This window comes from Clytia hemisphaerica, unplaced genomic scaffold (assembly GCF_902728285.1).
Source record: "Clytia hemisphaerica strain Z4C2 unplaced genomic scaffold, Clytia hemisphaerica genome assembly, whole genome shotgun sequence".
NCBI classification, from domain to species: Eukaryota; Metazoa; Cnidaria; class Hydrozoa; order Leptothecata; family Clytiidae; genus Clytia; species Clytia hemisphaerica.
In genome coordinates, this window is record NW_027104389.1 from 1196609 (window position 1) to 1483123 (window position 286515).

General features: G+C 35.2%; 24 protein-coding genes, 1 long non-coding RNA gene and 2 other non-coding genes across 42 annotated transcripts in view; 16 read left to right on the plus strand and 11 right to left on the minus strand.

Moving 5' to 3' along the window:
• The window catches only part of LOC136819645 (paxillin-like), a 17187-nt gene extending 985 nt beyond the window's left edge, over nt 1–16202 (minus strand). Inside the window, exons 1-11 of one of the 2 annotated variants that reach the window (XM_067075885.1) lie at nt 16089–16202; nt 11200–11283; nt 9821–9853; nt 9484–9519; nt 9035–9145; nt 8388–8615; nt 5445–5581; nt 3875–4048; nt 2467–2697; nt 823–943; nt 1–463 (exon numbers count right to left, since the gene is read on the minus strand). The exon at nt 1–463 is cut by the window's left edge and continues 985 nt beyond it. In XM_067075885.1, the coding sequence (XP_066931986.1) occupies nt 318–463; nt 823–943; nt 2467–2697; nt 3875–4048; nt 5445–5581; nt 8388–8615; nt 9035–9145; nt 9484–9519; nt 9821–9853; nt 11200–11283; nt 16089–16101 (1314 nt within the window). In that variant the 5' untranslated portion in view covers nt 16102–16202 and the 3' untranslated portion in view covers nt 1–317. Of the gene's footprint in view, nt 464–822; nt 944–2466; nt 2698–3874; nt 4049–5444; nt 5582–8387; nt 8616–9034; nt 9146–9483; nt 9520–9820; nt 9854–11199; nt 11284–15423; nt 15535–16088 lie in introns of those variants that run through there. The other variant, XM_067075884.1, reaches the window with a different exon arrangement.
• A 2810-nt stretch (nt 16203–19012) lies between these two features.
• LOC136819643 (ribosomal protein S6 kinase beta-like) lies at nt 19013–39400 on the minus strand. Of its 2 annotated transcripts, none has more exons than XM_067075882.1 (17): nt 39167–39400; nt 33446–33480; nt 32989–33115; nt 32636–32776; nt 32435–32510; nt 30984–31041; nt 30686–30748; nt 30444–30572; nt 30012–30102; nt 29635–29676; nt 28747–28812; nt 28211–28273; nt 27873–27950; nt 27278–27385; nt 27038–27129; nt 26641–26667; nt 19013–19391 (listed from the first exon to the last, which is right to left on the minus strand). In XM_067075882.1, the coding sequence occupies exons 1-17, from the start codon at nt 39245–39247 to the stop codon at nt 19379–19381; spliced, it is 1290 nt and encodes a 429-aa protein (XP_066931983.1). In that variant the 5' UTR covers nt 39248–39400; the 3' UTR covers nt 19013–19378. The 2 variants fall into 2 exon arrangements, with proteins under 2 accessions (XP_066931983.1, XP_066931982.1); XM_067075881.1 differs by lacking the exon at nt 19013–19391 and adding an exon at nt 24970–25973 and having other exon boundaries at nt 39167–39341.
• A 2983-nt stretch (nt 39401–42383) lies between these two features.
• LOC136819533 (thioredoxin domain-containing protein 17-like) lies at nt 42384–52885 on the minus strand. The gene is made up of 4 exons (XM_067075767.1): nt 52597–52885; nt 45090–45171; nt 43362–43443; nt 42384–42717 (listed from the first exon to the last, which is right to left on the minus strand). The coding sequence occupies exons 1-4, from the start codon at nt 52745–52747 to the stop codon at nt 42649–42651; spliced, it is 384 nt and encodes a 127-aa protein (XP_066931868.1). The 5' UTR covers nt 52748–52885; the 3' UTR covers nt 42384–42648.
• Nucleotides 52886–54932: 2047 nt separating this feature from the next.
• LOC136819648 (peroxisomal acyl-coenzyme A oxidase 3-like) lies at nt 54933–72172 on the plus strand. Of its 5 annotated transcripts, none has more exons than XM_067075891.1 (16): nt 54933–55246; nt 61817–61894; nt 62103–62192; nt 62373–62602; nt 62837–63043; nt 63271–63346; nt 63726–63854; nt 64150–64270; nt 64909–65031; nt 65568–65675; nt 66063–66148; nt 66715–66783; nt 67092–67230; nt 70393–70460; nt 70947–71033; nt 71245–72172. In XM_067075891.1, the coding sequence occupies exons 1-16, from the start codon at nt 54962–54964 to the stop codon at nt 71371–71373; spliced, it is 2025 nt and encodes a 674-aa protein (XP_066931992.1). In that variant the 5' UTR covers nt 54933–54961; the 3' UTR covers nt 71374–72172. The 5 variants fall into 5 exon arrangements, with proteins under 5 accessions (XP_066931992.1, XP_066931991.1, XP_066931988.1 ...); XM_067075890.1 differs by lacking the exon at nt 54933–55246 and adding an exon at nt 58363–58657 and having other exon boundaries at nt 71245–71474; XM_067075887.1 differs by lacking the exon at nt 54933–55246 and adding an exon at nt 59427–59740 and having other exon boundaries at nt 71245–71474.
• A 3961-nt stretch (nt 72173–76133) lies between these two features.
• Nucleotides 76134–83117, plus strand: LOC136819639 (D-amino-acid oxidase-like). The gene is made up of 11 exons (XM_067075879.1): nt 76134–76306; nt 78273–78498; nt 78837–78957; nt 79270–79349; nt 79815–79880; nt 80108–80162; nt 80317–80418; nt 80990–81060; nt 81579–81693; nt 81984–82088; nt 82847–83117. Exons 2-11 carry the CDS (start codon nt 78311–78313, stop codon nt 82961–82963), a joined length of 1020 nt encoding a protein of 339 aa, XP_066931980.1. The 5' UTR covers nt 76134–76306; nt 78273–78310; the 3' UTR covers nt 82964–83117.
• Nucleotides 83118–83129: 12 nt separating this feature from the next.
• Nucleotides 83130–85143, minus strand: LOC136819640 (uncharacterized). Its single transcript, XM_067075880.1, has 3 exons — nt 84554–85143; nt 84281–84352; nt 83130–84100 (listed from the first exon to the last, which is right to left on the minus strand). Exons 1-3 carry the CDS (start codon nt 84615–84617, stop codon nt 83913–83915), a joined length of 324 nt encoding a protein of 107 aa, XP_066931981.1. The 5' UTR covers nt 84618–85143; the 3' UTR covers nt 83130–83912.
• A 363-nt stretch (nt 85144–85506) lies between these two features.
• LOC136819641 (uncharacterized) lies at nt 85507–92730 on the minus strand. Its single transcript, XR_010848463.1, has 3 exons — nt 92703–92730; nt 91992–92078; nt 85507–85926 (listed from the first exon to the last, which is right to left on the minus strand). It is a non-coding gene; the product is annotated as an uncharacterized lncRNA (long non-coding RNA).
• On the minus strand, nt 87318–88449 carry LOC136819593 (octopamine receptor beta-2R-like). Its single transcript, XM_067075825.1, has one exon. It carries the CDS (start codon nt 88425–88427, stop codon nt 87372–87374), a length of 1056 nt encoding a protein of 351 aa, XP_066931926.1. The 5' UTR covers nt 88428–88449; the 3' UTR covers nt 87318–87371.
• Nucleotides 92731–94764: 2034 nt separating the features above from the next.
• On the plus strand, nt 94765–98251 carry LOC136819536 (uncharacterized). The gene is made up of 3 exons (XM_067075771.1): nt 94765–94857; nt 95072–95229; nt 98040–98251. Coding segments are annotated over exons 1-3 (336 nt in total). The 5' UTR covers nt 94765–94856; the 3' UTR covers nt 98217–98251.
• Nucleotides 94904–94990, plus strand: LOC136819667 (small nucleolar RNA snR60/Z15/Z230/Z193/J17). The gene has a single exon (XR_010848468.1). It is a non-coding gene; the product is annotated as a small nucleolar RNA snR60/Z15/Z230/Z193/J17 (small nucleolar RNA).
• Nucleotides 97398–97484, plus strand: LOC136819666 (small nucleolar RNA snR60/Z15/Z230/Z193/J17). The gene has a single exon (XR_010848467.1). It is a non-coding gene; the product is annotated as a small nucleolar RNA snR60/Z15/Z230/Z193/J17 (small nucleolar RNA).
• Nucleotides 98252–109706: 11455 nt separating the features above from the next.
• On the plus strand, nt 109707–111924 carry LOC136819601 (uncharacterized). The gene is made up of 3 exons (XM_067075832.1): nt 109707–110051; nt 110566–110701; nt 110891–111924. The coding sequence occupies exons 1-3, from the start codon at nt 109840–109842 to the stop codon at nt 111575–111577; spliced, it is 1035 nt and encodes a 344-aa protein (XP_066931933.1). The 5' UTR covers nt 109707–109839; the 3' UTR covers nt 111578–111924.
• A 132-nt stretch (nt 111925–112056) lies between these two features.
• Nucleotides 112057–116123, plus strand: LOC136819599 (uncharacterized). The gene is made up of 5 exons (XM_067075830.1): nt 112057–112407; nt 113336–113640; nt 114282–115099; nt 115701–115835; nt 116014–116123. Exons 2-5 carry the CDS (start codon nt 113354–113356, stop codon nt 116064–116066), a joined length of 1293 nt encoding a protein of 430 aa, XP_066931931.1. The 5' UTR covers nt 112057–112407; nt 113336–113353; the 3' UTR covers nt 116067–116123.
• A 170-nt stretch (nt 116124–116293) lies between these two features.
• On the minus strand, nt 116294–119406 carry LOC136819600 (uncharacterized). Its single transcript, XM_067075831.1, has 6 exons — nt 119303–119406; nt 118805–119077; nt 118231–118518; nt 117590–117721; nt 116935–117093; nt 116294–116740 (listed from the first exon to the last, which is right to left on the minus strand). Exons 1-6 carry the CDS (start codon nt 119340–119342, stop codon nt 116451–116453), a joined length of 1182 nt encoding a protein of 393 aa, XP_066931932.1. The 5' UTR covers nt 119343–119406; the 3' UTR covers nt 116294–116450.
• A 2422-nt stretch (nt 119407–121828) lies between these two features.
• LOC136819602 (5-hydroxytryptamine receptor 2A-like) lies at nt 121829–123038 on the plus strand. The gene has a single exon (XM_067075834.1). It carries the CDS (start codon nt 121840–121842, stop codon nt 122974–122976), a length of 1137 nt encoding a protein of 378 aa, XP_066931935.1. The 5' UTR covers nt 121829–121839; the 3' UTR covers nt 122977–123038.
• Nucleotides 123039–124387: 1349 nt separating this feature from the next.
• On the plus strand, nt 124388–143387 carry LOC136819603 (uncharacterized). 8 transcript variants are annotated; one of them, XM_067075842.1, is made up of 3 exons: nt 124388–124580; nt 140480–141328; nt 142515–143387. In XM_067075842.1, exons 1-3 carry the CDS (start codon nt 124419–124421, stop codon nt 142596–142598), a joined length of 1095 nt encoding a protein of 364 aa, XP_066931943.1. In that variant the 5' UTR covers nt 124388–124418; the 3' UTR covers nt 142599–143387. The 8 variants fall into 8 exon arrangements, with proteins under 8 accessions (XP_066931943.1, XP_066931936.1, XP_066931938.1 ...); XM_067075835.1 differs by having other exon boundaries at nt 124401–124580; nt 140480–141791; XM_067075837.1 differs by lacking the exon at nt 124388–124580 and adding an exon at nt 126052–126434 and having other exon boundaries at nt 140480–141791.
• Nucleotides 143388–143411: 24 nt separating this feature from the next.
• On the minus strand, nt 143412–145932 carry LOC136819604 (uncharacterized). Its single transcript, XM_067075844.1, has 3 exons — nt 145825–145932; nt 145209–145283; nt 143412–143815 (listed from the first exon to the last, which is right to left on the minus strand). The coding sequence occupies exons 1-3, from the start codon at nt 145886–145888 to the stop codon at nt 143412–143414; spliced, it is 543 nt and encodes a 180-aa protein (XP_066931945.1). The 5' UTR covers nt 145889–145932.
• A 6502-nt stretch (nt 145933–152434) lies between these two features.
• On the plus strand, nt 152435–162458 carry LOC136819633 (uncharacterized). 2 transcript variants are annotated; one of them, XM_067075872.1, is made up of 14 exons: nt 152435–152587; nt 153051–153122; nt 153926–154117; nt 154610–154724; nt 155116–155303; nt 155954–156172; nt 156911–157078; nt 157372–157551; nt 157906–158061; nt 158475–158645; nt 159111–159202; nt 159713–159899; nt 160110–160275; nt 161716–162458. In XM_067075872.1, the coding sequence occupies exons 1-14, from the start codon at nt 152488–152490 to the stop codon at nt 161939–161941; spliced, it is 2232 nt and encodes a 743-aa protein (XP_066931973.1). In that variant the 5' UTR covers nt 152435–152487; the 3' UTR covers nt 161942–162458. The 2 variants fall into 2 exon arrangements, with proteins under 2 accessions (XP_066931973.1, XP_066931974.1); XM_067075873.1 differs by having other exon boundaries at nt 153054–153122; nt 161716–162009.
• Nucleotides 162459–169949: 7491 nt separating this feature from the next.
• Nucleotides 169950–173965, plus strand: LOC136819634 (galaxin-like). The gene is made up of 6 exons (XM_067075874.1): nt 169950–170122; nt 170514–170824; nt 171409–171548; nt 171825–172047; nt 172341–172643; nt 173510–173965. The coding sequence occupies exons 1-6, from the start codon at nt 170062–170064 to the stop codon at nt 173729–173731; spliced, it is 1260 nt and encodes a 419-aa protein (XP_066931975.1). The 5' UTR covers nt 169950–170061; the 3' UTR covers nt 173732–173965.
• Nucleotides 173966–178119: 4154 nt separating this feature from the next.
• LOC136819635 (uncharacterized protein ZK643.6-like) lies at nt 178120–186510 on the plus strand. Its single transcript, XM_067075875.1, has 5 exons — nt 178120–179128; nt 184755–184802; nt 185002–185112; nt 185398–185598; nt 185861–186510. The coding sequence occupies exons 1-5, from the start codon at nt 179029–179031 to the stop codon at nt 185986–185988; spliced, it is 588 nt and encodes a 195-aa protein (XP_066931976.1). The 5' UTR covers nt 178120–179028; the 3' UTR covers nt 185989–186510.
• A 5551-nt stretch (nt 186511–192061) lies between these two features.
• On the minus strand, nt 192062–202830 carry LOC136819540 (gamma-aminobutyric acid type B receptor subunit 2-like). The gene is made up of 16 exons (XM_067075775.1): nt 202588–202830; nt 201951–202088; nt 201357–201476; nt 200870–200983; nt 200467–200532; nt 199660–199860; nt 198520–198712; nt 197947–198041; nt 197635–197698; nt 196717–196939; nt 196298–196430; nt 195900–196010; nt 194481–194603; nt 193695–193875; nt 192857–193014; nt 192062–192347 (listed from the first exon to the last, which is right to left on the minus strand). The coding sequence occupies exons 1-16, from the start codon at nt 202798–202800 to the stop codon at nt 192087–192089; spliced, it is 2394 nt and encodes a 797-aa protein (XP_066931876.1). The 5' UTR covers nt 202801–202830; the 3' UTR covers nt 192062–192086.
• Nucleotides 202831–221302: 18472 nt separating this feature from the next.
• LOC136819521 (adhesion G-protein coupled receptor G6-like) lies at nt 221303–233134 on the plus strand. Its single transcript, XM_067075756.1, has 15 exons — nt 221303–221386; nt 221880–222848; nt 223283–223413; nt 223722–223896; nt 224310–224419; nt 224571–224635; nt 225153–225319; nt 225706–225941; nt 227575–227816; nt 228336–228649; nt 229101–229259; nt 229722–229932; nt 230665–230930; nt 231405–231471; nt 231752–233134. The coding sequence occupies exons 1-15, from the start codon at nt 221323–221325 to the stop codon at nt 232290–232292; spliced, it is 3717 nt and encodes a 1238-aa protein (XP_066931857.1). The 5' UTR covers nt 221303–221322; the 3' UTR covers nt 232293–233134.
• Nucleotides 233135–236649: 3515 nt separating this feature from the next.
• LOC136819566 (cytochrome P450 4V2-like) overlaps nt 236650–286515 on the plus strand; it is a 92741-nt gene continuing 42875 nt past the window's right edge. The window contains exon 1 of one of the 2 annotated variants that reach the window (XM_067075802.1): nt 236650–236690. The gene's annotated coding sequence lies outside the window, so the exon portion shown is untranslated. The remainder of the gene's footprint in view (nt 236691–286515) is intronic. The other variant, XM_067075801.1, reaches the window with a different exon arrangement.
• LOC136819568 (actin-related protein 2/3 complex subunit 3-like) lies at nt 237481–248173 on the minus strand. The gene is made up of 6 exons (XM_067075804.1): nt 248083–248173; nt 242522–242615; nt 242019–242130; nt 241427–241572; nt 238911–239005; nt 237481–237701 (listed from the first exon to the last, which is right to left on the minus strand). Exons 1-6 carry the CDS (start codon nt 248086–248088, stop codon nt 237639–237641), a joined length of 516 nt encoding a protein of 171 aa, XP_066931905.1. The 5' UTR covers nt 248089–248173; the 3' UTR covers nt 237481–237638.
• Nucleotides 248341–264286, plus strand: LOC136819565 (ankyrin repeat domain-containing protein 13B-like). The gene is made up of 16 exons (XM_067075800.1): nt 248341–248481; nt 250644–250778; nt 257234–257369; nt 257670–257794; nt 258019–258064; nt 258386–258439; nt 258806–258895; nt 259306–259375; nt 259610–259723; nt 260041–260189; nt 260417–260487; nt 260748–260963; nt 261458–261536; nt 262281–262553; nt 262778–262922; nt 263442–264286. Exons 5-16 carry the CDS (start codon nt 258040–258042, stop codon nt 263692–263694), a joined length of 1539 nt encoding a protein of 512 aa, XP_066931901.1. The 5' UTR covers nt 248341–248481; nt 250644–250778; nt 257234–257369; nt 257670–257794; nt 258019–258039; the 3' UTR covers nt 263695–264286.
• On the plus strand, nt 268890–270314 carry LOC136819567 (alpha-2 adrenergic receptor-like). Its single transcript, XM_067075803.1, has one exon. The coding sequence runs from the start codon at nt 268944–268946 to the stop codon at nt 270180–270182; it is 1239 nt and encodes a 412-aa protein (XP_066931904.1). The 5' UTR covers nt 268890–268943; the 3' UTR covers nt 270183–270314.
• LOC136819529 (sodium- and chloride-dependent GABA transporter 1-like) lies at nt 272486–280432 on the minus strand. Its single transcript, XM_067075763.1, has 12 exons — nt 280163–280432; nt 279680–279814; nt 279129–279299; nt 278274–278418; nt 277431–277563; nt 277058–277192; nt 276356–276584; nt 275904–276016; nt 275272–275403; nt 274034–274268; nt 273490–273626; nt 272486–273130 (listed from the first exon to the last, which is right to left on the minus strand). The coding sequence occupies exons 1-12, from the start codon at nt 280365–280367 to the stop codon at nt 273005–273007; spliced, it is 1896 nt and encodes a 631-aa protein (XP_066931864.1). The 5' UTR covers nt 280368–280432; the 3' UTR covers nt 272486–273004.

Sequence of the window (286515 nt, forward strand, 5' to 3'; positions counted from 1 at the left end):
TTAAGAAGTCAATATAGAATTAATAAGGTTGGTGAAATTCGCTATCACAACATCCTAATTTCGATAGGAGCTTGATGAGCAGCTGAAACAATTTTCAAAGATTTCTCATTCTTTTATTAATGTTATGTTCTTGTTTTTCCATTTTCAATCACAATTTCTCGAGTTCCGTTATATTCCAGGAATGTCTCTCTAAAGCATCACTCGATGTTTCAGAATATAGGCTAACACGGTTCGAGCAATGAGCTTTAGTTTCCTTTTTGTTCAAAACTGAAGCTGAACCAAGTTTGTCTGCTATACCTGAATAACACAATGTATATTTAACCGAACAGTTTCACGAAGCAACCATGACAATAGGGTTTGTCGTTCTGCTCTTTAAATGTACCCTTATTGAGCTGTTTCAAACAGAAAGCGCAGATGAAATGCTCGGGATGAAATTTTCGGTGCATCGCAGTTATACATCGCCCTGTAAATGAAAAAAATCAGTAAAATCTCAATATCAGACTTGATAGGGTAAAACAAGTATAGGATCATCAGGAAGTACTTGTCACCCTTACAAATTTATACGAAAAAGTTCCTGCGTAGAAAATACAAACCAAAATCTTATTTAAAACCTTTCAATTATTGAAATTTCAGTACACTTATTAAAACCCTCGCTAAAGATAAAATGATGACAGTTGAAAAGTTGACCAATAGACCTTATCAGAGGTTTTGATTTTTCTAAAAAAGCGACGCATTGTGGGATTGTTTCGGGAGTATTACAATAGAAATTTCTTAGGAATTCCTCCAAGAAAAATAAAAAACTCCGATAAGGTCAATACAAACCTGTAATCGGCTTTTGGCAACTGTAACACAATGACCCCCGTCTTGAATGGTAATGCATTTCACAGTATGGCATGCCTTCATGCTCGAAGAAACTTCCGTTCTGGAAAGGTTGGTGACATTCCTGTAGGGGAGAAAAATATGAGATTGATTTATCAATTCACGATTTGTGGCGTAGATAGTCTCATGCCACCTGGCTTTAAAGAAAATATCCAAAAATATCATGCTAAGTCTATTCCAAAAAGATTTTGAATTTGCATTTTGTATTTTGAATTTTGAATTTACTTTTCTTTAACGTTGCTCTTGAGATGGAGAAATTAGAAAGATATCTTTTTTAGTGTATAGGTCTTGTTAGACGATAACATTCGGTAACATTTTTGTGTAACATTTTCTAAAAATAGCAAATGTTGTACAAAATGTTACTGTGTAACATCGATTAACATTTAGAAACATTCAAATGTTAACGAATGTTACGCGCAGATAGCAAATCAAAAAAAAATGATTTGCTCTCGATGGCTAACATTTTGAATCAAAGGATGCCGCCATTTAAAGGGAATTTAAAAGGATACTTCAAGTGCGCACGTGTTTTTTCGCCAATTTTTCTCTCTTTTTCTCTCTTTTTCTCTCTTTTTTAATTAAAAAAATCAAATGTTACACACAAAATGTTTGCGTGTAACATATGTTAACATTTCTTGAGCACATTTTTGAAATCTTCTATTTTTAGAAATGTTAGCAAATGTTACACAAAAATGTTACCGTCTAACAAGACCTTATGGAAGTAAGATTTTGAGAATTTTTAAAACTTTGAAAAGAAGATTTTTTTGGATCAAACTCTACATCTTATATCGAGTCATAGCAAAATGTTTCAAAAGGAAAATTTAAAATACAAGAAATATACAATTCCCCAGATAAACAACATTACAGGACTCGTTTCCAAATAGAATAATCACTTCAAATGACATGTTTTACCAAAAGACCGTTAAAGGTCTTGTTAGACGATAACATACGGTAACATTTTTGTGTAACATTTTCTAAAAATAGCAAATGTTGTACAAAATGTTACTGTGTAACATCGATTAACATTCAGAAACATTCAAATGTTAACGAATGTTACGCGCAGATAGCAAATCAAAAAAAAATGATTTGCTCTCGATGGTTAACATTTTGAATCAAAGGATGCCGCCATTTAAAGGGAATTTAAAAGGATACTTCAAGTGCGCACGTGTTTTTTCGCCGATTTTTCTCTCTTTTTCTCTCTTTTTCTCTCTTTTTTAATAAAAAAAATCAAATGTTACACACAAAATGTTTGCGTGTAACATATGTTAACATTTCTTGAGCACATTTTTGAAATCTTCTATTTTTAGAAATGTTAGCAAATGTTACACAAAAATGTTACCGTCTAACAAGACCTTAACACTTTTTTGCATAAGCGCAATCTCATGTAAACACTAATTATGCATTATGATGTTGAAATATCCTGACAGTAATACAAGATTCACTATTTCTTTGCATTTCAAGAAGAGCGTATGAGAAAAAGTTAACTATTTAGCAAAGTAGAATGGTCGGAGGAAAATAACTAATAATATAAGGAAATTTGATCACGACTTGAAGGTTGGACTTCTCATAGTTGGAGAACATCAAACTTACCATGCAAGCAAAACAGTGTGGATGCCAGTGGCCGTTCAACGCTGAAATATAATTCTCAATGATCGCCTTATTACAACCCGAACATTTCGGTGCAAACAAACGAAAATAATCCTCCCGACAATACGCCTTGCCATCTTTCTCGTGAAAACCGGAATCCCCGAATGGGCGTCCGCATTCTTGACAGACAAAATGCTCCGGATGCCACGTCCGATCCATTGATGTCACACAAGACTGAAAAAAAGAAGAAAAGATTCGTGATAGTTTGTTTTCATAGACAAAAACGTGGGCTTAAAAAGCATCCTATCTTAACTTATTGTAGGTTGGTAGAGAACTTATTTGTAAACATAAATCGTGGTTTTCTTCAATATTTAATATTTCATTTTGAACAGGGGGGTCGGTACAAAAATTTCAGACATCATAACCTTTAGTGACGTGGTGGTATTACAAAAAAAGTCTTAAAGCATTTTAGTGTACTAAAATCCCAAATTAGGTGGAGTCTTCAAGAAATTTAAGAAAAATTTTAGTATATGAGTATTAAAAATCACCAAATTTTAGGGAATTTAACTATTGACTGAGCATTTTAGGCAAAATGGAAAAAATAAAAACTTTCTATATAAGATTTAAACACCCCTGTGTCACAAATTGAGCAAAAATTTCGTCCCCGGTGGGAAAATACCCTTGAATTTCAGCCCCACTGGGAAATTGACTTTGATTTCGTCCCCACTCGAAATTCCATGTTTAAAAATTGCACTCCAAAACCATCACCAGTGGGTTTTTAACCTTGGAACAATAGAATTTCTATTCCCATTAGCATTTCAATAGGAATTTTTATCTCCACTGTGGAAAAAGGTTCCACCGGGGCTGTGAAACAGGTATTTAATGTTCTGCTTTAATATACTATGGAATAAAAAATGCTTTCAAAGTTGAATGCTTTGTTTTTGTAAAGAACCATGGATAACTGGATAGAAAAGAAATAGCAAGGTGTAAATTAGAGGTGAAAAATAACCAATCAATCTTTGCAATAACTAAAGTAGAGCAGAGAAAAAGTGTCTGGACTGTTTCTGAGTCTTTATCTAGAATAGACAGCGATAGATCAGGTTCATAACCAGAGTTGGCATTTTGTTGGAAGTCCAAAGACCCATTCTCTGAACCGAATTCCAAAATAAGCATAATTTAGGTGCTCACTATGCTTAAATGTCAAAAAAAGATTTAGTACATGTGTACTAAAATTCCTTTTTCAAAAATTAGGTGAGGGTATGTCAAAGATCGTCAAAAAACCTTTTAATACTATGTGTTTAGGATTTTAGTACCGACCCCCCACTGTTTTGAAGACACTGCCGAAGGACCCTAAAAGACAGAAACGGCTTTTAAAAGAAGCTTTCTCGAATTGGAAAATCAAAAGTCTTACATCTAAGATGGGACCATTACAAGCGAAACATTTGGGTGCGAAGATTTCATGGTAATCATTTTCACAATATGGTTTCCCATCACGTTCGAAAAACGTTTTTGTTCCCAATTCCATATCACAAATACAACAAGAGAAATGTTCTGGATGCCAAGTCTTCCCCAGAGCTGTGCAAACCTGCAAATGGAAGATGTAAAGTAAAAAAGATGCGACCGCAGTCGAGGGCGACCCGGAGGCTCATTTTTCGTATAACTGTCTATCCAACTATCCAAAGGAAGGGGAGGGCGCCACTCCTTTCCCTGGATTTCCCCACTTACCCTTGATCCGTCTCTTAATTGCTCAGCGTTAAGCGTTACAGTCACTTTCGGTCGTGGTTGTGGACGGCGAAATATGAAATTTGTCGTTCTTTTTGTCGCTTTTTATAATTATTTGTCGTTCTTTTTAGATGGTCTGGAAACGTTAAGATGAACAGTCTCTAACTTCCTTATTCACTTAGCTGCCAAGTTTGAATTTGCTAAGTATTTGATTTCTGTATAAATACTGTATATTTTCCTTTTGACACATTGAATGTCGTATTCAGCAACATTTTATCATATATTTTTGTTTAGGTTATTGGAAAAGTGTGAAAGTTCATTTAACGTTTACTGTTACTTAACTTGATTTCTTATTCTGAGCCTGAGCAGTTCCTTGACAATTCCTTATTATTTTTGTTTTACCATTTTCAGCCTCATGTTTTCTTTATCAAGTGTTCTTTATATAAAAAAACGTGTAAATAAAAACAATTTACAATGTACTCCCAGTCAATGAATGAATGAGTGAGGAAATGAATGAATGAATGAGTGAGGAAATGAATGAATGAATGAATGAATGAATGAATGAATGGATGAATGAATGAATGAATGAGTAAGGGAATGAATGAATGAATGAGTGAGTAAGGGAATGAATGAATGAATGAGTGAGTAAGGGAATGAATGAATGAATGAGTGAGTAAGGGAATGAATGAATGAATGAGTGAGTAAGGGAATGAATGAATGGATGAATGAATGGATGAATGAATGAACGAATAAATGAATGACTGAACGAATAAATGAATGAACGAACGAACGAACGAATAAATGAATGAACGAACGAACGAACGAATAAATGAAGGAATGAAGGAACGAACGAACGAACGAATAAATGAAGGAACGAACGAACGAACGAATAAATGAAGGAACGAACGAACGAACGAATAAATGAAGGAACGAACGAACGAACGAATAAATGAAGGAACGAACGAACGAACGAATAAATGAAGGAACGAACGAACGAACGAACGAACGAACGAACGAACGAACGAACGAACGAACGAACGAACGAACGAACGAACGAACGAACGAACGAACGAACGAACGAACGAACGAACGAAGTGTCAAGTGTTTACCATAGTAAAAAGGATAGTAAGAAAGATAAGAACTCTCCATTACTCAAGTCCAAAATTATTGTCTCTCAACAACTCGATCGAACGATTTAGGGTTCAAGTTATTAAGACTCGACTGCAATGACAAAAAGAAAAAAGAAAAATATTTCTTACTTGACCAATAATTGGTTTGTTGCATCCAGCGCATGTTCCCTTAGTAACTGTTGCTACGCCTTGTTTCGACATTGTTGTTTGTAAGGAACCAAGCATGGAGTCCAAATTAGGCTGCTGATTTTGTTGTGGTGTCGAGGCTAAAATAGATTCCAATAATTCTTCATCACCCAAACACGCATAAACCGGTTCACTACATTCGGGAGATAATTTAGAATTCAATATGGCGTCAGGAATACTCTCATAAACTGGTTCTTCGAGAGATAAGTTATTATTAGTGTCATTGTTTTTCTTTTTCAATTCTCCATACAATATTCTCTCGTAAATGGGATCTGCCTCCATGTTTCTCCAATAAAACCTTTCAATCAAATCAAAATTCTCCACTCTCTTTTCAATCAATAAACTTCTAAAATGAATTCACATAAGCGTCAATCTAATTTGCCAGTGCCAGATAAAAGCTCCAAAAAACAAAAAAAACGAATCAAATTTTTCCAAAACTTTCTATATTGCAACAACTAGACTATTTGATTACAAAAACGGAAAACTATCCATAGAGTAAAGCTTTGTGGATTTTAGCTCACTGTTGATTTTTTGCTTTAAGACTCTGCTTACACGTTACTGTGTAAAGCTAGATTATCGAAAGATAATACAACTGCTTTACGGGCTGTTTTACACTACTCTCTAAAATAACTTTCTTTTGCTTCAGAGGATAATCTTAAAACAACAAATATTTCATTTTCTAATGATCGGCTATAATCGTCGGAATGATAAATGGGGTTTTAGTTATCCCGTTATTCCGTTTATAGTATTATCGGATATAAATTATCATTCGAAACAAAACTGGGTTTTGGGAGGTGTTTATGCAGTAAAGATACCGGCAAATCTTTTCATAAACCCTCATGAAAGTTCAGAATATTTAAATCAAAAAGATATGATTCCCTTGGCCAAACAGCTAGGATGCCCAAATGTAAATAAGGCCTTAACAAAATTCATCAATTGGTCAATAAGATGTGATTTTATGCGAGCAGGGATTGATTCAGGATGAAACATGTTTTTGAGAAATGTTAGGATTAGATGTCCAAACATAGTAAAGGAGATTGAGTAAACAAAATTTTTCGTGTGACGGCTGGCGTTGGAAAGCTTCTCCCCCATCATCCTTTTCGTCGGGTTTTGAGAGAAAATATTTTTAACGTGATGATTGATAGACACCCTCCTTCTTAATCACGAAATATCTATGAAGGAAGTAAATCCCAATACTCGAATCATGTTTTCAGGACTTTTTTACCTTAAGGGGATAAATTTTTCCGAAGATCATCGTGACGATTATGCAAAATGTCAAAGCACTAACTTAAAGTTTTAAAACTATCAGACTTGCTTTCAAAAGATAAATACTGAATAGAACTTGATCTGTACTAACCTTCACAAAAATACTCCCAAAAATATGTAAGCTTTAACGCACTGAATTCAAGAACGAAAATGTTTGAATCCCAGTGAACACACATGGGAAACTTGGATGAGAAAAAAACGAAGAAAAATCTGCGCCATAATAAATGGCCATTATAAGCTTGTTGAAAAACAATCAATGGCTAACAAAACAAGATATAGAATACCGAATAAAAACATTAAAAACCCAAGTAAAATTTGCGTTGAAAAAATAAAGCAAAAGAAACTTTACCTAAGCGCAAAACTTGATAACCACCGTCAAACTAACAAAAAAGTTTACAGAAATTTCTGAACTCGAAATTTTCAAAATATAAAATCTCTCAGAATGTCTCATCATTCTTTGTTATTTTAAACAACTAGAAATCGTGATGAACGTTTAAAGAAACATTCTTCGCTAGCCTACACGGTGGGTGATTTCCTAAATAACTGACTAGACTGAAACAGTCGCCGAAATTTCTTAAATTTTCGCTAAAACCCTTCAAAAGAGAGGCAACAAGAAGCTATTGAGAATTTAGACTAGACTGTTTACAGAGTTGCAACCGGCTATATATGATGGGACAAAATGTCGTTCAAGTTTCAAAAATACTTTTACAAAATTTCTTTTTTCAAGACTTTTTGCCTGGGACTAAAATCCTTGTTAGAAAACTCATCTAACCCGAAAAATTGCAACACTGACTGGTTTAAAATCAAAATACAACAACAAGATTCAATATGATTAAATTATCCCACGAATAGTCTGGAATAGTCTAAATCTTTGCAAAAATGCTGTTAATTTTTTGACACTAACACTGACAATTTCAAGTCAACTTCATTATCACAAAATTCTGGAATATGTTTTAGTGAGCAATCGATTGTTTTTTAGAAAGCGATGATAAAATTTCGTAATCATTTTTGCACTTGTTCTTTTGAAATTTATGGGTGAATCTGAATGTCTTTGTCCCTGGATTAAAAATCAGATTGTAACATTGATTAAAATTGATAGAAATTTTCAAATGAAAAGTTTCTTTGTTTAATGTTTTACGACATTTTGATTGAGTTTCAATAGCAGTTTGTATTTGTGATATATTTTAGATGCATATAACGTCAAGCGTTGTCAAACTCTATATTTAGAATAGAATTTAGTTTTCACCAAAAACAAGGGTGATTTTCTCTCATCTTTTTAAAGGCAAATCTTATCTGGGCTAGATAACTTCAAGATGACGAATAAATCTTTTATCTTGAAAATTCGCATGACATGACATAATTCGCAGCCTTTTCCGTCTGGTTCACAGGCAAGAGAGTTTGGCGTTTATCGATTTTTTTTTATTTGGTTAGACAAGAATATCGAGAATATCAGTTAAGTAATGTCTGCTGTAAACTATCGCCCTTGAATTAAAAGCGAAAATTCTTCTTCTTCCACTAAAAACATAAATATATTTAACCTTAATTTAACCAAAGTCAAATCATCAGAACCGATTTAGAACCATAACTTTATACTAAAGAATCCAAAGAATAAGCACTTACATTTCGATTTTTGAGAGGGTCTTTTTTCCACCTTTGCGTAATCATCGTTTGAGGAAACGTGGTACGTGTGCGTTGTTGACGTAATGGCCGGTTTCTCCGGCGGTGCGTCCGTCTCGTCCGCTTCCGGAACGCTAGGTGTCCGGTTATTGACCGGTTGTTCCCCTGTGTTGACTTTGAAGTCGGACAATGAGGCCATCAGATCGTCCAACTCTTTAGTAGCCGTGGATGCTAGTTGAAAAGAAAAGAGTTCCTTAGTTATCTTTGTTGGTTTAAAAAACATTTAAACAAGGTGATTTAAGTCCAGGTGATCTTAAGAATTAGGTCCAACCCTATTTTCATCAATCAAGAAGGAGTTCGCTGCCAAAACGTTAGTTTGACAAAGGTAACTAAACGCCTGCCCGACTATTTCCCAAAAATGAGACATTTAAGTTGAATTTTGCAAGAAAACAAAAGAATTTTAACGTAAGAGCCGTACAAGAGCCCATTTCAAATATTGCCTATTATTATTTTTCGACTTTTGAAAATAATAAGATTTAGAGGTTTTACTCAGGTCCAAAGAAAACTCAGCAGGTCAAAATCCCAAACCATTTTGAAGCAAAGAATTTGAAGTTTTTAGCATTTAAGAATATAAATGAATTGTTTCATACCAGTTCGTGTAGCGTTTGCATGTTGTGGTTCCGGCATAGGTGGCCCATTGGTTTGTGCTGAACTCTTAGAGTTCGAGACTTGTGTATCTAACTCATTCAAGAGAGCTTCAACTGAAAAAAAAAAGAAAATCAAAATTCAATCATTCATTCGTTGAAGGCAACAAAGAAATCTGACAAGCATGCTGTATTTTCTCCCTAAGAATACTAGTCTTATTTGGTAAGATTATACGTTATACAAAAAAGTAGTAAAAGACTGACGCGGACAAGCCACTGTCCTCTAAAAAACAGCATCTAAAATTTTAAGAATTTACGAGCAACCGAGGGTTGGGTTAGACCCTTATATGGACTAGATGGTTACTCCCCAAGCAAGAATTTTTTTTTTAAAGAAAATCTCTGACACACTGTACTTCAACCGTTTTCAAGATGACATTTAAAAAAAGTTTTTTTACCTGCAGTGACACTCACTTGCACTGTGCTGCCTGGCTCTGAAATATCAAAATAAGAAATTACTAAGAAGGGGGTTGGTACTCTGGGAGAAAATTCATAAAATGGGGGGTCAATATTAAGTGATTTTGGGGTGATTTTCCCTAAAACTTCTAGGAAAATGGCACTTTTTCAGGAAAATTTCGTAAAATGGGGGGAAATTATAAAATGATACAGATATTGGGGTAATTTTTTCTGGAAAATTGCAAAGTGTGTAAAATTGGTGACAGTACAATAATAATTCTAAATCCGAATAAATATAGCTTTTCGATAATGATTATCAATGAGTTTTGAATAAATCACCTTGTTTCCCAACCGTGCCATTGGTCAAATTGCCTGAAATTGAAAGCAAGAAAAGACTGTAAGTAAAAAGCAAAATATTTGGCCTTCAGATGATACGTAAAAGATTCGTGGAAATGCAAATTCAGAGCAAATAAAATCCAAAATATAATTGTATATAAATAAAAAAATAAAAAAAAAACATTGAAAAAACAATTATTATACATAAGGTTAGCACGAGTAGAAATGCGAGAAAATAAATCAATTATTGCAAACTATTATTGATAGTTATTTTTATTATAAATTATTGACATCACCTTCTAGCTATGGATTAGCGTTATTATAATCCAATTGGAATTAAAAAAACACTTTCTGTATAAAAAAGTTTCTTCATTTTGGAAAAAATCGAGATTAATCCTTGTAAATGTTTTTATAATAGTTTTAGGTTCAGTTTAAAAGTAGATTAAAATATTTATGTTGTAGAGGGTGTTTATCTTCTCCTCGTAGAGTAAATAGATCGTTACTATAATAAAGAGTTGACACAATATCTAAGTTTCAAACTTAAAATATAATTAAAATACTTATAAATGTTTTGTGGTTATTTTCTGTATTTGGATAGGTGTGAAAAATTAAGGCACATCCATGTCACCTTAGGCCCTTTGAATTTAAGACCCTCCGAAATTTAGGTTCCCCGATGGACAAAGGTTTGTAGGTACCTCAAGTGCATTAATTTTTGTATGGTCTTATTTCACAAATTGAAGAATACAAAATTTTGGTGTGGACTAAAATTTGCTAAACACCTACAGTAGGCTGCCTGCATACTCTAGCGAATATATTAATCATCTTTTTCAACCAATTTCTTTTTTACTTTCGTAGGGTTTTTGACAAAAAAGAGTAGGTAAAACCTGAATTGAAAGGTACCCCCTGATATTTTGAAAAAATTCAGCCCTGAGCAATATTAAAGAAATTCTTGAAAGTGTTGCTATGATGTCTGTTGACTTTTTAGTAATAATTATTAACAATCAGCCATCTGTTATATCATCAGAAATTCAACTTTGATTAGAACTTTTTGTTAGAAAGAATCAGTTTAGTTATTGTGGATTAGAGTGCAATTCAAATCGTGATACCTTCTGTGATTGAGTTTATTGGTGCTTGTGTATTAGGTGTATGTGCAATGTTTTGAGCAAAGCTTTTCCGATGGTAATTATCAGAAGCTTTATCCAAATCCTGTAATAATCCTTCTAACTCTGTTAAATTATTGAAAGACTTTTGAGATGAATACTCAGATTGCTCACTATTATTTACAGGTTTCAATTGTGCAATTTCTTTGGGTGGTTTTGGCATAGTTTTAGGTGGTGGTGCTTTTGTTGTGGGACTTTTAGCAAAAGCTTCGATTTTTATACCTGATGGTGGTGGTGGGAAGTCATCTGCTGGTTTGCTTTTACCAGTACTCCGAGATGAGTTTTGAAGATCAGCGAGAAGTGCATCTAAAACAGAAATTCAGAGAAAACATGAATAGCTGTTTGAATAACTGAGTGTCAGCTGTATTCATACAACTGACTAAAAAAATATAATGGGAGTCTAACCCACTAGCAGCAGTTCCCTTGGCAAGTGTTACTTTTGAAACAACTGTGAATTCCCTCACCACGGAAAAAAATTTAATCTGTCAATCATTTTCTCAAGTGAAGTATGCAAAGCAATTATAGCTTTATGATAGTGCTGCGGATCATCAGTGGATAGTATTCAATCATTATATTATCCCTGTATTTTCATTTCTGGAGCTTTTGCAAAAAATTGAAAATTACAAAAGATTATTTCCTGCTTTATTCATTTGAAATTTGAAATTTGAAAGATCTATGTGGCATTTTTTTTTGCAAACTCGTAGTTTCTCTGCCCTCCCCTTTCTGCTGGGGGGGGGGGAGATTTTTTCAAAACATTTTCCAAAAGGAGCTGGGGCAAAACGAAAAATGGAAATCCAGGGGGATTTCAAAACCGTGCAACAAAATTGATCTGGGGGGGGGGAACTTTTCAACTTTTTAACAGAATTTCTTCTGTCACCTTTTTAGTTTTTATGTGAAAGGTGCATAAAAATTGATTGCCCATAGGCCCAGACCAAGGTTGTAAAAAAAGAGGGGGGGGGGAATTCAACATTTCTGGGGAGGAAAAAGGATTTTTTTCATTTTCAGGGGGAGATTTGACAACCGAGCAGTCTAAAACTTCTGGGGGGGGACTGACCCAGGAAGAAAACTATGAAACTTCAAAAAACTGATTTGTAGGACTTTAGCTTAAGTGCTTGTATTCAGCATTGGGTACAAAGTCCAACAAATATGTGTTTCCTGTAGATTTTGTATGAAGAGTTAGAGCTAAACTGTTTGTTAGCTGCAAAGAAATTATATAATGACTCCAAAAACATGAAATAATCTTACAGTAACACAGAATAACCTAATAGTTGTTTAGGAGAATGCGACAATATATTGTATATATTGAATAACTAATCAATTTGTTTTAATGATAACATCATCTAATTGATTTAGTTTCTACAAGATAGCTGCTGTCTAGTAACAAAATATCCCATTCTTACTACTTGGAATTAGTAATTTATACTGTACTTATTAGTTATACAACCCTGGATACTACCGTACAATGGTACAGTGATGTCCAATTGGGGCTGGATTTTGGGTTATTAGGTCTGAAAACATTGTACATTTGTACCGTAACTTGCTCTAATGTCAACATCCCTGTTCTAATTCTGACACCCTTCTTTAGAGATGGGAGCAATATGAAGGTTGGAATCTCTGATAAAGAAAAGATTTTTTTCTCTCTGATTGCTAAGCAAAGAAAATAAGTTTCAATCAGTGATTTCGACCTACCTATCATTCCTATCTCTAAAGAAGGGTGTTGAAATTATAAGAGGGATGTTGACATTAGACCAACTTACGGTACAATCAGAGGTCAGAGAGTAATGGAGAACCAAGGTTGTTATGTATCTTATAAACTTTACATGCAATACTTCGCTTGTAATAATAGATAATGGGTTTCCATTTGACACTGGCTAGGACAACATTATCACAAACAGCCTTTTTGACTTGATTTATGAACCGTGCAGCCTTTATGTGGACATTCTCGACATACGACATAAGATTCTCAGAACAATTTCCCCAAATGAGTATACCGTAGATAACAGAGGGTAATATGCCTTGAAAATATATTGTTGATAAGGTAGGGTATGGCATGTTTCTCATTTGATAAAGTTTCTTCAGTTTAATACTAAAAGATTTGGTAATTTTTCAAACATGCTCCTCCCATTCCAACTTGTCATCAATAGTAACTCCCAGACATTTGGTGGAGCTAACAATCTCAACACTTGCTCCACACAGAGTAATATTTTTGTATGGACCAATGAAACGATTTCTTGACATGACCAAGATTTTGCATTTATCAGGGTGAATCGTTAAGGAGTTTCGTTTGGCATAACTCTCTAATTGACAAGCACTGTTTTGGAGGCTGTCAAGAACATCATCAGCAGTTGGTCCAGTAGTATAGGTTGTTGAATCATCTGCAAGCTGGTCTAAATCACTTTCAATACAATCACTCATATCGTTTACGTTGATGGAAAAACTTGGTGCATGGTAGTCCAATTGGATATCCTTGCGGAACACCATATTCGACTCTTTCAAGGTTGGATTCGATTCCATTTAGTGATGTGAATTGCTTTCTGTTACTAAGGTAGCTCGTTAGGTATGAGAGAAAATGTCCAGATATTCCAGAAGCACTCATTTTCTTTAATAGGATTGGGTGTGACACGCTATCGAACGCCTTGCGAAAGTCCTGGAAAGTCGATAAACAGGACTGCGACTACCTCATTTTTGTCGATAGATTTCCTCCACTTTTCTGTCATATAAAGAAGTATATCTTCTGTGGAGCGTTGGGGACGAAGGCTGTCTGCAGGTTTTGTTTTTGCAGGTGTGAGTTTAGCTGTGAGCAGACCAGGTGTTCAACAACTTTGCTAGGGATTGACAATAACGATATTGGTCTATAGTTTGAGCAGTCTGATTTGACACCTTTTTTGTATACTGGTGTTACTTTAGATGTTTTCCACTTTGCTGGGAAAGTACCTGTGTTTAAGCTTTGCTTGATGACGTAATGCAAACTATTGATTGATCCATCAGTATGAAGACAAAGATCTTTGGCTGATATTTGGTCTGGTCCACAGGATTTACCAATTTTCACAGCAGATTTAAACGATTTGGTTAAAAGTTCTTTTGAATAGTCAATTTTGTCAATTGTTGGGGTTATGCGATAAACATACGAATTGGTGGTCCCATCTGAATCGATCTCTGGGGGAGTAGATAACTTTTTCCCAACAGTTGCAAAGAAATTGTTCATAATGTTTGCTTTTTCATTTTTGTCTGTAATAGTCTTTTTATTACTCTTGAGTGGTCCAATATGAGAGTCCTTTGACTTTCCTTTAAACTTTTTGACTAGTGACCAGAACAATTTCGAAGAGTCGCTTTGGATTAATTCGTTTTCCCAGTATTTTGCTCTTTCTGATCGAGTTAAACTGGTACATCTATTCCTTGCTTTCCTGTACTTCTTCCACTCTTTTGAATGTTTTGGGGTAGTTCTAGCAATGTTCAAGAGATTAAACCTTTGGTTTAGCTGTTTCCTCACTTCATCATTCATCCATGGCTGATTTTCTGTTCTTACTTTAACCTTCCTTGAATAAGAGAACGTTCGCTGCCAAACTGCCTATCGCCCGATGGGATTAACAAATAACTATTGTGTAACTTGCCGCGTGATTGACGTCAAACGCTCCATCGTTTTGCCACTTATTTGGTCTTCTTCGTTCCAGACATTCTCGTGTGTTCTACTACGGATTTTTTTCATATTTCGAGTTAGTTAAAAGCCTACTCGGTGCGAAAGAGAAATCGTGTATTTTTTAATACGCCGTTCATTACTCAAATGAAATGACTTTGGAGGTTTGGTGAAATGGTGGCCGAATTGCCGTCCTATGTTTTGTCAGATATTAGTCACAAGTTAAGAGCAGTTGACAGTATGTATTTTTTTCTATTCTCTGATTTATCTGCAAAGGCATGTTGAAAAAGAAGAAAAAACAGCAACAAATGTTTCAAGATCTAAGCTATCAATGACAAACTGCTCCTATGCTAACCCAGTGCTGAGGCTACTTCAAGTTACATTCTGTCTGCTAGCTTTAATACATCTTAGTACTTCTCTATATTGAATCTAGTCTCAAGCACGATCTATCACAGCACACAGGGCTGCATGCTTGGTTTTCCAATTATACTATTCATTCTTTTCTCGTTATCTCAAGCATTAATTAAAATTCTAAAATATTTTATTGCTCTTAACATTTCATTTATTTATTTATTCATTTTTCATTTTTTTAACAAACAAATGTACGGATAATGGGTCCTAGGACCTTTTAGTATGAAATATATAGATAGATAGATAGATAGAAACAAACATATTGAAACTAATCAAACACAACTTTTTCAAATCAAATCAAAACATTATTAAACATAATTTTAAGGAAAGTGGTAGCTAGCTAGCTATAATGAATTTTGTGGTATCAAGAGTTCAATCAAATCATATTGACAATTAGTTACCTAAAAACTGCAAATCTTCTGTCATTTTCCCTTTCTTCTCCATAATTGTTTGTAAAAACAAAAACTTATTTCTTATATTTTTGTCATTTTATTTTTCCACTTGCTTGTTTTTCTCAATAAAACAACTTTAAACTTTCCAAAAAACAGTTTCTCTAATGAAAGTTTTGAACAGAAAAATAAAAACTCTATCTAGATGCTATTTGTTTTCAGTTAGCAGTCTTTCCAAAACTGTTTGAAAAATTATCACAAAATTGTTTCCATAAATTTTGTTGCTTGGACGCTCCTTTTTCTTTAGCGCAGCTTTCTCTACCATTTTAGCAAAATTCGAAATGCATGAAAAGTTGACGTAATGATTCCCGGTAAAAATGGGTGCGCCCCTCCCTCTTTTTGGAAAAAGGGGTAAAAGAATGTACCCCTATACAAATTCTTAATTTCAATTAACCACTATGTAGAAAATTTAAATCACGAGTTTCTGAAAATCTATCTATGATGCATAATACATACTGTAAAAAAAAGGCAGTAGTTTTCGTTCAAAAAATTTATCAATAAAAGATTAATTATCTCCCCATTCGAATCGCAGAATGGCTTCACAGTTCACAAACGTTATTTTCCCATGCCTCCTATTTGAACAAAAATGAACAGAAACTGTTATATCAAAAGCTTACCTAAATCATCCATAATATTGTGCTTGTGTTGTGTGGCCTTTTCGTATTACCTCACAACAGTTATGTTATATGCCCCTTGTAAAAAAGTTACGTATTATTTTTGATCTTACTCCTATAAAATAAAAGAATCATTATACAAGAAATTCAAAACCAGCATAGCTTTTAAAAGTTAGTAAAGGAAAAGCCATTACAAATTAAGTTCACGATATCTCTCTCATGTACACACATAGAAACGGGTTTTCTTGATTCAACGCAAATTATTCAAATAGAATTTCACCAATGTTTATAAATTATATATCAAAATTTCTCTAAGATATTCCATCGTCAGAAAAAGAAAACTCTCTCTCTTTCTCTATCCATTATGATTTATATAAACCTAGTAAAAGCCAATAAAAGATACAGCACAGTTATAAAAACTCCAAAAATGATAAGCCACCACGAGTGAATAGTGAATCACGAAATTATATGATCGTCGTTTCTCAAAACAAAACAAAACATGTATCATCACACTCGCCTCTCTCTCTCCAAATCGCGTCTCAAACAAAATTTCCTGTTCCTTCAAAATGATACACAAAAAGCTTATAAAAAATGTCTTTCAATAATTTCTCTCGTGTGATGACAAAGTTTTGTCATGATATACATATTTCAGATCATTTAACTTGAGATTAGCCTTTAGAATATCGTTAGCGCAACTCTCTACACAAAAGGCTTTGTTTATATGTAAAGCTATTTCACAACAAAACTTCATACACCGCACCTCCCCTCGTTCTATTGTCTGTTATTACGTCTTGATGATGCTTCAATACATATTCTTCCTTGTATGTCAAGAGCCTTATCAGATTCCTCTTTAACCGTTACCTAATTAGACTCTATCTATATCATAACATTTCGAAATTCACATACAAACAAACTTTTGATAATGCAATGCAAGTAAAGTCAATTCTACACACCAAGTCTAAAAAATATATACAAAATCACTATAAGAGAATTCCAGAAATATTTTTTCACTCACTGATTTAATCATAACCCAGTTGGCACAGAGTACAAAAATGACCATGAATCATCCAGAGCTCAGTAAAAGAGAAATAAGTTCACAGTATTCAGTTACAAATCGGATGAAAAATGATGAAAATTATGACGTAATGTATGACGGACGAAGGTATTTTTGAAGGTAATCTAATTTCAATCCATTCATTATTTGGCACAGAAAATATACTGTTTCTTCTACGAGAAACCTCTTTTCAAAATAAAATAGAGCAGATATGCATGTTGTGATGTGACAGCAATTAAGCAAAATTTACGACGAACCATAAAAAGAAAGTTATACTCATTACCATTACATAAAGTCGTAAAGTAATCAATTAACAAATATATAGAACACAATCAGGTTGCATCCTGCAAAATAAACAAAAGTCAAGAGATCTTCCGAGACAGTTTCTCAACTTAAACCTTGTACCCCCCCCTGTATGACAGGTAACTCTCTCTCGAAGCTGATGCTAATTCTTCTATGTTATTACTATTGAACAAAAACATTTCACATACAAGATGCGGACTCGATGCGAAATAAGACTAATATCAGGACTTTCGCATTTCCAGAAGAATGCTTTAAAGAAAGTCATCATATTATCTGAGATATTTAAACTGAATGATAGACCTATAGTTTCTGTAAAAGAAACTCTTTCTCTAGAAGGTGAGCAGTAGCCAAGTCCGGTAAAGGGTCATGGCAAAACCCAGCTGACACACGACCTTGTTTTAACGTCCATCTAACGTGATGTGAGTGTTGTAAACATTAGATAAAACGTTGAAACAACGTTGTGTGCCAGCTGGGAAGGACCATACGGCTGTTTGGTACAGTCTGATGTACTAAATAAAGCCAAAAGTATAAAAGTAAATTACAGAGGGATGGCTTTCTTTTTTCTTATAAAACCATACAAAAAAACGAAAAAATTTAAAGCAAAAAATCTAAAACCTAAGTAAATAATGCTAAAATTGATATCTCTACTTAATCTTTGTTTCATCCAAGCAAAACGCTTGTAATCTATCATACACAGGTAAATTGAAAGACACTACGGTGAAGTGCACTTCCAAAGGGGTTGATGCATGTTTAAGTTGAAAAATACACTCCTCAATGCAAATAGTTCAGTAGTTTGGAATCATAACTGGATAAACAATTTTTTTTAAATAAAACAGTTTGAAGGTCGAAAGAGTCAACACAAATCTACATGATAAAGTGTCTGTTGCTTTGTTGATACAGTTTATTGTAATTTCTATTGCCTTAATGTCCGATGAAAAAAAAAAAATTCTTCCTGCCCGCTTTTTAAACACTACTTTTTCGTGCCTTTGAAGAGGGGTCACCGAGATTCCGGTATTGACCGATATTCTGGTTTAGAAAGGCTTAAATTCTAGCACTCGGTGGAACATTTTGTCCGGTATTTGGCCGGAACGCAGGCATGAAAAGTTACCAATATTCCGGTACTTTGCAGCCTCGCAAACCCTCCGCTGCTTCGTAATTTTGTTTTACGATCTCGTGGCGACTCAAGGATGACATGGTCCTAAAAATTACATTGATGAAAAATAAACTCTTGTAAATTGATTATTCTACCAAAAATTAGCGAAATAAATGGTAATAAAATTGTGATAACTAGGGGATGATATTAAAATCAAAATGTGAGTATTATAAGTGTAAAATCTATTAAAATATTTAAGGGTAAGATAATAAATGGATCCAAAAGAATTTTAGTCAAAACAACGGAAAACAGTATCTATTGTAGCATCAATTCTAAAAGTGACAAAACTATATTCCAAAATAAAGATTTTTTAGTACTAATTCCCATCAGAGAGAAATTTGAATCTGAGCGATTTACCATTCAGCTTGCAATCAAATATAGTTTGGTTTTATTTGCAAGAAACAATATTCCTTTTTTACTTCAAAATACATTCTTTAAATAAATATTTCAGCTATAATAATTCAAAAAATAATAATTGTCTTTTCTCGCAAGTTTACATTTTGTATAAAATCTCAAGTAGCATTAATCCGAAATCCCGATTCGGATTTGTATCGGAATTTTGAAAACCGACTTTCTCAAAATCGGAATCTTAACAATATCCACCATTATTCCTCATCAACAGTACAAATTCAACTCCAAATAATCATTTTATCATCTTAACAAATCCCATTTTTCTAAATTTTCCACATAGCCTAGTGACTAGTTACTTTCGTACATCCTTTTTCCTCATTTTGATCATTTTTTCCACACGTCCAAATTGTTTTTGTTCCACCATTGTTTCTCTCAAAATTCAAAACTAGAAAAAATACGAGTTAACGATGAAATCAACATTTTGCAAGAATTTTGAACTTATACTGTGTACTAAGTACTGAAACACTTTGATAAACTCGTTGGAAAGATATTACTGAATTTCTAAATTTTAGGTATTTGTATGTAATTGACAATGTAACATAAAGCATAAAGTGGTTTTGAAACAATTTGTTTGAACATTTTGTCAGCTCGTTGGAAAGATATTGGAGAGAATTTTTAAGATGACTGTTTTGTAGGGATTTGTGATATCCTCATGAACCAGAGTTTAACGTTTTGGTAGGTCGTTGGAAAGATATTAGTTACTGAGCATTATTGACATTACTGTCTAAATATAGTCATAGACTGTTTGACCTGATGAAAAGTTTTGAATACACTGACACCCTAACCCCGCCTTCCCTAATAGCTCAATATATTACTCTGCGTAGGTGGCTAATTCTTGACAAGTAGTGGGTGTTTTAAGGTTTATGAAGGTTTTAAGGTTTAATCAAAATTCTTAAAAGCTTAGAAATTAACCACCGTTATGCTAAAGCTACTTAGAGAGATTTCATCATAATTATATCAAACGATGAAGGTTGACTGACGTGAATTAAACAAACAAATAAACAAGAATGCGAACATGCTAAATTTGTGCAGTACACACAATCGATATCATTTCAAGTTTTGAGATTTCTCCTTTTATGGAGGTATGGCGTTCAAAATGTCACAATACAATGGAAAAGATAAACACTGCAATGACATCGACATTTTTATTGAAGGCAGATCATGACAAAAACTTTTTACAATTGTTGACGTCAGACTTAGAGAAATTATCATGACAGCAATTTTCTTAATGTTGAAGGACATTTTATAAGGACAATCGTGAAAAGATGCGTGAAATGGCTGCTACATTTCTTCACAATTATATGTGATCTCAAAAATGACTGAAGAATGCCCAATGTTGAATAAAAGATAGCCACAAGAAAACATAATACAATCAAAGTAATCTTTGTAGAGCCTTCAGTTGATTTGTAAAGTTCTTATAAAATAAAGTAAATCATCAGTGAGTTGTCATAGCGACAACTTCATATAATTATAACTTGACATTCGATGCTCCGTCTAAACGCAGCTCTTCTCTCTTCTGAAGTCAAGTACTCACAAACCATTTGATACGTTAGGTTTTTATAAGAAACCTCAAAGCATCTTCCATCAAACAAAAAATAAGGAATGCGAAATGTTCGAAAAACTATATGCATAGGGTTCGTTTCGGTTTCTGTCGAAATGAAATTGTTTTTGAAATTGCACACACGTTTGATTTCCTATCAATTTCAATGATTTTACTAACGAAGTTTAGATCGAAATATTGTAGCTAAAGTGTTTCTGGTACATACTCAAGTTGTAAAAGAAGACCCAAAGGAGGCGGAAAAAATCTTGAAAAAGAAACAAAAAGGAATAGACGATATCGGCTTAACGAAATTCTCCCCGAATGATTACCCATGATGCATTGCGCAAAAAAATTCAGTAAGTCAATATTGTCCGTGAATTTTTTTGCGCAATGCATCATGGGTAATCATTCGGGGAGAATTTGGAAAGCCGATATCGTCTATTGCTTCCACAGCTTTTTGATCAAAACTGGACAAAATTCTCATTAAAAACGAACCTCCTTTCACAACCACAAGTTTTACTTTCGTATTCTCTTTTACTACAACAAGGTTATGTTCTTACCGAAGAAATAGAATGGAGAATATTTGAAGGAGTGGGAGATTCTAGAAACATAAATGGGATTGAAATGCCTGAAGTCAGCATGAAGTGAAAAACAAATTATCGAAGTAAATTGACCTCCATTATTGCATGATCATTGATGGCCATTACTTTCGTAAAAGAATATGCAATTTTGACTTGGAATCACCTGACAGCTTCATGGATCTATGAATGCTCCCATCATGGTAGCGAAAAAAAACTTTTGAGCACGCCCCTGTATTAAGGAGATGATGGACAACCTTTTGAGCACGCCCCTGTATCAAAAAACAATGGATAAAGTTTTGAGTTTTGAGCTCATAACCTTTTGAACACATCCTTGTATCAAGAAACTTTAGATAGCATTTTGTGCACTTCTGTATCAAAGCAACCTTGAATATGTTTTGTGCACACTGTATCAAAGAAACTTTGGATAGCATTTTGTGCACACCCCTGTATCAAAGAAACTTTGGATAGCATTTTGTGCACACCCCTGTATCAAAGAAACTTTGCATAGCATTTTGTGCACACCCCTGTATCAAAGAAACTTCACATAGCATTTTGTGCACACCCCAGTATCAAAGAAACTTTGGATAGCATTTTGTGCACACCCCTGTATCAAAGAAACTTTCATAGCATTTTGTGCACACCCCTGTATCAAAGAAACTTCGCATAGCATTTTGTGCACACCCCTGTATCAAAGAAACTTTGGATAGCATTTTGTGCACACCCCTGTATCAAAGAAACTTTGCATAGCATTTTGTGCACACCCCTGTATCAAAGAAACTTTGCATAGCATTTTGTGCACACCCCTGTATCAAAGAAACTTTGCATAGCATTTTGTGCACACCACTGTATCAAAGAAACTTTGGATAGCATTTTGTGCACACCCCTGTATCAAAGAAACTTTGGATAGCCTTTTGAGCACATCTCTGCATCCAAGAAAGAAGATAACTTTTTGGGTGTACTCCATTGTACTTGTTCTTGATCTATAAACCAGACGATAGCCTTTTGGACACATCACTGTATCAAATACTTTCGAGAGCAGAAACTTTCGCTAGATTGCAAAATCGCGAAACTTAGCGAATTTTACTTTCACAAATTTTACTTTTGGAACGAATTAAGTGGATATAACTTCAAGAGCAGCCGCCTGTAGATTTTTTTTAAATATCTGTTTTTTTTAATATCTGTTCTTTTTTCCCAGGAGAGTAAATTTTGTGGATAAATCTAGGAGAGACTTTCCTCAAAACACCTAGCAGCACATTTTAGGGAAAAATAATTTACATACACATACAATTTTCCAGCGGACAATCTGTTCAAAAAAATCCAGGAGCTAAATTGTGAAAAACACAACCAGATGCCAGATTTTTTTTGCAGGGAGCTTCATAATTTTCTTAACGAAAGGTGTCATTTTCTATGAACATTTTAACTTTCTTAGAGAATAGCTGTTATATTTTTCCAGGAGCATAATATTTCTAGAGAACAGATATACATTTTCCAGGAGTCCCATTTTTTCCCAGAACAGAAATACAATCCAGGAGAGCCAAGGATACAGAACAGATAGTTTTTTTTCAGGAGAAAGGAACCTCAAGAACAGATATTTCATACTTCCTAGCCGATGGCTGCTCTTGCGAATTTTAGAATGTTATTTAATTTTTCAGGCAAAAAAAGCGATAAAATGCACAAAAACTGAAATTTGAGTATAAAATAGCAAAAAAAGTGTACTTGTCGCGGAAAAAACTTTCTCGAATTTCTCGTGTAATTTCTTACTTGGCAGAAACTTCGAAAAAAGGGCAAAATTCTCCCCATAAAGTAAACAATGGGTAAAACGTTTTGTGGATATTTCCATATCAGTGAAAGAGGGGTGCCATATATACATACATTATGAAATTTATTTTTGCATTTCTGCATTGTGGATTTAATTCGTTATCGTCAGTGAAGTGTGAGCTAAAAAGCTCAAGAACAAGAAGATGACCTTTAAGTTTTTAAAAGTTTTTCTATAAAAATGTATGTCTAAGGTAAAACGTTCAAAATACAATAAACAATACGTTGCTCTAAATCAATAATAATAATTCTTTAAAAATAAACACACAAAACTACTAAAAGTCATTCCCAGAGATTCATTATTCGAAACACTCATTGATTGTTGTTTTTTTGTATAGAAGGGAATTCAATGGGTTATTCCAGAAAAAAATTGTATCACTATGTTGAGGAGTTCTTTTTCAAAATAGGTGACCCCCTGGATTTTTTCCCAAATTTTCAGGACCGCCTTGGATTTTTTCCTCTCATTTTTAGGACCAACCTAGATTTTTGTTTTACTAACCCCTGGATTTTCAACCTCATTTTACTGACCACCTTGGATTTTTTATTTTCTAGACCAGCCTGGACGTCACACCTCCTCAACATCAGACTATTTCTCTATTAAATATTGCAGATTTCTCCCCGTTTTTACTCTGAGATTTCGGCCAAGGGGACCTAAATGGAATAGGGATTGTCTCTGGATAATGCAAACAACACAAAACTAATATCTTTGATCACCTTTACAAAATCCCATTCAGCTTTGTGTCCAGGTTTCACAAATTAATAAACACATTGGGCTTTTCCAGAAAAAAATTGAATATGGGGAGGGGGAGGGGGTGGAGGATATAACATTTTTTGGAAATTTACCTCCGGACATATTGTGACTTTTGACCCCCCAGACAGCAGGTCTAACCCCCCCCACCAAACAAGCATCAGCTTCAAACAGAGCAAAATTACCCCAAAACAGAGCTAGTTGCAGATGTTTAACTACCCCCCCCCGGACACTATATCCTCCACCCCTCATGTACGAACATTTTTTGGAAGAGCCCATTCATAGAAAAAGTTCTCACAAGTATCACACGAAAATTCAACTTTTGGAATATATATATATGTCCACTGAGAAGCTCCCCTTTTTGAGTGGGCGTGTTTTGTAGCTTTTGAGCGTTGACCTAAGTATAATAAAAAATCTAGACAAATCCGGGTGATAAATAAAAAATATAATTGAGAATATATAATATTAACGTAGTGAAAAAAGGAACTAAGACACTATCAAATGAATAAACGTTATACACTAAATATAATTTAAACTGTTTCCTTTTAAATACTCTAGTACTGACACGCAAAAAAATCTTTGAAATATCAATAAATTAATAATATTCGTTAAAAACGGTAACATTTTCAAAGAGCGTACAAAAATTTTAACACATTTACTTTATTAAAATTGCCTACAATCTGTCTGAACTGAAAAAAAATTAAGAAATTTGAAAGGCCGCTATATATTTAGATTGTGATCGGCCCTTATCAAGAATAGAAACTTTAGGAAGACTCGATTAGGGAAAAACCCAATCTACAGTTTCCCAAAATAATTTCTCTCGAAGCAATCAATCAATTGTTTTGGGCTATCACCATCAGAGTCGTAGTGAAGCCTTTCTCCAGTGATCATTGAAGTCAAAAAATGAACCCCTCTTCATCAACTTGCCCAAATGAATACAAAGAGCAGCCTACTGTATGAACAGCGTTGCAAAAATGTTGAGTATGCATAGCTCAAACACTAAAAAGCTTGAGTATAACACAAAACTTTTCATTTGAAATGCGATACAATAATGTAAGAAAGTTTAGAGTTAAGTATGAAATGTAAATAAATAATCTTTGAAGTGTCTTTCTGATTAAAAACTACTCCCAGTTGTATACCTGGAATCTAAATCACTATACTTTCCATATGAAGAATATCATTAATTTTCTCAGGACGGGAGTGAATCAAAATAATGCAGTGAAAAAAAAAGTAAAAAAATAGTATCTATAATGTTTGGAGCCTTTCAAAAGGAGGTCGGTTCATTTTATTTCATAAAAAAACGTACAACTACCAAGAACTAGAAAACTAGATTTCTGACAACAAGATTTACACCTAAAGCCAACCACTTACAGTAACGGTATACGAAAGCGAGGTTCTTGATTCTGACTGGTCGTTTGATGTGTTGACGTCGCAACGGGTGGTTGCCTAGGCGACATACTGTTATCACATTGTAAAAATTCGAACGGTTCAAAGTCATCCATTCGGTCCACATTTGAAGCACCGTTAGTTGACTCGTAATTTGAGGTCGGGACAGGACCAGCAAGCCCGTACATGCTATTCTCAAAAGTTAAGTCCATACTCATGTTGTGAGGGTTGTAATTGTCTTTATACCTGCCATGATGCAATGAATTGTGGCTGCTCGATTGCACGTGCGTGTCGTGATTATTAGAATGCGCGTGCGTCGGATGGTGAGAGCCGTTGCTATTGGGATGATGATGGTGGTGAGGTAGACTGGAAGCCGATGACTTGTTCGAAGAATTACTTCGATAAAAGTTCTGTGAATGATGTGTAAGAGCGGAATGAGACAAATATTCTGCACACGTATCGTAACTACCCGTTTCGAAATTCATTCGTGAAGGTGCCGGTTCGCCTGTGTCAACCGTTTTCAACAAGCCCAGTGAAGGAGGGTAATTACTGTTGTGAAAGGAGGACGGGAACGCTCCATCGTTGCTTCGAAAACTATCCGAATAATCGTAGTAGCCCGCGGGCGTGTTGGAGTGATAACCGTTAGCCTGACTCCCGGTGTAAGGTACGCTACCCACTTCGTAATAGCTACTCCCGACACCAGTGGAAGGCTCTTCTTTTATAGCAGCGATTCTTGGCGACGCCTCTTGTGAACGAACGGGTATAGCGGTACTACTGCTACCATTTTGATTAGTGCAGACTGGTTGTTTAGGCGGTGATTTATTACGTAGACCAGAATCAGATTCTTTTTGGTTGAAACCAAATTGTGTTTCGCCTGACGGTTGAACCTTGGTTGGGCTACAAAAAAGGAGGGGAAGAAAATATGTGCTTTATATATATTCGTTATTGTTATTCTTTTATGCTACCTTCGTTGGGCCTGTTTTACATTACATTACGGTATTTAAATTATCATTATGTATTACATTTGCGATTATTGTTTAAAAGTTTTAAAAGCCCAACCAAGGTATTTTGTGTATTTGCAGATGTGGTTTAAGTTTTATCTATATTGTTATTTAGATTTTGGTTAATTTACGTGTAGTGTAAACCATCCTTTCATAATGGGTTATAAATTCAAAAGTGAGCATGGACCTTAATAAGTAGCCTAAATGAAGTACTCGAATAACAGGTCGAATCAAAAGATACACGGAGGTTTAAGTACAAGTGGTATTCTCAGCTCACTCACCATTCATTAGGACACAAATCTTTAAGTAAAATAGAGGCTTATTTGGTGCAAAGTGTATATAGTAAGGTCCAATAGTTTTGAGCTCCTTTTTTTCTGGTTTGTCCATTATCAATTGGGTGTGTGATCACAACCAATTTTAATTAATATACTATTGTGAAGATAAGAACTTTTTAACTAGGTTTGTAAAAAGTCATTCATTACCTAGATGATACTGGACTAACACCACACTATGTTGTATAAAACATAGGAATAATTAAAAAAGTTACTAAATCTCCAGCTTACCTCATAGCTTGTGTTTTTCTCGGTGACCTGAAAAAAAGAAAACTCTGGATTAGAACTGATGCAATAGAATAATCTTATGAAAAAAGTCTGAACCGAGCTTTTACAGAGAATATGTATATTGAAAAAGATTTTCTGTAAAAGTGGCTCCCATCCGACATCACAAACGTCCATTTCTATAACTGAATGTGGAAAGGTAACACACAGGTTTTTAAGTTTTTAAAATTATTATAATACAGTAGAGTTTCTTTAAATCAAACCTCCATAACTCGAATATCTCCTTAGCACGTTTTTCTCGTTCCCTTAGTTAACAATTACTTATAAGCCATACTCCATAACTCGAACAAATTTATGTTCCCCGTTCGTGCTCGAGTTATGAAGACTGTATAAAAATACTTACTTTAGTGAGCGTGACAGGTGAAGTTCTGAGAAGGATTGCCGACCTCCTTTTCCCCAATTCTCGAAAATTGATGGAGCCACGTAAGTGAAACCCTGTGAAGAAGTAAATGAAAGGTTCACAATGTTTTGTTCATAAAGGTTCTCTATTTGATTAAAAATAGGATACGTGCTGAAAAGAAATGAAAAAAAGACATTATTTTTGGTGCGGAGATTGTCCTGTCGCGTGATATGGGAAACCTACCTGGAAGATTTTATCAACACTGTCACTGAGCATTTTATCACAAGGTGAATCTACTGGTGTTTCTTTGGTGAAGCGTTGATCGAATTGGCTGACATCTTCTTCGCATGACTGTATGTGAGAAGGATAGGATAAACAAGACTCAAAAATGCATTTCGAACTACTATCACTTAAGATGTATTCCGACTACGACTGCGACTGTAGTATGATAGAGAATTTTAAAAGACGTCCAGAATAAGAGGTCAACAATCTTTTCTCTAATTCTTTGACGCATACTGGTTTGTAACACATATTAGCGAGTTTGCAGTATTTTTTAATAACCCGCACTTCTGACCCGCAAATCGAGGACGGTAAAAGTGCTGATTTACCGTTGTCCTCAGCTAGCCAGGAGCTAGTCAAATTTACCGTCTTCGTCGTAGAACACCACACATACATAAACTCATTATTAGCTCTTATTGTAACTATAGCAGATTCCAAGACAGAAATGCTTAGCAAAGCTCAGTACCACAAATGAAAGATTCTACAAATGAAATTAAGATATATATAACTATAATTTTTCGCAATTTGACTTGCAATGTAATAACAAACAAAAACTTACAACGGCTGGTTTAAAGGGTGGCTCCACATTCCTGTCATACAAATCTTTCCAATCAATGTGTCGGAAGAATGCATGTTTCTATGACAACAAAAATGATTGTAAAATAAAAATTTTACACCAAGATCTTTCGATTTAGGCTAACATTAATATTTTCTCGCTATTTTTAGCTGGTTTCACAAATTTAATCTAAACGCAATTTTTAAAAAGCCAATTGGCATAATAATAAAATATATACAGAAATTTCACAACTTTTTGGGACCGCGAAATTAAATTTGGCAAAAAAATTATTCCGATTAAACCAGTATCTACGAGTGCGGAACGTGATGAAGGGCATGTACCTTTAAAGGATCTGCATCGTCAGTTCCACCGCCCAGCCTGCTATCTGGATGTCGCTTCAATAACTAAAGGGTAAATTTTTTCCAATCATTTTGTACATAATGACTAGTGTGAAAACACGAAACTCAGAGTAATGTACTTTACTTAGTTTTTTTTTGATGGAAGATAACTTTTAAAAATATTGATACATGGCTCTGTTTTTTTGAACTGATCGGGTACTCTATGACATTGATTTGCCACATTTGTTTTAACTAAAGGGTATAAAAAACGAAACAATGAGATACATACAGAAAGAAACAAAAAAACCGTCCCCAAGGAAATATTCTCTTATAATTTTTTACCCATAGTCATAATTTTTTTTTTTTTTTTACCGAGAAATTTATCTTAATTAAGTCAGGGTTTCACAAATCATTAAAAGAGATTCAGAGAGCATTGAAGCTCGTCACAATCTCACAAGTAGCATATGAAGATTCAACTTTGGGAACATAAAAGCCAAAAACTAGTTGCAATAGATTTATAAATGTTATTGAATTACTACCTTTCTTAGGAGGTCTCTTGATTCTGCTGTCAGATAAGGTGGAAGAACCAGCTTGGCTTTCAAAATCTGGAACAAAAAACAATATCATTAAGATTGAAAAGGAGCCTCTTTAACAAAAGCTTATTATAAGCGGGAAAGTTTTTACTTAATTTTATTCCCATGAGTGACATGTCAAAGGAAAGCATGTAATGTTATCATCAAACCAGGGGGGGGGGTCGATAGTAAAATCTCAGACATATTATATGAGTAGTAAAAGGATTTTTACGAATTTTTACATACCACCACCCAGACTCTTGGAAGAGGTATTTTACTACCCTGGTAGTAAAAGTTTTTAGGACAATTTGTCATGGAGACCACCTTTTTTTTGGTTGCTTTTCGGACTGATTTTACAAAAAAAGCTAAAAAATGATTATTTCTGTGACACATTTTTCACTTAGTGCAAAAATCAATGTTTTGCCCCTAGAATTAAAGTCTGTTTTATATTGACAAAAACTTTCCAACAGTAAATATTTTCAAAAATATAAAGATTTCAAGATTTTTTCAGAAAAGTCACCCAAAAAATTAAAAGAATTACAAAAATAGCTAAAATTTGCTAATTTTACCAGTTTTAACTACCCAGGTAGTAAAATCTTTTCAATATTTAACACATAGATACCACCCATTTTAGTATTTAAAAACCCTGGGGAGTAAATTTTTTTTTCGATTTTTCATCACACCACCACCGTAGTAAATGTCATTATGTCTGAGATTTTACTACCGACCCCCCCCCTGATCAAACTTAGACTCAACATTATCCAATCAAAAAAGCTCAAACTGAAGGATATGAAAGATCATAGAGGAATTCGCAATCAGGTAGTGTAAGAATGTTTTTCACGAGTTTAACAGTACCTTTTCCTGGGTCTTTTTTCGATTTTCTGAACAAAATGGAGGCTGAAAAAAAATATATTTCAGTTACATGTATGTATATGGAAACTGTAAGAGCTGATATTACAAGAACTAATTTTGGTAGTGACGAATATTCAGTTGTCAATTACAGCGACGTAGTGTAATATTATTATCGTAAATAAGCAAAACCCGTTTGTAATATTTTGTAATTTGTTCTGCAGAGTATATCACTTTGATATCCTAGTATTGGCAAAGAATATGGTGATTACAAGTTAATGTGACAATAATGGTTTAATAAAAAAAACCTAGGCAAAAAAAATAGAAAAATATGGCAAAAAACTTCAAACAGTCATTCAAAGTATTCAAAGATGTACACTTACTGCTCCTGTTAACATATCAAACATGAGGGTTCCCAAGCTCCACCAATCCACAGCTTTGCCATGTCCACTACGTGTCAAGACTTCAGGTGCCCTATTTTGATAAAAAAGAACCAAAAATTTTTAATTTTTTTTTAAAACCAGACGACTTTTGTTTTTTAAAAGTCCTGTTACCGGACCTAGACTTAAAATCGCTAAAATTGCAGAAAATTGCGCTAAAAAATCCCCTTTTTGGGGAAAACACTAACTCTAAAATTTAATTTTTCATACTATAGCATCTTTTTTAATAATTTTGCTTACATGTCATTCTTATTCATAAACTTTCCATCCATTTCATAAGCAATTATTCTAATTAAAACCAAAGAGATCACTTTAGCCGAGAAGTGTCAAAGAAAAGTCAATCAATCTAAAAATTTAAGTTAATCCGGTTCTTACATATACTCAATGGTTCCACAAAAGGTGTGCGTTCTGTCTGCATGGAAAATGGATTCTTTACACAGACCAAAATCAGTAAGTTTGATGTGACCTTTGAGGTCCAATAAAATATTCTCTGGTTTTAAATCCCTGAAAAGAGAGTTGAGAAAAAGTCAAATAAAAGAAGACAGGTAATCACATATTTGTTTGATCTCAAATTTGTAATAATTTGATAAAGAAAAATATAGTGTTCTTGGAATTACCTATAAATAATGCCTTCACTATGTAAATGCTCCAATGCCAAAGTAATTTCTGCTAAGTAAAAACTGAAAAGGAAAAGAAGGAATACTTTTTAAATTTAATATACATACATATGAATTATCTAGAAAAAAAAAACACAACCCCATTAAAGATTTGATGTACAAAAGTAGGGGAATACAAAAACCTTTTTGATAACTAAAGCTTGATTTCATAGTTCTGACCAGTTAAAGTAAAAAACCTAATTGAAGAGCCGGTGCACATGTCATATTTTCTCATTGGAATAGTATCACTAAGATATACCTGGCTGTATCTTCTAAGAAAACACCTTCCCTCTCTAAATGCATGAACAATTCACCACCTAGATAAGAAGAAGTAATTTTGTCCATCTATACATATCTACAGATCTATACATAGTTCAGTCAACTCTCTCTAATTCAAACCTCTATTTTTCGAATATTTCTGTAATTTGAAACTAAGCTAATAGTGTGGTGTGTTACAAAAATATAGGCTGTTTGTAGGAGAAAAATAAGATCTACCTTATTGGAACTAATTTTCGCGGGAACTAATTTTCGCGGTCGAAAAAAATTATCCGAAAAATTACATTTCGCGGGTTCTAATTTTCGCGGTTTTTTCCATTCTGGAATTTTCGCGGGTTTTAATTTTCGCGGTTTTGCCCTTTTTTGGACAAATTTCTTTCATTTTCGCAGGGATTTTTCAAATTTTTCGATAAAATTGGCAAAAATTTATTTCGCGGGAATTAATTTTCGCGGTTTTCAACTCTCAAAATTTTTCGCGGGATCAAATTTTCGCGATTTTGATGAAAAACCGCGAAAAACGCTAAAATTAAAACCCGCGAAAATTAGTTCCAATAAGGTAGTTAAAACTTTCTCCTAACCTTCTCTATAGGATGCTTGTGCTTATACCTCAGGAAAAAATCCCCTAAAATCCCACTGATGACCCCGCAAGTTCCACTTTTCGCCACATTTTGGTCTAAAATTGACCATAAATCTGCATAAATAGCATCTTGTGTGAATTATCTTGAGTTAGGTAATGAAATCGGCTATACCCGTTTAAAAGTCTTCTATATAGTTTTTCAAGAGCTTTCAAATGGTATACTTGATAATGTCTGCTTAGGGTTTTGCCTTGGGAAAAAAGAAATGTCCCAAAAAAGGGATGTTCCATCAGTGGGATTTTAGGGGATCCTGAGGCATAACCATCCTATAAAGAAAGTCTGGAGAAAGTTTCAGCTAGATCTTATTTTTTCCCCGTAAATTATGCTAAACAACCTCACTATAATGGTCCCCTCCACTGGAAAGTGGTGTAATATACATTCTGTAATCCAAATCTTTTTATAATTCAAAGAAAATTTATAATACCTATAAAGCTCGAATTAGAGAGAGTGTACTGTATATTTATAGAATTGGCAGGGGTGTTAAGTGATAACATAATATTTTCATTTTAATATTTATTTTTTTGGAAATACACAAAGTTGATTCAAGTTTTAACTGGAGCTGGAAATCTAGCTGAAATCACAGAATCTAATTTAGAATTGTCAGTTTTAACGATTTTTTCTTTCACTTCTCAAATACTGAGAAAGACTGTTTTATTTGACTTGTGACAGCAATGTCAACACTTTGACAGCTATGTGTGGAATTTCTGAAAAATGTCAGGAATGTTTATCTTTCTCAAAGTAAAAAAATTACGAAGATAAGATAGATACAAGACTAAACAAATGTACCAGAACGTCTTACCTGGCAAATACTCCAATATCAAATATAGTTTCTTTCCAGTTTGAAATGCGTATAATAGATCAACAATGAAAGGGAACTGAGGAAGGAAAAAAAAAGACCTTTAAAAAACATGTTTTTATAACCTTACAGTAGTTACTAGAGATTTCAGATGATTTGGGTAATTAAAGCTTCATTGACCAGTACAAGATAAAAACTAATTACCTTAATTGCTTCTAATATATTCCGTTCAGCTTTGGTGTGTGCAGTGTCTTTTTGATTGCGAACAATTGTTGCTTTTTTCAAGACTTTCATTGCAAATATTTTGTCAGCATCCCGACCTGTCCTTTTGCGTACTAGGAATACCTGAAAAATAAAATAAAATAAAAGCAATAGAACCCTTGTTTTTATAAGTCATCAATGCTTAATTAAAAATTTTAGTTTTAAATACATGTTAAATCTTCTTGACTAAAAGCAAACCATAAACAAATAGAAAATAGTCAGGGGCATAATTTCTAATTCTGCATCCCCTACTGAGTAAGGAAATTGACTCTACAACAATCATCAATTATAATTACCTTGCCATATCCACCTTTCCCAAGTACCTTCAAAAGGTCAAAATCTGACGGTCCCAATTTTTCTTTGGGGTTGACTGTTTCTTGACAGAGTGGAACTTTCTCTACATCATCACCAAGTGCTTCAATCCTAAGGCAAAAAAAAATTAAATTGAAATTGACTATCCCAACTTTTGTGATATTTGAGTCAAAATTGTATTGATATTAATTATAGCACTTAAAATTCCGCAAAAAGGCATCATTTTCTTGGGGCTTTGCCCCATAGACCACACCAGGACTGTCCTGGACCAGTTGATTGGGCTGTTTACAAGGCCCTAGACCTCCTGTCTGCTTTTTTCAAGCCTAAGGCACATTCTGAAACTCAATCTTTTGATTAAAAATGGTAGCAGCTCCAACTCCTGGAAATTTGCCTGAATGAATGAAGGATATGAATTCAAAAAAAGGAACTGTTTGAACTCACATGTGATCATGATCCATCTCCTCCATTTCTTGAATCTGAAGAAAAAAAATCAAACCTTTTTTATACCAAAAGTGAAACATACTTCATCTGGCTGTAAAGAGAACTTTTTCCCTCACAAAAATACAGGTGTCAAAAAATGTTTTGTCCATGTTCATAAACAATATTCAAAGGCAGAAAACTTTCCCTGTAAACTGATATTTTTCCAGATCATATCAATCGAATGGAACAGACTTTCAAAACAAATTTAACCAAATGGAATGCAATGATTAATTGCAAATACCATCCCCAAACGCAATTGAATGCAATTTTCATATTCAATTGAGATTCGATTGGGTTGGGTTTTTTGGTTGTGCTTCATTTGGAAAATAACGAAGATGAAAAATTACCATCAATGGGCTATTCAAAAAAAAATTGTACAGGGGTATTCACAAAATTTTCTCACCAACCCCCCTCCTGGAAATTTTGGATAACAAATTATCCCCTGGAAATTATCCCCTGAAATTTTGTGAAAAGGGCCTGGAAAATGACTATTGTGTATTGATGTCAGTTTAGAGGAGAGAACCACCTGGAAACCTGTAATACCTTGAGATTGGGTAACTTGCATCAGTGGAGACATAGCCCTCAAATGAAAGACCTGGCTGGTCATTAAAATACAAAATTAAATCAAAACAAAAATGGTAGAGTAGAACTGCGAGCAGTGCTGCGTAGTTGTATTTTAATGACCAGCCAAGTCTTTCATTTGAGGGCTATGCATGTTAGCCTCCACTGATGCAAGTTACCCAATCTCACGGTAACTAATAACCCCCTGAAAATCTGAGAAATGAACCAAAACCCCTAGGAAAATCAAGGCTTGGACTGCCTGGCGTTTGCGCGGCGAATAGAATATCTTGCAAATCAATATATATGCATAAAATTGACGAAATTTTTTCTGTATTATTCTTAGGTGACATCACCATCGATCCTTACAATTGACAGTACAGGACAGTATGAACTGGTATGAACAATGGAGAACCAAATTTGACAATGCATACCTTATTGGTATATATTTTCGCATGTTACAAATTTTCGCGGGTACTTAATTTCGCGAGTTTTTTGCTCAATTTTCGCAAAATTTAATACTGTTTAAATTTTTCAAAATTGGACACGATCAATAATATGAGACAATCAATAATATGAGACAACATTGTGGACATCATAAAATTGTCCAAAAATTTGTTTTGTTAATAAGTTTCTGAATTTTAATTGTCATGGGTCGAAAATTTAACAGAAGTTAGATATTAATACGTTCTTTAAATATTTAAAAAATTAAAAACTTCATTTTTGACAAAGATATGATAAAAAATTAACATTGTTAACATCTTATCAATTCAATGAAAGTCTAAAAAGTCTGAAATCCCCCAAAATGAAAAATAATTTATTGCTATGTTTAATTTAGCCATATATTAAATATTTACAAAATTTATCAGAGCGTTAACAAAATATTGATAAATTTGTAACACTGGTACACTCAGGAAATTACGAAAATGGTTTGCTGCTGTTGGAATCTAGTAAATTAGATTTAATGAGAAAGTGAATTTATCAGATAGAAATAACGATTGTTGCATGCATTTTGGACACAAAAGTGATAAATTTTTAACAATTTTGGCAAAAATTGAACTTATCTTAGCAAGGAAAAAATATAAGATATCAAGTTTTAAGTCAATTTGGGGCAATTTTTGGGTTTCAAATCAGGGTTCCAAAACTTTAAATTAGTGAAACTAAATTGCAGAAATGAATTTTATAAGATATGCGGATGCAACGTTTCAGGATAATAGAATATGAAAATTTGTAATTTGTAAGTACTCTAGATTTGGAGAAAACGTTGTTATAGTGTTTCACGTTAGTTCTGTTTAGTATTTTGTTAATATTTTATCAGTATTTTTGTTAATATTGGTGTTTGATTTATTCTAGTTTCTAGGGTGTTTTTAATTAGGTTGCAGATCAGCTTCTTGAGCATTTTGAAAGTTTTAATTAAGTATCCTTAAGTGGCAAAGACTAATAAAACTATAATAACAGAAAGTATATTGTTAAAATATTATCTTCTCTTCTATTGTCTGTTAACATTTTATCATTTGAATTCTATCTTTTTCTGATTTCGCTCCATTGATACTCAAGATTTTGTTAATATGCAAACAATTGGTCATTTTTTAACGATTTATGTCAATTTTGATAATATTTTAACACACTACTTAAACTTAATTAGTGTAATATTTACAAGTACATACTAGTTTTGGTTAAGTTTTTATCTATTTTTGTTCAAGTTATTCGAAATTGTAGTTCTGCGTATAGTTTAAAGAGATATGTATCAAAACAAAGAGTTAAAAATAAACGACCCAAATTTTGGCAGTTTCCAACAAATTTATGATAAAAATTACCAAGTTTTGAACTTCAATCTGATAAAAAATTATCATTTCATTGTTTTTGAGCCTGAAACCTGTCAAATTTGATAAAAAATTATCACATTTTTGGTATGTCCAAAGGATTTTCAATTTCAAGGTCAAATTAAAGTTTTAGACTATTTTTTATCATTTCCAAAAAATAGACCTTGTTAATTTTTTATCATTTTTTTGTCATCACTTTAGGTGTTAATAAGTTATCTTGATTTGATCATTGTGACACAGGATCTCAACAGTGTTAAAGATTTATCAATTTTTGAAGATACCATATCCACTGATATTTGTAGTACCCACTTAGTCGAATTGCTTGGGGGTCAACAAACAGGGAGTGACACAAATAATTGACAAGGTAAAGTTCAGTTCTTACAACTATTTCTTCTTCTTCATGAAAGACGTCTGCACTCTCTGCCAAGCTTGCAACTAAGAGGCTTTTGCCTTGCTCAACATAAACCTATCAAGGTAGGTATAAACCTATCAAGGTAGGTCACTACAATATTTGTCAATATTCACATGTTCAAATAATTGATAAAAGTTTAACACATGGTATCAATGTCCACAAGTAGGCCAAAATTGGTCTCATATTATTGATTGTGTCCAATTACAAAATCGCGAAATCAAACACACGTGAAAAATTTTTTCTTAGTACTTTGTTAGTTTTTTACATCAAAAACGTAGTGTTTCAAGCAAAATCAGTCTTTTTCTTGCTTTATATTCCCACTTTCTGAAAATACCTAGTTTAGTGAATCGCGAAATTTAATATACACGAAAATTTTGTGTGACGCAAAAATTGCGCGATAAACAAAGCACTTGAAAATCAAAACTAGGAAAAGCAAAACTTTCTTTTGGCCAAAAAAACATCAAAGATTGGCTGAGTTTAGCCCATAAAGTCTTGGATTTTCCTCTTCATAAACCTGACCCGAACTGGCCACTTTTCTGATCAGAAAAAGACCAGCAGGGTAGTTAAAAAATAAGCTTTGGATGGAAAGTTTTAGGCAGTTTCGCAAGCCTGCAGAAGATTTTTTAGTACAGTGGTGGTTATCCCAGGAAAAAGCAGAAAAGTCCTAGAAAAGCCAAGAAAATCTCAATAGCGCAGGAAGAGGAATGGGCCATTCCAGTTTATATGTTACCCCCAAACGTACGACCAGGGCTGGAAATAAGCGTCGGTCATCGGTCAATGTCCGACTGATAAAGCTATTTGACCGACTGAAAATCTTTTGTGTCGGTCGTGATGTCCGAATGAAAAAAGGAATAAACCATTAACTTGAGAGTTGAAAATAAATCTCTTACACCCTTGTCTCTTACTTAGCCTATTCTTTTAATACGCGCTTCCTTTGTAGCTTTCAGGGTGTTTCTAAGTTAACTTTTATCGACTTGCTTTCTTCGTTACTTTCTTTGTTTCTAAGATCACTTTTATCAACCCGCTTTCTTTGTAACTCTTTTAAGGGTGTTTCTGAATTACTTTTGCCAACTTGCTTTCTTCGTAAACTTCTTTGTTTCTAAGATCACTTTCATCAATTTGCTTTCTTCGTAACTTTCAAGGGTGTTTCAAAGTTAAACTTTTATCGACTCGCTTTCTTCATAACTTTCAAGAGTTTTTTTAAGACCATTTTCATCAACTTGCTTACTTCATAACTTTCAAGAGTGTTTCTAAGTTAACTTTTATCAACTTGCTTTCTTCTTAACTTCCAAGGGTGTTTCTAAGATCACTTTTATCGAATCAATTTCTCTGTTATATACAGTAACAAACTGTTCAAAGGTAACTTTTATTTTTCCTACTTTCTCCGTAACTATATAAAAATCCAGACCCGATCAATCGAACAATCGAACTAATTGAACTCCATCGAACGATTAAAGTTCGATTAAAAAAATTAATCGAACCTAATCGAACACTCACAATTTTTGAAGCAATAGCAGTTCGATTAGTTCGGTCAGTAAAAAGTTCGATTAGTTCGATAATATTAAATCCTCATATATCTTCCCTCGCTTGCAAAAACTTTGTCCTGGCACGTGATTGCCATTTCGACAGCTCCCGGACTTAACAGCTCGACGTTTATTGTACCCAGATATTTGTCTAATCCGGAATAAAGTCCGTAGCCCCCTCTGTTGCGATTTCGCGCGCGGCCGAGTGGTGGAATACTACGCCCCAACAAACCCCGCCTCTGGCGCTATAAGGATACAGGAAAAGTGTGTAATCCGTTATCGGAAGTAATTTCCTGATTTACATTCCGAATTTGGCTTTGAAAAGAAGCTAATATACGGTGGCGGAGCAGCACAAACTTGTCGAACAAAATTGGTTTATCGAACTGATCGAACCGAAACCCATTGATCGAACTTAATCGAACACTCACAATCTTTTAAAAAATCTTAGAGTTCGATTAATTTTTTTAATTGAACTTTAATGGTCCGATGGAGTTCGAGTAATTCGATTGTTCGATTGGTTCGACAAGTTCGATTGATCGGGTCTGGAAAAATATACACTGAATGACCGACAGGATTTTGAGTTTGACCGACAGGATTTCATTTCTGTCGGACATGATGTCCGATTGACTAAAAATATTTATTTGCAGCCCTGTACGACATGAAAATCCAGGACCCTGCCGACGCACCGGACTTAACGAACACCGGACACGCGAAAGGCCGGTGTAAAATGAGAATTTTTTTTACCACCGGACAATTTCTACACCGAACTTAAGGAAGTCGGATGTCCGATGTCGGAGAAGGATATTTTTCCCACCGGACAATCAAAACACCGGAAATGGCCAGTCCGGTGGGTCCGGTGTTTCTTAATTTTTTGTTTCATAAATGTCCGGCGTCCAAAATTCCCTGTATGCAACACCGGACTGACACCAGACTTATTGCGTCCGGTGTAGCGAAAGGATACTTTTTGCCACCGGACAAATACACCGGACAGTCCGGTGCGTCGGCAGGGTCCTGAAAATCCCCATGCCATTGCCCGTAGCCCGTAGCAAATTGCTTTCAAGAAAGTCTGGAATTTCTGTAACAAATTTACAAAATACCTATAAAAACTGTGCAATTCTGTTACTGTAAAACCTAAAAAATTCGTGGAATTCCAATACTTTAATGCAAAGTTATTAAGATAGAATTTCGATATTACTTTCGTCACTCTAAAGTTTGCCTGGAATTCTGTGCCAAAATTTATTTTAAAAATTGATGTTGTCCATTAGGGGATAATGTTTTTTTTTCTGGAATGGCCCAATCTATGCAAAATGAAGGTATTTGTTTTAATGCTCTTAAATAAAATAAACAGCAAACAAACTCAACTCACGTCATCTGAAATTTCATAATCATCTTCATCGCTTCCATCTTTGTGGAAATCTCCTTCAATTTGAAAAATACCAGTGGCCATTACTATAAATTCCTTGAAATTTACATTTGTATTGTGAACTATTGGCAGTTAAAATTTAAAACTTATAATTTTTACAAATTACAAATTAGGTCATTTCTTTTTTTTTTTTACTTGTGCTTTGCTCTGGATCGATCGTGGTGTGAAAATTTCCTTGCTTCGAGCCAAACGCCGGTGACCTTGGTCAAATGAATAAACTTTGTATTCCAGCTGTTTCAGCGTGAAATACAAATTGGAGTTTGACCACGACCCCCTTTCAGATTCGGTAATCTTCAGTTTAATTGGCGGGAATGACCAACAACGGAAACAACCCGGAAACAACCGGAGCCACCGGGGAGAAAAAGGTCCAACAAAAGTCCGACGAGACACCACACTCAGTAGTAGCGCAGCTAAATTTTTTTTTTTTTTTAAACTTGGAAAAATACTTTGTCTTTATCACAAAAACGTATACGTAGTAAAATCGAATATTTACATAGCTTACAGAAAAATATACAATAAATTAAAAAGCTAAGGCTATAGCCGGAGCCTGTCCCGGTATGGATATTGATGATAAAACATGGTAATAATAATAAGATTAGATAAAAAAAATAAAATTAGATATTTGCAATTGTTTCACTGACAATGGGGTTACCCTTGTCTAGTGAATCTAATAGTTCTTTCTGCGACCTACACGATCGACTTCCTCTAATACACATAGCAACAGCGCTTATTAGGGAGAAAGAAATCTTTCTTCGCAACCACGTAACCATTAGAGAGTAGGTGATGTTCTTTTTCTCACCGAGAGTCTCTGCTAAACGAGAGTAAAATTTTGTTGTTTCTCGCCCCATTCCACCAGTAGCGGAGAAAACAAGGGGAGTAAACGAACCGTGTTCAATTTGAAGAATGCGTTCACCATAAGATTTCTTTTTCTCCTTTTCGTTTATTTCAAAACACTTTTTGAGGCTCTGGTTGGCGTATCGCTTGGCAAGTGGGTTAAACACCCTTATATCAAAAAAGGCCAACTGTCCTGCTTGCCAGAAACCCCGTGCTTTAATGTCTAAACGTGCATTGTCTGAGACAATAGCTGAGCGTTCGTTAAACTCCTCTCCAGTGAGAGGTGTAAGAGCTGGCTCAACACAAACATCCTTGCATGTGCTACTCAGAAGGTTCGCCGTCAAATTTCGTAAATTATTATGACGAAGTGAAACAAATCCTCCTTTCTTGCACGTCAGTGAATGTTCAATCGTAAACGTTTCACCACACTCGCATTTGGCTGGTAGACGTTTTAAATTCCACCCGTATCGAAGGCGAATCAAGTCCCAAAATACGTTCTTTGTGATATTGTACCCCTCTTCAAGAAGAGGTAGCGTCGTCAACCAGATAGAAGCACCTTTTTCGGAGCTTATTTCAACGGCCTTTCGCTGGTGGATCGGAAGTTGTTCGATGATGGTTTTCCGTCTTGCTTCTTGTCTCTTGGATTTTTCGGAACGGATTTCTCTTTTGATGCCGTGGCTTTCGTTGTATTCGTGAAGAAAATGCTTTCGTTGAAGGATAGCATTTGAGAGACTTCGAGTGACTTTGATCGAGTTTTCAAATTCTTGGTCGGACAGCTCGGTGTAAATAGGGATAGCAAGACCTCCCATTTTCGTTGGGAGTGAAATCAGCTGCCGCTCGATGGGAGAACAATGAATACCATCTGTTATGGCAGGTATGAACTCGTTGTCCAAAACAAAATCGAACTCCGCTAGCTCATCTACGATGTTGGGAATCGTACGCATCATGTATGTTAGCTTGTGTTTGAAACCTGCCGTAAAGCAAGTGTATGCTGCCTGCGGTTCGATCTGGGCAATTTTTTGACAAGACTTTTAATTGGTCAATTAGTTCCTTGACTTTCTCCCGGACGAAGGACTTTTTATAGCCCTCCGAGCCAATCGTTGCTCCGAGATGTCTTTTTCCTTCAACGGTTACATTTACTTTGCTATCTTTAAAGGTACTTCTAGCAGCTGTTTCAAATCGTTGCTTGGTGATGAGCCATGACTTTGTTGCCTCAGGATAATAGCCAAAATCGGGACCAAGTGAACATAATTGCTTCCACCAAAACAAAAGCTCGTCGATTTTTCCAGCTGCAGTCAGGTCGTCTGCAAAACCGGCTGATACAGTATCGTGGTTTTTTGTTATGCTCGCATTGACTAGCATGAAGATCAGGGGTATTATCGCGACAGCATATATCGCCATGGCGACTGGGTCTCCTTGCGTTGTACCCTCCTTCGAAGATATCTCTACTCCACCGATTACGAATAGCCGTAGGTTCTCGGCATAACAGTTACGAGCTAATTTTTTTTTCCGTACATGGACGGAAGTATCATCGACGGTCGGGAGTATCTCATCTTGACGGTCGGGAGTATCATCGACGGTCGGAAGTATCTCATCTTGACGGTCAGGAGTATCATCAACGGACGGAAGTATCTTAAACTTATCTGAAACCTTGAAATATTGACCCGACCGGGGTTCGAACCCACCAAATGAAAGAGTTTCTGATCAGAAACACAGCGTGCTATCCGTTGAGCCACACTCGCACAGCAGAACACAAAATTAGGAAATACTTATAAGATGACAAAAAAGACGGGCGGGGGGGTAATGTTATTATAATATGGGTAAAATTGCCCCTTTTTTAACCTGACTGAAATTCGAGCCGTTACTAGCAACCCTGCGGGGCCCAAGGCGCCGAGTATGCAACCGGCACAGTGACAAGCCGTTACTACCAAAATCTTGATCACGCAATCACGCAAGAAAGAACCCAAACCAATCACGCCATCAAGTTTGATCAGAAAGAAATATGAAGAAAGAAAGAAATTACTTATAATTGGATTAATTTTGGCGTGGATGAAATTTGGCGGATATTAAATCCCTTCCAAATTTAACAAAATATTTTTAGAATAGAATTTCTATAGAATATGGATTTTTAGAAAAAATACCACGTAATATTTAGATTACCAGAGCCTAACATCTTCCCGTCGATTTTAGAAAACTGATCTAGCCAAATAAATCCATGCCAAAATTAACCCACTTAAGGTATACGGATAAGATATATGTTTTCTTGCAGTAGGCGCAGGATTCACAAAATGACCATCAACAACTGTCAACATAATTGACTTTATTTAAATCAGAATCTCCCTCCATATTATCTTTAAATTTAAAATTTCTAATAATAATTCAAATAAAAAAATCCCACGTTGTTGCAAAAATTAAAAAAACAATATTTTCTAGTAAATAAAATGTCACAAAAAATGATCGTTTACATTACCACCAATACCGATCAACATTCGAAGGAAACATTTCAAGACAATTGCAGCATTTCATGCAAAAAGGTTTGAAACCAAAAGTTTATATTTTCAAAAATAAGTTACTTTCCAGCAGCCATTCTTCTAATCTTCTTCCAGCATCATAGAAACTAGGTTGGCATCCGAACATTGTCCTTCACTTAATCGTTCAGGCTTCAAAAGAATATAAATTCAACAATTAGTCGTCTCTCTCTAATTCGATCTTTAATGAACTAAAAATTTCTTAACGAAAGATTCGAATTACAGAGAGTAATTTGAACCACTTTGTCAGCTGAGGGAACCAATATTTTAGTTCGAATTACAGAAAGATTCAAATAATAGAGGTTCGAATTAGAGAGAGTTGACGGTAGTACGATCATAAACAGTACAACAACTACCATCAGTGTGTCATCGATTTTCAAACAAGAGATATTCTTTGCCAGTTCCAGGCGAGAGTTTCTGAATTAATTATACGCTTTTGACAGTGTATACTTTTGATAATAGATCATTCCATTCTATATCCATACAGGGGGACAGACATTTCCAGGGGGGTTAATTCTAGATGAATTTCCATAGGGTCTAAGGATTCTTCATTTTTTCAATGAAGAAGAAGTCTCAGATTTCCAAGGGGTGGAAGACTGATTTCAGTTCGTTCACCCTCACTTTAAGAACGAATGAAGATAAGGATTTTTTTTTGCTCTTTTTTCAGAGGCTATCTACACATTTTTAAGAATTTTTCTTGGTTGAAAAGGTTCGTCCACTCCCCCTGTATGGATATTAAATGGATTCAATAACCCAATAGCCAGATCATCACTTACCGTTCCCCATTTAATGAGTGTTGGAATGGACTTCAAGAGTGTCTTTGGATGCTTTCGAAATTCATTGTCAGGATTCTTCCATCTTGAAAAGAGAGGTGAATTAATTATTGTTGAAATTGTGAAATTAATCTCTCTAGTTTTCACTTAGAGTATTATGTTTTGTTATAAACAACAAGTGTCTGCCCGCTTGATCAGGCTCGTGTTAAAGCTTTTGAACCATCCAGGCTGAGCCTATGGTTATATAATGTCCTTATGAAGTAAGGATTTTTCTATGTGGTATATGCTCATATAGTGAATTTAGCTTAGGGTAGAACTTTCGAATTATGGAAGTAGTGGAATGTGACTAGTCGTGGAATGTTTTATTTTTTACTTGACCACTTCCATACCTTTTTGAAGCAGTGGGATGCACTGTGTGTTAGAACAGAAAAAAATTAACATAATTAAATATCCCAGGCTAGTGTGTATACCTATGTTAGGATTAGGAAATCTGCGAAGCTGAGCCTTCGTATGCTTATAAGCGTTACGCTTATGAAAAACATGTAGAGGATATGTCATTAGTTTCTCTTGTTTTTGATCATTTTTTCAGCTCAACAAGTGTTCTCCAATTTAAATTGGTATTAAAGTTTATCTCAATATAGTCTGCAGCTGAGACAAAATCTATATCTATATCTTTTAATAGGATAGCAGTTTTGTGCCCATTAAAAAGATAATCCAGAGTGGAATATCATCAAAAAAGAAAAATGAAAAAAAAAAGATAAAAAAGGACGGAGAAGAAAATCAACTTCTCATTGAATAGTGCTATATGATCTCCATTTTCACATCACAAGCTCTTCAATCTTAGAACGTCATAGATGCGTCAATCGTCAAACGTCAATCAGTGGTTAACTTTGGGATATATCTTTAGATTGTACAAAATTTTTTGAAAGATATTTTCACATTAATGATGTTTTAAATCAATGAATCACTCGTCCGAAAATGATTATGATAGCGCAGTTATTGAAGAAGTTGATTTTTCCTTTATTATTTTCAATCTTTATTATCCAATATCTTTTGAATTTTTTTTCTTTTTTGATAATATTCCACTCCTGTTTATCTTTTCAACAAACACAAAACCACTATTCAATACTAATTCGATCCAAATTCACAGCCTTTTTTATCTCTGCTGCAAATTATTTTGAGACAGACTTTAGGATTTCTAACTTTAGGATTTTTATCATGGTTGACCTAATGTCAGTTACATAGTCCTAAGAAGAGCCTCAGATATATCATTTATCAATCTACTGTACATTATATTTACATTTACACTGAATATAGTTTTCAGGCCTAAAGTGAAATAGCTGAAATTAATCTCAAATAACTTCCTCAATATATCAATTCAATACAAATATTCAAAGTTACTGAGAGAGTTTTAAGACTAATAGTAGGCAGACCCTGTGTTGCAGCGGAGAAATAGCACATGTGATGTTCTATAAATTTTGTAATTACTGCAGTACTCCATTTGATCAATACAGTATGTTTGAAAAAAGCCAAACAGAATTTTTATAAAGAAAAATCCTCTTTTAGCCAATTTTTAAGACCTAATTATTGGATTTTGTTTTACAAAAAAAAAATTTATTTGCAATTGAAATTGTTATGACACTAGGATTAGATGATTGAGTTACGGATTTCATTTTGTGGAATTCTGTTACTTTCTTTCTGGACACGTTAATTTTACATAAAAGAACTTACATTGGCCTGTCTCCTGCGATGGCTACAATGAAGACATCTGTATCTTTGGAGGACTTCAAACAGTTTTCGATCACTGGTTCCGCTGTAATAAACAAAATTAAGAATATTTAAAAAAGATCAATTGTAAAGTGGGTTAGAGCTAGTTTTTAAGAATATGGGAGTATGGGGTTTAGTAGTTTGGAAGTTAGATCTTTTTATTTTCCAATAAGTTTTCAAGTATAATGATCTGAGTTATACCAAAATTTTGGTCTGAAAATCCATAATGGCTAAAAATTTCACTCAGACTGATTTTAACTTCCATGGCACCTAAAATGATTTTTGATATGGAACCAAAATGAGATATTAGCTTATGAAAAACACTACAAATTAGACTTTAGAGTCACCAAATCTTTTTTGAGTCTGCTAAATGACGTGCCCACGTGCCCTCATTTTTTTTACGTGCCTTACGTGCCTTCGTGCCTTACGTGCCTTGACGTGCTCGCGTGCTCGCGTGCTTACGTATCTACGTGCCCTTCAAAATTTTACGTGCCCTCCAAAATTTTACGTGCCCTCCGAAATTTTACATGCCCGACGTGCCTACGTGCTTACTTGCTTGCGTGCCCAAAGTTTTGACGTGCCCTCGAATTTTGACGTGCCCTCGAATTTTGATGTGCCCTCGAATTTTGACTTGCCCTCAAATTTTGACGTGCCCTCAAATTTTGACGTGCCCTCAAGGTTTGACGTGCCCTCAAATTTTGACGTGCCCTCAAGTTTTGACGTGCCCTCAAATTTTGACGTTCCCCTCAAATTTTGATGTGCCCTCGAATTTTGTCGTGCCCTCAAATTTTGACTTGCCCTCAAATTTTGACGTGCCCTCGAATTTTGACGTGCCCCACCTTGATGATTCATTATCAGAAGACATTTCGTCCCTCTCCTATGAATTCTTCTGTGAAGTTAAACTGTTCCTCGTTTTGCACACAAAAATCGCAAAAAGTTGACACAAAAGAGTAAAAATCAAAAATCACCGTATTTACTCATCATCATATTGAGTACACCACACGCTTCACAGCTTTTAATAAGGTTGTCCTTGAATATATTCGCGAAAGCTATTGTTTTCAAGTGTCGCTTATTTACACATAAGAATATCGTTGATTTACTATTTTCTTTTTAATTAAAAGTGCAGACACAGACAATTTGTATAAGAAAATGTGGTGTTTAAAGAAACACAAACTTTTCTTTTGGTCAGCGGATTTAAGATTTTCAGCGTCACTGACTTTATGATGTTTTACTTAAAATGTTCTCCTTAAAGTGGAGACAACATACGATCTTGCCAAAATGGAAACACCATTTTTTACTGTTTTTTAATACAAATTTCCAAAAAAAATTGGCATCGAATTAAAAAAGTTTTTATATAGGGAAACAAAAAACTATGAGACTGTCTTTGTGCAAAATTTCAAGTTGTATTTCAATGTGATGCTTAAGATTTGAAGGGATTTCTAATGCCATACCTCTATTAAAATCTTAAAAAATTCCTTCCTATTTCAAAAAGTTCTTATAATTAACACTATATCCCCTAACTTGAAATAAAAAGAGAGCCAGTTGATAAAAAGTAAATAGCACGCATCTCACATATTTTCTCTTTTTTCAACCAATCAGAAAAGTTCTTTATTTAGTTTCGGTTGATTCGAAGTATTGCTTAACCATCTCCCTCAGTGTTTCTTGCTAATTATTTATAAGCAGACAAAACATCTTCTCCATATTTTTTTCTTCCAACTTTAAAACCCCAACCAAGTGTAGTGTATAATTTATCATAGTGACAATACTGTTGTTAATTTTGATAATACGTCAAAATTTGAGGGGACGCCGAAATTTTAGAGCACGTCAAAATTCGAGGGCACGTCAAAATTCGAGGGCACGTCAAAATTCAAGGGCACATCAAAATTTGAGGGCACATCAAAATTTGAGGGCACGTCGAAATTTGAGGGCACGTAGAAATTTGAGGGCACGTCAAAATTCGAGGGCACGTCAAAATTCAAGGGCACGTCAAAATTCAAGGGAACATTAAAATTTGAGGGCACATCAAAATTTGAGGGCACGTCGAAATTTGAGGGCACATCAAAATTTGAGGGCACATCAAAATTTGAGGGCACGTCAAAATTTGAGGGCACGTCAAAACTTGAGGGCACGTCAAATCTTTAGGCACGCAAGCACGCAGACACGTCGGGTACGTAAAATTTCAGAGGGCACGTAGGCACGTAAGCACGTCAAGGCACGCGAGCACGTAGGCACGTTGGGCACGTAAGGCACGCGAGCACGAAGGCACGTAGGGCACAAAGGCACGTCAAAAAAATGAGGGCACGTGGGTACGTCATTTAGCAGACTCATCTTTTTTTGATCTGAAGATCATTATTCGTCTCGTTCCAGAAAAATTTCCAAGAAAAGTCAAATGTACTTTTGATAATTTGAAAATTTCACCAAGAATGATTCTAACTCCCCTTAACCCCTTGATTTTGCTCCACAATGGAGTAAGTGGTGGAGGTGGTGGTTTGACAAAGATTTTCCTAAAACCTTAGTTATTCATTAAAGTGTCATGGAGCAACTGTCTTAATAAAAGCAATCCAGTCCCTCTTGTCAGCTATAATCAGCCCTTCTAGGTCAGGGTTTTGAATTCAAGCATGCAAGAAATGATATACGGCTAGTTCGAAACACGGGTCACGGGTCACAGGTCCGGGTCACGGGGCACGGGTTACGGGGCACGGGTCACGGGGTGACGGGGCAGCTCAGATCAAAGTAATTCAATCAGAAAATGTTTTAAAAACACTAAAAGTTATCAAAAAAATCAATTTTAAGGTATTTCATCCACGTATGACAATTTAAAAAGCTAAAACCTAACCACGTGCTTTCCACGTGCTTTCGAAGTTTGCGTCGTGTATAATGCAGACCAGAAAACACCGCAACATATTACATACATATAATAAGCTTATATTATCAATAATACACTTTAGTGTTATATGCATGTTATATGTTATACGTAAGTAATATACATATTACAATTCCCATCCCTGAAAAGCGAGCTATCTCACGAAAATGATAGTACGGCTATTGTTAAATCATATCTCATTCTAATATCCCCTCCATCACCTTGAGTATGAAAATAATTTTAATGGATAATAACGTAGAAATGATGGTACTTTATAAATGTGTCAATATTTTCCACCTACCATTATGAATTTTTAATAAAAATGACGTAATTATACTCATATCTCTAAAACCACTATCTTGCAGCATTTAAAGGGGAATTAACGTTTCAAAATTGTCAACAAATAAATTACAGATTCAAATAGAGCTCATTGAGACAATTTCAAATATATATGGTTTATAGGGCTTTACTCTTCTACATCCGGAATAAGAGTTGTTTGAAAATTCCCTTGCGTTGCTATGGATACGGAAAATGTGACGTAGCATACGCCCTGTGTTTCTCTTTTTTATAAGGGATGAGTGGTGAATGATGATTAAAAATGCAGTTTTTGAGTTTCTTTTTACCGTTAGAAAGTTCACTACACCTTTGGAATACTAACTAGACTCTCCTAGTATTATTTCTTCAACGTTTTGCTATAACTACTCTAAAAAAGATTATTTTCTTATTTTTTTTATCTCTTTTACAACCAAATAGAGTGTAACAGTAAGAATAGTTGGAGCGCATGTGACGTCACAAAATCAACAGAGGGGGAGTTTTTCTCCATTGTAGAGTCAAAATTGTGAGAAATTAAAGATTGAATAACTCAATGAATAAAAGACATTATGAAGTGGTTCTTTTTTTGTTCGATCACATTTTTCTTCCTCTTTAATGTTTCGAAAAAAAATCTCAGGGTTAATTCCAAACGTTAATTCCCCTTTAATCGTTTTAAAACATGTCAATCTATATCCAGTCACATGATTAGCATCCTATTGAGTATGAAAAGATATTTTGCTGTAAATTGGTTCAGAGGCCTTATATTTCATGATTTTGACAATATTTTTGTCATTCAATATTATTTTGTCAAAATTTGTGGATGACATGTTATTTAAAAATATTCATGATAATACTATTCGTATATAATTGTTTCAGACATACTATACTAGTAGTATTAGTACTATTATATGTGTTATGTAGTGCGTGTTATGAATTATACGTCATGATATCGTTATATTTTTTCCGGTCTGTAAATTGTATGCCCCGTGCCCCGTGACCCGTACCCCGTGCCCCGTAACCCGTGACCCGTAACCCGTGACCCGTGTTTCGAACTAGCCGAATGATATAACGGGTGCGCAACAAAAAAGTTTCTCTCTTTAAAACTAATTTTCTCAAAATCTAAAAATTTTAAAAGAACCATTCTTATTTCATTGGAAAGAAGAAAGATAAACTTAAAATTTGATGTGTCATTTTAAATTCGATTCATTAGATCAAAAGATAGGTTGATTTTTATTGTTTTTGAGCACTTTCAGAAAATAACTTTTTTATTCAATAGGGCATAATTTCTGAAATAGGAATTGTTCTTTTTTACGCCCTGTTTGGTAATTAAAGAAAGCATGTATACTTCTAAGCTTTTATGGTAGATCCCATTTGTAAATGATTTCAAATTGAAATTTTGAAACTTTAATAAAAATATCTTATTGCCGACCCAAAAAAATATCAGCGTTTTGATTGGTCGAGAGCATCGAGATATTTGCGATATTTCATATTTCTTTAGTCTGGAAATATGACCGCGTTGACTTTTGGGGGACTGGGTAAGCGGCGGGAGAAAAATCAAAACAAAACAGCCGAAAAGAACTGACTTTCGGAGAAACTGGCTTGGGAATCAAAGGGAAAAACGCAACAAAAATATGTTCAGATTAACTTTTACTTTGGAGTTCTTCCATAAAAGACACTAAAATCAAATCTGATAAACTAAGAAATTGTAAAACTACTTGACACGACCCAAATATTTTCAGCTTTTGGTATAAAATTTGTCCGTATGTAACCAAACAGTTTTTTATCAATGCATACAAAAAACTTGAGATTCTTGAATGCTTGCCAGTAAGATTTCTCATAACATAGCAAGGGAAGTGGTGATTTTTGAAAAAGTTCTCTCCTAATTCTCCTTCTTGACGAGGTACGTCCTTGAATTGTAAACTCAACAATCATTTATACATCTTCCTTCTAAAATTCGAAACAATTAAAGCTTGACGATAATCAAGAAAGTATCCAAATTGTTTTGCTCTTGAAAAAAATTTTATTCTTTAACCATCCATTATTACAAGCATACATTTCCATCATGGAACTCCTTTCCTCTGTTATTCTTTTCCATGCATCGAAACAAAAACATAGAAAAAGAATGAATGTTATCAATCTGATTAATCCAACGATGAAGGGTTCCTTCTCTATCGAAACAATACTGTACACCATCTGCATTTTGAATTATCAATCTAGAAACTTTCAAATACATCTCTGAAAAATCTGTAACTCTTCAAAACAAAACTTCTCGATCGTAAAATGATCGAAAATGCTCCTCTGTTTTGTTTTTGTGTGAATATTGTCGGCGGGAACATATCGAATGTTTTATTGTTCGAATCTAACGTTCGAATTAGATTTTCGAATAAAAACATTCGAAACTACACAGAAGAAAGAATCAAGGCGGAAGTAAGTTTTAAAACAAAAACAAAAAGAAATTTATATCAGGACAATTTTTTTGAGTCGACAATAAATTAGTTATCACATGACTTCTCGTGCAATACTCGATATTTTACTCGTTCCGAGATTTTACCGATATTTTTCCTCGCCTAAAGGCTCAGAAAAATATTACGGAAAAATCTCGGAACTCGTAAAATATTTCTCGTATTGCACTCGAAGTCATGCGATAACTAGTACGTATTTTTTCAATATTTTACCCCTCGTTTTTGCAAATGAAACCCTCAAAAAAGCATTCAGAGACCTTCTATTTTTTAAATACTGAACAATTCCCGAGACAGCGCTTTGATTTTTAAGGCCTTGTTTATACGCTAAAGTATAAAGCATTTTTTTGCTTGAGAGTCAAGTAAACGATATAGCGCTCTCGCAGCATTAATCTTTGATATGCATTTTGGCGGGACGCTAGTGTGACTACCTGAAAGAGTGATTAAAGAGATGAAAATAAAAAATACTACCTGGAACAACTTACCGTGAGTGGTCCTAAATCCGACCCCCCAAATAACTGCTATGAAAAAAAATTCTATGTTTATAAACATTCCCTCTCCAAGTTGAACAATAAACTATTGCAAGAACTCTCGCGAAACAAAACATCTAACAAGATGACTATAATGTCAAGAGTCAATTATTGTGATTGAAAAAGTGTGAGTTGTAAAAATGATTACCTCTACGGTATTATTCTGAATCCGTTGCTCGTGTTTAAAATGTTAACAATTTTGTAATAAAAAATTATGTTTTGTATAAGAAGCAATTATTGTTATATGGTTCAATTGGCAGTTACATCAATATGCCTTCTTACCTGTCTTTAAAAATATAAATAAAAGTAATCACGAAAAAGGACGCGAAAAAAAAAGACATAAGTGTGAGAACAGAGTAATCAAACTCGTTAGAAAAAGTACCACTAGAAGTTATAAAAAAATCAACCTGAATAAATGCAATCGGAATTCCAGAGAACTTCATAATTCCCCAAACAACATTATATTACTATGTCAAACTCCCATTACATAAATTTTACAATTACGTCAGAGTAGACTTCGCTCGCCACCGAAGAGGTTTATTTGGAAAGGGTAATTACATTTTATTGTTCGCTTCTTTTTTAAAGATTGGCCAGGTTGGAAAAGTATGAATTTCTTTGTACATATTTTACCTACCCTAAATATTTAGGAGGCTGAGTTTTAAACGAATTGTCAAGTTGAAACGAACGATAAATGTATCAAGGTCTGTTTTATTTACCCCCTGGTGACTTAACAAAAGAGACTTAACTCGATGTTACAATCCAATTATTGAAAGTTTGTCTCGGCCTTTTTATAATGAGCGAGACATACGTTCTCTGATTACGTAATTTTCATATTGACATTTTCGAGGCATTTTGATGTAACTGATTGGTTCAGTGTATCAAATCTCTCAGTTTAGTTGACACTTTGGTATCTTCATTGCGTCACAGCGAAAGTTTCGTTTTTATTTTAGTTTGTATCTTTGAAAGACCCCATCGGATTTAGGCAGGGCTGTCGGATTTAGGACTACTCACGGTATAGACCTTTTTTCAAAGAGGACGTCCTGTTGAATAATTATGTAGTCCAGCCATAAAAACAACGATAGAGCCATGCATAATTACTGTATCATGCATATTGTAATAATTATGCATGGTTTTATCATTCTTTTTCTGCTGGACTACATAATTATTCAACAGGGTGGCCTCTTTGAAAAAAGGTCTATATAACAGGAGTTTCTTTGTAAATTCCTACCTACTGTGGCTACTGTACTATTTTGAATGAACTAAGCTTCCTGACTATTCCATTCAAAAGTTAAATCTAAAATATATACCTTTCACACAATCAGGACACCAACTTTTTCCAGTTGTAGGATCTTCTGAACCAGTGCAAAGCACAAAAATATTGCTGGCATCTTTGCATTCTTTCTCAATTAAAGAAAGGAGTTCAGTGACGGACTCACAACCAAGTTGTTTGCAAGGCATATTGTTATAGTGATGATGGGCAAGTTGCTTTTTAGTGGTTCTTCCTTTGGACGTTTTTTCCTGAAAAATCCCCAGACGCCTATTCTTCGAAAATTTCACAGAATAAAACACTTTCGATATCAGACGCGCAATGTTCTGTCGCTCTTCTCCGTGGTGTATATTTTTTTGTTAACGAATGGTCAAGAGTTGGAAAAAAAAGCGTAACGGAGAAGAAAAATCATATATCTTGGAAAAAAGACTGGGATCTAACAAAACACCTTCTGCTGGATCCATATTTTGGCTCAAGACTTTACAGATCCCATACGACCGACCAATGTCGAATATTATATAATTCTAGTGACGTGACTATTGACCTGTGAAGTGACCGGGTAGAGACAAAACGCAGAAGTGTTACGAGAGAGAGAGTATGTACATATTATATCGTGTATAAAGTTTGTTTGTTTTTAATCTGTTTTTAAACTGATTTTATTTGTTTTTAGACCTGATGATGACAAAAAATGTCGAAATATATTGTTAAAATTGTTGGTTACATTCCTTATTAATGTATGAAAAGCCACAATGTTTTTGAGCAAAGAATGTATTAACCAACAAACATATAGTTTCATGACATTGACGCAGTTGACTCTGTAACTTTCTAGGCGCTAGGTACAGTTGACAGTAACTCAAACTTCTTAGAAATTGTTCTGGAAAATGTGCGTTCTGCCGGGCCGCTCCACCATCAGTTAGTCACACTCTAGCGTCCCGCCAAAATGCGTATCAAAAATTAATGCTGCGAAAGCGCTATATCGTTTACCTGACTCTCAAGCAAAAAATGGGCCGATTCATGGAAAAATAACCCGGCGCTTAAATGAAATTAACATTCCCAAATACTGAGAAATTGCCTAAAATTTGAGCCATAGATGAAATAATTTGAGCCAAGCCAACCTTGAGAAATAATTTGAAGATAACTTCCCAAGAAAAAGATCTACGGAGGAGACGGAACCCACCTAGATCCGTGCACTGCTGGATAGGCTATTTCCCGGAAGTTTTGCCGGACACCTCAAACACAGACCCATTTACATGTGCGGAATTGTTTTCACTTTAGCGTATAAACTAGGCCTTAAAAATCGAAGCGCTGTCTTGGGAATTAAATGACAAATTTTTGTTGGTTGATTTTTGCTGCTGGACGTTTTATTTTGTTTCAAACTTTCAAGTTTTAATTAATTGTCTTGCGAACTTGATTCAGGTAACTCTCATCCTTGTTGTTGCAAATAGACCTTTTTTCAAAGAGGCCACCCTGTTGAATAATTATGTAGTCCAGCAGAAAAATAATGATAAAACCATGCATAATTATTACAATATGCATGATACAGTAATTATGCATGGCTCTATCATTGTATTTATGGCTGGACTACATAATTATTCAATAGGACGTCCTCCTTGAAAAAAGGTCTATACATCTTGTAGATGACTGATGTTTTTTTTTCTGAAAGCTAGATTTCCTAGTGTGACTAACTGAGCATTGTGTAAAAAATTGTCTGGGAGATAAACAATCATGTCTTTGCATGCCAAGGGGTTTAGGGAAAGTGGGGTTTTATTTCAGCTTCTAACTTTTGATATACATGCTTTTTTTTATAAGAAAGGTGTTTTTCCATTTCATGGACATTCTTAACTTTTTTGGGAAGAATCATCCTAAAACTATTCTTATGGTATTCTTAGTTAGGATTCAAATTCAACCTAAATTTATAACATGCGATATCTAAGGCATTACATGAAATTTTTGTGAAAGTCTACTTGTTGAGCCTTTCTAGAAGATATAAGGCAATTTACAGGTAAAAAGGCTCTAAATAAAATTGGCATTAGGATCTTCTGCCAAACTACATGATATTCTAAGCATACAGATTCTTAATTTTAATTTCCATTCTAATAAGGTAAATTGAAGTGTTTTTTGTGACTGTAGGCAATGTTGGTGGTAAAAAAAACCATTTGCATTTTACATTATTTTGAAAATTGAATTATCCTTGCTTCCACTGAAGTCATTCTAGCTGTCTCTTTAACTTTAGAGAACTGTTAAGCAGATGAAAATCTCAGGTATTGTAATGTGTTTAAGAACTTTGGACTTTTTTACTTGTTACCTTAAAATATATAGATAAAATTATAAAAGAAAAACTCATCAATTGCCTTTTAAAATTATCTCTGATCTTTTAGGCAAAACCAAAAAGCATTGTTTAGAAAATGGACAAAATGGATGGTCTAAAAGTACATCTATTTGGAAAAAAATACTTTTTATCTGAGAAAGCACTATTTGACACATTGTCAAAGGATCCACTTTTTAACAATGATTTGAATATGAATGATTATATGGCTTTAAAAATTGAAGATAAAAGACTTATTCATATTAAGCGAGCACGTAGACTTTATGAGTATCAATTTATTGAGAACGGGCTTGCTAGTGCCCTATCAAGCACCCTTTGTATGATTGGATGGCCTGGTGGAATGGTCTTCTCATTAAATAAATCAGTAGGTTGATCTGTAATTTTGTTCCTCCCCTTTTAGGTTTAAACATCTACTGTGAGATAGGGTATCTTGCATAGCCATCAAATACCTGACCAATCAAAGCAGCAAAATTTAAAAATAAATGTAGCAGTGCAAGAACAACGCAGCTCTGCTCGCAGCTCTACTCTACCATTTTAGAATCCATATTTACTGTGCGAGTATTTTTGGCGAGACAGAATTGCGGGTAGATAAAACAGTGTGGTTGGATATAAAATAATCATCCGTGATCATATATTTTTTGATAGCAAGAATTCAGATGTTTCTCAATGGCTGCTTGACATAGTAATCTCAAACTTTATAATGATAATAAACATAATTATACATGACAATACTTTTATGATTAAGATGTATACAACACGTTTTACAACCCGTAAATTTTGTATTGTAAATCAGGTTTGTTTTGATTTTATGTATTTTAATGACATTTGAGGGCTATGCACAATAGCCTCCACTGATACAAGTTACCCGATCTCATGGTAACTTATTTTTTCAATTCATATGGTTTTTTAACTCCATTTGCTTTATATTATTAAATGTGCACTTATTCCTTATTCCATCAGTCAATTTACAGTTAAAAAGCAGTACAGTCCAGTATCAATGTTAGAGCTATTAGGAACTTTGGACTTCTTTCCTTGTTACCTTTTTAAAGTAAAAAGGAATAAATGTACGAAAAATGGGTCCCTGGGTCCTAGATAGAAAAGGAAAACTCATCAATTGCCTTTCAAAGCTATCTCTGATCTTTTAGGCAAAACCAAAAAGGATTGTTTAGAAAATGGACAAAATGGATGGTTTAAAAGTACATCTATTTGGGAAAAAATACTTTTTATCTGAGAAAGCACTATTTGACACATTGTCAAAGGATCCACTTTTTAACAATGATTTGAATATAAACAATTATATGGCTTTAAAAATTGAAGATAAAAGACTAATGCATATTAAGCGAGCACGTAGACTTCACGAGTATGAATTTATTGAGAATGGGCTTGCCAGTTCCATGACAAACACCCTTAGCATGATTGGGTGGCCTGGTGGAATGGTCTTCTCAGCGAATAAATCAGTAGGTTAATCTGTACTTTTGTTCCTCATCTTTTTGGTTTGAACATCTAACTTAATATTTGATTTCTTTGGTTTTAAATGCTACTCACTTTATATCGAGTGTGAACTTACTCTTATTTTGCCAATACTAATGAATTTATACACCCTTTAAAAGATAATTCATAGTTTACATCCCCTTTTTTAACGAGGAATGCATGCCAAATTTTTTAGGGGCCTTTGTATGATGTACTAAGATTTGCCTAAAAAACTATGGGATGGGAATGTAGGGGGGGAGACAAATGAGAAAGGGGAATCGCAAATTTTGTTTAACTTAATCATATACAAATGGTTACAGTATGTTACCAAGTAAGAGTATGTACCATCAAAACACAAAAGTGTATCATGTTATTAAAAACGCTAGTAATATATATTGTTACCTTATTACACAAATATTACTACTAGGCAAGTATTTTAACAGCCTTGAAATTTGCACAATCTGAAATTTACACAAATTTTTCTGCTTTATCAAGGAAACAGCTGCTTGTTTTAATTAAAGGGGTTTTTATTAACACAAAATTTTTCAATCCGTGTTAATAAAATGACTGTAGTATTTGTGGTATTAAATTTTGCGGGCTACAAAATTTTGCGAGTACTTAAAAAATTTTGCGATTTTTAAGGTCAAATTTTGCGAAATTTAATATATTGGGTGCACCAGAAAAAAGTATACAAGTTTGTCAAGATATTGTAGGCTTTAGTATGAGAATTTTTATTTGATTTTTTTTTCATTGCGTAGGGGAAAACCTAACTTAAATTTTGGTATATAAAACTTCAAAATCAGTTCAGTCAATCAGAAGTTATGATAAAAAAACTGAAAATCTTGACTTACCCAAAAATTCGAAATTCATTAAAAACAGTGAACAAAATTTGAATGTACAATTACCACACACTATTATATTAGGTATTTCGATAAAATGGCATTTTCTAAGCATTTTTTTTGGTAAAATATTGGTCTTTAAGCTTTCCTCGACTCATTGGATATTAAAATAATTCACTTAAGCCTCAAAATTAAAATCAGGGCGTCGAAGTATAGATTTGGTGGCATTTTGAAAGTTTCACTTGAAAATTGGATGTTTTTTTTTAGTTTTTAGCTATTTACAGTAGCAAGAATTTTCGAATTTTTATGAAAATTTTTTACTTTCTCAGCAAAGTTTGAGCTTCAGCGACCTTAAATCAACCATTTTACAGTTACCAATTGACAATTTTATTCATTTATGGCTATTTAACTGTTTAAAGTGATAATAAACAGAGAGAAAATTTTGATCCTTGTTTCTAATGAATTTTGAATTTTTGGGTATATATAAGTCAGTTTTTTTAGCATAACTTTTGATTGACTGAACCTATTTTAAAGTTTTATATACCAAATTTAAGTTTGATTTTCCCCTATACAATGAAAAAAGAATCAAATAAAAATTCTCATCCTAAAGCCTACAATATCTTGACAAACTTGTATACTTTTTTCTGGCGCACCCGGTATACCATTTAAATTTTTCAAAAATACCAAATCACGAAATTAAATACACGCAAAATATTTTGCATTAAGCCCGAGAATCTAAAATACTTATTTTTTACTATTCTTGGTATGTTAACACCCAATACGTTGTGTTGCAAGCAAAATCTGTTATTTTCTTGCTTTATTTCCCACTATTTGAAAATGCTCAATTAAGTGAATCGCAAAATTTGATACACGCAAAAATTTCCTTGAAAAAAATTCACAAATCGCAAAATTTTGTAACCTGCACAATTTAATAGCAATAAGGTATATTGTGAAATTGTTGACTCTTGACTGTATATATTTTATACTTTTTGATCACTTTGTTAGCGCATAGAGTGAGGTTAGATTTTCTGCAAAAAAATTGGGGGGGGGATGGTTATATATGTGGGGATAAAATAAACCAAGAGGGGTCCATACCCTCTGCAAACTATACAATTAGTGCACACTAAGCCAGACTTATAACGTAGAGTTATTCCAATACACTCCTCTTTTTAGAATAAAATATTAAAATGAATAAAGAGAAACTTGCTAAGTTTATAACTTCTGAAAAATTCTACCGAGAAACAGAATCAGTTTACAAAACTTTGGAAAATGATGAACTTTTCAATGATGGTTTGAATTACAATGATTATGCTTCAATGTCTATTGATAAAGCAAGGGAATATTCTATTCAAAGACTGAAGCGACTTTATGAATATGGGTTTACAGGATTACCATATTTTCCATTACATTTTGCACTTACTGCTGTTGAGGCGGATAATGACACAAGGAGAGGAATTCAGTATGGAGTATGTAGCTTTGTTCATGTTACTTCTTCCATATTGAAGTTCTTCCAGTTAGATTGGCCATATAGTCAAGCAGTGCATTTGACTGCAGTAAAATTTTAGGATGAGTTTGAAAATACCTGGACCTGGCTGAGCTGAGCTGGGTCTTACAAAGTGCCCTGGAAATTGGCAGCAAGGAGAATGCTGTGGTAACAGATGTGGCAAATTAGATTATGTCTTATTTGTAAATTTCGCAATAAATTTCTAACAAATTTCAAAATTTCAAAAGGACAAAAGAGTTTTCATAAGAAAGAATCTTGTTTTTAAAAATGAGGCCTCACACCAGCTTGTACTTCAGAAAAAATTGAATATATGTCTCTTGAAGTTCAGTTTATTTAAATGTGTCAGTAAAATGTTGTTTTGTCTCGGTAAATTTGATAAATGGACTTTGCTGTAAACAAACTGAATTGCCAGAGTTTACTAAATAATGATAATGATAATATGACTATACATTACATAACAACTCGCTATTTAGGTCAGGATTCAGAGAAATCTTTGGAAAGATTTCATTTAATATTTTGGTGAAAAGCTAATTTGAGGGTTAAAACTTATTGATTCACACTGTCTACCAAGTAGGACTAAACCTTTATCCTACATGATTTTGTTACTAATGCTGACTTGGAATCCTCTAGTTAAGTTAATCTTTTAAGTAGTGAACAAGTAGGATTTTTTTCTGTTATGTAAAATGCATCCTGAATTCATATATATACCTTGTAGATTATATCAACTTTTTATCCTAGAATATAATGCAAAGTTGTAAAAATGAATTCAAAAAAATTATTGACATACATTACCGATGAAAATTTTGTGCAAAATTTAGACATCGCTTACAAAACATTGGAAGCGGATGAACTTTTTAACAGCAAAAAAAATCACAATGAGATTGCCAATACACCAATTCACCAGCTCAGAGTACAATCTATCCGAAGGACAAAACGACTTTATGAATATGGGTGGAAAAAGAAAAACATACCTTACTTTCCCTTACATTTTGCTTTGGCTGGCATTGTAGAAGATACGGAAATGAGAAGAGGCATTAATGTTGGAGTAGGTTCCTTCATGTTAAGTGTCTTGCAGTGTTAAAAATCCCCTCTTGTCAGCAAAGTATATAAAAAGGCTTTATGTGCTAATTTGCAGTCCATTTTTTGTGTCATGTGAAAAACCATGCTTTGACTAAAAGCAGATATTCAATAGGTAAAAGTAGGTTATTGAGATTTATTAACCCAAGGTGATGTAATACAAAAACCTATTGAATATTATGTTTTATTATAAACCTAGAGGCAAAAACAAAACTTAATTTTGTAAATCTACTATTTAAATAGTCGAAAGATTCACATAAAACACTCCCTTATCGAACGTTCAAATGTTCTTCTTTTTAAATGATTTTCTTAATTACTTTAAGTCATAAATTTTTTTCAGGAAATCAACAATATATTTATTTTAATAAATTTCTTTGATTAACAAGAGCCACAAAAAATCAAATTTTGAAAGCAAAATTTGAACAAAAAATCTACCGTGGTATAATAGCCATATTAATAGGTATATCAGGAATTATTCAATGGCTTTTTTTACCTAAAGGTACCTTAATTCCCTTAATTTTCACGCGCCTTTTATTTTCGCGCCTCTAATTTTCGCGCCTCTAATTTTCGTGCCTTTAATTTTCGCGCAGCTAATAAAATAAATTGTTTGCGCATCCTTTAATTTTTGCGCATCTTGCAATTTCTGGGATATTTTCTGAGTGTTTTTGACGATTTTAAGTGAGTTTTACTCACTTTCAGTGTGTATTCAAGCTAGATTTTACATCCCAGAGGCATATTTACCATGAATCGAGATCCCATTTTATTAAAAGAGTCTTAAGATGAGATTTCTACACGTTCAGAACGATTACTAGTTCGCGAACCCTTTAATTTTCACGCACCCAAGCCAAATGCGCCAAAATGGGCCTATTTCGCGCGCCTTTTGTAAAAGGGGCGCGAAAATTAATGGAATTAAGGTATATAATAATAATGGTTATAGGCAATTAATCCAATTGGAATTTCAATCAAGGGCTTACTATACTTTTAACTTTTAAATGTAGATTATACACATATAAAAGAAATGATATCAAATATAAAAAACACAAGAGAGCTATCAATTTATGTGGCAACAAAGAAATATGTTGAAGGGATCGAAAATATCCATAACACATTGCAAAAAGATGATCTATTTAATAATGGAATGAATTATAATGATTATGCCTCTTTAACTTTGGATGAGTTGAGAGATTTATGCACTAAAAGGAATAGGCGTACAATATCTTATGGCTTTCCACGTGAGGCAAATATAGGAACAGCCCATCAAGCCATTCATCATGGGGATTTGAAAAGAGGCATAAATTCTGGTGTATGTCTTCAAAAGTTTTATGTCTTCTGATTTTAATGATAATGACAATAAAATAGTCTTTTGCTGATGTTAACTAACTTTTTTATTTTCCCTATAGAACATACTAAACAAAAAGTATAAGTCAAATAAAAATAAAAAGAATTTATTAAAATGGATAAACTCAAACTAAGAAGATTTGTTAGTGGCGAATATGGCATTTGTTGTGATAAACTTTTTGATACCCTTGTAAAAGATCCTAGATTTAATACCGGTTTAACCTACAATGATTACGAAAACATGCCCTTGCATGAGTATCGGTTGATACAGAATAAAAGAGCAAGGGCATTGGCGGAATATCAGTTTATTGAGATTGAGAATGTTATTGATAATCCGGTCAGCCCGGCTGCTTACTGTGATGCAGCCTCCTTCATTGAATGGAGTGCTGCTATGAAATATTTTCTTAATAGATCAGTACGTCAAATTTTTGATAAAAATTGATTAAATTTTGCACCAAATACATAAACAACTACTGTAACTTGAGCATTCAAATTTTATATGCATCAAATATTTCTAATTTTCAAACATTTAAATAAATAAAATTATAATTTTAAAGATGTTTTGCACTCTTTTGCACTCTTTATTATTTAGTAATCATATTAAATATTGTGCCTTTACAGCAGCTCTATATCGACCCCCCCTAAAGTAAATTAAAGTTTTTTTACAAAGCTCTTTATCAAAAATTATCATCTCTACTTTCTCCAGCTTTTTTCAATGACCATCTACACGTCAACTACCAACCCTGAACCTTTGGAAATTGCTGGTAAAGCTGACCGGATGGAGGTACCAATTTAACAAACATTGATTTATTCAACTTTAGTTTTCTTTCCATTGATTGGCAATATTTTAATGCAACAAATTTTCATGTCAGCCAATTAATAAAATATGTATCAGTTATGAGAATATGAGAATTACATTGGGCTAGCTAAAAAGTGGAGAAAAAAATTATTCTACTAAGTTTATTATTTTCATCTGTCCTTCTTTTTTTGAGATACTGGGAGCATTTGCGTTGACAGAATTGGCTCATGGAAGTAACACAAAAGGGATGAAAACAACCGCACATTATGATCCAAAAACACAGGTATAAATTTGTTTTTGTCTATTTCAGCTCTTGTTTATCATAGTTGATCGGTTGAGGCTCGATGTAGCATTACGTACTCTTCCTTCTTGTTAGGCAATAATTGAACCATCTTCAGAACTTTTATCAACACTCTTTTAAAGGAAGATATTTTGATTGACGTGTTGTCATTTTTTTCTTTAGGAATTTATTCTCCATACACCTGACATTGAAGCTACAAAATGTTGGTCTGGCAATCTTGGCCAGTCTGCTACACACGCACTGGTTTACGCACAACTTTACACACCAGATGGTGTGTGCCACGGTTTGCACTCCTTTTTAGTTCAAGTGAGGAACAAAGAAAGGTTACCGATGCCTGGAATCACTGTTGGTGATATGGGCCATAAATTAGGTCTCAATGGTATGGATAATGGGTAAGCTAATACTGGGATAGTTTTGAACAATTTTCCCTTTTGACTTTTTTTGGGGTGATTTTCATGGCATTCAAACTGATTTTAACACATGCAATGGTAGTAGTAAAAAGTAGATTTAAACTTTTATAAAAAATACCATTATCTTACTTAGTGCATCGTGTGACTGTTTCAATTTGTTGTGAATTTCTATGTAAAGATGCGAGACTAAACTTAAACTTTTTTCTCTCTCTATAGGTATTTGAAACTGAACAAGGTCCGTATCCCACGAACCAATTTGATGAATAAACAGGGTGATGTAACTCCTGAAGGAAAATATGTGTCTCCTTTCAAAACAAAGAACGCAAGGTTTGGTGCAGTTCTGGGAACACTTTCTGGTGGACGTGTGGGTATCACTGGCCTGGCTACCTGTAATCTCATCATGGCAGTCACTATTGCTTTAAGGTGAACAATCTATTTCGCTCGTTAAATTGCGAGAAGTGGTTACATAGGCAAAAGTTCTTAAAATTAATATTAATTCGAAACTTTTTATTTACATAATTTGTTTTTTATCTGCTATATTAATTCATTAGCTACAAAAAATCTTGTGACTAGGATTCAAAAGCCTCTAAAAGATATATCCAATTATGCAGGGACAGTGGTTCATCTATCTGTTGTTGTTTATGTTTTAGATATTCAGTATGTCGCAAACAGTTTGGTCCTGTGGAAGGTGGACCTGAAATTCCGGTCATCGAGTATCAAATGCAGGTTAGAGTATAGTTCTATGCATTTGTATTCTGCGTATGTAATACTCACATATATACAATTTATTTATAGCGTGGTCGCTTGGCATTATTTCTAGGGAAAAAATACAATCATGCTAAAATTTTACAGACTTTTTCTATAGTATCATCTAATCATAGAAAAGAATTGCCCTCTATACCCATTGGTGAGCATTCTTTTTAAGGCCATTTTTAAGTGATGACGTCATTATTCACAATTCAATTAATTTTGCTCTCAAAAATAAACCCAATAATTCATTCTGACAAATATTTCATAATTCCAAATCCATACAACGCCAATTAAGGCACAGTGCTTTATTTCCATGTTAAGAAAAATTGGAAATATTTTTTCATCACCTTATTAGCAATGGCGTTTGATTCCGTACCTGGCAGGAGCATATGTGTGGCATTCATTTGCAGTGTGGTTCAACACACGATTCTTTGAGATCACTGTTAGAAGATATACTGGTGTCCAATTACCACCAGATGAGGCTGTAAGTTGAATGGATTTACAATGAAGTTAGTTTGAAGGTCAATCATCAATTATTTAAGCAATGATTGAATATTTCAGTTTTTTTTAATAATCACAAACTTTAACGTTCATATTAGAGAACGATTAGACCAAGCTACAAAAGGATTGTCAAAAATGAATAGTTCTGTACATGAATCTTTTTTTAAATAAATTGTTAAAACCAGAGTCGTTCTGTTTCTTTTAACTTTAAGTTTTTAACTTCCTCTCTCCGATTTTAAACACCCCTCTGAAACTATTCTTTTTCTTTTTACTTGTAGGCAGCGGAAGGTCGAGAAGTTCATGGACTTTCATGCGCAAGTAAACCTGTGGCTTCCTGGCTAGCTCGTGATGGAATTCAAGAAGCCAGAGAAGCTTGTGGAGGGCATGGCTACTTAGCTGGTGAGTTATTTATTATTAACATAGTGTCCTTCAGGGTCTCTTCCCCCTATGCCTAGAATGAAAATTTTCCATTCCCCTCCCCCCCCCTCATTTTTCCCCACCCTGCCTCCAAAAATTTTTCTGCCCCCCCCCCTCAAGCATAAAATTAAAAAGCTGTAATTTGATGAACTTAACGCTTATTGTTTTCCCTAAGGTAGTTCTAATTCAAGAATAAATATGGAAAGGATGGTTGTTTTTAAACCATAATATTAATAAAACTAAGCATTATGCATCTCATAAAACCAGACGTTTTTCAATTTTGAATTGATTTTGGTGAGTTCCCCCCCATGCCTAGAATGAAAATTTTCCATTCCCCCCTCCCTCGTTTCCCCCCCCCCCTGGCTTCAAAAAAAATTCTTTCCCCCCTATACGTCCTTTTGACCTCAAAACCCATCCCCCCTGAATCCAGGGGGGGAGGACACTATGTAAGTTCTAGTCTGTTTCACGTTGAAGGTGGTGTAAAATATAAAAACATTTTTGAATAAAAACAAATTACAAAAAAATATTCCTACGATACATTACCATGAATAAGGACCAACTAATTAAACTCGTCCCAAACCTTCTTTACAATTATCCATCTAAACCTCCTTTCGTTATAGTCAATCGTATTGGAGATCTGCGTAATACCAACGATCCTAATTGCACTTATGAAGGTGATAACAATTGTATCCTCATGCAGACATCCAATTACCTTTTATCCATCTACAAAGACATTTGTAAAGGTTGGTTTTCTTTTTACGCTAGCATGTTAGTACGAGTCATTTGCAGAAAAGACGTAAGAATGTTATACCTTTGCGGTAGAAAATTCGTCGGCAAAAATATTTGTCGGCTATAAAAAATCTTTCGATAGAAAATTTCGTCATTAAGAGATTTTCTACCGATAAGATATATATTTTGCTTCCATACTCAGAGATTAAAATATAAAAGAAATACACTAATAAAGATAGGTCTTCTAAAAAGAAGAGGTATGGAGTAGTTGAGTCTATAGTTGTAGATGAAAAGCCATCAACTTTCTACAGTTTACGCACTCTAATTCGACGCTCTACTATCCGATACGCTCCATTATTCGATAATAATATATTGAAAGTCACCATCAACAAGAAACTCTCATAAACTACACTCTAAAACTTGATGGGAGCGTTCCCTTGAAAATCCGATTCAGTTTGAAAATCGAATAGGAGCGCGCCATCTTTATTTCATTTTCATCTCCTTTAATCAACCATCGTTTCAATGTCAATTGTTTATTTCTCATTACCAGGGAAGAAAATCAACTCACCGTTGGGAAGTTTGAACTTCTTGAGTAATTTGGAAACGATCGCTCAATCGAAAGGGAACATTCAATCTCCAAAGAATATCTCCAAGCAAGGTATAAATATGAGAGAGTCTTTTGCCACATTGATAACATTTTCCCCTTCTCATTGAAACTTAAACACATGGTACACTACGCACATATACTATACTACAAAATACTAGTAGACTATATAAATGTTTAGTACTATTTTGTAGTATACTGATACATCTATCTGAAGAACAGATCTCTAAGTCTTAGAACACGTTCGCACGTTACGGCTCCGTCTCGCTCCGAAGCTATTTTATTGGTTAAATTCATGTTTTACGTCACTACGATCCAATAGAATCGCTTAATTTTGTTTCGGATCAAAACGGAACCTTTACCTGTGAATATGGTCATATAAACTTAACACCACGTAATAAGAATTCTTTGGTGATATTTTTCTCTTCACCTTGCATGCAGATGTGGAGGGAGCATTGCAATGGCTTGTTGTGTACTTCTTGAAGAACAGCAATAAACGATTGATCGAAAGAAATGGTGTCGACCCTGTAAGCATACTTAAATTTTTGATCGACATATCATATCTGTTTTCTCTTTTTTTCGCGTCATTCCCTAATTTTCCAATCATCTTTTGTTATTAAGACCTTTAGATAATTCGCCAAAATTAACTTCTTTTTTTAACCCTTATTTTTGCCAAAACAATGGCCGAAATTTGTGAAGATTTAAAACTGTGATGCTGTAATCACCAAAGCTAAAATGAGTTCGATTAAAGTACTTAGAGCATTAAACCTTCTTTAAAATACATACGGTTTGAATCATTGACTTCAAAGCCCCAAATGGGCTAGACCTGAAAGTCATGGATGGGAAATGAAGCCACTTATTTCACATGCAAAACGCGTGGTTTACACCCAAATTCCAAATTGAAAGTAAAACCTATCGCTAGATTTCAAAAAATATGCTGCTGGAAAACAAAGAAAAGGTTACATTCAATCCATCATTCTAAATGCGGTGCAAATCTTAAGGCTTCACTTTTTCTTACTTAAAGTTTGATTTCTGGCCCTTGAAAACTGAATGGTTTGAATAATCAATCTTCTTGTTATGATTATATTTTCAGGATGAGTTTACAGCAAGGAACAACTCACAAGTTTTTTTCTGCCGTTCGCTCGCCATTGCCTTCATACAGGTACGATTGACCGGTTTTTCTGAAATCCCAAATTATTTTTGAGAAGCCTTCACTTTGCGAACCATCCTTAGTCAATATTCACAATATTCGTGTTTATTCATTGACTTTATGTTCTGTTGCTACTTCCAACAACTTTCTTGTTGATAAGCTCTTTTTGATTGTCGCAGGGAAGCTCAACACTCGGGTAGCTCAAATTCAATTGACATAACTTCTTCCTGACAATATGAGGATATGAAGGAGGGAGAGGCTGTGGGATCTTTAACGAAACTTAGAACTTTAAGTGGTATGGATTTCATTTTTGATTTCAGAACTTCGCCATGGAAAGGTTTGGTAACGATAAAGCATTTTCACCGGACTGTCCAGCGGAGTTTGCGGAAGCGCTGCAGAACATGTACATGTTGTATGGATTATGGATCATCGAAAAGAATTTGGGTACTTTTTACCAAGGTATTAAAATTTTTGATGTTGAGTTTTCTTGGAGCGTTGCGATTTTTCTAACCTAAGGCTTTTTTGATTTATGTGCACACAAAATATCTAATATATGTGTAGTGATAATGAACATTCATGTTTAATGCTACTTTAATACAATAATGACCGGTTAGTGAGGGCTGTACTGAGAAATATCCTATTTTTCCTGGATAAAGCGCTAAAAATCGATCGAAGCTGAAGGAAACGGTTAACAAATACAATAATGACCGGTTTCTTTCGGGCTGTACTGAAAATATTGCCCTCGGTCAACGCAACAACCTCGCAAGCTCGGTCGTTACTTGACCTCGGGCGATATTTCTCAGTACAGCCCTCACTAACCGGTCATTATTGTATTAATAGATAGACATCGGGTCACTTTTATTTGTGCACAAATTCCTCTAGACTATAAAGCTTTACGAAAAAAAATAATAATACTGAAAGTAACAACCACCGAATAACTTTTATGGACATTGTGCATGAAAGGGTTGGATCTAGAAAATTATTGAAATAGTTCGTTCATGTTAAATTTCTCAATTAGCAAATATTTATTTATTCAATTTCAGGTCTCGGTCCCTTATATTATCATCAAAATATAACTTTATTGGACCTACCCCGGTGGGGTGGAGGTCCTATAAATTAACCCATGTTCGTTAGTTAGTTAGTTAGTTAGTTAGTTAGTTAGTTAGTTAGTTAGTTAGTTAGTTAGTTAGTTTTACCAGCTTTTCTCGAGATTGGCTCATTAGTTTTTTCTGATTTTTGGCACAAAGGTGCATGGCCATAAACCCTCGAATGTGACGGAGCCCGATTTTCGAGAAAAAAAAAATTTGGGCAAATTTGGGTCAAAAAACGGCTTAAAAACGGGTTTTTTGGACTTTGTGAAAAATTGGATCATTAATTTTTTCTGATTTTTAGCATGAAAGTAGGGTACAATCATAGTTAAAAGATGGCTCAAGCAGATTTTTGCAAAAAAAATTTTTTGGCTCAAAAATCGCATTTTTATCTATAAGAACCACTTTTAATAAGAATACATCAATGTTCTTAGCAATATTATTAATAATAATAATAATAATGCTATACAAGTTCGCAGACCACCGTGCGAGCACATGGGCCTCTATGAACCGCTCTTTGTTCGGTTTACAATTTTCTTAAAATAGTGTTTTTTCCTAGGGCTCCCCCTGACTTTGAATTTAAAGTTTGCATCCTTTATTGACGTGTTCATTTCTTTGGCTTTCATACACCACTCTTTGATTGTCTTCCTTTCACTTTTCGTAAGATCTTCTGTCACACGGAAGGGCAATCTTTCTCCTTTAGTGATTGCTCTTAACACTGTATTTTTGTCTTCTTCGTTTGCAAATCGGACTCTTATTGGTCGATAGCATTTTTCATCTTCCTTTTCCTTCGAAAATTTTCCGATCGTTGAGTTTCTTCAATCTTTATATTCCTTAAGCTTAGTTTCTTAGGTAAGACTTTTTCATTTAGATATTCTTCGTCGTAGATTTTGGTTGACTCCTCTGAATCTTCAGTGGATTCGTCAACACCATGAAGAATTAGATTGCACGCCGTGGATTGAATCTGTCGTTCCTCCTGTTTTTCCCTTCGAAGTACGTTTTCTATGTTTTTCTCGATTTGCCTCGACGCGACTGCTGCGTAGCTTTGTGATCTATTTTCTCCTTTCTTCTCAACGATGTCTTCCATCTTCTTTTCGATCGTTGCCATTCTGGTCTCAAAGCTATCCTTTATTTCGCTGATCATTGTATTAACGTCTTTGGACTTCAGTTGAGTGATTTCTACGTCCTGGGCTTTCATTATATTTTCGCAAGCTTTTATCTCCTTTCGGAATCCTGAAACTGTTGATGTTTCACATGAATTGACCCGTTCCAATAGATCAGGGGTGATCACGACACAGTTTTGACAGACAAAAGCTCTCGATTTGTATGTTAGACATAACTGGATTTGATAGACGGGGAGCTTTGAACAAATGTAGTGTACGATTCGATTGCACTTTTTACATTCAAGTGTGCCTTTGGATCTTCCTTCTTCACTTGTAACACATTCAGATGGGCTGCAAAGGTCGTAAATTGATGCTGAATTCGGTTGTTTTCGTAGATTTTCCTGAATTTTCTCCGCCATCTTTACATCTTTTAACAACACATCCGTTCAGTTTTTATTTGACGTCAGAATGAATTATTATTATTATTATTATTATTATTACTTTTTTTGGACCTACCCCGGTGGGGTGGAGGTCCTATAAATTAACCCCTGTTCGTTCGTTAGTTAGTGTGTTAGTTACCAGCTTTTCTCGAGATTGGCTCATTAGTTTTTTCTGATTTTTGGCACAAAGGTGCATGACCATAAACCCTCGAATGTGACGGAGCCCGATTTTCAAAAAAAAAAAGTTTTTGGGCAAATTTGGGCCAAAAAACGGCTTAAAAACGGGTTTTTTGGACTTTGTGAAAAATTGGATCATTAATTTTTTCTGATTTTTAGCATGAAAGTAGGGTACAATCATAGTTAAAGGATGGCTCAAGCAGATTTTTGCGAAAAAGATTTTTTGGCTCAAAAATCGCATTTTTATCTATAAGAACCACTTTTAATAAGAATACATCAATGTTCTTAGCCATATTATTATTATTTTTATTAGTTTTTTTTACAATGAAAATGTCACGGTGGAGGGTAATGATTTGAGTTTTCTGTAAACACTTATTATTTTTTTGGCTGAAAAACGAATCTTTATCTATAAGAATCACTATTTATGAGCATAGATCAATGTTATTAGCCAAATTGTTTTTTTATTATTATTTTTTCTAACAGAAGAAAATGTCACGGTAGAGTTCGACGGTTTGAGTTTTCTGGAAACCTTATTTATTAAGCTGTGCATTTTTCTGATAGTGGTTTTTATAAAGAAAAGCGCTTAATAGCTTTTTTATTTCTTTTTCAAAAATCTTTTTCAATAGTGTTGATAGTTTCTCTCAATAGATATGCTTTCATTTTCTTTATTTTTTTGTATTTTGACCAGTTATGTCTTATGTGTTTCATTGTTTCAATGTTCACTGATTAGTTTGATAACCAGGTAGGTCCATAAAAGTATCGCTTGTTTAGGGAAAAATTCTTGATCACTGATGCTCTCTTTTTCACTCACAGGTGGTTACTTCAGTGGAGACAAAGCTGGACACGCAATCAAAGAAGCCATACTAGATTACTGTCTTCGGGTATGTTATTAGATAAATTTTAAACGGCCAAACTTCCGCCCTGTGGGCAGAAAGTTAGCAGTCTAAAGTCCTTACATTTTCTTCTTTTGACGTCAATGTATTGTATTGTCAACTTAACATTTTGCCCGCGTTTTGTCTTTAAGTTATAATTGGCAGGGTGAAAAGTGGATCGTCTAAACTAGAGCTTAGACCCCACACTGAGCTCCCAACGGTTATTCACCAATCCAAATTGTGCTTCCCCTGAGCTCGTTGTGATGAGCTTTACCTTTGGTTGGTGACCAGAATGCTCCACCGATTAAGCTGCTACCTGATTAAGACTAGAAATGGTTGAAAGTACTTAAAGAAATTGGAAGAAGCTTAAAAATTACATCTTTCTCGCTCCCACGATACAAAGTGCTTTGATTAATTTTGCACTGATTTTACGAAAAATGCAAGTTTTTTTTGTCTCTATCATAATATGAAGAATTTTTCCGTGTCTCTTTGTAGCTGAAGAAAGATGTCTTGCCATTGGTGGATGCTTTGGCGCCACCTGATTGGGTCTTGAATTCTCCCATCGGACACAGCAATTTAAAGGTAACAAATCTCTTCAGCAGTAGTCTTCAGAAATTTTACAGTCTCAAAAGTTTTTATTTCTTTTCCTTGTGCTTACGTATAACGGGCCTACAAATCCTTTATTCAGAGTTTTCCATTATTAAGCTGCGCAAATAAAATTTTAATTCATTCTGAAAAGGTTGGCGAACACTGTAACATCAAAAGCTTCTTACCTTACCTTTCTCTTTTTAAGCCTTTGGAAAATCTTCATGACGCCATGGTTACGCCCCAATCACAAGAGAGAGCGCCCTGGTGGCGTGAATTATCAGATCCAGTCGATGCAGGGTCAAAATCTGATCTTATTGTTCAAAGCAAGCTATAAATCGTAAAGTTTACGTTTGGGATAGTTTTACGAACCTACTTTTTTTTAAATCTTCTGAAACACATATCAGGAATACACGGATTATATCGGTACAGTCAAAACATGTGATTACTCGAAAAAGTTCACGTGATTTTATTCCCATGTTGCTTGCTTTACAACTTTTAATTACAACAGTTAATTACTTTATCAGTGTCAATAAATTCGAACCAATCAGAAATAAATGTCATGTAACAAGCACATAAAATTTTCGAGTAAAAGCGTGAATTGTCTTCGGACTTAAACTTTGCAACCTGTGTATCCTGGTTTTATTCATTTTCCGATTAGTTTCATATTACGAATCTGGCAAAAATGATGGACATATAAGTCTCGAGCATTTTGATTAGTTTGATTTGTAGATTAAATATCGGTTTTATCTATCGAAGAAAGTCGTTTTCCAAAAAGTACCTCAAGGCTTCGCCAGGCTTTATATAAAGGGGGGTAAAATAATTTTTAAAAATGGTAGATTTTATTATAATTTTTTTGATTTATTTTTTATACTTTCAGTTAATTTTAATTCATCGTACATTATCATTTCAAGACATTTTGTCTGTATGTTAGTGCATAGGGCTTTTCGAGACGTTTTCCTTACATATTAAAATTTCTCATTTTGCACACTGTACTTTCAGTTTAGTTGGCAATGGAGTAATTTTCCTAATCCAATTTATAAAAGTAGAAAATTTTTGTAACAAAATTATAAAAGAATTGTAAATAATATGAAGCTTTTGAAAATCAAATAATTTCGCAATAACTTGAAACAGAATCAGGTTGTATCAGACAATTGGTGGGCTGGGTTAGGGAATGTCTCTTTTTGATCAAAACATGCAAGGGACTTGTTAGTTTTTGTTTTTTCTAAGTGTTGTTTCTACGCATTTAAAGTAAACGTCAAAACAAAATTGCAATCCAACGAAATTAAAAACACTTATCAAAAAGTAGTAATATTTCAATTAATTTATTTGATAGTCAAGCTTGCTGAAACTTGAATGACATCTTGTTATCAATGATTTTTTATTTAAGACATACAACATCTGTTTTTAGAAGTAGGCCCAGACAGCCCTTTTTGACGTGACTTTTTTTGAAACTAATACTTCAAAAATATTTTAACAGCAAAAGTGCATTTTGTTGCGGCCTTTTCTAAAAAATTCCAAATGTTTGGATTTTGTTTACTTTACTATAATATTTGCACCCAATTTATCATCAGTAAAGTATTTGGTAAGTATGTAAGTCTCTATAACTCGAAAATTAAGCCCAATAATTGTTCGAGTTATGGAGAGGCGAAATAACCAAAGACTTTCTTAAAGAACAAGATGAGGCTTCAATTTCTTATACATTTCTTAGCCTATCTTATTACGATACATAAGTGTCGACAAAATTTATCATTGATGATTCTTTTTACTAAGTCATAGATGAAATACATTCGAAATGGTTGTTCAAATCGCATTTCTCGGCGCCGGTATTATTTCCACGTCCACCGCCTTTCGGCTTTTGAAACAACGCCCTGATTTTGAAACAACGCCCTGATTTTGAAGTGACGATCATTGCAAAGAGCTTCTCCCCGAACACAACGAGCGATGGGGCTTCAGGATTTCTCTGGCACTTCTGATAACATTGTTTTGTAAGAATTTTATGCAACTAACCTTTGATACCATTTTCTCGATATTGGGCTATATTCCAGAAAAGATTTGTACCCCCTATGTTGAGGAGGTCTTTTTTGGGAAAGGTGCCCCGTTGAATTTTTTTCTCATTTTTTAGACCATCCTGGATTTCCTAACCTCATTTCACTAACTGCCCTGGATTTGCCAACTTGTTTTGCATTTTTGGATTTTTTCCTGACCAACCTGGGCTTCACACTTCCTCAACATAGGGAGTACAAATCTTAATAGGTCATTACTTTAAAAGTTTGAAACTGAAATGTAACATAAATTTTTTCTTTGAACTCAAATCTTCAAACTCCTTTAAAGGTTTTGTTTTTAAATAAACTTACTCATCAATTTTGATTCACAAGCTCTTTCACATTGGATTGACAGGGATGTCGAACAAGATTGGCAAGAAAGAGGAAAAGAGAAATAATATAACAATAGGTAGACACTGTCCTGATATGAAATATGTATCTGATATGAAACGGGAACACTTGTGTAAAAATAAAACCTTTAAGAAAACTATTACAGGAAAGTTTTATGATTAATTTTTCTTTCACGTAAACATTTTTTACAGGAAAAACTCCAAAGTCACATACGATTACGTCATGGATAAGATCAGGAACCGATAACCGACTTGTTATGGGTTCAGGGTCAACACTCGTCATGAAAAAGAGGTACATTATAAAGTTTTAATCAAGTACAGTGAAGAGGCGAATCCTTTCAAATTCGACTTTTAAAAAACGTAAATTTTTTACCCATTTTTTACCCTTACAGTTTTGTCTGTAAACGTCAGTCTTTCAGTCATAAAAACTTTTGCCGGGCCTAATTCGCGGGCCCCCTCTCAAAAAAGTCTTAAAAACCTTCCTACTTTCGAACTAACTACATGCGGTTGCGTCGCATAAAAGATGTCACGGATCCTAAATCCTAAGGATTGGCCCCCTACTATAATCAATTGAGATAAAGCACCAACTATGCCCCCCTTTCACATTTCTCCTGTCTTTTTTCAGGACATCTTCTGTTCAGATATCCCGCAGAATTTTCACCTTTTGGACGAAGAAGAGTTGAAAAGGTTCCCGTAGGAAATCAAGTATGTAGGTCCCCCTTTTTCTTTTGCATCTCTTTTCATACTTTCTTGTGTTCCATATCGTCTTATAAACGAGTTTATGAATTTGCATTTTGAGGACGGTGGAGTAACTGAAGCTATCCAAAAAGTAACGGCGTCCGATTTTCGAAAAAAAAAATTTGGGCCAAAAAAGTTATTTATTGACCGGATTTTCTTATTTAAAAGATTTTCGGCAAATTTGGGCCAAAAAGTGCCTTAAAAAGTGATGTTGTTTTTTGGACTTTGTATGAAATTCCTTCTTTAGTTTTTCCTGATTTTTTACACAGTGATGCGAAATTGTAATCCTTAAAATGTAAGACTTTTTTAGAAGAAAAAAATTTGGGCAAAATTTTGGATTTTTGGAAGTTGCTTCATTAGATTTTATCTTTAAAGAGCTAGAGTTATCTTTGCATGAAAAAAGGATTGTTTTTGTTTGTGTCCAAAACTTAGAATTCTTCCATACCGTTTAAAACATCGGAAATCCAGTTTCATCAGTTTTTCAAGCTTACGTATCTCTATGCTATACTGTTATCTTTTCTTTTTCGTTCGAAAATTTTCATCTTCATTCAGCATGTCTATCTCAGGTAGGTCCATTCAGCATGTTGCTTGTTACAAAAGGTTTAATAGTTTGTGTTAACTAGATCTAAATAAGTGGGAAACTCCCTTTAGGCTCGTGATCGGTGGTATGGGATAAAAAACTTATCAACAAGTTTCTCCATATTCATATATATTTTGAAGTTATGTTTGAATTGTACATGTTTAATTAGTAGGGATACAGTAATCAAACGTATTGAAGAAAATGTAGAGATACATATTCTTAACATTTCTTCTGTCAAATAATAATAATTAAGGGCCACAATGTGGTCGACTCCTCCCAGAAATTAGATTAGCACGCCAGTCGGGCTGGAACAGTATCAAGTGGGAAAAGAGATACGATGGCCCCTAAGGCTCACCACGCACTTCCAGTTCTTATAAAATTTGTGAACTAGACCTGTCTAGGGTCATGGCCCAGAAGACTCAAAAGACACTGCGCACTTCCGAGTTTTTTTGTGACGACACTGCGCACTTGTAAAAATATTTTAGAGACGCAAAAGTCCCCCTCGAAGATAGCCGTTCTGGTCAGCAAAATAGATACCGAGTTGTAATAAATGAGTTGATGATAATAGCAAAGAGGCTCGGAAATCCCGACTTATATTTCTCGAGATAAAAAACCGAGTTACGAAAAAAAAGAGTTATGACGTCATTTTTCAGAGATTTTGACGTCATTTCGTACCTTCTACTTGACTGAGAAATTTTAACCTGTAACTCTTGATATGAACAACTCGGAAATTTTAACTCATTTTGCGTAACTCAACATTCATTTTAAAGACCGAAAAAAATTTCATCGCGCGGGCCGCTCGCTTGGAAATTCCCCGCCCTGACAAAAAGTCAGAAGTGCGCAGTGTCACTTGAGCCTTCTGGGTCATTGACCCTAGGCAGTTCTAGTTCACAAATTTTATAAGAACTGGAAGTGCGTGGTGAGCCTTAGGGCCATCGTAAAGAGAGCGTATGAGTTAGGTATGCGTAGGATAAAAATTTTGTCGGTGGCAAGGGCTGAAATCAGCAGCCTCTCACCAACTTTTGCTCGTTCTCCTACGCAGCTCCTATTCTAGCAAACGCCCGCCGCCTTTATGTTCCCGCCCTCGGACATTTATAATTAACAGACTAGGTAGTTTACTAGTCTACCTAGAAATCTAAACTCTCTTTTTCTTCTCAAGTTACCTGCAACTTACCAGTCCTCTAGAGAATAAGAATCATGCTGATCCTGTCGCATTGTGTGATTGGAGAAAGATTTTCTTTGTAAGGGATCTTTTGACCAGAACATGCCAGGGACCTGTTAGTTTTTTATCATAATAAGTGTCATTTTTGTGACAACAAAAGGTCACATCACATGCCAAGGAATTTAAGATGCTTATTTATGACCGTCACCGATAAATAAAAAACATATTGTTAAAGTATTTGAATCCTTAGTCGCTTGGAATCATACCTCCAGAGCTGTTTGAAACTAGTCTTGTGCTTCAAATATATTTTTCATTTTTCTAAAAATTTGCTTCTTATTTGGGGTTGAGCTTGTTGCATCTTCTTGTGTGATTGGCAAATCATTCTCCATTGTTATGTAAGTTTAAGTTTGACACCGTAGTCGAGGATGCGACCTGAAGGCTCCCTTTTTCTCAGTAGTCTATCTGAGGGTAGGAGAGGGCACTTTTTCTTTCCCTGAATTTCACCCCTTATCCTTGACCTGTTCTCTTTAGTTGCTGAGCATCAAGTAGAGAGGCATCAAGTAGTATTATGTCTATCTTTGGTGTGACCCGACTAGTGTCCACCTACATTACTCCCTTCTTACTGGGACCCCTTCCCACTGGAAAAATTGGCTAAAATATAGTCCCTTATGGAAAATTGTCCTCTTATTTTTGTCCTCACTGAAAGTAATCAAATAAACCAATCCTCACTGTAAAATACTTTGCAATTTTTCCCATCTCACTGAATTTTCTGACTTGAAAACAAAAGAATTCCAATCCCCAGCCATAGAAAGTATGGGAATATCAATCCCCATTGAGTTTCAGTCCGTTATTTTTACCCCCACTGGCTGAAAAAATCTTACTGGATCAGTGAGAAGGGGGTGTCGCATCCTTCCACATCGTAGCAGGATGCTTTATTTTTATGTCTACCTATTTAATAGTAAAACATACTATTTTCTAGAATCGTGGTTTTTTCTCAATAGATCTTTTAACATAACACAACGGAAGAATGCTTCTTTCGAAAGATTGAAATTAATTTTAGAGATAACTAAAATTTTATTATAGTATGCGAAACGTAATAATGTACGAAGTAAATAATATGTACTCTGCATCACCTGACCCCGAGAATGTAGTAAACCCCTATATATGTAGGTTTCTCTTTTATTAGCATTGTAGACCTAGCGATGGTTCAGCTTCATAAAAAGTTGTTTCAGAGCGAACTGTTACATATTACTTATTATTTCTAGACATTAAATTTTAACTTAAAGTAATTTTTTTTAACGGAAATCTGACTCGAAGTTGATTGGATACTACCCGAATTGAGGCATTTTTTTAACAAATCTTCTCTAAATCGAAATCTATTGGAATTAAGTTATGATGATAGGGTATTTTCTTACTCCTAATGAACTAAGACAATTGGGAAAATAGTCTATTTCAAATTTCATTGTCCTATCTTAGATATTTTGACGAAAATGTTTGACCTCCATTTTTGTGGAGTCTTCAAAACCCGACATAAAAAGTCTGTCAAATTATAAAACTTGTTTGTTAGACTTTCATAACATGGAATTAATACCTGCTATTATTGATATGTTGACATGTTGAGCTTTTACAAAGAATTAACGAAAGATTAATTTTACATTATACCCCTGTGTCACAGATCCGCCGGGACCCCAGCCCCACCAGAAAATTTGCCTAAGTTTGAAACAATAGATTTCGATCCCCTTGGGACTTTATGATTGAAATTTTTGTCCGCTCTGTGGGAAAAATTTCCATCGGGCTGTGAGGTAGAGTTGTTGTAACATTATTTACATATTTAAACCCAAAATTTTCATACAAAAATTGTACTAAGACTTTCGAGAGCTCAAAATTTCGTTGAAACGTTCAATGTTTTTTGATATGCAAATCTACATCTTTCAGGTCTGTTTCAAATTTCACCTACATTCTCGGGGTCAGAGATACTGTACTTTAAAAAGGCATTCTTCTTTGTATAAACAATTGCCCTATATTTGCTATGGTGAGCATTTTAAAATATATTGCTGACACTCGCTTATAATAATGTCCAGCAATATATTGTGCAGTGTATGTAGCCCTTAACAATTTTAATTTTGTCTCTTGATCATTTGAAGTACCATTTGTTTTAAAGTGAAGACAGATAACATTTTTTGCTGACGGTCGCGCAAAAAATCTCACATCTTGTGTTTCAATATTTCTTATATTTCAATAAATTATTTCCAAACTAAAATGAATAATTGAGTGCAATTTTTATCAATAAATAAAGAGACATCCATCCTAGATGTAAACAGCGTAAATATTCCTTCTTACTAAATTTTCCATTTCTTTTAGTTATAGATATTTTTCTGGTGGAATTCGGATAATCCGAAATGGTTGTTCAAATTGCATTTCTCGGCGCCGGTATTATTTCCACATCTACCGCCTTTCGGCTGTTGAAACAACGCCCTGATTTTGAAGTGACGATCATTGCAAAGAGCTTCTCCCCAAACACAACGAGCGATGGAGCTGCTGGATTTTGGGGACCTTATTTCTCTGGCACTCCTGAAAAGATTGTTTTGTAAGACTCAGTACTAAAAATAAAAAAACCTCAAAAATTGCTCTCATCATGTCACTCTTTTTCTTCGACAATGCGCATTTCATGTAGATCTTTTTGTTATATAGGTTTCTGCTTGTCCTCCATCGAGTTTCTTAGATATATAGGAAGTATATCTATAGAGGTCTATGAATCAAACGATATGCTATACGGTAAGACAATTTAGAGAAAATCCTATCTTATGTCAGTTCTATTTTATCAGAGCAAAAGTTCAGTATTTTACCTTTCTTTTCAAGTTCTTTGAATCAAACCATGAAAAAAATATTTTAAAGTTTTTCATTTCATATTTATATCTTTTACAGGAAAAACTCGAAAGCCACATACGATTACGTCATGGATTTGATCAGGGAACAATCACATTCAGCGGCTATCGGTTTATCGACTTGTCATGGCTTCAGGCTCAACACTCGTCAAGAGAGGGAGGTAACAATCAAAACAATCTGAAGCTTTGGTGACGTCATATTCCTTGACTCCTGGGGTTAAGATTGTCTTACGATTATGAAATTTAAAGATATTATTCTTATGATGTAAGAAGGAGACTGGTATCTTATGCTAACAGAATATTAGAAAAGAATCTCGCAAACTTATCATTCTCGAAATTCTCAAAATTTGTGCTCGCATGGCCGGGAGGGGAGGGGAAAGGTGTTTTTCTTTTGTTTAAAAATGCTGTATAGTATTATGTCCGTTAATCTCTACACCTAGACGTCTGTTACCGTTTTATACTTTCTTTTTCAGGACATCTTCTGGTCAGATATCCCACAGAATTTTCACATTTTGAACAAAGAAGAGCTGAAAAGGTTCCCGCCAGAAATCAAGTATAAATACCTTTCACATCTCTCTTTCCGAAATCAACCATTCATTTGTCTACAGTTGACTTTCACCTATTCGAACTCGAATGGGGAATCTTATTTGTTCGAATTACGGAGAGGTTCGAATAACTGAGAGGTTCGAATTAACAAGAGTCCACTTCGATTGCATTGTGGAAGATCATACAACTGAATATTCTAAATATTCTAATTTTTAAAAATGCCAGCAACTCTCTCCAATCCGAACCTGTATTAATCAAGTCTTTCTGCGATTTGAATCTAGACATTGTTCTCTCAAATGAAATGTCGTAAAAATACTCTCCGTAATCTGAATTATTCTATATGATTCGAAGGATTGGCCTAGTAAAGATCGAATAAGAGAGAGAATCAACTATGGTTCCACGAAAGGGCTAGGCAGGCTGCTGTTTATTATCTTCTGAGAACTATTGATCTGACAATCCAAATCATTTTTAGATCGGGAGTTGGCTACACGTCTGTCTTCATCGAAGCGAAGAAATTGATTCCTTATTACATGAAAGAGTAAGTCCCGATATGTTTGACAGTATAAATGTTTTGTTGATCCAAACGAGAAAAAATCCCTTAAGAAATTGTTAGATTCTAGTAGTGGAATCCTGAGAAAGCTTCAACTTGACTCTTTTCTGTTAGTTTTGCAAAGTTTTTCAATATAATGCAAGATTTACATAATTGAGTATTTTGAGTTAAATATATGCTAGTAATGAGGAATATTTTTCTTTTCGAATTTTCAGGATTGAGAAGATGGGTGGAAAGTTCACTCAAAAGGATGTCAAATCGATCAAAGATGTAGCTTTTTTTCAGAAAACTCTTCACAAAATTTTCTTCTTCTTTTGTAGACACCTTTCTCTTGCAGTTAAGGGTTGGTAAATTTCCGCAGCACTTGACCTTTTTTCTTCACAGTTCTCATGCCAATCTAAGCTCTTTTTCTCTCTATTTGCAGATTGGTACGAACTATGACGTCATCGTCAATTGCACAGGCCTTGGGTCACGTGACTTAGTGGGTGACAAAAAAGTGTATCCACTAAGAGGACAGATTATGAAGGTGATTGTTTTTTTTTCGTTCTCCGTCTCTCTCGAATATTTTGCTTTGAAAGTAATACAGGTAGAGAAAACATCATCTACCTCCTACCTCTACCAGCACGGACTTGCATCCGTGAGGCACTCAAGATGAGAAAAATTGCATTCTAAGGGATTTTGAAAATCTTACTAATTTTGCCTGAAAATGGCCAAAATATTTCAAGAAAATGCACCGTAAGGGTCGTTTTTTCGCTCAAATTTGCTCAAATTTTGCCTGTATGAGTCTGACGTATGGTCGTTTTTGAAAAGAGTGCCCCCGGGCATTGCATTTGATAAGTCTTTTGTGCAGCCCGTGTCGTTTAGTCGTTTAGTCGTTTGTTAACGTGTCAACCGGTGCGGCTTATCTTCCCAACATATATCTGATGTTGGATGTAAAGATATTCCATTTGAAATTTAATATATGAGAAAAATCACAGGTTTCTTTTCTTCTCTCCTTCAGTTATTCACTCATTAGGTTGTTCATTCATTCATTCATTCATTCATTCATTCATTCATTCATTCATTCATTCATTTTACCTTATCTTTCCATGTATCAGGTTAAAGCGCCGTGGTGTCGTGAATTTGTAATGTGGCAGGAGAAAGAACATCAAGCCTACATACTACCAAAGTGAGCACTGTGTTTAGCTCTCAAATAAGACGATGCTATCGTCCGTTTAGAGGGTCAGTAAACGCGGGAAAATATATATGCACGGAGTCAGGGCGTCATGGCGGTTTACGGGGAAAAAAGTGGCGGTAGAGCTTGGAACAAATACTGTAAACACCTCCGCCACTGTTTACTCCTCCGGAAATAAACTCGTTTTCAAAATTATCTTGCTTCCTGAATTATTCCCTTTTTCAGCGATAATGTGTAGACGATAGGATCGTCTACTCTCAAATATAATACCACGTTTTCCTTACAAACCCCTTTTATAAAGTAAACATCTTTACAATTTGGCTGCCATCTACTATTGCATCGACTAAAGATCCAATTCGGCTACTCAGTTGATTCAAAACTATTTTTGCTTTCCATGACTTAACAAGCTACAAGATAGAGGAATTCTCCGATGGGTGTGAGACTTTGTTTTCTAAGAGGGTTTTAAATAAAAGGTACCCCGTGATCTCTGAATGACTTTTTTGTTCTTCCAGTCAAGATTTTGTGGTGTTGGGAGGAACAGCTCATGCGAGCGAAAATCCTGACGTTCTTCTGGAACACAAACAATGGATCAAAAGCACCACTACTAAACTCATGCCTAGTCTTGCGGTAAGAAATTGTGTTAAATCAATATCCCTACTAGTAGTATGCAGAAATACGTTTCAACTCTGAATAAAGCTAGTGTTCCCATTATCAAAAGTTTCTCACTGGTTAATGCAAAACCTTAACATATTCGAGGGTTTCATTGAGTGATTTTATTCGAAATTACTAAACAGTAAGTTAGTCAGTTAGAACAGACCAGATTCTTTGTTTGCCGATATAATTCCGTTACCAGGATGTCTTTCATGTTCTGATAAAAATCTACGTGTACGTTCACCATAATTTCCATTTCCCTCTAGGACGCTGAGCATGTAGGAGACTGGGTTGGATTCCGCCCAGCACGTGAAGGAGGCGAAAGATCGGAGATTGAGGATTACGATATTGGTGATCACAAAACAGTGAAGGTGAGACATCTGTGTGTGCTATTGGATTTTACAGAAATTGTTACATATTCTAGGGGTGCTCCTCGAAAAATCTACAGAATCTGAGGATCAGTAATTGATGGCGGAAATCCACGGGTTTGCCTTCCAGAAATGATCTCATTAACGTTGGACGGGGTAATTATTTTTCTGAAAAAGTCCTCTCTACCAGCCACAATGTTCTCTGGTCCCCGGGGGGGGGGGCACTCAAGGTAAATGACCTACCAGACGTTCGGCCCTTAAGGGTAGGTTTTTCATAGTTCAGCTAGTGCACTGTAAGGGTAGGAAATTACAAAGCTGCACTGAACTGCACTGTAAGGGTAGGAAATTGTGATAAAAGGCCAATTTTCTGGTAAAATTGGGACAAAATTGGTCAATTTTGGAGGAAAAATTCCACATTTTCTTGGAAAATTGCAAAAATTTTCGCCCTTGCGGGCGAGAAATTTTGAAAAAGTGCACTGTAAGGGTATGATTTTTCATGGAAATTCACTGCACTGTAAGGGTCCGATTTTAGAAGCCAAATTTTGGGCCGAACGTATGGTCGTTTTCAGAGCGAGTGCCCCCCCCGGGCTCTGGTCATATGTGATCTAAATTTGCAGATAATGTTATAAGGTTAAAACAGCGAGTCTTTTCATATTCGCTACGCAGCAATTAATTGATCAATTCTAAACAAAAACTATCAAGTTAAAGATTGTTCAAGGACGTTAAAAATTATATCAATTCTGAATATTTTCTTTGAACAGGTTGTTCATAGTTATGGTCACGGTGGATCTGGTTTGACCGTCTTTTGGGGATGTGCTGAAGACACAATCAACCTCATATACCATTGTCTGCCAACAGTGAAAATGTCAAAATTGTAATTTCTAAATCTCGTCATACTAACAGATGACTGAAACTGCTTCCTTCTTTGACATATGAACTATACGTTTTTTATAAGAACATCCAAAGTTTTTGATGCCTTCGGATTTTCTTAACTTTTTCAGATTTAAGTCTAAAAATGTTCCATGTTTTTACATAGTTTGTTCTTATAAAAAACGTGTACTTAAGTTAATGCATTATTTTTATTTTATTGTAATGAAGAATCTGTAAATATTTTGATAAGTTTTGATTGTATATACTTGATAAAACCACATTGAATCATGTAGGTTTTTGTCCCTTAATGTTGACCAAGTAGCATATATCATCGTGTCCTTCAAGTCAATAAGCATTAACACGCTATATAGGTTTTCATGTTTCCTTAAGTTTCGTGACTTCCACCATTATGGAAACAGGTTTTCAAATCTGTAGTGGCGATCACTTCCGCTGATCGAACTTTTGCTTCCATAATGGCGGATATTACGTAACTTGACAAATTAGAAACACATCTAAACATGGGTCCGGCAAATGCTTTCCTGATTTTGCTGACTTGAAGTTGTTACTGTTTGTTCCTTTGCTTTTTCTTCATCAGAATGAAAATTCTCCTTGTTTACATTCTCCTTTTCACCAGTATTGCAGAAGCTGAAACTTATTGTTTTGTTTAAAACATATGGTATCCCTTTTTCTTAAAAGACATCAATTGCTTCCATCTCCTCACGCAAACTCGTCACGTTTTCAAATTTGAATTTGGGTATATTTATTTTTAGGAGGTATGTAATCTTCAATCTCTGTTCTCCTATATAATTGCTTTAGCATCAATTGTCATACTGGTTCAGTGGTATTGTCTGGTTTAAAGTGGTGGATAATGATTTTCTTTTCTAATGGTACGTAAACATCATCGCAGTATAACTAATGATGCGTGCTTCACTGTGCCACTTAATTTCCTTTCACTTTCTATGGAGCGAGATTTGAAGCTTGTCTTCTTAAAAGTACATTTGCTGTCTTTGGTGGAGCTTTGGTTGTGGTAACTGCAATCCGCCTGGCAGACCTCCATGTAGTGGTTCTGACCAATGGCTTCTTTTTGTTTTTCTGATGTTTGGGTTGATGAGGGTCTCGGTATGTGCTTTGGAGCTCAATACTCTCTAAAAGAATAGGGTATAAATGACGAATGAATGAAATTTTGTTTTTGGCCTTTAGTATTCTTGAAATCTTCAGGTATGACTTATCACAGTCAATGAACCATCATAATTGATAACTACCAGACTAAAAGTACCGAAAATGCGATATTGTAATCATGCATTTTAAATCCTGAAGAGCCTTACCTTTCAGGCTGATATCTTCTTCTGTTGTGGCTGTGAAAAGCGGATTATATTTCAAACCCAGTTGTCCTTTGTCTAAGGAAGTGAAAAATGAAAATATGGTAAATTATATTCTAGGTTCTACTGAAAGATTTCGTCTCAATGCTGTGATTTTTTTCTATTTAGTTTTACTTGACTCTGGTCTGACTACGAGTTTGTTTTGGCAGTTTAGGTTTAATGGACGTTATAAACTTAGCGATGAGAATATAACTCAAAAGGCTATAGGTTCTATTATACTTTCAATTTGCACAATAACCAGAATTTCACGAGGTTCGATGATGGTGGAGCCATATTCTTTCATATGTTGTTCAATGTGTAACAGTTTACCAGTACTTGTTGCAAAATCTATCCTCCCTAAAAATAAAAATTAACTCATTTTCAATGTGTTACAGTTTACCAGCACTTGTTGCAAAATATATCCTCCCTAAAAATAAAAATTAACTTGTTTTCAATGTGCAACAGTTTACCAGTACTTGTTGCAAAATCTATCCTCCCTCAAAATAAAAATTAACTTGTTTTCAATGTGCAACAGTTTACCAGTACTCGTTGCAAAATCTATCCTCCCTCAAAATAAAAATTAACTTGTTTTCAATGTGTTACAGTTTACCAGTACTTGTTGCAAAATCTATCCTCCCTAAAAATAAAAATTAACTCATTTTCAATGTGCAACAGTTTACCAGTACTTGTTGTAAAATCTATCCTCCCTCAAAATAAAAATTAACTTGTTTTCAATGTGTTACAGTTTACCAGTACTTGTTGCAAAATCTATCCTCCCTAAAAATAAAAATTAACTTGTTTTCAATGTGCAACAGTTTACCAGTACTTGTTGCAAAAATCTATCCTCCTCCTCAAAATAAAAATTAACTTGTTTTCAATGTGCAACAGTTTACCAGTACTTGTTGCAAAATCTATCCTCCCTAAAAATAAAAATTAACTCATTTTCAATGTGCAACAGTTTACCAGTACTTGTTGCAAAATCTATCCTCCCTCAAAATAAAAATTAACTTGTTTTCAATGTGTTACAGTTTACCAGTACTTGTTGCAAAATCTATCCTCCCTCAAAATAAAAATTAACTCATTTTCAATGTGTTACAGTTTACAGTACTTGTTGCAAATCTATCCCCCCAAATAAAAATTAACTCATTTTCAATGTGTTAAGTTTACCAGTACTTGTTGCAAAATATCCTCCCTCAAAATAAAAATTAACTCATTTTCAATGTGTTACAGTTTACCAGTACTTGTTGCAAAATATATCCTCCCTCAAAATAAAAATTAACTCATTTTCAATGTGTTACAGTTTACCAGTACTTGTTGCAAAATCTATCCTCCCTCCAAAATAAAAATTAACTCATTTTCAATGTGTTACAGTTTACCAGTACTTGTTGCAAAATCTATCCTCCCTCAAAATAAAAATTAACTCATTTTCAATGTGCAACAGTTTACCAGTACTTGTTGCAAAATCTATCCTCCCTCAAAATAAAAATTAACTTGTTTTCAATGTGTTACAGTTTACCAGTACTTGTTGCAAAATCTATCCTCCCTCAAAATAAAAATTAACTCATTTTCAATGTGTTACAGTTTACCAGTACTCGTTGCAAAATCTATCCTCCCTCAAAATAAAAGTTAACTTGTTTACGATGTGTTACCGTTAACGTGCTCAAAGGTTTATACACCCCTGTGTCACAGACCCACTAGGACCCCAGCCCCACTGGAAAATTTGACAAAAATTTCAGCCCCACTGGGAAAATGACTTTTTCATCCCCATTCGAAAATGAATGTTTAAAAAATTACACTCAAAACCCATCTCCACTGGATTTTTTAACCTAGGAACGATATAATTTCTATCCCCATCGGAATTTCAATAGGAAGAAAGTTCCAGTGGGGCTGTGAGACAGGGGTGTGTTTATGGAAAAGTTTATCCTTCCTGAAGTACAAAGGAAAGCAAAGTCAATTGGACATCCATTCATTTTACGGTCGAGATGAATCATGGGTAATAACTGCTTGGGTCACAATAACGACCTCCCGTTAGTTTAGACGCAAAAACTTCCACATTTTAGGACCAATAAGAAAGCTGTTACAAGAGCTCATTGGTCCTGATTATCGATAATCTCTTTCGAACAGTAAAGCATAAACAATGTGTAACAGTTTACCGATGCTTAGGGAGAGAAGTTTACTCTAGAGAAAGAAAGGAAACAGTTTGAGTAGCGTTCTCTCTCACTGGCCTGATCTTTGATATCATATTATTTCATTAACATATCTTTAAATATCTTAGTATATCTTTTTTATCAGAATACTATTCTCTTTTGTGTTTTTTCAAGATACCTGGTAGTTCAACAAAAACGCAACGTAAAATTAACCTGATTTAAACTTTGAAAATTAAGAGTGCTCACCTATCATCTTACACGCTTTTTTCATAAGAATACACTTTATAAGAATGTCTATGATGAAAATGGCCAAAAAACTAAGAATATGCTAAGAATATCACCATCATTGAATTTTGCTACTAAAGCTAAGAAAGTCATTTTAAGAGCATTTTCATTATAAATTATCAATTATCCCCAAGTAAGGCTCACTCCTTTTACAAAAGTGCCATTTTATGCTTGAGACGTATGAACTAAATGTTAAATCTAGTATAAATTAGGATCCTAACCTTAAGAATGTGCTATAAGAATATTTTAGGATGATTTTCCCAAAAAAGTTAAGAATATCCATGATGAAATGCATTTACACCATTCTTATAAAAAAAAAGCGTGTATTCTTTAAAATATTTCTGAGGGAAATTGCGAAGATTGGAGTTCGTTATCTTAGGATATTTATTTCTAGTGAGATTAGATTAGTAGAATTAAAAACATCATAAATTATTATGGGTAAGTAGCTTTCCTTAGCTGTAAAAATGCGAAAACTGATGGGTTTTTCATGATATAACTTTTTCTAAAGTAGTACCATTAGCTTTCAAGTACTTTTTCGTACAATTTATCCAACTTTGAATTTATCGCCTGAATGAATTGTGTATTTGATTCTTAAGAATACATTTTCTTCACAGAATACATTTTCCTCACGTGGTTGTATTGTTGGGTCCAGTCTCTTTCACAGAGAAAGTATTCATACTGAACGACCTCAAATTCATAACACGCCCACATCCAAATAATCTCAAAACACTTCTTCTCACAGATCCCAATCGAATACAGTATAAAATAGGGTTCAAAACACATGTCATCATAGCAATATATTCAGCCCAGGTGTCAAAATAAGTGTTAAATTCAGGTGTAATAGGTACTACCATGGTGTATACGGACATTACGATATACGGGAGATAACATAGCCCGAATGAAATCAAAACAGAAGTCGTCAGCCGTAAAGTTTTCTTTGTTATCTTATTGCACGAAAGTGTTGTATTGCTTTTCGAACGTTCCCGGATATGACGGCTTTCCTTACAAATGAAATAATGTAGAAATAAAATCAAAATATAGCATAAGAAACCAAATCCACTGGCCGATGTTCGAAATGTCGACCACCATGTAGGAATGACAAAAAGAGCTGTGATTGTGGATAACGCCCAAAACACATTGATGGACACTAAGATCGGTAATGTGAATTTCTGGTTAAACTTCCTACTGTAGATGAACGGTTTAAGGATCGCCAAATAGAGTTGAATATTGATGAATACAATAGAAGTTATAGACATCATTGTGAGGGAAGATGCTGTACTCAGTAATACGTTTCCAACGATACAGCAAAAATGTCCTTCGGATAGCAAAATGTTGTAATGGATATATACAGGCAGTACTATCATTGATATCATGAAATCAACAGTTGTCAAGGTCAATAGAAATTTATTGAGCGATAAATCTCTCATACGGCGATGCGTAGCCATTCCCATAGAAACAACAAGATTCAAACAGATTCCCGTTACACATACTGGGATGATTGTCAAAGAACGAATCTTGAACGCCAGTTGGGTGCCAGGGTCGAAAACATACGGCGTGAATTGGTCCGCGTCACAGGTCAAAATTTGTGAAACATTTTGTGTGGTGGCGCAATTTGCCATTTTCCTGTTTAAGCAAGCTTTCTTTGTTTTTATTTTCTGATAGTAGAAAGTCTTTGATATCATTTGAAGTACAGTTGACCCTCTCTAATTTGAATCTCTATTAATTCGGATTAAAAAATTGGTCCCCTCTATCCGTCCCCTTAGCACTCCTGTGTAATGAATTACTCTCTGTAATACGAACCTTTCTCAAATTCGAAGAAAGTTTTTGATCGAGTTAGAGAAAGTCAACTGTAAAATTTACCGGAATCATACGTAAAGAACTGTACTTAAGAGTGAAAGACAGACACAGATTTATAATGAGTTTATTGAAGTTTTAAGCTTGTTGTTGCCACCGCAGGGAGCCTAAAGCTCCCGATGGCATTCATAGCTTCACGCATAAAGAAGTTGGGCAAACATCTCATAATTTTGCGTTTGCGTTTGTGCGTTTTTCAGTATTTTAGTTCCACTTAACGGTAGCATTCTTATCTTACGGTCTCTCTATTGTTTTATCATCATCAAAAAGACTTTTCCGGAGTTATTTTGATCTGATTACTTATTTTGAAATCTCAGTTTGTCTTTTTCTTATCCCTGGAGAGTTAATGAATCTAAGGAAATTTCCTTTTCTGGGAAATTCCTTTTTTATACCACAAATAGTTATTAAGCGCTCTTCATAGGTTTAAAATATTACTCTACTGAAAGTATCGAACAGTTATGTTGCTAAACGTGTACATTAGTAAAATAACATATGAAGTGCATTATCTTCAGGTTAGTTCAGGAGTTTTTCAGGCTTAAATGTCAATATTAATATAAAGGAGAATGGAAACCTGTACTTTGCAGTAATTTCTGAAATCTGAGGCTCAGATTCTTCTTAATTTGTTCTTAGGTTTTAGCCAAATTTCAGCCTCGTATTCTTATGAAATTGTTCTTATAAAAAACGTGTAAGACAAGGCACGAATGTCACTCTAAGTAGACTGTAAATCACTCCCTTGACACATTTGTTAGCAATTGAAAGAATTTTGTCTCAGATGAGAGGTCACTTTTAACCAAAATTACTGTAGGGCTAAGATCATTCCTTTTGAACGCAAATTCAACTCTATGTGTTCGTTTTGCTGCGGTGGCACCTTAATGAAAGTTATGGCTAGTTATGAAAATAATGCACTGGGCGAAATAAGAGATTTCTAAATTTCCATAACAAATGTATATGGAAGTATCATATTTTAATTTTTTCATATTTTCAAGATACTTCCAGGATTGGAAATCTCTTATTTCGCCCAGTGATATATCTATTACAGTACCATACGAGCTACCTTGAATTTTTTTACAATACGTCTAAGTGATAAAACCCCATACAAACAACTTGAATAAGGTGAGAGCTACTACCCTTCTAGACATATTTTTTGAAATCAAAATATTCATTAAAATAATTTCCACGCAAAAAAAATTTCTTTTCATCTTCACAGTTTGAGTCTAGATTACCCAAATGAAATTAGTTTTGCTTCAACTTATCGCTAGAAAAAAGTTACCATCCTGTAGAAAGGAATTTTCTTAAATGATATTTATAAAGAAAACATAATACCAGCTGAATAAATAGCCTCAAATTATTTCGCTTAGGTGCGAAAGCTTACCGAAAAAAATAGTCTTTTAATTATGGCATGTTTTTGGCATTTTTCGGGTGCTAACGAGAAAACGTCTTGTTTGAAAGAGGTGATAATGGAAGTCAACCGAGATAAAAACTCATTTATTCAACTTTTCAAATTCTACAATTACAAAATGTGCAGAATTTGTTGCTATACAGTGAGCTCTTGTTTATTCAAAAATCTATTACAGTGTTGTCTTCAATCTTTCTGGAATTCCAATTCATTCTCGTCGAAGAGAAAACTTAGTAAAATGCTCTCTGTAATTCGAAGAAAAAATATTTTCCCCCCGTTCGAGTTTGAATTAGCGAAATTCAACTATATTTGTAAAGATAATATAAATTGTATTTTATCGTTCCATCCAAATATAAATATTTTTCAATGACCTTATTCCTTCACTTTGAACTTTGTCTAGAAATCCAACGAAAATAATTTACTTGATGAGAAGGGAAAATGACAATGATTATATTTTTGGTAAAGAAAGTTCTCTAACAGTTTGGTGATAATGTTTGAGTTTCAATTTTTTAAGACTGTTTCGAAAGAGTAAATAATTCATTGTACAGTAGCTATGAATAACATTTTAGGTCGTTCAAGAACTCATCAAGAAAATACCCTCGTCTCCTTCAGTTTTCAAATAGAAAGCTTAGCGAAGGGGGTGACCAAATCAACTTTGTGTGTTCTGTAAGAGAATTCACGTACATCACCGAGTTGATCAATAATTCACAATTTCAAAAAAATTATTTCCTTATCAGATAAACACAACCTGCTGTTCCAAGAGCTTAAACAATCTAAAAATGTTCTTTTTCCCATGTTCTCTGGACCTAAATGATGAATACATAGCTCATCAATTTCCAATAAACGAAATTTATCGCTGTGTCAAAATCAAAACGTTTTGTCCCCTTTTTTTACCAAAACATCGACCTCTTTCTTCATCTTATCAGCGAGTTTATGTATTGTAAGATATCAAGCGCGACATTAAGTGAATAAGTTGACGAAAAACAAAGTCGATAGTCGATGTACAGCTCTATATCACCTTAATTAAACAGACGGTGCTTTTACCGTCGTCGAGCAAAGTGGAGGGCGATATTGGCGGCATGTCAACTTTGATTTAGCTTATACCGTCTCCTTCGATTTCTCCAGTACAAAAACTCGCTATTTCTGTAATGATGTTACTCAGGTAAAATCCCAATATAGTGTTTTTATCACAACATTTGTACGTTGAAAAAGAATATTATTCGAAAGTAAGTAGGATAGATAAAATATCGTAAAGTATCATGAAAATTAGGACCTCAGGTAGAAGTTAGTCTATTTTCTTGTTCCTATATTATTTTCTTTTGACGAAACTGTTTAACACAAGGTTTTTTCTTTTCCGTTTGAAAGTTCGTATATTTCTGTTAGCCCTGGCTATTTAAAATATTATTAAAGAAGTTCAATCTTCTATAACTACTCCATCTAATATATAAGTAGTGCCCAGCTTCCTTATCTTTTAAACAATAATAAAAGCCTGCAAGTCCTAGAATACTGGGCTATCAAAGAACATTTATCCATTATTCATCATACCCTATCTCATGACCCACAGTAGGGATTTCTATGAAAACCCTAATGGGGATAGAAATTATATTCTTCTCAGGTTAAAATTCCATTTGGGATGATGTCTTTGGAGTGCAATCTTTTACATTGAACTTTTGAAAACTGGGGTGAAAATTGAAGGGTATATGTCCAACCGTGGAAGAAATTTTGGCCAAATTTTTCAGTGGGCGGGAGTCTGTGACACAATGCTGTATTATAACTGTACATGACTATATTGTTAGGCCAGACGGATTGGATAGCGCCTCCTTGAAACAAATATCCATTCAGGCACTCAATAAAAACTAAATTAACAATAAGTATATTTTGATTGCTGGTCGAGAAGTGACGCGCGAAATCAAATATAGACGTCACACGTCAAAAATACGCGAAATTATTAAAGGCGTCCCTTTATTTTGTGATAGTCCAGATTACAATTAAGAGTTACCGGTTTGGTTGATTTGACATCGAGTTTTGATGTTTTGTAGAAGAACGAACATCTTGCTATCTGAATTGAAGATCTGTAATTGGTTGTCTATAAAGTGAAACAAAACAATCGTCAACATACAACCCTCCTCTTCCAAGTTTGTCTATACACAGACCCAGTATTTGCGGCTAATTTCAAAATGCATAGCCGTAGACTGTACTATACGAAGCGATAAACTCTGGTACAGAGTACTTCCAAAGGGCCTGCAAGGCAAACACTATCGGGAAAAAAGAGAAAATCTCATTTTCGATTGCGGCTAGTGTAGCTAATTTCACGACTCAATGACCGTGAAATATTATGGATAAATAAATATCTTTTGTGATACTAAACGAAATGGTACATCTACAATCTTGGACAAAATATGGGACAAAGGAGATTTCCCTGCGGAATCTGAAACACCACAAATGATTTTAAAGCGCGTTAAAGTACGGTTGGAAAGAAGGGTTTTAACTCTGAGTTTTAAAATGAGACTTAGGAGCTTATAGGATCTCAGTATTCAAAAAGTCAATATTGTTTCAATAAGGCTTGGAAGAGCCTAAAGAGGCAACGAACTCCTCCAAAATCGAAATGTTCAATGAAATAAAGTGGAAGTACTAAAATCGTAGCTCTCGCTCGAACTTCGAAAAATCATAAAAATAAACTTCAAAATACACAAAAATCTCAAGATTGCACCTTTAAATTTTACGAAGAAAAACATTCCTCCAGCAACATTTGCTTTCTTTTTTTCAACCGTTTTTGAAGAAATACAATAATTTACTCATTCTATTAAACTTCTTTATGATATGAGATGTTTGAAGGTTCAATGGAGTGATTAAAATATTTTCAAAACAAAAAGCAAATGAAGACTCAGCAAGAAATCGAAAAATTATCTCCACACGAACTTATCTTTCAACTTATTCCTTCAATTCTTCCTATAGCTAAAGGACAAAGCAGGATAGTAACCTGAAATATAACTAACCTTTAAAAATTCGAACTTAGTCTCTTAGCTCGAGTAGTTCGTTTTTTAATGATTCTAAGAGTGCTCCCGTTCGATTGTAAACTAACGTCCGTCAGTAAAATAACTAAATTGTTGCAACTGGGTCTGGGTACAAGATTGACTGGACCGTCACGTCCGAGTCAAGTCACCCTACCTACCTAGGTTGGGCGCCAGCCCAGACCCCATGAATTCTTCTTTTCCAGCCTTCTCTATCCATCATTGCCGTTCAAATATCGTTTTCATTCTCACACCTAGTGTCTCTTAACAATGTGTCAATGAATGTCGTCTTGCGCTTTCCTCTTTTTGATCTACCTCGTGTTGGGTTCCAAAGCACAAATTTTGAGGCTTCTTCTTTTCTTCATTATGGCGAATACAATGACCTGCGAGACGCATTCGTCTTTCTCTTATTTTTGATGAGAGCTGAATAATGTGCCGTATAAAATGACATTTGAAACATGATCTCGCCAAAAAATGTTTAATGCTGAGCGAAGTAGTCTCGTGTAAGTTCCATCGATCATTTTCTCTAAGGATTTTGTTAGAGTTCACGCCTCACAACCGTAAGAAGTACACTCTCTACTGTAGCAGTGAATATTCTAATTTCAAGACTACGCGACAAATTTGATTTCCATATCTTGGATAGTTTATTACAGGCCGTCCAGGCTTGGGCTTTTCGGCATTTTATGTCCTTTTCAGCGTAATCGATATACGAACCCAAGTATTTGAAGTCATTAACAACTTTAATTTTCTCACCCGATTGAGAAAAAATATCTATGTTTGGCTGATTGAAAATGAGCACTTCAGTTTTTTTGGCATTTAAGTGGAGACCGACTTTAGATGCAGCAGTTTCTACATCGTTTAGAAGTTTCTGAGCTTCATCAATGAAGTTGGAGGTAAAAGCAATGTCATCTGCAAAAGTGAAGATCCGTAACTTTAACTTCAGGTATTCGTCGACTCTTTCTTTCCTCGACCGTGAAGCCATTGCTGTTTTTCGACATTACTTGTCTCATTACATAATCAAGTATAATAATGAATAGATAGGGCGCTAGTGTGTCACCTTGTAATACACCTGCCACAATGGGATGCTATCAGTATCAAATGCTTTGCGGAAGTCAAGAAATAAAATAACCGCGGGGAGATGTCTTGCCTTGACGCCTTCAATCAGCCTTCTTAGGGCGAGGATTTGTGAGTCACGTCAGAAATAGGCAGGTTATTGGTACCACCTGGTAATCGAAAGCTAAATGGCTTTTACAGCTTATACCCGACGCATTGACGATTTAGAAGAGTAAACGACCATCATCCAATTTTTCGAGCTGGCTTGCTTCTTTGGGTCGCAGAATCGTTTATCATTATCGGAACCATTTCTTTCATCCACGATATCTACGGACGGCGACGGACGGTTTTGTGCCAGACCCCAGCGCACACCCCTCCTCCCCGATTTTCAAAATCGGGCGGCATTAACTGGCTTCTTGATTTTATAGTTTATTCGAAATAAAATTTCTTATTGTCTAAAAAAAAAACGTTACCTGGCTTCTCCATTCCGGTATATCGACCCGCACCGACTTCATTTTAGGGTCCAGTGAAAGGGCCAGTTGAGCTTTCAAACTATAGCTTCTAGAATTTAGAATCTGCACTTCTTCGTTTTAGAATCTATCCCTCCTAAGAATGATAGATAACACAGAAATTATCCTCTGCGGAGAAGAACTTTTGGAAGACTGGGCACCATATGTTGCTTACGATTATTAGCCAGCCGCATGAGCAAGTTCTTTTACAAGTGAAACTTTGGTAGACAGAATCTACTTACAAACTTTTATCAGGCGTGCACACAGTTTCGTGTCTTCAGACTTAAAAATAGTAAGAAATTATGAATATTTCATGGTGTTTTACTTCATGGATACATTTGGTTGATATGATGATTGAAATTAAAGCATAGTTCAGCAGAAATCATCATGTTGAAGCATATTTTCGCCCCTATCTGATCAATCAATCTGTTTGTATATACTTTTGTACTGGGTCTTGATTTCTTTAGGTAAGTCGAATTTAACTCTCTTGCTTCTTTTCTCTCTAGTGCGTTACGTGGCCGCTTACTTGCTTGCCGTTCTCGGTGGAAATGAAACCCCATCAGCTAATGATTTGAAGAAGATCCTTGAATCATCTGGAGTTGGATTTGATGCTGAAAATGCTGACAATGTTGTCTCCAAATTAGCTGGAAAGACTATTGCTGAAGTAAGTATGACTATCAGCCGAAATATATTATTCTGAGTGAAGATTCCAGCTTCTACTTACTTGATAAAGTCTAAACTTTTGCTCAGGCTGAGTATGACATGATACACAAATTACATTATTATTAACAGGCTAGAGTGTCTCATTCAGGGGTCACTCACATATTGATTCGTCAAATTGATGCAAAGCGGTGGGGATTAGGGTCTGTGATGCTAAGAAATTTCACCTGAAATATCGACTTTTGAGACCATTAACTTTATTCTATGACAAATCTTACTTTCAATATTTTTTTCCTCCATTTATACACCTAAGTATTCCTTCGCTTCGCTATTTTATAGAACAATTTTAATCAAAACAATCAGCCTGATGTTTGTCTCCTGTTCCTTTTGTTTAGACGGTCCACACAGCCCTTGAATTTTGCTTACTGTCTGTCTTTTTTTGTGATTAAGAAGATAATTAATTCGGGCAACTTTCTGAAAAAGGTTGAGAAATTTTCCCCACAATTTTAAAATTAAAGAGAATATTATAGAGTTTCATTGTTTTTTAACAATTTTCAATCTTTGATGTTTAGAGGTGGAGGTGGGGTTGGGGTTTATTCAAATTAGCATCTATTTGATGTTAGTCGTGGGAAGAATCGATATGTGAGTGACCCCTTTAGTTTGTGGTATTATCTCGATCATAAAAACAAAGAAAACACATTTTTATTTATGTCCTGCGAAATTCCATAAATGTGAAATATTTCAAATGTATCCATAATTCTCCACCAAAAATTTCATTATCAATTTCAAAAAAACATTAACTGGAACAAAAGATTTCAGTTTCAAAATATAACATAATAATTGCCAACCCTTTTCTAGATGCTTGCAGGAATGTTTCAGGCCACGATCACAAATAACTTGTGTTAACTGACTCTTACGAATCCAAAAGTCGTAAAATTGTCAGATTTTTATCCAACTTAAAATTTTTTTGTTTCACCCGCAATTTTGTTTCAAGTATTGATTACACATTAGGATTGTTTTAGGGAGGAATTCAGTTTTAAAATATAACAGTGATGATATCCAACCTCTTTCCTATAGCATGAACGTTGCATTTGAAAAAACGCCTTTTTATGGAATTCAAGGACCTTGGTCAGACTGCGACACAAATGAGAAACCTATTTACAGAATTGATTTCTGTCTGATTTAGCTTTAAATCTATTTTTTCTGGCAATTTTTACACCAACTGACCTACACAAAAACAACCTGAACACAAGTTAACTGTGATCATAGTCGGTATAAGAAACACCGGTCTGGAAGCCTTTTTTTATCCAGTTTCTTAATTGAACTTGCATTGAGAAATTAGTTTGTTTTGCTAAATTTTTGGATCATGGGATTTTAAAATCTTAAACCAATCCCAATAGGAATATTTGGTAACGTGATCAGAAACTGAGCAAATCGGTTTTTATCTTATGATATCAACAAAGGGAAAAGCTAAAAAAAGTTAAAACAATAAGCTTCCAGACAAGTGTTTTTCATATGGACTATGCTGTGATCATGTCCTATACTTCATGAAAATGTTAAGGCTTTGTCTATAATCTAAGTCATCATTTACTACATATCTATCTATCTATATACAGTATTTGAGTAGTGACAAAATATACATGTTTGTTCTCCCTACATATAAAAGCATTTATCAAAAATATATATAAATGAAGATGAGTTAATAATAAAATAGTTTGTTTATTTATTCAAAAATAATTTATAATATAAAATTCTAAAAAAGCTCTTAAACTTAGGATATAAGTGGTAAAAGTCGAGACTATCAAAACTGAGAACAGCTATCTAATCAGGTTGATATTACGTGATTGAACTGGATTGAATTTAGCACTTTTGGGAATCTTTGCCACATTGGAAAAACTTGTGGAATAGTTTGATATTGCTAACTTGCAACATTAATCCAGACTTTTCAGGGTAAAATTTAATGTAAATATACCACCATAACAAAAAAGGCCACTTTGAACAAATTTCTGCCTGATTCATGAAATAAAAATCATGGCATATTTTGAATGATAGGCTGATGAACAAAAATTTATCCAGAAAATCTGGTGAATTTTTGGCTCATGACATTATATCTTGTTAAAATATATCCCAATTTAAGTAGAGAATCTTGTTCTATCTATGAGAATTCTATGAAATTCTGAAGTGATGATTGAAATTAAAGCATAGTTCAGCAGAAATTATTATGTTGAAATATATTTTCGCCCCTATCTGATCAGAATTTTATACAGAGTGCAAAGTTAATTAACCCTTTGCGTGCCGTTACCTTGTTTTTGTACCCCAATCCATTTGCCGAGGGGTAATTTTTTTTAGTAACCTGATTTGCCGATGTCGTATATATACGACATGCAAATTTTAACTTGTGTTGCCGCATGTCGTATATATACGACAAGGATATTTTATTCCTATTTGCCAATGTTTGACATTTGTATTTGACATTTGTTTTATATATATTTTATGATAGACTAAAATAAACCTGAAATAAATCTTTTGAGCACTTAATATATACTTTCACTATTACTATGGATTTTTTTATGTCGGATATATACGACATTGGCAAATAAGAAAACCATTTTCCTAAAAGCTGATTTCTCGGCAATAGAGCTCACTCTTTTTTGAAGGCCTCGGCAATTAGGTAAAAAAAAATTTGATGTCGGATATATGCGACATTGGCAAGTAGAGTGAAAATTTGCATGTTGGATATATACGACATCGGCACGGAAAGGGTTAAAGATAAATTCGACATGCCCTTATTCAAACTTTTCTTCTATTTTTCAGCTCATCGAAGAAGGAAGCAAAAAGATGGCAAGTATGCCAGCTGGTGGAGCTGCCCCCGCTGCTGGTGGAGCCGGAGGTGCTGCCGCTGGTGGTGAAGCTGAGGCTGAAAAGAAAGAAGAGAAGAAGGAAGAATCCGAGGAATCTGACGACGATATGGGATTCGGTCTCTTTGATTAAGATCTTGAAAAGATACATTTTGATAAACAGAAAAATTATCGTTTCACTCATTTTCCCTGTTTAATGAGGCAAAATTTTTCAAAAATATTCATTCAATCAAAAGATATCAAACAAAGTCTATTGCTGGTTGACTCTATAAAGTAGTAAAAAACGACAAAAGAAACAGCCTTTTGTCGATCAACCAGCAATAAACTTGGTTTGATATCTTTTGAATGAATATTTTTGAAAAGTTTTTTCACAGTAATGATGATCTAAGATTGAAGAGTCACTCCTGTGAAAATCGTAATTATACCACATTTCTACAAGAAGTTGATTTTTTTCTTCTTCATTTTTCATTTTCATTTTACTTTTTTTGTTAATATTCCACTCATGAATATCTTTTTAACGAGCATAAAATCGCAACTTGATTCGAATTCTATCAAAAGTTACGGCCATTTATTTCTCCAGCTGTTAATTCCCACGTCTCAGATGTAATTAAAGTATAAGGCCCTAGGAATAAAAACACAAAAAGGCAGACTAAGGAGGCAAGGTGAGAAGTTTTTGAAAGTGGTCGAAATACACTGATCTAGGTACCAAAGGATATGAGCAACAGAGGAAATGTATAGAGACATAAGTGTGCAGTAATGGAAACAGTATATTTCGAAACGTAAACAAGAATGCCGAAAATGTATAATAGAACTTGGGATGACATTGGGGATGCATCAAGATATATATATATAACTGAGAGCCTAACCCGTTTTGACGACGGGTGTCCTGTGTAACCCGTATTTATATATGACGGGGGTCTTACTTAGCCTGTTTTGATGACAGGTGTCGCCTAGCCCCGTTTTGATGACGGAGGTTGATAAGCCCCGTTTTGATGACGGAGACTTATACGCCCCGTATAAGACGGAGGCTAAAAAATAAACAGGGAGGTTGCCCTGGCGAACCTTAACACCGTTGGGACTACAGTGTGCGAACCTAATCCAGATCTAACTGGATCCTTGACCTTAGGGGATTAATCTAAGTAACTGACTACTGACATGCAACGGTTACGGAGTAACCCTACACTAGAACTAAACGTATCATGATGCATCCCAAATGACCTAATCTCTGGTTAACAGCCTTGCCCAGGAGAAACCACGAGACCAGGATCCGTCGCAGCAGCAATCACCACGCTTGGATGAGAACGCAGTTGGTAACTAAAAAAAAGAAGAGGAAGAAGCAGAAAGCAGAACCAAAATACAGGGGTTAAGGAGAGGGTGGGAGGGAAAGATAGAAGTTGTGATCAATTGAGACTGAGCTGAACTGCGCTGAAAGGGGCTTGACGGTAGGATATATATAGGCGAAGGAAAGAATAACCGGCAGCCGAAATATACTATTTCATAGCCGCCTCGGTGCGGTGGCGGGATGTACTTCATTCGACTTGGAATTAACCTGAGCTAAGGTTTAGCTCCAATAAATTATTTTGAGACGGACTTTAATGATCATCTGGTACCAGATGTGGAAATGTGGAAAGGTACACCATCTACCACCAAATATTTTAATGTTTTTCTTCGCCAAAAATAAGGTCTTCAATTTCGAAATACCCTTTTCTCAAAAGTCTTCATCGAATTTTTTTCATTGACGTTGCGAGCTTTTATTCTCATCAATTTTAATTCACAAGCTTTTTCACATTGGATTGACACGGATGTGGAGCAAGATTGGTCAGAAAGAGGAAAAGAAACTTGCTGATATCAGCATAATATAACGATTTAGCAAAAAGAAAACTTCACATGAATCCAAAGGGATTGAAAAGATTGGCATTAAATTTTAAATCTTTTCTTGGGAAGATGTGATTGGATAGTACACCAAATGAATTTGTCATTCTCAAAGATACTGATTGTTCGCCCATTACAAATCTCCGAAATCAAAAATTGAAATACCCTTTAAATCTCACAATAGGATATATAAATATAAATTCAGTACGCCATAAGTTGAAAGGCCTTGATACTTTTTTGGAAAATAATATAGATGTTTTAGCTATCTCTGAAACTAAGCTTGATGACGCTTTTACAACCAGCCGTCTTATTCTTCCAGGTTACAAAACAAAACACCCCTGCGCTTAGGACTATTCTGATTCTAGTGGAGGTCTGCTGGTTTATGCAAGATCTGATATTTTGATGCATCAGCTTACATCTTTTGTTTTCCCTAAAGGTATCGAGGTCATTCCTTTTGAAATCAATCTTAGGAAAACTAAGTGGTGCGTTTTTATGATTTATAGAAATCCTACAATTCACAAATCTAAAGAAAAAATCCAAAATTTTTTATCAGTTCTTTCTGCAGGCTTAGATTTTTATAGTAGATCTTATAATAATTTTATGGTGGTAGGTGATTTTAACTTGGAACCTGATAACGAATTACTAAAAAATTTCATGAATGCTAATGATCTCTACAATCTGATCAAACAAAAAACCTGTTTTGAGTCAGATAATGGCACCTGCATTGACTTAATTTTAACAAACAGGAAGCATTCCTTTCAATTTACAGGTGCCTTAGAAACGGGCTCAAGTGACTATCACCTTCTTATCCATACTATGATGAAATCTACTTATGTAAAATTACCCCCTGTACGAAGGAAGTTTAGGGATTATAAAAATTTCAATTCTGTTATATTTTTTAAACGAACTAAATTGTCAACTTAAAGATAGAAATATTTGTAGATTATAGCTTATTTTGAGAAAATTTTTGTAAATTTATTAAATGAGCATGCACCATCAAAGACAAGGTTAATCCGCGCTAATAATAAGCAGCATGTAACCAAAGAACTCAGGAAAGCCATTATGCTCCGATCAAAACTAAAAAACAGCAAATAATACCAAAAATCCTGAAGATGTTGCTCGTTATAAGCGTCAGAGAAATTTTGTCGTCAATATGAATAGGAAAGCCAAGAAATCTCTCTTCAGTAAAAGTGACCCAAAACAATCTCCTAAAGGCTTCTGGGACACATTCAAGCCTTTCTTTTCAAATAAGGTCAATTTGTTGATGAGAGAATTCAGCTCATTGAGGATGATAGCATTTTTATCTCGAAATATAGATATTGCTGAAACCTTCAATGAGCACTATCACACTGTAACTGAACGCTTAGACGTTCCTCGTTGGAATTCTGTTAATGGTGAAATCTCGGACAACGTCAATTCAGCCATAGATAAATTCTCTTGTCATCCAAGCATTATAAAAATTCGCGAAAATAGGCAAGTTACTGACGCGTTTGAGCTTTCACTAGTAACAAATTCAGAAAACACTCAAGGTTATAAATAGCCTGAACGATTCTAAGTCAGTCAGTGGTGATATTCCTACTAAGATCATAAAGTTAGCCAAATTTGTTTTGTGCTCCTACACTGACATCGTGTTTCAACCACAGTCTTGAATCACAACATTTTCCTGATAGCTTGAAGCAGGCTGATATTATCCCAGTCCATAAAAAGAAAAGCAAGCACGACAAGGATAACTACAGACCCGTCAGTTTGCTCCCTTCCCCGGCAAAAATCTTTGAAAAAACTAATATCGAAACAATTAAACATTTTTCTCGAATCCTTCTTCTCTACTAAACTCTGTGGTTTTTCGCAAACAGTATAGCACACAGAGTGCTTTACTTAACATGTTGCGAAAATGGCAGATGTCGCTTTCTAATTCTGAGAAAATTGGAGCAATTCTGATGGATTTGTCTAAAGCCCTTTGGACTGCTTGCCTCATGATCTTCTAATCGCTAACTTCATGCGTATGGACTTGGAAATAAAAGCCTCGCTCTTATCCATAGCTATCTTTCAAATAGGAAACACAGGGTCAGAGTGGGTTCATCTTACAGTAGTTGGCTACCTTTGCTATTTGGAGTGCCTCAAGGATCTGTTTTAGGTCCAATCCTTTTCAGTGTTTTTATCAATGATTTATTTTATTTTGTAAATGAAGATGACCTCTGTAACTTCGCCGATGATGATACTCTTCATAAATGTGCTTCTTCCTTGCAAGAAGTCATTGAAGCCTTAAAATTAGACTTGCAAGTTATTCTTGCTTGGTTTGAACATAACTCTCTTGTAGCCAACTCGGTGTATCTAAGGGCTGATTCTTTGAGTTTTTCTCTCTTTCTGGCTAAAATTTCGATTTGGGTGTATCTATGACAACGAGAACCAAATCAATGGGTCTTGGCTTTTTCGTATAGGTTTTCGAAATAAAGAGGTTATTATACAATATAAATCAATAAATCAATAAGACATAAATAAGAGTTTTCATTATGAACAGTTTTGGGCGCACTTTAATCTTGAACACCCCTTGAACAATACTGTTTTTAAAAGCCATTTATCAAAGGAAATTTATTATCTATCTACTAAAGGTTCATTATATCTATTGAACATTTGCTACTCTTTTAATTTAATTAAATAGGTCTTTTATATCCTATAGGTTCCATTTAACTCTATAGTTCTATTATCTATTGAAAATATTGTTTGCTCGTTACGTCAAAAAGAGATCTGGAAGGTTGGTCTGTAAAATCTTATCAGCAACAAAATGCTACCAAATTACCTTTAAATCGTTTTTGCATGGATAATATCAAAGTCTCTCGGAAAATTTCGCTTTCAACAAAAAGTAGTGTAAAGTAAAATAAGAATTTTAACAATTCGCAAAGGTTTTATCGGCTCCAAACAATGGAATTGTTATTCTATAAAGGCTTACGTCAGTAGAAAAATGAAATTTTATTTAGTCCGATTTAGTGAACTTTCAGCGCCAAAACTTCTCATCTATTAAGACTTTTCTATGCGAATTATTGAAAACACATTACAAAACATGGGTTTAAGATAATGTCAAATTTTCAATGCCCAATTAGAAAAATTACTCATGCAATTCAAGAATTCACTTAAAAATTGGAGAATTCTTGCATTTTTCCACAAATTAGTAATTATGTTTTAATAATTACCTCGATCATATATACATAAAAAAACGCGAAATTTAATGGAGACTTCAAATATGTACTTTGTTTTGCCAAGATCGAATATTAGAATAATTTTATTTACGATTTAAAAATCTATATAAAAAGTCTTTTTCAAACATGTGTGTTCGCCCTTAAATACACCGAGCAATCCGGAGAAGTTCCAGATGTTATTTCCAGGTACTAAAAATGCAAATATATCTATTGACATAGGAAATTTTTCACTAATATCTTCTGAGAATGCTCTTCTTCTTGGTGTAACTATCGACAGTGCTTTATCATTTTATACTCATATTCAGGATCTATGTAAGAAAGCCTCTCAAAAAACTAAATCTATCCTGAGAATGAGATCATATTTGAACCAAGATCAGGCAGACTTATTATTTAATAGTTTTATATTATCTACCTTTAAGTATTGCCCTCTCATTTGGATGTTTTGCAGTAAGATGGCACATAATCTTTTGACTGAAGCTCACTACAGAGCTCTTAGAGCTAAAGAAAATCTTCTAAATCTTGATTATGACGAGCTTTTGGTTAAAGCAAATCGTGCGTCTATCCATACTCAAAACCTCCAACTCATGTTAGTGGAAGTTTATAAGAGCGTCAATAATATCGGAAATAAACTAGGCTGGGACCAGTTTGAAATTATCCAGCGTGAAACAGGGAGTGATGATGAGGATAACGATTCCCCACGTCCTCCAAAACTTAGAAGAGGCGCTCAAATTAAACTTCCACTACCAAAAAATGCAGCGTTTGCTTGAACTCCTTTAACTATCGGGCAGGACAGGCTTGGAATAGATTGCCCAATGAGACCAAAACATCTGAATCATTAGAATGCTTTAAAACAAAAATTTTGAAAGTAAAAATATATTGTTCTTGCAAACTGTGCTCAATCTTTTAATGTTTTTAGAATTTTTATCCTATATTATTTACTATTAAGTAAATATTAGATTGTCATGTTGGTTTGAATTAGTCTTTTGTACTATTTTGTTTTGTACCAACCTCGGGTAACTTAATGCATGTCCCAAAAATGCATTAATTTTTCCGCCCCAGTTCCAGTCCCTAAACCATAACAAATTATACATTTTTGGAAGCGTATTTGGATGTAGAATACCGTATTCGGTGTAACTTAAATTCTATCTCAGAAGAATTTGAGTTTTTTTAAGAAAACGTGATTATGACGTCATTATTTATGACGTCATTATTTTAAAAAGTTGAATATCTCAAGAACCAATACTCAAAGCTTTATGGAATTTTGACCAATGATAGAACTCATCAAGAGGAGGAGAATTCTTTTTAAAAAATTTGAAAATTTGCTGATGTCAGCATTTTATCGCAAAAATTCGAATTCTTACAATTTCTGCTGACGTCATTAGTTTTCGGAAATACTTTCAAAACTTTTTGAAACATCTCAATGTACTTTATCACTGGTCCAAATTTCATAAAGTTTTGATTTATATTTCTCGAGATATTTCAACTTTTTGTATTTATGACGTCATCAATCATGACGTCATAATTAGGTTTTCTTAAGATATCTCTAATTATACTGTGAAAGAATTTAAGTTACACCGAATACGGTATTCTACATCCAAATACGCTTCCAAAAATGTATAGTTTGTTATGGTTTAGGGACTGGAACTGGGGCGGAAAAATTAATGCAATTCTGGGACATGCATTAAGTTACCCGAGACGTTAAATAAAGAATAAATAAATAAATAAATAAAATAGGCAGACACTGTTTTGATGTGAAATATGTGTCTGATATGAAACGGGAGCACTTATGTAAAAAGAAAACCTTTAACATAAAACATGGTGGCCTTGAAACCCTTGGAATTTCAATTTTTCAGGCCATTTTTAGCCATTTGTTCTGAGAAAATCTTTTCGTACGCGCCGAATAATATGAAAAATTCACTATGGTCAAGAGCCCTTAAAATATAACCTCATAACGTTAGTTAAAGAATTGAAAATTGATTAATGACTTGACAGTCAGTGGAAAGATTTCTTTTAAAGGGAAAATGATTTCACAGATTGTTAAGTCTCACTAAAATCGTTAACAACTATATGTCGGGTGTCCCAGAAAATAGTCCCCTCTTTGAAGTGAATTTTTTCGAGTTCTATGAACTGTCAAGGAATCAATTCTTTACTGTTTGCATTGAAAAAGTAGAAAAAGGGCGAAAAATGAAGGTATGCAATTTATTGCAAGACAAATAGAAAGAATTTTCTATTCATCGAGAATGTATTTCCATTTTTTCCAAAGCACTTATTTACAAGATCAAGACAACCATTCCTGAAAAAGCGTTTCGAATCATTCTAGCTTCAAGATTAGCTGCGCGGACCTGCCTGAATGATAGAAAAGTGCCCAGTAGTAAAAGTTCAAATTAATTCGCTAGTGGACAGAATCAAGTAAAGCAGGGCCAAATTTGGAGGTTAATGGATCACTCGTTGACCAAAAATGATCAAAACAAAAAACGATCAAAATCTTGAAAAGTGGATTTTTGTCAAATTTTTGCAATTTTTTGTTAACTTTACTTACTTTACTTTAGGCATCCACTTGGGGTGACATGATGTGTTCCCTCCATCTATCTCTGTCGTGCATCAGCCGTATAAGTTCCCTCTCTTCCAACCCAGTGTCTTCATGTATCAGTGATTTAATCGTTTTGGTTGGTCGACCTCTTCGTCTAGGCTTTTCAGGTTCCCAGAACAAAAGTTTTGTTGCAGGTTCGTTACCACGTATGATATGGCCAGCTAGGCGGAGACGGCGGATTTGAATATGACTTTGCTGATTGGAGGTCGCCCTCCGTAGAGGACTCTATTGGTGGTATGTGATTGGGGATTGATGTTTTTCACCCTTCTCAGCATCCTTGTGTAGGTCCCGTCAATTTTTCTCTCGAGAGATTTATTGAGGGACCAGGCTTCACATGCATATAAAAGGATCGACATGATTGTCGCATCAAAGATTTTTAGTTTCGTTTTAGCAGAGATTTTCGACTTCCAGCATGTATCAAGCCTGTTGAGAGCAGACCAAGCTTGTGCCATTCTCGTATTGACTTCAGTAGATGTTTCGGAGTACGAGCCGAGGTATTTGAAGTCTTGGACCTTTTCAAGTTCTGATCCATCAATGGTTTTGAAGCTTTGGTTGTTTGTTGAGTTGATATGCAAGTATTTGTTTTTTTGTATATTCAAAAACAAGCCAATAGATTGTGTTGCTAATTCAACTTTGTGGAGAACACGCTCTGCCTCTTTGATGCTTTCGTCAATTAGGGCAATATCGTCTACGAAGTCTAAGTCGGCAAGATGAATTGAAGGGTGACGGCGGCTTCTTCGTCTAAACAAAGTCAATCCATCAGAACTCTTTATGGCCTTTCTTAGTGCGTAGTCCAGAACGATGATAAATAAGAAAGGTGCAAGTGGATCGCCTTGTAATACCCCTGTTTCGATTTTCAAGAGCTCAGTTTCACCTTCCTGAGTAAGAACTGTCGCAGAGTTGTTTTCGTACATTATTCTGATGGCATCTCTTCAATTATTCGTCTGAGGGCAAGGATCTGGGATGATGTCGATCGAGAGCTACGAAACCCATTTTGGTTTGGTCGAAGTACTTTATCAATTTCAGGACGCAGTCTATTTAGAATCAAGCGATTATAGATTTTAGCCGAGACTTGACTGAGACTGATTCCGCGATAGTTATCGGTTTTAGTTAAATCACCCTTCTTCGGAACAGGTACGATAGCAGACAATCCCCACTCAGGAGGTCGAGCGCCATCTAGAGTTACATTGCAGAAGGTAAGAAGAATTTCTTTACATTTAGGGAGCTTCCACAGTTCGAGTGGAAGACTATCGAGACCGGGTGCCTTGTTGTTTTTCATTTGTTTGATGGCTGATTCAATTTCCGTCATAGTAAAGTCTCCGGTAGAGATGTTTTTCGTTGAGTTCAAAAATTTGTTGAGGATCAAAAAGTTCGTTTTCATCGGTGGTAACGTTGTTAAGAAGTTTCTGGAAGTGGTCTTTCCAAGTTTTTAGTCTATCGTCTCCTGAAATGAAACAAGTAGAGGGCTTTTTCTTTCCCGAGAGTTCCTTAACAAGTTTCCATCCAGGCGTTTTTTGAGCTGTTTGTCGATTTGGACTTGTCAAATTCGTCTAGGATGATGTTGATCCTTGTTTCCTCTTCTTGGTAATGTGTTGCCTTGAGGTGTTGTTGTTTTTGACGATACGTCCTCCAGTGGTGCGTTTAACACTTCCGTGCGAGCTTTGGCGACACTTTCAGGTTCTATGGATACATTTCTTTCTTTGTTAGGTGGGACTGTTTTTGCCGTGTTGATACATTGTACAGTAAAGGATTTATACGATTTGTCCGTACAGTTTTCCCCAGTTTACTGATAGATTCTCGTTTATCGAGTTTGCTGTAGTTGGATCAGCTAACTCTTTTCCAGTTTAGTGCCTTTTGACGGTTAGTCTTTGGGGCACGGAGGCTTAGCTTGCACTTGGTCACGACGATGCGGTGGTCAGAACCGATGGGATCAGAAGAAGAGTGTGCTTGAGAATCATGGATAGTGTTTCTCCATTTCTTTCGGCAGAGTATGTAGTCAATTTGGCTAAGGTCTCCGGTGGGAGATTTCCAAGTCCAAAGGGAGCTTGTTCGTTTTTTGAAAGATGTGTTTGTGGAGAATAAGTTGAATTCTGCAATGAACTCTTGGAGATAATCACCATTCTGGTTGCAGATGCTATGGTATGAAAAGTTGCCGGTTATACAGGCGTTGAAATCTCCACATATTGCGAGGAATGAATGACTTGGTATTGTAAGAACTAGGTTGCGCATTTCAGTGTAGAATCTTTCGATATCTTTTTCATCGTAACCGCTATGTGGAGAGTAGCAAGATATTATGCTGGATTTTGGGTTACCTCTGAAATCAGCGATGATAATACGATTTGAAATCTTTCGAACTGACGACAGAATTGGTAGAAGATCTGTTCAGATGATGATTCCTACTCCGCCAATAGTTGCATTGTTTGCTGCTTTCCAGGCGGAAGCAGTGAATAGTGTGTAACGATTCAATGGTTGAGCAATTATCTCAGGGTCGTTTGCATTATGGAGAAAGCGATGTTCTTGGATAGAGCATATTGGAATGTTGAATTTCTCAAGGTGGACGACTATCTCTTTTCGTGAGTTAAGAGAGTTCAGAGAGTGCGACAATTGAGTTGTGCGATGTGAATGTGATGCCTTTGGTTAAAGAGTCCTTTCTTTCTCCTATCATCGGGAGGTACCCTCCTTGTGGGGTTTGGGGTATCGCCGTCATTGGAATCGATTGTCGATACAATAGGTTGGAAAGGACGAAAATCAGGGGCTTCAACCCTGGAGCGATTTAAAGAACTGTTCATGTTGTCTAATGGCTGAAATAGCAGCGTTGAGTAGCCAGTTCTGTTGCTGCCTTGCGGTTCCCAGCTAACTTGGGCGATGTGACTGAATGAACACGTTGTCTCAAAACCAAAATATTAGTCTGTCAATATATGCTAAGGAGACTTCAACTACCCGCAAGAATAGAGGTTTGTTTGTTTCACTACATTCGTCTGGCTTCTCCCCTCCCCAAGACCTGTTCGGCTTGGTTGAACCTACCCCCTACCAGGAGATGAACTCCCGCCGACATAGCTCTCCGGATCGTAGAGGCACACAAGCTCCCTCACCAGCGACAAGGTTTAGTGAAAAGAAGGAGCAGGAGTTAACTTTTTGGCTTAAAATCTCGCTGGAAAGACTCACTTTTTATTTTATTTTGCTTGAACATGAAGCCCAATCCAATTCATACGAGCTAGACCAAAAATGACGATTTCAAATTCAAACTGGGCACTACAGAAGGGCTTTGCCCTGTCCAACATAGCCCATGACCAATATACTCGACATTGGCACTTTATAAAGGGTGAACAGTTCTTTGACAAAATTTACTTCAAAGAGGGGGAGTTTTTTCTAGGACACCCTGTATGAGCTGATATATGTTGAAGCTTAACAGGAGCATGTGTGCTCTCCATCTTCGATTCTTTGTATGAATAAGATTTGCGGAATGAAATTGTGTCCGCCTCAACAGGTTAAATTTCAGAGAAAGCTAAACTGTGGTGCTATCACGGTATATATAGACATCCCTCTCACATCCTCGGTGAAACTTTTTCCCACAGTGGGGATAAAATTTTCTATTGCTCCTAAGTCGAAAAATCCGGTGGGGATGGTTTTAGAATGCAATTTTCATTGAATTTTAAATGGGGATAAAATCAAAGTCAATTTCCCAGTTATGGATGGATAAAACTGTAGGGTATTCTTCCCACCGGGGACGAGATTTTGGCCGAATTTCCCAGCGGGTCTGTGAGATAGGGGTGTATATTTTTTTAATAAATTGATGCCTTAGAATCAGATATAGACGTGCTGCTGTTTTGTTATCGAAAATTTCCACAGGTTGTCCTTTCATTCAACTGTCCTAATATTAAATAAAAACTCAATCAGAGATGTCGATTCTTTCTCATTCATAGCCATAAGAGAAATCAACAGAATGAGTTTTTTAATTTTCAAGAAAAGTAATATAGTGATACTCGAGGTGGTACTTCAAAGTTAGATTTTGCGGCAATCATAAAATCGTCAAAAACGAAATTGTAAGAGCGAATTTTCTGTGATTGGCTGTTATGATTGTATTGTAACACACTTCAGAAATGAGTTTCCGAGTAGTTTCAAAGAAGGAACGACTATGGACCATTCTACTTTCTCACTCCATTTGTTTTTCTTTGATTGTATGGCGAATGTTGATCAACCTCAACGAAGCTGGATATGAACTGAAAGATCCTAAATATATGATCGGCGTCTTTTTGTCGGCGATCGGTGGGATCATTTTGGTGGCTTCATCTCCAATCATTTATAAAGAAGGGTAAGTCTCCCATGATTGTTGTTTCCAATCCCTTTATAAGTCTAATATTTCACAAAACTGGCAAAATTGACTTTTTAAAACTTATTGACACAGGTTTTTCTTTTGAAAGGTATATTCTCAATACCAACAATGGTCTCATAAAACGATTTTGGCAAGATAGGAAAGTAAGGCCTACATTTTTGGGTTGATGCACTTTGTCGACTAAAGGGGCAGGGATAAACTATACTGGGTAAAATAAGAAAGGGAATAGAAAATCTCAAACAAGGTCAATAAAAAGTGGATAATTTTGGAGGCGTGATAAATTTAAGTAGGTAGATAAGTCTAGGGTGGAGTAAAACAGGAAAAGAAGGTTCGTTCCAAACTCAACTGGTGCTTTTTCTCGTATAACGCAATGATGGCTGTAAGCTCTACACAATATATTTTCCACGTTTACTATACTTTCAACACGGACGATAGCATCGTCTAGACAGTGAAGTAATTCTATTAAGGCTCTGTTTCTCCTTTTCACTCTTAGAAGAAAACTGACCAGCGTGAATCTATCCAACTTGGCGTTTATTTGTGCAACTGTCGGTCAATATGGAATTACAATACATTGTGCTCATGTCAATGCTTCTAAAAAGACGTCTGACATCAATTGCAAGAGCTGTATGGTAAGTCCTTTGCAGAAATATTGATTGATTTTTACTGTATTTAGGGTAATTTCAAAATCACCAGTATTTAAGAATTGGTTGTAGAATATAAATATGTCGTGGAGGGATATACAATCTTTTTCCAATTTGAAATTTCCGTCCGAACGCACCTAAGAAAGTGGAGTTCTCATTTCCCTATCTTACTTTCAGACCATAGAGGACCACGACCGATTTACATTTTATGTTTTGTTGATGACCTTCCCAATGCTCATATTCACTGCAACTATTTATCCATATCCTAAACATAACAAAGATGCGAGACACTATGGAGATAACAGAGAAAATCAAAACAGGAGGAAGACGAACCGAAATAATGAGATGATGCACCAGCAAAACAACCATGGACACTATCATTGCACTTATCATGCTACGTTTGACACCCTGGATTACGCTGACCTCGTGTTTGGGACAGTTGGATGTTTTCTGAACTACAGCTCAGGCTGGTTGGCAGCCTATTATGCCATTCTCGGAATTTCGCCATTTTTAACGGCTTTCAGTTACGGATTGGAGCAAAGGATGATAGGAAATCTGTCGGGGATGCATAAAGATCTTATACTGACAATTCTTAGACTTTTGATCAATGACGTTGGGTTTTTTGTTCTGAGAATGACAGTGATGGTCAAAGAAGGATTTGCTCATCCAATAATCATTTTCACCATCAAAGAGGTGGTCAGCTTTTTATTTAGGACAGGGATGATCTATAAAGCGCACTCAATCACTGAGAAGAATGCTACAGACAAAAGACAAACAACGACAATTTCTGTGAATAATAAACCTGCTCCAAATTTGAAAGCAAAAAAAATTGCTTTCCGTCAAGATGAGTTCGTAATGTGGTAGAATATTTTGGCTTGCAGAACAAACATACGGACAGATCTACTATAGACTCGTATGGGGATACCTTTTTTACCCAGGGGGGGGGGTACTTAGGCAAATGGAGGGTACTGTATGTCCGCCCTTAAGGGTACCTTTTTTGGACTTCCAAAGTCCCGCTAAGGGTCGGAAAAATCAGAAAATCTAATTTCAGTCCCACTAAGGGTCGGAAAAATTGGAAAATTTCAACTTTTTACCCCCTGAAAGATCGAAATTTGGTCAAAATTGGTCAAATTTTTCCCGCTAAGGGTCGTAAAATTCCCAAAATTTTCCTTTGTTTTCTCCTTTTTAGTCCCGGTAAGGGTCCAAAGTTCAAAAGTCAGGCGGCACGCCCCCCGTCAGCTCGCAACCATAGTACCCCTCGGGCTTTTTTACGGGTTAAAAACATCTCTAATGGATGTGAAGGAGTAAGGAATCATTTTTTTAGTTTTTCACTTTTGTAAAATTTAAGTCATCGTGAATAAAATACAAAAGTACGCAAAAAAGTTTAAAAAACAAGTTGTTTTGAAGAAAAACATTCATTTTTAGTCTCGTCGTGTCATCATCATGAAAAGGTCAATCGCTTCAACAGACATCATCCATCAACACTTACCCTTCTCTTTCTTTTTTACAAAGTCGACATTTTACAGCTGCCATTATTCTCATGAAACACGCATTTATACATACATACAAAATACTGTAGTAATGACATGATTGAAAGTAGATCAAATCTTTTGACTAAAAGTTTGCACGTAAAATACTTGAGAATACCAAATCAAGAAAGGATTTGAGATCAATGGAACAATTTTTATGTACAGGTAAGTACGGCTTGATTTTTGTTACCATGTATTGTCTTTTCTTCGTCGTTCTTTGTAAGTAAAATTTGGTAAACAGCTCCAATTTTACCCAATCATGTATTATAAGCAATCAGCAATCATAGTGCAGTGATAGAGCATCTGGCTACGGTATGCAAGAGGTGGTGGGTTCAATCCTCGGCCGGGTTTCACTTCGTAGTTAGTACAAAAAAGGTATTTGATGATTCAACTTTATGAAATTATGAAATTAAGAAATTAAGAGTAAATGAAGGGTAAGTGAAGCAATCCACAGAGAAAGTGACGTCCTGTCCTAATTTTGAGCAGGTAGCTATCAGAAAAGGAGCCTTCGGACTGCAGTCGTAGACTTAATTACTTCCTATTATGCCAAAGAAGCTAGATATCTGACTTTAAGCGTCCCCCAGGCTTCACTGATATAATGATCGAAACAACTGTGATATCATCAGTTTAGCTTAGCACCTCTTCTCGACTTCTCAAAACACAGCAGAGTTGATTCATTATCCTAGTGCATATAAGGAGGATTCTGCATTGGGCTCTTCCAGAAAAAAATCGTTCATGGGGGTGGAGAATATATTAATTTTTTCAATGATCTACCACTGGACATTTTGATTTTTCACCCCCTGGACACGTGTTTTACCCCTGGACAAGCATCAAATCGACCCCCTGGACACCCAAAATTTACCCCTGGACATTGCCAATTCACCCCATGGACATCGTCATTTTCAGAGTTTTTTTAATATCCCTATACAATATATCTTCCACCCTCTATGAAGTTCCAACCTCTAGTTTTTTTTCTGGAAGAGCCTATTCTTATAGTTTCATCGGGGTCAACACACAAAACCCTCTCAATATTTTTCTAACCTACTAGTTATCATATGGACTGTAAGGTTTACAATACTCTTTTTTCAAACAGATCAAAGCTGAAAAAAGAATGAAGCATTATATCAGAAGATTCTTAATTTTGTTCCAGTGCATATGTCTGTTCAGAACAACAAACACTTTCTCATGCGAATCCGCACAATGCAGAGAAGCCTTAAACAAAGCTACGAAAGCCTCCGGAGCTAGTATGTGGCGGACGGACCCTATCGGAAGCTTGAGGTTGTATTCTAATCTTTTTGATCTGTCCAAACTAAAGAACGATCAAATTCGGATCAAGAAATTACCGAAGTGCAAGAAACATATCAAAACGAAATATTTTACAACCTTCAAAAAATATATGTAAGTTTTTCTAATTCACACTTAGCTCAGACGACTTAGTTAAAAATCTCCTGGGTAAATGCGTAAATAGTGAGTTTGGGATCTTCCTAAAAAGGACAAATTTCAAGTCTAAATTGGAGTTACCAGTATGCAAATTGATGTTACTTTTTTTGACGGAAAAAATTGGTCTTTACGTGAGATCTTATTGATTGGAAGATTTGAGAAATTGCATATAGACTTAACATGGTTTCAAAAAGATTATAATACTTTATTTTTTTGTAATGATTGACACTATTTAGGCCACCAACAGTTTTTCAAGGGTGCTTTAAACTTCACTCTTTTGACGTTTTATATCACAAAATGGGCGTTTTATTCCTGCTGTGACTAACTGAAACCGTTTAATCTGCGAAACAACAGTTAGCTAAACTTTTGCCTGCTTATATTATGATTCGACAAGCAGAATTTAAAGCTTACATTTTACTAACCCAAAACATTTTAGCAATATAGAAGGATAATATATGATGCAAAGTTCCTCGCTCCCATCCGTCCAAAAACTCAAATGAAAACCAAGATAAATAAATGATTTTTCTGCTAATGACATTTTCATTCCACCTCTTACGCAATTTTCAGTCTATCTATTTCATCTATTTTTCTCTTCATAGTAATTTCGTAGAATCTCGATCGAAGATCCGTGGTGTCAAGAAATCCATCATTTCGGACAATGGTTTCTATCACAACGTCACTTTCTCACCTCCTTATAAACTGTCTGCAAAATATCTTAACACCATGCAATACTTCTTGGACGGGGGTTCAATTGCAACTTCATTTGGTGAATGTTTAGTTTACGATATTCAACTAAACACAACAGGCAAACAACTTCCAAAATTTTCAGCCAAATTCATCGAAATGATTAAAGATCTTTATAAAGCGGCTTACATGAATCAAAAGCATCAAAAAAGAATTTTCGAGAAATTCCGCTATTATTTTGGTGATTATTATTTCGGACGCGTCCAAATAGGGATGCAATTTTCGTACACCAAATCTCTCCCTGGAAACTCCAGAACACGAATCAAAAGACGGGAAATCAAGAGCTGCAATCACCGGAAGCTTGCCAAGAGTATCAAAACTAGAGTCACCAAGAAATACCAGAAAGTCAAATGTACATGGAAAGGGAAGAGTAGCAATGGGGAAAGTACCTACCGCGTCAACGGAGGCTCTTTTAAAGAAATGAAGAAAATGCGGAATGACGAGATAACCGGAAATCCTGTCCGGTATACCTTAATTCCGATTACGGAACTCTTGACTGATAAGTTGTTCAAAAGAAATAATATTAAGGTTGATGATGAAATCATTCGTAGCGCCGCCATCAACCAGTGGCTGACACCGGTTTATCATGATAAACTTAAAGATTATACGGTGAAGAATGAATGTCCTGTCGGTTACAAACTGTATGGGAACTGGGAACGACATAATTGCCAAGGTAACCAATAATAACTTAGCAACATTTTTCTTCTTTTGTCCCTTTTTGTACTATACTATACTTATAACTTTCCAACCCATACATTCCATGCTTTATTTACGTTACTGATGAACATCTGAGATTTTCACCTTTGATGCCTACTGATAGCGTCAGATAATATCTTAGGCGTTCATCAGTGACGTAAATAAAGCCTGGGATACATACATGGGGAGGAAGTTACAAGTATAGTATGGTATGCCAATAACATACAGGGAACGAGGTTGGTAACTTCCTTGATTAGCGGAGAACGGGGATCTCAGCAGCAACCAATCCATATTTTCATTTTTCAACTGTTGGTAAAAAGTTCGTTGTCAAGAAGACGAGATTTTTTCAAACCCGTACCCCGGATTCAATTTGACCACTTTTTGTTTGAACTGTGACGGACGTGATGCTATCAGAATTATAAACAAGCAAACTTAGGAACTGGGTACTTATTGTGAAAAATTTTCATCCTCTCCTCATAGAGTGCTCGATAATTAATAGGGCAATAATGAAGATTGGCGTGGAGGCTCTCATTATGAATCTTACTTTTATCTAAATATAATAACTTTTAATTTCTTAGACTGGGGCGAGTGGAAATGCAATGCGAAATGTGGGAAAGGATTTTGGAAGAGTCGACAGCGATCTTGTTATGGATGTCTTGGAAGGACCTGGGAACGAAAGAAGGAAGAATGTTATGCAGGACCGCCTTGTGAAGGTAAATGTTGCTCAAAGTAGCACTTGATCTTTGGCTAACTTTCCGCCCACGGGTTCTTTCCATACACCCAGCTCAAAGAACTTAAAAGGTAGTGTCAAAATTTTTTATCAAAAGAAAGCTAAGGGTTTGGATACTTTTTATCTGAAATGATATTTTCGAACTTTTTCATTTTCTACAGGGAACGAAATGCGAGGATCATTGCAGACATATTTCATGATGGATGGCTTATGATTGGAATTAGGAGATTGAGCTTCCAAAAATATTGATTCTGCTGATGAAAAATGATGACATTTTTCCTTTAATTTATTGACGTTATGTAAAAGGTAGAATTTTTTAAGAAGTTTCCAATGGTTAATTTTGATGATGTTTCGTGGTCTCGTCACCCAGAGATACAACCAAAATCAGAACTGAAAAACTTGTAATTAAAAGAACAGTAAAGTTGGCTCGCTGATCAACAATTTTTAAATGGTAAATGTATATTTGAAATTCTTACGAAGCATACCAAATAGTTAAATACATACAAAGCTAGAAAAATAGAAAAATAAAGAAAAAACGTTTTTCACGTTTCCCATATATACAGGCCTTAAAAAAATACTGGTCAGAAAGCTTAGTAAGCTATTCTTGGTACATGCATCGAACCATGTGAGCTCCTTTATGGTAATCTCCCAGTTCTGCACCACCCCAATCACAACTTTGAGTCCCATGGGGAAACACGAAACAAACCGAGCGAGCTTCATCGCCCCATATTGAATAAGGTGGATGCCAGTGTGCTACATGGCACTTCTTATTATCATTACACCATTGTCGGCAGTATTCAGGGCTTTGACCATAGATGTATTTTAAAGCGTTTCCACAATGACGCAAAAAATCGTAGCTCATGGTACATCTCTCGATTGGCCCATTTTCTGAAAAAAAAAGGAATGCAATTTTCATTCTTTACCACGGAAAGTCATGTGACATCTTTTTCTACCAATAAGATTGGTGGCGAACAGACTTTATAAACAAACGTTACAAAAATGTTCTTATGATGTTCCTTATTTTCTATAACTGTAAGGTAATTTTTGTTGTTGTTTTAAAAACAGGTAAAACATCTCCTTACTTTTATTTGAACATCTAATCATCTTGGCTCCTGGGTGTGCTGAGTTCTTGGCTTCGTCGCCCCATGGACAAGGGTGTAAATTTATATCGTCTCTCTTGAACAAAAAACATACTGTCCGCGCCTCATCACTCCAAATCTGATGAGGAGGGTGCCAGTGACCTAAAAACAAAAGTTATGCGAGAATTCTTCATATATACACCCCTGTCTCAGAGCGCCGGTGAAAAAAAGAAAAAAGAAGAAGAAAAACCCAATGGGATAAAAATTCTATTGTTCCCAAGTCAAAAAATCCGTGGGGATGGTTTTGGAGTGAAATTTTTTACATTAAATTTTGAATGGGGATGAAATCAAAGTCGATTCCCCAGTGGGGATGAGATTGTAATGTATTTTTCCAGTGGGGCTGGGGTCCAAGTGGGTCTATGATGGATGGAGAGGGAGTGAGATTTTAATTTCTTTAGTCCTGAATCAGTCTGATTGAGCCCATTGCAGATTGTGGAAGGAGACAAGAAAAGCTAAATGATATGCTAGCAATCAAAGATTTCAAGGTGCAAATCTCAATGATTCTTTTCTCCCAGCTGGTACACAACGTCGTTTCAAAGTTTTTCTAATATTCACAACGTCCATATAACGTTATATGGACGTTAAAACAACGTCGTACCTGTGATACAGTTGGCAGACTCGTCACATTTTTGAAGACATTGTTCAGCTGTCAAGGCGTACAACAAACTGTGATATTCTCCACATTGTCGGTGAAGATCTTCGCTGAAATGACATCGTATCTCCGTGTCAACTACAAACCATAAGAAGAGATATAGACCATTTTCAGTTGTTTTGGATATATTGTGTCCAATAATTGTATAGCGTCAAAATCGTCAAAATCGACCACAATCCCCACCGTAATATTTGGCACAAAATGGGAATTCCCTCAAATTTGAAAACTGCAAGTAATTTTTAACTACTTTAAAGTACGGTTGGAAAGTTTTAACTCTGAGTTTTAACATGAGACTTAAGTCTCAAAAATATACTCAAAAATGTTCTAATAAGGCTGAGAATATAGCCTGGAAACCACTTTAACGCCTTCCAAATCGAAAAATCCAATGAAACAAAGTGGAAGTACTGAAGTTGCAACTCTCACCCGATCTTTAAATTCTGAAAAACGTTAAAATACCTAAAAGTGCTAATATATTTCGACGCCGATTGCAGTTTATGGACTTTTCTTAGCTAAAAAGAAGTACTGTGTTTCCAGAAAAATCGGAAAAGATAATGTACATATAGAAATTCATAAAAAAATTTTCTTACTTTTTTCTTTGCATCGGATCATTTGAGCACCAGGGTGGTATGAAATCAATTCTGCTCCACCCCAATCGCACCGTTCAGCATTTTCAGAAAATAAGAAGCAAACAGATCGAGCCTCGTCATCCCAGATTTGATAGGGCGGGTGCCAGTGTGCAATTTGGCAATCGGCACGGTCGTTACACTCCTGGCGACAATGTTCATACGACTGGCCGTAACTGTATCGTAAAGCTGCTCCGCAATGTCGTGTGAATCGTTCATCCAGAAAACATCGCTCAATATCATCAATGTCATCTAATAAAAAAAAAAATTTAATCAAACTGGTAGCTTGATAAGGTCTTTACAATAAAGATTCTTACATATATAAATGTCATGTATATAGATTCTGCGATCAAAATGGACGGGGACTTGAAGTATTCTTTGGTTCATCGATAAAATACTTTTTCTCTCGCCCTGTCCTATCCAAGATTTTATTTACATCAATGTTGGTCGTCATAAAGGACCGTCAGAAATTCTTGGGAAAACCGGCTTGACACTGATAGCGGTTGGAAACGGAGTATAAAGGACACATCTTACAAACCTTTCTTAGAACACCGGATCAGTTTGGCTTCCGTATTTTCATCACCATCATCAGAAAACTTCAAAGTGTGATCACTCTTTTTGAATAAACGACAAAGTGAATGATCTCTCTCTTCCCAGGGATCATCTTTTGGGAACCAATTTCCCACAATGCAATCGGCGTCCTCTTCGCATTTTTGCATACACTCGTCAGATGTAATATGTTCGTAATCATTGTGAGTGGACCCTTCGTATTGTTGGAAGTCCAAACTGTACTGACAACGGTCACATTGCGCTGAAGGTGAAAGAAATGGAAAAGTTTCACGAAACCACTTATTTATTATGAAGATATCATTCTCATATTGTGAACAGTAACTTCACTCTCTACAATTCAATTTATTGCAGAATATTCGAAATTCCCTTGAAAAATAACCCGTGAAATCATGATATGATGCCTTTTTCCTGGAAGTGAACATCAAATATTTCTTTGTTGTAAAAACGTGAGAATAATCAAGCTTACCAAGTCCTATCAAAGAAATCAGTATCCAACAATAATACATTTTTGGTAATCTTACCCTTTCCTTCTCTATGAGTTTTTCAATTTGGGTTTGGAGGTTTTGTGGACATTTTTATGGGGAATTCTCCATCGGGAATATTTTTCCCAATGCGGTGGAGTAAGTTAATTGGATAATCAATAGTGAAATAATTATTACCATTTAATAGGAGAATATCATAATGACTTCTAATTATTCTGTGCGTTTTACTAATATGTTTACTTCAGTTTTATGATGTTTTTCTGCTTTACTTCAAATTTCCAAAATGGTGGGGGAGCTGTGACGTACAATGTTACCATTTGGAAACGAACTGTTTACATAGAAACAAGGAAACACAATTCTAATTGAATCCAAATCAGTCCAGAGCTCTTACCCAACTAGTGCAGGATGTCTCTGATGTTCAGCCCATCTACTTTAAACAATCCTTAATTGCTGCATTTTCAGGGCTTTTTGAGGAATAGAGAGTAATCTTCAGCCTTACTCAAGAATACAATGAAACTTTAAGATTTGCGCCGCTTTTGGAATGATACATTGAATCTAGCACTTTCTTTCTTTTCACTCGGTACATTTCGAAACCCAGTAATACACCTATTCGACCGTGATCGTCGGTCAAAAAGGTGAATAGCTTTTATTTCCAAGCGTTTTTGTGAAAGTATCGTGGCTCACGTGTTCTAGATGAGAAATAAGTGACTTTATTTCCCAATCAAGAGTTTTATCCTTTCGAGCCATTTTAGGGCTTTAAACTCCACGTTCCCTCCTGGATAGAAAAATGAAATGATGTTGGTCAAAATATACATCCTAATTTGTGAAACTTTATTTCATTATTTATAGAAAGACAGAAAGTAAAGTAAACAACCAAAATGGATGCCGGGTATATGCGATCCATTAGGGTCCTTTTTCACACTCTCGAAAGTCCCTCAAAAACGTCATAAAATGGACAAAATTTTTCGAAATTCATCCTCTCTAAGGGTAGCACTGGGGTCACTTATAGCTTTTTGATAGACTGGATGGCGCTGGTAGGTGGCCCGGTGTAATTTGACAGACTCTATTTTTTGTCTTTCCTTGAGGTGGTAGCAAATCCAGATTACTAGATCCAGTCCTTTTTTGGCGAAAAACAAACAAAAAACTATGAGCAGGGGATCGATCGCTTTTAAAGTTTGGAGGTATTTTTGCGTCTTTATCGTTTTGTAAACTTTGATGGGACTTTCGAATGCATTTTATTGTTTGTTTTTTTTTTCATATAATTTTTGAAAGAGAAGTGAAAAAAATTCAAGATATCAATACCCTCTAGTCTACTTCACTGGACTCAGCACCATCAAAAATTAACAAAAAGCAAAGTTCAGCTAGAAGTAGACTCTAGTCTATGCTCTAAGGGGTGACTTTCGGACATATCCGTCATCTCGCAAACCTACTCCCCCGACAACCTTATTTCAGAAGCCCCCTCAATACAATCACGTGAATAAGAACAATTAAAATTATGGTTTCAGCAAAAACTTTTCATAATCAGATCATAAATACAGCATAAAAATCCATATAAAATCGATTAGTGCTTAACAGCGTGTAGTGTTGTAAGCGATGAGTGGTTTATCAAATCTTGTGTCAACGTTTCTAATTGGCTGAACTTATTAATGGCATTTATTGGAAATAGCAGAATGAAAATAGCTGTCTCAAATTTGAGCATTTTCAAAATTGAGTCAATCAATTCTGCTGATCGAATCTATTTTATGAAGCAACGACTTCTGCAAAGACAAGTAGGGCAAAAAATCATCCAGCAGATCCACAACGTATCAATGTCCATCTAACCATTATGGTTAGGGTCTAGAAAACATGAAATTGATTGAGTGCTTCTCCGCCAAGCTAAAAAAAGACACAAATTGCTACTAAACCGAATGTACACAAGTTTATTAATTGCACTACTTGGATGATGTTGCAATGAATTGACTCATTAGTTGATTCTAATATCCGATAATGGATGTCAAGTTGTCCCACAATTTCCATATGCATTAACCTTTGATATGAAACGACCTTTTAAACCTACACTGTGGTATCAGCTTTCAGTCCGCTACTTCATTAGTGTGAAGCTGGTAACAGTCTATGTGGAGGTTCCTAAAGAACAATAAATACGCACTTAGGTGAGTTGAGAATACACACTAAAGCTGGCTGACATTGGAACAATTGATACGCGATGAAGATTAGAATTGTTTTTGAATGGTAAGGGAAGTTAAAAACGAGGAAATATCTGCTTTTTGACTAAAATTATGGAATAAGAGATCGAAATTAAATTTTGGGTCGATTCTTTGTTTTAGAGAGAAGTGACAGACTAACTATTGATTGGTTGACATTGAGGAATTTCGTGGATCTAAATTTAATGATACATTGATGAAACATTGAAAATATCTAGTGAGCTCATTTTGGATGTGCTAGTCTACGAAGATCGAACGAACAACCCAATTAGGTGATTTAACATTCTAGTGGTGAAACTGATAAACGTTTTATAATCAAGATGCCACGATTTCTAGAGATAATTGAAGAAAAATGTGGACCGACTCACAACCAGACTTCTCTTTCTGCTGCTGTCAGCATTACGTCATTTACAATGATGATTTTTACAATCCCTTTCAACGTCATCTTGATCTACGTCCTCATCAAGGACCGCAAAACCAAGTACAAAAACATGTTCTATAAACTACTCTTAAGTATTGCTTTCGCTGATTTGTTGACAGGGCTGGTTGCAGACCCTCTTGCTGTAAATATGACGACAAAAGAATATTTTATGCAGCCTGTAACAGACATTGAAGTTATTTCAGTCCACATTTCGATGTTTTACACTGATGCAGTCGCGTTATTAACTCTCACTATCTTAAGCATCGAGAGAATAATAGCTATAGTGTTCCCTATAAAACATTACAAAGGCGTTTCTAGAAGCACAGAGAATGTTTTGATCTCATGTGCGTGGTCTGGCGCTATCATTTTAGTTCTACCATACTTCAAATTGAATTTCATTAAACAATCGTTAGTTTTCTCCGCCGTTAACGTCTCCGTTGCCGTTCTTTCGTTATTCATGACGTCGATAATGTATTACCGTAAACTTGGTCGGCCTTCAAGTTGCTATCGAAAATCGACAACGTTGCAGGTTTCAAAGTCTTCACATTCCCATAACATGAAATCGAAGAGCAGAACAAACCTGTCTAATCTGCATAAATCACAAAAAAGCAAGACTGTAAAACCGGCAGCTGCCGATTTTTCTAGCATCGGCCGAGAAACAATCAACCGGAACCGTATACATAACTTAACCACTTCAACAAAAAGTACGGTTGCCGAAAAAAGACAAAAACTACAACAAGCAAATGAGCAGTATAAGGCAACTCGTACTTTTATCGCAATGATCTGTGTTTTCCTGGCTACCTATCTGCCAACTGTGGCTAGTATGCTGTACATGAACTTCTGTAAAGATTGCAACTGTGACATGATTCATATAATGCGCGATGTCTCCAGCATCTTTATCCTTTCCAGCTCCTTGTTCAGACCTTTGAATTTCATTTTAACCTTAACTCATATCAGATCTTCTGTTTACCAGATATTCAAGAAGAAACACGAACAGTTTACCATCTCAGGGAGACTGGACACGAATGATAAATGATTATTGAGAATAATTTGCTTGCTAACTGAGTACATGCATACCCATGTCCTTAATGTATCGGGCAAACCGCTAAGGGTCATCATGGAGGGTAGTTTCAGGGACAATAAGGCAAAAATTGTTGAAAGTAATCTAGAAAATGTTATTACATTATGTTAAGACAACTTGCCTGATTTGAAGAATAGGCTATCGGTATAATGTAGTTAATGAGAAGTTAGATATTTTGTAACCTAAATGTCGCGTTTTTGTAATGAATTTTTTATAACAAGATCTAGAAAACTTGTGAAATTATAGAAACATAACATTCTTTTAATATAAAATTCTTGATACAGGAACTCTATGATATGAAATGTTTGATAAAATATCTCTGTTCAAAAACCCTTTTTTCTGAAAGATGTGAAAGTTTGAACTGAATGGAGTAGGATGAATATGATCGGATACTTGATTGGAGTTTCACTGTTTGTTTTCCAATGTTATAGAAATATATTTCATCTGGAGAAAAGATACAGATCATTTGTTGTTTTATTTTGAACTGATGAAGATGCTCCCAGAGGGTGCCTTTGTCCATTTTGATTAGACTTTTTCGTGGGGTGGTGGTGGATCAAAACCGATCAAAATCATTCCGACCAAATTCGTTCTTTCAGCGCCAGATTTTCGGAAGCCCCCCTCTTTTTCTTTAAAATTGAACCTAATTATATAAGTTTGTGTAATTTAACACTTATTTTATTTTATTTATTCATTTTTTTTTTTGGGGGGGGGGGTAATTTGCCTTCTATAAATGATACAACAATCACCCTTACTGTAGTTCGATTATGTTTAAAGTCTTTGGTGGTCTTCTGTGGTATTTGATTAATTTTTCATGATGGGACCATGAAGCGAATTTTCTACTACTGTTATTAACCAATTCGTAGGATGAGAAACTGCCGATTGAAATAATTTTTCATAAAGGCTTGATACAGTTATGTGAGATAAAATTGAAAGAGGCTAAAACTTCCCTGTTTCGTCTGTTTGGTGAGAATCTCTCAACTAATTAGGCTAAAATGAAGCAGCAAAATGCAAATGAGGGCCTTTTCTTTTTAATGGGAATTTTTGATTCTATTAAAGTTTTGGCACTATTCCCTGTGAAAACTAAACTTCAGTGCAAATTACAATAGGGATGAAATATCTGTGTATTTCTCTCACCAGGGACGTTTTTTGACAATAATTCAGGTCTGTGATACAGGGATGTGTAAAATTTATTCTTAAATGAGATTTGCCTATTCCTATCGTTTTCATCATTTTTGGGAGTTATTATGGAATATGTTCGAGGAGTATGATGATCGTTTGCTTGTATTGATTAATGATGAGACTTTTGAATCTAGATGAGTTTCGCCCTCCCTTTACAGCAGAAACTAATTTCCTTCAAAAAAAGAATATTTCAGCGATACTCAAAACAAATTATTTGGATGACGGTTAACATGCAAAATGGTAGCAATAGTAGTCATGACAACATTATTGACAAGAAACAAAGAACTGTTCGATTTAATGTAACCAATGAAAGAAAAACGATTGACCAATCAGATGTTGATGGACACAGACGTCATCCAAGAAGATTCTTTCAAGATCAGGTAACATTTTATTTGATAACGTTTAAATATTATCAATTCATCAATACCCAGCTGACACACGACGTTGTTTCAACGTTCATCTAACGTTATATGGACGTTGTGAATATTAGAAAAAACGTTGAAACGGCGTTGTGTGCCAGCTGGATAAGAGTATCACTCATCTATGACTTTCTCTGAAATACAAGGTGTGTGATCTCATGAGCATAGTTTTGTTGTACAGTTTTTTAAAGTTGATAGTTGGTCAACTTATTCGAAATTTCAAGTCCGTCGTTTTAGTTGGTGTTTTTCAAATACCCTTAGAAAACGATCAACTGTCGGATTTTTGCAGACTTAATCTGTGAAGTCTCCATATCATAGACATGCAAGAGAAAGTATCAACAATACTACTGAAATCCTGAAACGCTAATTAACTGACAAAATGCTGTTTTAACGTTTACCTGATGTTCACAACGTCCATATAACGTTAGATGAACGTCGAAACAACGTTACGTACCATCTGGCTACTGATTTCTTCCTTTAGTAGAAAGAGTATTAATCCGAAGATTAAAATCGTCTCACATACACACTCTAAATTTCATTTGTTGCGAGCAACATCTTTTCAATCGTAAAGGCTACTTCCCACATTACAACAGAGATGTCATTTACGCGGAGAAGTGCGCTGTCTCTATAATATAACTCACGCACAAAAACAATAATGGCGTCACTTTATTAACAAACTGACCAATCGGAATGCTCTAAGCTTCCACGTGTGTTTCCTGTAAAATATTCAACTTGTTTTTAAGAAGATTGTAAATTACATTATTTCTTATTACCTCAAATGGATAATATTGTAAGATTGGATAATGAGGTTGTTTCCGGGGGGGAGGGTACTAGGTTTGCGAGGTGACGGGTATGTCTGAGACGAAAATCGAAAATCGACCCTTTGAGAGACAAAATTTTGGTGATTTTGGGACCCTTTGAGAGACTTTTTCCTAAATTTTAGTCCATTTTTTCCAAATTTTGGTTTGATTGTCACCAAATTTTGGTCAAAATTTTTGGAATTCGTGACCCTTTGAGAGAGAAATTTTTGATTTTCGTGATTTTGGGACCCTTTCAGAGACTAACTTTTGAATTTGTACCCCTTTGAGAGACTTTTGAGGAATGAGAAAAGGTACCCTTATGGCTCGCACATACCCGGCACCCATTTTGCCTAAGTACCGGGGATTGTTTTAAGATTCCTCTAAAAGTTTCGCACGGAACGGAGTCAGGAAACACTACTTCACAAAACATTAGAATTCTTAGCCAACCACTCTTCTATTTTTCTACTTATCTTACTTTCCTACTAAAAATATTGCTAATCGAAAATTTTGAACAAGGATGACATATTTACCATGGCAAAAATAATATGTTCCTTCAAATTTTCAATAATAGCACCGTCTGATTGATTACATTTAACAAAGACGTTGATGCCTCATTAAGACAAAAAGACTTCAGACATTTTCTCTCATTTTTCACTGCTTTAATTAATGCATCACTTATTGGTCAGAAGCTGTCATTGTGTCAATTGCTATTCTTGAAAATTTTGTTTTTCGACGTGTACTAAAGACCTTGGAGATGTTTGTTTACATTCTTAATGGGTGACATTAAGGGTACTTTTTTATTAGTGTGAAGATATTAAGTACATCGCTATAGGTCATACCGGAAAAGTGGAAAAACATTTCGGACAATTTTCAAAAGTTCTTGCCATTTGTTTTGTTGATGGTCAGAAGAGATTAATTTTTCTACTTTCCACTACACCGTAAATTTCTCCTGTTAATTTGTTTAAGTGTTTAACTGAGGATGATGGTGGAAAAACAAGATGCTGTTCACAAATGGGTAAAAAACTTTCATTATTTTATTGAAGATTCTTTGATATAATCAACTTTTGTATTACGCCTTATTATAAAAGAAAACCAATTTTTTTGAAATCACTTCAGAAATTTAGAAAAAAAGATCCCCTTTCCCCAACTGCAATGTCCAATCCAGTGTGTACGGCCATCCCACCGTTCATTGAACATTAGCGAGTTTATGTATTTGCGCTTTTGAGGACGTTAAAGTGAGTGAAGCGATTTGGAATAAACCACAGTACTGCCCTGCAAAATCGAGGATGGTGAAGTTGCTGATTTACCGTCGTTTTTACCGTTCATTTTACGTCCTCAGTTGGTCAGGATCTAGAAAAATTAGAACCTTACCGTATCCGTCGTAGAAAAACACACATACATAAACTCGGTATTACAAATGGGGGAACGGGAAAAATAGCTGGGAATTCGTTTTTTTCTTATGATTTTTTTCCATGATTGTGAAAGCCTGTAAATTTTTAGTTCCTGCTTTTGAAGGAAAAAATATCATTAAGAGTAATTTCACGCAAGAAAGACTAATTTGTTTTGAACTCGAACTCAGTCCCTTTAGTCCGCTCTTGAAAACCAATACAATTGTACTAACGTCCATCGGTAATAAAAAAAAGTGATGCAAGTGGGTTCGGGTAAGTACGCGATTGAATTTAAATGGTAATCGAACTTACCGAAAATGTCTTTTTCCGTCATCGGTAGCGTCAAGCAGTTTTTTAAGCACGCACAGAGGAAGTACTGAACGCTTTTGCAACGAATTTTCAATTCGATTGTTGACGTCAGCTAAAAGCCGCGGTGACTTTGATAAAGTGTTTCTTATCTAATTACTTAAAGTCAACTGCTCCAATTACGAAAACATATTGGAAAATTCTTGAATGCCAAGTTTGACGCAGTAGATCAATTCATTTCGTTTGCTTTTGACGTTCAAAATATTTGATACATTTATAAATACTGACTTGAATGACTCTTACAGTGCTTATGTTGAATCATGGTTTAGTTGTAACAGTTAGTTAGAAGAATCTGGATCGAAATGCTTTTTACATCTGCCAGAAGGCTTTATAATTAATTGATCGTAGACTTTGGCAGACCATGAGTGTTTTCTGACCAACACGCTAAAGCTCTTAAAGAGATAGATGAAAACAAACAATCTGACGAATTAGCTATCCAACTCATATTTCGTAAAGACCGCATATTGAAATTGGACAAAAAAGTCGTTGCGAGATTTTGTTAAAATAGGGCCCTTAAATGGTTAATTTTAAGCTACTTACTACCGTAAGAAAGTTGTGGCCGTCTGTTACAATAGGTCACATGTTCCACAAATGTACTGAGCAATAGTGTAGATGAAATCTTAAAATGGAATCCTTAACCTCAAAGTTTAGTGTAGTAGGTCGTCAAGTTTTGTTGGTTGGGATTGCCAGCTAAACTTCTAATGACATAACATGTATTTTTAAGGGCTCTGACCATAGTCAAAAATCAGTATTTCAGTTTATTGTCGATATTTTGGCTGAAGGTTCTTTTTAGAAACTAGCAAAAAACTGCGTTTACAGAATTGTGAAATATTAATTCCTTCGTCAGATATTTAGTATCAAACTTTATGTATCTAAAACCTCATCTTTTAAAATCAAAACTCTCTATAAAGTATGCATCAAGCTAATTACGGCAGAATAATTACAAGCCAAGCCAAGTCAAGACGCAAAATGTTCTTGTAAATAGCTCATCGCTTACACCAACGGATTAGAATAGGTGGATTAACTTCTCTCGTTGCTCCCAAGAGAGATCCATTGTCTTCTCATTGTTACAAGAAAAATCTGTAAATGACTCTGCGCACTCCTCGTTTAGTTTTCTCATTGTTTTTATAAGAACAATTTTCCAATTTATACAGTTTCGAAAACGAATTTGTCCTATGATTCGATCAATTTTGATGATTTTGCAAATATTTTAAATCCTGCACTTAAGTTTTAGCATCAACAAACGCTAGACCAGTTTTAATGTAAATTTTTAATCTTTTGTCAATGGCAATCTTCAGATAAGTGAAAATTAACGTATGGTCTATAACTAAGAAACTATCGATGGGTCACGAATGGGTTGCATACTGGTGAAAGAAGACTGTATTTAGAATTAGGAAAATAAATTTCAAATTATTTGGCTAATTTCTGCATTGGATAGAAAGGGCTAAAAAAGTGCATTTTCTTATTTAAAATGTACCACGTGATACGTAATGACCAATGAAAATGTTGAAAGTAATGATTTTTTACAACTTTTTTACAACTTATCAAGTTTTAATTGCTAGCAAACTCGTAAAAAAGTTTGATAACCTAACGAGGAGTGTTTTCTATGAGTTCTTAATCCACCTATTCTAATCCGTTGCTTACACATTGTATTTCGAAGTTAAACAGTGTTCACCATTAATAAAAGTAAATTCCTATAATAGCAATGAATCATTTATTACTTTCATGATCATAAAATTAATTAATTTATGCAATGATGTCATTAAGAATAATTATAGTTTAAATCTAGAATTGTTAAAACCTTTTGCACAATTGAAGAATCATGTCATTTATTTTTGAATAGCTAAGTTTCAATGGGTAATTAACCTTTTTGTTTCAAAATTTCTTTACACTGTCCGCAAAGAATTAAACTATTTTAAATTTTGCGGAAAATTTTTCTAAAAAGATCTGTCAAAAGTTATGACTGTTTTTTTAAGCAAAATCCAGGTGAAAAATTGATGAAAAACCACAATTTTGAAGATTTCGAGACAAAGAAGCGTTTACAAAAATTTTCCGCAAAAATTTTTATTGTTCTGTAAAAGATACACCATCTACTGCGAAAAATCTTTCAAAATGTTTTTTCTTCGCCGAAACTAAGCTCTTCAAAGTTGAAATTCGCTTCCTCGCAAAAGTCTTCATTTTCTTCTTCATCAAATTTTTTCAATGCAATTTTTGAATTTTCAGATTCAGGAATAGTTTGTCTAACAGAAAATGTATAACATGCCATAGTTTTGTTGGTTACATCAGTCAGAAAACACATTTTAAACACGGCAATTATGAAAAATTCACTATGGTCAGAGCCCTTAAACTATGTTATACAATGTGGAAATCTAAACTTGATTCTGTTTCACCCAGAAGGAAGAGAAGTTAGATAATAAAGGAGTCTCCACGTTTCTTAGTTTCTCCTTTTCGCGGAGCTCTATAAGACATTATTACAACTTGTTATGAAGAATATTACTTTCCTTGGAGACGGTAGGAAGAAGGCGGTCTAATGGTTGACCCTCGATATTGCGTTTTTTATGACCTTTAATTTTCGATTTCAATCACTGATCAGAAATCAATTTATAATCATCGTTGGATTTTGTGTTGCCGAAAACGCTCGTTGTAGAAGGGATATATACTGAGTTTATGTACGTGTGTTTTTCTGTGACGGAAACAGTAACGTTCATATTTGTCTAACTCCTGGACTAACCGAGGACGACGGTAAATCAGCACTTTTACTCCTCGATCTTGCGGGTCAAAACTGCGGGTTATTCAAAATCACTTCAGTCACTTTACTGTCCTCAAAAGTCCAATTTCATTTTAAACGCCCTTTGTTCCTTGGTATTGTGGTGTTTGAAGAAAGATGTGATGGTACTTCAAACATTCCCCCGTAGGCGTAGCGAGATTCCCTGCAAAATTTATGGATGAGAGTGGTTTTTACGACACTGTAATTATTGTCTTTGTTTTATCAAAAGATAGTCAATATGACATAAACGTCTACACTCCCTCATAAATTTTGCAGGGTATCTCGCTACGGCTATGCATGTGGTGACAAAATATGGAGTTTAGTAATTTGTGTGTGTCGATATTTCGGTGTTCTTGGTCCCCGTACGCTCCTTCCATTGTATTTCGACATTGAGCCTCAAAAATACCAAAATATAAGAACAATTTAAGAGTCTTGAATTGCCTTTCTTAAAGCCTTTTAGGAATCAGAGAAATAAAAATCCTCAATTTTGAAATATTAGAATAATATAAGGCTCAAAATGCTTAAAAAATTTACTTTGCTACTAAAGTCTGTTCACGATAAGTGTGCGCTCTTTTTTCTTTTACCTATAACTTTTGAAGGAATTCTTCAATCTTTATAAATTTGGTATCGTTGAAGAGATAGTTGTTGGCGAAACAATTTGAAATAAAAAAGTCTTTCAAAAAATTCTAAAAATGTAGATGAAAATAAAGAAGAAAAAAAAGAAGATCTTGTAGAAAAGTGCTATAACTTTCATTTTCACTGGAGAGATTCTTTGATCCTAGGAGGTCATCACTGTGAAGAAATTTCACTAAAATATTTATTCAATATAAAGTTAAGATACAAAGTTAATAAGTGATTCACCCCAAAAAACAGCAAAAAACAGCAGAAAGCAGCGTTTTTAGACGTCAATGGAGCTTATAACTTGTTTGATATCTTTTGATTGAATGATTATTTTTGAGAAATCTTTGCACAGGGATGAACGTTGGATGATCAAGGATTCAATTCAGTGAAAAAAAAAGTTATAGCACTTTTTTACAAGATCTTCATTTTTTTCTTCTTCATTTTCATCTACATTTATAGAACTCTTTTAAATATTATTTTATTTCAAATTGTTCCACTCACTAATATCTTTCCAATGATACCAAATTTATAAAGATTGAAGAATTCCTTCAGAAGTTATAGGTAAAAGAAAAAAGAGTGCAGACTTATCGTGAATAGACTTTAGTGGCTGTAACTTTCGATGCAATTGATGCAATGATTCATAGATAGAAATTAGAACTAGTTGGAATCGGAAGGCTTCAAGGTACTGAAAGCTGATTTTCTTCTTATTCATCTTCAATTTAAAATATTAAAAAAACAAAAATACTGTTTTGTGTAGGCCTTGGACAGCCTTACCTCAAGTTAGAAAAAAAACACTTCAGCTTTCTTCATCTTCAAGAGGTAAGGTTGAGCCGTAACTCTTCTATAAAAGGAACAAAAATTGATCAGTAGTAATTAAAAAGCAATAAAAAATAAGACAAGACAAGACAAGACATACACCTTCCCAAAAATGGGAATAGGCCCTAACCTAAGTCAGAGATCACTGCACAATATACTACATAAACTATAAAAATAAATAATGAAAATAAATAACTAAAGAATAAATGACTGCTATTAAAATAAAAATCTACGAAATATTGTTAATCAACTTCCACCATCTCAGTCTATCAGAGGCAATCACATACCAATTACATTTATCAATACCAGCTTTTTTCAAACATTTAGAAATAGATCTACCATATGTAAACTTTGGACAACCTCTGGGCCTTTTAGATCGAACCCAACAAGATATCATTTTTCTCGGTAACCTTTCCCACGACATACGCATTACATGCCCAGCCCATTGTAATTGCTTTTTTACAACATACAAATCAATCGATTTCAAAGATAACTTTTCGAACATAGATAACAACGTAAGCCTTTCCTGCCAAGCCCGAAAGCGATTGGTGTGGCACATAACACGAACACATTGATTATGAAATCTCGATAATAACTTAAATAACTTTTCTGTAACACACCAACATTCAGCACCATACAAGAGTATGGGTAAAACAAAAGAAGAATAAAACTTTTCCCTTTGTGACATAATCGACACTACAGGAGCTGAAAATCGATTTTCTCAGTGCGCCGAACGCATTTCCCGCTTTACGAATACGTGTTTCAATCTCAAGGTCATCCGTACCATTTGTTGTAATGATACTTCCTAAATATGCGAACTGGCTAACGATTGGGATGTATCGGTTGTTGGTTAAAATGATGTCAGAGAAATCAGCTTTATCGTAATCTTCTCGCGATTCGTAAAGAGAAGGTGCCTTGGCACAGAAGAGCAATTCAGTTTTTGAACTTTGACGAGGCTCTGTTACTCCGGTGTGGATTTCTGTACCAAAGCGAGAAAAGTGGTGAACTAGTGATTGCGTCTCAACAACAGCATCATGACGATTATCGAATACGACTGCAGTATCATCTGCATATTCTGAATCAAGCAACGAAATTGGTTCTCCACGTGCTTTGAACGATCTACCTGTCATTTGAGCATCATTTTTTGTCATGAATACACAAGGAGTGGCAGAACATTTTATTCTCCAACTACTGATGGTTGCTGTGATGAAGAACGTGAAGAGCATGGGGCCTAGGACATCCCCTTGTTTAACACCGATACTATTGTTGATGGGATCAGTGATGAAGTTGTTGTCGATTTTAACAGCAAATGTCTTGTGTAAAGCAGTTAGGAGGTTCACAAGTTTAGGTGGCACACCGTACTTCAGTAAAATGCCCCATAACAATTTTCTGGGCACTCTGTCAAACGCTTTGACTAAGTCAAGAAAATAACACCCACGACTCCAGTCCATGCTCACTCCTTTTCTTAATTGCGGATTTGATTGTGAAGACAGCGTCAATGCAGCCACGTTTTGGTCGGAAGCCGCATTGTTGCTCATGATCTAGCTGCTCTTCTATCGGAAGCAATCGGGCGTGTAAAATGTTAGCAATGATTTTGTATGTAATTTCTAACAACATTATCCCGCGATAGTTTTTGGGTAGTGATAAGTCACCTTTCTTTGGGAGTACAATCAGTCGACCGATGTTCCATTCATCAGGAACAATTTCTGTATTCCAAAAATTTATAATGATCTGTCGTAAGATGATACGAGTATCCGGATGATTTAACAACGCTTTTAGGGGTTGGGCCATGATTCCTGTTTCACCTGGTGCATTATTTTTGAGCTTGAGCGTAGCTTTTTGGATTTCTTCATCTGTCGGAGGGTGGTCATATTCTTTGTGGACAGGGTGTTGGGAAATTTCGTCCAGCACTGTGGGATCGTACGTGCCTTCTTGATCAAAAAGATTCTTGAAGTGGTTATAGAAAACGGTGTCGTTTTCCTCGGGTGTTTGACATGTAGAGCCATCTGGTTTTTTCATTTGTTTTTGTACAGATGGACGAATTTTTGCTAGAGAACCTCTAAGTATTTTAATAGATTCCCAAGCTTTCTTGGTACCAAAGTCATTAATGTTATTGCAATGGAACTCTATCCACTTGTTTTTTTTTAGCAATTTTGACTTCACGTTTCAGCTTCTTTCGTGCATGTTTCAATTTCTCACTGCTACTTCTCGTCCTCCTTCGTAGCACTCTTTGCATTGCTTCATTACGATTGTTTATCAACGGGATCAAAGTTTCTTTATTTGCTTCAAACCAGCCTGGCTGTGCTCTGGGTTTGGTTGGTAAAATCGAATGACAAGCCGAGGATACAGATTTGATAATCTCTGTATGGGTTACTGTATTTGGAGTGTTCAGCTTCACATGTTCGCAAAAGTTGTAACATACAGTTCTGTCATTTAAAACATTGTAATCAAGATTTATTAAGCGATTTCGAGGGGTAGTTTTCTTTTTCAAACGTTTCATAATACGAAGTCTGATCATGATTGCACCATGATCACTGTCAATGACTTGTTTACACGTACCTGCGTCAACAATACGATGAAACATTTCAGCGTTTACTAGGAAATGATCAATTTGGTGTTTGTTTTTACTCCTTGGGTGTGTCCAGGTTGCATAGAGTCTCTTTGTAAAACATGTTGTACTCACTTAGATGAGTGAGAAAACGTAAACCAGCATTGTTTCTGTGACTCAAGCCGTACTTTCCGAGTGGACCATTATCATTATCTGAAGCACAACCGACGCTTGCATTGCAGTCCGACCCAATGATCAGAATATCGCCGTTGCGTCTCTTATTGATACAATTTGAGAATTTTTCAAGATAGTCATCCCCACTTTGGTCTGGTGGCATTACCGACAGGGGCGTACGCTGATACAAGAAAGAAATAAACAAACGTCTCTTTTGTGTTTGTCTTTAACACAAAGTCTTATAGCAATAATTCGAGCACCATAATCGATATGCTTTTCGTATCCTGCTGCTTTCCATGCGGATATTCCTTCGTGGTTTAATACAATGCCGACTCCTTGCGAGCCACGATTACACGCATCGTTTGTTTTTTCAAGTCCGTTTGTTATTAGTTTGAACTTGTCACAGTCAAGAGTCTCATGTCCGAATCTCCATGTTTCCTGAAGACACATACCCCAAACATTTTTACGTAATGATAGCGAGTTGAACAACTCTTCGAGTCTCAAGGCAGATTTGATTCCACGTACATTCTGCGAAATGAAGCAGATGTTCTTCATAAGCTTTTTAGCAACCATGCTTGTGAGGCTATGGGGTGCTACGAGTGTTGATTGCCAGATCCCACCGTATCCGGTAATCCAATTGGATTCGCGAGGAGTACAGCCTCTTGGATTGACCACTCAGCTTGAATGTCGATTGTCTTCACTTCATTCGTTGTTGCGTGTATAGGTGTGGTGGCTCACCCCCATTTAATTGAGGAGGATTTTCTTTCCACCACCACACCCTTTTGTTGTTTTTTGATCTTAGACTCAAATTTAGAGTAATTGGTGTTTCTTTTTAATTGTCAAAAATAAATCAAAAATAAACAATGGAAAAAACGTTAATTAGTGTCAATTAAGAAACAAATTCTTTTTATCCTCTATTTCATCTTGTATGTTGTTACGAGAGTTGCAATTTAGTGAAAGATTTTCGTGGTCAGATTTGTGTTGAAAGATTTCGTTGCAAGGCTTGGTAGCTGAAAAGTTACTTGAAAGATTTTTCGGGAAAGCGAATCGGTAATGTCAGGAGTAAAAATACAAAATGGCAGCGTACCTGTCAAAGGCAGAAAAATTGATTCCAAATTAAAATTGAAAGTAGGTTCAAAATTTTTATGTTATAAGAATTATTCCTTATATAGGACTTTTACAGGACATTAGTTGTTGAGAAGATTTTACCACCTGTTTCCATCCCGGGGTGGGGGGGGGGGTCACTTAGGCAAAATTGGGTACAGGGACGTGCCGCTGGTCAGTGTCCCTTATTTAGGCTCTGAAGATCGTCTGACAGGGTCGACTTTTGGTAAATTTTGACAATTTTGCGTCTACTTTTAGTCATTTTGGGAACGTTTTAGGGTGAAAATGACAGGGTTCCAAGTTTATCAGATATTCATATCTGACAGGGTCCATTTTTCAAACTCCAGCGACACGTTCCCATCAGCCGTCAGTGCCCAGGCCAGAGGGTTTTCATACCTCTATGTACCGAAATGCCACTATGTGGCTCGGTGACGAAAATGGCCCTTCACGATTGGATTAAATTATAAGAAGAACATACAAACATACAATGGATAGGGGGAGTGCTTTAAAATCTTTTAGAAGGGAATTCTAGTCCACAATCTAAAAAACTCGTTTTACATAAAATTCTCAGTATGTTCCTTTATTAGTAAGAGAGCTCAGCTTAATCTCTCAATGTAGATGTAATTTTGTGGGAAGTTATTTCTTAAAAGGGAATTTTCTATATAGCCATAAACAATTGTTTCCATCTAGGCTAAGGGGTCAATATGTTATATTGATGAAGAAAAATCAGAGCCTTCTCATAAAGATATAGTATCAAAGACGATAGTTAATCGCGTGGGAACACTAAAGACGTGACATCGAATGGTTCAAATATATCGGAAAGGATATTGAGTATTTACGAAATCAAAAAGAGATCTAAGAAGGAGTGGTCTGGGTCGTAATGATCTCCTATTTCTGGGTTTGAAGCACTCTTCCACAGTGTCGTTTGCTTTCATTTCGGCATTTGTTTTCCTGAAAACGGGATTTGCGTCAACAAGTTTCATAATTGCTACATTTTTTGTACCAGGAAGAAAATTTCGTTTTATGAAGAAACATTTTGAAAAAATTAATGATTTCTTTCTTTTTGCATCCGAGGGGTTTTAAAATTGAGAAATCCGTTACTTTGAAATTCAAAGGAGAGAAACATAATATTTCATAAGGAAAATTCAGTATATTTTTCTAATTAGGATAAAATTGCAGAACGATATTTTTCTCTGCAGATGAACCTTTGACTAACCTTTCCAGAAAGAAGTGATGCTTGAACCCGGTCTGCAGCACATGCACGTGAATATTGCAAGGTGATTATCCGACGGAGAGATGGAAGTTTAGTTCTCAGTAAAAGTAGAATTGATCAAAACTGAAACATCAGCTTTTTTTCAGCTATTTTTCTGTCTTCACTGAATTTTCTGATTTGAAAACAATGGAATTCAAATCCCAGCAAGCCTATGCAATATCTATCTCCGTCAAACAGCCCTGTCTCACAGCCCCGGTGAAACTTTTTTCCTCATGGGGATAAAAACTCCTATTGAAATCCCAATGGGGATAGAAATTCTATTGGGTTCTAAGGTTAAAAAAATTCAGTGGGGATGTGTTTTGAGTGCAATTTTTAAACATTGAATTTCGAATGGGGATGAAATCAAAGTCAATTTCTCAGTGGGGCTGAAATTTCAGGGTATTTTCCCACCAAAGATTTTCCTGTGGGGCTGGCGTCTTAGTGGGTCTGTGACACAGGGGTGACATCGAGCTTTAGTCCGTAATTTTTACCTCCACTGGTTGAAACTACTACTGGGTCTTTGAGGAGGGGGTGTCTGTGTAGGTTGGCTAAATCTGTTAACCCTATTCAAACTAGGCTTTTAGGGGCGGTTCAGAACTAGGGGGGGGGGGGCTTTTCCTGTACCACCCCTTAACTTTTGATCTAGTGGGTCTTTTTGGATGAAATCTAGCACCCAAGATCCTTGTTACGTAAGGTAACTTTTGACGAAAAATTTTTTTGATGACGTCACTCATCATGCCCAATGTGAGCAAAAACCGAAATTTTCCATTGTTCTTATAAATAGCTATTGTATTCTAACAAAGGCTTTAGAAAAAAGTTGCCTGAGTTTAAAATGCTTATTTTATCCTAAATATTCAATAAATTACGGTTTAAACGATATATTTGACATTAAAAATAAATTTGTATTGGAAAAGTGTCAATTTTTGTGACACCTTACTGTCAGAAATGTCATCATGCTCAAGGTGTGAAAATATTTAGGTGTCAAATTTTTTTTTATTTTGAAGCAAAATAAAAGTTACGAATTTACAGAAAATTTCACGGCAAAAGCTCTATTATTTCAGGAGCTATTACCAATAGTTTGACTTCCGAACAGAAAGAGCCCGGCCCCCCCCCCCCCCCTAGTCCGAATAGGGTTAAGATTAAAAGGAAATGTCAAGAAATAGTAAAGGAGCTTGTCTCTAATCTGTTCCGAATAAATGCCAGAAGTTAAACCGTGACATTTGAATTCAAAAAGAACTATACAGATAAAATGGAGAAGAAATCCTTGAAAAGGAATTAGAATTCGATTTCTTGTACGTCAAATTCAGATTAAAAGAGACGTAAATGTTTTCATTATTTTTCGTAGAGCATGCGGGCTTTCTATTGTTGACTTGAGTGCTGAGATCTCAACTTGCTAACACTGGAGTTTTTTTTATTGTTTTTAATTCTGGTGTTATGAGGTTGGGAAGCATCCTTCCATCGTTGATTGGGCTCTTCCAGGAAAAATACCTAGGAGATTGAAAATAGATTTTTCGCACCGTATTGATGGAAAATTTTGAAAAACTGTGGATTAAATTTGCATTGTCCAGGGGTAAATTAAATGTCCAAACACTGAAAAAATAAAATATTAAGCGGGATTAACTTGGTTCAATAGAGCCAGGTCTGTAATCAGCTTTCCTGAAATTTAACTCCTTTTGTTTTAGTGCTTTTACGATTTTGAAGGCAAAGTTATTTTAAAAGTTTTCTCGAGTTAGGGAGACATTCGAGTTATAAAGGTCCAAGTTAAAGAGTCTCTACTGCAGTTGAATTTGATGAAAAATCACGTGATGTATGTAAAGAAATGTGGAGACATATTTGAAAAGTCTTTTTTCGATGCCATGTTTCGGAAATCAAAATAATACCTGGCTAATTAAGCACTAATTAAAAATTTATTGTTCAGCCTACAATTTCAAAAAGTTCGAAGGAAATTGGTATAGCTCACTATGATAAAAAAGAATTCCAAAATTTTATTTTTTGTTTTTCTTTTAATTTGTTTGTTGTTGTTTTCGATGGTCATTAAATGCTTCGAGCAATAAATAAACAGTTCAGTAGTAAAGTTTTGTACTTTGTTGAGAGAAGATCTTGAAGGATTTTAAATCAACTTTTTCTTCTGACCTAAATTTCACTTGAATACCACAAAGATTGTATATCAATGTTACTACAAACGGTCGAGGTAAACATTATCAATTGCTTTTGAAAATTTGATTTTGACTTAAATTTCTAGGACCATACTTGACTAACTCTCCAGTACGTTTTCAATGACTTTTTAAACCTTTTGATTTTGACAACTGTAGTCTTTTTAGGCCACATCCACTCATCAATGCAAGAATCTCTTAAGTATTTTCGTAATTCTCGGCAAACTTTGAAAGTCTTTGTGAGGTTTTCAGGATAAACAAGTCCGAAACATACCATTTAACCATTTAAAATTGCTTTATAAGAGGAACTGTGAATCACACAGTTAGTCTTGACCACAATAAAGACTATGAAGTTTCCTTTTATCGCCAAATGGAACAAATATAAAAGATAGTTATAGCATTCTCCTTGTATCAAACTAAATTTTGACTCTGGTCAAAGGGGTTGTATTTTTTGATTGAGCAAAGTAGATAGCGTTGAGGACATTTTTCAAAAAAAAATATTTTGGAAGTTCTAATTCTATCGGATTTGAAGTGTAAGTATACTCTTGTCTCCCAAATAGACGGGGGTGGGGGGTCCGAATAAGCAGGGGGTAGGAAAATTTTCCAAATTCTAATAAGCGGGGGGGGGGGGTAATTTGAAGACAGAACTTTTTTTAACGGATATCAATTTCAACAACAAAAAAGAAACTTTAGCAAATGAACACGTAAAATAAGAACCAATACTAACAAAGAAGGAAAATTTTAATACGTTTAAGGTCTATCTACACTTTAATAAAATATTGAACTATTCGAATTTAATTGGCGGGGGGGGACGTCTATTCGGGAGACAAGAGTAGGTAAGGTAATGCTATTAGCCACATTTTATCATGTGATTCAATTTTGATGATTTAACTTTTGACAACAATAGTTTTGTCATCAGCAGTTCATAGGGTTACTGTGAAAGAAGATTGTAGATTTCTTTTTTGAAATTGCGGGGATTGTTGGCTATGTAGACGACATATCTCACCGCACATTGTTAATTTTATCCTGTAACATCGACAAAGATTTTTCATAATTTATCACTGTCAGAATTGTGTAAATTATTCAAAATAAATGTTACGAATAAATTCTCTAATCACCGAAAACATCAGATGTTGACAACTTTCAAACTAGTCAACAATCATTCCTCTAAATACGGAAACATGCAATCACGTCATACAGAGAAAAAAGCTTTCATAATTAAGGAGGTTATTTAGTGGCTTTTTCAGGAAGAAATACCGAAACTAAGCAGATAGTCATTAAAAATATACTCATTATGCAAAATGTTTTACTGTATTTAGAGCATGGTGCCATATTGGCTTTTGATTATTTTGTTTTAGAGAGGGGAGTGACGGTTGGATACGAACGGTGTTCTGCGTAATGTGATATGATGATAGATCTATGTTGTCGAACGATTTGAGGGTTTTATTAAGTCGAGGAATGAACATATAATCAGAATATTAAATTGATGAAGTGATTGAATTTATTTTGCCATGAGAAATTTTAATGATTGTGGTTAGAGTCAGATGACACACAACGTTGTTTGAAGGTCCATCTAATGTCTACAACACCCATCTTACATCTTTGACGTCGATTGGACGTTAAATGAACGTGGAAACAACGCTGTGTGTCAGTTGGGGAGTTTGTATAAGGCATCTTTGTTGAGTTAACATCAGTATTAGGCATTAAAATTTGAATAAGGTATTTTCTGTTGGAAAAAGTTTTGCTAAAAGTAAACTACTAACCTTTGAAAACTTCAAACTATTTTGACAAAAACTCGTCAAAATAAAAACTTTTGAAACTATGCAAAGTTTTTGAGGCACCTATTAAATTATCTCATCTTTGTTTCCCAGGTACAACAAACTTCACTCGAAGAAAAGAACACAAACGTCGCCATGTTGGATCGAAATGAACGGGACCGAAAACCTCGATCGAACGGTCGTTACTTCAATAAGCAACGTGCACAACAATACTCTCCAACCTCCACCGACACTGGATTGTCCGGATCACCACCGTATGTAAACGGAATTAACGGAAGCCGGACTAATCTTACAAATGGCTACAAACCATCCTACTCGCCGACATCTACTGATGCTGAATCAGTCTCACCCTTACCTTCAAATGGGTGGGATTTTTCAGAGCTCGAAATGCGCTACACATCAATGATAAATAGCCTAAAAGACGAACTTTCTTTTCTTGAAGAATCAAACACCAATCTACTTACGGAGCTACGAGAAAGTCAAAACTCGAATTACGTATTAACGGAAGAAATTCGACGTCAGCAACGTAACAACTTAAGTACGTTAGATGAGTTACAAGCGTGCCAAACAGCAAATTCAGTTCTGAGACAGGAGTTGCAATGTCTTGAGCAATCCAGCGTTAAAATGTCCAGAGATTCTGAAAAATACAAGAAGGCGAACTCGATGCTTAAAGATGAGATCAAAGACCTCAAAGCTCATAACTATAAACGTAAAAACAGTATGGTTACACTTAAAGAGAAAGCTATTGATCTACAAAATGACATTCTAGAAAAAGAGAAGGATTTCAAAGATTTGTCATCCCTCAAACAAACTGTCAACATAATAGTCGAAGCGGTCGAAAACGATTCTAACATTGATAACGGCTATTTCCCAACCGATTCAGACATTTCTAGTAACGATGGCAACGATGATAAACAATTGGGTGCTTTTACTCCAAAACCGGTAAAAAAATCGGATACTTTCTCAAGTTCTTTGCCTTCACCTTTAGCAAGGAAACTCTTTTCACATCAAAACGGGGGTAGATCTCCATTACTGAGACGAAAACAGAAAGACAAATACAACACTGACTTGACTGAACGATCTCGCTCGAGATCCTTGAACGTGACTTCTGGGGAAAGCCGGGACGAAAGTCCCTCTCCTCCCCATTACAACGGTCCCTCATCCGGCCCTTTACCGGCGGCTGGGGACCGACGACGAGGGTCTCTTGATAGTTTTCATCAGAATAAGGACTTGAAAGAGACCTCTCTTCGTAACAATACTTTGACACGACAGTTAGGGAAATCCCTTGAACGACTTCACGATCATAAAATCAAACGATCGGAGTCGGGAAATCGACCCCGTAGTATGACGTTTGACGATCGACATAACGATAAAATGACGGATGACTTTTCTTACGTCGTAAAAGGTAATTTTTAATGACTACGACATGACGGAACTGACGAATCGTTTTTATAGAGAATCTACGTTTATTTGTTTCAACAAGCTTATAGTGACTGCCGCATGCTTTTCAGACGTGTAGGGCTGCAATTCCCTTTATCAACTTTCGTATAAAGAAATCGATTTAAGCCCCCTGTTAGGCATTCTCGTACCCAAAGTCTCTTGCATCACTTTTTGATTTTACTGATGAACGTGATACAATCACATGCGCCTATCAGAGTCATCGAAAAAATGAATTAAGGGACTGGGTTCGAGTTTGCCTATTTTGTTCTTGATCGATCAAACTGAAAGAAGATATTTATAAAAAATAAAGGCATAACGTTTTCTAAATTCTCTTCTAAATGCAAATTTTTCATGATCTTATATTTGAATGTTCTTCAATTTTCAATGCTTTTGTGTTCTTATAAGTAAATGTTCCTTCTTTGACTTTTAACGTTATATATAACTAACTACAGTTGACTTTTCTCTAATTCGATCTCAAAGCACAAAATATTATCTTCGAATTAGAGAACGATTCGAATTACAGAGAGTAATTTATTTCATTCTCAAGCCGGGGGACCAATATTTTAGTTTTAGTTTCGAAAAAACTTAAATAATAGGAGTTCGAACTAGAGAGAATTGACTGAAGAAAAATGGTCGACCTTTTCGATGTTTTATTTAACAATATGTTCTGCATTTGATGTTCTTTTAGGTGAAAGTATTGGAACGATCAACTCTGCTTCTCCCGAGCAAGGAACCTTTGAGCTCTAACATTTCATCTTCCGCGTACGTCTGAAGAAACGATTTAAGTGGATGCGTAACTCGGATACTACTTTGAATTAATACACCCAAGAAGTTTATCTTCGATCTCTAACATCTCTTCCATTGAGAATGTACAACCATAACAAGCCAAGATGTTGTTTGGACGTTATATTAGCGTTCTTTTAACGAATAATGCTCAGGCGAGAAATAATCTCACATTTCTAATGTTCTAACACTAATTTGTAGAGGATTCAAAGGGACTGACATATGAACGTTATATGAACACGTTACATCCTAGCTCCCGAAATAACGGATTTAATACACAACGTCCCGCAATGTCAATCTAACGTCGTACAGACCTTTTTCGATAGATATTGTTTATGTAGGATCACTAGAAAGGCACTCATTAACTCGAAATTTAACACTTGTAGAAAAAAGTACCCTATGCGTAGCATCAATGAAGTCTTTAGTTAGAAGACATTTGTATCTGTACGAAAATATATTTCTAAAGCGTTCACCATAGTTGAAAATGTATCTGGAAATTATCACAACTACTGCTGTAAAAATACTACTACGAACCGTAAAAATGATCAAGAAGTGAAGTCTGATTGACTTTTCAATGGCAAGGACAGACCAATAAAATTTTAACAGACCATATTTTACTACAGTTTTGCGTGATTATTCAAAATATCTTTTAAAAACCTTCTATAAGAATACCTACGTATTTTTACTTGACAATACAATAAGAACATATTTGACCTAAGAATTTTGTAAAATATTGTTATTTTCTACAAAACTTTGAAATATACTAGAAAAAGAGGGATATTTTTGTGCTTTCATTCTTTAGCTATACGCTGAGGACTGTTTTCTTTCCAACTAGTCTTGTTACCGTTGGACAACGTGTCTTCTGCGAAATGCATTTTCCGTCTTGCAAAATTCCCGGACATTGCTGACAACGAGCGACCGTTCCACATTTCATCCCACCGAATTTTCCATCTAAGCATCCGTAACCAGAAGTACATTTCTGAAAATAAACGGGACATCTAGTTGTTGGTTTCCCATAGTTTCGACATGTTGACACCTTGCATCGGCCTTCAGAGATGACTTCTAGATTACATTTTCGACATTCTTTGAAGAATCGGCAGAAAAAGGACGTTCTGCCAGTTCTCTTGCATTTTCGGTGTACTTTCGGTTGGCAGACCTCGACCGGTGGGCAACTGAATGAACGTTTTGATGTTTCTTGTGAAATGACTAAAGAGTAAAATGACGAAAATTAAGGCGAGACCAATTTAATTTGTTGTTCTACGGGCGCGACCGACCCAGCATTTGCTGCAAACGAAAAAACAATAATATTGAATTTCCTATGCTACAAATTTCTAATACTAATTTTTTAAAAAATTTGGACTTCAAAAAAGTTGAAAATAATTTAGAATCATGAATTCTATGCACGAAAGATTTTATTAAAAACTCCATCAAAAAAATGAATGATGAATTTTCAACCAAGATTATTTGAAAATATCACTTAAAGCCCAATTACCTTCCTTGATTAATGAAAATCTTATTTTCATTTTACCGACCGACCGACTCATAATTTGCTAACGATCTACCCGTAGAACAACAAACTAAATTGGTCTCGCCTAAGAGTAAATAATATAGTTCGGTCATTTACAGCAGAGAGTAATAGGTCGTGTTCACACTACAGACCTTCCTTAATAAAAATGTAGTTAGGAGAATCTTTTGTTGACTACAATACAGAACGTGCATTTAACAAAGAGTCGAACGCGTAGTATTGTAATTTTTAATCGATCTTCCTTAATTAAGAGTAGTAAGCTCTATTGTCTTAAGGGTAGGGTAGAGGCTTCCCTTATAACAAAAGATTTTATTAAGGAAGCATAAACAAAGAATGCGTGCAGTGAACAAAAAGTTTTACGATTTCATAAACGAATGAACTGAGGAAAAAATTAGAAATAGTGCAAACGGTGTTGTTGATGTGTAAGATGAATGCAGTTAATGAGTAAAACCATTAGAACAAATATGTTCGCGGATTTCAAGTGATGTATGGATACCAATATCAACCAATCACAGGTGAAATCGAAACTCTCAATAAAAAATCAACCAATGAGAAGCCTTAAGCAAAATCAATTACCGTGTTATAATAGATCTCGTGAACCTACAAAGAACTGTAATAAACCAGTGTATTCATCCATCATAAATCTCTTTGTTTAACTTTGATAGATTTAATTAGGTAAACTTTCCAGTGTGAACGCGCCCATAGACCTTTTCATAAATTACGTCTTGAACATCACTTGCCTCCTCGTTTTGATATTATTGCCATGGTGACTAACTCCCAGAAGGTTTCATTAAAACTACTTTATATTTATAAAAATATCATTTAATGTAGTAAGGGGCTTAAGGGACATGATCACCATGGTAATCGTTTGAATACGAGGCAAGTGATGTTCCTGACGTATTTTATGAAAAGGCCTATTAGTCAAACTTAGAAACACCCTAAATCACGCCAAAGACGCAATATGAAGAATTCTCCATCTTTGTGATAGTTTTTTTTGTCAGAATTTGAGAGGAATCTAAGATTTTTCCAAACAATTCAACCGAGGGATTAATAACTATCATCCAAATTACTTACATTTTTGCATGTCATTTAAAGTTTGATCATTATAATTTTCTTCGATTGAATTATCTTCAATCTCGTCTCTGTTGCCTAAGAAGAAAAAAATTCGAACTTCAAACTTGCTGACAAGGTTTCATTTTCAGAAAAAAAGTTCAAAGGCGTAAACATGGGATACAAATTGGCAAAGTAGGTATTTAACTGATCATACCAAAAGATGTGAATAATCCTAAGGTCAGCTCCAAACTGAAAGAGATTACTGTAGAATTTTCTTCTTTTTGGGTAAAACTATCAGTTTTAGGGTGCAAAAAAGCACAGGGGCACCAAAATTAGCGATTGATTTGTTGGTGGCTGTTGCCTCCTCGTTGTTATTGCTATTGTTTCCGTCACTCTGCCGGGTAGAATACATCGCATTTAATTTGATATAGTTCCTATCCAGTTCGGCGCCAGGGGAGGGATGTCCGTTACGGTCAGGTACGTGTCCCGACCACCCCTTGGGTGCTTGCTCCTTGATAAACTCGGCCCCAGTTCTTCTGCAGAATTATGATTGAGGCCCAGTCTTCTCAAACTAATTGAGATGGAAGGTATTTAAGACCGGGAAAAAATGACAATGTATTTCTTTTAAACAACTCACCTTCTGTTGCTACACATACAACAACTAACAATGTTAATGGAAACAAAATTGTCAAAATATTCATCTTGGATCTACTGGTAAGGTTTCTTCTTCTATCTTTCAAATGCTTCTCCTTGACAAGTGATGGTAAGTCTCGAACAAGAACCTACAACTGAAGCTATTTATACCTATTCCCATAAGGTTCATCCAAAAAATCAAAAGGAAAGCATGAAGATGGAGAGATTAAAGTCACCGCGCTTTTTCAAAATTACAGATCATTTTTTAAGTCTATGATTCTCTATCTGATTAATAACAGATCCGTATACCATGGGTGGACATTGAAAGAGACTCACATATGGGAAAATGTGGAAGATATGTTTTCAAATGTTATGCAGGAAAGCTTCGATAGCTTATACGCTAGCATTGGTCTTCTAGCTCTCCTCCATTGATTCTCTAAGTCTTCAAAACACTGCAGCAGGAAATAAATAATCAAACTATAAACTTGGCAGACATGTTGTATCTTTATAATGAATCCATTAGACTCTATTTAAAACTATTTAAATCCAGGATAACAAGATGGGAAAAATTATTAACAGCGAAACGTAAATAATCATAAAAAATCTGCACGTTCAACCCTTCTTTTACGTAAACCTCCGAAACGTCAGAATCTCATCATTTACCAAATATTGTATTGATTAAAATCGTGGCTCAAGATTGAATGAAAGTCTTCAATGCACAAGTGACAAAGATCACTGAAACGTGATTTAATCTAAGATTAGCAGAGACCAAACTGTTGTAGGGGTGGGTCTCATCAAGCTTTTGCAAACTAAATCTGGGGACTATATCTCTACACATTTTGTTATAAGCCCATTCAATTTTTGAGATTTAAGCCTAAAAATGTCCTTAGCTTGTTCCTTGTTCTTAATATTTTGCCTTTTCAAAGCCTTATGTTTTGATATTGTTCTTAAAAAACAGAGACTAAAACTGATTAATTCTGTGCTAAAGGAATATTTTGCTTAATCCATCTCAACGAATCAAACAATCTTCTCCTTTATCACAGAACCAGTAGGAATATTTTCCTGAAAAATTGCCCAATAAAGAAAAATACCCATTTTAAATCCCACATATATGTCCACAAGGTTTTTGCCCAATTTTTTTTATACTCTAAAATCCGTATTTTTTGCTAAAATTAGTCAATATATTTAGGTTGGAGCGATTAAATTGTAAATTTGATCGGAGAAAAGTTACGAATGTGAAATTTTGCGAAAATTGTTGAAATCGTCAAAGGTGGCGAATTTTTTTCCCTTCGAAATTTATAAAACCCTGAAGATTTTTTCCTTGATTTGGTATATAAGCATTTAATAAAAGGTGGCTTTCTATTGGCATTTCACTTCTACATTTTATTTTCACTGGCTTTGAAAACTTCTTGCCGAATAACAGATACAGTAGGAATGTAGCGCAAGATGAATTCTCTGAGAATTTTAGGTGAATAGAATAAACGTTATCTTAGCATGAATCATATAAAGGTTTCAAAATTTATCTAAAAATGAAAATTTCCAAATACTGGGATTTTTGTTTGATTTAGAAATGATTTCAATTATTTTGTATAAATCGGAAGAGTAAACAAAGCAGGGGGACAAAACGCGTGAAGAAATTTATCTCGTCACTATCCCCCTCCCTTCTCTTGTTTTTATGTTTTCCCCAAATTGAGATATACTACAAACCAAAAAATTCCATCTGTCAGCATAGGATTTAGGAAAACATGAAATTTATTTTAGAGAAACGGAGAAACAAACGAGAAAACATGTTTCCAAGACAGTGAGGTCATAGATATTTTACAAATATTGATAAAAAATGAAAAATAAAAAATGAAAAATGAGCCACTTGAAGAATTTTTAATCTGCCTGATAGGTTTTAATTATATTAATCATCAAATTTCTAATGATATGATTACAAATTCTTAACAATGAATGTTGGGAAGACGTACAAATGACAAAGCCTTAAATATTCAGGTTTGGTAATGGTTCATAAAACGACCCTCAAAAGACCCCTTACCAAAACAACTAATCCATTCGGACATCCAAAAAACATCACCTTCTTTAAAATTCGTAACCCTCTGACAAATTTATTTGTTTGGTGTAAACTTCTTATCAAGTTTCGATGATCTCTTTTACCCAACATTGTAATTTACTACTTGTTGAGTGATGGTCTACCGGTGGTGTCTGGAAGCTTCGGTAAAAAAGGATTATTGACTCACGGCAATCTGAACACAACATGGGAAACACCCCTGTCTCACAGCCCCGGTGGAAATTATTATCAGTGGGGATAAAAATTCCTATTGAAATTGCTAATGGGGATAGAAATTTTATTGTTCAAAGGTTAAAAAACCCAGTGGGGATATGGTTTTGGAGTGCAATTTTTAAACATGGAAGTTTGAGTTGGTAAAGGTAAGTGGTTAAAATTCCAGGGTATTCTCCTACCGAGATTTTTGCCAGATTTTCTAGTGGGGCTGAGGTCCCAACGGGTCTGTGACACAGGGGTGTGAAACATATCTACACTAAATGTCACCTTTTCGACTATTAGTAAATTTTGGAAATGTATTTGAAAAAAGATTTAAATTCACAGCTTTTTTATCTAATGAAGCCCTTGTTTATTCGTTAGAAATAGAGATCAAATTATTCCTTTGTATTTGTACGACTACAGACTTGCATTACACGAAAATTCCCGATCTTACAAAGCACGGAAGCTCGGTTATTGCCGTTATTGCTTGATCTTGGAGAAAAGAGCTTTTTTCGAGTAAAAATCTCACTATCCAGTCTTCATATCAAATAAAACACTCCTCCAGCTATCACAGATTTTCATCCCATTTGCGTAACTGACATGAAAGGTTTAAAACGCCGCGTTAATAGAAACTGTAAACGGTAAAACAAGTTTGCAAACTCTCACTAACAAGTGAAATTACTTTCTCAAATACTGCAAAACAGAATGCGGGGTAAGCTTAAACGTTTTGTGCAAATAATCAGAATTGATATAGAAAGGGTGTCATTAAATAGCCTTGTTAGCATACTTGGTCGATAAATCGCACTATTTAATGGGCTGTAGGTAGTATAGTGGGTAGGTATGACTCGTAGTAAAGGCTATATGCCATATCTTATGATGATCTGAAACCAATATTACGTGACCGAGGTGATATCAGCAAATATAAATAGTGCCTTTACATTGTTGTATTACAAACGGTGTGATCAGATTAGGAAGTGCAGAGTCGACTGACAACATATTTCTACGGTACATTGGAGTCTCTATAACTCGAACGCGTACGGGGAACACACAAATTTGTTCGAATTATGGGAATTTATTATTATGGAGATTGGTTTATTAGGCATCCTTAACTGAAGGGACCACAATTATTCGAGTTAAGGAGACATTCGAGATTCGAGTTAAAGAGTATCCAGTACGGATCCAGTATAGTAGGATTTTCATTTTGAGTGCGTAAGTTTTGATAATAAAATTTTGATTCGTGATTATAAGTGGACAGAGGATTTTATGAAAGGAGTATATTTGGTTAGTTCGCCTCCCCTTTATTAGTTTAGGTGAACAATTATTTCATTTTGAGTTGTTACATTTTTATTAATGTGCCTGGAAAAGAAAAAAATGGTCAAGGCTAGTTGGTAGGTTTAAAAGGAATTTATACTGGAACATGTTAGAATATTTTATGCAAAACGTTTTAGATCACCGGCGTGACGAAGCTAATTTTGTCAAAATAGCGCTGAGATTTTAATCTTATTTTTTATCGACTGGGCTTTTAGTTGGCAATTTGTCTGTGCGTCTGTCTGTCATTTTGACGGAATTTTAATCTTGTGGTGGGAGCGGTAGATGTGAAAGTTCGGAATTTAGTCAACAAGAACCTATTTTAGATGCCGAAGCTTGATTATTTTCATATTAGTACTATTTCTTTATTTTTGGCCTTTTTGGAATATTTTTTTTGTTATTTAACATGGTCTTACTAAGATTTACTTCTTTTTTGAAAAGGATAAACATTTTCCAATCTTTTCGAAATGACAAGTACCTTAAAGGGCTTAAGACAAATATATGGAACAATTTTTCTATATTTTTTAAAACCACCTGCCATTTGAGTGAACACCCTATTTTATAAGGTAGAATTGTCTCAGATCTTCAGTTTCTTACGTTACGGGTTGCTGTACTTGTAGTTGAATGAAAGTAATGTCAATTAAAAACTAGTGTCTACCTGGTTGGGATCGTAGCGCAGTGGTAGAGTATCCGGCTACGGTTCGCAAGGTTGTGGGTTCAAGCCCCAGCCTGGTCATACCAAAGATTCTCAAAATGGCACTTGATGTCTCTCTGCTTGATGCTTAGCAATTAGGAGAAAGATCAATAGTAAGTGGAAAAATTCAGGGAGAAAGAGTGGCACCCTCACCTTCGGGTAGATAGCTATTGAAAGAGGAGCCTTCGGGTCGCCTCCGACTGCGGTCGCAGTTTTACTTACTTACTACCTGGTTGAGAATGCAAGTAAATAAGTTGAATTTGATTTTCATTTGGTCACACGATCAATATCGATGGGCAATCTACAGCCGGTAAGCTGGAACGACTTCCAAAAATTTTATCGACCATTCTGTGACGCAGAGCGTGATCATGTGATCAAACAATATCAATCTCAAAATTTAACAGATGAGATGGAGTTTTTATAGATACATTTGAAATAATAAAGATGACAGCATTGTTTTATTACTGGTTAACGACTAACCAAATCAAATAATAAGAGCTTGTAAAAACTCCATCTCGTCCCAAATTTAAAACAAGCCAACTTCCTGACCAGGCAGATATTCAATTGACATTGTTTAGAATATTATGTCAAAGCTGGTTTTGTTTTGGAAAGTTAAGTGATGGGAATCTTTTTGCCACGATGATAAAAATACTTTACCGGTTCTGGCGGGGGGGGGGGGGTACTTAGGTAAAATGGGTGCTGGGTATGTGCGAGGCAAAATAGTCCCTTTTTCACACCCTCAATTTAAAAAGAAAATGAGTATCTGTAAGGATCCAAAAAACACGAAATTCAAAATTTCCTCTCTCAGAAGTTCTTGATTTTCCAAAATTTAGATAAAAATCGAGTGAAAATCGATAAAAACTTTGAGAAAGATCTCTCTAAGGGTCCCAAAAATGCCAACTTTTCCTCTCTCTAAGGGTCGATTTTCGATTTTTGGCTCGGACATACCTGTCACCTCGTAATCCCAGTACCCTCTGGGCTTACAGTTGTAACTCGAAATATTGATATAATTTATTGTGACTATCACAGTGAATGAATATTACACTGTGACGACAGATAGCCATTCTATTCAATCATAAAATCCGTAGAGAATCATAACGATTGTAATCACTGTTACAAACTTAGGAGTCCTTTGAAGGAAACTCATTTCGCTGTCATATTTACGAGTTGAAAAAAGATTAGAAATATTGTAATGGTATAGTCTGCTTGAGCTTAACATGAAGATATGTGCTGTCCATCTTCGATTCTTAGAAAAGTGTGCGATAAAATTTTCACTGTGCGTCTCCACAGGTTAAATTTTTGAATTAAATCTGCATGGAATTTTAGGGGGCTAGAGTATCTTAAGTCGAAGTCAGAAAATAATTGAACCTACTCATCAGATTTAAACGTTTTTTTTCTGGAAAAAGCCGAATCGTTAGGAAAGTCCATGTTCCTGCTATTAAAGCTAACCAATGAAAAGCTAAATACCTGAAAAATGTAAACATGAAGTTAGAATTTCACGACATGGTCTGATTTTTTATTTTTTCCTTCTAAACAGAGGATATGACACCAACTTTTCGATTGCAAACAATTTTTCATACTGAAGCACTAATAAAAAAATCCCTTTGCATCATGAAATTAACAGTTCCTTATTTTATGGTCTCTTCTACCCTTATCTAAGCTTGATCTGCTAATAAAAACAACCTGCTACACGAAATTTAAGGCCTTACCGGGTAGGGTTGTTCTTGGATTCTGAAAGGTTTTGGAAAAGTGGAGCTTTTTTCATCTGGTCAGTAAGAGTAAATTTTACTACATTATAGCGTAATTCATCTATATTACTTGTAATTACGTGTGACCGAGCACAAATATCGACTAGTCAATATTGTGAGTGTCATTGATATAACATATCGGGCTAAGATCAATTATCTCCAACCTATCACAAACGCGAAATCTGGTACATGATCCTTTACCAGTTTTCATGAATAACTTTGTTCTCTTATGAATTAAACTGGGATCACACACTTCTCACAGCAACCGATCAGTGTAAGACCAGGAATGAGCCAGAAAGCCTGGCGACAAAAAAAACTATTTTCTGAATCCGATCTTTATAGACAGTATCTGTGCTTGTATTTCGCGTACAGTAATCACTTTGGGGAATTCTCTATATAGAATGGCAAAAGACAAAGAATTTTCTATAGATGAAAAGATGAACATTTTTTCTTAACTAAAAGCTTATGATTGTGTTACTTCAGTATAGCAGAAAAGAGTCAGAGTCAACATTTTGGCTGATTGAGAAGTTAAAGATGAATCTTGGAAAGCTTGTCTTTCGATATCATATCTAAGTGCGCGCTTGACAAAGAAATTTTTGAAACCTTTCCTCTTGCACTCAGGATAGCGAATAAAAATAGAAAATCAAGGAGACAATGGCATCATTTGAGAAAGCAGACTTGGTTTTATTTTTGTTATCCTTGGTCATCTCGTCAGTTCATTTGTACGCAATCGATGAAGTCATCAGTGAAGATGGTAAGTAGTAGCCAATCTCTCTAAAGATAAAAATGCAATGGTTTGTCTTATATAATTTCAAGAAAAATCTGTAAATTTCCCTACTAAAAAGCCTCAAACCAATGACCTTAAAGAATCGAATGAAACGGGGCTGTCTAGTCAATGAAATCAGAAGATGAGAACTTAGCCTACGGTAAAAGAAATGGCGTTACTTTGCATGGAAACTACCTAAATGATCTGAGATTCGATATATTATGATTGACGCTCTCTAATTTGATGTTCTCTACTATTTGATATGCTCCAGTTTTCAATAATATCAAAAGCAAATTTCTACTATTTGATACGCTTCTTTATTCGGTAAAAAACCAATTTCCTTTGAAAATCCAATTAGAGAGGCTAGAGATCGTCAACTGTATAAGACAACCCAAAATGTAAGCCAATCAAAAACCAGCTTAATAATTTTTCTTCGTGCATTACGTCATAGCAGGAGAAGAAGAGCTGGTCAAACAGTCACGTGACGATTCCGTGTTCGATCAAATAGCCAATCACAATAGAGGTGAGCGGATATATGTGATATAATTTTAATTTGTAAATATACCACTTGAAATTCTTACTAACTCGTGATATTCATGGCGTAATATTTTATACGGAAATACTTAAAAGACCACTTGTTTTCAAATAATGAAACTAACTATGGCAAAAACCCGGGCAATTATGGGTTCTTACTTTCATATAAAACATTATATCACGAATACCATGAAATTAGAATAAACCCCTTGCTACTAAGATGTATCATAGTAACAAGTAAATTTGTCTAATTTCATCTCAGCTGACCGCCCACGATGTTATTTTTTAACGTTTGTCTGACGCTGAACCCCTTAGTTAACTTTTGTGAAAAAAAAGGAATCCTTATAAGTCTCCTGTGAGAGGGCCCTTCACACATTATCATGGCCATGTAAAATTTAATCTATAACAAAAATTCATAATCGGCATCCACGATTTTTTCGTAACCAACAAAGGGTAATGATATTAATTTATCGAGGGAGATACTGTCTGGTAAGGGTCTCGTACTTTGGTAAATGATCATTAAATTCATGATATGCACCATTGCAATGTCTTCCATTCGACCCAATAGTTCATTGGTTGAAAGTGACGTATTGACTGATTTTACGTCACTTTCAACCAATGATCTATTGGGTGGAATGGAAGACATTGCAATGGTGCATATCATGAATAGAAAGGGTTGTGAGAATGGGTTCAAAATTTCCGTCATCAATTTTGTTCACTTTCCAATGAATATATAACATGAATATTTTCATACTATAGAATTCAGTGACTGTTTAATCTTCACAATTTCAGCGGTATCAAAGGGTGACGAGAAGACTTGGTTATTTGAAGCAGACATTGCTCTTGTGGACAAGCCAGAAGATGAAGATGATAACCAGAATGCAATCGATTCCAAGATGGTCCGCAAAAGAGGGTTGAGAAGGTCTCAAGAGTATTTATGGATAGATCGAGTTGTGCCTTATGAATACACAAATGAAATTAGTGGTGAGTGTTTCTTTTTTCGATTTCATTTCTGAATTGCAAGATAAATAGACGATGTTATCGTCCGTCAAGATTAGTGCGCGGGAAAAATACGGTGTAGAGGTTAAAGCCGTTTATGGCTATAGAGGAAAAATGCCACGGATGTGATGAATTATAGTAAGACATTGAGTCCCCTCCGAATTTTTACCCGCCCGCGTGGGCAAAATTCCGGTCCAATTTTTTATTTCCCGTGTGGCTACTTTTCCTTTCTTTTGCACGAGTTCGTCTTAGACTATAGGATCGTCTACAAGATAAATATTACTTTGTTACCTTTATGATTTATATTTCTGAGTTTGTTCTTGAAACGGACTTTTAAATACTGAAGTATATATTGATGGAGCTCCCTATTCCTTTTCATAACAAGATCAACCTTATCAAAAAAGCTCCAATAAAGACCGTCGAATTCGAGTTTTCTGAACTTGTTAATCTTTCTAACAATTATAATTTTTCACTTAGTTTCAGGGCAGTCAGCCATCGATAAAGCAATGCAAGAAATATCTACCAAATCTTGCATCAGTTTTGTCAAACGAACAACGGAAAACAACTGGGTCAAATTTGTCAATAGAGGAGCGTAAGTTTGTCTTAGAGTTGAATAGACAATCTACTTCCTCCCTACCTAATATAATGAGGTTTTTGGCCTCAGGTTGATGACACAGATTTCAATAACCATACTATATTTTCGAACTGCATTCATATTTTTGAAAACAGGTACCGTTGATAATAGGCAATTTCACAGTCGAAATGGATCATGGGTAATCAGGACTGATTGCTCCTCCATAACGGCTTTCTGTTGACTAGACACAATAATCTTCAAAATCGTTCAAAACTTTAGACCAATAGTAAGTCGTCATTAGCACGCAGTGGTCCTGATTACCCGTTACGCTTTGCGACTGTGAAATGGCTTATACCTAAAATAATAATTTCATTGATTCACAACAGGCGCGGTTTTTTTCCACTTTCAGGTGTTTCTCGAGTGTCGGTCGAAGTTTTTGGAGAAGCGGTTCACAGGAGATCAGTCTTGCGCCGTCCTGTTTAACCAGTCATGGAACCATTATGCATGAGATACTTCACTCTTTAGGATTCTGGCATGAACAATCGAGACCTGACCGAAATCAATTCGTGGAAATCATGTGGGAAAATATCGCTGAAGGTGAGTTTGGGTTTTTCCAGAAATAGTCCGTGCCCCCTTGTTGAGCATATCGGATATCCAGGGGGTTAACAATTTTTGTTCCAAAGTGGATATCCAGGGGGTTAAATATCTACAAGGGAGTGGATATCCAGTGGGTAAAGTGTCTTTTCAAGTAAAAAATACGATATCCAGGAGTACAGTAAGCATCTTTATAAGTTTATTATAACAGGATGTTAATCACTTTAGTGAAGGTCATTTCAATTCAACCAGGGATACTTTAGGCAAATTTATTACTCTCTGGGCGTGTGACATCTTATCAATACTTTTCAGCAACATTTTGAAACCTGGCTGTTGTAAGGAAAATAGGTATTTTTAGGGCAATGGTAGATGCTTTAAGGTTCAGTTGTTTGTTTAAATAATCTGTATACCTCTAAGAGGAGTACTTAAGCTTTTAAGCGGTTTCACATAATTCCTTTCCAGGAATTATATGAGTTGTCCACGAGTAGAGATGGTTTTTCGAATTACAAAAAGGATGTCCAATTTCTGAAGGGCTCCAAAATTTACGAGGGAGAGTTTTTTTAACCATTGAGTCTCCCTAAATTTTGAGCCCCCTCAGATTCACCCGGTGTCTGTCAATCACTTCAGTGTTTTACCTTTCTATCCACTTTCAGGTGAAGAGCACAATTTTGCAAAGTACACACGTGGAGAATCAGACGATTTGAATTCTCAGTACGATTTATCCAGTATCATGCATTACGGTCGATTCTCCTTCTCCAAGAATGGACAACCAACAGTGTTGGCAATCAGTGATCCAAACAAAAGGTTGGGACAGCGAGAAAAATTATCAGAAGAAGATGTGATACAATTGAACGCACTTTATAGATGTAAAGGTATGGATGGTCGAGTCAAATTGTTCTGAATCATACTTTTAGTTTAGTCTCGTCACCGTATGCTAAGCTCTATTTGCGTTATGCTACTGTAAGCAAGGAAAAGCTGATTATATGTGGAAACGCAGCTAAATTTTAGTTGAATACACATTTTTTATAAGAACATCCAAAATTTTGAAGTTTTCAGATGTTCTTAGCTTTTTGAGTTTTAAGCCTTAAAATATTCTTAAAATGTTTTTATTTTCTCCATTTTGTGACCATTTTGACACATTCCCCTAAAAAACCGGGTGTTTCGAGTCCGCAAAGTCTTAAAATGTTCTTAACTTATTCTTAGCATTCATTTAGCCATTGAAACCTTATGTTCTTATATAGTTTGTTCTTATTTAAAAAAACGTGTTGCTGTGTAAACTGGATACTTATATAGCCGTTTTTTGAGAGTGTTTTCAGCGCACGAGTTGTTACGTGTTGCTAATATCCGTTTCTGAACATTCTCTAGATAGGTTTAATGACCATCAACACCAATATTTAGATAAAGTACTAAAATCCATTCATTTTAAGTGTGTACTCTTTTTGGCTAACATATGAATGGGAAAACCATGTCAGCGTATTTGGACTAATTCCGTTGAGAGTGGTTTTCACATGGTGGCAAAAAGCATATGCATTCTTAAAGCGAATTGACTTTAGGTAGGCTTTCTTCTCAGTATGATTAAGGGTAATTAAGATTAATTTGTTTCTTTTTAGACGTTGGTAAGACATACAGTACTTGGTCTGAATGGTCTCCTTGCAGTGATAAATGCGTGAAAACGAGGCAGAGATTTTGTCCGAATTATAACAAAGCAAGCTGTCCGGATGCAAGCCGGTTTGGTGTTCACACTGAGCATGGAGTTTGTACACAGGCTGAGTGCAACAGTGAGAAATATTTCTTGAGATAACGTTTATTCTTAGAATATCTCCCTCTTCATAAAGGTCATATGGCCGCATTCATTTTGGAGCCTAGAAAGAGCTAGAGGGGAATCTCCAATCTTTCTCAAGCAGGAAACAGTGAAGCCTTAAGTTTTCTCCCCATTTAGAAATTTTGTGTAAAAACAACACATGTCACATGTTTTGGATTGGAAATAAGTGGCTTCATTTCCCATCCAGGATTTTTGTTCAGATGGTGATTTTACGAATATCTTGAGTTTCTAAAAACTTTCATTTTTCAGAAAAAAGGGACGGTCATTGGGGCCGGTGGTCATCTTGGGGTGAATGCAGTCACAAATGTGGCCAAGGAACGCAACAAAGAACACGAAAATGTGATGATCCAGCACCCAAGAATGGAGGAAAACATTGTCCTGGTGAACCCACACAGTCTACTGGATGTTTCCTGAAACCTTGTGGATTAGGTATGTCTAAGTAATTTGTATTTTAATAGAAGTGTCCACGAATACACTCATAAATATATAACTTTTGAAATGAAATTAGTTTGATGTTTTGAATATCAATTTATCCATCCCACATAATTTGAGTTTTATAAAATACCCCACATGGCTAAATAATAGAAATACTTTGACTTATTGAATCTGGTTTAAAAAAAGATACAGCTCCAATATATTCCTGATCATTGGTCATGTTAGATCGTAAGTTAAATATATGAAAAAGTCATTAAAATGACTCTTTGTAAAAGTCATTCAGACTCAGCCAATTTCATTCTTCTTTCGCTTTCCAAAATTGTTATTTTCTGTTACAAAACTTTCCAGGAGCAAATGATTGTTTATTCGATGGTCAAGGAATGTGTTTTTGGACGGACGCATCAAGCAGTACAAACTACATGTGGAAAAGACACAAAGGGAAAACACCGAGCGGCCGAACTGGACCCGATTGCGATCACTCTACTGAACAATCAACACGTGACGGTAAGTCAACCAAACAGACACACGGTGAATCTATAACGTCCATGTAACGTAGAAGCAACATTGTGTGTGTTTGCCAGATAACTTTATTCTCGAAAGTGAAAATTAATCTTGAGAGATCTACAATTCTTGCCAATACCTATGACACAGTGATTTGAAATTGCCAATTAATATCATATTTTTTAGAGTAAACTTAAGAACTTCTCTGGGAATCAATCACCATAGTAAAAACGAGGTTAACGTTGCTCGTGGTGTAATTTATGAAAAGGTCTATCAATTGAAAAGAGTGGTCGGTCGGTGACAAGAGCAGCTATGGCCACTTAAAGAGCACTCATTCAAGAAATGGTGGCCGAGGTGCTAATGATTAGTAGGTGAATTACGACCTTTGTATTACTTTACTTTCGTAATCATTTCAGGACACTACATGTACACAGAGTCGTCCTCACCGGCCAGAACTGGAAATAAAGCATCTCTGATCAGTAACAAGATATTCTCTGCAACACTTGGTCGTTGCGTCACCTTCTTCTATAGTATGCATGGACTCGGTTGTGGAGCAATGAGACTCTTTGTTGTTGATGTTGGCTCAGGTAAGGATTAGTTCCAATTTCTAAATCAAGAATTGTATTATAACAGTTCCAAGTTTCACGATGAAAGCCGTTACTGAAAAAGCAAAGCAAAATTTTGAAGATTTTAATACACACCGAGAAGCATAGTAGCATGATAGTATTTTCAGTAGTTTTTGTTTTTATCGCTCGCGTACTTAAATGGAAAAGGTTAAGTCAAAATAACGGAGAGTACTAAAAAAATGTTTTCAGAAATTTCAAAGTGTTTCTCATCAAGGCAGCCTAAGTATCATATTAAGACTCCAAGCCCTAATCATCATTAGCAAATACTTGTCTTACTCACAAGTTAAGGGAACTAATTTCGCTAAGGGGACTTGATTCTTTATTTTTGCAAATTCTGATAAAACTCTCTAAAACTAGTTCTCATAAAGCATGTAAAAGAAGTGACCGGTTACTTGAACTACAAGATATCATCATTGCTTTTTGTAGGAGTTGAGCACAAAGTATGGGAGAAGACTGGACCCCAAGGTTCAGCGTGGAAGGAAGCAGAAGTCGATGTCCCTTACAATACAGATTATAAGGTAAACCGTGGAACCTAACCTCTACCAATGAAATTTGCACATGTAGCTAAGGGGAATTTCGTTGGAAAGGTTATTACTTCAACCAGGCCTAAATCGTCGATGTAGCAATTTTTGCATTGCTAATTACGCCAGCTGACAATATGTGTCATGTTGCTTTATAAATCTCATCCATATGCATCTCTGCCATATGTAAAATTCTATGAGCACAGTTGATGTTCTCAAATTCGTTTTCAAGGGGAATATAACTTTATCGAATACACAGCATCGTTTATAAGAGTTTCTTGTTGACGGTGACTTTCAATATTATCGAATAAGGGAGTGATTCGAATAATAAAGTGTCGTTTATAAGAGTTTCTTGTTGACGGCGACTTTCAATATTATTCTCGAATAAAAGACTGTATCAAATAGTAGAACGTCGAATTAGAAAGCGCCAACTCTACTCCCTATAGAATCAAAATCAAATTTTTGAAAAAAGACCTGGTCGTAATTACTTGAATTTTCTCGGTCTAGATTCGATTTGAATCAGAACGTGGACCATCTTTCCAAGGAGATCTTGGATTAGACGACATCTTCATAGCAGAAGCAAAATGCTCAGAGAAACACAATCTCGGGCCGAACGAAAAGCCGACGACCACCCCAGTCACCACGACAACAACCACAACGACCACAACAACAAGAGCTCCAACGACAACCATGGGTAGGCGCTCTTTAAAGGATGTTAAAATCAATGTTCAATGTCGATGATTTAGCTTTCTATACATAAACAGAGTTTGATATTATTAATCCAGTCCGTTAGCTGGACTACGGTAGATAGAGTAATAGAAAAAAAAATAAAAACTAGAGAAATCCTTTGAAGGCATTTCATGTCGATGAAAAACATAAACTCTTAATAAATTTGATTTTACAGACCCTCTGTTTGCTCGTTGTGGAATTCAAATCAAACCAGTTGGGTGTTTCGCTGATTTTTCATCCGATCCAGCGATGCCTTACATCATCGAAAGTTTCCGCCCTGGAAGTCCTTACAACTATGGAAATACAATTGATTGGAACAATTACGAAAAGACCTTGAATGAGTATGTTACCTCAAGCTAGCCCGTAGTAGCCCTGGGTCTTTTTAAGGGCTCTACCATAGTCAGAAAATTGATTTTAGTATCTGAACATAAAAGTTATGTTTTAGATTCTTTAACACTTTTAACAAAGAATTGCCTTTATCATAGAGGTATAAAGAAAGACAGGAGATGAATTTGTCGGTAATTGGTCGTTAAAGTCTTTTGATTTCTTTTATGTAATAAATCAAAAGAAATTCTAGGCTCGCCCGACGAAATACGACTTTTTAGTAGAACTCAAGTCTGTTCTGAACATTCTTACTATCAGCATTGAAGATTTCTAGCCTTCTAATATACGAGAATAAGATAAAATTTAGCTCCACGAAATAAGTTTGCGTTCAATTTTGGCATCCATTAAATTTTGTTTTGAAAATATATTTTCTCTAGCCAGAAAATTAAATGTTCTTTATAAGCACACACAATTTCAGACCCAATTTGTAGACAAAAAGTTGCTGGAGAATTTTGGAGGAAAGTATTAAGCAATAGAGATCACCTTAAAGAAAACATTGATCGAAAAATCTTGTCATTTGATGAAGGATTGCAAAGTTTACAGGCCCTTTTTTAATCCAAATATTTTCTTACGCCGATGTCAGAAACAATGAATCTCGTCTCATCTTATTTCCAACACTTAAGTTAGCCAATAAGATTTCACCTATCAACAAAAGAGCTCATTAAAAATGCACGATATATGAGATTATGAGCATGCATACCTCGTAATTTTTTTAATCGTAGGGCGAGCATGGTTACAATAGCATACTTCTCCTGTTTCTTTATACCTCCATGCCTTTATAAAATGCTTTTTAATCAAACCCCTTAGTGTAATTAAGAACTTAATTGCAAAAATGACGTTATGAACTTTAAAAAGACGTTAATAATATGTTGCATCACCTTCTTTTATAAAAAGTGCTAGAAAAGACATTTTAAACACGGCAATTATAAAAAATTCACTATGGTCATAGCTCTTAAGACTTTTTGATAGTCTTGATTGCGCGATTGAATACTCTAGTCTAGCTAGTCCCTGATCAATTCACCAAAGAAAAGAAATCTTCTTCTTGGACGATAAAACAGCCTTTGTACAGTTTGAAATATAATAGGTTACTTAGTAAAATATCGATGGTTGGCCATGCCCTATAAAAGAATACTTTCCTTAAAACGCTCTCAGCTCTTGAAATGAGTGGGAGTAATCATTATTCCACGCTAATTCATGCAATGTTAATGATACACCATTGCTTCGTCGTGTAGTAAGCATCGGGTCAATAGTGTCTGGTTAGTGCTTTGACTTAACATAGAATAACATAGAATAGGTAACGTACTATTCCGGGGAAAAGACTCAAGCCGTCCACATCGGTGGGATCATGCTTCCTTTCTATTGAATTAAGCTCTAAACAAAGTGTTCACTTTTTTTAGCCTACTATGTTCTTGCTTGAACCGCGCAAAAGACAGAGGAATGAAATATATCGGACATCAATTTTACGGTGAATGTTGGGGCTCTATGCAACCTACTTACAACCGGTACGGTCACAGTGATCGGTGCATCAACACTGAATATAAAAAGGAATGTTACGGCACCGGAAGTCGTTCAGATATTTGCATGGGACAAGACCATACCAATTATGTTTATGAAATTTTGTAAATAAAGAAATGAAATTTTGATTTTAATATAAGGTTGAGAAATTTCGAGCTTTAAAGCCAAAACATGTATTTAGCATGTTCTTATTTTCACCATTTTGTGGGTATTTTTGTCCATTTTCCTAAGAAATTCGGCGTTTTAAAGTCCTCGAAAGTTTTCGATCATCGAATCTTTTTGTTCTTATATAGTTTATGCTTATAAAAACATGTACATTTACTTTTACATCTAAGCTGGATGTTCGACAACCGTAACATGTTTTAGCTGCCCTTTAGAGAGTTAGAGTGTTAGAACCTGGGTGTCTAGAACTTATTTTTTTCTTAGGCTATCTCGATTTCTACGACCTTCTATTCCTTTACCATCAAAGTGAAACCTATATATTACTCTTATAATATTTTAGATAATATGTTTATTTTAACGTCATGGCTAACGCACAGAAAGATATGTATTTTTCTATACCATCAGCGCTATCAAACGTAAAACTTTGACCTGTTTAATAAGATAGTACAGTAGCAGACAATGACATGGTGTTTATTGAAATCTCAATATTTGGTTCTTCATCAAATATATTTGATAGAAGATTTTTTTAAGTGTTAACTTGTCGATATATGATCTAATTGCCAGCTTTCAAAAAAAGGGGAAGGTGATAAAGGTTTTTGCTAAGTTTTTCCCGACTAAGATTTTATCATATCACTATTTTTCACAGGGAGCAGCAGGATACTAACACATAGCCGGGTGGTGGTGTCTAATATTGAATCTCAAAAAAGTTAGCACCTAGTACTACATTTGGGGTGGGCTGGGTATATCACTCATTTAAAATTGGTACCTGGTACTGTATTTGGTATTTGGTGGGTATGGGTAAGATGTATAAAATTGACCAATTCTGGAAAATCAGAAACTGTAAAAAATTCCCGTAAAAATCAAATTTTATTTAATGAAAATAAAATTTTTGATTTTCTCATTTTTCTAATGAAAAATTAAATTGTCGCAGAGCTCTCCCATATTTTGGTCAAGAAAAATTGACTGCTAGGTATTACAAGGCATTCTTCCAGGGTGATGTAATGATATTTCTCTTGCTAGGGAAATAGGGGTTCCCTCAAAAAAAGTTAGTACTAGGTACTAAAAATGGGGGTGTTGGTACCTGAGACAAATTTTCCTGAAAATCAGCGTTAGTACACTGCGGCAGCGGCAGTAACCCCTGTTTTTCATCGAAAAATAAAATTTGATGACTGTACGCCCACTCCTTAGGAAATCACTTAAGGAAGAGACGACGTGATGAAGGTAAACACGCGTATTATAATATCAAAAACGATTTTCAAGTTTCTTCTCTTTGAAATCTTTTTATAAGAAAAATACATTCTAGATATTCAGAAAGCTTTAATAAAGTTCTAAGAAAGATGTTTACAGCATCTTAAAGAAACATATTCAATGGTGAAAATATCTTACCAGCATTACAAGAAAATAATTTATCCAAAAAAAAGATAATAGGGGGTAGTATGGGACCTAAGGTTAAGGTTATCTTTTTGTTCGTATAATATCTAGATATGAATTTTAAATAATCGGTTTTAAGGAGATTTTAACTGTTGATGAATTGAGCAAATATGTGCCTAAGAAATTTGAAAAAATAAGATGGTGTTGAGACATCATGAAACAGTATAGTCTGTTGTATTTAAAGCAATTTTATCGTGTCAAGACAACGTGAATCAAAAAATGGAAGACCACAGAAAGGTTAGAGTGCCGAGGAGTTGAAGTGTACGAAAGTGATGAATTTTCAGAGTATTTCTTTGGAAAGTTATTTGTTAATTTGAAACTAAATACAGATTTTGTGAGAATTTCGGTAGACATTCGAATTTAGAACTTATTCATTGGACTCTAAAATCAAAGCCAGGCCGCAATGAAAGCGATAACAAACACCATCTTAACTTGTATTGTTATGTATACTATCACGTCGAATATCACACATGCGCAAGACTATTGTGTAGAATACACACAGAAAAGATGCTCGGTGCACAAAGATGTGGACCCATTCACGCAGTGTGCGCAGAAAGCTTTCAGTGAGTGCCAAAGAGCGCAATCTTTATTGTTCAACCGCTGGGTAGGACATTGTAAAGAAACGAAAATTGTTCAAGTGGAACGAAGAGAAAGGATTTGCCACATGACTTGCATCTGGATTAGATACCGAGTTCCTGAACTCAAATGCATCAAGTGATATATACTGAGAAAATTGTGGAATATTATTTATTCTAATTGAGAATTATGTCAGAAATTTCACACTTTTTTTTGCTTTCGCAATTTTCCCTGAGTGTAGATTTACTGATCCTACCATAAGGATTAGTAACTGTCTATCTATCGTTCCTGTCTCACCTGTTCCACATTCAAAAGCACAACCTGTCTCACTGACTCAAAGTCATACTCTGTCTCACTGACTCAAAAGCACACCCTGTCTCACTGACTCAAAAGCACACCCTGTCTCAACGCCTCAAAAGCGCACCCTATCTCACTGGCTCAAAGTCATACCCCACATCTTTGATCCAAAACCACACCCCATATCAATGGTCCGAAATCACACCCTGTCTCGACCTGAAAACAAAATTCACGAGAGCCAATAAATTTATCGCCTGTTCTTATTTCTTTGCGTACTTTCTGCTTCACGTAGGTTAAAAATTAAATTCTAAAGCTCACAATTTCACGACAAACCTGCATACTTTTCTTTTGTGCACCCGGTATGCTTTCTTGAGGGGGGGGTTCATGGTTGGCGGAGGAGCGGAATGGGCCCTTTCTTCGGACGGAGTGGCGGAATTCGGCGAAAATTTAGACGGAATTGCGGAAATTTAGTTCTCTGATGGTAACGGAAAATTAGACAATTTTAGTGTGGAAAAACGGAATTTAGCAAAAAAATTTGCGAAATTTCGGAATTGGCAAAAAATATTCAAAATTTGCAGAATTTTTTACACAAATCTTATAAATTTGAAAGGAATTTTCGGTGACGGAATTTCGTTTCATTTTTAGACGGTTTGATGGAAATTGGAGAAAAAATTGTCGGAATTACTGAATTGGGTACCTCCTGAACCCCCCCCCTTCTTGTTGGTCTGAATTGTTATCGACAAAGGGATTGTAAAATCTACCACAATCACAATCAAGAGTATCTTGTAAAACTATTCTTATGCCAGGAGTAATTCACTCTTCTCGAGATGCATAAATTTATTGTTGTCCTCGTTTTCAAATAGATTTCATTGCTATGAAATTATACATTTAAACCAATTTAAATTCCCAAAAGGCAAACATTAAATCTAAAACAAAAGTACTTGAAATTCAAAATATCTCATGAGGTGTAAACAACACAATTGTCATTGTGAATATGTAATTTTATAGCAATAAAATCTGTTTGAAAACTAGGACAACAATAAATTTATGCATCTCGAGAAGAGTGTATTCAGCCATCGGCGGCAGACTTTCGAGGGTGACTTACAAAGACTTTGAATTACTACGAAAATTTGAAATTTAAAAGGGGGGCTCTTGTTGATAATGTTTTTAAAAGAAGAAGATTAGAAAAAAAATGTTTTCACGGCGTTCATTTTAAGGCTGAAAATTGACAATTTAGAGATCAATACAGAAAATTTTTGGCCAAATATTAAGAACAAGTTAAGAACATTTTAAGGCTTTGCAGAGTCTAAAACACCCGAAAACGGACAAAAATACTCGCAAAGTAGTGAAAAGAAGAAAATGTTAAGAACTTTTTACGATTTAAACTCTAAAAGTTAAGAACATCAAAAAGCTTAAAAAAAATTGGATGTTCTTATACAAGAGTAAACGTGTAATGACAATGTTTCTCATTTAAATATCAGCTGGTACATACAGCGGATTATAAAAAGTATTAACAAACTTCTCTTGCAATAATTTATTATTGCTATGCTGTTCCGTTGTGATAATATAACATCAGAAACTATCGAGTTTATGATATTACTGCGGATTTACTGCTATGTTTCGAAAATTTTTTGTAAAACACCAATTGAAAATCGCTGAAGATACAGGGTGTCCGGAAAAAAGTATCAAGTTCGAACATGATTCTGAGTAGAAGGTTGTTGCATGTGTTTAACAAAATGAAAGAAAATATAATATACCAACAAAATAATTTTTTCCAACAGTCATTATGAAAAAAAAATTAACTTGACGTTAAAATTTATAGTTATTGAGAATTGTTTTTTGTAAAAGTTACTCATAAAATATGTCTTATGACAATTAAGAACTTTCTTTCTATAGAAGTGGGGATATCCAGACGTGGTACGACTCGATACTTTTTTCCGGACAACCTGTATATGTAGATAAATTTATTTCAACATTCAAGAGAATATGGCAATAACGAAACCTCAAGGGAATTCTACGTTTTCAATTATCTTTTAACCACTTGTCTCTAAGGAACAGCTTTTAACGCATACTCTCACAGCGTTTTTTACAGCTTATCACTAGATCTATTGTTATACTTATCTATTTGTAAAAAGTTTCTCAGATGTTTTTGCAAAGTATACGATTGGTGTTGAAATAAATAGGTATGAGTTAGAAAATAATGTGAACTCTATTTTCTAGAGCCACCAATTGAAAATTATTGAAGATATAACGATCAGACACGTTTTAACTTCTTCATCGTTAATACTGTTGAATATTTCCAATCGCACCAATCGTGTCTTGTAGAACAAGTGAAGTTTCAGGTGAAAGCGATCAGAATTAAAAAATAAGCTTCACCATGGACTCAAGGTCAACGAGCATTCAAATGCTGGTAACATATCTTGTCATCCTAGCTGTTTGTTTACAGAGGGTTCAAAGCACTTGTGGTGGTTATACCCAAGAACAATGCGCAGACTCTTCCACTATGCATCAATTCAAGAGATGTGTTCACAAAGTTTTCCATGCGTGTCTAAAGAGACATCCGTTGAAACGTGACCCTCACGGAATGAACGTTGAACGTGACCCTAACGGAATGAACGTGGAACGTGACCCTAACGGAATGAACGCGGAACGTGACCCTCACGGAATGAACGTGGAACGTGACCCTCACGGAATGAACGTGGAACGTGACCCTCACGGAATGAACATGGAACGTGACCCTAACAGAACACCTGTTCTTTGCCATACAATTGTTTACGTGTGGAAGAAGGAACGTTTTTGTCATGTGAAATGCTTTTGGTTAAAATACAAAGTGCCGCACATCCATTGTGAGAAGAAGTAAACTAGTTGTATTTTAATTTTGTATTTATTTAATTCAAGCAATCTTTATTTCAAATTCTAAACTTTTTAAGCAAGTCAAACGAATATATGGGATACCGTGAGATGGGGTAACTTGCATCAGTGGAGGCTAACATGCATAGCCCTCAAATGAATGACCTGTCTGGTCATTAAAATACAAAGTTAAATCAAAACAAAAATGGTAGAGTAGAGCTGTGAGCGGAGCTGCGTAGTTGCATTTTAATGACCAGACAGTTCATTCATTTGAGGGCTATGCATGTTTGCCTCATCCCACGGTACCTTTTAATATCTTGTTGAAACCATTTCATCGTAAATACTATTTCCCCTGAGAGCAGTTTACCATGGCAGTAAAAAAAGTTCTCTAAAGTGCGAAAGTCACAAAACCCTTATTGTTTTCTTTTTGTATGATTGTCCAGAGGTAAAATTTTTTTTCTTCATTAGCACAAGGTTTTTTCCTTGAAAAGTTTCCGAAATTTGGCACATAGTCTCTCGTTCTATGGGTCTTAGAACCATCAGAAAAAAACCCACATTCGATTCGAAAAGTTTCTGACCCTCTTGGGCCATTTAATGTTGATTATAGGCAGATTGTAGGTATGATGACATCAATTTTCAGTACAAATCCCCACAAACAAAGTTTTTCAAAAGTTTTCAAATTACACGTTTTTTTCTTCATAAGAACAAACTATAAGAACATAAGGCTTCGCTGGCCAAAATCTTAAGAACAAGCTAAGAACATTTTAAGGCTTTCTGGGCTCTAAAACACTATTTTTCATAGGAAAATGGACAAAAATACTCAAAAAATACTGAAAATAAGAACATTTTAAGAACATTTTTAGGCTTGAAACCCAAAAAGCTTGAAAGTTTGAAAAATCTTAGATGTTCTTGTAAAAAAACGCGTAATATCGACTGTTTTTCCGATCATCAACTACAATTATGAAAAGTAGATAACTAAAATAATATGGTCCAAAATTACCCAAAATCTCCCTGTGACGTCACTAGGATTAAAAGGATGGTCCTTACTTATACGTATTAGATGAAAAATAGTATGGTTACTAGGGTGCTAGGGTGTCCAGCCATCTTTAAGAGTAGAATGAAGGATTGTGTTGCCGAAACTCGTTTTTTAAAGAAATTCAAAAAATAAAACGTGATCTAGACAAATTTTTTATAAAACGTATTTGAAAGCTTCAAGTCAAAGTTGTCAACAGCGATTTCATCCCAAGATATCGATACAGGCAAAGCTCCAAACTCAAGACATCAGCACTCTGTAGTGGAAGCCATATTGAAATGAGAAATTTCAAAACTTTCTGGCAACCCTTAATCCGTAAAGTTAAAATTAGAGGACTGGATCAGAAATTGAAAGAACTTTCATGGTTAGCAAATGTCCTGTGCCTTATGGTCAGTCATACCATAGAGGTATAAAGAAAGACAGGAGATGAATTTGTCGGTAATTGGTCGTTAAAGTCTTTTGATTTCTTTTATGTAATAAATCAAAAGAAATTCTAGGCTCGCCCGATGAAATACGACTTTTTAGTAGAACTCAAGTTTGCTTTGAACATTCTTACTATAAGCATCGAAGATTTCTAGCTTCTAATATACGAGAATAAAATAAAATTTAGCTCCACGAAATAAGTTTGCGTTCAATTTTGTCATCCATTAAATTTTGTTTTGAAAAGAAATTTTCTCCAGCCAGAAAATAAAAAGTTCTTTTTAAGCACACACAATTTCAGACCCAATTTGTAGACAAAAAGTCGCTGGAGAATTTTGGAGGAAAGTATTAAGCAATAGAGTTTATCTTGAAGAAAATGTTGATCGAAAAATCTTGTTATTTGATGAAGGATTGCAAAGTTTACAGGCCCTTTTTTAATCCAAATATTTTCTTACACCAATGTCAGAAACAATGAATCTCGCCTCATCTTATTTCCAACACTTAAGTTAGCCAATAAGATTTCACCTATCAACAAAAGAGCTCATTGAAAATGCACGATATATGAGATTATGAGCATGCATACCTCGTAATTTTTTTAATCGTAGGGCGAGCATGGTTACAATAGCATACTTCTCCTGTTTCTTTATACCTCCATGGTCATACTAAGATTATTTTGTTTGACTACAGGTCTTCTTCTAGCTTTTACAGCCCCAGTGAGAATATTTACCACTAGGGATGAAAACTTTCTATCAAAATCTCAAAGGGGATAGAATTTCCATCATTTGTTTCTAAGTCGAAAAACCCAGTATTTTAGAGTGGATGTTTTCCTTTTGAATTTCAAATGGGGATTAAATCAAAGTCGATTTCCAAGTGGGTGTGAAATTGTAGGATAATTCTAGCTCGGAAGTACTGAAAAAATGAGGAATTAATCTCAAAACTCTCAAGAGAAATGATTTTACAAATTTTCTACTTAGGGAATTTTTTTCAATTGAAAAAGTACCCGTTTTTTGGAACCTTAGCAGTTCTATTCTTCATGGACAAACATGCAAAAAAGTATTTTTTCTAATTGCATTCAGAGCGGAACTATATGTTGTCACTTAAGAGGAATGCAAACTCAACAAATGCAAATATAATAATTTCTCGCACTTCTGTTATGACAGTATTTTGACAGCATAAGAAAGCTCTAGCCTAAACAAGGGGTCAAAAAAGGTCACTTACAATGTTATTTGAAAGGATAAGTACCTACTCAAAACAGTAACAGTGTCATTTTTCAAATAAAGATATATATACACATGCACTTCAATTTTTGTGACGTATTTCTAAACTCAGTGTAAAGTGTGATACGTATTTTCCGGCAATAGAATTTTCTCAACTAAACAAGGATCTACTGCTAAAAGAGATCAGTCGAAAAAGGGATTGGTGTGGTAAAGTGTGATTTCTCTACTGGCAGTTAGCAAATATGATTTCACTTTGCTTTATTGTTGTGCTTTGTTCTCAGCTTGCCGTCGTCTCAACATCAGGTACGTGGTCCAGCCTAAAAGTAGGGTAATGTTTGTTGTCTCATAATGTATTTAAAATAGAGAATTACACTTTATTCTAATGTTGTATTTCTTATGCCGTCAATTATTAACTTTGAACAAAACGTTGTGTTGTTTCAAAGATAAGAAATGATAGAAAAGCGTCCAGAATCGTTCAAAGACGAAAAAGTTTTCGGTAGAACCAGCCATTATCCACAGCCCACAGATAATCCTTAATCTATTAGTTAGTTTTTCGTATGTTACTAATGACGTCGCTTAATATCGACTATGACTTATAGAAATTTCTTAAATTCAAACACTAAAGAAAAGTTTCCAAAATTCATAAATTTGTATTGGATTGAAAACAAATTAAGCAAAATGCATTCTTCTTTAGGGGATTTTGATTTTGGTTCAATTGACACGTCAGACAAGAAAAAGGTCGATGCGAGTCTTCAAAGTTTCTTCGAGATGCTCAAGAAAGACAACGAGCATAAACAACAACTATGTATGAAAAAATATAGTCCGAAACGTTTCAGATGTTGTGAGGGGCGAGCGCATTTCATCCCTTCCAGAAGAATTAAATATCTGTGCTGTAGAGGTAAAGCGTATGTACCGACCTCACATTTGTGTTGTGGAATGGAAGTCCAACGGAAAGTGGTGAGCGGTCATCGAACTGGGATCAAGAAATGCTGTGCGGGTAAAAATGTAAGTTATCCGAAAAGCACTGATGTTATTTTTTACTGCTGTTCAACTGGCAAAAAACGTTCATCTAACGTTATGTGGACGTTTTGAACATTAGATAAACGTTGAAAAAACATTTTGTGTCAGCTGGGTAGTAGAGACTTTTGATAAAACTGCCAAGAAAAAAACACAAGAGACAAAAATTTCTGAGTCTGCCAGAATTTTTGTACACCGTACACTTTTTTTATAAGAACATCCAAAAATTTTGAAGCTTTCCAATGTTCTTAACTTTTTGAGTTTTAAGCCTAAAAATGTTCTTAACGTGTTCTTATTTTTGTCATTTTTTGCCATTTTTTGAGTATTTTTGTCACTTTTCTTAAGAAATTGGGTGTTTTAGAGTCCATAAAGCCTTAAAATGTTCTTAACTTGTTCTTAATATTTTGTCCATCGAAGCCTCATGTTTTAATATAGTTTGTTCTTATAAAAAGAACGTGTACACTTCAGTGACTTCAAAGATTGAAAAAAGCTAACTACTTTTTAGCTGAGTTTTTAACAACGAAGTTACACCTCTTACCGAACTTTTGTGCTTTTTTTTTTATCAATTTCAGCCATATGAGCCAGGTAAAGAATTATGTTGCAACAAGGAAGTGATAAGCAGTAAGCGATATGGGTGTTGTCGTAACAAAAAATACGAACGAGCATTTGCGACTTGTTGCTCGGGCAAGATCACGCCCATCCTTTCAATGAAGTAAGTTCTGAAAGGTGGTAATAATGACTGAATGCAAACCAGCTTTCACAGTTTTTCGGTCAGGCAAAAATAACGCTTAACTTTTTTTGTGAATACATTTTTAGAACGGCACGGTATAGGCCAGTACAGGGTGGAGAAAATCAGCTCTTAAAATCAATTTCTAAATTATTAAACATTTGCTTGCTCTGATGAATCATATTTTGACAAATTTATAGCATAGAGATATCTTTATCTGTAGCAGTGCGCATGCTTATTCAGTCATCATTCTTTCGTCAGCCCAAATGCAGAGATTGGTTGCTGCGGTGACGAAGCGTACGACATGAAGGAAAAGATCTGTTGTGCAGGAAAATTGGGTGATTTCGTCGATGATAGCATAGGAGTAGGACAACATCAGCTTCGACAGCCTCAACTTCCTCACATCTCTGAAAGTGGTCGACAACACACGAGATGTTGCAATAATCAAGCATACGATTCACGAACTAAAATGTGTTGCAATGGTGTAAGTCATACTATTCGCTCATTTTTAATCTTTTCATTCATTTTCATTTTTAATCTTTTCATTCATTTTCATTTTTTATAATGTAAAGTTCCAAAATAGGTGCCAAATGTACACCCCCTTCGCATAGCAGATCCACTGGGAACGCTTCCCACTAGAAAAATTGGCCAAAATATTGTCCGAATTTAAGGGTTTAGGTATATTGATGTTCTATTTTATTCAATTGCCATAATATGATATCTATAGGAGATTCACAAGTACAGAATTCTAAATATTTCGTATTTCCATTGCTACAGTTGAAAAAAAAAGAAGCCGGTCTCACTGAGTGCTGTTTTGGGAGGATGATAGACCCTACAAAAGTTATATGTTGTAACTACGGTATTCAAGAGCTTAAATACGGAAAGAACACCGGATGTTGTCGCTTTGATAATTACCGGAAAGGTTTACAAGATTATTTCGAGATCTATAACACGGAGACACAGATTTGTTGTGGCGGGAAATTGGAGAAGCGGGAGCATGGGGCGAGCACCAGTTGTTGTATACAGAGATCATACAATGTTGATACACATGTCTGCTGCAAAGAAAAGGCGAGAGCAAGGGTAGGTTCATGTTATTCGATATTTTACACGGGTGAGTTTATGTATTCGAGATAAATCGATGGGGACGGCATAAAACAAAGTTGAAATGTAGCCAAAATCCTGTTCCAATGGTATAAAAACCATCGTCTGTTTAGGTGAGCAAAGGTTATATAGAGCTGTGCATGAACGATTGATTTTGTTTTTGCTTACCATCACCCTTTAATATCCTCCGATACATAAACTCACTACTGAAGCACACAAGAAAGTATATTCTCTGCACCCGTAGTTTAAGGGTATTCAATCGAAGAAGGAGAAAGGGTGATGCCCTCCCCTATTTACGGATGGATAGCTCTATTGAAAGAGGAGCCCTTTCGATCGCAGTTAAAGGCTTACTTACTGTATTCTTTGCCACAACATGAAGTCAGAAATGGGTGAAAACAGAGCGTCATGGTTTAACAGGTTTATTCCATCCGCCCAGTCAACGAAACTTGGTATGTATTCAAAAAATGGTGTACATTTTCCCTTCGAAATGATTGGGATCCGAAAGCAAAAGGTGCATTGAATGCTTCCACCGAAAAGAGTAATTTGTAACCAACTTGTCCCGGTCATATTGCATCATATTTATGTAAAAATATTTTCATGGAAAATTTGACATCCATCCAATCTCTGTCCTGTAATTTCTGTAGCAAACTTTGATAGATATAATCCTTTATACAGGCTTTTAATGATTGTAAAAGCTCCTTAACTCTCGCCATTATGGAAGCAATTGTTCGAGTCTGTCAAGGTGGTCCATTTCGTTATTCGAACGTTTGCTTCCTTAATGGCGGATGTGGATGTTACCGCAACTTAAACTAAACATGAAAAATCTGTGTACCTTTTCTTTACAGCTTTACAAAAAGAATCCAAATAAATGTGAAAATTACCGATGTTGCGGAAGGAGAATGTATTGCAATGATAAATTGATTTGTTGTGCTGGTAATGATTCAAGAGGCCGCTACAGGGAGAGAATTCACAAGAAAACGGAGCACTCAAGATGTTGTGGTTTGAGAGCATACAACCGTGTCTCACACAAATGTGACACTGGAAACAAGGTGAGCGAACTGAGCTAGAAGAAAGCAATCACTGCCGCATCGGTTAATGAAGACATTCAAGTGTGGTCGGTAAAAATTCAGTTAAGGCTTTGTATTAAAAATCCAGTCAATGATATATCGATAGCGATTGAGTGGTTTCTAATTGGACTTCTCGCACTTCTCGTAGCTGCAGTGCTTAATATGCAGAATTTTGTAATATTTTTTGAGTAGTAGTAGAAGGTATATATTTGAATAAAATTGATAAAAACCTAACTCTTTTCAAACCACCTTTTCTCTATTATTTTGAATCGATTATTTGTCTTGGAAAACAGAAAAACATTTCAACTCTTTTCTCGTTACCAACGTTTTTCACCGTCAAAAACATCAAAAAGGTTGCAGATTTTAAATTCAAAGACAAATTCTAAATATCCTTTAGAAATGACTTTTGACCCTCATCTATGTGGCTTTTGTTTGATTTTGAGAGTTCAGATGGCATAAGCTACATATTTATTAAGCCCAAAGAGCTAGATGTTCGTGCTTTGGCTGAATAGTGTGCCGTATCTAGGTAGGAAATCCTACCTAGGTCACGTGACATTACAATAAAATTCCAGCGCTTGACCAATCATAGACTAGCAAGCGTCTGTCTTTCCTTGGACACAGGAACGCGGGAATAGCGCTTATAATAAAGAGTTCTTATAAAAAATAGAAATTGCCGCGGGAGAGTGGATTGGAAAGACAGACGTATACAGATGTATTCAGTGAACATATAAAAAATAGATCCCATTGAAAGTTCAATCTGCAGCGAAATACAACGACGTGGTTTACTAGTCTAGACCAATCACAACTTTCGTTGGTTTTCTAAAACAATAGCAACAATATTTTTTTCCGATATTCAATTTTTTTTTTGCCTGTGACGGGTTAAAGCACGACATCTAGCCCTCCAGGCTTTATAAATCCGTGGCATAAGACTTCAGTAGGTTATCTAAAAGTCATCAAACCTGTACTCTGGGGTCGGGCATTGACAGTTGAGAAAATTGATCAAATCAAGCTTACTTACTTTAAATCGTATTAGATCGTCATGCTCTGATAAGGCTTCATCATTTGTCACTTGTCAATCAAACACAAGAAAATCATTCTCCGATAAAATTTTTGGAATTTTGTAAAAATGATGAAACTATATTATAGTGTATTAAGAATGATTTAAAAAGCCTTAAAAGGTGATCGGGGTGACTGTGTGTGAGAGAGAGCTAAAGTCATGTGAGTGTGAAGATGTATGAGCAATCTGTCGGTTTCGTCATTGTTGCGCAAGTTTACCACTGAGGACTGCGCAATGTAATTAACTGTAGTGCAAGATTTGGAATATCTAGATTAGTGATGACGATGTCAAGTTATGTGATAAATTTACTGTAATTTTTTGAGGATTTTCTTCCAGACAGATACATAGGTGGTTTCAATTCTTAAGATATTTTAATGAGTATGATCGTTCAGCATCCAAATTCTGGAGATGAAATTTCAGTTTTGTGTATCATATCAAATTTCATGTCATTCTTAGCTTTCTACGACCAAAGGGATCCTCAGAGATCTGATCCTAGATATACAATGGTGCAAGGGTATTTTACAGAATTCAAATAAAAGTTCGGTAGCAGGCTTTTGTTTTCCTTTCTGCCCGCTTCTGTTATCTCGGGCTCGGACTGCTGTAATAACCGATAAAATTTAGCGCCCTCCCTGAAAGATAATTCCATCCTTGAAGTAAACAACATTCTTGAGTGGAGGACCAAAAGAGTTCATCATATAAAAAGTATTGACCGCATAAAAATGATTGCAGAAAATATTCATAAAAAAAAACGTGGAAAAGAATTTCTGTCATGCGTCTGAGAAATATTGGAATCTTGTTGGTCCAGCGCGCAGCAGAATGGACCTTTAAAAAGCAACTGATCGAAAAGATTTTGTCTTTGTCGGGGCCTGTGCGCGCAATAAATTAACCAGTCCAGGCTAAACCAACCGCCGATCTAGAATTTTTGCCCCGCCTACCCGCGCGATGTTTGACCTATGTTTTAGATTGAATTGGTAGTAGAGTCAAATTTCCCGGTTAGATTAAAGGGTTGTTTCAGGTAGGGTCAGGGCTAGGGTTGGGGATGGGAGTTAACCCCTGGTTAGGGTTTTAGCCCCCGAGTAGAGTTTGGAGTAAATACCATGTTTATAAGCAACTTTGAACTCCTTAACTCCGAGTGGTTAAGGCGCTGGCGTTCAAATCATAGGTACTTTGTTTATAGTGGGTTCGAATCCCATCAGCGGCAAAGGTTTCGAAATTTCGGGAAATGCATCAAAAACTTTAATAATTTAGCAATACAAAGAAAGTGCCAAAGAATAGAAGCTCAGAGTGGAGGATGGGAAGAAAGTTTTTTTGCGTCACTTAAGGAACCCGGTACGAACGACATTCGGTTATTGCCACACGTCAGCTGGACCTTCACGCCGCTCCGGCTTCTTGTTAAAGATAAAAAGTATTTTTTGGATAACAACTTTTTTAAGAAACATAAACCATACCAAATATTCTTCTTACAAAAAACAACTACCTCAAACGACACTTACAAACAAAACAGTTTCAACGTTTCAGCAAAGTTCATATGCCGGGTAAGCGATGAATATAAATGGGATGTAGATTAACACAGAAGGAACACTCAACTTGATGCAAACTTGTAGACAGGCAACGGTTCATGTCACTATCCTCCGTAACTTTAGAAAGCCAATTGATTGTATTCGTTCAAAAAACAACCCAAAGCGGCCTGAATCACTTTTTACACCCTTAGAGTACACTTTATCTCATTCCGATCCTTACAGAGCACCACAAGGCACTTTAGGAAGCCTGAAAAAGCACCCTTAAGGGCCAGTCCCTTATGTACCTTGAGCTCCCCTCCCTTGCAATATTTTTGGCTATAAAATATGAGTGCAGTTGAGAAAGGCCCCCCCAGCAGTATGCGTGAATGCGTGAATGGGCTTTTTCACTTGCGCGAATGCGTAAAAATTAAAAGAAAAACTGCGTGAATGTGTGAATTGGAAAGCTTTGCGTGAACAAAAAATGCGTGAATTGCGAAAAAAACATTGCGTGAATGCGTGAATTTGGGAATAAAATGTGCGTGATTGCGTGAATTGAAGGTCCGCTGGGGGGCCTCGAGAAACGAGTATGTAGAGAATTCTTATTACAAACTTCTAATACTAATAACAACTAAATTTTGACAGTCATGTAAAATTTTTAGCATGTCTTTTCTAACAAATACTTATGAAAAAAGTTCTCAACATAACAAAAAAAAACATTCAAAGTATTTTAAGAATTTCAACTGAAGGTTGACAAGGTTGCTATTATGATAAATATTTAGTATCATTATCAACTTTTCTTACAAGATATGACTACCATCATCTAACCACATTCTTGACTTTTGCATAAAAATATCAGGAATAACTCAAAATCTCTCTATAGCCCTGTCTACCCTTAGTCAAAATGAATAAAGTTTGATTCCATAAAAAAAAGTGTACCCTTTTGAAAATACGTTTTTCTTACAAGAGTAAACTACAATCATGGTCGAAATAGAATGAGAATTCCGGTTATTTTAACGTTTTTCAAGATTTAAAGTTCTGGCGAGAAAGTCGATTTTGGGCTATTTCTTTAACTTGATCGAATATTTCAATTTGGGAGGGGTTGGCAGACTTCCAGGCTATATTCTGAGCCTTGTTGGACTATTTTTGAACTTTTGGATCCTGAGATCCTAAGGTCCTACCCTTCAAACCTACTTTAGAGCACTTACAAATCGATTGTGGTTTCAAAATTTCCCGGGGGATTTCCCTTTTTTCTCAAATATTACGACCATGATTGTATATAAGAATATAGGCTTTGATGCCCAAAATAATTAAGAAGAAGTTAAGTGCGTTTTAAGGATTTATGGACTCTGGAACACCCATTTTGTTAGGAAACTGTATAAAAATACCCAATAAACTCCTAACCAGCTTTCTTGATTGTTCTTATGAAAAGCCACAAATTTTTGTTCAAAGAATCATTAGATAACAGCTTCATACCAAATAAGGTCATCAGAAATTATGATTTAAAAAGCAGTTGGAAGAGCTATTTGGTATTTCGTTATCAGAACTCAGTATATGATTTTGTTGCTATTGAACCGATATAATAGTCAGACAAAAGAACTATAATTACTTTCGGTCAGCCTTTTCTCTCTTTCTCATCACAATAAATTTGTTCGATTGGAAGCTCAGGAAATTAGTTTAGTCGAGTTACCATGTTAGCAAAGTGAGTATTTAAAGCAACAGATGAAAAAAAGTTCTGGCTGAGGATAAGAGTGTGGAATGTCATTAGGAGGTAAAAGTTGATGTTTATTTCATGAAAAATAGGTCTTGTTGACGTCACAACACAGTCTTCATATAGAGCTAGATTAAAAAAGCTTTTCTAAGTCGGATTTTATCTCGTCCTGAGTTTGGAATGTGCTTACGGACCGAGGATCGATTATGATGTTGTTTTTGAAGGGAATTTGGTTTAGTTCTAAACGCTTTTATAAGAGAGCTTACAATCGGTTGAAATGTCAGAATGTTTCATTACTTCATTTGTAAAGAAGTTTAATCGATCTCTCAAAACTAATGTGTCGAATCCGTGACATGGAGGTGTTGATCAGGTTTTCGCCTGTAGTGCGAATTGTGTTTTATTTTAGTAGGAAGTAAGTTTTTCAAGATGACTTCCCGAAGAAAGGATCACAGATTGATAGGAAGTTTATTTTGAGTTTTTTGATATAGAAATCTTTCGGTAATCTTTACAATGGAAATTGATACGTGGTGTTTTGTCACGTTTACTATGACTTTGAAGGGACTTCACTTTCTCTAGGACTTTCTCAGTAATTTATTGGTCTCGTCAGCAGCTTATAATCCTCCAATGAGTTTCAAATTTGATTTAAATGACGTAAGCTTTTATCAACGTGCTTAGTTTTTACAAAATCACGCACTTCTCTGACCTGATATCTGACTTTGTTCAATATTCAATGTTTTATTATTAGCAGACGTGAAGAAGTGTTGCTTTATTTGACCTAAAGATTAGTGGTGGTCACCCTTTATAGTAACGGGTGTATCAAATCTCATTCAGATTTAGAATCCTAAAATCTAAAAATATCGATGAATGTAACTTTTGTTAGTGTTTTAGATATAAAATAAAATTTCACGAAGACGACAAAAATACATATTCGAATTCAAAGGAAAACTTAATTTGAAGCTTGACTCGCTGAAGACCAACACCAAAATTTAAAAAAAGATACATACAGTATACTGAATCTTGAACTACTTAAACAATGGCATATTTACTCAGTATCACGATCTTATCATCAATTTTGATTGGTTTTACAAATTCTGCCAGTTGGAGATCCAAAGAACATCAATATAATTACAGAAGTAAGTCAATTTTTCATCTCGTTGAACTTTCAGAGCATTCTGGGTTAAAACCCCGGAGATGTCTAAATATTCATATACCCCTGTTTCATTGTTTTAGGATCTCCAATAACTCTAACCGTACTGTAATCGATTTCTCGTAATTTTTTGTCGATGGAATCGACGATTACTCAATCGAGAATTTAGAATGATACAGGGGTTTTGTCATCAGGTTATAATTTCTTTAGTGGTGAGAGTTCGGACTTTTCGATGATGAAACATGACACCTTGGGTGTTCACATAGCGTGATTGCGTGATCTAAGTTGAATGCACAGAGGAATTTCTGCCTGAGATTATGAAAACGCAAAATTGAATTTAATCGAATTAAAATTCCAATTCTTTTCGTAAAATTTAATGATATGGGGTGCTAGGAGAGGAATGTTACATCGATCAGTGGGTGAAAGAAAAAAGAATTAACAGTATCTTATGCAAAGGAAATTACTTTTTTATGATAAGGAAAAAACTTTATCAAGGACACACTGCGCTTCTAATTGAATTCCAGTGAGCTAATTTATCTATCAATTTTTCTTTCAAAATGACAGAAAATTACACAAAACTGTCAGAATATTATATCAACTGTATTCAACAGATTCTGTATTTTGTTGGTCAAATTCCCAGCGTGATCATAATTTCAATCAGTCACGTGATCAGTTGTAAGGGTGGTGGCTAAACATTACGTTACGTAGAAGGACTTCTTGTTTCGAGGGCTTTTAGGTCAATTTACAAAAGATGTTTATATACAGAAATCTTTACAAGTACCATAATTCAATTCATGCTAATACCCAAAGTTTATAATCTTTGGAGTTTAAATCGGAGTTAGAACCTTGTGATTGGGTTGCAATGTCTCGATATAGATTACATGCCTCAAAATACAATCCTATCTTGGGGCTTTATCTTTAGATGTGGTTAGTGCGATAAATTTCAGGGAAAATTAGATTACGAAAAACTTTGATAGATCCAAAGTCATTTTAATTGAGAGTATAATTTAATTAAAAGCTTAATGAAATCAACCTAATAAGATAAGTCCAGTTGATCCAATATTGGTCAAAAACATTTTAATTTACTTCGGTCAACCTTAAAACGTTTGTTTGTAGTAAAAATACCACGTTTTATCATAAAACCACTCCCCTGTGTATCTCCGGTCTTCCGAACCACATTACAGCCCCCATTACAATTCTTGACTTCCCACATCGTTCTTTGAGCCCATCTAAAGAACTGCTTCATCTTTGCCATATATTTTCCGGTGGGTAATTCACCAGGGGCATGAACTTTGTTGTTTCGGGGGTATTACATGAACTTTTGATAATTTTCTACATTGCGTTTTTTCCCGCCTTAATTGCGAGTTTTATGAGATGTGATGTAATACCAGACAGGCAGACTTGCATAGCAAATGCCCAATTATATTTCAAATTCCTAGAGTAAGCCTATGATTAAGAAGTCTCGAATATGCCAAATAAGATAATTAATGACGCAAAAAGGTGTGGCTTATATAGCAAGGTGGTCATTTTGAAAATTACAAGGGGTCATTAAAAAAAGTGATGTGGAATGGCTTGTAAACCATATGGAGACTCCAAGAAAATTATCTTGAGAAAGAAAATATCCTTGTCTTGAAGAGCTGTCAAAAGGAAACGTAGAATTACATCATCGTAAATTATTTCCCCTCCAACACGCTGAGCGATCTTTACAATAAGTTAATTTAAAACACATCACTACTCTAATATCCGAACCTACCTACAACCTCCGTATAGTTACTCAGCATTTAATGGCAAACGCGCTTCCTTAAGCTCCATGAGAGTAGGAAATGCACGAAGAGAGAATATTTCCACAGCATGACAGCGAAACTTTGAAATAAGATTAACTCTTTTATTTTTTCTGAGTTTTGGATATTTTGCTTGTTAGCTGAGAAAAATTTAGGACACGTAGTAACGACCATATGACCTTGTTGGGGTATTTTTAAACAGGAAAAGAATGCTGGGTAATCTGGGAGATCTTGACGTTAAATTTGCGAAGATGAAGGTCACATGTATCAGCAGTGACGTCATTCAAAACCCTAACTGTTTATGATTGTAACAGCAAGACCCAGAAAGTTCGGATACAGTGCTATGACCTCAAAAAACTGCTCAAAAAGATAGACAAAACAGTGCTCTGACGTGTTTGTCAGTTTGTGGTACTACTTTTCCTGAGAAAATTGACTGAAAACTGTGAATTATCGCAACCGTACCTTAAAAGGATAAAAATCAAAAAAAAAATCAACTTTTTGCATTGTGATGACGTCAGTAAAGACTTAGAAACATGACATTAAAGGATTTATATTGAAAATTATCCCTAATGAAAGACCGATTTCAATCTTGCAATATCCTTTTTTCGACTGAAATTTTCGGCGAGTTGACGTTAATGAATAGTGGGAGAATTAGGCCTCATTACAAACGATTAAATTTTTAACTCCATTAAATAAAAGCGACGGATGGTGGCGGAACATAGAACACGTTTGCATACGTGATCAGTGTTGGCAATCAAGTTGCTCCTGAATTCCTTAGAGCCCCTCCTCACACACAAAAACCATAAACCTTTTACTTTTACAATGAACCCTTACATATCCAATGCAGACTCCCTATGTGGTTTTCAAGACCTTGTGGTGAGTGTTTCGAAGAATGTTAATACAATTTTTACTTTTAAAATTGAATTTTAATATTAATCCAAGCCTAGATATATCAATGAAGGGACATGAAAAATCTCTGTGTAAGTAAAGTAATTCACATAAGTAAGATGACGCAGTCGAAAGATAGGTGTCGATGTAACGACTTGACGATAATGAAGTGGTGAGTTAATCTTTTCAAAAAAAAAAAGATCTACTGAATAGAGAAAGAAAATGAAAAATATATGAAGTTACGTGGTATGTTACTACTCTTTTTGGAGTTCTAACCTGTTAAAGATTTTACCTATGTACCTAGGAAAGCTTTTAAGGGTACCAAAGTTCTCTCGAACCTTCTTCGAGTGTCCAAACTTAAACTTAAACTTCAGAATTTCCCAAGAATAAGGTGCTTCAGGATGACTGCAGAAAATTCCCAGGCAATAAATGACTCATTACCAAAACTGTGAGAAGTTAAAGTAATCAATTTCTAATCAGGACTTCTTCAAATGAAATAATCACATTAATATAAATTCTTATTAATTGCATTTTAAAACCATCCAATCAAAAAGCACTTAGAACAATATTTTGTATTTTACCACACAAAGTCGTTTTTGGTTTTTGATGCTAGGAGTGGCGGCTAGTTCCTCTTTTGGCAAGATTCAAAGTCACGAAAACAAAATATTAGTTCTGCGTCTTAGTTATGTTTAGACAAGGAGTTACTTTCCTCGAGATATTCGAGACTAAAATGTCTTCAGAAATTAATTAGAGGTCAAGTAGGATAATTACTGTTGTCTCTTCTGATAATGAAACACGATGCACATGGTCAGGTCAAAGACAAACATATTACATTACGTGATATTCGCTTGGGGTAGTCCGAATCGCATACCTCTATGGATATACTTCCTATACAAGAAACTCTTTTCGCTAGAGGATGAGCAGGCCTACGATCGAGGTCAACAGCGTCAGCTGGATATAAAGGCCTATATGCTGATGAAGTCACGACGAAAGATGACGAAATTTCTACTTAAGCAGTCGCTTCATTTTTATGTCTTATGACAAGGCCTAAATAGAGTTATTTAAAACACCATCCCCTCTAGTTTAGAAGAGCGGAACTCCTTGGTATAATTGGACATTCTAGCTAACCATGACGTCACCTTAAAGAAAATCGATGATCACTTAAATCTAGAAGGAGACTCGGAAACGCTCAATTAAGGTCATTAATTCAGACCTCGCTTAATCTTCCGCCTTTCGGTATCAGCGAGCGGAAAGTGGAACATCGCCGGATTCGTATTGAAGGAATTTATGAGAGATTGATGAGATGAACCTCCAGGCGACATATGACGTCATAGACTTCGAGGCTTAAATTACTTATACTGTTAAGTCAACAAATATAGACTGGGTGATTCTTTGGTTGATTCAGATCACCAGAGCTGTTTTCATTCATAATAATGTTACAAATTATTTGAATTTTTGAAAAATTACTCACTGGGAGTTTTTTAATGACTTAACGACTAGTAGCTCAAAATTTCTTGGCAAGTTTATGTTTATATATATATTTATCGAGATGATCCACCAACCTCAAAATGTTAAATTTAGATTTGCCTAGACCCCTAGAGAAAGGAAACTTTTGGTTCAGTCTCAGAAGCAAGTATCGCGTACATAAATTCTCATTAGACCTCATGAGAGTTCAAATGTCAAGCATCACAAAATCTCAATCTAAGCTTCGAGATGATATTCCTATACCCCTCCCTTCTATCAAAACTAGTGATTAACTCCATAATAAAGATACTTGAAAACTTAATCTAGCCATGGGAACTTTATTGAATTTTCAATTATTAAGCATTTTGTTTACAAGATCCATCAGTATTAGTAAAGCTTAAATAAAAGATACTTAGACTTAAGTCTCACTAATATTCAATCATATTATCAAGACCTTTTTATATCAAGTGCTTAAAATTCGTCTAATAGGCAATAGAGGCAATGAACAAAATAATCTTATAAGAACTTCAAACAAGATATAAAATATCGTTCATGACGCTGAACCGGAAATTAGGCGTCAAAAACAAGATAGAACATCGGGTCACAAAAATATTACGCGTTAATCGTTTTGGCAGTTTTTCATATATTCGATACCGTATTTTTCAGACAGAATTAACGTTTCTGTGTATCGTTAGTACATCAGGTTCTTATGAAGGAGTGCCAAGGGAAGGTCAATGAAAATCGTTTTAAACCCATTAAAATGAGCCGAAATGGAAAAAAGAATCCATGAGAAATTCCTAAATTAAGGTTTGGTATACACGATCAAGGGATTATCAAGCTATAAATAATCACTTAAATTGTTGTGTTTTCCTACTTATAAAAATGCAGCTTAAACCTTTAAATATAAAAGGCCCTAACAACAAATACCCTGTTGTGGAGATTGGTCATGTTTTCTGATGTCATACAAGGCTGTTGTTGTTTCGAAAATTCCTACTCGAATCAATCCCATAAGAAGATATACGAGATGCCCGTATCTTAAATGAGCGCCACCTTTAACGGTCACGCAATCACGCTTAACACCCAACCAGATAATTAAACTAAATATTCCCATGATGATTATAGAAAGCATGTCCAAGTGTCCAAGGGTTAAGTCCAATGAAGTATTATAAGCCCGAGAGGGTAGAAGCGAATCTTTAACCTTTCTCAGGCAAGAAAGAATTAACCCCGCATTTGTGATGACCGATTGAATCTAGCGTTTTCTTTGTTTTCGTTTTAAATCTAGCGTAAAATATTTTCAATCCGGAATTTGTATAAAAACCACACGGATTTCTCAAGACAGCGCGACTTTGGTATGATTTAGCGGATTCAAATCCTACCAAAAAGATTCATTTCTAGCACTTCGGGCTTATACTTCATTGGTGAAGCCTCCTTATTTTCCCGTTCAACAATCGATTTAATGTCTCCACTTTTTTCTTGTAGTGTCGGTCATTGAGAACGGGGTAACCAACAAATGGATGAAAGGATTTCGTAAGTATTTCTCAATACTTCAATCAGCCATGGGTTCAATAGAAATTTAAAAACAACCTCTTAAATTTCCAATTTCAAAGTAGAGTATTTCTAATTCGCCGCTCGTGTTAACCATAATAAAATACCAGATTTAAGGGCATCATGAAGTTGATTTGACCATGAGATTTAGGATTAATAATTGAACCTCTGTTATTTACAGAACCATGTAAAGACGAAGTGAAGGCTTGCAAAAAATGGAAAAACAATGGACAACTCAACTGCAATTTGAAAATCATAAAGAAATTCTGTAAAGACAGTTGCGATGTTTGTCGTAAGTAGATTCTTTACCGTTTTATTGAGAACTAGACACATGCTCTCAATTGATAAGTAATTTGTCACATAAACATTGGAGCTGACTCAAACCTAGCTGGCACACAACGTTTTTTCAACGTTCATCTAACGTTATATGGATGTTGTGAACGTTAAATAAACGTTGAAACAACGTTGTGTGTCAGCTGCGAAGGTTTGGTCATTTTCCATAATCAGGTTGTACTTGCAGTCACTTGTTACTGAGGCAACACTTCAGAGGTTGATATTCTTCATTTCGTACTTCTAGGCGCTGAGGGGCCACCACTCGATTGCAAAGTTTCCAAACACGGGTGTTGTTGGGACAACTCTACTGCCGCCACGGGAAAATTCCAACAAGGGTGTCCGGCTTGCAAAGACCGATATCCAGACGAATGTAAAGCATTTTTAAAACAATGCGGGCGTGAAGATATACGGATCATGTGTCCACAAACATGCGGAGTACCTTGTAGTAAGTAATCCTTCATCTTCATCTAGTCAAAGTTTTGAATAGATTCTACTGTTGACAGAACAAGTGGAAAATTAGGCATTAAGCTCAAAAAAACATTTGCCTTAGATATTTTCCTTCTTCGAGGCTTTTATGAATTAGCTGAATAACAATATCAGAGAAGCATCAGTGCAATATATACTACTCCTTTACCAAAGGTTCAACACTGGGAGTGTTGACACCAGACAAACAAAACTAACGGCTTTTTACTTATTCCTCTTTGTAGAAACTTGTGAAGATGATCGCCATCAACATACAATATGCCCATTGTACAAAGAACATGGCTTTTGTACCCATTCCCCCATCCTCATGAAGAAAGTCTGTTCAAGAACATGCGGTTTTTGTCCAAGCTAATTTTCATCTGGGAGTTTGTATGGAAATTTTTATTAAAAATGAGGATAACACTAATGATGAAATCCATGGAAATTCTACAAATTGTTGTGGAGATGCAGATTCGAATCTAACTGTTGGAATCGATAATGGAAAAAAGTTCTTTCTTTGGATGACAAAGAAATTCGACGCCTCAGCAAAATATGACAAGAAAATTAGTTTAAAAAGAAAATAATCGAACTAACAAATTACAATGCTGGGAAATACTGGCTAACCACTCAAACCTGATATGTGATCATAGAAGATTTCAGTGTTGTGCTAATTTATGGTAGTTTAAATGCTTAGTATTTTGATTTAAAAGTAAGCGTTAATATTTTACACAAACAACATAATATTTTTATTGTAGAAAACAAAAACATTTAGCGCTTAAATTTATAAACTTTTACCCAGGAAAACAAACGTGTATATATGTAGTTTTTGTTTGTAAATATAACTTGAACCAATGTTAAATATAAGAATCACTATTCATAAGAATTCCTAATGAGATATTAGCATGGGAGTTTAGAATTACTAGATACTTTAATCGTATAAATTTTAGCGAGACTAATTTTTTGCGTTTTAGTGAGTTTCCCTATTTTCGCTAAAATAAATCTCGCTAAAACAAACCGAACCGACAGATCGCTAAAATTTATCCACGCAAAATTTTTCGAAAAGCTGATTCTCTAAAATAAATCCAGTATGTTTTTCTTTCATTTTTTGGTGTTGTTACGCTTGCGGAAGGTTATTTTTAGCTCAGTGCAACTCTAACCACGTTATATAAACGACGTTAGAGATGCGGAAGGTTTTAAATTTCCCAGAAAAATTCACCATTTTAAAAGGATTCTTAGACTAGATTATAATCTTCCGCAAGAATAACGATACCTGTCGAATGGTTTGCGGAGTGGGTCCTATTTTGCTATCTTCCGCAAGAATATCGATTTGTTAGTCTTGCAGAGGGTGCAACACCAATTTTTTAGTCTTGCGGAGGGTCCTATTTTGCTATCTTCCACAAGAATATCGATTTGTTAGTCTTGCGGAGGGTGCAACACTAATTTGTTAGTCTTGCGGAGGGTGCAACACTAATTTGTTAGTCTTGCGGAGGGTACCCAGAGGGAAATGCATTCGATCTCTTTGAAAACTTTGACGACGAAGAAGAATTGTAAATTTTTACAGCTTTTTTGTTTGTAAGAAAAGGATGAAACTTTTTTCAGGGAAACATTCCGTGCATTAATTTTTTCTTCAAAATCATTGCTCTCGCTAAAATTAATCCACGTGAATTTTTTTTCAGACGAGTATTCGTTAAAATCTATCCACGCAAAATCTTTTGAAATCGTGATTCGCTGAAATAAATCCAAAAAAATCAAGATTTTCCTGGCTCGCTAATATACGCTAAAATTAGTCTCGCTAAAATTTCTAAGATTCAAGTATTGCTATCCTCGTACACATGTGTCAATGAAATGCAGAACATAAATTGTTTGGGGTAAAAACCCTTTGAGTTATATATCTTACTGTGTTTAAAATGTTTTCAAATAGATATTATTTTTTCCACCCAACAATAAATGCTGAGGGGTAAACTTTCTCTGTTTGGGGGTAATTTTGAATGTCACAATGTTCGGGGAAGGGGGGAGAGCTTCCAAAAAATGTTATTCCCCCCTCAATATTCAATTTTTTCTGAAGCCCATTGATTTGCATAGAAATCTTAAACAAAAGCCAAACAAGACGACTTAAAGTCGAAAATTTCGCCTAGAATTTGAACTGCATGGGAAAAACAAGAAGTAGAGATCTACTTTACATCGAGCCTTGATGAAACAAATTCACAAGAACAACGAGGCTTAAAATCACTAAAAAATAAGACCAAAAGAAAAATGAATATGCTCATATTGAGCGCCGTCCCTTGTTTACTTTGTAAGAACTAATTACCGAAAGGTATGTCACAGTCTATCAAGAGCTATTGATTTGATTCTTATAAAGTAAATGCTTATAAGAAAAATAAATATGCTCATATTGTGCACCGTCCTTTGTTTACTTTGTAAGAACTAATTACCGAAAGGTATATCACCGTCTATCAAGAGTTATTGATTTGATTCTTATAAAGTATATGCTTATAAGAAAATAAAGAAAAAACAAATACTGTGAAGCTAAAGACACAAAGATATATGACGTAATCCAAAGAAAACCTACGAAAATCGTCCGTGGTTATACGAGCGTGTAATTTGTAAATTAATTTTAGTGAGTTCGTCCACCGTATCAAGTACTTTCGTTTTCTATTTTTTTTTCCGACCCGCGACGACCCACGAAAGCTGATTGTAATACTTTCGCTAGGCGAAATTAATAATCATATTAAACAACTGGGGAATACAAGGGTTGAAGAATGTCAATCGGACTCTTAGAGCACATTTTCAAAAAATGTTCTAACCTTCTAGAGATTTTTTTGACTTTTCAAGTTTCGTACCTTAAATAATTCCGAGACTTGGGAAGGTCAAAAACAGAACCTTAGCATCAGCATATACCTGGTATATACCTATTTATGCCAAAGTACCCCCCCCCCCCCACCCCCCACACACCTTCACCATTAAAAGAATGCAATAAATAGAACGGGGCTAGAGCTATATTGTCACCCAAATGTGAACTGTCCCAGTTTGGCCAAGTTACATTTCAATATCAAACCAATATCTTTGACTATTTACAAAAATATTAAAATGTTTACACCTTGTAGATAAATCAAAAGTAACTGTTTCAAGGCTCGAAAAGCACAAATTTGGAAAATTACATAAATATTTTAAATTTGATGGAAATTAATTTAAATTTTTAAGGCCAATTTTTTTTCTGCAAAAATGTTTTACCTTAAAGCTACTGCTACTTTGTTACTGCTGTCACTTGCCTTGCATCCATATCATTGAGACGTGGAGTTACATATTTTTGAGAATTTATTGATTGACTAGTAGGAAATCGATTTTGGAGCAGGTCGATCAATTTTGATTGACTTCCATTTCTTTTTTTTGATGAATAACCAATCAATTTGTTCCAATATTTGATAGGTAATGAAGCCCATTAAAAATTTTTGAGTATTGGTCATTAATTGGATTTGAATGGTAGCATAAAATCATCGAATACCTATCAATTACTGTACGTTGGTCTAATGTCAACATCCCCCTTCTAATTTCAACATCCTTCTTTAAAGATAGGAATAATTGGAAGGTCAGAATCGCTGATGGAAACTATTTTTCTTTGCTTAGCGATCAGAGAAGAAAAAACCTTTTGTCTATAAGTGATCTCAACCTTCCTATTATTCCTATCTCTAAAGAAGGGTGTCAGAATTAGAAGAGGGATGTCGACACTAGACCAACTTACGGTACCAGAACCCATCGATATCCAGTCAATTGATTTGTTACCGATGTGTCATCGATAGAAAATAAATCAATTGTTTTGGGTGGGAGTCTGACACTGTATAAAAAAGTTTGTCTTTGAGTTATATATCTGATCAATCAAAACTCAAATCCATTGTATATACAGTATTCAATCAAAGTTGATACAAATTTTACAGTAAGATTTTGATATAGACTTCAACAAAAGTCTTGCCGTTTTCCCTCGCATCCATTTGGGTTGACCGAGTGAAGGCTCGTACACTTTCCAAGTGAACCGCTGTGAGTGGGAATCCTAAACTTTGACGCCTGCGTAGCAATCGGTTGGCAAATGATATCATACTCCAGGATGCATCGTCTCTTATTTCCCCCCTATTTTCTACTTTCCTATCTTCTATCCTGATTTTCTATCTTTCTCAAGTGTTTCTAACTGTTTTCTAAGTATTTTTCTGAAATTTGCCCGTACCATTGAAACAGGTTTCCCACCCCGGCTCGAACCACAAAATGCAAGCAACCTTGGTTTGCAATCCCAATGCTTAACCGCTTGCGCCAACGAGACTCGGCAGAAAGCTGTCATTTACAAATACTTATAGCGTGCAATTTACAGACCATAATAAAGAAAGCTCCCAACCCTACCGGTGCCCCTACAAGGATCCCTACGGCGCTACGGGATCCAAAGTTAAATCTTAGGGTACAAATGCCCCTAAGAAGGCCTTCTGCCTTATATTGTGACTCTCGAGCTCCAACCCTAACCCTAACTGATAATAACCAAACCCTCGTCTAGCGTCCGCGGATTGGAAAATTTCACTTGCATCCTGGAGTATGATATCGTTTGTCAACCGTAGCAATCAAGGTAACTTTTTCCAATCGACGACTAATCGATAAATAATCGATGGATTGGATATCGTTTGATTTCAATAATTGATACATGATAGACAGAATCGATAATCAATATTTTACGGGAAGCTCGATTGGCTATCAATTGTATTTTGTGATCCATTTTCCATCGATTTATTCTTAAGATGTTCGATTGATCACAATTGACAGCCAATTGAGTCCAATCGATTAAAAAACTAATCTATTATCAGTTAGAATAGTCTCGATTATTGAAATCAATCTAAATCCAATCAATCGGTTGGTTATCAATTAGTCATCGATTGATATTGAGCCTGGAAAATGACAAGTATTAACACATCGCACCTACCTACCTAGCTAGCAAAAGGTATATAGATTGACACCCCCTGCCAGCCTGCTATAAATTCTTCTGTGGAATACTTAGTAAATGATAATCTGTCTTACAACACAACTTAATCAAATATCAACAAATAATTCTAATTGTAAAAATGAAGATCATACCTGTCTGTGTTGTCTGTATTATTGTTGTTGTGTGTAGTGATATGTTCAAGAGCAAATCTAATTGTAAGATTCCTATCACTCTATTGGTGCATTACTATCTACACAAACATAAAATACTATGCTGTTGTAAAGAAATATAAACCTCTTTAAGTACTCTAAAAACATCAAAAATATGATAAAAATACAAAAATCCAGAGCAAGTCTGACAGCATGATCGAATGGAAGGTGATAGAAATTGACCGTCAACCGAACATCCTCCCTCTGTTTTTCTACTTCCTATCTCTCTATCTCCTTTTCTATTTTCTGACTTTCTGAGACTTGTTTTCTAATTTCTACTAACTTTTCTATGATTTCTATGAATTTTAAACTTTCTCCAAATATGGAACCCACCGCGCTATCCGTTGAGCCACACTCGCACAACAAAACACAAAATTTGGAAATACTTATAGAATGACAAAAAAGACGGGGGTAATGTAATTATAATATGGGTAAAAGTACCCCTTTTTTAACCTGACTGAAATTCGAGCCGTTACTAGCAACCCTGCGGGGCCCAAGGCGCCGAGTATGCACCCGGCACAGTGACAAGCCGTTACTAGCAACCCTAACCCTACCTAACTGTTAGTTAATCAATTCTAAACAACAAAACCCCCGGAAAAACAAAATCGTAGATAAGAAAAAAAACCATGTTCGACTGACGGTCAATTTTTATCACCTTCCTGATCGAATCCGCCATTTAAAAAAACTAGCTATGTTTACGAATGCTTGGTTCCACCTACCTAAGCACTTGCGGACTGGAATCATTAAATTTTATTTTAGCGAGTGAGTTCATATTTTAGAATCTTCGAGAATGTTCTAGAAGTTTCAACTACTTTCGTTTTCTAATTTTTTTTCCGATGACACCGCCGCCGCCGCGAAAGGCTATCGTAATACTTTCGCTATGCGAAATTAAAAAAGGTACAGGTAAAGCCCGGTGGGCATAAAAGCTTTCACCAAGACCTTTCCATCTTGAAATTAAAGCCCTAACCTACAAGGTGGCTCAAACTGCAAGCAATCCAGGTATTTAGTGTGATAATCAAATCAGAGGATTTTATAAATTTTCTAGATAAAAGGAACTAGGTCAAAATTTTACAATCTTAATTATTCTGTTTTCTTAGCGCAAAATTAAACATTAGCGAGATTAAGTAGCCGCAGATAAACCACAACGACTGACGAATTTTCTCTAGACTTCGTTCGCGTCTAGCTAGCTTTCTGATTAACCTGTAAAAAGTGCCGTGGAGCGAACAAAGGTTATCGGAAATCCGTTTGTCGCCGTGACTTATCTAACGATACTTAATCTCGCTAATACAACGACGATCCATGAAGCTCTCATAATAAAACAGAAGTGTCTTCTCTTGATAAGAGGCTTTCAGAACGCAAACGTTTTTCATATTTATCTTTCCTCTTCTTCGATGAAAAAGCAGAAAACTTTGCTGCAAACGTCACACTACTATTACCAGTACTGTTAGTGGTTGGTAAACTCTTTGATGGAGGTGTTGGCGTTTCTTGGTAAGAATATGATGAGGAGCTGATGATTGAACTAGTGCTATGTGTTCGGTCGCGTCCTGTCTTGTCGAAGATCAACGAGACCTGGAAAATCAAGTTAGTTTGATATCAGAGGATACATTCCTAGACATGTTTGTAAGAGGTATCCACTGTACTGATACCACTAAAATATCTATCATCCTTATATTATTTCAAGGGGGCTTGAGGTTCGAATTTACAGGAGTTGAGTCACATCAAATATCCAAAACTCTAGACATTTAAAGTCATTCAAAAAGTCAGCAAGCTCGAGCTTGAACTATGTTATTTCTGTCGATGCTAAGGAAAAGGCCTGGAAAACTCTCTGGTGGTACGAAACTTCTCTGATCTGATCACTAGAGCTTGTTAGATGCTCCTTATTGTCTCGGTAATCATCTGGTTATCTTGAAATAGTTCGTTTCCCTTAAGATAGCTAGACGAAATTTCAGGGAATTTACGATTTTTTCAGCGTCAGTGGTCGAGTTGGGGATGGATCCCACCTGATCTGTGATACAGAGGTGCTAAAGAGATAAAATTTTGCAGAGCGGAAAATATAAAGCGATTTAATGTTTACAAACCTTTCCCAAGAACACAAGTAGTAATGTGGAGGTGGTGCAAAGGAAGATACTGAGACCAATCACCAAATAGCTTTCTTCAAAATAACCAGTAGTTGACAAAGCTGTTGAACAGATAGCACCGATTGTTGATACAAATGCTACAAAATACACTGCCAAACCTGAAATCGACAAAATGTGAAAACAAATAATTAACAGAGAAGCCGAAGTGGCATGAAAGCAATAGTCAAATGTTTTTTGGGAGTACGTACAAGTCGCAACATAAGGCATCGTTTCTTCCAAAATGAAATTGAATTGACAAATTTCTGCAAAAATGGACATACTGCACCACGTAAAAGTGACATGCTAATGAACCAGTAATTTTTTAGTAATTAAAATTAGGGTTCTAGCAGTGCGATATTTCCTGAAGCCATGAAATGGTGTCAGCCGAAAGAATATCCCGTTAAAACAAGGCTGGACGAGGGGTAGATTAATATTAACGGTATTAAAACCATGGGGGGTGCGTTAGTTAGAAGGATGGGTGACAAGATCGAGAGTGGAATCTTGAAGATTTGAAACGACACCCTTTTTGGCTGCATATATTCGTAATTTCTATTTAACTTGGTAAGCCCGCGGGTCATCTCAATATGTGATTCTGACCGATCTAATATCAAAATATATTTTTGATATTCAGGACACAAACTTTATACGGGAGCACGCACAAAATATCGAGGAGTTTGCCATTAATTTTGAATTTAAACAAAAAATACCGGGGGCAAAAGTTCGGGTTATTTTGGGTGCTTCCGTATAAAACATTACGTCATAAATATCAACAGATAGTACCACACAGAAAAGGACTTACCAATATGTTTTGAGTCATTGAGCACTGGAATGTGAACATGCCTGGTTTCCCATGCCATAAATAACCCAAATATTAAGAGTAACACTTTGAAAGACACAAGTGTGGCCACGAAGGCTGTTTGATTTGAACAAGAGCATAATTGATGAATTTGGATTTCCATACGGTCTTCTTGTGGGTAGAACTAAAAAGAAATAATCCTTTCTACAATTTTCTGCATAGTTAATGAAAAATCCACGTGAAAAAAACCTGGAATGAGTGACATCTTCAAATATACAATACTTGAACCGAATATCAAGAAACTCAAAGTACACATTCTTATTTTCAGAATTTTTCGTTTATTTTCTTTTTTTTCCGCAAGATCTAGTTACCAGTTACCATTTTACTAACACATTAAACTTATTGACACTTACCATTAGACCAACATGGACATACTAAGATCACAAAAAAAAAACAAGTCTGTTTATATCAACAACTCATGCTAAATTTAAAATCCAATGAGTGTGTTCAAAAACGAAGCATTACACTGAAGACATTAGACTTACAAAGAACACATTTGGAAATCCTATTTAGAAGCGTCTCACGGGCCCTCCAAATGAACAGAATCGTTCAAAATATAGACTGGAGTCGTTTATTATCCGTGTAATACTGTACAGTGATTGTTACGGGATAATATCAGTTTGCATAATATGATTTGTCTCTTCCATTATTTTTTTGCTTATTTTCTACTATGTCAGTGAATTAGTCGGCTAGGATGCTAGACATTCAAAAGAGTGAATATTGGTATACCTTTTGTGATAGTTGGAATCCTTCAAGATGGAACGGGTTGAATGTGATGAAACATAACAAGATACTAATGTCGATGGAGAGAAGAACCACAATCATAATGTAAAGTTGAACGTCACGAACTGCCTACCAGGGAAAGAATGGTTGTAGATCATAGAATAGAGGAGGAAATAAGTTTTTTTGCGATGGGCTTTCACTCTAAACTTGAAAAGAAACTTCTGCAACTTCTACTAGAAATTTAGACTTCTGTTCAGTCTCTGGCGAATAAAAAAAAATCTTAGGAAGTCTATCTTTAGAGGTCTACGATTCAGACTACTAGAAATTCAGTTAATTTAATTTATTCTCTGTACACACAGGATTTATAGTGGGAATTCACTTTGTTTGCTTAAGAAGGGAAGCCAGATTACCGTGCACCGAGAACAAATGTACCCTTCAAGCTCATTACCAGTTCCCTCAGAAAGTCGATCGCGCTGCCAAGGGTTGATAGGTGTATAAAGTTGAATTCTCTCTCCCAAGAAAAATAAACTTTGAATAATCGGCCAATTAGTAAAGGTTCCGTGAAATTTGAAACAGAAGCGAGTTTATGTGATTGCACTTTTGAGGACGATAAAGTGACTGAAGCGATATGGAATAGCCCGCAGTTCTGACCCACAAAATCGAGGGCGGTAAGAATGATGATTTACTGTCGTCTTCAGCTTGTCAGGATTATTGTTACATTATTTCAAAGCTTCGTATGATGAACTATTAAAATTATCAAAGTGTCGATCTGTTCATTCACAAAACCTTCAACTTATGGTACAGGAAGTTTATAAATCTCTAAACCACATTGGCCCTGAAATAGGATGGGATGCATTTGAAAAAATTGAAATAATTAAATTTATTGATCCCGAAAATCCTGAAAATAAAACCACATTTGATCTTAAATGTGGCTCTAGAGTCAAACTTCATTTTCCGAAAAACGTAGTTTGCCTTAACTCCTTCGACTTGAGAACAGGTTCGGCTTGGAATCATTTGCCCAAAAATACAAAATCTCTTTAAACACTGAAAGAATTTGCTTCTGAAATCGTGGGAGTCAAAATTTACTGTTCATGCAAACTCTGTACTGTATTTTAATTTTTTTTTTCTCTAATTATACACTATATTGTGTTTTTATCTATCTTGTTGGCATAAATTAGTATTTATAACTATGGAAAACTGTCCAACGTTAAATAAAGTGAAAAAAAAGAAGAAAAAAAGGATCTAGCCAAATTAGAAATTTACCGTCTCCGTCGCAGAAAAACACACATACATAAATTTGTCTCTCTCTATTCGTCCGAAATATGTCGGGGAAAATCAAAATATAATAGCTGCATTCTTTTTCACCGTTCGACATACATAAACTCGGTAGAAACAAAGAAAAGTAAAGTTGATAAACAAACTTACAATTCTGCTATTGGTTCTTGCAGCAGCGAAGATGCGATAAACTCTCCACGTTTTACTGAACAGACCACCGAACGATAAAGTAAACCCGATCGATAATGAACTGATAGTCGCCTGTAGAAAAATTTGACAGTTTAAAATTGAAGAAAGATTTAAAGGTTAGTGTATTCCTTAAGTTATTAAACAAAACTGAGGAAGGGAGGGCCAATTATAATGACGCAGTAATAGAAAAATATTCAACTTGTTTTTGAGTCATAATCTGTGCATGTATCGAGTTTGACATTTCAGGATTTCGCTTATGCATTTGGAGTAGTTGCAAAGGTTTTTACTGACATATTGAGTAAAGTGAATGAAGCGATATATGTGGGCAAGGACCTGGGCGCGAGTAAAAAGACACTTACGGTGCACATAGTATTTGAGTTGTCCTTGGAAGTGAATCGACTGTCTAATCCAAAGAAAATGATGGAAAGATAACATGATATACATCCAAGGATGATGAGATTGTTTACTTTCGGTGATGACATCTTAATTACTCTAAATAACAGAGTTTTGTGTTGTTCATGAAACAGCTTCTATTGTTACTGAAAGATTAGACTTATTGAAACTACAGATCTAAAATAGTAAAGCAAGATGTAACTTTGCTCGCCTCTAGTTTAAGCTATACAAGATTTCTTAGACTAGGTCCAGTTCTTTTGGACAAGAGCAAAGTAACAACCTGCAGTTCTAAGCCATAAATATTCGGCTCAACAAAAAAAATACATTAACATTTCACTTAGTAAGGCAAATAAAATTGCTAGCGAAGGTAAGCTTCATAACAAACCTTTTATGTCTATAAGACCAATTCAGGAACAACAAGGATAATGCAATCAAGATGCCAGAGAATGCTCCAATCCATAGCGTCAAGAGAATGTTCCATTTATATTCTAAGAAAACTTCCTGAAGGAGAACACCATCTCTTGGAGGACGAGTTTCATTGAAGAGTTTTGTATGAAAACTGATGGTGTTTGTGGTTGTTGTGTAGTAGCCGACTTCAACGAATGAACCTAAAAGTCAAGGAGAATACACGTTTTTATGAGAACATCCAAAAATTTTAAGGCTTTCGGTTGTACCTAGTCGTATTAAGAATAAAACTAGCAATATCCCATTTATCTAGGTCATCTAAGTGTTTTTCACTCGTTTTAAAATTTGACAAATCATTGAAGAAAAGAAAAAATACAGCTGGAGGGTATAGGTTAAAGGAGTGCGATAATGAGCTATTATTGGCTTGAAGTAATTACATCCTGACGCAAAACAGCCGCTGGCTGTCACATTATACTGAAATATTAACGGAAGATAAATTACTCACCGGCCGCTAGAGAACGGTCAGACTTATAGTATAAACAAAAACAAAGTGGTATATTTAGAGCTTTAATTACGTGAGAAAACCTATTTGTCAGGCACTAATGAGCATGGAAAATAATGTCTAAAAATAATTGAAAATTCCAAGGGACGGATTTTGAGGTTAGAAAAGTACGGAAACAAACATTTTGTACAAATGTCTCTCACAGATGTATTTTGCGGTTTTCTCGTGAGGGTATCTGCTGATTTGAGAAATGCAGGGAATTTGGTCAAAGCTAGAAATAGTTAAAACGAGGAAATATCATTTCAATCAATGGATGTACTTAATTAAGCTGGTAATATTTATGGTCGAAAGTGAGAACAAAATTCTGAGTGATTTCTAATACAAGTTGGAACTTACCATTTCTATATTGATGAATCACGTGATCAAGATCATGGCCCAAATCCATATCACGTTGCTTACCCTGTGAAAAAGTTATTGAATGATTTCAAATGCACTAAATAGCAAAATTATATCAAAATCCACATTTGTAAAGCCGAAGAATCGAAGAAATCTCTCCCGGTTTGTTTCCCGTTTGTTTCAAATTATATCTCAAATCTTGACAGTATGGTTGAGCGCGAACTAAACAAATTTAAGATCTTCCTTCAATTTTCAAATACTAAATTAGATACCACAAGCGGGGACTATAATAATAGTCGTAAAGGTTTTTACCGATACGCCATAAAATTCCATTGTTTTGATAGCCTTTGTGATCATGGAATATTTTTCAGTATCGTGGTAGCTTTTCATTAATACTTTCTCGGCACCTTGAAAAAAAGAAGGGATAAAAAAACATTCTAACTTTGCTCGGGAAGAAATTCCTTCAAACTTGGAGATTTCTTAGTTGGAGATTTATGGAGTCTTAAGTAATTTCTTCAACGCAAACACACAAATGTTTCTTGTAATCATTAGAAAAAGAAAATACACCGAAAATACTGAAAAAGAGAAAATCGATTGTATTCACGCTTACTACCTTATCGGGAAAAACTTCGTCAGGGAAAAGTGACGAAATTTTGGCCAAGTGACGAATATTTTCCCCGACGATAATTTTCCCCGGCCTTAATGCGTTTTCCTACTACCAGCAAGTGACGAATTTTTCCCCGACGAAAATTTTCTCCGATAAGGTATACTAACGTTTAAAAACTCAAACAAGATTATTGCAGTCTTATTTCATAAGAATTTGAGGTCAAATCACTAGGTCTCCAGACTTCAATACCCTCGTTTTAAAACCAAAATTTGACCTACCATGTTGCTTTATCAATTTATCCAATGCTAAAGCAGCTCGATACACTAAATCGAAGACTCGGCCCGAGCCTTTATTGTAAGTAATTTTGTCCCATTCTTCTCGGAATTTCTTCTTTTTTACATATTTGTTGATATAATGATTCCAAGTTCGTTGCTTGTATCTCTTAATCAGCTCCCAAATTTCCCCACGTGTCTATGATTGAAAAGAATGAAAAGTAAAATCGCAGGGTGTGTTGTTGGAATGGAAAGGACAAACCAATTGTCAAAGTTAAAGATATTCGTTTTTATTATGCAGAATCGAGGTAAAACTTCAAGAGCTTTCCATCGAAAAGTCATAAAAAATCACGCGCTTGTGTATCCTGGAGAGCAATTAAGTTACTTTTAAACAAACAATCTCAAGAATAGCCATTGGAAATTAATTATCTTTCAATCTTAATTAACAAACAAAGTCAGGGGAGTTACAGAGGAAGCCAATTAAAAGAAAACAACATCCTGGGGACGTCAATAAAACCTTAAGTGTTGCAATCAAAGCACAACAAACTCTGATTTCAATAAACGATGGTTTTAAACAGCGTGGGCTTGTATGGCATACTACTAGAATAGTTTGAAAAACAGCTTCATTTAAGAAAAGTAACCTATTCTTGTATGGGAGGGAAATTTAAAGAATTTTGTTTACAGGAGCCTCCAAAAATGCTAAATAGAGATGAAGTGAAATCAGCCGCTCTCATGTTGTCTTCTGACCAGCCACCAGAACTGTTGGAAAACCAACGAATCCGTCGAGACTTGAACTCACACAAAATACTCGCGAATGACATAGTTGTGAGTTCGAGTTTCACCGGATACGTTGGTTTTCAAATGGTTCTGGTGGCTTGTTAGAAGACAACTTGAGGGCGACTGTATCCATTTCACTGTAATACAAAGGGCAAAGTTCATGACTAAATAGAGCTAATTACTACAATTTACCCAAAAAGAGGTTGAAAATTCTTTTAAATCTTTTAAATCTTCAATCTCTTGGCCATGTACATTTCTGTAAATCGATAGATATTGACCCTCGGCTCGAAAGTCGTAAAAAATGAACACCATAATTAAAAAAGGGCTAGGTCGAATTAAAACGAATAACTAATTTTAATCTGTACAAACTTTTTTAGCGCGTCGAGGTCCTCCATTTATTTGGAAATCAGATCTCTTGAGAAAGAGGAATCCTTCAGCCGCCTTCAGGATTTGTTGTGACGTACAACGTCGTGTGTTATCGTCGGTCATTTCATGCCAGTTATTCTCCAGGTCGTGAATGTTGCCACTGATGAAGATGTGTCTTGGGTAAGACATGTTTTGAAGGTAGATCTGAAGAGAAAGAGATGATTGGCTAAAATAACTGAGTATGTAAAAGCGCTCCGATTAGCTAATTCTACGGCAATTGGCACACAAACTTTTTTAACGCTTTAAGACTTTTATTATGACGTACTGTGTCAGGAGAAAGTATCTCTGAGAACTGACGAAGAACGACTTAAACTCACTTGAACTCATTGATAGTGTTAAACTGCTCTACCAACCGATCTGGACTAAATCAGTTACTTGGAGTCAGTCGATTACGAGTCAAATATGATGAAATGGTGAAGGACTTGTGTGTGTTTCTACAGAGGTGTTGCTTTGTTTTTGGTAGGCTGATAAATGAAACATTAACTCTGGCGATTTCTTAGCAAACTCAATGTATTGATTTGTGTAAACATGTACTTGAGGCGACAAACCGAACTTTTCAAACGGAGAATTATAAATCCTTTCGTGCCTTAGACCGGCGAAATTCGCCGTTTGCAGGGTCTAAATTAGACCTCAGCTAGCCATTATAGAGGTCATCATAAAGGTGTACTAATAAACGCCTTAAAGACAGTGTTGTTACAGAAAACCACACCAGAATAATTACGCCAATCTTTAATATTACAAATGACTTACGTCACAGAATATGGTAGGAGCGGTCCACCGATCCATATCGATGAAAATGATCCGTCCATCATGTTTCTGAAATAAGACAGTTAGAATTTATTCATGTTTCCTTTCGTCTTCAATAATACTCGGTTATATAGAAGTTTTTATAAAAACTTTAGGAATGGACATACATGTTCACCACCATTGCTTGTGCTAGATACAGATGGAAAGGGTCTTGATTCGTGTTTACTAGGGTCAATTTGGACCCGTCAGAATCAACGACATCGATGCAATCGGGAACATAGGAAACCGTAATTGGCCGAAATGAGCTAGAAGTCCAATCTCCCTGCAAAATTTTGCGGTTGATAGGTGTATCCTAAGTATATATAAGTCAGTTACTTTACGTCGAAACAATAATATTGAAAAATACCTTGATATTCTGTATTTGTTTTTCTACATTGAAGTAAGGGACTGAGGAGAAGCCTTGGATGTCAATGGAATGGTCTTCCTCAGATTTCAATAGCTTTTTCAATTGGTTAGCATTCTGTGGAGAAAAATAAGATGATTGAATACTTTTCATAAAAAAAATCATGATCCAAATTGTTACGCGTTTAAGGTGAATTGGAAAAACCGTTTAATTTTGCTCTACCCAAACTAGCCTCTTGAAACAATGGCCCCAACTAGGGGGAAGATCGATTACGTTTATAAATGTTCTGAAATGTTACCGACAATAAGGGATTGAAGCCCTTCTATAGGTTGATTGTCAGACTTATCTTCACTTTCCAGTTATTTTGTATAAAACTGATATTATCCAACAACAGTCATGTATTATCGTATAACACACATTACTGCATTACATGGATAAAGGGTCTAAAGGTAAGCCTAAAACTACATTATTAAAAATTAATGCCTGTTACCTGTACGAAATGAATGTAAGCAATGTCATAAAGCATGTGTAATTTCTTCCAACCAAAATGATTGAGGAGTGCTACTAAAGCTTTGCGTTGACTTTGAAATGTTTTGCCATTATCTTCTACCTGGATGAGAAAGTTCAGTAAAAAGTTCCAAACGCTATTATGGGGTTAGTATTACAGTTGATGCTCCCTAATTCAATTTTCATCGAATGAGGTAGGGAGCAGTCAACGAGTGCACGAGCGATTGCAGTCTTTTGAGGGAGACTCTACAAGGCCTTTGAGGGTCTGTAGTTTCGACTGGTATGAGAGTTTGACGGTAAAACATGCGTAGCGGAAAACTGCCTAAAATTAAGCCATTTTTTTGGCTGAAAAAATGGGTTTTGCTCCATCGAACAGCAGAGCTACGTTTATGAGAGTTTTTTTGACGGTGACTTTCAAAATTATCGAATAATGAAGTGTATCGAATAGTATAACTTCGAATTAGAGAGCGTCAACTGTACTCATAATTCCTTGATACTTGACGCATAGTATCAATTCTAAGAGTTTTAAAGATATAGGGTAAAGGTAGAGTGTCATGCATTTCAAAACATTTTTTACCATAGGTAAGTTGATCCTGTCAGTCAACAAACGCATTGGTTCTGCAAATTGTTCAGTAAAAGGTCCTAACATGAATTGCAATGTCTCCTTCATTTGATACACGTGGAAGAACTCGGTCATACCAAAACCACTCATACCCTGCAATTGAAAGAAGGATTCAAATGATCACAAAAATAAGAGTATAATTTTCAACGGAGACGATATATTGGCCAATTTTTTCAGTGGGAAGGGGTCCCAGTGGGTCTGTGAGAAGGGGGTGTGTAAGAGTTTTCATGATTAAGAATTGGAAAAAAAAATTACCTCAGTTTCGAAAAATTGTACAAGCCTTTACTTCTCAACAATCCACATACCAACCCTTTCGCTAAAGATTCCATGGAAGAGCTTGGGTTTTCATTTACCAGGTTTGAATGACGTCAGATACTGACACTCGACACCGTTCGACCCTGCCCAGCTGGCACACAGCGTTGTTTCAACGTTTATCTAACGTTCGCAACGTACATATAACGTTAGATGAACGTTGAAACAACGTTGTATGCTAGCTGGGTGGTAAAAGCTCGAACAAAAATCCCTTTGTGGCGTAAAGGTTGATAGTTGCGTTGCAATACTAACAAAGCAAAGAACGAAAACAATTACTCACCAAATTATCGAAATATTTCACTTTCAATTTAAAATCTTTCAAAATGGTATCATCCTCATTGATCAGTCGAACAGCAACATCTATAGCTGCCTTGAAGCACAAGTCATCTTTCACGATATTCGACAGAAATGCACCAAAGTATATGTTCTGTTTGCTGGTACATGCGTAGTAGTTTTGAGTGATGACCAATAGTAAGCAGTACATTATTCTCATTATTTTTCTTTTTGTAAGTTGACGAAATTTTACTTAAAATTTCAAAAATGGAAAAACGTTACAAGGTTACAAAATTTTAGATATAAACGACAAAGTTTAACGACAAAGGTCTTAATACTACATACGATGTCTAGAAAATCATCTTTGGTTCTCATAGAGAGAATTTTCGGATACTTTACTATAATATTCCCTCGTAGAAAAACATCTAATCTTCTATACAACAGTTTCAGATCAGAAGTATACACGAAAACTCAACAAAATACAACGAAACCCTGACCCACCATCAGACAAAGCTACAAGAATATTATGATTTCCCGTCAAAATTTTCTCCCTATTTTAAGCAGCGAAGAAAAAAAAGTTAATTCAGCCCGCGTACATTTCAATGCCAGGGTCATTAAGGAGCTATTGTAGCCCGCCTTAAATACGCACAAAAACCTACAGATGCGGTTAACATTGATGTATTAATAATTGGCGACCAATTAGCGACGTTCAGTCGTTAATTTTCGGCAAAGTGTTTATTTTTACTTGGAATGAAGAATGAAGTTGTTCTATTTTTATATCAAGAAAAATACCTCTTGTGGTTTTTAGTCTTTTAGGCTGTTTGTTATTTCTTGTTGGAGGCTCATTAGAAATCGTTCAAATCTTCTCTAAGGTAAACAAAATTGTTTGGACCAAAACACAAAATTTATCTATTTTTTTGAAAGTAGCAAATGTGAGGTTTGTCGAACAATATATGACCCCTAAAAAATTGTTTGAATTTACTTTCAATTTGAATATCCAAAACTTCTTGATGAATGACATTTTAAAAGATTTTAGTGCTTGAAACTTGATATTTTAAATCTTCCTTTTGACTAGCCTTTGTGCTATCATGGTGAGACGGTGAGACAAATACCAACCGAAATAAATTACGTACGATTCTCTAAAATGAGCTGAGAAATTACAGTACGTGTTTTAAGGCCGATTCAACACCTTTTGGTGTATGTGACCAGACACTTGAAAAACTGTCAATCAAGGGGTATTGTATTTAATTGTTTCCAAGTAATTTTAACGGGAAAATCCAACAATAAGCTTTTATCAGTTGAGACTGAGTTGCGAGCTTAGCTGTGCAAATATTCAAGGAATTTCAGGGAATTCTAAAGAGCAATGCCTTGCAAATGTCTCGACAAATAGAATTTCATTAGTCATGGAAGATTCGTGGTCCAGTCAGAGAAAGGTCCCATTCGAAGAGTTAAAAAATCAGACTTCTGCATTAACACGCATGCGTAATTTGTCGTTCTTTTAGACCACGTGTAGTTGATTCCCGTGATAAACAATTGGGAATGAATCAGTAGGGATGGTTCAGTCACTTTTCGGTCGGGGTTGTGGACGGCCAAAAGTGGACTTTTTTTATTCTTCCTTTTTGACCTTTTCGAAATTTCCGATTTTTGATTATTTCGATCTTATCAGTTAGGGTCAGGGTTGAAGCTCGAAACATTGCAAGTCATTATTTAGATGATCTGTAAAGTGTAGAAGAGGCTTTCTGGGGGAAATTGTATACTCTTCGGAATAGGACCTTTCTCCCTCTCGGTCCTAAGAAAAGGAAAATTCAATTTGATTAAAGAAAAATCGTCAGAATATTTTAGTAAAAAAAAAAGAAAATAGAATAACAAATATTTTACACAGTAAACAAATGCACCGTAGGGGTGGTCGCTTTTTCTCCCAAATTTACTCAAATTTTTTGAAAATTTTTCATCAAATAGAGGCGTAATGGCGTATGATAGAGAATAATGACGTTTGGTAGTGAATTTTCCCTAAACTCGTCAATACAATCTTTGGTAGATTCCAAATAATTTCAACAAAATCTCTGCTTCGCTGAGAAGTCGTAAACATTGAGCCGGAAAAATTTCTGGGAATTTTCAAGAGTAATAACCTTGCAGTTATTGTCTCAACAACCAAAAAAGATCATTAGTAAATACCAACCGAAAATAAATCACGTGTAATTCTCTGAAATGAGCTGAGAAATTACCGTAAATGTATGATCAGTGCTTTTTCAGACACTTGAAACTGACAATGAAGAGGTCTTGAATTTAATTGTTTATAAGTGATTTTAATGGGGAAATCCAAAAATAACGTTTTATCGGTCGAGACTGAGTTGTGAGCCTAGCTGTTTAAATATCTAACCAAAGAAAAAAACCATTTATTACCGACAGTGCCAAAAAGTGCTTTTTTTACAGACAGAAAATCGTCAGAATATTTTAGTAGATGACTAAAGTCTATTCACGATAAGTGTGCACTCTTTTTTCTTTTACCTATAACTTTTGAAGGAATTCTTCAATCTTTATAAATTTGGTATCATTAGAAAGATATTAGTGAGTGGAACAATTTAAGATAAAAAAATCTTCAAAAAAATTCTGAAAATGAAGATGAAAATGAAGAAGAAAAAAATGAAGATCTTGTAGAATACTGCTATAACTTTCATTTTCACTGGAGAGATTCTTTGATCTTAGAAGATCATCACTGTGAAGAAATTTCATTAAGATATTTATTCAATATAAAGTTATGATACAAAGTTAATAAGTGATTGACCCCAAAAAACAGCAAAAAACTGCAGAAAACAGCGTTTTTAGACGTCAATCAGCTTATAACTTTGTTTGATATCTTTTGACTGAATGATTATTTTTGAGAAATTTTTTCACAGTGATGACGTTCGATAATCAAGGTTTCACTTCAGTGAAAATGATAGTTATAGCACTTTTCTACAAGATCTTCATTTTTTTCTTCTTCATTTTCATCTACATTTTTAGAATTTGTTTGAAAATTTTTTTATTTTAAATTGTTCCACTCATTAATATCTTTCCAATGATACCAAATTTATAAAGATTGAAGAATTCCTTCAAAAGTTATCGGTAAATGAAAAAAGAGTGCACACTTATCGTGAATAGACTTTAATTATCTTATTTTTTTATGATGCAAACATGAAGGTCACGGTTTCATTCTTACAATGAATTTTACACCCTTTAAATTCGAAGGGAATTTCGGCTTTTCATCATCTTTAAAGATTAACTGACATGATGATGTACTTGGAGACTTGATTTTGCTGCCACCTTGTATAGGTTATGGTGAATTTTTAGATTACTGCATGGTCATGGGATAGATTAACTTAAGGGAACTTATTTTTGTGGGAACTGATTTTGACGATTGATGAATTTTTTTAATTTTGGCGGGAACTAATTTTGGCGAATGACCGCGTAAATCTGTTCTTATTTGCCTTATTTGTTGCTTTTTTGTGAACTCAATAAGTTATTTAGGCAAAATACCCAAAAATTTAATTTTGGCGAGAAGTTATTTTGGCGAGTGGAGCAAAATATTTATTTTTGGCGGGAACTAATTTTGGCGAACTTTGTCTAAATTCACCGAATTCACCAAAACTAGTTCCCGGCAAAATAAGTTCCCTTAAGGTAATGATAGGAGGTACATTTTTGTTGATGGATGCGGGATAATGTTTAGTTTTTCGTACCTTTCAATAGGGGTGGGTGGGTATCTTAATATACTAAATACTGGACACCTGTGCCAGGTTTTTAGAAAAATGTTTCATGCTCTCCGAGATGATTTTCCATTTCACGTTTCTTTTTCTTATTAAGTAATCCCAATTTTCTGCGCCACGCTGAAGTTGCTAAGCATTCTAGCTCGATTTCTGAAAAGTTTGCTGCAAGTTAGCCTGATTTTATGGTTATTGGTTTAAGGGACATGGTTATATTGTATAAAAGATTCTTCCTTTACGAGATGGTAAAAATATTTGGCTACTTTCAAGGATCGAGCTTTTGCAACATGGTTGCTTATATTACAAAGAAAATATTTTTGCTAAGTTGCCTTCATTCTCAGCCATAACGCCAAAACGAGTGGGCTCAGAACGTAAAGAAAACCAGTTTTTGCAAACCAAATTATTGTGTGGTTGTAGAGACAAACGTTTTAATAGCATGTTGGTTTAATAACAAGCGTTGGAACTTCTTTTGGCAAAATACTAATTGATTGGTATGTTCGAGTGCGTAGGAATTAAAAAGCAGAAAGTCTTTTTTGTGTAAAATTTTCTTTAATGACTTTGATGAATCAGAAATGCTTAGCGTTAGCTTTATTTCAAAACTTCCAAAGTTTTTGGCTCTTTCGATAAAACCCTTTTCTTAAAATATTAAGATCTGTTGGCTTTAAGTGTGCACTCTTTCTAGCCACCACACGGAAATCACCCTAAAATCTGTCTACTTAAACTGACATCTTTTCACATATTAACAAAACGAATTCACACCTAAAGGCACCCCTGTATCAGTGACCCAGTGAGACCTACCTAGGTAAAAATCCTGGTAAAATAAACTGTCAAAATTGGTTGTTCTAATTTCTAGCCGTGTTGGGATAATGAATGAATCGCTCAAAATTAATTGAAATTCGCTGAACGAAGGTTAAAACTTGGAAATTCATTGTCTTACCCCGGTCGGACAAGCAATCAAAATCGAAAATACACATTAGTGAAAATCAGACTCAACAATGCTTTAGACTTGAAAAGTTTTCCCTACTCTAGTGAAAATAAAGTTAAAGTTTTTGAGATCTCAAATTCAAAGCCGGTAAAATTTGTTTTTTTTTCATGGCCATCCCGGCTGATTTCTGTTTCAAGCAAATAGACTTTAGAAATACTGAAAGTTCTGGGGAGAGTGAGAGAGAAAAGCTGACCCTCCGATTTCATCAGACTGGGCCCTATCCCAGGATAGTTTCCTACCCCTAGATAGGGAAATCACAGCGCTTACCAGACATTTTGCTCTGTGCTCGCGACACATCAGAGCCGTGCTGTATCGATAATGATACTCGAACAGTACGGGAGAACCTCGCGTTCTCGCAGATACTGAACATATGAGTACCATCACCACACCGCATTCAATGTCAAGCATATCTCCCCATACCCTTGTATCAGAGTGATGGTACCCTATTCCCCTCACATGGTATGGGTTGACCCGGACCAAGTTACATTCACTTGCCAAGTGAATTGCAGCACCGAGTGGGAATCGAACGGGACAAACTGTTAAACAATGTCTAGCTCAAAAGCTCCGTGGACTTGAGAGCTTTCTTCTCACAGTACAGCTGAATTTTTGTTGTTCTATCTATGTCGTAAGAACGAATTTTTTATGGTGCAGTGACAATTTCCATTATCAATTTAATTGACTTTTAACAAACTCTCTCGTTAGACGTAATTTTGCTCATAAACGCAAATCTCTTGATAATTCACACATTCATAAGATCAAAGTAAAAGAAAAGACTCTTGATTTAAAAGTACTAGAACGTCAGAATGTCAGTGCTTTAAGAACTTGAAGAAAATTGAGTGCCTCGAAATGCCTTCCAGATTATTTTGAAAAATTCTTACTGGTATAGTAAATAAATAATCAAGCTGCATTCTGTGAAAATTTCATTCAAAAAATAACAGTATTGAGGTGACAGCAAGCATTCGATGTTTAACATTTGAAAATTAGTTCTTTTAATAAAATGTGAATTATTTGGTCCTAAATTTATAAAAATTTATTTGGAATTTATAAAGATATACTTTAAATAAGGTGATAAGAGAGGACAGTGAGAAAAATTTGAAACTTGAAAAGTAATTGTTCTTCAATCGAATATTATGAACACTTTTAAGATTAAGGATTTTGTTAGCTTCAACTTAGTTCTTATAAACCACGGAGACACAGATAGAACATCCATTAACGACAAAAACAATAGCGTCATCATTCCAGCCGCGGCTTTCTTACACTATGTTCTCACCTCAGGCCTTGTAAATGAAGCTAACTTTCCATAACTTTAACAAAATTTTGTAAAATGTCAGCGGGTCTTCACTAGAGAGAGAGAGAGACTAGGCTTGATGATGAATATTATAACAAGGCGTTTATACAGGAGGTACTTCTTCCTATAAGTCAAAGTCTTTAAGAAACAATTTTTTGGGAATGATAATAGTTTAAGCGAAGTTACAAATCCTATAATATTTTTGAAAAGTATTCATTAGTATTCATCTACTAGGAGAATTTTAAATCTAACCCAAAAGCGACCATATACTGTAGTGGCAGCAAAGTGCGTTGTTTGTCGTATACAATTCCCCCGTTTGAATTTCACTATAAAGAGACATAGGGGTAAACTACTCGAGAAAAAAAAGACGATATAATTTTGACTTTATGAATTTTTATTTGAATTTTTGACTTTTTTGAATTGAAAAACGTCCATAAATATCCCTCTGCCCACAATCCCTGACAAAAGGCTGTAGATTTTTCAAAAATACGTGAACATTTCAAAATAAGCTCTGAAAACCCATTTTTACCAGGGCCAATGCTGTTTTTATTGGATTTGGAGAGTGGGGTGACAAGTCTAGAAGTCAAATCCACCCGACATAGAAGGAAATTAATTTTTGCAAAGTCTTTTTTTTGTCTGAATGAAGATTGAAGGTTCAATGAGTTTTGCACTTCAACTTTTTCGAGAATACATCTAATTAGACCATAGTGATGTGGCTGAAGTTCACCAATTTTAAGTCATTTTTAGTCATTTTTAGTCTTTGGAAGTCTTTGGAAGGTTTCGTTGGAAGTCCAAAATTCACTAGAACTGCCAGCAAGCCTTTAGGTGTCTTCTGTCAAATAATCACTTGTGGTTCATTTGGGGAATTTCCCAAGTGTCAACAAGGCTTTTCTTGGCACTATTGACTCAAAGATTTATTATACACTGGATAAACGACTCATAAAACGATGGAGAGCGATCATTGTATTTTCATTGTTTCAGAAAACAATTGATGTTCTAGCTTTGTCCGCAAAGGACAACTGTCATGGCGGCTCGAAGATGTCTGATTTTTAAAAATGTTTATTAGTCTTATTTTTAAAAAGTTCTCTAGCTCTTTCTTTTTGTACATTTGCAGAAAAAAAGTTTGAAAGTAAGGCTAGCATTCCGAGCTGGATACATTTGTGAAATGTAATCCCGGGGGGGGGGGGGCACTGGGTTTGCGGACTGACGGTATGTGCGGGCCAAAAATTGGCTTTTAAAATTGCACCCTTACAGTGCAGCAAAAATCAGTGAAAATCATACCCTTAGAGTGCATTTTCCCCCAAATTTTCGATCCGTTTCGTGCAAAAAATGGTCAAAATTCTAGCATTTTTGGTCAAAATATCTAGATTTTTCAAGAATTTTCTGAAATTTCTACCCTTACAGTGCATCTCTAGTTTTTCCGACCCTTACAGTGCATTTTAAACATATTGGAAAAGGTACCCTTAGGACCCGCACATACCCGTCGGTCCTTTTGCCCAGCTGCCCCCCCCCGGGAATGTAATGTGAGAAAAACATCATTAGACATGAAATTCAGACAAAATGCTTATAGTGACACGAAATTTTCAATTGGAAATATCTTTCTTAGACTGTCCCCAGAAGAGCTGAAATTAACATACATAAGACTTGAGTGTCTTGGCTCCACTGTGGAATGAAAATCCTTTGGAGGCACGTGGTGGCAAAGTGGTTTTTTTGAGGTTGAAGTTTGAAAATTTCCGGTGTCAACCTTAAATTTCTTGTACACAACACGTCTTTTGCATCTTTCTCACAGCTTGAAACGTCATAACGACTTATAATTAGCAATTAAGTGGAAGAATTTGATTCTCACAGGAAAGTTTTAAGTCTCTTTTGGGAATTGGATGAGTGATTTTCGATAAGAAATGCAATAAAAATGCTTCGAAAAATCATTTAATGAGGGAAGGAGAGTGAACAATAATATCATTACTACGGACATACCTAGTACACGAGAAATCGGCAAAAATCTGTTACTTGTATATCCAGTGTATAATAAATCCTTGATTGACTAATTTTTGAAAAGTCTACAGACCTTTTTTTTTGACGTTTTGAAAACGTGTAAAAGAATTTTTGAGTGGTTTAAAGGTTTGAATTTTACATAAGTGTTTCCGTTTTATATCAGACACATATTTCATATCAGGACAGTGTCTTCCTATTGTTATATTATGCTGATATAAGCATATAACGTTTTTCTTTTTCTCTTTCTGACCAATCTTGCTCCACATCCGTGTCAATTCAATGTGAAAAAGCTTGTGAATTAAAATTGATGAGTAAGCAAACGATATCGCACTCTTATTTAAAAACAAAACCTTTTACTTAGTTCTTCCAATCATGTTCATGGAATTAAGAAAAGGAAGACCACCTGAAGTGAAGTTCATGAAAATAAGCAAAAAGGGAAAGAAAATGAAGTTTTAACTCTGTCATTCTTCTTCGTAGTAATGTTTAATGAATGGAATTTAGGTAGGTAGGAAATAGTCGCTGACGGAAAGTCGAAGGAAATGGAAGATGGAAAAAAAATGAAAAGCAGTATTTAACTTCTAATTTGCATAATATATGGAGAAAGGTTTAGACAAGATGGATCAGAGACGTATTGTTTTTGCCTCAAATATTGGCTAGCCTCTTATAAGTATAAGTTTTAGAATAAAATTGTCCCACCTATACAACCATATTTTCTATTTAAAAGGGCGGGAGGGTGGTAAAAAAGATTCTCATTCAGCTTCAAATCTCTCGCCGGCAGATATAAGGAGCTCATCTTTCCGTTCACTTCTGCCATTATGAATATGATATAGCTCCGAAGCAATGACCTTTAGACGAAATGGGTGGAAGGCGGCCACCCATTTGCCAGGCCTTGGCGCCGAGTTGGTTATGAGCTAAATTATAGTTAGACTACAATTTAACGTGTTAAATAGAAATTTAACTTCTAATTTGCATAATATATGCAGAAAGTTTTAGACAAGATGGTTCGGAGACGTATTGTGTAGGTTTATTTCGCTTACATACAAAGCGGCTGTCCTACAACGTTTTTTCATCGTCCATTTAACGTTTTTTGACTAACGGCACGAACACCAGACGAATGTTCAAACATGCTGTGTATACCATCTGGTAGGAAACCTTAATTTTTGGTCCCTATACCAAATAGAGAACTTTAATTAAAAAGCCCCATTTTTATTTTCGATTGAGAATAACACATTGAACTAAATTAAAAACATTATTCAGTAAGAATTTTGAAATGTTTTTTAGATTTTATAAGATAGAATTAAGAATTTGGCTCAATCTCGGTTATTCTTAGTTCGTAGATAAATACTATGAATAGAGCTTTGTTAATTTGAATGGCGCCTAAATTTCAAAAGGCCAGAAGTTTTTTTATAAAAAGACTGCATGCAATGACTTGAAAACTATTTCCTGATTTGCTATAATGGACCCTTAAAACAAGTCAAAGCTTAGCTTTGGGAAAGACTCCTGACCCTGGATAGGAAAATGATGGAAATATTGGCAGACGGTCAAGTTCAAAAAATAAAAAAATATTCCGGTTTGAAAGACAGGATCTGCTGAATTTTCTAAAGAGAAACTTTTTTTCGCTAGAGGATGAGCAGAAGCCTACGTATTTCTAGACTGGAGTCGCTGAAAATGTGTGCAATACAGTTAGGCGTTAAATATAATAATACGATAATTGTTACGGGATTTAGTTTGTACTAAAATTTATTCCCTCTGATATCTTTTGCTTTATTTCTACTATGTCTGAATTAGTAGTTTAGCTTGCTAGCCTACGTATTTCGTGTGCAAAACTAGCAAGTAATATTTGTCATTTCGCCTTATCAACTGTCATCCTTAAGCGGTTAAATGGGTTATTTAAAAGTTGAAATAATCCGTTGCTGTCTGAATCTATCAATCAGTTTTTTTTCCATTTCCCTTCGCCGAAATCTAAAGCTTAAGGTATTTGATAAGATCTCAATTTCATAATTTTGAAGCCTTTGCAATCGAAAGTTGAATATGACAAATCATTACTACACACTTCCTTTATCATCGCGTATTTGATGGAAATAGAAAATGCCTACAACGCAATTTTTGATTTGTCATTTCTTAAAAGTTACTTTTTATTTATAAGAGCATGTACATCTTTACACTGTCACTACCTTGAGGAAATTTTGATACGCGTACTGGGGTAGTTTATAATCCATGTAATACAGTAACATGGTTGTAATATGATAATACGATAGTTGTTATGGTTGTTATTGCTGTCTGAATTAATACCCCCTTCTCACAGACCCACCGGAACCCCTTCCCACTTGAAAAATTGGTCCCCACTGGAAAATAATTACCATAATTTTTGTCCCCACTGAAAATAATTAGATAGAAAATCCTCATTGCAATATTGTGCTATTTCTCCACCCCCCCCTCTGAATTTTCTGGCTCAAAAGCAATAGAATTCGAATCCCCAGCCATAAAAGGCTAGAGAATATCAATGCCCCATCGAGTTTTCACTCGTTAGTTTTTTCCCCACTGACTGAAAAAATCCCACCGGGTTTGTGAGAAGGGGCTGTCTGAATTAGTTGTCTAGTACAATAAACTTTAATATGCGCTATTACTTTCTCGGTCTGCTTCAGGAATACACTCTTCTCGAGATGCATAAATTTATTGTTGTCCTCGTTTTCAAACAGATTTCATTGCTATAAAATTACATATTCACAATGATAATTGTGTTGTTTACACCTCATGAGACATTTTGAATTTCATATACTTTTGTTTTAGAGGTTAATGTTTGCCTTTTGGGAATTTAAATTTTTAAATGTATAATTTCATAGCAATGAAATCTGTTTTGAAAACGAGGACAACAATAAATTTATGCATCTCGAGAAGAGTGTATTGAACTGGTAAGATTTCTATAGGAGATGCTCACCTTGTATTGCTACCAGGGTCCAGTAATTGGATTTAGGAATTTAGGAAGTGTAAATCAAGGGCAGTGTTGTAGAATTGTTCAACCTATTACATAAAAATAGCTCAAGCTTTTTTCTGAAAGCATTGGAAAACCATATCGCATTCTTATAAGAAATCTTCAATCCTAAGATACCTCCATTATGCTATTAAATTCCGGTCCTCTTTTTATCAGACATATCAGAATTTCATTTTGACAAATACATTTAGTAGGCTAACTAATACCTATTTGATGCTTGCGATTAATTGATTTTTAATATTAATGGCACTCTCTATGTTGAACTTTGTTTTGATGGTTTTAAACTACTGTTGTAGCGTCTGATCTCTTTTGTTTAACCATGAACATAGTTTAACAGTTGAAAAATTAAGATATCTTGTACTTTTGAATGAATCTGAAGAGCATTGCTATGGTGAAGAAAGTAGAGATTCTATCGCTGTGCTTCCCTAATACACTGCCTGGAAGTGGTTTGAATTTGAATACAGTCCATTGCGTGGTGTTAGTCTGTGATCGAAACCTTTACATTAAGAATTTTCAGAATTTTAGTGAGTGAATGGTTAGTGAATTTATAACGAGTTTATCATTTAAAATCTGTAATGTATCGTTCGGTAGTGTCATGGCAAAATCGTTATTAAGTTATGGTATTGGAGCTTAAAGTTCTACAAAGTCTCCAGGCTATCTGGACAACAGAACCAGTTGTCCAAATTTTCTCTGAAATTGACTAAACATACGTATGTATACGTAACATGCTAAACGAACTGTTATGATGATTTATTTCATCAATTACTCATTGCTCAATTGATTTGTGGTATCTAGTGATATGCGCGAATGGATCATTTTGCCCGCCCACGTGGTTACCAAGCTTGTTTTGAAAAATGAAAACTGATTTCTGATTTATAATGGAACTATCCGACCATTTTTAAGCCAGAATAACGGGTATAATGAAACCACTGTCCTCAAAATATTAGCCTCTCTGTTATAGATTTTTTAGTATCTGCTCATAATAATCAATCTAAGCCACGGGACCTTCAGGTTATCATTACTAAGGTAGCTAAGTTGTTGCCACTTTGATGGAATCGATTCTTTTAATACTTGTCTTGACCGAGTCGCACTTTCTACATAAGCTGACTAGTCTACCATGTTGTTTTCTATTCCACTTGTCGGGATTCGCATATTTTGATACATTTTTCATAGGTTCGATTCAATGCTTAGCATATGCTAAAATATTTGCCATACCTGAGCCTAGATATTCTTGCAATACTTTATTCATTTAGCGGCATCTAAGATTAGTGTATATTTCTGAGATGACCTTGGAAATTTAATTCACTGTTCTCTTTTCGGTCTCGTTTGAAAATTTGGTGTAGGCGCATTGAATTTGAACCATATTCATCATGTGAATTTCAGTTAATAAGATTAACTCTTGCTAATTCGAAGTCTAATGTGTTCGAATCACTGAAAGGTTCGAATTATGGAAAGCAAGGGTTTCCCTTTGACGGGGACTGAAAATTAATTCGAATTATAGAAAGATTCGAATAATGAAAGTTCGAATTAACGAGACTCAACTTTGGTTTGGTCTTGATTTTCTAAGCGATGAGATCAAACAGTCTGGTCTCAGCAGCAGGATCCTCAAATACATTCATGTTGAGTATGTTGGATTTTAATTTGATAAGCGGCGATTTGATTGGTCCTTTCATTAGGTGTGTACAGAGGCACGAGAGGAAAATGAAAATCAAGGTAATTCGTACTAAGTAGAAGTGATTACTAAATCAAGTTGATTGCTTCCTGTTCTTATTAATTGCCAATGGTTTATTATTGCTAGTGAGTAAAAAGCACTCTGGTTTCTTGATGGTATTGCTGGCATGTACACGTTGTATTGTTTTGATAACTGGCTGATCAAAAAAATATATTAGACTTGGGGTTTGTTAGTTTACGATGGAGTTCCAAACGAATGTGCATTTCTATTCTGTTAGACTTACATTAAAATAAAGGATGATATTATAAAGGTTGGTCTGCAAGACTCAGATCCCACCTAGGGAAAAGTTTTCATCATTCCTCGTAATTTCTTAAAAATCTGCTGTGAGTACAAGGGAAAAACCGTCAATACATCCCACGCAAATTCCAAACACGCCCTAAAGTGATAAGAAAATGAAATTGATTTTCCGTGTAACCTACACACGTATGTCATGGCAACGATGATAAACGAATTTTTGGAAGATATGGTAATAATTCAAGAATTGGCTGCGATAGGATCCGTGTGACGTTTGCTGGTAAAAATATTTCCTCTTTTTTGTGCCTGTGTTTTGTAACAAGTTCTTTCGCTGAAATGATATCTGCTCATTTTCATAACGACGTTATTAGCAGACCACAAAATTTGCATGTGTTTTATTGATCAGTTAATTTCGTTGTTGATATTGAGAAAGTTCGTTGATTGGAAAAAAATAAGACATTATGACTATATATGAGAAGATTAAAGGATTCTATCTGTGCTTTAGACGGTGCCATTTGTATGAAATGAATTTTTGGAAATATGTTTATAGAAAGACATTTCAGGTGAATTAAACAGCGAGCTAAATGAGCATTGCGAAGACGTATAATGGCAAGTTTTCTGAATATAGTGACTGACTCCGCTCTGGTAGTTTGATGTAGTATATGTAATTTTTCTTCGAGACGACTTATTCAGACATAGGAGCGGGAGCGTATAGTTTAAACAGAATGATATTGTCGGGCAGAAATAATTATTGTAGGATGATGACTGGTTTCTACTTACAGGATGCCCGGTTCTGTATGTTACCATTTTGTTAGATTTTTCTTAGAACCGTCTGCCGCTGTAGCTCATACTGCCTACCAGCTTGCGAGACAATGACACAAAGTTTTTCGAAACAAATGCGTTAAATCAGCGCGAACCACAAGGAAACTAGGCCAGTGTACTCTCATCTCATCCTATGAGGTATTGTGGAATCAATACCTAGTACAGTCACGGACAGGCTTCTTGAGTTTCTATTTACTCGATTCCCCTCACATGGAATGGCCCGGGCGAAGGTTCACTTGCCAGGTGAACCACATCACCGAGTGGGAATCGAACGTCCCCTGAATAGCAGTCAAAATCCATAATAACTGCACTACTGCGCCCTCTAATCCCCACCCCCTGTAATCCCCACCCCCTGTAGTATCATATAACACACATACTACTGTTTTATACGGATTATTAACGTTTCCAGGACTCTGTACCAGTAGCCTAGACAGGTTAGAAGGAATATTTATGTATAGGAGAGCAGATTGAAACGACACAGTATTTATGTTTTTATACTATAAATAGGTAATTACTTTGCCGCAAAAATCTGCCCTCCTACGCTGATCGTTATTTACCCTTGTCTCGCGTACTGCGTACTCCATTCAGTGCGAAGCGTGCGAAGAGAAGAGTAGGGAAAAGCCCGCCAATTGGATTATATACTGATTAACTAAAATTCTGTTGACAAAATGACAAAAACCTAACTGTCTAGAAGGTTCCCGACTTTAAGGATTTGCAGTTTTAATGTACTGGTAAACCTTAAAAGACAAAGAAAGAGAGAGACCTTATGTTTTATAATGATTCTAGGATCAATGGATTAAACAGGATTAGCTAAGCAAACGGTATATACAACTATACGAGTTCATTGGAGTATAGGATTATGCGATGGTTAGATACGAGTTTAACAAGCGTGGGTACATATAGGTCGTTTGGCAGTTGCATAGAAGCGCTTTTCTATGACTTTAAAATGTTTATAATATAATAGTAATATGTTTTGTCACTAAATATTTGGCACGCGCTAAAGTTAATATTTTGAATTTTAATAAGTGTAGGCTCAATACTGTTTTGTAATAACTATTAGTTTCGTGCGAGGGGTAGTTAGGGATAAAACTTGAAAAGCAAAATGAGTTTTAAAACCGCTTTTAGGGTCATTTCAAATGGGCCCAGCATGCTTCAAGGGTATATTGATCAAAGCTTAAGTAATGCATTTACTGAAAAAATATGAAATGGAGATTTGAGATATTTGTTTGATATATTGGCAATGATCAATATATTGATATTGATTGCAAGGGAGTCTATTATCCATTAATTCGGATAAACGAATAAATCTTTCTTTAATGAGCTATGGGATTGTGGGGGTTGTAGAAGGGATAAAAATTATCAACAAGTGTAGTCAGCATTTTCATCGATATGCAATGAGATAATTAAGTAAGACAGAATACTGAAATGAAAGTTGGAAAGTTGGTAATATTTCTGTGAGCTAGAAAAACAATCTACTCTTATGATGTTTTCAACGGGAAATTAGTGCGGCTTAGTATTGTTAGCAACTATTGCAATGTTTTTAGAGGCCTTTTGATGATTCTGCTTATCGAGGCCTTTAAGGTTGTTGGTTGCGAACTTTTTCATCAAAGGCGTTAAAATAAACTGTCATTTTTTAACCCTATTCGAACTAGGGGGGGGGGGGGGGGCTCTTTCTGTTCGGAGGTCAAACTATTGGTAATAGCTCCTGAAATAATAGAGCTTTTACCTTGAAATTTTCTGTAAATTCCTAACTTTTATTCAGCTTCAAAAAAAAAAAATTGACACCTAAAAATTTTCACACCTTGAGTATGATGACATTTCTGACAGTAAGGTGTCACAAAAATTGAAACTTTTCCAATACAAATTTATTTTTAATGTCAAATGTATCATTTAAACCGTAATAAGCATTTTAAACTCAGACAACTTTTTTCTAAAGCTTTTGTTAGAATACAATAGCTATTTATAAGAACAAAGGAAATTTTCGGTTTTTGCTCACTTTAGGCATGATGAGTGACGTCATCAAAAAATTTTTTTGTCAAAAGTTACCTTACGTGACAAAGATCTTGTGTTGTGTGCCAAATTTCATCCAAAAAGACCCACTAGATCAAAAGTTAAGGGGTGGTACAGGAAAAGACCCCCCCCCTAGTTCTGAACCGCCCCTAAAAGCCTAGGTTGAACAGGGTTAAGGGAAATGGAAGCAGTTTTAAAACAACAAGCGAACGGTGGTGCGGAATTACGGGTTCGATGACCAAAATATTAAGAACAAGTTAAGAACATTTTAAGGCTTTGCGGGGACCATAAAAGAACTATTTTCTTAGGAAAATGGACAAAAGCACTCTCAAAATGGTGAAAATAAGAACATTCTAAGAACATTTTGAGGCTTAAAATCTTGGATGTTCTTACAAAATAGATGTTTTTAGCGATATATAATCTGTTGAAGATACTGTATATAAAGATATAACAAGTTCCTTGGATATAGCAACATTGAAGATATAGATCAGTGTCAAAAACAAGCTGGTGAATACCTAGCTTTAAAAAACTTTAGTTAGAGTTAGAGAGTGTCACAACCGAGTCCAAAGAAAATAGTGATGATATTGAAGAACCTGGCAAAGGCCATAACCGGCTTCTTGAAACATTAACGCTGTATGCTACGTCACAAAGAAAAGCGTTACATTTTTCCTATTGGCCAAGTTTTTTAGCTCGGTTTTTAATTTAACATCAACGTTTAAATTTCGTATGTCGAGTGGGTGTTTCATAAAGAAACTTTTTGTTTGATTTGACAAATTTCAAAGAAAAGATTTTTATCACTCTTTATTCGATCTGTGACGCTTAATTTTTCTTTTGTCATGCCAATGATTATGAGCTGATAGAAATTCACATGCCATCTCATTTCTTATCAAACTTTTTTATCAAAAAATCAACAAAGCGATTACAGTAAAGTTCAACAGAAAGTCAACAGAAAGAGTGAACATGGGTAGAAAATGGAGTTTCAATCATTTTGTCTGTGCTGATTTTTTTGTGATTGTAGTAGCGTAGACAGGGGTGAAGGAATTATTTGCATATGAGATTGAAATGACACAGTAATTATGTTTTTATACTATGAATAAGTAAGTGCTTTATCGTAAAAATCTGCTCTCCTACGCAGATCTTCTATCTGTCTACGGTACTGGATTGTGACGGTAATGAGATACACCGTGACGAATGATAGGTAGCAAATTTTATATCTTTGACATTGTGAATTGAATGGTGTTGCATATGATAATATTGGAAGGTCTCTCCGTAGCTCAACCACTATTACTCAAATTTTCTTTAACACCTATACAAGTTTAGGAGTAGAAGTTTTAACCCGTTCACTTCGGAGGGAGGGGGGGGGGGACATGCGGTGCCATGAATATTACAGGTTTTCTTATAAGAACAAACTATACAAGAACATAAGACTTCAGGCATTTTTAGGCTGTTCTTATTAAAAACCAGGGACAATGTTTAAAAGTCAACATTACACGTGAACGATATCCACGCGTGATGTGGATTGATGTGGTTGATCTTTTTTTTGCGAATCGACCGTGCGTAGTTAGGCCGGGCAGGACGTCTTTTATTGGGTATGTGAAATAATGTATAGCTTATATGTGCCTGTTCCTTAATTATAACGAGAAAGATAATTCCATGAGAAAGAGAGAATTTTCTGGAGAGGAAATGAAAATATGGCTTATTCTTAATAATTACCTAAAAGAGACTTTAAGAGGGAAGTGCGAGCATAACTGGCTTAATTAAGGCTCTTTAATTTAAGTCTGGAGTTCCTATTCATTTGAGATACCATGTGTTTATATTGAAAATTGTCATAGAGATTTCGAGTTCCGTCTTTCATAATACTGAATTGATTTTGAATGAAGATATTGATGATAGATATGAGTGCAATAATAATCAAAAGACCTGTAGTCTATCGCAGGGTTAACACGATGTAGGATTGTTGTAGTGATGCTTCAAAATTTGATATACTTGAATTTTGAATAATTATTTGGATCATATTAATAAATATTTGGATAAGATATGTCAAAGATTACACACAACCTAAGACGACAAAATGTACGTTTGAATTTTCTATTCATTGCATTAAGATGCAAAATGTAGATCACATTTTACCATACCCTTATTACTTTTACCAGTAAAAACGGTTCGTCGTTAGAAAAAAATGCATATGAACAGAGGAAGTTAGACATAGACACAAGTTAAGAAGGTATGTTTCACCTGTTTAAGATAGTGATATGCCACAGACATTAGATTGTAATGACCTCATTACCAAAAAAAGATAAAGTAAAGAATATAAGTAATAGTTCGGATCAACATTTTCCAGTTTCTTTCAAACATCGCACGTGCGTGATCTGTAAATCCACAGATTAAAAATCTGCAAAAAGTAGCTTGTGCCCTTCCAGCATACCTTTATAGTAGGGGGCCAAGCCTGGGGTCCCGTTTTTTACGACCTAACCATTTTTAGTCTATTCGAAAGAACAGTATATGACAAGATATTTTTGAGAGGGAGGGCGCGGATTAGGCCCGGAAAAACCTTTTGTGCCCAAAATAATGACGCCATAGGCAAAACTGCAAGGAAAAATAAAGGGTAGAGAAATAGCTGATTTTCAAAATTTGAAATAAACGAAAATGATTGGTACCATCTGAAAGAGTATGAAATTCTGAGCAAAAAAACGTATTACAACAACTCTCTGACTAAAAGACACAAAGAAATACAGCCGCTTAAAGTTAAAAAACATACCGACGTCAGTACGATCAAGACGAGATTGGACGTCAAATCACAGTAGAGCTAACAGTTAGTTGGTTTTAAAGTGGCTGTATTTCTTTGTGTGTTTTAGTTGGCCCCCTACTATTACTGATACATTTCAAACATCGATGGTTTGTAACTTAATTAGTTATAATTTACTTCTAGAAAATATAGAATTTGAAAATGAAAACAGTTTTCTGGTTCATCACGTTGACAGTTGGAATTACACAAATACTCATACCACAGGGTAAGCTATATTTTGAAGCCTCGCTGTTCTGTTCCTCGCTAATCATCGAACTTAAATATTTTAGGCTTAAGCATGAATTTTAAACCCATTTCCACGAATTATAGACATCTACATGGGTGGGTAGATGGCTAGGGTGTAAATAATATGCATTTTTTATTTCATTTACAACTTGTTTGCATGATTAAAACTTTAAACTGGGTGATTTATTTTCTGTACCCAAGCCTCTTATGTCCAGAGGTTCAACACAGATTTTTGTAATATTTCAACTACAATGGAGTCTCCATAATTCGACGAAAGTGCACGGGGAGTTAAATTTTATTCGAGTTATAAAAATGTTGTCTTATTGAGACTGAGGCATTGTTAACAGAATTGACAAGAAAACTTGTTTGAATTTAGGAGACACTTGAATAAAACTAATAGAGTTCCTGGAGACTTCAGTCAATATATTTTCTTTGTAAAATTTTACCTGTCTTTCCCATTCTTTCACTCATAGCTTATGGAGTAAGCCAAGTACCTTTTCCATCATATACTGTGATACTACCAACGACATATTCCAAAGATAACGCCTTCTTAGTGCTTGAACCAATCATTTACAAGCTATTCAAATACGATCAGAGCGTTATAAACAATCTACATGAGTATAATGTAACGGTTTCAAAAGTTTATACAAGGAGGCCTGGTGCTGGTACACCTGAAGGTCATGGTGATACGGAATTATTAAAATGTAGAATAGTTAACGGGAAACCTACATCGTCTATCGAAGGTATTTGTTTGGATGGGAAAACATTAAAAACTACAGACGATTTCAATCCTCCTGCTGACCAAGAATTGACATTACAACTTGATGCCAAAATCAAAAGGGACGGAATTGAAAAACCTTTCCAGATATTTATAGAAATTAAGCCTGAGTGTAAGGCCAAAAAGGACATGGCAATTCATATCAAGACAAACTGTTTGCCAGAGAAAGATAAGGAGAGTCGAAAAAAGGGAAGGAAAATGAGTAGACAAATCTTCTCAAGTGGTGTCGAATATGCAACTGAATTCGAAATAGATGCAAAGTTTCACAACCAATTTATTGTTTTGACAACGGTTAAACTTTTGCAAGGAAATCTTGGGACGAGTAACGAAGTTTCACTGTCCATTGATGCTATTGGTTTAGATGACAAAGTGATTAATTTAACGACACGTCTTAGGGTATCAAGACAAGACATTTACGTCAAAATGGATATTTTTATTACCGTAAAAGCAAAGGCTATTGCGATTTTTATGGAAAAACAAGACGGAAAGGCGTATTCTCCTGTGGAAATAGAGTACTACGGCTTCGAAGATTTTTGCAAGAAAGACACGGCATGTTATCAAGAGTTTACACTTTGGGAAACTTATTTGGATAGAGTTAATCTGGATCAATGTTCTGATAATAATGGAGTTCCGGATTTGGCGAAGTTATACGGACGATGTATAGGTTAGTATTCATTCCAGAGTCCTTTGTTTTTTTATTGGGTTTAAAAATACAAAAACTGAGAGATGTCGGATTAATGCAGACATGTAAGGCTAAACCGGCTCATCTGATTTCAATTATAGTTAACGCTCTGTAATTCAATCAATTTTCAAGTGGAATTCGATTTTCATCGAATAAGGGTGCGTATCAAATAGTAGATTGCCGTTTATGAGAGTTTCTTGTTGGCGGCGACTTTCAATATTATCGAATAACGTTCATGAGAGTTTCTTGTTGACGGTGACTTTCAATATTATAGAAGAAGGGAGCGCTTCAAATAGTAGAGTGTTGTTTGTAAGAATTTCTTGTTGACGGCGACGTTGAATATTATCGAATAAGGGAGCGTACTGAATAGTAGAACGTCAAACTAGATAGTGTCAACTGTAATAACTTTCTTTTAGAAAAATCCAAGGTGCAGACGAAAGCATCGTTCAGAGCATTTGTTAGCAGTATGCCGAGCTCGCAACTTAAAGAAGGGATGGGTATGACGATCGAATGCAACACACATGGACCTATCTACGTGCCGCACCAGGTAAACTTCTTACATATTCAAGAGATTATTCATAAAAACACAAGATATAACTGCAGTGACCTCCGGCAGTTTGCATTAATGTGCGATTATAGACTTTTTTCGTTGATATATGTATAAAAATCGAAAATCGAAAATCGAAAAAAAGGACACAAATACATGAATTGAAAAAAAACTACGTGAGCGTACGTGAGCGTGAAAATCTGAAATAATCTCTAAGTAGGCAAATCAAGTGTTTAACCTAATTCTGTTTTCCAGTATCCTAAATCAACATTTTTTCATTGTTTAATGTTCTTCTTTCTTAAATCCAGATACAAATAGAGCGTGTTTCAAAGTACGAAGAAATTGAGCAAATTTCCCACACTTCAACTTGGTTGACTGGTTCGGCAAAATTCGAAGATATGACGTACTATAGATGTTCGATTCGTTCTTTTTACACTCAATACGACGTTCAACAAACGGACTGGGAACTAGTCAATCTCACAAGTAAGCATATTTCATTGTTCAAGCAGACCTTTTAAGTACAGTTGAGTCTCTATAACTCGAACACAGAAGAGGAACACAAATTTGTTCGAGTTAAGGAAATTTCGTTTTGGAACTGAAGTAACGAGAAAAATAGATCAGTTAATTAAGCAGACAATTGAGTTATAATTCGATTCGATCTATACTGTACTAAAATGGGACTATTAAATTGGATCACACATGAAACTTACAGATCTGTTGAACTTTTGGATGGAAAACTGAGATTTGAAATCACCACGTTTATTAAGTAAAAACAAACGCACTAGGCAACTTGATTTCATAATCTTAATGATGAAAGGTTGCGTCTTTAGTATCATGAATAAGGGTTCAAGGTATTAGTGTCACCCTAACATGCATATTATTCTTCACAATTTCAGACATCCATAAAACGAAAATGACGTTCAGGAAAGCCACGACATTCGAAAGCGCTTTGCGTAACAGAGAATCACATGAGTTTGGAGAAATGGAAAATTTGTTAAAAGATAACGTAAGATTTTGATATCTTTGAAATGATTAAGAAAAATAGTTGCCGAGTGAAAGCGTCATAAAATTCCAATGTTCTTTGGTCCAGGAGAGTGTGTACTGTGCACTATAAAAGACATAAGATATAATGTATAACACAATTTTTTTGACTTTAGATTAAGAAAATGGCAGAACAAACGTACCCAGGAAACCAAAATGAATTTCAAGTCATCAATTTCGAGTAGGTATCAATAAATTGAGAATAATTCTTTAAATCGAGAATCTCCAGCCGTGGATAAAAAACAAACAAATGAAAGCAAATAAGGTTGAGTTCCTGGAGCAAAGGATAAGTTACGGAATGTCGGAATAAGTTAGCAAGGGGCTCTTCCAGAGAATTTTCATACGTCAGGGGGGAAGGGGGTTGGAGGATATATTGTCCGGGAGGAGGGCAGTAGAAAGTCTACAAAATTTTTTCTGTTTGAGAATAATTTTGAATATCGGGGGTTCAACTGATGCTTGTCCAGGGGGTCAGCCCTGCTGTCCGGGGGATCAAAGTTCACAATGCCTGGGGATAAATTTCCAAAAAATGTCATATCCTCCAGCCCCCACTGGAAAAGCACAATCAACCGATACTAGCTACCAGGAACTTAGAACTGCGTTTGGGATCTACCCTGTATAGAAAAAATAGAACTGTATTGAACATGACATTGCTAAATAAATATATCTTTATTCTCAAATATCATTATCATTTGTTCCAGCAAATATTCATTGAGCCAATTGACAGTGTATGGTGCATACAGCATGATGGTCTTGTCAGACGTTATCCGAAAACAATCTTACGGTGATTGGCTCAAAAATGTTCAAATCATGCTTGAAAAACAAACAGTCGGAGAAAAGATAAAGAATGTGGAGATTAAAGCTTACGGTAAGACACAACGTTGTTTTAACGATCATACAACGTTGTTTCGACGTCGTAAAAGTTAGATGGACGTTGAAGCAACGTTATGTGCCAGCTGGGATATGATGAAATGAAAGAATTGGTTTCCATTAGTAGCTCGATGACGATGCTAACTAAGACAGATTTTGAGGCATGGGAGGGGATTCTAGATTATAATTTTTCCCTATCTAGCCTTATTTTAGAGGTAAATTCCCTATCAAGTTTCTTAAAGCGATCGAACATAAATCTGATCTTATCAATTGTTACTGATGTCTGTACCTTACCTGATAGCAAACATTGTGCCGGCAAACATTAGACAAAGGGTACATACTGTGTACATAATTCTTTATACAGACCATTCCATATATTTTAAGGGTTTTGTATGGAAAAAACGACGGCTGTAGATGGCATGGAGGGTTCAGATACATACGATTGGCAAGCCATGAGTGTAACTGATCCACCACAAAAACAATCGTGTAAAAGAAACGTCGAGAAAAATATTACAGCCAAATGTGTTGTGAATGAAGATGGATTTTATGCTGAGATGAAAATTGACGACTCAGAATGTGTGAAGGAAGAATCGGACATCAATTTGAACGAATTAGCACAGGTAGGTGTGATCGGTAACTAAAAAAGATTTCTCTGCTTTATAGCTTATTCAGTGTCACGTTGTTTTTTCATCATAAGCGAGTAGGTTTTAAACCACCAAATGTCATAAAATCATGTAAAGCGGGAAAGAAAAAATACAATTGCCCTTGGCAAATAAAGGGCAGGAGGGCCTATTTAGAGCCTTCAGCTTTATCTGAATTTCCATATTTAGGCTTTCAGTCAAAAACCATTCTCCCCAGTCCAGTTAATAGAGTACTTGATATGATATGATATGGTTACAAATGCACTTTTTTGGAAGAACAAACTATCAAAGAACATAAGCTATCGAAGATAGCAAAATATCAATAACAAGTTAAGCATATTTCAGGGCTTTGCCGGACTAAAACACCCAGTTTCTGAGGGATTTACCCCAAAAATATTCACAGAATGTAAAAAAGTCAGAACTTTTTAAACTTACAACTCAAAATGTTAGGAACTTCAAAAGGGTTCAAAACCATGGATTTTCTTTAAACAAGCAACATGCTGAATGGACCTACCTAATGATTAACATCAGATGAAAATAAGGAAAAAGTGACAATAATTGTACAAAAATTCAGAATGGAAAAATAAAGCTTGTGTGTTGAATAATGTAAAATGGTAAAAAGGAATTTCCCCAAATACGAAAATCACTTAAACCATTCAGGCCCAAAAAACCTTTTAAGCTGTGTTTGGCCCAAATTTGCCCAAAATAACTTTCCTTAAAAATCTGGCTCCGTCACATTTTGGGCATTGCCATTTTGCATCATTGTGCAAAAAATCAGAAAAAAATTATGAGTCCAACATTGAGAAAAGCTATATTTTCTTATTTGGTTAAAGGTAATTTCCCCAAAATATGAAAATCCGTCTTTTAAGGCGAATAAGAATTTCCCGGGAAAAACCACTTCAGTCATTCTTTAGAAAATCTTGCCCTCCATCTTTGTACAAAAAATCCGAAAAAAGTAATAACAGGATTTTGCACAAAGTCCAAAAAACCCTATTTTAGGCAGTTTTTGGCCCAAATTTTGCCCAAATATATTTTTTTTCGAAAATCTGGTTCCGTCACATTTTAGGCATTGCCATTTTGCATCATTGTGCAAAAATGCAAAAAATCAGAAAAAAATAATGAGTCAACTTTGAGAAAAGCTATATTTTCTTATTTGGTTAAAGGGAATTTCCCCAAAATACGAAAATCCGTTTTTTAAGGCGAAAAAGAATTTTCCGGGAAAAACCACTTCAGCCGTACTTTAAAAAATCTTGCCCTACATCTTTGTACAAAAAATCAGAAAAAAGTAATGACAGGATTTTGCACAAAGTCCAAAAAACCCTATTTTTAGGTAGTTTTTGGCCCAAATTTGCCCAAATAGATTTTTTCTCAAAAATCGGGCTCCGTCACGTTCTGGGCATTGCCATTTTGCATCATTGTGCAAAAAATCAGAAAAAACTAATGAGCCGATCCTGAGAAAAGCTGGTAACAGACGGGACGGACAAACGAACGAACGAACGGACGAACGAACGGACATGGGTTAATTTATAGAACCTCCACCGGGGCACCCGGAGGTAGGTCCAAAAATGGGTGATGCAAAGGACTTTAAGTATTGTTACCCTTTCATGAACAGGTCAATGTCACCAAAGATAATGTGGAGAAAGTATCCAGTAGGCTTCGTAACCTAACCAGATCATCTGATAGTTTCACCACACAAGACGTCGAGTCCGGTGTCACCTCCCTGGAGAACATTGTCAGTTACGTCGCATCAAGCGGGAAAGTTGCAGATGATTTTTTTCAATCTGTTGATGATGTCCTTGCAGTGCAATCGAAAACAATGATGAAAAGTCAGACGTCAAACGCCACTTCTCAAAGGTATAACCACAGATATCATATTCCTTTACGCACTAGTTAACTAACTGCTCACAGATTTCACGTGTCCAGCTTGGAAGCAAACTAGTCATGTTGTTTTCTAATTCACTTCAGATTTTCGTACGTTCGAATTTCAAAACATTCCGCTCATGCTGTTAAAGAACTAAATTAAAAGCAACATAACGGACTAGTCAGCTCCAAAACTGGCCATGTTTTGTTTCACATAGGAAGCCCATCCCAGTCAACTAGTTCGAGATCAGTGCTATGAACATGTAAAATCCCCAATGGTAGTGGAAGGTGTTTGAACAGTAGAGGTGTTCGACCTATATCCACAAGGTTGATTCAATTACTGAGATTGATCTATCAATCTCAGTCATATCTATAATATGTCTTTTACTAAATATAATCAGTACTGGCAATCAACACATCTCCACACATCCAAGGTTTATGGAGTGGCAGTAATCATTCAGAGTACAAAGGTAAAAAGAGTTAGCGCTCTAAAAATCAATTTCTCTACTTCAGGTTGATGAACGTGATCAACAAAGCTGGTGGAGATATTGCACAAGATCCTCCCAAAACCGTCACCAAACAAAATTATGCATTAGGTGGAATGAAAATATCCAAAACTTCAAATAAAGATTTGGTAGCTAAAGCTTCTAGTGGATCTTCTCTTCATTTGATCATGGGTTCTGATGCAGAATCAGGAATGAAATCTGATTCATCGATCATTGTCCCATCAGAGATTACCAGGGCTATCGGTGAAGCATCTGCAGAAGAGATGAATTTCGTCGCTGTTGTCTACCGCAATAATGTGATATTTCAAACTGATTCAAAAGGTAGCATTCTTTTTGATAAGTTGATATATTTGGAAATCTTTTACCCTTCCAGTCTGTGACACCAGAGTGGGTGCCTCCGGGACCTAACTTCACCGGGACTTCACCGGGACTTGCGAAACTTTTGAATTCTTTTTCCAAAAAAGTGCGGACCTCCTGGGACGTGAAAGGGTTGATTAACTAATGATTAAAGAATTATTTGAAAAATTGTAGGCGGTAAGTCATGGTTTATTCTAAGTACAATGTTGAAAGCTTTTGAGCTCTTGCACAAAGTAAAGTAAACGAAACGACAGAACTAAAGTTTCGGTTGAAACTGTTCTTCCTTAATGTATTGCTGGGTTCTTGAAACGGGACATGATAATGTCTCATTATGCCCTAAAGGAAAGGTCATTATTATAGATTCTGCCTTGTCAGTTTATCTTTAATTTCAAATCTTTAAATGATTCTCTCATAGATCAAATAATGAGCAGAAACATCCTGTCAGCGCAAATTCGTGGCAAGTCGGTGCAAAACACGAGCCAACCAATCAAAATGATGTTTAAAAAGTCAACTAAAAACCACGGTGGTAAAATTGATCAATACAAATGCGTCTTTTGGAACGTCTCGCGACAAGGTAAAATACAAAGTTTCATATGATAATTTATATTTTTCCAAAGAAAGATGTGCAGCCAGGCTAACTGTCTTACTTTTGATCGATAGAGCACCTCTAGAGAAGAACTTCCAGTCAAAGTTCAAAACAATCCTATATCTGGTTCAGATTTTAGCTAAGTTAAAGCTGCTTTTGATGCGCACAAAGGCCGGTCTTCACTTTTGCGTGACATGAGCGAAAACTTTTTGTCATTGGTCGGTTGAAAAATGAAGCAATTCCATTGGTCAAAATTGATGAAACGAATGAAAAAAGTAAAACTTCCTTCAACTTTTTTGTTGTTTGCGCGAAACTTTTTTATGACGTAATCTTTTCTTCAGACAAAAAAGGTTAAAAAAAACTGTCGCCCATTTAGCGAAAGTGCGAAAGTGCGTGGAGTTAAGAAATTTGGACAAACAACTGAATGAATTCTTTTAATGAACATCACAGGCTGGTCAACAAGAGGATTGAATTCGTTTTACCACAAGGCAAACGACATGTACGAATGTCATTCAAATCATTTGACCAACTTTGCTCTTCTTTTCAATGCTGGTGACGTCAGTGAAACTGATTCTGAGATTCTGAGTGCTATCACATATGTTGGCCTTGGCTTGAATATGGCTGGTGCTGTGTTGACATTGTTAACTTATATAATTTTTCCGTAAGTTGTAACATAACATACACGTTTTTTTTTTATAACGAACCTTAACTTTGCTCTGAGCCTGGAGTTCCTTATTTTTACAGAGAATTTCAGTCTCAAAGTTCCTTATCGAGTTCCTTACTACATAGGAAATTTTGAACTTTTTGCCCCTTGAAAGATCAAAATTTGTTCAAATTAGTCCCAATAAGGTACATTATTTTCAAATCCACTTATTCTCAGCCTGAGCAGTTCCTTAACAATTCCTTATTCTTTGAACCATTTTCAGCCTCGAGTTCCTTATAAACGTGTTCCTTATAAAAAAAATAACGTGTACTCGGTCGTTTAACTTGGACAAATAGTGTTGACAAAATAGTTAGAAATTGGTTATATTGCGCTAACTGTATGATAACTTTGTGAAAATAAGCCCACATTAACAAGTTCGTAAAACAATGAACCTGAGTCGAACAGGTAATCCTTCATATATCGTATAATAAAAATTCAAGGCAAGACCAGAGTCAACGAATACACCTATTCGACTGTAGGGTAATTGGCACGCGGGTATTTATTTCACCGTTTTACCACCTTAAAACCATCCCAGACTTTTTTCGCAGCTAAATAGAAAAAAGTATAAAAAAAGGATCGGATCGAGTTTAGGGTGGTAAATCAAATAATAAAGTAGCACGTACCTGGCCCCATGGCCGGGCGACTACGGTCAAAAAGGTGTATTAGATTTTATTTTCTTCCCTTTTTCAGTATCTTGAGAGAGCATGTTCCACCGAAGATTCTGATGAATTTATGTGCAGCACTCATCATGCTTAGCATCATTTTCCTCGTGGGAGCAGAAAGAGATAACAAAACGAAAATCAGTTGCGAGATTGCATCCTTCTTACTGCAGTATACCATCCTTGCAGTCTTTTGTTGGAGTGCAATCGAAGGTTTTCATTCTGTTAGAGGATTGGTGTTCCCAATGAAAACTGATATTCGGGGGTTCATCACTAAAGCAATTCCCATTGGATGGGGTATGTATTTTAAAGATTGTTTTACTAAGGAGCGATGACTCATTGGTTTAGCGTGTCAACTCCTGTTTTCGACCATAATTATTATAAAAAAACAAAAAGACAAGTTACAATTTGCATACTTTTTGATCACGTTACCAAAATCGCTTCTTGAGATTGGTCTATTTTCTAATCACATGATCAAAAATTTTCCAAAATAACTTGATTTCAGTACTCCATCTTTTAACAATAGAAAGAGACAAAAGTCTTCCAGACCGGTGTTTTTATAATGACTATGGTTCGACCCCCTGCTCATTCCTTACGCTTATAAATTAACCAAGTCGACTGACTATGGAACAACCGAAAGACTGACCAAAGAAAAGTCTATATCGAAGCTATAAGTTTTCTCATTACATCTCTTTTACGATTTAAAGTATACTGTAAAAATTAGATATAATTATACTAAATCCTTTAAGTCCTTAACCTTTTGTTCTTTAGGATTGCCATTGCTTTTCACTGGCATCGGGTTCGGTATTTGGAAAGATGAATATATAGGTGACACAAGGTAAGCGCTGCATGCTTATTTGAAAAGAATTACTCCTTATACTAAAACAATGGAAAGTTTGTGGAGAGAGGTGTTTCTAGAAGTACCTTTAATCTATGATAAAAGTAAAGCGAAACACGATGTATCTTTGTAAATTACAATTTTTAATGAATGTTCTGTGTTCTAATTCTGATGGCTTAAAGTTGAAACTCTAAGATAAAAAGACTCTCCCCGTTGATTTTTATGTATATACTACTAAAGACCGTACCTTGATAATCTTTATCCTTTTTCTTTTTTACAGGTGTGTTGTCAGTGGAAGGCCTTTCTACGTCACTGTTCTCATTCCAATTGTTTTCACCATTTTGTTCAACATCGTGTCTCTTGTCGCCATTATGCTTTCACTGAAAGGAAGTTCCGAGAAGTACACTACGCATGCGCTAACACCTCGACAGCGTGCTCGCATCATCACCGCTTTCATGATTTTGTTCGGTTTAACATGGGTATTCGGTTTTTTAGTCATAAACAATGACCGTGTTGTATTTCAATACTTGTTTTGCATTATCTCCACAATGCAAGGCTTATACGTGTTCATTTTTTACGGATTACGTAATAAAAAGGTCCGCTTGTTCTGGATGGCGCTGCTAAGAGGGAAATCTCCACAATACATACAACGTGCAAACACCAAACAACTTGAGAGGAAAACACACAAGAAACGAGCCAATACTGATGATAGTTACTCTATGACAACGTCTCAAAATTACACGCTATCAACCGCTGTTCATAATGGACTTAAATTGAGCCAATCACCACCGAGGAGCGAGAACATATACACAGTATCTTAAAAATGAAATTCGTGTACGAAATGATATAACAAGCCATTGGGTGTTTGGAGATTTAATTCTTGAAATAGTTTTTAGAAAAGTGGGTGTTCTTTTTCACTGCACTATAAGTTGCCAACTGAAAAATTGTTTCCTTGAATAGAATATCCTTTGGACAAATAAAAGGCCTATAAGCGAGTTTTGAGGACAACAGAGTGACTGAAGCGATTTGGAAAAAACTAGCAGATTTTGCTGACTTACTGTCGTCCTCAGTTGATCAGGATATAGACAAATCAGAAAACGGCGGTCTCCGTCGCAGAAAAACACACATACATACATGCGTAATTGATTCAATTACTGGTGAACTTTATGTAATAGTTATCAGACAGTTGCGAGTACAATATGAGAAATATTTTACGAGTTCCGAGATTTTTTCGTACAATATTTTCCGAGCCTTTAGGCGAGGAAAATATACGGAAAATCCGGAACAAGTGAAATATTTCCATATTGTACGAGCAAATGTCTGATAACTGGTTTATCGGTGACCCAAAAAATGCACTTTTTGTGTTGGAAAAAAGCGCAGGGCACTTTTGTAGCAAAGTGACGTTAGATTGCTTCTACCGCTACAATGCAGCAACATCTTTTCGTCAATTTATATTTTTACATGTAAAATACAAGATATATTGTACTCTTTTTAACCAATCAGATTGCAGATATTTTTTGGATCGCCGATAATAATTAATATCTTGTGTAAAACCTTAAATCTCAATATTTTGTATATATTTACTAGCAATAATGCAATTGTATAGATAACTTACATTTAAAAGAATGATTCGATGTGGTATGAAAAAGTTTATATAAAGTAACTCAACCCAAAGGTAATTTGTATATTTAAGTGAATTAATTTTAAGAACGCCAATATGAATATTTTTAGCCTCAAAATTGTCAAAAAATAAGCATTTCCAGTCTCAATCACACTCAAAACATTCTAATAAGAAAACATGTATTCAAGAAAAAAAAATTTAGATATTTCTATTTTTTGGATTCTTTTCCATTTTGAAATATTCCACTCCTCATTATCTTTTCAACAAGCGCTAAACCACTATTTCATTCGAATTCTAGCAAAGAGTTACAGCTTTCATAGATGAAAAGGTTAGATCTTCTGCTTGCTTATCTTGCAAGTAAAATTGATGTGTTGTTCCTTGTAGTGCCTCTGTCTTTAACCCTTTAAGCACCAATGACTAAAGTCTATTCACGATAAGTGTGCACTCTTTTTTCTTTTACCTATAACTTTTAAAGGAATTATTCAATCTTTATAATCTTTATAAATTTGGTATCGTAGGAGAGATATTTGTGAGTGGAACAATTTGAAATAAAAAAGTTTTTAAAAAAATTCTAAAAACGAAGATGAAAATGAAGAAGAAAAAATTAAGATCTTTTAGAGAAGTGCTATAACTTTCATTTCACTGGAGAGATTCTTTGATTTTAGGAGGTCATCACTGTAAAGAAATTTCACTAAAATATATATTCAAGTGTTTTTAGACGTCAATCAGCTTATAAATTCGTTTGATATCTTTTGACTGAATGATTATTTTTGAGAAATTTTTTCACAGTGATGACGTTCGATGATCCAGGATTCACTCCAGTGAAAATGAAAGTTATAGCACTTCGCTACAAGATCTTCATTGTTTTCTTCGTTTTTAGAATTCTTTCAAAAAATGTTTTATTTCAAATTGTTCCACTCAGTAATATCTTTCCAATGATACCAAATTTATAAAGATTGAAGAATTCCTTCAAAAGTTATAGATAAAAGAAAAAAAGAGTGCACACTTATCGTGAATAGACTTTAGTATACTAGATATGGGTTATATAGTAGGGGGTGAAGCCCTCCAGTAATACCCAGTTTGAGTTAGAAATCATCATTTTTGGTCAAAGAATTTAATTGGATTTCATGGTCAAGCAAATTTTACAAAAATCCACTTTTTTATAATTTTGACCGTTTTTTGATCATTTTTTGTCAACGAGTGATCCAAGAGAAAGAGATGCTGGAGAAGCTGACTCTCCGATATAATCGGACCGGGTCCTATCGCGGGATAGTTTCCTACCCCTTGATAGGGAAATCACAGCACTTACCAGACATTGTACTCTGTGCTCGCGACACATCAGAGCCGTGCTGTATCGATGATGATACTCAGACAGTACGGGAGAACCTTGCGTTCTCGCAGGTACTGAACATATGAGTACCATCACCACACCACACTCAATGTCAAGCATATCTCCCCATACTCTTGTATCAAAGTACCCTATTCCCCTCACATGGTATGGGTTGACCCGGGCCAAGGTATATTCACTTACTAAGTGAATCGCAGCACCGAGTGGGAATCGAACCCTGACCTACAGCACGGAAGTCAAGAACGATGACCACTACACTACTGCGCCTACGAGTGATCCAAGAACCTCCAAAATTGACCCTGCTTTACTTGATTCTGTTCTCAAGTGAATTTAATTCTAAGTTTTACTACTGGGCACCTTTCTATTCAGGCAGATCCGCAAGTAAACCGTTAGTGTGCAAGTGCAAGTAAAGCGTTTATATCTTCATTTACACCATATTGACAAATTTTAAAAGTTTTTCTCTCTAAGTAGGACTAGCATATAGTACGGAAAGGGGTTTGACCTCCCCCCTTATTAAAAGACCCCCCCCCCCTTCTTGGCATCCCCCTTTACCTTTAAAAATGCCTATCCCAATCTCCCAAGGATTTTGGACAAAAATAGGTAGCAAATATAGGGTGAAATATCTTTAGAGAAAGAAAGCGAAATAACAAACTTCTTTCTTCTTTTTAACTTCCTTTCATGAAGACCAAATTTTATAATAGTGCTTGACATATATATGTAAGCCCTCCATCTTAGATTTCCTCCTTCCTTGCTATCTCCCCTCCTTTTTGATGAAAATTTCTGACCCCTCCCTCATTTTTTTGGAAGGTGTCATGGTGCCATTCCCCCTTAATAAAGGGGGGGGTCCAAACTATGAAGCAAATCAAAATTACCCCAAAAGCTTTCATCCCAACGCATTTGGTTGACGATAAAACTATCTGAGGGGGTTTAAGCCTTAATCTGAGTTGTCCCGAGTTGCTCCAAACACAAGTTTGTATTTAACATGTAATCTAAAGACTGATTTCTTGATTTAGCTTAATAGCATTTTAGAATTGGCTGAATTATTAACATTCGTTAAAAATTTAATAATTAAACCCTAAAACGTAATTCCGAAGAATATATTAACCTCTGAAGACCAATAATGAAAATTTTATCGCGCACATTTTATCTAATCACTGTAGAAAGAATCAAAGATGAAGAGCAAATATTACCTTATTAATGTCTACCAAACTGTATCAGTATGCAGTTTACTATTTACGAATTCCCCAGAAACCTCCAAGTGTAATTGAAGTGAGTTTCTTTCGAAAGAAATCTTTTAAATGATCCCCAAATGTATAACACTAATTACTAAACTATTAGTACTAGTAATTGTCAGTAAATAATCATTAGTAAATCATAGTTTTTTTAGAAAAAGGGAAAATTTTTTAGACTTGACTTTTTCACAAATATGAGAAATGATAAATTTGAGAGTTTTGGATTGGAATTGAAAATTGAGGCAGAAGTGTAATTCTTCCTCCAAGTTTAAGAAAGGAAGAGTTTTTTTCTGTTAACCAAATACAAAATGACTGTATTCTTATCAAATTCTGTGAAACTCGCCCTAGAGGGTATTCTCAGGGTATTCTTACGATTTTGCCAATTTTCACCCTGATATTCTTATAGAAGATATTCTTATAAAAAAAAGCGAGTATGTTTTTATGTATTTTGGACCTGCGTTTATGTTAACGTTAAATCACTGATTTTATACAATAACATAGCACAATCGTAGCTTGTGAAAGAGTATTATCCCGTTATGTTTTACTGACTGTAGTATAATAGTATGAAATTGTCGTATTGAGAGAGAGATTTCATACATGACGATTTTCACTTGCCGTACGTCATTCCATTAGACGTGAAAAGCAACCACATTTTCAAACATTTTTTTTCAAGTCATTTTTTTAGCGGAAACACACGAAAAAATCCGGAATTTGACCCCTCTCTGTTACTAAAAATAGAAATTATTATCAATGTAAAAAGAGCTTTCCCGCATACTTTGAATAATTGATGATGAATAAAAAGAAAGTTTTTCTTGCTCACTCAGACAGAATCACACAACATCTGATAAATATAATTTGAGCTAGTCGAGACAAAATTCAGGAAGCCTTAGACGCATGCGCCAATTTTTCTTATTTTGAACAGCAAGCTATTATTTCTCTTACTCTTTGAAGTTGTGAATTTCTTCGTTTCACAATTTACAGATAAAAATACTCATTTCATTTAGTCACTGAGTATAAGGTATGTATCAGGCTTACGCTATTCTCGAACTTTCAACTCGCTTCTTCTCGAACTTTTGGTTGGGTGGTTGGGAGGTTGTGATACTAATATATAAAAATGAAAAGTATTCTTCACTATCTCTGGGTTATAAGACGGCTAGACAGAGCTATACTTTATGAACAGAGAATTTTAATTTGTTCGAGACTTCTTTAAAAGAGATTGCGACTTGATGAAGGGATCAGGGAACGTTGTTCGAGTTAAGGAGGATCTATTGTAAAAATTTAGAAGGAGAATCGCCCTTAGAACTTATGACAACAAAGAAACACTAAAAGCCTTTAGTTGTATCAAGCTATAATACCATTATAAACGTTCAAAAGACCTCGGATGTTGGGGGAAATGGACAGAAAAAACAAAGGTTTCGCCGCAATTGTTTCAAGTGGAGCCATTTACTGACACATTAAAAGAAAAACTTTTTGTCTACTGTAGATAGCCGAAATTAGGTAACGGTTGAAAATCTGTAATTTGCGAAATGTCCGGAATATAGAAAAAAACTTTATGGTGTACATTTTCACTTTTCTTGAATTTGAAAGTTTAAAATGATTTAAAATATTTTTGTGAAAAAACTGTAATACAAAAAATCGAAAAAGAGTTTTCATTGAACTTGACTTACTAAATAATTCCTTCTTCCAGAACCAGGCTCCCGATCAGGCTCGGAGGCTTTTATTAATCGATCGTAAAGAAATGACTTTACAATTGAGAAATAGACAGTCTGAGATCATGAATCAATTAAGTGGTAAAGAGAAAGTAAACATTTATAAAGATCAGAAAAATTTATGAACAAAAAAAAATCAAAAAATACAAATTAAATTATTCTACATTTCATAATTTATACCCCTAAACAACGAGTATTTTAGACAGAATTCAAGCGTGTGCAAGATAGATGTTATTATGGTATGAATAAGGCCCTGTTTACATTCCTGGTCCTGAGAGAGATTTATCCATGAATCGTCGTTTAACGAAGCACATCCACCACTAAGAGAACGAAATGAAAACAAAATGAGATGCTTGTGATCAAGATTGAGTTCTTTCTTCGCAAATTTCTGTCTGGATTTTTTATACTGTGGTACTGTATGGTATGTATACTATGGTATTAAGTGACACTTGATTAACAATTATCTCGAAGTCTGGGTACACAAGAGCTTCTATATTGATATATCTACAATCACAAAGATCTTGATTCGTAGCGCAATGGATGTTTTTAAGAAGATCATTTGTTGGAAAAATACTCATTCTGACTCGCTCGTTTCTAAAAACAACATCAACCAGCATCACACCAAATGAAACGACGCGTGTCAGGTGGCAGAGGTACAATATAAATATGAATAAATATGAATGATTGAATGACAAAATGAAAAAACTTTCAATATTAACCAGTAGAGCATGCGCTTTTAACATGTAACAACTCTGAGAAACCTGACTTCTGAATGGCTGTCATAAGCGTAAGTACACTGGAGTTTCCATAGGAGTGCAAATAAAAGCAGATAATTCTAATAACAATGAAGCGTGGTTATGGCAAGTGCAGAGTTGCATAAATAACAAACGTATTCACCCTTTCATAATGAGGTCTCTCAATACTAAATAATTATCATTGTTTATAAGCTCAGGACACTGGCGAAAGTTATGGATACAAGTGAAGAGTTATTTAAATCCTTTCACATGAGGCCTTTTGATATTTCCTTTTGGATGGTAAGATTATCAAAGAAAAAGAAGTCAGGGAGAAGGTTCCAGAGCTGGCAAATTGAGGGTCAGGGGTCAAGGGGCTAGTAATTCACTTAATTCAGAGAAGACCTCTTCGATATTAGGTGAATGGAATGCGGGTTTCAGTATGGGATGCATGGTTGATTGTTTGAAAAAGCCTAATTAATATATTTAAATGATATGGGTATAATCATTTGGAAATACTCAGGACACTGCAGGTGGAAATCCTAGAAAGAACACTCGCTGATATGAAAATTGCGTTGAAGTGCAGCAAATATTCCTCTCCATAAATGCAATATCTACCTTTTAACTAAAATCCTGAATACTACACTCTATCCCCCATCTCTGCAATATCACGAGCTTAACATATTGACGCTCAAAATTTATCTAACCTTTAGACTTCACAGAGGATAAGTAGCAAAAACTCTACATAGCTGACACGATAGGGAAATAAAGAGGACAAGAAAATAAACCAGTATATACCTTGGATGGTTTGTTGGTGTTGGGTTCATAAACTTTATCCAAGATTCTTTGGCCGAGTTCTTGACGGAGTTGAGTGAAATACATGCGGGTTTGATCTATAAAAAAAGTATTGGGTATGAAAACAACAAAGATGTTAGCAGAGGTCCCATGTAAAAGTAAAGAATATTAACCTTATAGAGTGCAGAGGGGTTGAAGCCCCCCTGAAGGTTCAGCCCCCCCCCCCTGAGATTTAGCCCCCACCAAAATTCGAAATAGACAGCCCCCCCCCTACCAAAATACAAGAGATCCACATCCACACAAGAGAAAGAGATACAAAATGTTTAATGTCTTCTTTTGAAATTCTAATCAACAAACGTCAATAGTACGGCTTCATTATTACACAAACAAAATACCAAAATGTTCAAAGAAAAATTTCTTAGTTCTTGGAAAAAGTTGTTAGGTTAGCCCCCAGCCAACAGACCTAAACAAATAGCCCCCCCCCCCCCCTGAGTAAGTAGCCCCCCCCCTGATCTTAGGGAAAAAGAGCCCCAAGCCAGAACTTTAGGTTCTAGCCCCCCCCTAAGAGCCAGGGGGTGGGCATTCAATGAACCTGTAGATATTTAAGTTATCAAAAAGAATAACACATGATGTAAAATATGGTCGATATTTCGATTCACTTGCTAAATCATTATCAAGACAGAGTAAAATGAAATTCTAAAAGCATTACTTTATGTACAAGTTCAGTAAAAATTAGAAAAAATTAGAAAAAAAAAAATCTTAGATACATGCCAAAAGACTGCTTTCCTGTACAACAATCAGATCTATGAGCAAACTGATGGAGTCAGCATGGGTGCATCACTTGGTCCCGTCTTAGCAAATATTATCATGACCGAACTGGAAAAACAATTAAGTTTTATGCAAGGTACGTCGATGATACATTACTCTTAGTGAAACGTTCTGATATAGAATCCATTCTTGAAAAGTTCAACAAGTTTGATAAAAATCTTCAATTCACTGTCGACCTCTTTGAAAATCAAGTACCTCATTTTCTCGATCTCGAAATCTGTCCCGATGGAATAGCTATCTTTCGTAAAGACCACACACTGGTCAGTACCCAGCACACTCTTTCGTACCCTGGAAATGGAAAACTGCATGGATGCGATCTCTGATCACGAGGGCAAAGAAACTCTGCTCAAAGAACAAGCTTCATCCTGAACTCGAGATGATAAAGAAATTCGCTTCCTGGAACAAATATCCAAAATCCGTCATCAATGCAATGATTAAACGTGTCCTGTCTAATCCTAAAGACAAACCCAATACCGATGATGACAAAAGAAAAAAGGTATACTTTATGTTCATTATGCTGGTGACGTTGGTGATCAACTTGTAAAGCAATGTTGGCGAAAACTTAGTCGTTGTACCAAAGAAAGGGTAAATTTTGTAACAAAATATTCAGTGACTAAACTCTCTTCTTCACAAATATGAAAGATAAGATAAAAAGTCCTTAGCAAGTCGTGTTATTATGATTTCGCCTGCCCCGGTTTGTACCGATCTTACATCGGTTTGACCAAAACGTTACCCTCTCCCAAGAACAAAGGAACAGCGACACGTGACGAAGCATCAATCAAGTCGCACGTTGATCATTGTCTGGAATGTGAACACTTATTTGGTTATCAATACCTCCTTTTAAATGATGGTCGATGGGGATGAATTCAAATTAAATTTAATCCAGAGACAACACCAAAGTAATTGATACTGGTGATACATATACATTAGAATTTAGAGACTTTTGTATTAAACAAAGAAGCCTACTTGAATCATGGACTTAGGCCTCCAAGGAGCTTCAATTATTTGATTAATTATAGTTTATACATTGACCAATCTTCTATTCTCTATTCCCCTTAGTCCTTCTTTCTTGTTTTCAGCAATCGTTTATTCCCTGGTGCATTTCATATTTTTTCTAATTTTTCTGAACTGTACATAAAGTAAGCTTTTAGAATTTCATTTTACTCTGTCTTGATAATGATTTAGCAAGTGAATCGAAATATCGACCATATTTTACATCATGTGTTATTCTTTTTGATAACTTAAATTTTGAGTTTCTCGAAGATGCACCTATTCGGAATTTGTTTTCTTCTTTATTTAATCAATGTTTCGGCTGGAAAAGGATTCTGTAGATATTTCTGATAGGAAACTGAATTATTTGACATTAACATGAAAAATATCGTTCAGCCTTTTCAATATTTTCCTCGCCTAAAGGCTCGAAAAGTATGACGAAAATTTGAACTCGAAAAATATATCCCATATTGTACTCGGTACCGTGTGATAGCTATTACATCAAAAACAGCAACAACAAGCATTGATTTGAGAGCAAGTAAGTATAAAAAATGACACAGAAAATAAAACAAATAGGACATTAGTATAACTTGTTAACGATGAGCAGAAAATTATTCTAGTAGATTCTGGTAAGATTATTGATTCAAAATAAAGCTCAACCGAAATTTTCTTGATAAGACTATGTCCTAGACAATACTAACCAGCTTCAGTTCTGTCTTTTGGTTTGCCGTACAGCGCATTCAAAGGGAACTTTGCATCCCCGGGAATATCGAAGTTAGTGATGGCCAAAGTGGCCATTTCTTTCTTTGCTTCTTCTTTTGAACCAATCTGAGCAAGAAAAGCAAAAGTTGTTATGTTAGTAGTTATATTGAAGTAGTAAAATGTAAACATTTCGTCAGACAAAAGAAGCTTANTGTTTGTACAAGCCCCGATCCCTTCAACCTTTGCGTTAATCTCTTTTGCACGTTAATTGCATCATTTGACAAAAGATATATAACAACTTGCATGTATCTTGAATTGTGAGAGCAACTGGTTCAAATGTCAAAAAGTGAAAAGTAATAATTATGACGTGTGCGTTGCGGAGCGCTATTGACTAAAACAAGAGCTAGATTAAGTATCAGATCAACAAATTACACTTTTGAGAAGACACACCCTCCCCCATTACTGATGAATGTATTCGATTTAAAGTAACCTGCCTCCAACAAACAAAATAACAATTTAGCAAGTCAAAGTAGTAGTTTGATGAAAAACGAATCCTGTGAAATCAGAAGGAAAATTTGACATCTAAAAAATCAATGTAAAGCCTGCAAGCATGAATTATATTTTACCTTAATTTCATAATTTTTGAAGAAGACGTTAGCTTTGAAATATTGTAGCGTTTCATCAATGATGTCCGGACTTCCATCTATAATGATAATTTGTCAAAATAAATAAAATATAGCTGCGTTTTCAAAAGTTTATCTGAGTTTTAATGCTTTTCAATTCTAACAAGAGCTTTGTATTGTAGAGGGGTGGGAAGCATATTGACACTTCAAATTGTGATAGACATCAAGACACTTTCACTTATTATGAAATGAATGTTTAATTGCTGTTGAAAAGTTATTGAGATTCCCAAAAAAAATCAATTTCAGCATGATTAAAATTATCTTTAAATCAGTCAAAATAATATTCAATCATGTTGCCCCATTAAAAACACTTTTCATTACACCTTTTATTGCAAGGACTATATGCTACTGTTGCTAAAGGAATCTAATTGGTAATTGGAGGGGGAAAAGTGCTTTTGTAGTGACACCTACTGCCTGGTGGCGCTGGACCCTTGAATTTACTGTTGACAGGAAGTAAAGCCATCTTGCATAGTTGAGTTGGCGATTCGAGGCTTGAGTGATATGCCTAACAACAAAGAAAATAAGACACTGTAACATACATACATTGAATATCCTGGAATATCAATAAAAAGCAGTACAAATTTCTTAATAATACTTATTTGCACTCTGTCAGGGGGGATCGATACTAAAATCTAGGACATCACGATGTTTAGTGAGGTTGTGGTATACCCAGTACCATAGTCCATAGGTAATAAAGTACTAAAACACCAAAAAGGTGGCATACAGTCTGAAAGTTGAGATTTTTTTAGTAAATTGATACCAAAATTAATAATTTTAATAATTTCTTGAATCTTTATCAGAATTTGTTGTGGTTTTTTAAGTTTTTTTTCAGAATTTTTGCAATTTTTCAAAAAAAATTAAATTGTTCTCATTTAAGAAAATTCAAGTTCAATTATTTTTACATTCAATCAAAAGTCTTTAATTAATTTTTGTTTTCAATTTATAAAGCAGCATTGTTTAAAAGTATAAATTTTTGAAATATGGTCTCGAGAGAAGACAAAATTTGTCCCGAAAAGATCAAGATTGGGTGGTCTGTGTCTAAATGTCCCTAAAATTTACCACTTCTCTAAAACCCTTTTAGTATTCATAAATATGTCCGAAAATTTAGTATCGACCCACTGACTCTGTATATATCTTAGAAATAACAACAGTTAAAAAAGTTCATTTAACATTGCTCAACCATCAAAACAAATGAAGGATTTTTAGCAATAGGCAAAGCATATTTTGCCTACTGAACTAGGTGATGGAGATCTCTTCAAACTGAGCAAAAAAAAGATTTTTGATTTTTTTGAGTATGCATTGTCTTCAACCCAGGCATCATGGGAACGATGGTGTCCGTGGACCTCAGAGCAACTCCCTTTACTATCGGGGCATTCAACAGTGGAATAGCTTACCTGAAAAAGTAGTTAAATCATCTACATACAAGATTTTAAAGAAAACCTTGGTCTAGCTTTTACCAAAGTATATTCATTTCACAAGGACTATTACTTTTCCCCAAATCTTAGTAGATCTTCCAAAAATTCTTCTTGGGTATTACCACAGTTTTTTTCAAAGTTTGGAGTACTAAAGGGACATTTCAATCAAAAATATTTGTTTAGACAAATCAAGTCCAACTGAAATCTTTTTATTTTAAGTAGCTTGTGGGAAGGAGACTATTTTTATTTCAAACTAGGTTATTTGAAAATCTAAGTTCAGGCAAATATAATCAATTGCAGATTGCAGCTAATTCTGGAAGAATTCCTTCAAAATAGGAAAATCTATTTTTATTTTATATTGACTTTTATTGAGTACTTTATAATAACTAGAAGGTGTCTTTGATATCATATCTATCTAAATTCAAGTATACAAAGATACCCCTTAAAAATCTACCTGTCTCTTATTACCCTATGCCTATAATGACTATACAGTCTTGCTTGAATTTTCAAGCTTAGTACTGTAACATGAAGATTTCAAAATCAGTGACTTTGAATTGATTAAATTATTCAATGGTATTTTAAATTCAAATTTTATTTTTGAAGCTTCAAACTAATGTAATAGACTTTTCGCCTTTCCATCCGCCATATTGAATTGTATGCAAATATAGGAACAAAATAGCCATGGTTGAATTTTTAAGTGGGAAATATGTAAAACAAATGCAAGTTTAGACAAAGATTATAAAGACAACAAAGAAAATATGAAAATATTACACTCATTAGAACAATAGAAGATTGAATTTCATACTTTAAAACTTTTGAATGTGAATTCTTTAGAATTACTTACAAAACGAAAAAAGCCTTTTAAAAATTTGTTTGTAAAATCATAGGATATTCTGGTTTGATGCCATACACACACCATTTTTTTCATACAATTATGGATAATGGAAAAGGCGAAAAGGTCTATGGTAACAGCCTAAAGGTTTTCTGATTCTACTCTTCTTTCAATTTTCTCCCCAGACATCTTTTTTGACAATCACAAAATGGTTACACATATACATATTTTTTCTCTCCACCCTTTCGTCTCTTGAACAGTGAACAACAACATAGAGAAATTGTCTACTTCACATCTATTTTCAAAACAATGTTAAAGCACATGCGCAGATTTTTATTTCATGAACTGTTAGTTGCTATTATCCACAAAAAACAAAAAGGAATGAATATTATTGTGCGTAAGCCTGATTGGCTAACCTTATCAACGGCTTTTTTGGCACGAAATTCAAACCAAATGTAAAATGTTGTGGATGGTAAATTTGTCGTTCTTTTTTTTTATGTTGCGTATTAGGCACTTTCTTGCCTTCCAACACCTTTTTTGGCATTTTGATCATGTGCAGCCTGTGCAACATATTGAAATGATCAGTCAGTTAGTCACACTAGGAAATCAAGCTTTCATAAAAAACAACATCAGTCATCTACAGGATGTTTTGCAACAACAAGGATGAGAGTTACCTTAATCAAGTTCGCAAGACAATTAATTAAAACTTGAAAGTTTGAAACAAAATAAAACGTGCAGCAGCCAAAATCAACCAACCAAAATGGGAGAAGACATAACTTGGACCCCCCAATATAGACCCCAATATGGACCCCATTATGGACCCCAATATGGACCCCCTCAAAAATTACAAATTGCATCATGACACCACGTAGTCGAATTGTATCATGGTTACCACATGTTTAATTTCATAGACCGGCTATTTATTTGTATTTCTTGAAATAAAATCATTTCATTATCAAAAATAACTTTGAAATTATGTTTTAAAACATAAGGTCACACGCGTCTTAGACACAGGGCACAGGTCATACAAATTACAGACCAGAAAAATTGTAACGTGCTCTTATCATATAATTTATACATATATAACATGAAAATAATATATGCAATGGAAATGATGTATACAAAATATGCTATTTAGAAGATTTCAATGACAAATCATCAATGCCAAATATTGACAAAAATGACACTTAAGTTATCTATAAATAAGGACATTATCAAAAGATATGAGGTGTATACACCAATTTACAACAAGTGTTTTTTTCATGCTCAATAGGATGCTGGCGGTGCAAATGGATATAGATTGTGATGCAATGAAAACATTAAATGCTCCAAGAGAACTGTTTTAGAGATATGAAAATAGTACTTTTATTATTATTTTTATTTTTGTTTTCGTATGAACGTTTCTTCCACGAGAAAGACGTTACCTGTCATTTTCCTGACAAAGTAACACTTTTCGACAAAAATATTGACAGGGCACTTTAAAAGTGCCTGCAAGCTTTATTTACACCAAATATTTTAATTGTACCGAATGAGATGCCTTTGAAATAAATAGATAAATTTAAATATTGAAAAGAGGCAAACACTGGGAAGCGCAGTTTTAAAGACAATTCTCATCAATTATTCTATTGTCCTTATGTTGACAAAATGACTTATTTTTACAAAACAATGATCAGATGGTCAAATATAAAGCTTCTTTAATCAACCAAAATGCTTTCCCGCCTTTTTGTAGGGGGTCCATAATGTGGTCCATATTGGGGTCCATAATGAGGTCCATATTGGGGTCCATATAGATATAGGGGGGTCCAAGTGATGTCTTCTCCCCAACCAAAATGTCATTCAATTCCCAAGACAGCCCTTTGATTTTTAAGGTCTAATTTAAATGCTATAGTAAAAACAATACTGTGAGAGGTCCTAAAGCCGACACCACTGCCTAAATCCGATGGGGTCTTTCAAAGATACAAACTAAAATAAAAACAAACCTTTCGCTGTGACGCAACGAAGATACCAAAGTGTCAACTAAACTGAGAGATTTGATACACTGAACCAATCGAACCAAATAACAATAATTGCTTCTTATAACAAAACATATTTTTTTATTGCAATATGCACAACGTCATAAATGACAACAGTATATAGTAACAGCATCATAAAAAGTAATGAGATGTTTTGATTTCCGAAAGCACACGAAAATATAAAAGAGGTCTGTGTACGAGTGTGGTCATTTTGAAACGTTACGTAATCAAGCCTGGTTTTTATTACTTTACACTGGCACTTGGCTTGGTTGCGGGCCTTCCGTAAATAAACATCTGGAATTATGGGTGGTAAAGTAAAGAGGGCGTTGATAGTTGCCGCTCATTGATTCGATGTTTGTTATTCAAATTAAGTGCTACCGCATCCGCCCTTTTTTCAAATTCGCACCATTTTTGCAATTTAGTCTGTTTGTTTCTTGATGGAAACCAGCCCAAGTTGTTTCGTATTTTTCCCGCACAAGTCATTTTATTACAAAACTGTTATGTTATCGTTTTAAATATGAGCAACTGATCCAGAATAAAAGGTAATTACAACTCACACTTTTTAATTACATTAATTGACATCTTGACATTACAGCTATCTTGTTAGATGTTTTGTTTCGAGAGTTCTAACAATAGTTTATCGTTCAACTTGGAGAGGGAATGTTTCTAAACATAGAATTTTTTTTCATAACAGTTATTTGGGGAGTCGGAATTAGGCAAGGGTGTCGGCTTTAGGACCTCTCACGGTACCGCACATGTAAATGGGTCAGCGTTTGAGGTCCGGCAAAATTTCCGGGAAATAGCCTATCCGGCAGTGCGCGGATCTAGGTGGGTACCATCTCCTCTGTAGATCTTTTTCTTGGGAAGTTGATCTTCAAATTAGTTTGCAAGGTTGGCTTGGCTCAAATTATTTCATCTATTATTTCATCTATGGCTCAAATTTTAGGCAATTTCTCATAGTTTTTGAGACTGTTAATTTCATTTGAAAGCGCCGGGTTATTTTTCCATGAATCCCTTTAGAAGTTTTGCGGCGCATTTTTTGCTTGAGAGTCAGGTAAACGATATAGCGCTTTCGCAGCATTAATCTTTGATACGCATTTTGGCGGGACGCTAGTGTGACTAACTGTCAGTGGGTGTCAAATTTGGCATCCTGCTTCCGTCTGCTTTCACGTGAACTTATTAGTCACCCGCATGCAGTCCAAACCTACTAATACTTGACCTACTTAAATCTACTACTTGCAACAACGTATTCACTTTATGTGAATGGTTTACTTCTTGTCCAGGGAGAGAAAAGTATTATTTTCCCTGTTTTGTCCCCAGCCAGCCCAGGGGCCCAGGGCATCCAGTCAGCAGTGTGGCGTTTGTGAACACTATTTGACTTCTCTCTTCTCTGGCGGCAAAACAACGTTTGGCTAGACTTTCTCATTCCCAGCTAAGCTTTACAGTTTTACAAAGATTGAGACATCTAGGTGGTGGGCAAAAATGTAGCTTCAACTTGTTAGGCAGTCACTGCCACAGGCTGTAATGTATTCTATATCCATTTTAAATACACAAGCAGAAAAATATGTTTTGCCAGATGATAGGGAAAGTTATTAAGCAAGTTAGAAGCAAAAAAACCACTTCCCTTAAGTTAAGGATTCACAGGCGAAAACAAAGCTGACTTATGACAGCTTAAAAATCAATGAAGTGAAAATGTTATAAGCAAAAACTTACAGGCATTGTGAGTTTTAAAAATGTATTTCGTCCTGTCGTTTCTCGCCCAAAAATGCTCCTGTTTTTTTACCTCGGATTTGATCGGGTGTTGATTTTGTTTACCTTTAAACTTACGGGCTAAGTTGGCAGCCAAGCGAAATCGGTTTTTGCCAAGTTTCTCTACTTTAAATTTTCTTTCGTTTGATCTGCTCACCCAATGCGTACTAGTTCATTTGTTTAATGTACCGATATCCAGTTCAGGTTGCTTCCAATAGGTTCGAAAACTAGTCGAAAAATAAAAAGGAAAGCTCTTTTGAATTGAAAAAGCAAGCGGTTTAAAGAGGAAAAAACTGAAAAGTTGAAAGGAAAGTCATCACTAACCTGCTGATCACATTCCCATCGAAATTGACAGAAGAAAAGGTATAAGCTTCAGATCACATGCTTTTAAATTCCTTCTCCTCCCTCCTGCCACTCTCATCATGTCTGATGTCTCCAAAATGCATGTTTGTTCCGAAAAAATTATTGTTATAATAATAGTCGCGCGCTGAGGTTTACAAAAAAGTGGCTAGAAAATGATTTTCGTGATACACCTCTTAGATTCCACTTTTTTCGATGGAGACTCTCGAATTAGTATATGTAGATTCCAAAATCAAAAAGTTTCCACGATATTATCGTGCAAGTAACGAGTAAATGGCGATTTTTTGCGTTTCCAAGCAAAATTGCAAGGCCTGGAAATTCATGATTTTTGGGGGGTCTTCAAATTAAAAAAAGACCTATATCACACGATAGAGCTCTTCACATGAGCAAATAAGTGTATTACACCAAAGTCCCAACTCTCTAGATCAAAAGTTATGGCCTATTTGTGGTCAAAAAAAAGTTGTGTTCAATTTGCATAAATTAATGCAGATGTGGGGAAATTCCCTGTTTTCATCAGTTTTTCACCACAAATAGGCCAATAAATTTTGATCTAGAGAAGTTGGGACTTTGGTGTAATACACTTTGCTCAGTTTGAAGAGTCTTATCATGTGATATAGGTTTTTTTTTAATTTGAAGACCCCCAAAAATATGAATTTCCAGGCTTGCTAAATTTTGGCCTGGGTGAACCGCAAAAAAATCGACAATTACTCGTACTTGCACGATAATATCGTGGAAACTTTTTTGATTTGTAATCTACACATACTAATTCGCGAGTTTCCGTTGTTTTTTTTGGAATCTAAAAGATGTATCACGAAATGAAACGTTTTTCGACCTCAGCCGCGCGACTATAAATGTTTTAGCTAGAATTCTAGCAGGTTGAAACAAATAAAGATGTGTAATAGGACAGTTATAAGACCACCCCTCATCCAAGGTGCCAAAAAATCTGTCACCTGCTAAACTTTTTGGTGAATTGATTGAGAATTTTGTGAGATTTTACGTGTGGTAAACAGACAGAGAAGGTTTCTGTAATCTTTAGCTATGGTAAATAAAAGTAAATAAAGGAGACTAGAAGTTTTAAGGTAGGCTACTACTGTATAGTCATCCGGGGTAATTATACAGTGTAGACCTAACTTTTCATACAAAAATTACGGGAAACGCATATTTGGACTTTGTACCCTATGCTGCACTCAAGCGCTTGAGCCAAAATCCCGCAAAGGCGGGACAAAAATCAGTTTTTTGAAGTTTGTAAAAAAACGCCACATAGAAGATCTTTCAAATTCAGTATGTGAATAGAGCAGTAAAAAATACAACTTTTCTATTTTTCCTTTTTTTTGCAAAAGTTCTAGGAATGAAAATAAAGGGATAATGATAATTAAATACTATCCATTGATGATCCGCGGCACTATCGTAAAGCTAGAATCGCTTCGCGTACTCTTCGCTTGAGAAAATGATTGACAGATTGAAGTTTTTCATCCCCCCCCCAGACATAAGTGTGAGAACAGAGTAATCAAACTCGTTAGAAAAAGTACCATTAGAAGTCATAAAAAATTCAACCTGAATAAATGCAATCAAAATTCCAGAGAACTTCATAACTCCCCAAAGAATATTACATTACTATGTCAAACTCCCATCACATAAATTTTACAATTACGTCAGAGTAGACTACGCTCGCCACCGAAGAGGTTTATTTGGAAAGGGTACTTATATTTTATTGTTCGCTTGTTTTTTAAAGATTCGCCGGGTTGGAAAAGTATGAATTTCTTTGCAAATGAACAGGGTATTTTTCACTTGCGACCATTGGCAAATGAATGGGGTCGAAAATGACAGTGACGTAATAGCGCCGAGAAATACCCAGTTTAATTGAACCGGGTTGGAAATATTTTGCTTCATTTCAAAGAACTGCATAGATGAAATTATTTTTCCATGGGTCAATTTTGTCTTCGTAGATTGAAGAAACTTTTAATGAAAAAATAAAGTTCCCAATTTTCTTCCTTTTTTCCCTTTTTCGGTTTGAAGTTCATTTTTATTTATTTTCACGCTTTTAGCCTGAGACGTCCTATCTCATTTACACTGGGTGACGAATATCCCATGCAAATGCTCACCCCGTTCATTTGCCAGGATGTGCTTGACTGAATTTTAGTCCATTTTCATTGATTTCATGTCAGATTAAACATCATGGAAGAAATAGATATCCCAAAGGCTGAACTTCGAGAAGATCAAATCAAAGAAGATTTCCCACTCCATTGGATGGTCTGGTATGATAATACTTCAAAACTGGAAGAAGCTTTGGCTCCAAATTGGTAAGGAAAATTTTTTCCTATGGAATTTTTCCTTTTTTTACAAAAGCTCTAGGAATGAAAATAAAGGTATAACGATAATTGAATACTATCCACTGATGATCCGTGGCACTACCGTAAAGCTAGAATCGCTTCGCGTCCTCTTCACTTGAGAAAATGATTGACAGATTAAAGTTTTTCACCCGTGCGGGAGCTCCTGGGCGATCTGTGAGCATTCTCAGCTCAATCTTTAGACCACTCTAAAAATGGTAGACTTAGCTGTAATAGATCATTTCGATGGAGATTGAGTCTACGTATGAGAGGGAAGGAGAAAAAATTACTTTAATCATAGAAATTTTAGCGAGACTAATTTTAACGTATATTAGCGAGTCAGGGAAAATTTTGATTTTTTTATTTTATAGCAAAACTCTGATTTCGAATAATTTTGCGTGGATAAATTTTAGCGAATACTCATATTACATTATTATTATATTATATTGACTGAATTCATTTGGTAGATTCGCTGGAGTTAGGTATTCGGGATTCGGGATTCGGGATTCGCATTCAGGATTCGAAAAAAATCAATAAAAACTTAACGAAAAAAGATATTAACTTGAAATAAAAAACGGATGCATGTACACATACTAAGGAATAAATCCCAATAAAAAAAATTCAGAATATGAGCTCAGTTGTCACGTGACTATGGGAAATTCCCCTATTCGGGATTCAAATCCTGTCAGAGACCTTTCTTCAAAAGCTTGCCAGTCATCAGTAAATGGTTAAATTGACTTCAAATAAAAAACGGATGCAAGTTCACATGTCAAGGAAGATATTCCAAAAAAAAAAATTCAGAATATGAGCTTAGTTGTGACGTGACTATGGGAAATTCCCCTATTTGGGAGTTATTTCAATTTAGAGACCATTTTTAAAAAGCTTACCAGTCATCAGTAAATGGTTGGATTGATTTCAAAGAACAAACGGATGCAAGTTCACATGTCAAGAAAAACATTCCAAAAAAGAAAATTCAGAATATGAGCTTAGTTGTCACGTGACTATGGGAAATTCCCCTTTTTGAGAGTTTTTTCAGTTTAGGGACCTTTTTTGAAAAGCTCATAAAAACTCAAGTAAGAAAGGTATTGACTTCAAATAACAAACAGATGCAAGTTCACATATCTGGGAAAATATTCCAAAAAAAATTATTCAGAATATGAGCTTAGTTGTCACGTGACTATGGGAAATTCCCCTTTTCAAGAGTTCAATTATTTTAGGGACCTTTCTTAAAAATAATTTGATTGACTTCAAATAACAAATGGATGCAAGTTCACATGCTAAGGAACAAATTCCAAAAAAATTTATTCAGAATATGAGCTTAGTTGTCACGTGACTATGGGAAATTCCCCGTTTTGGGAGTTATTTCAGTTTAGGGATCTTTTTTGAAAAACTCATAAAAACTCAAGGAAGAAAGGTATTGACTTCAAATAACAAACGGATGCAAGTTTACATATCTGGGAAAATATTCCAAAAAAAATAATTCAGAATATGAGCTTAGTTGTCACGTGACTATGGGAAATTCCCCTTTTTGGGAGTTACTTCAGTTTAGGGACCATTTTTGAAAGCTTACCAGTCATCAGGAAATGGTTGGATTGACTTCAAATAAAAAACGGATGCAAGCTCGCATGCTAAGGAACAAATTCCAAAAAAAATTATTCAGAATTTGAGCTTAGTTGTCACGTGACTACGGCAAATTCCCCTTTTCGGGATTCATTTTAATTTAGGTACCTTTCTTAAAAATCTCATAAAAACTCAAGGAAGAAAAGTATTGACTTCAAATAACAAACGGATGCAAGTTCACATATCTGGGAAAATATTCCAAATAAATTATTCAGAATATGAGCTTAGTTGTCACGTGACTATGAGAAATTCCCCTTTTTGGGAGTTATTTCCGTTTAGGGACCTTTTTTGAAAAGCTCATAAATACTCAAGGAAGAAAGGTATCAACTTCAAATAACAAACGGATGCAAGTTCACATATCTGGGAAAACACTCCGAAAAAATTCATTCAGAATATGAGCTTAGTTGTTACGTGACTATCGGAAATTCCCCTTTTTGGGATTCATTTTAATTTAGGTACCTTTCTTAAAAATCTCATAAAAACTCAAGGAAGAAAGATATTGACTTCAAATAACAAACAGATGCAAGTTCACATGTCTGGGAAAATATTCCAAAATATATTATTCAGAATATGAGCTTAGTTGTCACGTGACTATGGGAAATTCCCCTATTTGGGAGTTACTTCAATTTAGAGACCTTTTTTAAAAAGCTTACCAGTCATCAGAAAATGGTTGGATTGACTTCAAATAAAAAACAGATGCAAGTTCACATGTCAAGGAAAATATTCCAAAAAAAATTATTCAGAGCATGAGCTTAGTTGTCACGTGACTATGGGAAATTCCCCTTTTTGGAAGTTATTTGAATTTAGAGACCTTTTTTAAAAGATTACCATGGATTGATCATTGATTGACTTCATTAGCGTTTTCTTATTCTTTTTTGAAGGACATTCATGTTTCTTTTATTAGAACACCTAAATTTTGATTGAGGCTGAATGTTCTTATTTTTTCAACCATTGTCAGCCTTAGATGTTCTTGTTAATGTTCCTATATATGGGTCCAAATAACAAAAGAAATGTAATGTCTCGAGTGAACAGTAATAAACCCAACAGGTACTGAACGTTATTATAACGTCCAAACAATGTTGTCTCCAGGGGGGTGAAGCAGTTAGTACCAGACATCATGCCTACTAACTGCTTTCTCGGAAGAAGTTAGTAACACCACCACCTTGGTACACTTAGTACAGTTAGTACTAACTGAAATTAGCCTTGAAAAAGGCTTTTGACCTTCATAAATTCAATAAAATCAAATAAGATAAAATTTAATATCTTAAAAATGATTCAATTTTCCATAGCTTTCAATAGGAAAAAACAACATTTTAGAAAATCAAATTTCTATTGCAACCAGCAAATTGTTTTTAAGATTTAAAAAAAAAATTCGAAAATTTGAAAAAAAAATCTACTTCCCCAAAATCTTTTTTGGTAAAATATGGTCTTTTTTTTAAATTTTCTCACAAAATCCTATTTTTTACACAGTTAGTACCAAAATTTGGCAAATATTTAGCAGGGGACCACCCTTTTTTGCAGTTAGTACATCTGAGTACTAAGTGATTTTATCCAATTCATATGGCACACCACCACGGTACTAACCGGCATGATGTCTTCTAGTAACTGCTTCACCCCCCTGTTGTCTCAACATCAGAACGTCAAATCTTTCAAATTTACCCATAGATCATTTTACCCCCTTTTGTGTCATATACACCATCATCTATTTCACCCACTATTATTCTGTCTCATTTTTCTCTACGCCCAAGCTACCTTTTTAACGCACCTTCCTTCTCTTCATATACACGCAAAGACACTCCACTAAAATAACCAACTAATCATATACCATAGGTAAAAAATAATTCATAATAAATTCTTGGTGGTGAGTTAAATTCTTAATAAGGATGATTTCACAACTTATTGGTAATAACAACTTATTGTTAATAATTGCTGAAAATTAAGCAACTGTGAACCGGAAAAACTCCTTCCGAACCTGAAAAAACTCCCTGTCAATCAAACATAACAACTTCCAATCAACAACTACAATCGGAGAGTTGAATAAATAGAAGATGGACAAAATTCACCGGGGTGTTTTGAAACCACAATCGATTTGTAAGTGCTCTAAAAAAGGTTCGAAGGGTAGAGTTTTAACACTAGACTTAAGACTTAGGACCTCTCCCAGATCGAAATAATCGATGATATCAAGTTGAGGGCTGGAAATTGACATTCTCGCTCGAGCTTCGAATTTTTGAAAAATAGTAAATTAGCCAAAAGTGCAAATATATTATGGCACGGATTGTACTTTTAAAATAACTACTGAGCTTGAGGATGTAGTATCTTAGATAGTATTGATACTACCTGGCCCGCTGATCTCCCTGGGGGGTACTAACCTTTCAACCAACGGGGGGTGCTCCGCTGAGGTTCGAAAAATGGACCCTACGTGGGACTCGAAATTTGCGAACAAAGTGACCCTAAATGGGACTGAAATTCCAAAATTTTCTCAAATTTTCTACTTTTTCCCCAAATTTTCCAAAATAGGCACCCTACGAGGCTATTTTGGTGTTTTTGTGACCCTACCTGAGACTCGTGTAGGTTTAAAAAAGGTACGCTGACCAGCGGAGCATCCCCGTAACCCATCTTGCCCTAGTACCCCCCCCCCCGGGCTGATTTACGAGAAGTTATTGAATTAAAGGGTCGAAAACTTCATCTGAGTAGATCTGAGTCAACTGATGACCTCCTAAAAGCTCTTCAATCTAACAAAACGCAACAAATGATCTGACTTCATTATTTACATTATCTCCCTGTTACAGCTTAAGGTCTCTATTTCTTTATAAATCTTATCGGCAGTATTCTGACCTAATATATTTTTTTTGCTTTTGTTTTTCTTTTCTTTTTTTCATCGAAATAACTCCCAAAAAAGGGGATTTCCCATAGTCACGTGACAACTAAGCTCATATTCTGAGTTTTCTTTTTTGGAATGTTTTCTCAGATATGTGAGCTTGCATCCGTTTGTTATTTGAAGTCAATACCTTTTTTCCTTGAGTTTTTATGACCTTTTTAAAAAAGATCCCTAAACTGAAACAACTCCCAAAAAGGGGAATTTCCCATAGTCACGTGACAACTAAGCTCATATTCTGAATAATTTTTTTTGGAATTTGTTCCTTAGCATGTGAACTTGCATCCGTTTGTTATTTGAAGTCAATCAAATTATTTTTAAGAAAGGTCCCTAAAATAATTGAACTCTTGAAAAGGGGAATTTCCAATAGTCACGTGACAACTAAGCTCATATTCTGAATAATTTTTTTTGGAATATTTTCCCAGATATGTGAACTTGCATCCGTTTGTTATTTGAAGTCAATACCTTTCTTCCTTGAGTTTTTATGAGCTTTTCAAAAAAGGTCCTTAAACTGAAATAACTCTCAAAAAGGGGAATTTCCCATAGTCACGTGACAACTAAACTCATATTCTGAATTTTCTTTTTTGGAATGTTTTTCTTGACATGTGAACTTGCATCCGTTTGTTATTTGAAATCAATCCAACCATTTCCTGATGACTGGTAAGCTTTTTAAAAATGGTCTCTAAATTGAAATAACTCCTAAATAGGAGAATTTCCCATAGTCACGTCACAACTAAGCTCATATTCTGAATTTTTTTTTTTGAAATATCTTCCTTGACATGTGAACTTGCATCCGTTTTTTATTTGAAGTCAATCCAACCATTTCCTGATGACTGGTAAGCTTTTGAAAAAAGTCCCTGAAATAATTTGAATCCCGAAAAGGGGAATTTCCCGTAGTCATGTGACAACTAAGCTCATATTCTGATTAATTTTTTTGGAACATCTTCCTTAACATGTGAACTTGCATCCGTTTTTTATTTGAAGTCAATTTAACCATTTACTGATGACTGGCGAGCTTTTGAAGAAAGGTCCCTGACAGGATTTGAATCCCGATTAGGGGAATTTCCCATAGTCACGTGACAACTGAGCTCATATTCTGAATTTTTTTTATTGGGATTTATTCCTTAGTATGTGTACATGTATCCGTTTTTTATTTCAAGTTTTTATTGAGCTTTTTCGAATCCCGAATGCGAATCCCGAATCCCGAATACTGAATACCTAACTCCAGCGAATCTACCAATTCATTTTCTAGCACTTCTTTGCACTGAAACCCTTCCTATTGATAAAAATATATCAAGGCAATATAACCAGAAATTTTGCGCAGGTAAATTTTAGTGATCTGTCGATTCGGCGTGTTTTAGCGAGATTTATTTTAGCAAAAATAGGGAAAACTTGCTAAAACGCTAAAATTTGTCTCGCTAAAATTTCTATGATAAAAGTATATAAAATGTAAGGTTAATTTAAGGTAGAGTTTTAAGATATAATCATTTATGAATTTTTAAAACTGAAAACTTTTTTTGTTTCACTATTATATCAAAAACAATGAAAATGTATTGCTTGTAAAACCTATTATTATGCAAATGAAACTAAAGGGCCATAATAATGAGAGTATTTTCTTTGTTTTGATTTTCCCATCGGCGTACAGCATTCCTTAGTTAACCTAACAGAAATATTGTTGTGTTGAAAAGTATAGAAAACCAGTGGGATTTCCTAATTTCTGGTTGGCAGGGTCCAATTTCTCCTTACAGGTTGTTTTTCTCCTTCCTTAAAAATGGTTGTTTTTATAGGGTTTATGAAAATAATGATCATAAAAATAGAAACATATCGGCAGTGAGGTTTTGATAAGATCTCAGATTATGTAAATTTAAATTTCCCAAACTTTCAAGCCTTTAAGTAATTATGTTTATCGTTGTACACTTCTATTTATTTCTAGTTTGATCATGAGAAAAAGGATCCTCATGAAAGAACTCCTTTACTTCTGGCCATTTCTCTTGGCTTCACAGAGACAGTGAAAACATTACTTGCGCATGGTTGTGATGCTACTTCTGCCGATAAAGAAGGCTGGAATGGTATGGGTTTACTTTATATTTTAAAACTCATTGACTTGGTCATTATACTGTTTACGCTTTCCTTGAATACTGGTATATAAACATCTGATATCGATTTTGGTTGTCACACTTATTACATGAAATGGGATTTTAGAACGTCTTAATAAATTTTGTCAACTTTTGGATATTATTTTGGCTATTTGCTCCAAGCAGTTCTGAAAGCTGCTGAAAGTAATTTTCTTATTAAAGCATAATTAAAGACCAGGAGGTGTAAATATACTCAGCATTTGGAAAATTTTTTAGTTATTTTGAAACTTTCAGCTACACAAGAAGCAGTAGGAAGCGGTGATCCAGAACTTCTTTCACTTGTCATACAACACCGAGAATATCAACACTTCACCAAAAAGTCAGGTGGTATCACCGAGATATTAGAGGACCTGGAAAAGGTTATTTTGTCTCCTTTCACTAACTTACCTCTCTAACTTACCTCTCTGTTTACATGTTTTGGGTTTTCTAGTATTTATCAAATCTCTTTGTTGAAGGATGCGTATTTCCTTTTTTCATGCTGTCAATTAATAAGAAATTTGTAACCTAAGTAAGGAAATATTTTGAAGTTCTCCTACTAAAGTTTTCTTTTTTCATTCATGATATTGTTTTTATTGTTTTGTAGACTGATGATTTTTATGTTGAAATGAAGTGGGAATTTTCAAGTTGGAGTAAGTTCTTTTCATTTAAGAAACTTTAATGATAAAGTGGCCCTAGCATGAAGGTAAATCATTCATCTAGGGTGGGCAAGTTTGTGCGTTCATTCCCTTGCCGGGTTATACAATGACTTTACATACTAAGATCACGGGTAACTAGAGCATGCCAGGTAGAAAGAGTAGCGCCCTCCTTTACCTTTTAGTGGACATTGGAAAAAAGGAGCCCCCGGATCCCCTTCAACTGCGGTCATGCACGACTTACTAATAACAAAGAGAAGAGTGTACGAGATAATGTATCTTTATTTTAACATCCTGTCAATCATCTCCTAATTTCAGTTCCTCTTGTATCAAGAGTATGCCCAAGTGATTCGTACAAAATTTACAAAAGTGGTATGTGTTTTTTTTTCCTGTCATTTACATAATTCTTTAATGATCATATTGAAAATAAGAAGTTCTATGCAAGCAAGATTTAGAATCACTGAATGGTTTTCACATATAACTTTAGAATTGAAAACAAAAACGAGAAACAATAAGTCGAATTGCAAATTATTTTTCGGTGAATCGATTTTAATTGTTTTATCCAAGTTCATATAATAAAATCCCATCCGCTTTTAAAATTGTGTAATTATTTTGCTATCATGTAGAAACCACTCTCAACGGGATTAGTCTAATCATGCTGACACGGCAAAAAGTGCATACTTAAAGTATTTCAATTTTGGGTCGTTCCCTTTTTAATATAAACTTGTTTTTTACTAGGGAATTACGTGCGTGTTGACACGACACTGAAAGGCTTTGAACAAATGAATTGGCAACGGGGCAATCAGAGCTTCATCTTTAAAGCTGGAGGTTAGTTCTCAAGTGTTTTTCTTGGATACTTGTGTATGGTCTATTCATGTGCAAATACCTCAAATTGAGAGCACATTCTCAGTAGTGCATTTAGAGCAAAAGTTTTCATATTTTTCCGGCAGAGTGACGTTATTTCTAGGCATCTATCTTAAATGATTTTAAGAAGTGCACTATTTTCATGTCCTCTAATATTAGGTTACTTTTAGAGAAGCTGTTGGCTGCTAATAAGGGATCGGTTAGAAAAAACGAAAATTACATGATTTGTCATTAGCACTGTAGTCGTAAACACATCCTGAATTTATTATCCTAATATTTCTTTAACAGGAGCTCTGATTTGGGAGGTCGATGATCTCTGTAACATTTTTCTACTGCAATTAGTAGATACAATATCTCATTGCGTTTCTTTTCAGCAAAATCGAGTGATTTTTACGAAGTAGATCACGATAAAAAGTGTTACTGGAAAGAATCCATCAAAACTAGGTAACTTTTTCATTGAAATGATGCTGTATAGTTTTTAACTGTGATTTAGGTATGTTTTTTTATCTCTTTAGGGAAGAATCGTCCGTTCTCGTCAGTTTAATGCTTTATAATTTTCAGAAAATAAAAGACTAAGGCCAATCAAATTCATTAGACCTTGCCTATCCATCTTAAATGCACGGGAAGGCTTTCAACCAAATTTATCCTTAATTAAAAAAGTTATCTTTATTATTTTAGGGATGACAATTTGTCATTGGAGAACCTCGTCCCTCCAACTTCGGTCATTAGTTCCCGTTTCCGTGCACCTAATGTCACCATTTCACTCGACCACGATAATATCAGCTTCGCAAGGTACTTTTTATTCATTTCCTCATACTTTGTTCATCTCTTCGTTTTAGAAACTACACGTGTATGCTTAGAAAAGTTTGAATTTTATAACACATTAACGCATTAACAGATAGCTTTTGCAATTTGCAAGGACAACTCGCACAGTTTTAGAAAGCTGACAATGATTGCTTTTCAAAAGTTGTGCCCTTAGACATAATGGAAAAACCCTTTTAAGAATCTGAGATCACGGAGCGATGTATGCATATTGAAGGGCTGAGCTATACGGATTTCTGCAACATTGTATTTTTCCTAACTGCATTTCATCGATCTCTTTTGAACAGACAGAAATCAGGTTTTCCATGGTTCGGACAAGAGAAGACAGAGAAGGTGAATGGATACGAAGCAAAAGTGTTCAGTGTGTCTGGTGTCGAAATGGTCACACGCACCAGGACTGAACACATGTCAGAAGATGACCTTAGAAGGCTAGACGGTGAGTCCACGCCCGACCCGTTTTATTTGAAAAATTCGATGTAGAAGTAGTATTATTCGATGCGCTACATTATTTGATATTATCGAAAGTCACCGTCAACTCTCAAGAATGACGCTCTCCCATTCAATACGCTTCTTTGTTTGATGAAAATCCAATTCCCCTTGGAAACCAAACTAGAAAGTGTCAACTGTAATAATCTTTATAATGTTGTGTTGTTTCACTACTAGAGGAGAAGAAACGGAATGAATCTCAACTTCCTTCAATGTTGAACTTCCTGAAACAAGAAGAAAGCAAAGTGGTGAGTTCAACCGTTCTCGAGCACGTTGTTCTTTTGCTCAATTTAGACAAATTTTGAGATGAACATGATGATCATCGTTCCTCTACAAAAGTCCTCCTTTGTATGCTTGAAAGGAGGCGCAACTTCTGTGCAAAAATCAGTAACAGTAGCTTCTAATTAACTTGCAACTCACGTATAGGAACTTAACAGAAGATCTGCTTTATTATCACGAGTAGCGTTAAGATATAAAAGAAATGTACTTTTGACAAATTCTTTTTCAGGAAATGAACACCTCAGACATTGTGAATGAGTCCAGTACAAACCCCTACGGAATGACTGTCGAACAATATTTCAATCCTAAATCACATCCCTCCAAAGATGTCGGACGATTACGAAAGATGACTTCCAAATCACAGAAATTTTCGGCAACCGTAGCTTTGTCGGACAGTTTCCCGCTATCGTTGAATGAACAGGTTTTGCCTGTTATCAACTTAATGGTAAATAAGATAAACTCACTTGAATAACAGTTGACACTCTCTAATTCGACGTTCTACTATTCGATGCAGCTCCACTATTCGATGGTATTAAAAGCCACCATCAACAAGAAACTCTTAAAAACGACACTCTACTATTCAAAGCGCTCCATTATTCGATGATATTGAAAGTCGCTGTCAACAAGAAACTCTCATTACCGACACTCTACCCTCCCTTATGCGATGAAAATCCAATTCCCCTTGAAAATCGAAGAAAAGAGAGTTAGAGATCGTCAACTGTATATACTGTTTTTGCCAATACTTTTTATAAATTAGATTTTAAGTTTCAATTCAAAGTTCATTCCAGCACAGTTCAAATGGATTTTGAATGGAAATTTTACTTTTTAGTAGCCGACACTACAAAACATTAGAATTAGACCATTTTCTTGATTTTTAAATTGGGAAGCCTCTCTTCCTGTTCTCATTTCCAATAAATCCCATTATTTTTCACTTACCAGGCGAATAGTAACTCACACTTTGCAAAACTGAGGGATTTCATCACGTTGCAACTTCCTGCTGGTTTCCCCATCAAAATAGGTAAGAATGGGTTAAAGGTCGTTTATTTTAGATTAAAAGGTCTTTCAATCTTAAGCTTGTTCGATAGAGGACCTAATTTTTAAGAGCGTGTGTGTGAACTACGGCCAGAGAATTCTTCTTTCGGACCTTTCTTAGGTTTTGATTTCCTTTTAAAAGCTGCAGCGCTTTTATTGATTGTTTTATTATCTTGAGCCATTTCTGAGGAATGATACTGGTGCCCAGTAAATAGAAATTTCAAGAAGTCAATTTTTTTCGAATTTTCAAAGCACATTCTGACTATTAGCTTTGTAATAAACTAAGATCACATTAGCGAGTGTAGCCTGTACCATCCCGCCCTCGGGCGTTTTTTGTATTTTGAAAAAAACTTACCGTGTGTTGTTTTGGTTAGCGAGATGCTGTATCTCAGCTTGTGCCAGTTTTCTGGGATAAAATCTGAGAAAAAAAAAGTGCTCTTTTTAAAAAATGAAAGATATCATTGCATTGATGCGTTAAAAGTGACGTCATTTCAGTTGAGCTAGATTGAATGCTAAAAATGGCTACGCTCCACCGCAGAGACATTCAGAGATTTGTGGAAAAAAGTCAGAAACACGGAATGCTGCTTAACCGTGACAAACGCGTTATCTTTTCAGTCAGCGAAGAAGACTTTGGTACATACTATAAGCGAGTGTTCTCTCAAAATATGATAATGGCGAAAATAATGGTTCTGGAAATCTTTCAAAAACTGTCAATATTTTACTTCTTTAGAAATTCCGCTTTTTCATGTCTTGAACGCCCGGATCACCTTCGGAAACATAAATGGCGTTGAAAAATGTCCCGATGGCGTCATTGTGCTCGAAGAGGATGCTGCTTTGCGCCCTGTAACAGAAAGGGTGGTTAGTGAAACGCCCGATCAAGGATCAAGCACGCCCTCGCCTACACCACCGAAAACACGTTGTATCATCGATAAATCAATTTTCGAGGTTCATCACAAATATCGAGACCTGGGTACCGATGTTAACATGTACCGGTCGGACTCCAGTAAGACTTTCTTTTCCTACTTGAAACTCCGAGGTATTTCAACTACCATCTCCCATCACCCTTACATCGCACAAAGGGAAAGAAATTTCGCCTGAACTACTTTAAATTTTCTCAAGTTAAGACATTATTACATGAACTCGTATAATAAGTAGAGCTTTTAGTAAAGACTTTAGAGTTTCTTCAGTCTGGGCAAAGTGCTTTATTTTTTTCTTTTCTTATTCTAGCATCGTACAGAGACGAAGAAGACGAACTTCTACAGCTTGCCATACAACAAAGTCTTGCTGAAACTAGTGGCGGTGAGGGCGGGAATCCTCAAGACGCTATGGGCGTTGGTGTTGGAAGATCAAGGGAAGATGAAGATATGGAAAGGTTAGGAATTCATGATATGCACCATTGCAATGTCTTCTGACATTATGTCACGGACCCAACAGCTGATTGGTTGTAATTGACGTAAAAACAGTCAATGCGTCACTTTCAACCAATCAGCTGTTGGGTCCGGAGAAGACATTGCAATGGTGCATATCATGAATACAGATAATGATAATTGCACTAAGCTTTTGAATTATTGATTTTATAACCCCCCGCCCATATGCTTCCCACTCCTTTTCCAAAAGTAGTTGCAAGGAAGGGATTTTGAGTTGCAGGTTCATCTAGCTTAATTGTGTTGCTGCATTTTTTATGCATTATAGATTATTTGAAATTTTATTTAACAGGGAAATATTGATTAAGGTGTTTATTCAACCTACTGTAAGGCTCTTATCAATTCAAACTTTCTGAGAGAAATGCTCTAGTTATCATAGCCAAATTCTTTGTACATCTTTTTGACAAAAAGAGAACTATTTTTGACAACGACAATTTTTCAATATCACGTTTCTTTTCAATTGTTAGAGCCATTCGTGAAAGTCTAATTTCACAAGGTATCGATCCACCTCCAGTCACCAACCAGCCTGTATCCAACACTCCATCTATCCAGACTGGTGTTGAACCTCCTGCTCCTCTAGCCCGCGGAATGAGCGAGGAAGAACAATTTATGCTAGCCATGCGCTTGTCGTCAGAGGAAACCGAGAATGCTTCTAGGCTAGCACAAGACGAGGATGACGAACTAGAGCGAGTGCTGAAGTTATCCATGGAGGAGAAATAATACTAATTGAGAAATGGAGTAATGCAACTAATCTAAGTCGCGAAGTCTACTGATGGATTGAAATCTTCACACAAATTCTCTGGCATAAAGAAGAAGCGAAGTGCACTATCTGATCTCATTGTTGAGCGGTTTATGAATAGCTGGTCAAGAGAACATTTGTTTCTACAAGAGAAAACGAGTAACAATTTATAATTCATTTTTCATTATCTGTGACAGGCCTTTGTTGCCAAATGAAGAATAGCTTACTAAAGGGTTTTTAAGTGTAGCGAAAATTGTATGTTACCGTTTAAACATTATACCATTCTGAGTGTTACATCGCCCTGGTACACAGTCGCGGAACGTTTCCAATAGAGGATAGGGGAATATTCCTCCAACCTGAGCATACAATGAATGAACACTACAGTTTACAACAGCATTTAACAATTTTGTTCTGTTGGAAAGAAATGTATATAATAATATTTGAAAATGTGGTACCCGATTTACACTGGTCGTTTAAATCATTGAGTTTAAGTTAAAGCCCGAAGGGCTAGAGAAGAATCTCTAACCTTTCCCAGGCAAGAAAAAATGAAGCCAATTATTTCCCATCCAGAACGCGCCACGTGCCGCAATCATGACGATGGATTGTATCTAGTGGTTCCTTTGTTTTTGAGGACTGCATTTTTTTAAATCTAGCGATAGATTTTACTTTCAATCCGACGTTTGTATAAAAACCACGCGCGGGCGTTCTGGATGTGAAATAAGTGGCTTCATTTCCCATCCAGAATCTCGAGTCTAGCCATTCGGGCTTAGAAGTCAATGGTTTAAACTATAGTTGACTCTTTTATTTCGAACTTGTATAGAATATTTTCGTGATTTTCTTCATTATTGGAGTGTCTCTAGAATAGTTTATCATCCAAACTCGTATTATTAACAATCAAAGTAAGAGGAAAAGTACGCAATTTTCTTTTTAATTCTTGACCAGAATTGTTTGTAGTATATTATGGTTATATAGTACCTATTTATTTGTTCATAATAATTTTTTGGATTTTTTTAAAACGCAAATAGTCTTTGAAACTTATATATTTGAATTTTCCTTTGTAATTTTTGGTTTTTTTAAATCTTATTTTGATTGGGAAGAGCATGGTATCAGCACTAGATATCAGTACAGCTGAAGTATTGTGAGTTTTAAATTCTGTTCCCCTTTCTACTTTGAAGAAAAATTGTTGAACCAGTGAAAAGGTGTGTCAAAAATCTGACCCCGATATGAAAAATGCTCCGAAATCAAAGCATTGGAAAATGAAAAAATAAAATTGAAACTCTGATTTCTACAAGGAAAGGCACAAAGATTAGACTCTTCCAGAAAGAAAATTGAATATGGGGGGGGGGGTGGAGGGTATAACATTTTTTTCGAAATTTACCCCCCTCCCCGGACACGCATCAGTTGACCCCCCGGACAGTCATAATTACCCCTATGTGCGAAAATTTTCTAGAAGAGCCCATTTCTGTATTTTGGATATTTGAGCTGTAGATCATTTCACCCGATTGGATTTAAAATTCTCATTGGATCACAGAGACAGGGGTAGTTCGGGTAGTTCATAATAACAATGAACGCATTTCAGGGGACCGCAAGATAGCATTCCTATGGATTTATGATGATTTGCTTTTCCTGTCTGGTTGGTATTTTTTGTTTACATAAGTTATGGATGGGAATATGTGATTGTCTGCGTATTTCTGTACGTCCTTGGAGCATTCTGTTAGATATTCAAGCTTCAGGAAATTTATGCAAAAGCTAGACGTAAACCCATCCGGCAATATTATTTGTAAAATCATTAAATATGAATTTCGAGGTGTATTCAAACCTTCAACTTTGACGTCAACCTATTCAGTTTAGTTATGAATCATGCAAACTTTCATCAGACATAAGCTAATCGATAACGTTCGTTTTCGACCAGAAAGTTGACCTGGTCAAGGAAATGGTGATCTATTATTGACGAAAATGTGTCCAAATTTCTTTGAAATGTCATCTTTTATTCACAGATTCTACGATGAATTTCGCAATTGTAATTCCTTCTTTATATATGTCATAGAAAATACTATCCCATGTAACTAACACATCTTTTAAACCTTAAAATCCTAAAGTATGTTTGAAAAAATTGCCTGTATTTTCAAGTTTTGCTCATTCGGGAAAAGTACAGTAAAAATAACACCGAGTTGGAACTAAAATTTTGAATGGACTTTTGGATTTGTTTCTTGAAGAATTTTGAAAAAAAACTTTTATATCATATCTTTTCTTCACGTCTAACCTAGATATTTTCGCTTTCATTTTCTTTCCAATGATGAGTTGTGTGCATTTGAAAGTTCTTATTCAGGAACTCACAATTTATTATTATTGATGTTCTATTGTTACTTATAGAACGTTCTATAGATCCGGTGAAATAGGTTTATGATATCTTTGGTGCCTAAAATATATCTACTATAGAGGCTCAAACGGTATTTCTCACCCACGCAGGAATTGTGCAAACGCTATCTGGATCTTTACACAAAAGTGCTAAAATTTCAAGGCTGGAATATCCCCTTCCTTCTTTTTTAGCCCATTGTCTTCATATTTTATGCGTTTGATTAAGCAAAACTAAGTTCTAAGTTTTATTTCAAAATATAATTTTTAAATATAGAATGTTGGATATAAATCCCAATAAATACTTAATTGCTACTTTCGTAATTTTTGGACAATTTTGTAAAATCAGCCAAATCTATCCTGCACCACGGTATAAACTTCCCTACCTAAAATAACATCAGGATAAATCAAAGAGTCTGGAGACGAAATTGGTTGAAACTTTTTTGACACTTTTGATTATGAATAATAGACAAATTTTTGAATTATGATGCTCTTAAATGTTTAATTTTTTTGTAAGAATTTTAAGATAAGAATGATGGAAACATTTTGCACTCTGGGACTCTGCCTCGTATGAGCATTTTGGATAAAAAATGTTTTGAGAGCATCCTTTTCAATAACCCACCCCATTCACATTTACTATCCGCTATACTGTCTATACAATTCTTTTCAGAGTATGCGGGTATAATTTGATATATTTATCAAACAAAGTGCTTTATTAAGTAATTGGTCCTCTTAGCCTAAAGAACCAATTCCATTTCATATATATTCTAAGCCTCCCCAGTTTTGTGCAAAATAGACTTTTTTCTCCGATTCCTGGCAATTTCTATCTCATCTTGAGCCTTTAGCCCCTCCACTTTTACGGTTCATCCGCCGGGCCTGATATTTTATCGGTTTGATAGGTGCTTTTTTTTCTACTGTTAAATCCAAGATACGTCAAGGCTGAGACGCCTATATTTCACACTTTATTCTTTTAGACCTTTCCCTCCTACACGTAACCTTAAAAACCTTTAAAATGACCAACTTGAGCGTCCCCTAAATTTGAATACGAATAATTTGAAAGACAATGGTGTCTTAGCCAGCCAACAGTACTTAACAGTGTTGACATTGTCTTTAGATATGATTAAAAACTAATGGTTTTGAGACCATCTTCCAGCTGGGTGATAGTTTATCTCAAGGTCGAGCGGGTGCGGTGCACAGAGTACAAAAGCAGTTTGCAGTCTGGGTAGACTTGTTACAGTAGATGCCGCTGAAACCCCTGCTGGGCAAACAAAATTTTTCAAAATATTGATTTACATTTTCTTTTAAAAAAAATCTTTAGGGTGGTAAAGCAAAACGCATGCTTCTTCAATAATTTAAATTTTTCAAATCTTGAATATGGATGACTGTTTTTACCACTAAGAAATTTCAAAAAACGAAACACCAAGACCTAAAATTAGAAAAAAAGAATCGTGAAATTATTCATAATATGCTGAATAAGCAAATGCTTTTGCATTATGCATCATCGGTGAACTGACGGAGAGAGTTTTGGATGTTTGTAACTATGTTTCATACTTATGAATTCTTCGTTTTCTTTTTCACAATATTATTCATCCTCATACGTGATAAGTTTTGAAACGCCGGTTGGTTCTTGTTTTGGATGGATTATAATTTTCAGTAAAAAAAAACTTAAAGTGAACATTTTGTTTTGTGTGTACAATTCCTCCCAATCGCAATAGATTTTCCGCGTGAAATATTTTATTTTTCATTTCTTGGTTGATGTCTTTGATTTCCTGGTTGCAACAGAGCGTAAATTTGAATTTTTTGCTGTTTTTCCATCAATTGGAGCATTTCTGAAATTCATGAAAATTGGTTACCTGTAGATATTGACTAAACTGGCTCTTAAGACAAAGTGATCTTTTGACAAAAGGGAATATTCTTTTCCAAAAATAAAGGAGACGTCATGATAGGGATGTTGAAAAAGTGAAAAATTGACAGGGCTAAGATATAGATTTATAAATCCCGAAGGGCTAGATGTCGTGCTTTGGAAAGTGTGCCGAGGTTAAGTAGGAAATCCTACCTAGGTCACGTGACATATAATAGAATTTAAGCGCTTGATCAATAAGAAGCTTCGCAGGTTTTCGAAAACAATAGCAGCAATATTTTTTGCGACATTCACTTTTTTTGCTTGGAAGAGCTTAAAGCACAACATCTAGCCCTTCGGGCTTTAAATCTGTTTTGGGACCCTTTAATAATCTGCCTCCAATTAATGGAACTACCGTTTCCACACTTAGGAGCAATTTCTATACTCAAACAAGCGTAGAGGCTATTTTCCATGGTTTTACATCAAGAAAATAACAAATACGTTCACTGTAACTGGTTCAAATAACTTTCTTAGTGTTTGGCAAAGCTACGCATGCGCAATACATCAGCAGGTCAGTTGCTCAACCTTAAGAGTGTTGAATGAGAACTTGATCTGGTCAGTTTCTTTTGTGCCATCATGAACCTTATGTCTCACAATTCACCCGGTTCGATGTTTTCCAGACTTTCTTTTAAAGTTCAATGATATTCTGTCTAGAAAAATCATCTGTTAAAACGATACAATCTAAATTAAGGATTTTTCCCTAATCTGAAAGAAGCCTACTAAACAAAGATAAGAACTTTTTTAGACAGCTTGTTTCTTCTTAAGAGGAACAGGGACTAAACAATGAATTTGATCTACTAACCAATATGTTTTCGTCCGCTTGTGGTCAGTGATTCGGAGCTTCTATGAGAAAACTGCTAACCAACCCTAGTTAGGTTCATTCTTTTCATTAATCATCATTCAATATCTAATTTTAGCTGTATTACATAAAAATGTTATAAAGAAAACGTAGTACTATAGTGGTACTAAACAACAATGGATAATTATACGCAGCCAATGTTTAGTGTTGGTGGCGGTGGACCCAGATTTGCTGCTTTGGAGTTACCAAGCACTGACACAATCCCTTCATGGTTCACAATCGTATTTGCGGCTATTAACGGTGGCGGGTTCTGCCTGAACACCCTATCACTATGGTTACTGGCTACCCGAAAGATTGTCTATAAGTTCAAAGTGAATGCTTTTATCGTTTCGTTATGTGTGTCAGACTTCCTGGTTTCCCTATCAGGGTTTTACTTCCTAGGAACCATAACATCGACAAGCGGAACTTTATTCTCAAGACGTGTGGCCACTATCATATTTGGTTTTTCACTGGAGACTTCTTTAATGAGTCTTTGTAATTTGAGTTATGAGAGATTGACCGCTATTCGTAAACCGTTTCATTATCACGAGATTTTGTCGACCGGTAAAATCGTCTGTATCTCTGTTTTCGGTTGGTCATTTTGCATATCCCTTCTTGCAGTGCAATTCATTTTTGGATTCATATACCAGCATCATAAATATGTATATTTCAATTGGATAGTTTTTATCAGTTTGGCGCTCGTTTCAATGGCTTTTCTTGCCATTGTTTACGTGTATCTAATATGTGAGATCAAGCGCCATTCCTCTCATATTCGATCAGTTTCGATTGCGAAAGACAGTCACGGAAAACACGATTATTATCACGGAAGTGACGTAAGTAATAACGCGTGTGACACGCTTACGGAGGTGACGTACGCGTCGGATAGCAGCGCGACCACGCGGGCGATCGATAAAAACAGTGACTTCTTATCACACTTAAGTGATAACAGATCTCTCTTGGGAATTCCCAAATCAGCGAGCCATGATATGGACTTACGCAAAGCAGCTATTGAAAAATCAAGAACTAATCAAAAACGATCTGGTGAAAAACGCCGGCTATCCGCCCGTGCGTATTTGCTTCGGAAGGAGCGTCGGTCTGTATTATTTTGTCTTAGTATTGTGGTGCTTTTTGTTGCTACTTGGATGCCGGTTATCGTATTTTTCATCCGGTGCTTGATCAATAACACGTGTGAAAATGATGATCAACTCTTATTCATTTGTTCCTGTTTAGTTTCCATCAACTCTCTACTCGATCCAATCCTCTACTTCATCATCACCAAAGACTTCCGTAATTTTCTATGCGGAAAAGTATGTCGGAACACTTCCAGGAGGGGTAGCTATGAATCCCGAAGAAGTAGCAGTGCAAATTATATTTAAATTGATATTTAATTATGATATTTTTAGGGAATTTTTACTTTCTTTTTTTATTAAATTATTTTTGTTTATATATAGTAACATATTAAATTAATATGGAATGAATTATTTTGATAAAATATTTCCCGCTTGAAATTTAAAAAAGTCAAATTTTTGCTCTTTAGAGTACGAAATTGAGTGTTTTCGATATCATTAATACTTTCCATTAGCTCCAGTTAGACATTAGAATTATCCCGTGGGAATATGGGAAATGAAATATTTCTCGAGAATCAAAAAAGATGGTCTTCACATACCATTGAGTTACCATTTCGACCCTGCTCAAGCAACAAAAAGTGAACCCTTAATTTGTGCCGCTTTTGGAATTAGCCTATTTTATAAGATTCGTGTTTTTAGTACATGATATTTTCCTACGTCGATGCAGTAATCAACATTTAAATTCACTTTCAGCTCTACCCCTTAGGGGCTTTGAACTCAATGTGTCATACAACCCTTACTCAGTAAAATGAAGCGAGAGTTTTTCTAGCCAGTCTGGATAACAAGATATAGCAATCAAAATAAAAAAATCTTTAGCTTCTAATAAGCAGTGGGGTTCCGGTGGGGTTAGATTCTAATTTCTAATGTTTCAATTTCCAGTATGGATAATAGAGCAAGTGTTTTCAGTAGGGAATGGAGAGTAAGAGGATTTGTTCAATTTGCGGATAAATTTCTTGGGTACTGTCATCATTAGAGTGATTTCTAACCGATTCCTTCCATTCCACTTGATCTGTGATGTACCCTTGACCATGTTTTTGGTTTCAATAGTAAAATCTAGATTTTCGGTCAAAATCGAACCTCTCCAAAATATTTTTTATTATCATTAAGTAGTCGAATAAAAACAAGGAAAATCTGAAACAAAAAATTCTTTTAAAATATAGACTATATATATTCATTATATTTACAAAAATGTACTGGTTATATTTTTCCCTATAAGATATTTTATCTATAAACACTAATCGCATGTCACTTATATCAGTTTCCTTTGAACGTTCAAAAAATTTGAAAATGTTTTCAATCGGGAGGAAGTCAACGCATCTTCAAAATAAATGTCAAAGATGTTTGTCTCAAAAAAAGACATTTTCTGTCCAAGGTTGAACAAACCATCCAAACAACGTTCAGCTTACATCCATACCGCCTCTGATTGTCATATGACCGTTGAAAAAACATTCGTTTATCCAGCTGGTAGAAACATATCTTACTTTTATTGAAAAGAAACAAAGCAAGCAACCCGATCGCTTAACCTCTACTTTACAAAAAACGCCAAAAATATCTTCACGTAGGTTGTAACAATGAAGTAATAGCCTGAAGGGCTAGAATCGAATCTCCTTGAAAGTTGCGCGGCCTAGCGTGGTCCACCTTAGTCTGAACGCAGATGTCTACAAAACCCCAGGTTGTACAGGGTGTCCCTAATAAAAGTATCGAGTTTGAACATGCGATTGAGTAGAAAGTTTTAAGTGTGTATTCACAAAATTGTATTTTAAGCTCTCCCTCTTTTTTCTTTGTCATTACGTAACAATATGTGATGGAGAACGTTCTTATATTTTAGCGATAACACACACAAACTTTTTTACTCAATCGCATGTTCAAACTCGATGCTTTTATTAGGGACACCCTGTATAATGAGCAAGAATCTGTTAGTGGATGCAAAGATTTATTATACACTGGATAAACGACTCATAAAACGATGGAGAGCGGTCATTGTATTTCCTTTGTTTCAGAAAACAATTGATGTTCTAGCTTTGTCCGCAAAGGACAACTGTCATGGCGGCTCGAAGATGTCCGATTTAAAAAAATGTTTATCAGTCTTATTTTTAAAAAGTTCTCTAGCTCTTTCTTTTTGTACATTTGCAGAAAAAAAAGTTTGAAAGTAAGGCTAGCATTCCAAGCTTGATATATTTGTGAAATCTAATGTGAGAAAAACATCATTAGACCAGAAATTCAGCCAAAATGCTTATAGTGACACAAAGTTTTCAATCGGAAATATCTTTCCAAGACTGTCCCCAGAAGAGCTGAAATTAACATACATAAGACTTGAGTGTCTTGGCTCCACTGTGGTATGAAAATCCTTTGGAGGCACGTGGTGACAAGGTGGTTTTTTTGAGGTCGAAGTTTGAAAATTTCCGGTGTCAACATTAAATTTCTTATATACAACACGTCTTTTGCATCTTTCTCGCAGCTTGAAACGTCATAACGACTTATTATTATCAATTAATTGGAAGAATCCGACTCTCACAGGAAAGTTTTAAATCTCTTTTGGGAATTGGATGAGTGATTTTCGATAAGAAATGCAATAAAAATGCTTCGAAAAATCATTTAATGAGGGAAGGAGAGTGAACAATACTATCATTACTGCGGACATAGCTAGTACACGAGAAATCAGCAAAAATCGGTTACTTGTATATCCAGTGTATAATAAATCCTTGGTGGATGCTAGCAGTCTAAGATTGAAACTAAAATTCACACCTAAATTTCGAAAAAATATCACTCGAAAACAAAGGAATCACTAGATTCAATTCGTAGTAAAAAATACGGCGCATATTTCAAGGCCTCATTTTTTCTTGCCTGAGAAAGGTTAAAGATTTGATTCTAACCGTTCGGGCTTATACTTCATTGGGTTGTAACTTTATTTGTATGATCATCTCAGAGAACTCGAGTGAAATTCTTTTTTGGTCGCGTCTGCAAATTACCAATCAATATTTATCTCATTGTCCATAAGAAAGAAAGCATCGATTGAATTTCAATTGATAAAATAAAGATCTGGCAAATGATTCACTATCGCACTATTTGGATTATGCATCAGCTGATATTTCGTAGGTATTCTTGTTTGGACCCAACGGGAAGCTTTCCTCCACACCATTTTCTGCGCCTTTTTTGTTCAAAATCTCTATCTTTGGTCGAACGGATGTTTTGATTTTCTATGGAACCAGATAAGCAATTAAATACTACACCCCTGTCTCACAGCCCCGGTCGAATTATGTCTCACAGCCCCGGTCGAATTATGTCTCACAGCCCCGGTCGAATTATGTCTTGCAGCCCTGGTTTTTTACAGCAGTGGAGATTTTCCCAATGTGGATAAAAATTCTATTGTTGCAGGCTCATAAAATCCAATGGGAATGTTTTTGGAGTGAAAATTTTTAATGCATTGAAATTCGAATTGGGATGAAATTATTGAAGTCAATTTTTCCCGACAACGGGGAATTTTGAACAATTGTTTTTTGTTCCCGATCTCCTGGGAACCTTCCAAATAAAATGTAAATGAAAATAAACTGATTACCTGCCATAAAGTATTGCCATCAGCTTTGAAGAGTGTGATAACAGCAAACAAGGGAATCATGATAGCTGTTGCCAGGGCTAACATCCAACCAATCGCTTCTGCCCAGGGTGGGAATTTATAAGTACCATATGATATACCTAAGACCGAGGGAAACTGAACTGGTTGAAAAATAATGTTCGGAGAGCTACCACATTATGATAGACTCTTGAAACAGGTAGTCTGGGTAGTTTGAAAAATTAAGAGATACTTGTCTACTTGTCTTTGAAAGTCTCTAGTCTCCAGTCCTTACGACTACTTACGACTAAAAGGAAGCCTTTTAAAACAGGGACAGGGATATAACGTAGCCTAACAAGGTCTACTTTTCGCCAAAAAAAGTTGATAGAATGATTTTTAGATTTTGGACTAGTGAAACAAATTCTTGCAATGCTCTTTTTATTTCATTTCCTAGGTTTTCTTGTCTCCATTAAGAATAATCAGTTGATAAAACTTGATCTTCAACGACCCTATATCAAGGCCCCTAGAATCAAAATTTATTTATTCTTACCTTCCCACTGAGTGAGCTTGAAAATCAAGACGAGCCCCATGATGACGGGACTGATGAACTTCCAGCACAATCTCCACCAACGGGACGGTTTGTAGCCTACCATCTGCTCAACCATCTTCAAAAGACGGTCAGCATCGAAAAACCATCCTACAACGATGATCTCAACAAAAGCCACGAAGATAAGACATACGCCAGCTGATTGGTAATCGAAGATGGTAAACCAGTAGATACCAGCCTGAAAAAAAAAACGTAATTAGAATTGAAAGTTGAGAACCCATTGTTTTTGGATAGTTAAAGGTGCTGAAATATTAAGTCCTAAGATAAAAGACTAATTATTTTCTTTATTGTCGTGCTTTTCGCCGGGGGGGGGGGGCAGTCAGGCAAATTGACCGACGGGTATGTGCGGCGGTTAAGGGTATGTTTTTCAAAATATCAGAAATGCACTGTATGGGTGGAAATTTCAGCAAATCTCTCAAAAATCTTGATTTTTTTTGCTATCTAAAAGAGTTTAAAATTTGAAAAAATGCACTGTAAGGGTATGAATTTCACCGATTTTTTTCTGCACTGTAAGGGTGCAATTCTAAAAGCCATTTTTTACGCCGCACATACCGTCAGTTGGTAAACCCATTGCCCCCCCGGGGCTTTTCGTCATTCCCGCTCAGATTTTAGAGCTGGACGGTTGCTAGCAAAAAACATTATATTCGAGATGCGGATATAACAGATAAAGCAAGGAGTAGAAGTGATTAAAAAAGCCGGATTTGTTAGAAATTGGTGTAATAAGAATTCTGGGCCCAATTATTCTCTCAACCCTGTCTCTAACCCCAGTGAAAGATGAGGATAGAAATTCTATTGCTAACAGCCCGAAAATTCCAGGTGGATGGTTTTGCAGTTTTTCCATTGAACTTTAAGTTGGATGAAATTGAAATTGTAGGTGATTTTTTTCCACCAGGGCCAAATTTTGGCCAAATTTTCAAGTGGGGGTGGGATAGTCTGTGACACTAGGGTTATATTCTCTGACTAAGCAGAGGGGAGAAAGGGCCAACTTCGCAACATAAAAATAGATCGACAAATTTCAAAAAGAACGACAATTCTCACCATCCATAACCCCGACCGATAAAGTCACTGTACCACCCTTACGTATTCCTTTTTCTTAGTGTTTTGCGTATAATAACAACTAACAGTTTATGAAATAAAAATATACGCATGCGTTTTAACATTGTTTTGAACAACGTTGTTACCTGGGTGATGATAGTAAAACCGAACAAGAAGCACGTGACACAAACACCGAAAATGAATAATTCTTTTCGTTTTCTCAAATATGTCGGATATTCATCCACCAGATTCGTCACTATGCACTCCATCATACCAAACTGAAAGTAGAAATAAAGAATTATTTATCTCCAGTAATAGGAAGCATTTAGTACCTGGGGTTCTAAATCCGAGGGATGCTGTGTGTATGTTTATTTTACAATAGTTAAATTGCAGTTTGATTTTAAATCGTCTAAATCACTCATTCTGCTTGTGGTATTACCGGGGCGTCTGCGAGTAGCGTGACATCTCTCGTTTGGTTCCGCGTGACATTGGCTATAACTAGGTTAAACAAGATGACTTTTAAAGTGTAAAAACCGACCCTTTAGGCACCCATTAATTTGCTTAGTGTCCTCCAGGCATTTGACACCACTGAAAAACTATTTTTCTTCTGGTACAAGATCGGTATATCGGTAAATATTGGATGGTAATCATAAATTTAAACGCTGGCTGATAGGGCCACTGATAAATAATACCCGGATAAATGAGTCCTTGGTGCTGGGTGCAACAAAAAATAATTAGCATTTGCCTAGTGAAGAAAAATTTTTCCTGTAAATCTCACCTGACTATCAAGCCCAAGTGTGAAGAGCATGAAAAAGAAAATAATGGACCAAAATGTCGATAAGGGCATTTGTGAAATTCCCTCCGGATAAACCATGAAGGCTAAACCAGGTCCTAAAACCGAAAAGATGAAAACATTGACAACGTGAATGGTTCTCCAAGACTGAAAAATGGGCGTGGTCCCTAATTTTTAAGTTTGGTAAATTTTTTGAAGTAAGAACACAATAACCAAATAACGTTCATGGATTCTTGATATCTAACTTCGCCCCTAGCGTAAAATGGAAGGCTAAAAGCCTGTAACTGCCTAAAAGCCTGTTTTATTTAAACTAAACAATGTGTGGATAAAATAAAATATCAAAGAACGGATAGATGATTTCTTAAAGGACCCTTTGTAAAACATTTACCATACCAGACCATACAAAATGATGGATAGATGTGAAAAATCAATTTTACCGTGAGTCGCCACGTCCTTCACATCAACATTCAAACTCTTTGCCATGGATCCCAACACAGAGAAAATGACCAACCCAGCTAACGAACTCGTGCAAGCATCTAAAGCTGAGATAAACATGGCATCTCTGATACAATTATTATTGAATTTGTTATAACTGGCGAATGAGAGAAGTGAACCAAAAGCTGGACCGAGTGAGTAGAAGAGTTGTCCACCTGCAGCTGCCCATACCTAAAAAATATCAATCATACTTTTGTTAGACACCCTCTTCCAGGGTCCACGCCACTGGACGGCAGGGGGCTATGCCCCCCCCACTTTTTTGCAAAGTAAAAATCTTTGGTTGCGCTTCCTTCGACTCTATATTCATTGGCCCCCACTTTAAATTTCATGGCGTGGGCCCTCTCCTCTCACAGTAGGTAGATATTTTCCAACCGTTGGGTCTGTGAGAAGGGAGTGTTGTTAGAAAATGTATATGGTTCTTTATCATGCAAAAGTAGATTTCAAGATTACTCATTGTCTTTGAAAGTAGTAGACTTTGTGGATCTTTGTTGCTTCAAATGAAAGGCTGAATCTGCGTTTAACAGATTTAAGCTCAAGTTTTCCAGTTCCAATTCATAATGAAGACGATGCATCTTCATGACAAAAAGAAAAAGACAGCGTGGTTGAATGAATTGAAAATGAATGCTAAAATATGTAATTTTTACCTCAGGTTTGGCGATTTTCTCAAAATCAGGTTTTATATAATAAGTGACTCCTTCGATAGCATTTGGTAGTGTTAATCCACGGACCAGAAGAATTAGCAATACGACGTATGGGAAAGTTGCTGTAAAGTAAACGACCTGAAACGGAAAGAGTGACAATGTTAGTATTTGCTTATAGGACTGTCAGGAAGATTTTCTACAAAATTCCTGAAGAAGCACGTTTAAATATGAATAGTATGTCAGCTAATGAAAAAGTCAATTTTGATACATCATACATGCATCTTAACCTCATTTGGTTATACTAATGACCAGTAATATATCCTTATAATCGTAAAAAACACTAATGGATTATTTAAGAGTATGGTCAACTTCTGACCTTTCCAGCAGATTTGACGCCCTTCCACATACAGAAATACACGACCATCCAAGAGAGAAGAAGACATAAAACAAGTTGCCAGCGGATTTTACCAGTGTCGTCAATGCTGTTCGTTTGCTCCAAGACGTAATTGCTGAAAGAGGGAAATATCAGAGTATGATTTATAGAAGGAAACATAAGAACAAGTACATATGATGCTCTCTAATTCGACGTTATACTATTCGATACTCTCCATTATTCGATAATATTGAACGTCAAAGTCATCAAGAAATTCTCATAAACGATGCTCTATGATTCAATACGCTCCCTTAATTGATGAAAATCCACAATCCCCTTTGAAAATCGAGTTAGAGAGCGTCATATCATAACTGTAAGGTATAACCATCTAGAACGTCTTTCACAGATGTGAAGTGCAAGAAATAATTTATCCTTTCTAGGGAAGAAGAAAAAAAAATTTTCTTTGAAGGTTTTTTGGAATGAAATCTTACTCTAAAATCGATTCCGAAAATCGAACGTTCGCGACACTGATACAGTTGACTCTTGCTAATTCGAACTGGAGCGGGGTATCGTGTTCGAATTACCGAGAGATTCGAATTATTGAAAAGATTTTAAGATAGTTGCTCTTTGACGGGGACTGGAAACAAGTCGAATTATAGAAAAGTTTGAATAATAGAAGTTCGAATAAGCGAGGGTTTACTGTACAAAGGTTTATTCATTCAGAAAATTTCTCCGGAAAATCTCCGGAAATTTCGCCACTCCAATGACAGTTTTCCGGTTTTCTTAAAATAATGATATCAAGAATCAAAGCATTCCAGTCACCAGTTCTGAGATAAGCGAGTTTACCTGAAATATTCGATGCTTGGATAATTCCATTTCTCATACGGCTTACAATACATTACACTTGAACCGTTCACAAGCTTGGTCGATAAATCGAATCCTTTCAAACATGACAACATACCCGTTGTCGTGTTGAACAGGGAACCGTTACCTAGAATAAAACATATATTTTTTTCAATCTGATGAAAGTGTTTTGCTGGGGTATAAATTTACTTATAATTTTAAGGGACCGAATAGTCAGGGTGCAAGCAAGGGTTCGAAATCCCTGCTCCTTCAAATAGTCCGTTTAGTTCATAGATATCCGAGCCCGTTGGCCATGGAATCTTTGAAAACAATCGAAAGATTATCTAGAAGTCCTAGATTACTGGTTTATCCATGGAAAATATTGGGTCATCTCAAATGATCAGGAAAGTTTGGTACAGAGTGCACAGGTGCACAGGGTTTAAGTACTAATGTAACTTAGCTCTGGTTTAGTCGGCCCACTTTTAGCCCTGCCTATTCTAATTGCAAATTAAAGTTGGCATAAAGTGGACCAAAAGTGGGCTGTCTAAAGTGAAATATTATGTAAAGTCGACACAGTGCCCTCTTTTGATTCGCATTGAGTGGTTTTGCCTATCATAATCAAGAAAGTAGGTAGAAAGCGGGCTCTCTTTAGACAGCCGCTTTTCGATCCACCTTTAGCCAACTTGTAAAAGTACACAAAATTTAGGTTGCTGCGCATGCTCAGATTGGAGGCAGGGATAAAAGTGGGCCGACTAAACCAGAGCTTACAAGCTGTACAGTTTTGACGTTCATTCTTATGTTCAGTGCCGATCACACTACAGTGCACAACCAAGTAAGTAAAAATTAAGAAAAACCTACCCGACGGTCTTGGCCCTTCTAGACAATATTTTGTGGCCCATGTAGGATCACAATGCCGCCAAGGTATGTCCGCCCTGAATGAGGCGAAAAGATAGAAGAGCACCCATGCAATGATGACGTTATAATAAACGCCCACCAGAAAAGATACCATCAGCATTGAGTAACCAATCCCTGTAGAGATGAAGTAACATCGTAAAGCATTATGGGTGCTGAATACAATTCACAGTTTCTTGAGAGTGATTACAGATGACTGTTTGAAATCAGTTTTAAGTATTTTTCAACTCGTAGTTTTTGTTTAAGCTGGTCCGTTTGTCTGTAACTTATAAAGTAGGAGTCCAAACTTTGAGTGCGAAATTTCACAGCACCCACAAGAAGCTGTTTCTGTGTTTGTAATCCACAGATATCTAAATACCTAGTGGACACCTTGAACTACTTTAGAGAGAGAGTACTATTCATTCTAGAACAAGAAAAGAGCGTGTATGAGTTCTCCCACATGATATTGGGAATTCAATATAGAAAACGTAGAAAGCATAACACAATAAAAGTTTTACCTCGAAAGAGAGGGCAAACGATTCTCCACACTTGAATGGGACCTTCTGCGATGTATTGACCCAACGCCACCTCCATAATGTACATTGGCATTCCACATGTTATCAACATGACGATGTAAGGAATCAGAAATGCACCTATGGTGAGGAAGCGGATGAACATTGCAAAACTATTAAAACTAGGCAAATGATAACCCTAGAGTTGGTAGATAATATCTGACTCATCAAAATTCATCAAAGGTTAGCTGGGCGAAAAATATTTTCATTTCATGGAAATTATTATGAGATTGAACAATTTGCCTAGGGTTCTAGTGAAAATAAACTTCCAGGTAAAAGAATAAGATATTTTAGTCGTATAGCTAAAGCTGTAATTGTTAAGATAATTTCGAGAAACCTGCAGTGTATACTTATAACTTTATGATAAGAGTGCACAGTAAAAAAGTACCCTGGTTATGTTTTGGTATATATTTCCAGACCAAATCTTACCTCCACCACTTTGATAAGCCAAGTAAGGGAATCTCCAAATATTTCCAAGTCCAACAGTATAACCCACACATGACAAGAGGAACTCCTTTTGGCTACCCCATAAATCACGTTTTGGCGCCTCTTGCTTTTCACCTGAACCTTCATTTTCACCACCTCCATTGATGAGCCAAAACTGACTTTTTTCGTCATCAGGTGATGAAGGCATTTTGCTGTTACTTTGCCTTCTGTAAAAAAAATCAAAGCAGATACAAAAGTAGCAAGCACCTCACTAAAAACCGAGATTTTTCATCTCGTTTCTTAGTGAGTTCCACTTTGACGATTTTCGAAAAATAGAAGCCTTTAAGTCCTTTGACGCGAATTCGATTTTTTTGCTACTGCAGGAGCTTCGAAATTGGAAAGTGACGTCAAAAAATCGAATGTGTAGAGCCCGAAAACCTGGGCTCAAAACATTCGAAAAAGTTGCAAAGTGGATAGCCGTTAATTGCGTAAAAAACGCGGGTGATGTCTAGTATAGGCTAATACAAAAGTAGAAATTTTTAACTAATACGCAATAATACAAAGCACGCAAAATATCTCTGCTTCCCAGCTGGTACACAACGTTGTTTCAACGTTCATCTAACGTTAAATGGACGTTGTGAACGTTAGATAAACGTTAAAATAACGTTGTGTGCCAGCTGGGTTTATGACAAGTTTTGATGTTCTCCTTTCTTTCAAGATGTATTTAAAGATGTCAAGATGTATTTAAAGATCTCTCTCGTTTCGCTCATGGGTCAAGCATCTTCTATTCAGAGAGCAGCTTATCGTTCGTTGTATAGTTTCCGTAGCAAGACCTTTCTATAAATACATACATTCCATTCATAACAAGATCATTCAAAGCTAGAATCCATTTAACATCACGAGATAACTTATTGAAATCCCATTTTGAAACGATCATATTGATATGTTATCTATCAGATCTCCGAATCTCAATTTTCCCTGTCGCTTTATGACTGTAATGGTTTCACTTTGTGAGAACTTAATCGATTTTTGATTGAAAAATGTCATCATTTTTTAAGTTGTTTAAAAAATTTTCGATCTTTACTCTCAGGTCAATAAACATTGCAAATATTTGACCCTATTTGACTTTTATAATATAGGACTTTTTCAAATGCAGGCTAGGTGGTACGGAAATGTTTTAGGGAGGGGCATGACAATTCGGATGGAATCGAAGAAACTTAGGCCTACGGTAGGAAACAGATATTTGGGATGCTTTTGACTAGTAAAACGAAATCAAGCAAAAATCGGTCAGAATTTCGAAATTGGCAACAAAAAGTCAAAATTTCTGACAAAAAACTTCAATTTCATTTTCAACTTTCGGTGACGGAATTTTGGAGCAATCAGCAGCAATCGTTAGCTCAAGCTCGAGATATGTAGATAAGTAGATACGGGACAGCAATAGAAAGTCACGGCATTCATTTTCTAAATATTCTATCATTGTTCAGTACGAAATTCATAAGAAAAACAGACAAACTCTAAAGAATCGCATTGCGCGAGTAATTGAGTAATTAGGCCACTTTCCAATCGATTGAAATTCTTTCCGCGAATCTTTAAGCAGGCAGAAGATATTTTGTAAACATCACCATTTGTATTGCTTTGAAAAGTACAAAACCTTTGAAATTAGGCAAGAGAAAAATATATTTCAGTGGTCATTTAAGAATAATGCTAAGTGCTAAGATGAAAAATACGATCGTAAGATGAGCCCGTCAATGAAACAATATTCCCTCCATCCTTTCAAATGTGTAGAAATTATGCATTCAACATCTTATGGACATCCATAAAATGACTAGGGTAAAATTTTCTACCAAACTTTTGATTCATACTATCAAATTTCGTATTAGTCTGTAAAATGTCCCTCAGGTCATTAAGAGAATTAAGTATTGTTGACACACACAATATTTTCAAAAATAAATTCTGACCAAGATAGACCCTAAGATAGTAGAGTCTCATATATTCTTCCAACATTTATAATGCAAGACAAACTATCAATATCAAAAATGATTTCACTCATTGAGACAGGGGCAGTTTAAGGGTGCAATTCTAAAAGTAAATTTTTACGCCGCACATACCGTCAGTTGGTCACCACGAGGAAGTATATTAACCTACAAGGGCTAGATTTAAATCTTTAGAAGTGGGGGACAAGGGGATATATTATTCCTTTTGGCAAGGCAAAACTGGTTCTTCTTCTTCGGGCCTGACCGACCAATATTTTTTCTGATGGTGCTGACCCTATCTTGTCTTTCCTTATCAACTCGAAAACAGGAGTCCAAGCTCCTGTGTGGATTTGAAGTCATCATTTCTTACATAGATTGAGTTTCCTGCGTGATCATACAAATACTGGATTGGAAGTAACACTTCTACCAGAAAGTAAAACGCGAAAACAAGGAAAGTGCTAGATTCAGTCCGTAGTTCAAAATGCGGTGCAAATTCCAAGACATCCACTTTTGATTGCCAAGGAAAAGTTGCAAATGCCTTTCTAGCTTTCAGCTTCAAACTCAATGCTTTCCCATCCCAAAACTAACCCGCAAGCTTTAGAAAATCAATCCTTCTTGGCCTTTACTCTTATTGGCTAGCTCAATAAATGAAGTCGAAAGTGATTTTGTAAACTTAGTCGTAACTTTGCTCACTTCCATATCTTCCACAGTTCTGATGCACTAAAATGCATATATTTGTAAAGCTTTTTGAGTGCAATATTTTCGCAAAGTGTAGAAAAGAAAATATGTTAATATTTTTAACAGGTTGTTGCCGACAAGCGAAAGGAGAAAACTATTTAGATGTTAAATTCAAGAACCTTCATAATGGCTCATATTAGAAGCCGTTTAGTCCATTTGTGTGAAATGTTTTCCAAGGTGAAAATCGACCTTTTTATGAGCTGACTCTAAACAACTATTCCAAAAATGTTGTACACTTGTAAAGTATTTCGTAGAGCTTAAAGCTCATAAGAACAAATATTGGATTTGAAATGTCGAATTATGTTTTGTTCCAAAAAACGTGTATGTAAGGATTATCCAAGAAACTTTCTTGGATTACCCGTTAGATCGCAAAAAGGTCCAATGAAAATTAATCAAACACCATTATTTAACGTATCAATATTACATGAGACGATCGTTAAGAGCATCGATGATTAAAACAACGCCTATAACGCCATCTTGGAACCAGATCCTTTTTTCTGAGAGAAAACTGCACCCCTTTCTCAAAGACCACTCCTACAGGGAAAATTGGCCAAGATGTCATCTCAACTGGAAAATTATACTCCAATTTTTGTACCCATTAAAAATAAATAGATAAACAATTCCTAACTGCAAAATACTGTGCTATTCTTTCCATCCCCACTGAATCTTCTGACTTGAAAACAATGGATTCAATAATCCCCAGCCATAAAAAAATGGATACATCAACCATCAAGTTTCAATCAGTTATTTTTACCACCACTACACGCTTTTTTATAAGAATGGTGTTTTTTTCATTTCATCATGGATATTCTTAACTTTTTGGCGAAAATCATCCAAAAATATTCTTACGGTATTCTTAGGTTAAGATCGAAATTGGCAATCTACAGGTTAAAATGCATTAAAAATGACATTCTTAGATTCAGTTGCTAAATTCCATGATGGTGATATCCTTACCATATTCTTAATTTTTTGCCCATTTTCATCATGTACATTCTTATAAAGTGTATTCTTATAAAAAAAACGCGTGTAGCTGATATAAATCCTACCGGGTCCGTGAGAAGGGGGTGTAGAAATGAAAACTTATCGTAACGAGTTCAATCATTTTCCTGACCCATGTAAGTTATCAAAGATTTCCAACAGTATTTGAGTATGCAAACATTTTCACCATCAAAAGCAAATATACAAATAAGCAAAATTTAGAGATTAGTTCTCAAAAATGTTCAGATGTGAATTTCATCAAAAGCTACACTAATAAACTGTTAGGATGGTATCAAATTTCGACGGCTGAATACTTACCAGTCTAGGGAAAGCAACGTGGTGGAGGACAACCTTAGGAGATTATTTCCCTTATATGGAGTGCAGCAACACTCCTTTATGGGTGATTCTTTCTTGCAATTCATATAATCACTGGGAATACAACCCATATCTTAATCTAGAATTCGATCTTTATTTGATATCATGGCGACTTCGCTGTTTATGTTTCTAAGTTCTTTTTTCAGACGGGGTTATATAAACACTATAAAACGAACTGACAAAAGTTGAACTATATTCTACATTCATTGTAGCGGATTTTGGCGCCAAAATGTAGTTGCATCTTCATGTAAAACTGGTGGTCATATCTCTAAAGTTCAAAAGGGTTGAAGGACAAAGATGCAATATTTGAAAGCAAAAAAAGCATAAAACCTCTAATCTGCGTGTTTCAGCTAAATAGAACGCATCCAATACAATAATACTACACGATCCATGTAATATCTTTGATAATCCTGGTCAAGTTAAAAAGCATCAACTGTTGTGTTGGCTCTTCTACTTCAAAGATTTACCCACTAAGAATCATTTTGATGGCTGTTTTTATCTGTACACTGATGGATATTTTCAAAATAAACAAATTTGTTAAGTATTGCAAATAAGTGCTTGTACTTACATGCTCCTTCTTTAGAAACTTGTCATTTTTGTATGTTTGGTCGGTCAAGATGAGAATATTGACGTCACAAAATAAACAGAATATTGCAAAGTTTAGCATATATACATCCGTGAAGAATCTGATGACGGATTCAAAATCTATAGATGAAGATAAACAGTCCCGGTGGAACTTTTTCCCACAGTGGGGATCGGGAAATTTCTATCGAAATCTCATAGGGAATAAAAATTCTTTTGTTCCTCAGCTCAAAAAATTCAGTGGGGATGGTTTTGGAGTGCAATTATTTCCAATAAATATTACATTGGGGTAAAACCAAAATCAATTTCACCACCAGTGACAAAACTAAGGCTAAATTTCCTTTCTATTGACCGGATCTGCGACACGGGGTGTCATCACCATTTGTTAAAGTGAGCGAGTTTACAAACTATTCATAATAGTCTACTATCTGCTTGTGACTAGAAGGATCCGCAACGCATGACCGCAACTAAGCATCGAAACAACATCTCTTTAAAGGCTGTAACATCCAAATACTTCTTTTTACAAAAACAATTGTTATAAGAGGAAGTCTCAAAATGGCAAAAATCGAGAAAAATTATGGAATAACCTCTGAACTTGTTATTTAAATCAGTCAAACTAGTTTATAAAACAGGTAAAAATAAAAAAACGCATTGATTTTTTCCAATGAATGAGAACAAAAGAAGAACCATTCGAAGCTCACAGAGCCAAAAAAGAAAGACAGTCAAGACATACACCTTCCCAAAAATAGGAATAGGCCCTAACCTAAAGTCAGACATCAATAAGACAGTCAAGCCTCAACAAGAAATGGCTCCCTATTATATATGAGACTTCCAGATGGTTCTATTATACTAGAAATGCACCCCTGTTTCAGACTATCCAAGTGGCACGCTCTTTCGTCTCAAAGGAGACAAATAATATTTAATTCCCATTGCTTTGAAAACTGAAATGAGCTGAACTGTCAACCAGGTGATTTTCTATTTCCCTTGGCATTAATTGGTTACCTCACTTCACCCCGCTTCTCCTGATTTGCTAAAATTTATACACCAAGTCACCGAGACAAGGGTGTAGAAGTACCCCGCCCCTGCAAGCACTGAATATTATGCACCCAGATTCATTGTGTCCATTTGTGTGCTCTGCTGCAAACAAACACTTCTGTGACTCAATTCCCTTTTCCGTTTTCTTCCTTTTTTTCTTAGTCAGAGTCCATTAAACTATTTTTTTATAATTGAGCCATTTTCCTCTTTGCAAGCATTTTTATGCCACGCCCAGCAAACTTCATGTTCCATAAACCAAAAAAATGTCTCTGCAAAAGAATTCTTCAGAAGTTCGTCTTCAGAAACTCTCCAAAAAGTCTCTTTTCTTGATATCTTAACAAGCAAATATGATATCACCTTTCCAAAAATGAGGGAAAGTTGAAATTTAAAGAATCTTAAGAAAAATTTGATATCTTTCTTCCAAAATTTTTGATCACCATAATTACATGTTTAGTCAAAAGTTAACACCAATTTTGTATAAAAACATAGAAAAGTACACAAACAGTTCTTGAAAAGGCTAATATATCAAAACTAAAAATCATTCTTCAATTCAAAAAGTTTTGTTTGAGCAGTTTAGCTCCCAGCCCTCTCAATGAAATATTGAAACAGGACATAGAGAGACTGGGGATTAATTTCAAATATTGATTTTTGCGCAATTGATTTTTGCAAAGTTGC

Excerpts from the sequence above, each read along its gene's own strand:
- LOC136819643 (XM_067075881.1), bottom strand. The coding sequence starts at position 39,247 with ATGGCCACTGGTATTTTTCAAATTGAAGGAGATTTCCACAAAGATGGA. Across the intron at positions 33,116-33,445 it reads GAGATGGATCATGATCACAT|GATTGAAGCACTTGGTGATG; the intron begins GTGAGTTCAAAC and ends TTTTTGCCTTAG. Across the intron at positions 30,749-30,983 it reads TTCTTAGAAGATACAGCCAG|TTTTTACTTAGCAGAAATTA; the intron begins GTATATCTTAGT and ends TTTCCTTTTCAG.
- LOC136819599 (XM_067075830.1), top strand. The coding sequence starts at position 113,354 with ATGAAGCATTATATCAGAAGATTCTTAATTTTGTTCCAGTGCATATGT. Across the intron at positions 113,641-114,281 it reads ACAACCTTCAAAAAATATAT|TAATTTCGTAGAATCTCGAT; the intron begins GTAAGTTTTTCT and ends TTCTCTTCATAG. Across the intron at positions 115,100-115,700 it reads GGAACGACATAATTGCCAAG|ACTGGGGCGAGTGGAAATGC; the intron begins GTAACCAATAAT and ends TTAATTTCTTAG.
- LOC136819603 (XM_067075835.1), top strand. The coding sequence starts at position 124,419 with ATGACGGTTAACATGCAAAATGGTAGCAATAGTAGTCATGACAACATT. Across the intron at positions 124,581-140,479 it reads GAAGATTCTTTCAAGATCAG|GTACAACAAACTTCACTCGA; the intron begins GTAACATTTTAT and ends TTTGTTTCCCAG. Across the intron at positions 141,792-142,514 it reads CTTTTCTTACGTCGTAAAAG|GTGAAAGTATTGGAACGATC; the intron begins GTAATTTTTAAT and ends ATGTTCTTTTAG.
- LOC136819533 (XM_067075767.1), bottom strand. The coding sequence starts at position 52,747 with ATGCCTTGCAAACAACTTGGTTGTGAGTCCGTCACTGAACTCCTTTCT. Across the intron at positions 43,444-45,089 it reads ATCGCAGGAGACAGGCCAAT|ATGGAAGAATCCTGACAATG; the intron begins GTAAGTTCTTTT and ends TCTCTTTTCAAG. Across the intron at positions 42,718-43,361 it reads CACTCATTAAATGGGGAACG|CCTGAACGATTAAGTGAAGG; the intron begins GTAAGTGATGAT and ends ATTCTTTTGAAG.
- LOC136819521 (XM_067075756.1), top strand. The coding sequence starts at position 221,323 with ATGAAAACAGTTTTCTGGTTCATCACGTTGACAGTTGGAATTACACAA. Across the intron at positions 221,387-221,879 it reads ACAAATACTCATACCACAGG|CTTATGGAGTAAGCCAAGTA; the intron begins GTAAGCTATATT and ends TTTCACTCATAG. Across the intron at positions 224,420-224,570 it reads AAAATTTGTTAAAAGATAAC|ATTAAGAAAATGGCAGAACA; the intron begins GTAAGATTTTGA and ends TTTTGACTTTAG.
- LOC136819593 (XM_067075825.1), bottom strand. The coding sequence starts at position 88,427 with ATGATATCAAAGACTTTCTACTATCAGAAAATAAAAACAAAGAAAGCT.
- LOC136819634 (XM_067075874.1), top strand. The coding sequence starts at position 170,062 with ATGATTTCACTTTGCTTTATTGTTGTGCTTTGTTCTCAGCTTGCCGTC. Across the intron at positions 171,549-171,824 it reads ACGCCCATCCTTTCAATGAA|CCCAAATGCAGAGATTGGTT; the intron begins GTAAGTTCTGAA and ends TTCTTTCGTCAG. Across the intron at positions 172,048-172,340 it reads CTAAAATGTGTTGCAATGGT|TTGAAAAAAAAAGAAGCCGG; the intron begins GTAAGTCATACT and ends CCATTGCTACAG.
- LOC136819604 (XM_067075844.1), bottom strand. The coding sequence starts at position 145,888 with ATGAATATTTTGACAATTTTGTTTCCATTAACATTGTTAGTTGTTGTA. Across the intron at positions 145,284-145,824 it reads TGTATGTGTAGCAACAGAAG|GCAACAGAGACGAGATTGAA; the intron begins GTGAGTTGTTTA and ends TTTTCTTCTTAG. Across the intron at positions 143,816-145,208 it reads TTTAAATGACATGCAAAAAT|TCATTTCACAAGAAACATCA; the intron begins GTAAGTAATTTG and ends TTTACTCTTTAG.
- LOC136819536 (XM_067075771.1), top strand. Across the intron at positions 95,230-98,039 it reads CTGGAAAGACTATTGCTGAA|CTCATCGAAGAAGGAAGCAA; the intron begins GTAAGTATGACT and ends TCTATTTTTCAG.
- LOC136819602 (XM_067075834.1), top strand. The coding sequence starts at position 121,840 with ATGCCACGATTTCTAGAGATAATTGAAGAAAAATGTGGACCGACTCAC.
- LOC136819601 (XM_067075832.1), top strand. The coding sequence starts at position 109,840 with ATGAGTTTCCGAGTAGTTTCAAAGAAGGAACGACTATGGACCATTCTA. Across the intron at positions 110,052-110,565 it reads CCAATCATTTATAAAGAAGG|AAGAAAACTGACCAGCGTGA; the intron begins GTAAGTCTCCCA and ends TTTCACTCTTAG. Across the intron at positions 110,702-110,890 it reads TCAATTGCAAGAGCTGTATG|ACCATAGAGGACCACGACCG; the intron begins GTAAGTCCTTTG and ends TCTTACTTTCAG.
- LOC136819640 (XM_067075880.1), bottom strand. The coding sequence starts at position 84,617 with ATGAAAGAATATGGCTCCACCATCATCGAACCTCGTGAAATTCTGGTT. Across the intron at positions 84,353-84,553 it reads GGTTATTGTGCAAATTGAAA|ACAAAGGACAACTGGGTTTG; the intron begins GTATAATAGAAC and ends TCACTTCCTTAG. Across the intron at positions 84,101-84,280 it reads AGAAGATATCAGCCTGAAAG|AGAGTATTGAGCTCCAAAGC; the intron begins GTAAGGCTCTTC and ends CTATTCTTTTAG.
- LOC136819529 (XM_067075763.1), bottom strand. The coding sequence starts at position 280,367 with ATGCCTTCATCACCTGATGACGAAAAAAGTCAGTTTTGGCTCATCAAT. Across the intron at positions 278,419-279,128 it reads AGAAGGGCCAAGACCGTCGG|GTAACGGTTCCCTGTTCAAC; the intron begins GTAGGTTTTTCT and ends GTTTTATTCTAG. Across the intron at positions 275,404-275,903 it reads CACTTGGGCTTGATAGTCAG|TTTGGTATGATGGAGTGCAT; the intron begins GTGAGATTTACA and ends TTCTACTTTCAG.
- LOC136819565 (XM_067075800.1), top strand. The coding sequence starts at position 258,040 with ATGAAGTGGGAATTTTCAAGTTGGA. Across the intron at positions 258,065-258,385 it reads GTGGGAATTTTCAAGTTGGA|TTCCTCTTGTATCAAGAGTA; the intron begins GTAAGTTCTTTT and ends TCCTAATTTCAG. Across the intron at positions 262,554-262,777 it reads CATGTACCGGTCGGACTCCA|CATCGTACAGAGACGAAGAA; the intron begins GTAAGACTTTCT and ends TTCTTATTCTAG.
- LOC136819639 (XM_067075879.1), top strand. The coding sequence starts at position 78,311 with ATGGTTGTTCAAATTGCATTTCTCGGCGCCGGTATTATTTCCACATCT. Across the intron at positions 78,499-78,836 it reads ACTCCTGAAAAGATTGTTTT|GAAAAACTCGAAAGCCACAT; the intron begins GTAAGACTCAGT and ends TATCTTTTACAG. Across the intron at positions 81,694-81,983 it reads AACTCATGCCTAGTCTTGCG|GACGCTGAGCATGTAGGAGA; the intron begins GTAAGAAATTGT and ends ATTTCCCTCTAG.
- LOC136819648 (XM_067075886.1), top strand. The coding sequence starts at position 61,226 with ATGGATAAACTCAAACTAAGAAGATTTGTTAGTGGCGAATATGGCATT. Across the intron at positions 62,603-62,836 it reads CTCAATGGTATGGATAATGG|GTATTTGAAACTGAACAAGG; the intron begins GTAAGCTAATAC and ends CTCTCTCTATAG. Across the intron at positions 71,034-71,244 it reads TCGGACACAGCAATTTAAAG|CCTTTGGAAAATCTTCATGA; the intron begins GTAACAAATCTC and ends TCTCTTTTTAAG.
- LOC136819633 (XM_067075872.1), top strand. The coding sequence starts at position 152,488 with ATGGCATCATTTGAGAAAGCAGACTTGGTTTTATTTTTGTTATCCTTG. Across the intron at positions 152,588-153,050 it reads TGAAGTCATCAGTGAAGATG|CAGGAGAAGAAGAGCTGGTC; the intron begins GTAAGTAGTAGC and ends ATTACGTCATAG. Across the intron at positions 159,203-159,712 it reads CTTACAATACAGATTATAAG|ATTCGATTTGAATCAGAACG; the intron begins GTAAACCGTGGA and ends TTCTCGGTCTAG.
- LOC136819567 (XM_067075803.1), top strand. The coding sequence starts at position 268,944 with ATGGATAATTATACGCAGCCAATGTTTAGTGTTGGTGGCGGTGGACCC.
- LOC136819568 (XM_067075804.1), bottom strand. Across the intron at positions 239,006-241,426 it reads AAAAGACAGAACTGAAGCTG|ATCAAACCCGCATGTATTTC; the intron begins GTTAGTATTGTC and ends CTTTTTTTATAG. Across the intron at positions 237,702-238,910 it reads ACACCAACAAACCATCCAAG|TGGTGGATGTGCTTCGTTAA; the intron begins GTATATACTGGT and ends TCGTTCTCTTAG.
- LOC136819540 (XM_067075775.1), bottom strand. The coding sequence starts at position 202,800 with ATGAGAATAATGTACTGCTTACTATTGGTCATCACTCAAAACTACTAC. Across the intron at positions 197,699-197,946 it reads TGGAATTTTATGGCGTATCG|GGTAAGCAACGTGATATGGA; the intron begins GTAAAAACCTTT and ends ACTTTTTCACAG. Across the intron at positions 196,940-197,634 it reads GATTCATCAATATAGAAATG|GTTCATTCGTTGAAGTCGGC; the intron begins GTAAGTTCCAAC and ends CTTGACTTTTAG.
- LOC136819635 (XM_067075875.1), top strand. The coding sequence starts at position 179,029 with ATGGCATATTTACTCAGTATCACGATCTTATCATCAATTTTGATTGGT. Across the intron at positions 179,129-184,754 it reads ACATCAATATAATTACAGAA|TGTCGGTCATTGAGAACGGG; the intron begins GTAAGTCAATTT and ends TTTTTCTTGTAG. Across the intron at positions 185,599-185,860 it reads AACATGCGGAGTACCTTGTA|AAACTTGTGAAGATGATCGC; the intron begins GTAAGTAATCCT and ends TCCTCTTTGTAG.
- LOC136819600 (XM_067075831.1), bottom strand. The coding sequence starts at position 119,342 with ATGTATTATTGTTGGATACTGATTTCTTTGATAGGACTTG. Across the intron at positions 119,078-119,302 it reads GATTTCTTTGATAGGACTTG|CGCAATGTGACCGTTGTCAG; the intron begins GTAAGCTTGATT and ends TTTCACCTTCAG. Across the intron at positions 118,519-118,804 it reads GATCCGGTGTTCTAAGAAAG|ATGACATTGATGATATTGAG; the intron begins GTTTGTAAGATG and ends TTTTTTTATTAG.